We start from the raw sequence: 210,734 nt of genomic DNA on the forward strand, positions 1-210,734 counted from the left end.
GTCCTAGCCTGTTGTCCTCAAATTACCACTTAGTTTCTTAGCTGCCAGTGATACTTGTACTACTCAATATGACTAAGAATTCTACTAGTTTCTGGGGTGTGCAGTCTGGATATATCTGAGCAATAGGTGACAAAACTGGGTAGGATCTGAATAAATTTAATAGAACAGCAAGTAATTACACCATGAATCTAGTGACAACACATTTCTTTCAGTAATTAAAATACCTAGAACTCTCCCTTCAAGTTACGCAGAAGGCATCTGCTAAAATTCTGTGAAAGCTCTTTGGAGGGTATAAAAGACTGAACCCTCTAAATACTGTAGTTTTGCATGGTTGACCTAGATCTGAGGATACCAAATGAAAGCTTCTGCTTCTGCTTATAGTTGTTCTGTTTGGCTAGCACAATAATTTAAAAAAAACACTTTTTAAGGTGACAGATGGCCATCCAGCCTCTGCATAAAACCTTCAGTGGAGAAGACCACCACACTCCAAGGAGGCAGCATATTCCACTGCTTGGTTGCCCTTCTATGGACATCTTCTAACTTTTCAATATCCTTGGATTGTGGTGTCCAGAACTGTATACAGTCTTATTCCAGGTGAGGTCTGGCAAGAGCAGAATAGAGTGGGACTATTATTGACTATTATTTTCCTCAATCTTTCCTATTGATGCAGCCAGGAATTGCATTGGCTTTTTTGGCTGCTGTATCACACTATATTGACTTATGCTCAGCTTGTGGCCGTTTACGACTCCTAGATCCAAATCACTGGTAAAGATTTTCAATAGCACTAGGCCCAGGACAGGGTCCCATGGAACCCCACTGGTCACTTCTCTCCAGGAAGAAGAGGAGCATTGGTAAACATCCTTTGGTGTCGGCCAGTCAATCAATTCCCAATCAACCGAACAGTATCATTCACATTTTATTAGCTTTTTTTCTGAGAATGTAATGGGGAACCATGAAAAAGGCCTCACTGAAATCAAAATATGTAGTATTCACATCATTAATCTGCTAGGCTTGTATCTATTAACAAAAGAGATAAGGTTAATCTGACAAGGCTTGTTTTTTGAGAAACCTGTGTTGACTTTCTGTAAGTATGGCATTCCTTTCTAAGTGCTTACAGATTATCTGTTTAATAATCTGCTCCATAATCTTTCCTGGTATTGATGCCAGGCTGACTGGGCAGTTATTGTTTGGGTCATCTTCCTAATCCCTTTTTTGAAGATAGGGGCAATATTTGCCCTTTTCCAGCCTGCTGGAACTTCTCCTATGCTCCATTAAAATATTTAGGGCATTATTTATTAATTGCCTCCCTCTAGTACAGAAAAATCATAGCTTCTGGTAGCTTCAAAATGCTTCTCAGCAAAGTGCAGACCCAGATATATATAAAAGAGTGCACCTGTTCTAAGAGATGCCCAGTAAGAGTCCATTTACATGTAGGACTACTCCTAAAAACCATGATCTTAGAATAGTTGGCAAACCACTGTTCTTCACACCACTTATAATACACCTTGTGAGCCCTGCCACCATTGGAGCAGTTAAAGCTTCAGGAGTGGGAGTGCTTGCCATCTAACTGGTTCTACATTAAGTCATCATGATAGATAATCACTCATGGCCTATAATTATTTTCCAAGAGAAGAGTTGGTGGTGGATCTATAAGTGACTGTAGAGACCTATTATGGATCTGCATTGTCTTTGGCAATGAGGACAGATTTAAAGATGGAAGGCAGTCTCAGCAAGGGCTTGTTTGACGTGCTTTCCCCTTGTCACTTTTCTCCCTTTCACCCCCTATTTGTGCCTCTTCAAAATCCACAGCACCACTGGTAACAGCTGACCTTCAGTTACAATGCTCAAGAGCCAGGGTTTCCTAGTTTTTGGTGTTTATTCCAATTTTTTAAAGGTTAGCTTTAATCTCTTCAATCTCTTTTGCTGCCCACTTAAATTCCATTTTCTGTTCTTGAGTTGAGAGCAAAGTAACTGCTTTTGGAGACTGTCATCAGGCATTCAGACAATGTGGCCGGTCCAGCAAAGTTGAAGTTGGAGAATCTGCTTCAGTGCTGATGGCTTCTTCCAGAATGCTGCCGTTTGTCCGCCTGTCTTCCCAAGAGATTTGCAGGATTAAAAAAAAATCTCAGTGAAGTATTACCTGCATAACTGGTTTTCAGAACAAGATAGGACAGAATATATAAACACTTTGTACAAGGGTATCAGTATCTATTCTAAATACGTAATTGCTGTTTGTACCTGGCTTACAAAAATACGCAATCACTACACCCAGTTGCATATTCTTGATTCCTATTCATACTTGGCAGTGAGCCTTGTAAAAGCATACTCCCCAACAGCCCTGGTTTGACAAGGATAGTCCTACTTAATCATCTGTTGGACTACTTTTCCAGCTGCTTTTAAAATGCCCTCCTTTCTCTCTTGTTCTCCTTCATCCTGGCTTACTTGAATTGCTGAAGAGTTCAAAGTGCAAAAAGTAGCTTGCACTAAATCCAGGCAAACTCAAACTAGGGTCTCCTAGTTTGCGTGTTCATTCTCCTTAATGCATTTCTCCACTTGATTACTTTGTGGATGTTGCTTTACCATATGTGCCTCAGTTTGATCTGTCAAATATTTGTAGGTTTTTAATAGGAGAATCAGTTTATTGCATCTTTTCTAAATCAGGGGTCCTCAGACTTTTTAAACAGAGGGCCAGGTCACAGTCCCTCAAACTGTTGGAGGGCTGGATTATAATTTGAAAAAAGCATGAATGAATTCCTGTACACACTGCACATATCTTATTTGTAGTGCAAAAATACTTTAAAAACAATACAATAATTCAAATGAAGAACAATTTTAACCAATATAAACTTATTATTTCAGTGGCAAGTATGGGCCTGCTTTTGGCTGATGAGATAGGATTGTTGTTGTTGTTGTGTGCTTTCAAGTCATTTCAGACTTAGGTTGACCCTGAGCAAGGGCCGGGTAAATGACCTTGGAGGGCCGCATCCGGCCCCCGGGCCTTAATTTGAGGACCCCTGTTCTAAATCGTGTAAATACAAAGCAAGGGGGGGGATGAATATAGAGAAGTAGTGAATTGTATGCTTCACAACTCAAGTACTTATGCATGGATAAGGTAAAGGTTTCCCCTGATATTAAGTCTAGTTGTGTCCAACCCGGGGGGGGGGGGGGTGTGCTCATCTCCATTTCTAAGCCATAGAGCCGGCATTGTCCATAGACACCTCCAAGATCATGTGGCCGGCATGACTGCAAGGAGCACTATTATCTTCCCGCAGAAGCGGTACCTACTGATCTACTCACATTAGCATGTTTCCGAACTGCTAGGTTGGCAGAAGCTGAGGCTAATAGCGGGAGCTCACCCCGCTCCCAGGACTCGAACCGCCAACCTTTTGGTCAGCAAATTCAGTAGCTCAGCAGTTTAACCTGCTGAGCTACTAGGGGGCCCCGTGCATGGATTGCAGGATCTAAAACTACCAAGATAAAAAGATGAACCACTAGATTTTTAGTTTCAGACTAAAATTAGATCATCATGAGATAGGAAGTAAAAATATTTTCAGGAATTCTGAATAAACACCTAGCCTAGTTTTTTGGGTGGGCTTCATTCAATTCCAGGTTATCTACTGCAGTTTGGGTCCAACCTCCAATGGATACAAAAGTCCCATTAAATACAATGGTGTAGTAAAATGGCATTTCCTAAATAAAATTATAAAATCAATCTGTAATCTTTACTGTATAAAGGAGGTACTCAGCAGCAGAGGAACCAAGAGCAAGGGCAAACGTCTTCACTGTGTCTGGTTGAGATCCAGAGCTGGATGCTATGGAATCATGGGAGATGTCGTTCGGTGAAGCAGTAACACTCTCTGGCAGAGACGACCATGGATTCTCCCCTCATTCTCGTAACGGCTGCTGCCCAGGCCGCTTTGTGATTGGCCGAGGCGGAAAGACACGTCGAGGGCCAGGAGCGAGGTCACGTGACCGGGCTGTGTCGTGGGCGGGGCCGCTGAGGGGGCGGGGCCTCTCCCTCCTTCCCTCCCTGTGGTGTCCCTCACGCCCCTCCTTCCTTTCCATGCAGCCGGGCAAGTTGGAGGCAGCGGCGCAGCTATGGCCGGGGTGCTCTCCTACGAGAGCTTGGTCCACGCCGTGGCTGGAGCGGTGGTAAGCGGGCCTAGGAAGAAGCTACACTGTAGAACAGGCATGGGCCAACTTGGGCCCTCCCTCCAGGTGTTTTGGACTTCAACTCCCACAATGCCTCACGGACTCAGGCCCCTTCCTTTTCCCCCTCAGCCGCTTAAGCGGCTGAGGGGGAAAAGGAAGGGGCCTGAGGCCGTGAGGCATTGTGGGAGTTGAAGTCCAAAACACCTGGAGGGAGGGCCCAAGTTGGCCCAATCCTGCTGTAGAATGAATGCAGTTTGGGACCACTTTAACTGCCATGGCTCAATGCTATGGGATCCTGGGAGTTGTAGTTTTGTAAAGCCTTCAGCTTTCTCTGCCAAAGAGCGCTGTTGCCTCACCAAACCACAAACTCCATGATTCCATCTCTCTGACATTTACAGTGGGATCAAAGCGCATTAATTCCACAGTATGGACAGCCTGTCAGGTAGAGATAATCGCTACTTCTTTGGAATTTATCATTTGTGTTGTCAAAGGCTTTCATGGCCGGAATCATTGGGTTGCTGTGAGTTTTCTGGGCTGTATGACTATGTTCCAGCAGCATTCTCTCCAGACATTTCGCCCACATCTATGACAATCGTCACAAGTTGGGAGGTGTGTTGGAAAACAGGCAAGTGAGGGTTTATGTATCTGTGGAATGTCCAGGATGAGAGAAAGAACTCTTGTCTGCTTGAGATAAGTGTGAATGTTGCAATAATAATAATAATAATCATCATCATCTTACTGGGATCTGCATGCATTATTCGCCGATACATCACACAGTCCTAGACACTTGGGAAGTGTCTGACGTGTGATCCAATTCAACAGCCAGCAGAGTGTCTGCTGTGGACTCATCTTGTTGTGTTTCAAATAATAATAATTAATAATAATAATATTCATTGGAATATGATTGGATGATGATGATGATTATTATTATTATTATTACCATCAGCCTGCGACAAAGAACTGGTGGGATCACAAGCCAGGAAAAGTTACAGAGAATGAACACGTCAAACTCCTCTGGGATTTCTGAATTCAGACAGACAAAGTTGTGGATTGTTGATGTTGCAATCCCAGGTGACAGCAGGATTGAAGAGAAACTGGAAAAGCTGACACGATATGAGGATTTAAAGATCGAACTGCAAAGACTGTGGCACAAGCCAGACAAGGTGGTCCCAGTGGTGATCGGCACACTGGATGCAGTGCCTAAAGACTTTGGCCTGTACTTAAACACAACCGGTGCTGACAAAATTACCATCTGCCAGCTGCAGAAGGCCACCTTACTGGGATCTGCACGCATCATTTGCCGATACATCACACAGTCCTAGACACTTGGGAAGTGTCCGACGTGTGATCCAATACAACAACCAGCAGAGTGTCTGCTGTGGACTCATCTTGTTGTGTTTCAAATAATAATAATGACTTTCTTTTTATACCCCGCCAGGCATCTCCCCTAAGGGACTCGGGGTGGCTTACAAGGGACAAGCCCAAAAATTACAATTAAAACACACAAGTAAAACACTTTAACCAATTAAAACCATCAGATAAAAACAATACAACACAATTATAAGCAACATAAGAACAATGTGGCTGGGAAAAAAGAACATAGCTGAGCTACAGATTCAATAAGTGCAATACATTTTACAGGAGTGCAAAAAAAGTGCAACAATCCAATAGACTGGGCAGGAAATACTATCCTAAAACATGTTGAGGTAGACCATATGAGGGCTGGTGTAAATAGGGACAGGGAAATTACTGATGAGTTGCCTAATCGAAAACCACCTTGATTAGCATTTAATGGCCTTGTGGCATCAAAGTCTGGCTGGTTGCGGCCTGGGGATCCTTTGAAAGGAGGTGCTAGCTGGCCCTGGTTGATTCTTGTTTGGAATTCCCCTACTTTTTGAGAGTTGCTCTTTATTTATTTTAGAGGTTTTTTTTAATACCAGATTATGTTCCTTTTCATGGTTTCCTCTTGTGGATGTCAATGGATTCTCTGTGTAGCCAGACATGGCAGTTGTTAGAGTGGTCCAGCATTTCTGTGTTCTCAGATAATATACTGTGTCCAGGTTGGTTGATCAGGTGCTCTGCTATGGCTGACTTCTCAGGTTAGTCTGCAGTGCCTTTCATGCAGTGCCTTTCATGCTGCATTTGGTGGTCCCTACATATACTTGTCCACAGCTGCATAGTATATGGTAGACTCCAGCAAACGTTGTCCTTTGCTGAATGTAGCATTTGATGGATTTCCTTAGTGTGTCTGTAGATACTGTGTAGGTTGTGTTTCTTCATCAGCTTCCCTATGTGGCCAGAGGCTCCCTTGATGTATGGTAAGAACACTTTTGTTCTGGGGGGATCTTTGTCTTTACTCTCATGGCTTGTTCTTGGTCTTTTAGCCTTTACGATGTCTATGGTGGCGTATCCATTGGCCTGTAGAGACCAGTTAAGGTGGTTCAGTTCACCTTGGGGGAGGTGGGATTCACTGATTATTTTTTTGCACAATCTGCCAGGGATTTAATTGTGCTTCTTTTTGACTTTCATAAGAGAGCTTTTGCAAACCCACTTCCTTGAATGCAGTTCCTTGTTGGGTGCCTTCAACATGGCAGGTGGTTGGACCAGATAACCCCTTGGGCTCTCTTTTGATTCTCAGTCATTTTGGATTTATGGCAACCCTTAGGTGAATCTATCACTCAGTGAGTTTTGAAGGCCAACTGGGAATTCCAGCCCAGGTTTTGATAGTTCAATACTTATTTTATTATTTATTCATTTATTTACAGTATTTATATTCCACCGCTCTCACCCCTCAGGGGACTCACTTAAACCACTATACCATACTGGTTCTCTTGGATGTAGTACTGAGTGATATTATTAAGGCCTCAAGTAAAAAGCCCAATTTCCTATACTGTCCCTCATTTTCCCTATGTGATCTGGATTCAAACCGGAAAAGTAGTTTGCGCTCAATTACTGTATAAAGTCAGGCATAAGTCTAAAATTTTAGGCAAGAAATCATCTCCCGAAGTCTGGGTCGACTTATCTCCAGGACAGTTTAAGTACTGTACTTGAATTCTTACCAAAAATGGAACCATCCCCTTCTTGATTGGAATGGCAAAAGGCAAGTGCTTAGTCAATCCAGAGAGAGAACCTAAAAGAAGAGAAAAACCCCTTTTTCTCTGCCATGGTGCCACATCTGGCTTTTTGAATGCCTGGATGGGGAAATGGCAGTGGTGACCAGGGTTAATTGGCCTCACAAGGTGACATTAGTGCTTTCCCCTTCTGCTGAATGACCCTTGATTTATCCACAAATCTGATCAAAATCCATACTTTTGAACCATAACCTTGACTTATACATGAATGTATACAGTAACCCAGTAGAAGGGAGAGAAGAGAAGGAGTGTAATCTTGCACTTCTCAACAAGCCAGACAAAAGCAAATTGTTGCAGCCTTTCAGTCAATCAACAGATCTTCTCACTTATGTGTTATTTCTGATTTATACCTTTTGCTAACTAGACTATACTCTGGCTGTTACTTGACCACACAAATCCCAGTGTTAATCCGTGAAATATTGGAGGATACGGGGTTGTCTGCATTCATTTTGCTGGACATTGAAAGTTGTGTTTGCTTGAAGATAAAACATTAAATTCTTCTGCTGGGTATTGAACATTATTAGCCTTGATTTTCCCCCAGGAAAAGTCAACCCTTTTTAGCAGAAAGGGGGAAAAGCAGAGATAGGAGGAAATATTTTTGTAATGTCAGTCACTGCTTGAAGAGGTTTCTATGATGAAATTAGAGTGTTTCCCTTTGCACTCTTGTCCCAGTTATGACATGAATATTCTTAATCACTTAGTAATAGGTTGCTTGTACTGTTTTTTTTTTGTTGGACTCAATACCTCTCTGCCATATTGAGATGGCAGGTTTGTTTTATCTACCTGTACTCACCTTGTTCTCTCTCTCAGGGCTCATCAAGACTGTTGATTTGTGTTGAACCATTTAATAGGATTTCATGATGCTTCTTCATCTAAATAATTTCCAGACTGTTAAAAATATTAAATAAAAAGACAATATTATTTTTATTATTTGTGGTCATCTTGCTGAGTTGTGACCTGGGTTGTGTATTTGACATGGTTGTATCAAACTACCTTTAATTACTTTGTCCTCAGAGATATTGCAGCTTGTGATCTTTTTTATGTCCAGTGTATCCTTGCAACTGTTAATTTTTTATTTTGTTTATAAAACTTTATGATTCTTTCTATAACTGGTATGGTATCAGTGTTTTTAGATGGTGCAAGGGGCATATTAAGCTAGTGGTTCTCAACCTGTGGATCCCCAAGTGTTTCGGCCCACAACTCCCAGAAATCCCAGCTAGTTTACCATGTGTTAGGATTTCTGGGAGTTCAAGGCCAAAACATCTGGGGATCCACAGATTGAGAACCACTGTATTAAGTAAAGAGTGAAACTATTTGTTAATGACTGTAAAATATGCCAGTTAACATCCTTGGCCAGTGTCATAAGACATTGACCCAAAATAAATGATCTGCAATAAATAGATGCACAGATTTGGAATTCAAAGTGTACCAGAGCATATTGTGACAGGAAAAACTGAAGCATTTCACTAAGGAGTGAAATCTTATGTGAATCGACGAGGATGACAATGAATTATACTGGAGCATCTTCAAAAACAACAGTGGTTAGTACAGCAAAGAAAATGACCGTGTTTCAATATTTTTGCCACCTTGAGCTAGTTCCCTCTCTGTTCTCTCTTGCTGTTTATCTTTTGACTTGCAACTATTTTTATAATAAACTTTGAGGGTTTTTTGACAGAACAGATGAATTTGATACAGGAGAGATTTTTTTATAGACATCATACTTTGCATGGCTGTAGTCAGAAAACAGCTCATGTGTTAATTACCTGGATCTCAAAAACAACAGTTCTTACTATATGCAGTTTTACCACTTAAATTGATCTTGATAAACAATGTAAGAAGCTTTTTGTTCTTCAGTGTTTGCTTTGTCATCAAAAATAGCACAGTATTATGAAAAACATGAGCTCTGGGCCAACCCCTTGTCAGCCTATTTAATAAGCTATCCCCTGCTGAAACATCCATGATCTTCATTGTCAGAAAATACATCAAGTTCAGGGTCATGTAGGGATATTTCAATTGTTCTGTACCCTTACTGGGCAGAGCCAGCATGGAATAGTGGTTTGAGTGTTGAATTATGACTCTGGAGAACAAGGTTTAAATCTCTGCTTGGCCATGGAAACCCGGTGGGTGACCTTGGGTAAGTCACATTCTCTCATTCTCAGAGGAAAATAAAGGCAAACTCTTTTGAACAAAATTTGCCAAGAAAACCCCATGATAGGTTTGTCTTGGGGTTGTCATAAATTGGAAAACACTTGAAGGCACACAACAACAAAATCTTTTTACTGGTCAGTCAACTAAATGGAATTATCAGATTTCGCATGGTCTGTAAAGCACAGTTTTAACAACCTCTGTCACAGACTGTTTGCAAAGGCAGTGTCCAAAGGTAGCAAAGACATTGAACGAAAAATGTGAAACAGCAGGTTTTTTCTCCTAAGGAGAATAGTAATGTATACATAGACATAATATTTTGTGTATCACTGTCTGTGGGGACCCACTTGATCCATGAGGGCTTTCTCTTGAGTTACTCTGAATGTGGAATCCCCTCAGTTAAGAGTTGTGGTCAGTTCCTTGTCTTAACTGCTTTTTGGAGAAGAGTTAAAACATTTCTTTACACTGGTCTTTTAAACTAGTTCCATTTAAACTAGTCCAACGGGAGGCAGCCAGATTGCTCACCGGAGCGGCATACAGGGAGCACACCACCCCCCTGTTATGCCAGCTCCACTGGCTGCCGATCCAATTCCGAGCACAATTCAAGGTGCTGGTTTTGACCTATAAAATCCTATACGGCTCCGGCCCAGTGTACTTGTCCGAACGGATCTCCCTCTACACACCACCTCGGAGTTTAAGATCCTCTGGGGGGGCCCTGCTCTCGACCCCGCCTTTATCGCAAGTGAGACTGGCGGGGACGAGGAGCAGGGCCTTCTCAGTGGTGGCCCCTCGCCTGTGGAACTCACTCCCCGGGGAGATTAGAACAGCGCCCTCCCTTCTCACATTCAGGAAACAGCTGAAAACTTGGATGTGGGACCAGGCTTTCGGAAACTCTGGCAGCTAAAAAGAAGGACCATAATGAAGGGCAAATATTGTAGGAACCTATTTTAACCTATTGGACCTATGGAACGCGAAACACTGACCATGAGATTGCTTACTGTTGTGCTATGGTGCTATATATTAATGTTTTTAATCTGTTAATTATTAATTACTGTTTTTATATTTGTATGTATTTGTATAAGGGCATCGAATTGTGCCGTCTGTGTAAGCCGCCCTGAGTCCCCCCTCGGGGGTGAGAAGGGCGGGGTATAAGTAGCAGAAATAAATAAATAATAAATAATTATTGAGTGTGATTATGATTTTAATTTTTTGTTGTATCATTTGTGTTTATTTTAGCTTTAATTTGTGATTAAGATGTTTTAGTTATGCTTGTTAGCTGTCTTAAGAAATGGAAAGGCAGGATAAACATGTAAATAAAGGTAATTTACCTTAATAAATGTGCCCTAAATTTATGAGTATTCAATACAGATCATGTAATACCTTCAAAATTCCTTTCTTTGTTAGCACACACTTTTACTCTTGAACATCTGCAGATTAACCCAAGGAAGATATAGAATTGTGCAATAATAATAATACCAGTCCATAACTAAGGTACTTCTGCGGTAAAGAAGTTTTTTTTTTTAATGGAAAAAAACCCTGTATTTTCATATTACAAAGATAAATTTTAATGCTGGAATAATGCCATACTTAATACTGAGTAAATGTGTTTCTAAACATTGATTTTACTTAGTAAGCCTCCAAAGGGAGGCAAAATGTACCTAAGGGGCTACCACCAGAAATACCTTTGCTCATTTTGGTGCAGATGTAGTACAGAGAATATTCACCTGCTCTTTAAAAATAAATTAAATAAGAGGAATAAACTTTTTAAAGTTATTTGAGCCTTTCACCAGTAACTGTAGGTTTTATTTTCTAAATAGCAGTTTATTGTTTGTGCTTGTAGAATGTAGAGGGGGTTTGTTATCAGCAGCTTGGTTTGAAGAAGTGAGATCTTTCTGAATTGCCATATTATTTAAGGAATGGGAGCAGAACTTTCTGACAGCTCAGTTTTTAATTGAAATTGCTACACATCTTTAAATTATCTTCATAGTCATAAAGACTACAAATGCATTCTTTGTATTTGAACTTTGATTTCTAGGGTTCTGAAAAACATCAGGTTCTCCATTAATAGATATGTAGTACCTTTCTTGGAATTTTACAGATTCCTGCCTCTCTTCTCTGTACATTGTCTACAACTTTCTGGACGGATGACCTTTGTAAACCCTGAATAGTGTAAAAAGGAAACAGAACAATACATATTCTGGACAAATACTGTATCAGTTATCCAAAATTATAGGTGTACATTGTTGTTTGAAACTTTAGTACTAAATAATTTGTTCAAAGCAGCTAACATTTAGGTTGGGTTAGTTCGTCCTTTTTATTTATGTGATAATTGTATTGCTAGGCTGAAACTAGTCAGACCAAGGTTTGTCCTGCATATGGGAGGAGTGTTTATAGTGACTGTCACAGTGGCAATTTCTATTGTGCTGTATAACAGAGCAGTGTTTCCCTATCTTAAAAAAATGTAATTTTGTGGGGGGGGGGGGGGAAGACACAGGTCCATATTCTGTCTTGAATTGCAGTACATCTTAAATTAAAATTGTTTTATGTATGTCCTGTCGCTAAAAGAGTTCTCATCAGTACCAAATATATTGTAGGCTTTATTCAAATATATCTCTCACAGTGTCAGATGACTTGCTGTTTCAAGTGCTTTCAAAACCAAATGTAAATTCTGGGCCAGGCCTTGTTCTTGGCATCATCATGGATTTTATAGGTACCTGGATGATGTGAGATGTTTCCGAATGTGTCTGTAGTAGGATATTTTGACTGTATGAATATTTATCAGCTTGAGGGAGAAGACTTCTAGCTGACCCCAAATCAGCTAAAGCAAATGACAATGTTTTGGTTGGCCTTTGAGGGCCAGCTTATGTCTATGTACCTGTGAATGAACTGAGGCTGGCAGGTCTATCGGGCATTTGTAAAAATGTAATTAAACAATATACTTACTAAAAGTTATTGAACATTACACAAAGAACAGAAATAATTCATGCTACATTGCTAATGCTTTGCTTCTGACTATTTTGAAATCAGTAGTCTGAAGCACTGGCAGGGAATGATTGCTGACATCAAGAAATATGTTAATTAGTAAAGCTACAATATTTGAGAAGTCACAGATAGTTTTCCACTTATTATTTCACTGACTTGTCACTTCTATAATTTGTTCAGACTTGTAAAGGTGGAGCAGGAATGAGGATGAATTAGATTTGTTATCTCAGCCCACTTACTTCAGATTGCAAAACTCAGTTTTAAAATCTTTAAAAAGGTTTCTCATGTTCAGTCGCAATTTCTTCCCTAGATTTTTGATTGAAAAATTAGCACATTTTCTTAACCGATAGACTTGGCTCATGTTTATATAATCTTATCACTTTTTATAAGTTACAAGTCTGACAGTTTAGGGGAATGCTATGGATGTATACATTTTGTTGTCAAGGTTTCAGTTATGTTCTCAATTATACGCTTTTGGACAAGCTGGTAAAATATTGGGTAAATGGCTCATCTGTCAGATGTATCTGTAGCTAGTTGACGTAGACCAGTGATTCCCAACATTTTTTTGACCAGGGATCACTTTGACCAGGGACCACTCTCCAAAATTAGTACCAAAAGGGTTACGGATCAGTTTGTGGACAACTTTAGATTTGGTTTGGTTATTTGGGGTGCTGATTCAGAAAACTGCATTGGATAGACCACATCAGCTCTAGTTTCTGATACAGAACATATGCCATCCAGTAGTCACCATCTGATCGTCCATAGAAAACCATATTTAATAAGCCTCAGCACTATAAGGGGTTTTTGTTAGACCAGTCACTCTCATTGCAAGGGTGAATTAATGGTGAGTCTGCAAGCAATATTTTAGTCCATGGACCATAGATTGGAAACCACTGACATAAACACTTTTCACCAATTGTTCTTTGCATTCTGGAGAAAATGGAGGTGGAGAATAGTGGGCACAGGGTTGATCAACACCCTTATAAAATCTTATATGGAAGAGTAGAGGGGTGTGAATTTGCAGATAACTCCAAATGTGGAATAGAAGCTAATAATTAAAAAACAAAACAAAATTATGATTCAAGATTAGATTAACAGTTTGGAAAACTGGGCCAAAACAAACAAAATGAATTGAAATAGAAGTAAAAGCTTCCATATTTAGTCAGGAAAAATCAAATGCATAATCCTAGAATGGTGGTGGCACATGACTTTGGTGCTGTATATTTGAAATAATTAAAGGATCATAATAGAACACAAGCTAAATATGAATCAGTGGTGGTTGCAAAAAGGCTGATATAATATTTTGCTACTGTAGCCGAAGGTGAGGTGTATAAAATAATTATTGCCAGTCTATTCTGCTTTGGCCAGATCTCGCCTGGAGTACTTTGCTAAATTCTGGCCACTACAGCCTAAGAAATATGTCAACAAGCTAGTATGCTCGATCTAGAGAAGCAAGAAGCCAATATGGTAGCCATGTTCAGATATTGAAGATGTGGAAAATTGGAAGTGTTTTCTACTCTTCTACTAGATAGGACTAAGACCAGCAGATTTGAATGGTGAAGAGATTTTTTTTTTTTACTATACATTAGGTCCAGAGGAATTTCCCAACAATATGAACTGGATGAAAGCTACCTGACATGTTTCGTGGATTCTCCTTTGCTGTTAAAAAAAGAGAAAGAGCCGGGGGTGGGTGGGGTGTGATGATGTATTTCAGCTGTGAAGTTCTTATCTGGCAGTCGTTTGAACTAAATCACCTTGGTGTCTTTTTCCAAATTTGCAATTTTGTGATTCTTTAAATGTGTAATCCTGTATTTTCATTGTATATTAGGTTTGCTAGGCCAATAACATCCTTGAACCCCTTTCCAAAATAGAATCTTCCTGATTTACGAAACAATAGCTAGCATATATGAAACTTAACTTAGCTTAATAGAGTATGTTTACACTGTCATAGTTTTACTTTTTTTTTCCGTGTCAGGAGTGATTTGAGAAACTGCAAGTCGCTTCAGCTGTGAGAGAATTGGCCGTCTGCAAGGACGTTGCCCAGGGGAACGCCCAGATGTTTTGATGCTTTACCATCCTTGTGAGAGGCTTGTGTCATGTCCCTACATGGGGAGCTGGAGCTGACAGAGGGAACTCATTTGCGCTCTCCCTGGATTTGAACCTCTGACCTGTCGGTCTTCAGTCCTGCCGGCACAAGGGTTTAACACATTGCACCACTGGGTTCTACTGTTTAATTAAAGCTCTTATTAAGATATTTACTGTTTAAAAAACAAAGAATTACTTTTGCAGAAGATTTAAAAGTTTGTTCAGAGGCAGAAATATATGGAATAATCTTTTTAAATCAAGTTTCTTAATTTTTTCTACCTTTTTATATATGTACAAAATCCAATTATTTGTTAAGACTAACAATCTTTGTTAAAACCTTTTAGGGTAGCATGACTGCAATGACTGTGTTTTTTCCTCTGGATACTGCTAGACTAAGGCTTCAAGGTGAGAAAGTACATGTTATTACATTTAATCTTTATGAAATCTTCATATTATTGTGTTATTTATTGCACTTATATGCTGCTATTCCTTTGTGGCAGTCTCTAAGGTAACTTAGTATGGGAGACTCGCCCCCCCCCCCCCCCATTATATATTTGTGCTTCTTGGTCTCATTGTTTCTTTTTTTGAAGCTGTCTTGGGACTAGGTGTAGATAACTTGGGTACTAGCACTGGTCCAGGGACCACCACTTTGAGTATTCAAGGCAACATACATGGTTCTGCCTAATATATCCTGCAAAATAGGTTGGGATGTGAAATACTGGCTTTTTTATTGCTCAACCCAGTGAGCGTCTTTGCTGAACAAGGTCCTCTTTGTCCAAAGTCAATTATAAGGCAATTTTAAAATCTGCAATTTGACATATAAAAGAATTTTCCTTATGCCTGAAGGAAGTTTTTTTTAAAAATGTAATGGTTTCCAAAGAAACGATGGGGGTCTTTCAGCAATGCTTAGTCATTGGTGCTGGGTACTGCATGTAACTTCTCAATTTGATATAACCGTCATTTTTTTTAAATGGCCTTTTTCCATGGGTTTGGTATTTTCAGTGCCTAAAAAATCCTTGGCACTTAGAAATGTTTCCAGTTATTGGTTTTTATATCTGTATTTCCTCACTGGTGGATTTTAATAACACTGTCATAGAGAAAAGGGGATATTTAATATCTTGATTTTTGTGCTCTTGGGTTGCCTCCATTACATGAGTACATAATCAAGATATTTTATGACACGAATGCCTGGCAGGCATATTACTATGTGCGGGAAGTAAGATACATAAAAGTGTAGTCTTAGGTATCTGCTAGACAAGTATTCTAAAAGCATCAGATGCCATCCAATATTGCAACCTAAGCAGAGTTAGCTCTGGTTAATACTTGGATGGGAGACCACTATGGGTTGCCAAATTCAATTGCTTATATTTTAAAGGAAGAAATTGGCAAAATCACCCTATGAAATTTATGGGGTCACTATAAATTGACAGACAACTGGCAAATATATATACACAGACATTTTGTTATGTGCATGAAGTAAGATGCATATATTTTAAAAATACAACCATAGTTTTGTTTCTGTATAACTCTCTCGAGTTTTTGGAAGAGAAAAATGGATGGGCCCTGTTTCATACTTGGCCCTGAGAATTATGGAGACGTTCTGGATTTACTCTAGCATGACCTATGAGATTTTTAAACATTATACATTTGAGGCTAGGAGACTTACTGTAAGTAATGAAAAGAGAGATTTGGAACTGAATAAATTAGTCAGTCCTCTGAAATTAATTCAAAGTATAGCATACGTGTAGGTAAGCAGAAAGCAGAGGTATCTCTTTTGTACTGGTCAGAGTCAAAACTTAAAAGGTAAAGGTTTCCTGTGACATTACGTCTATTTGTATCTGACTCTGGGGGGTGGTGCTCCATTTCTAAACCGAAGAGCCGGCGTTGTCTGTAGACACCTCCAAGGTCATGTGGCCGGCATGACTGCATGAAGCACCATTACTTTCCTGCCAGAGCGGTACCTATTGATCGACTCACATTTGTATGTTTTCAAACTGCTAGGTTGGCAGAAACTGAGGCTAACAGCGGGAGCTCACCCTGCTCCCTGAACTCGAACCACTGACCTTTTGGCCAGCAAATTCAGTAGCTCAGCGGTTTAACCCACTACACCACCAGGGGCTCCAAATCAAAACTACAGCTTCCTCATTTCACTACATATTAACATTTGTGATGGCTTGCTTAGAGATGCAAAATGGCTGACAGACCTGTTAAATTTGAAGCTGTATTCAGAACGATATTGGAACAAGATGAAGATGTTTCAAGTTTTCATAAAGATTTGTCTTATCTTCCAGTTGATGAAAAACGCAAATCTAAAACGACACACACAGTTCTGTTGGAGATAATAAAAGAAGAAGGGCTGTAAGTAAATAATTTTTAACTACTAAAACTAACAATAGTATGAGAATATATTTGGTACACAAAATATGTACAAACAATTTTAACAACAAGTTTTCTTTAAACCCTTCAAAGTAACTTAGTTCCAGAGAATACATAGTGTTGTAGGTCACATCGTGATACACACTATGTATCACGATTTTTGTTCCTAGGTTATAAAGATGTATTAAACTACAAAAATGTTTTTGTGGGGAATTCTGCGGCATATTTTGTTATAGTTTACAATCAATATATCATAGAGCCTCAACCAATTCAACAAAATTTGTGGCAGCCACAAAAACAAATTTTCTGCAGTATAGCAACTACTGTTAAAGTAAGTTCCGCACAATTAAATAGAATATAACACTTTCAAACCAGGAAAACAACATTTTAAAAATTGTATTACATAGTGTAATCAACTGAAATAGTAAGAAAACATTTGATTGAGTTCCTGCAACATTATGCCTTTCTAATGTTTCAAGCTGAATCACTTAATTAAAGGAAATGATAGTATTCTAGCTACATAGAAACTTTTAAGGCTTTTAGTGAGAATTGAGCATTTTGTTAATTACCTTAAATATCCGTGTATACGTTGACCTTGTGTATAACTCAGAGTTAGGTGTTGGGACCAAAATGGTGGATTTGGGACCCAACTTGATCTGTGGATAAGTTGAGGATCATTCTGCAGAGAAGGGAAAGCAGGGACCAGCTGCCCCTAGATGCCATTGTTTGCTTAGTCAAGCATTAAAAAATGCCTTTCGCCACTCAATAAAAGCTAAGGTACAGCATTAAGTCTTATTGGAAAAGGAAGCATCGTCTGGTTTGAACAGAGTAATGATTAAAGGCAAATGCATAGTTCATCCCGGGAGAAGTATAAGAAGGGCTGAGCCTTTGAGGGAAAGTGCCAAAGAAGAGCTGCTGTTGCTGCTCCTGTCATTTCCCATCAAAATGTCCATAAGGTAAAAACTGGTGCCATGACACAGAGAGAAGAAAAGGAGAGGAGCTGGAACTTCTTTTAAGTTATTGGATGGACTATGCTCTCACCTTATGCCACTACTCAGAGAAGGAGATGGTTTCTTTCTTTATGAGAGTTAACATGCAATACTAACATTGACCTGTCTATAAATCAGCCCAGGTTTTTGGGGCTGACTTTTTAACTAAATTTCTATAAATCATAATATATAGTCTGTTTTATTATTTATTTGTTCATCCATAGAAGAATGTGAGTCCTCTGTTCATTTACCAATAAATAAGTGCCATTTACTTCAATCAGATTTAACCTCAAATGTGCTAGAATCACATTGATTTAAAAGAGCTCTACAGACATACCTGTTAAGAAATGCTTAGCTACTTTGGTGCTGAAGGGCTTAGAAAACATTTATTTTTCAGGGAGATATTGTGATTGTCTAGTCTAGATTGAGCTGCTAATGACATTGTGTTGTTTCTTGCTAATAGTAATTGCACAATTTTTACTTTGCTTTTGTTGTCTGTTCCTTAGCTTGGCACCATATCGAGGGTGGTTCCCTGTCATCTCCAGCCTTTGTTGTTCAAACTTTGTCTATTTCTATACATTTAACAGCTTAAAAGCTGTGTGGGTCAAAGGCCATCATTCAACCACAGGAAAAGACTTGATTCTTGGGGTGGTTGCAGGTAATCCTATCAAATATGCTGTTTTATATATAGATATATTTAAATTTATGTAGGATGTTAATCTGTTTTTGTGAATAGGTCAAAGCCAATAATTGAGGTAAATTTGAACATACAAGACCTGCCTGAAGATTTGTTTTCACTTGCTTCTTTCTGCTATTTATGTTTACCCTGTTAGCAAGGTTTTAATCATATGGTAACTTTGCATTCATAGCTAGATTTCTTGGATTTATTAATATCTTGATTTTAGCAAGGAAAGTGCCATGTTGATATAAGACATCTTCGTAGAAGTTAGTTGGTGATTGTTTCTAAACAGAAAATTGTTATCTGTTAACATGTGATATAACCTTCCACCCCATCAGTTTATATAGGAGCCCCCGGTGGCACAATGGTTTAAATCCTTTGCCGGCAGGACTGCTGACCGAAAAGTCAGTGGTTCGAATCTGGGGAGTGGGGTGAACTCCCGCTTGTCAGCTCCAGGTTCTCATTTGGGGACATGAGAGAAGCCTCCCATAGGATGGTAAAACATCCAGGCATCCCCTGGGCAACATCCTTGCAGATGGCCAGTTCTCTCACGCCAGAAGCGACTTGCAGTTTCTCAAGTCGCTTCTGACACGAAAAAAAATCAATTTTTATTTTGTGTCTCTGGAAAATTTGATAAACACATTTGTTACATTTTTTTTTCTTCTACTCTGGTGTGCTTTGTAAAAAAAAGAAATATGGTGCATTTACTTTACATCCAGTGAAGTAAACTATATTTTTACAACATTTATTATTTTAATAATTTTATGTCAAATAAAATGGAAATTTCAAGAGGCTTTCTCATATTTAGATTTTACTCATGTTCTTGAATAATTACCTATGCTTGGCATACATCACACAGAAAAGTAATGCATAAAAAAAGAAATATAAATATACAGACCCTTTCTTGATGTATTAGGGTTTTTTTTGAAATAGCCTCACACTTTGATTTTCATCAATGACAACAAGATTTCAAGGCATAGACTAACGTGGAGTCTTGCATCAAGCCAGGAGAGTGTGAGAACTAAGGTGTGTACTGTTATGAGAAACTTGCTTTTCCAGCCCAGCGTATTATTTTGACATTACATGGAATTCTGCCAGTTGTCAGTAGGGTGAAGAGCTACAACAAGACTTGCTTTTTGTGCAGTTGTAACAATATGGGAGAAATCTAGTTGTTTGCCTTAGTTAAAGTCTATAAATTCAATGCATGGAATTGGTTTAATCAGTGCTTCTATAAGTCTTATTGAGCCAATTAGTATAGTATGACCTCCATATCTGTAGGGGATATGTTCCTGACTTACTGTAGAAACACAAAACTACAGATTATACTGAACCCTATTGAAATGAACAACTTCTGATGGAAGCATGCTATAGAACAGGTTTCCTTTATTTGAGATTTAAAATAATACAATATTACATATAGAATGATTCTTAGTTCTGATTCCCTATATATTTATTGTTGAACTTCAACTCCCAGATTTCTCGTTTGCCATTGCCAGTAGTGAAGGATTTGGGAAATGGTGCAGCAACATGTGAGAATTCCCAGAGAGCACATAACCTCTATGGTATTGTTTTTGTAGGGTGGGTGTAGACAGTGGACTTCTCTGTATTGCCTTAACTATTTTATATAGTGATACAAATGTTATTTGTTTCTTTTAATGTTATTTATCTTGTTTGTTTTGCAATAGGTGTTGTGAATGTATTGTTGACTACTCCACTCTGGGTTGTGAACACTCGTCTGAAACTCCAAGGGGCAAAATTTAGAAATGAAGACATTATACCTACCAATTACAAAGGCATTGCAGGTGAACATTTGTCACTGCCACTTTTCTTAGTAGATATAATGTTGTGATTGGTGAGCAGTGCTATAATTTCATTCAGTTTCGTTCACATATGTAGAATTCCTCTCACAAAGTATTCTCACTAATGTAAGAGGAAAAGGAAGTATAATTTTTTCCAGTAATGCTCTCCTTCCTTTCAGTAATAGATATATTTCACAAGGTTACCTTGTGCAACTGTGGTGCAACCTCATACATTTTAAAATTAACATTGATTGTATCTGTTCTTTTTGAAGGTATCCAACACACTTTGTATACTTTGTTTTTAAGCAAGCTATCAATCTTATCTTTTGGGTACTGACTAAACAATATAAATGGCGTACTATAATGTATAAGTTTAAAACGCAGCTCCCTCTTGTTTTCAAAACAGTTTCTTTACAAATGCATCTCACATTCTTGAAATGTTTCATATTCCATCTTGCCTATTGACTTAACCTTTTGTTAAATCTGAATCTGTCTCCAAGAATAGTTCCTACGCAGATGCATAAAAATGCGGAAGGTTAAGAATACATTCATAAAAGTACAACTTCTATTATGAGTGTCCATACAGTTGGGAGAGCCAGGATTAATATAAAATAATCTCTAACTTCTCATCTTTTTACTTTTTTTAAAAGGCAAGTTTCTAAACCCAGTAAATTCTCAGATAAGAGTCAAAATGCGCAGGTTCTGTTGTATCTGGTTTTTGTGAGAAACTATCCTGCACTTGTTTATGATTTTTAAAGCCAATTAATGAAAATATAACAATGATTCCCATTATCTATTAAGTTTAAAGATAAGGAGCAAAATGTGCAGGTGCTGTTTTGCCTGTTTGTTTTGTGAGAAACAATGCTGCACTTGTTTTGTGAGAAACAATGCTGCACTAGCCAACGAATGAAAGGATAGCAATTATTTGCATTCCCATAATCAATTAAGTTGAAAGTGCTTTTATGATCTTTCCTGGTGGAAATGTCTTGCTGCTCCTTAAATAACAATTCAGGTAGTTCTTTATTAGGCAGGAATCCAGAATTTTAGAGTATCTGCAATTGAGCAGTATTGTGTCCACCCAAAAGCAAAGACTGGTCTGATCTTGCTGATTAAAAAAAATGTTTATTTCCTCTACCAAATTAACTTCTCAATTCCAGATCTTTATTTTATGAGTTACTTTTTATTTTGTTAAATATGCCTTAATTGTAGGACCATTCATAGATTCTGTAATGATAGTGTTCATGTTGCAGTCAAGGAACTGTAGACAAGAAGCCTTCAGGACGTTTGCTTCACTCCTGTAGACTTCCAATAATTTATTAGGATCATGACTTAGATTTACCTGTGTATAAAATGCCATTTCCCTCAGTGGTTCTGAGTTCCCAAAATCTGAATATATATGACTAATTAAGCAATCAGTATTGAAAAAATGTCTAGCCAGATAAAAAAACAATATTTGCCCAATGTGACAAAAAGTTTTCTTTAAGGTTCTTACCTGCATACAGATCTTGTGTATAAAGGCAACATGTATACATTACCTAATAGTATAATGAAATCTCTGGATTGTTGTAATATGGGATATTTCAGTGATTCATCGGCTAATTTGTTTAAATTTTTGTTGAAGCAGTCCCTGTCATGCCTCTGTTAAGACTCTCACTGTTTACCCCTATTTAAGCCCTTTTTAGTGAGAGGGAATTAGCATTTTGTGTATTGTTTGTGGAAGTCAGTCTAGATAACCACTTTTCCTTTAAGCCACCCCCTCTCTGCCCCTTTAAGAATTCTCTCAAGGGTAGAGCCTGAGTTAAAACCCTTCATGTTCCTTGACAAGGAACAAGAACCAGCCATTTCAGAAATGGAAGGTGAGTGGAGAGGAAGGTTCACAAATAGCACTTCACAGACGTAGTCCAGATGGAGTTAATATTGGAGCCAAGTAAGAGATATATCAAGTTAAAGTAAAAGTTAGTTCAAGTCAAGCATTACTCCAAAGACAAACAGACACCAACAAAAGAAGAAACAGCAGAGAAGTTAAGTACTTCAGAACTCCTCTTCTCTCATGGACTTTAACTCTCTTCTGAAGACTGTGCCAGTTAGACTCAGGAGGGGAAAGGGGTTGAAGCCTGTTTTCAGTTATTAAATCATGTTGACTGTTTGTGTAAGTGTCCTCCATCTGTTCCCTGCAAAACTAGTTCACCTTCCAAGCGGTTAGATAGCGTGAGAGCAGAACAGACCCTGAAGTATACATTATAGATTGACTTAAATCAGTGACTGAATTGGTTCTTTTCCTTTGTTGCTTTAAATTGTCTTGAATTCTGTACTCTTCCAAATCTGCTTATATCCATGACAATGATATCCTAATAACTACACCAAAAATTCTAGTGTAAATGTAGAGAGTGGCAATATAGAATACAATTTTATTTGGAAAGCAAATCCAGATGTATAGGCTCCAAAGCCATGAAAATGTGTAGTTAACATCATCTTTGCAAGCGGATAGTTATGGAATATTAAAGGTGATTGTTGCTCTTTACCTTTCTCATCAGATGCCTTTCATCAGATAATAAGAGATGAAGGAGTCCTGGCATTGTGGAATGGTACTTTTCCTTCGCTGCTGTTAGTGTTCAACCCTGCCATACAATTCATGTTCTATGAAGGACTTAAGCGGAAGATTTTGAAGAGGCAACTGCAGGTGAGATCCCAAGGCTTGTAAGCAAGGTGGTGATAAAACCTTCACTTCAAAAGTTGATCACATAGAAGATATTCCTTTATCTACATTTTATAATTTCTTACTGCATTCAATTGGCTTTTTATTTATACTATTACAGCTTTCCTCACTGGATGCATTCGTCATTGGAGCAATAGCCAAAGCAGTTGCCACTACCCTCACTTACCCTATGCAGACAGTACAGTCGATTTTACGGGTGGGTACCATCCTATCAAATAAGTTTTCATTTGCCTTTTCTTTTTGTCACTGCTTTTATTTAAAACTTTGACTTACAGTATTTGTTCCACTTGATAGTTTTTCGCAGCTATTGCAGGAGAGTAGCTTCTAACCTAGTCTGGTGAAACTTCTAAGAAGCTGTTTCATAATTACAGATTCATCTTATTGTGTATGTTAATTTTTCAAAATTAAGTGGGTTTAGAGTTTTGATTGTAAATAGAAATTATATTTTAGCAGAAATGCAACTAGTTTAGAATCTTAATTTCATGGCATATGGCATCCATTGTGGATGTTACCGTTCTAAACCATTGCCTAGTCTTCTATTAAACATTCTTATAGGATTTATAATTTGTTATAGTGTGTAGTTTTTATAGCACTATATTAATTAGAGATAAGAGCTTGCCAACCTGTTTTCTTTACTTCAAATATGGTTGTTATTAGCTGTATTCCTATTATTACCACAGATAAGTTGTATAATTATGATGTACATGGATTTCCAAATATTTTGTGGTATTTTTCTCTCTCTCTTCTGGGAGTGTAAGGTTTCAGGAAAATAAAGCATGTGTTTACCCGTAACAGTAGTGAGAACTAGTTGAGTACAATGCTAATTCATGGAAATGGAATCTTAATCATACAAAATAGATTGCTGAAATGGGATATTTACAACACTAAATAGTTCATTAAGTTGCACTTTGTATGTAGACATGGTAAGTACAGAATTATAAAAACCTGCTCTCCCTGTTCTGTATAGTTCTTTCAAGCCTGAAATGACAAAAATCTACTAATTTGCTTGCCTTAATACCTTCACAAACAACAATAAGAAAAGAATAACACATGAGAAACTGTTAATTGATTTTTTTTCCTTTTCAGTTTGGACATCATCGACTGAATCCTGAAAATAGGAGGCTGGGTAGTCTGAAAAATGTTCTCTACCTTCTGCGACAGAGGATAAAGTAAGCTTTCTTATTTTTTATCTTTTAAAAATAATCATATATGTCTCAATAACAATGTCCATCTTGTCTAAATTGAATAATTCAGGTACATTACAATAAATTGGTTAGTCATTTTGAATGCAAATGGTAAAATAGTTACATAGGGATTTCTTTAGGAATGGAACATTTCACCTGGCTTTGCCCCCTCTGATGTGTGACAAGAAGTTGCTGTTACTGTGAGAGAAATAAGGTTGAACACTGTGAAAGCCATCCACTGCATGGCTATCGGCCTCCTCCCAGTAGACTCAAATCAAGGAAAAGCTTCATGAGGACCACCACTCTTCTTAACTTCCCCCCAGCAATAGCAAGAGTATCCCTCTGTGTAGCTAAACCAGAAAATCTCAATTGGATGGCCTCCCACGAGGTCTGCCTCCAGGGGCAAACCAAGAATGGGCAACTTGGAAGTCCCTGAACAGACTCAGAAGCAGAGTGGGCAGATCAAAAGACAACCTTGCACAATGGCACTTCCTAAAAGAATCCTCCACCTTGTGCGACTGTGGAGCAGAACAAACAACTCAGCATCTATATGCTTGCCCACAATGCCCTGCCTCATGCACAGAGGAAGAACTGTTTAAAACTACAGACAATGCGGTCTCTGTTGGCCATTTTTGGTCAAAAAATATTTAGTTGCTTGTGCTTCTCCAATTTTTATCAGTTTTATACTTATTTATGCTCTGTTGGAATTGTAATATAATGGTATGGTTGCTGATGACACGATAAATAAATACTTATTTATGCAATTATTTTGATACGAAATAAAAATAGACTTAATCAAGATCAGTAATTATTTGTATGTATCCCTTTGTTTCTGTGCCTTTGTGCAACTAGACAAAGGTAGGCTGTTTCCCATATATAAAGGTTCCCGTCTACATTTACTACTGTCTATCCTTTCCCATTTCTATTGCCTTTCCATTCAGCTAGCATGCAAGGCAACTTACAATAATAAAAAGGCAACATTAGAATTGTTTGCTGATTAAAAATAGAAAATTAACAGAAATGCATTTTAGAGAAAGCAGATATATCCCCAGTGCCTGTCAGAATAGAAAGATTAGTTCTGCCTCCATATTGTATCTTTAAGGAGGTGAAGAACAGATGTCTTTTAATGAGATGTTGAGGGTGGAAGGAGAAAACTTCTAGCATATTGTTACTGTTATATATTCCTACTGTATATTTAAATTCTTTTCTTTACAGGCGTTTTGGATTAGTAGGGCTCTATAAAGGGCTTGAAGCAAAGCTGCTCCAAACAGTTCTGACTGCTGCACTGATGTTCCTAGTCTACGAAAAGATTACTGCTGCTACCTTCACTATCATGGGCCTAAGGCGTTCACTGAAGAACTGAAGTGTTTGACTCTTTTCACCACATATTTAAGCTTACGGAAAGAAAACAACTTCTGGAGAATCAGAAAACACGTGCTTGGGAATAATTAGGTGCCATAGAATATTTTCTCTAAAAGAGACTCAAGAATACTGTTTCGCTGTCAAATGTTCAGTGAATTCTTCAGTATGCGTCTGAAAGAAAACTTGAATATCTGCTGCCCAGTCCCTTGGAGAAAAAAGGAAGAGATAGTTCAATACTTAGAGGAAAATCCTTTGAAGGATTCATTTTCTTTCTTTATGGGAATAAGGGTATTTCTCATTATGTTTATTTTTTCCTGGATTTAAAAATATTCTATTATTCATTCTCCCTTTGCATTCACACTGTTTTTTTCTGGGATTTGATATTGTTTAATCTCCTTAATGACTGGTCCATTAAAAGACTTAATAGAGAACTATGATTTCAGTGTAACCTTTATTTAATTTTCTTCACTACAAATGTTTGAATTGTCCTACAAGAGTAGTGTGGTGAGCTATTATGCCTACTTTATATTTGCTTAAGGAACTTGGAACACACCCAAAATGTATTACTTTAAGCACTTTTAAAAGCAATTTAATGCTTGTAATTTAAATATTTTGTCAGTTTCCTCTAGTGTAGTAAGATTTGATAATATCCATCAGCTGTGGAAATTCAATGCCCTGAGGAATTAAATTATTTCCAAAATTATTCACATCAAATCTCTGATCTTAAGAAATTGAAGAATTACCTATATTTCCCTCTCCTTATTTTGTTAGAGGCCCTCATATCATATATGCTTAAATTTATATTTATTGGAAGATTGTCTAAAGAATGGATACATTACATGAATTTTAGAAAGCTTGAATCACTGGTTAAAACCTAGCTTGTTCACAGCATCAACTATCAAATAATAGTAGCTTCAATAGGTACTATTTTTATTTATCATGATAGGATCAAGTTTTGTGGTCTCTGGCTTGTGTCTCTACCGCACAATGTCAATCAATCCCACTTGGAGGAATGGTCATAGATTTTATTGATTTGATTTGATCATAGCATGTTGTTTACATCAACAGACTCTGAGTTATTATAAATCATGTAAATGTGAGTCTGAATTATTTTAAAACAACGTAAATGAGATTAGACACAGTATAAGTTTTGTATATGATGTTTTGTTATGTGCTATCGTCAGCTTTGACTTATTTTAATGTATAATGCAAGACCTCTTAAGGCAGTGGTTCTCAACCTTTGGTGGGTCCCCAGATGTTTTTGGCCTTTAACTCCCAGAAATCCCAACCAGTTTATCAGCTGTTAGGATTTCTGGGAGCTGAAGGCCAAAACATCTGGGGACCCACAGGTTGAGAACCACTGTCTTAAGGACTCCAGTCATTAATTGTACAGATCTTAGAAAATGCACATGTCTTAGAAATTCACAGCAGTGACTACCTGAGGGAACCAATTCACCTGAAATTTGGTCTTACTGTTTTTCAATATCTTCCATTTTACAAAGCATTATGGTCTGTTCCAGTGAGTCTTATAATCTCAGGTATGTTTAAAGTACAGCCTCACTTTAATTGCCTTGGCTTCTACTGTGAGTTAGTTCTGTTTTGCTTTCACTTTTTATAGCAATATGTGGTGTCTGTCCATAGAACACTCCTCCAATGCTACGTTTTAAATTAGGTTTTTTTGTTCACTATCTAGTTTTAATATCCATTCACATACACTGGAAATATTGTGAAATTGATGATTCTGACATTGGTATTTAATGATATAACTTTAAACTTGCAGATCTTTTCTAGTTTCTGACTGCGTGTTCTAGTTAATAATTAAACTGAGCTGCACTTAATCACAGATAGATATAAATGCCTTTGATTTCCTCTTGCACTGGAGAAACAGGAAGAAGGGGCATATAAGGTTGTAGCTCATTTTATCGCAAATTGCCTAAGCTAGCTCTGTCCCTACACTTACTAAGTTTAAATCTTCCAAAGAATTAAATCTATCCTCACTATTGGAGCTTTACTAAAGGTGTGAAAGCCCGAAAAGGAATAAACCAAGGAATCTGCTGCAAATTTTGTTTCTAAAACAAGGTTCAGCTTCTGTATGAAATCGAGTAACATGTCCAGTTTTCAAAACAGATGTCTTTCGTGATTTTTAAAAAATTCAATAGTTTTGGGAAATTTAAACGATAGGCAATAAATCCCTGCTTAGGGGTCAATATGTTTTCTACAGATAGATAGATTCTTAATATTATATAATTTTTCTTGATGCCCCCAGGGTATAATTATGTAGATTCAATCGATTATACATTTTTGACAGTAAACGTTTAGTGTATGAAAAAATTGTATTAATATTTCACATTTGTTTAAGGGTGTTAATCTGTATTTTTGTGTTTGCTCCAGAGATAAAGTGGAGCACCTGATGTATTTGGATATATGTCGGTTTAATTGCAGCTAATTAATCCTTAATTTGTTTACTGGATTTATTTTCAGCTTTTGTGTAAACATGTAGCAGCCTGTATAACAGGCATGGGCAAACAGCTACTGGCTATTAGCAATTGTGAGAGTTGAAGTCTAAAACACTTGGAGTGCCAAAGTTTGCCCATGGCTGCTCTATAGCCTATAGGTAGTTCTTATTGCTCCTAGCTTTTAAATAAGGTAAATGTATCTTAATGATAAAATAAGGGAAAGACATATAACTGAAATCAATGGTGATGGTTTCAATACAAGTGCAGCTCTCTGTTTTTCCATATATTGAAAGTTTCACTTAGAAAAGGATTTTGAATTAAATATAATTGTCTGTGTTTAAAGTTTTCCTTGTCAAGAGATTGCAGGCGAGTCATAGACACAGAAGATCTACAGTAGAGAGGGAGCTAAAATAAATGAAAGAAGATTACAAACAGAAGAAAGCAGCAATTAAGCAGGTTATTCTTGTATTGGTGTAGATCAGGGCCCTTAAACTAAGGCCTGTGAGCCTAACACAGCCCTCCGAGGTCATTTACCTGGTCCCTGCCCTAAACTTTAGACTTAGAGTCACCCTAAACTCTGAAATGACTTGAATGCATACAGCAACAAGAATCCTAATTAACATGACTATCATCAGTCAAAAGCAGGCCCACACTTCCTATTGAAATACAATTTTATGTTGGTTTAAATTGTTCTTCATTTAAAATATTCTGTTCTTCTTTTATGTGTCCCCCCCCCCCCCTACAAATAAGATATGTGCAGTGTGCACAGGAATTTGTTCATGTTTTTTTCAAACTTTAGTCTGGTTCTCCCAACAGTCTGAGGGACCGTGAACCAGCCCACTGCTTAAAGTTTTGAGGACTCCTGGTGTAGACCTTTTCTTGTGCTTGCCCCTTGTAGGGTTAGCAGCTAGACCTTGAGAAAGCCATGGGTGCCTAACAGCTTGGTTCAACAATTCCACAAGGCAGGCTGTGATATGGGCTGTTCCTGAAAGATCTGATTTTATTGTGGGCCTAGTAGTAATAATATGTATTTTCAAGGAGAGGGATATTTTCAGTAGGGAAAGAGCATATGGAATAGGCAATCCTCTTTTCCCATGTTGCTTCTGATTTGATGGTGGTACAGTCTCTTTTAATGCAGAAAAACAGATGAGGCCTCACTGGTCCTCAGACACAGGTTTCATATCAGAAACATGCTGCTTAATTTAGTATAAAAGGGGGGGGGGGACCCTAGACTATGGTGATACTTTAAAAGCTAACAAAATATTGCATAAGATTTTGTGGACTACTGTCTATTTTATTAGATGCAATTGGGTTATAATCCAAAAAGGTAATGCCTTAATCTAAATCTTTTAAGATGCCACAAGAGTCTTAATTTTTGTAGTTATAACACAACTACCTCTGTGGAATAAAAGGAAATATATATTAACAATAATTATCACAGGAGCTCCCACTGGTGCAGTGGGTTAAACAGCTGAGCTGCTGAACTTCCTGACCACAAGATCAGCGGTTTTAATCCAGGGAGCGAGGTGAGCCCAGCTTCTGCCAACCTAGCAGTTCAAAAACATGCAAATGTGAGTAGATCAATAGGAACTGCTCCGGTGGGAAGGTAACGGCGCTCCATGCAGTCATGCTGGCCACATGACTTTGGAGGCATCTACGGACAACACTGACTCCTTGGCTTAGAAATGGAGATGAGTACCATACCCCAGATTTGAACATGACTAGACTTAATGTCAAGGGGAAACCTTTACCTTTTATAATACTCACACACACATGTAGACCCTCATACATATAGGCCCTTACACATATGACTTTGGATGACGTGATTCATTGAAATTTATTTTTATTATGCTTATTATGTTTTAATTTTTAATGTATGTTTTAACTGATGTTGAATGTTTTCAGGCACCATGGGGGTGTGATTGTAAGCTGTCTTGAGTCCCTGTCAGTAGAGAAAGGTGGGATATAAACAAGGTAAATAAATAAATAAATACATACATACATACATAGAACGTGAAAGCACACCACAACTCATTCACTCTCTAGAGACCTCAAAAGGTTGATATTTTACTTAACCAAAAATATTTATAGAAATTATACAAGGACAAAGATTGTCCTTAGAGGGCTATTTAAATCCTTATAAAAGTCCTCCTTGAGGAAATATGTGGTTTGTATACAGGAAATGGGAAACTAAAATCCTTTGTCGCATAAATAGTTGTGTAAGAATTCCCTAATGGTGCAATCTACAATAACACCAGTTGAAAGAAGATAGTGTAGCCGTTAACTTCCTCTTATCCTATTTAAATCCTTGCTGCAATAATATTGTTGCAACAGACTTGTTGCAGGGCAAGGCATATGTCCTAACTGCAGCCAAGGGGTGTAAAAAGGCAGCTTTGGGCTACTGTGGGGAAAGACTGAGGAGCACTCAGCTTAGTCTCAACTCTATCTCTTAGAAGCAGAGCACATTACTGCCACTATCTCTGGTGTAAAATTAAAGTAATAAAAAACTGATGTAAGTACATTTTTACTAAGGCTAACAGCAAGTTCAAGATAATTGCTTGCTTCCACTCCACCCCATAGTCATAATAGAACATAATTTTCCTACATATTTGTAGGCAATCATAAGATATAAACAGAGATTTATGAATCCCTATTAAAGATTCCCAAATAATATGTGTGTGTGTATTCGAGATACTGAGTACAAATTCAGTAGCTATTTTGGGTTAGTGTCCATTACAAAGTGATATTGTACTGGTAGTCCAACAGACAGGAAAATAAAAGGCAGAAATATGGTCATGAGAGCATAACACGTCTTGCCTATCAGTAGTCCAAAATTGTTTTCATAATTCCTCTACCTATGGGAAGGACATCAGTGTAATAGCGACATCCTACTCACATTGCATATCAGTTGGTATTGAGAGACATCCTACTTTTGTTACCAGACTCAATACAGTCATAATGATTAGAAGCCATTGATAATAATTTTCTCTATGTATTTGTCACCCCCACACTCCCTTTTTAATTGTGGTCTAAGCTGATGACTATCATTCCATGTATAATATTAATTTTATAATTTGACTATGAGATATATAAATAAACACTTTTAAATGCCCCGAATCATTCACCATTTATTTATGTATTCCATGTCTATACCGTTCTCACCCTTGGGCGGACTCAGAGCGTGGCAAAATGGCAAAAATTCAATGTCGAACATACATATAAAAGCAACACACAGCATAACTAAATCAATAACACATAAATATGAATTGAAACTATTAAAAACCACACAAAGAAACATCATAATATGAACATAAAGCATATTAAACATTGCACCAGTCCCATTGTTATCATTTAGCAGCTTCAGTAATGCTATCACTCGCCAAACACCTGCTTGCATAGCCAAGTTTTAAGGTTTTTTCTGCCACATGCACAATGGAGGACCTTCTTGCAGCAACACCAGAAGCATTCCAAGTGGCCAGATACTGGTCAAAGGACATTTAACCAACTACCAAACTCACACATTTTGTATTTTGTCTGTTTGCTTTGTTCTGTTAGAAATGTAAAATAATTTGACTGGTTATCCTGACATGACAAATAAATAAGGTTTTTTCTGAACTCTAGGAGGGAGGGGGCTGATCTAATCTCGATGGGAAGGGAGTTCCACAGCCGAGGGGCCACTATCGAAAAGGTCCTGTCTCTTGTCCATCAATTGCACCTGCGAAGGCAGCAGAACAGAGCAGGATCCTGGCTGATCTTAGTGCTCAAACTGGTTCATAAAGGGAGATACAATGACACCAGAAGCGACTTGGGGTTTCTCAAGTCGCTGCTGACATGACAACAAACAAACAAACAAACAAACAAACATTCAGTGTAATTGAATGAGTCTAGGTTTTAGTCTTATGAGAGAGGTCTCTTCACTCTTCCAAAGAACAGACAATTACTGCTTTAAATGATTTTGGATACTGTTTATAAATCCAACAGTACCTGGAAACAGTCAAAAATAGTATTTTTAGAAAGTGATTACTGTCAGTTTTCAAAACCAGCTATTGCTTATCAGTAGTTTGTTTTTAAAATGTGAATGCTGTAAGACACCTGTTTGTGGTAGAAAACAGCACTCTTTCTGAGTAAGAGCCAGCTCTTATATCAGCTACTATTCTGCACATTCCTCAAATACTTGGTGTTACTATTTACTTCCAGGCTCAATTCTCTCCACGCCAAGGACAACTTTTAACTCCTCTATCATGTGCCCCCATCAACTCTTTCCAAGAATCATGTATGTTGAAACCTTATTTTCCTAGGAGAGGTACTCCAGCTTCTTTGTCATATTAGTTGCCATTTTCTGCACATTTCAAGCACTATAATATCCCAGTGACTTTCCGAGTTGGAACTGGATTTCTCTAGTAGTACAGGCTCAACAAACCTACTTTTAACTACTAAGCTTGATTATCTCAGACACAGACTTAATCCAGACGCAGGACTCAACATCAGTCTTTTCACTTGCTTTTTAAAATTAAAAGCACAGCAATCCATCAAACTCTAATATCTAGATCCCTTCTTTCATTTTTCTGCCTCCTGAATGTCTCCTTGACTGCCTTTAGTACAAGAAGTCACTGTTTTTCACTCTCAATTTGTGTTTATAGCCATGTCATTTACAAAGACCAAAAACTTTTAGAATTACAACTGTAATTCTAAAATGTAGGCAATAACAGCAAGAGGAATAAGGTCATGGACATAACATCTGTTCAAATAGAGGTAGTAGCTGTTGGAGCATGCAAGAAGTTAGTGTATGTTTGCCAACTGTAAAATAAGAGACATGAAGCTGATTGGCTGGGTAATGCCCAGGGAGCTGGCTGAGCTGGGACTTTTGGATACTGTTACATTTATCAGACTTGAACAATGCAGGTGCTTGCAGAGAAGCAGATAGAGACAGTTTGGAGTGTAGTCTTGCTTGATGAGCTGCTGAAGGAAGATTTTCTACATGGACAAAGAAAGACCATTTTAAATCTCTCAAAAAAAGGACATTATGTGAGTTAATGCGATTGATCACATGATTGTGCATATGTTGCTCTGAACTATGAAGAGTAAACTACTTGTTCTTTACTGTTAATCTGCATGGCATGTTTTCTTTTTCTGGCAAGGCAGTGTGTGGACTGATCAAATGTGAACTACGCATGGTTTGTTTTACATTATGCTACAGTAGCCTCCTAGAAGATCCTGGAGGGCCACAGCCTCCTAAATTCCCTAATTTTCATCATTTTAGTGCCAAGAGAGGGCTATTTTCCCTCAAAAGGAAGTTATCTGAAAGTCATCTCAGTTTTTCTAGTTATAAAATATTGCCATCTGTGAATTTTGAGACCACACTTGTATAACCACGCAACTAATTTTGATTTTAAAGATTCTGTATTAATACAATTGATATTTTCACAATAATGTTCGTTATAAAAACAAACCTACACGTTTCTGACACTCATAATAAAAGTAAGAGTTTTATATTGAAAGTAATGTAATTATAACTACATTTAATCATTCTGTTCCAATCATATAGCTGTGGCTCCAATATATAAAATGGCACAAAATATATTGTGTGATATAACCACTAGAGGGCATGAGTTGTTAAGAAAAGAATAACTACACTATATGATCATACAACCACTATGCTCATGCGGGGGCATCTAAAAACTCTCTTAGTGGAACTATTCAAACTATGTTTTGGCTGCATAACTGAATTAATTAGTGCTGGCTAGTTACATTATAAGGGACCTTAATAACCTAAAGCAGGCATGGACAAATGTGGGCCTTCCAGGTGTTTTGGAGTTCAACTCCCACAATTCCTAACAGCCTCAGGCCCTTTCCTTTTCCCCCTCTGGGGAAGTCCAAAACATCTGGGGGGGCCAAGTTTGCCCATGCCTGCCCTAAAGGCACCAAATCCCATCTGATCTTGGAAGGTAATTGGGGTCAGTTCTGGTTAGTACTTGGATGAAAGACCGCTAAGGAATATCAGGCGTTGTAGTCTATATTTCAGAGTGAACTGGTAAAACCACCTCTTGGCATTCCTTGCCTAAGAAAATTCCTTGAAATTCCTAAGGCGACCGACAGCACAGTCAAAAATAGTTACTCTGTAATGTTAAGTATGGTGAAGGGAGAAATTTCTTCTCCTTCCAATTGATGTTTGAGAATTGGCAAACAGTCCCACTTATTACTAGTGATGCATTAATAATAGAATACAGAACTAGGAGGTAAATACATTGGATTATTTAGTATTGTGCACATGGATATAAATCTATTTATATAACATTATAGAATCAATAATAATTGTTAAATATCTCAAAGAAACAGGCTTCAAATTAATCCTAATGAAATGCTAAGCTACTCAATACTTAAACAAACAAACAAAGAAATAAATAAACTATCTCCCCGAGAGGACTCAGGGTGGTTTCCATCATAGGTAAAGCATTCAATTACTAACACAGAACCATTCAGAATAACCATTATAAAAACATAAACATAATAGTATTAAAACAGTCATACAATAAAAAATTTAAAAGCCAGTTCTAATACTATTCCATTGGGCAAAATTGAACTACAAATGGCCGGAAATTCAGAGTGGGCCTAGTCAACTATGAGAGGGCTGGGCTAGTGCAATTAAATAGTATAGGGCCAGGGGAGTCGGTAAAGTGCAGAGCAGGGTCCTAACTAATGGCCAGGGTAGGACTTCCAAGGCCTGCTTGTTGTTGTTCATTCGTTCAGTCGTCTCCGACTCTTCGTGACCTCATGGACCAGCCTACGCCAGATCTCCCTGTCGGCCGTTACCACCCCCAGCTCCCTCAAGGTCAGTCCAGTCACTTCAAGGATGCCATCCATCCATCTTGCCCTTGGTCGGCCCCTCTTCCTTTTGCCTTCCACTTTCCCCAGCATCATTGTCTTCTCTAGGCTTTCCTGTCTCCTCATGATGTGGCCAAAGTACTTCAACTTTGTCTCTAGTATCTTTCCCTCCAGTGAGCAGTCGGGCTTTATTTCCTGGAGGATGGACTGGTTGGATCTTCTCGCAGTCCAAGGGACTCTCAGCACTTTCCTCCAACACCACAGCTCAAAAGCATCGATCTTCCTTCGCTCAGCCTTCCCTAAGGTCCAGCTCTCACATCCGTAGGTTACTACAGGGAATACCATGGCTTTGACTAGGCGGATCTTTGTTGCCAGTCTGATGTCTCTACTCTTCACTATTTTATCGAGACTGAACATTGCTCTCCTCCCAAGAAGTAAGCGTCTTCTGATTTCCTGGCTACAGTCTGCATCTGCAGTAATCTTTGCACCTAGAAATACAAAGTCTGTCACGGCCTCCACGGTTTCTCCCTCTATTTTCCAGTTGTCAATCATTCTTGTTGCCATAATCTTGGTTTTTTTGACGTTTAGCTGCAACCCGGCTTTTGCGCTTTCTTCTTTCACCTTGATTAGAAGGCTCCTCAGCTCCTCCTCGCTTTCGGCCATCAGAGTGGTGTCATCTGCATATCTGAGGTTGTTAATGTTTCTTCCAGCAATTTTCACCCCAGCTTTGCATTCATCCAGCCCCGCACATCGCATGATGTGTTCTGCATACAAGTTAAAAAGGTTGGGTGAGAGTATGCAGCCTTGCCGTACGCCTTTCCCAATCTTGAACCAGTCTGTTGTTCCGTGGTCAGTTCTGACTGTTGCTACTTGGTCCTTGTACAGATTCCTCAGGAGAGAGACAAGGTGGCTTGGGATGCCCATCCCACTAAGAACTTGCCACAATTTATTATGATCCACACAGTCAAAGGCTTTAGAATAGTCAATGAAGCAGAAGTAGATGTTTTTCTGAAACTCCCTGCCTTTCTCCATTATCCAGCGGATATTGGCAATCTGGTCTCTGGTTCCTCTGCCTTTTCTAAACCCAGCTTGAACATCTGGCAACTCTCGCTCCATGTATTGCTGGAGTCTTCCTTGCAGGATCTTGAGCATTACCTTACTGGCATGAGAAATAAGGGCCACTGTACGGAAGTTTGAGCAGTCTTTCGCATTTCCCTTTTTTGGTATGGGGATATAAGTTGATTTTTTCCAGTCTGATGGCCATTCTTGTGTTTTCCATATTTGCTGGCAAATGGCATGCATCACCTTGACAGCATCATCTTTTAAGATTTTAAACAGTTCAGCTGGGATCCCATCATCTCCTGCTGCCTTGTTGTTAGCAATGCTTCTTAAGGCCCATTCAACCTCACTCCTCAGGATGTCTGGTTCTAATTCATTCACCACACCGTCAAAGCTATCCTCGATATTGTTATCCTTCCTATACAGATCTTCTGTATAGTCTCGCCACCTTCTCTTGATCTCTTCAGCTTCTGTTAGGTCCCTGCCATCTTTGTTTCTTATCATACCAATTTTTGCCTGAAATTTACCTCCAATGTTTCTAATTTTCTGGAAGAGGTCTCTTGTCCTTCCTATTCTGTTGTCTTCTTCCACTTCCATGCATTGCTTATTTAAAAATAGTTCTTTATCTCTTCTGGCTAACCTCTGGAATTGCGCATTTAACTGGGCATATCTCCCCTTTTCACTGTTTCCTTTTGCTTTCCTCCTTTCTTGGGCTACTTCCAGTGTCTCAGCAGACAACCATTTTGCCTTCTTGGTTTTCTTTTTCTTTGGAACGTACTTTGTTGCCGCCTCCTGAACAATGTTGCGGACTTCTGTCCATAGTTCTTCTGGGACTCTGTTTGCTAAATCTAGTCCTTCAAATCTGTTCTTCACTTCCACTGTATATTCGCTAGGAATGTTAGTGAGATCATATCTAACTGGTCTGTGTATTTTCCCTGAACTCTTTAGTTTTATTCTAAATTGGGCAATAAGAAGTTCGTGATCTGAGCTACAGTCAGCCCCAGGTCTTGTTTTCACCGACTGGATGGATGTCCGCCACCTTTGACTGCAAAGGATGTAGTCAATCTGATTTCGGTGTTGACCATCTGGTGAGGTCCATGTATAAAGCCGTCTTTTAGGTTGTTGGAAGAGAGTATTCGTTATACACAGCGAGTTTTCCTGGCAAAATTCTATCAACCTGCGTCCCGCTTCATTTTGTTCTCCCAGACCATGCTTGCCTGTGATCCCTGTTGTCATTTGACTTCCCACCTTGGCATTCCAGTCTCCTGTAATGAAAATAATGTCTCTTTTTGGTGTATTATCCAGTAGTTCCTGCAGATCCTCATAGAACTGATCTACTTCTGCTTCTTCAGCAGCTGTGGTTGGGGCGTATATTTGGATCACTGTGATGTTGAAAGGCTTTCCTTGCACTCGAATTGAGATCATTCTGTCATTTTTTGGGTTGTATCCAAGCACCGCTTTAGCGAATTTCTTATTAATTATGAAGGCTACTCCATTTCTTCGATGTTCCTCTTGTCCGCAGTAGTAGATCTGGTGGTCATCTGATGTGAAGTGGCCCATTCCAGTCCATTTCAGTTCGCTGACCCCCAGAATGTCTATCTTTAGTCTTGACATCTCTCCAATAACAACATCCAATTTGCCCTGGCTCATAGATCTTACATTCCAGGTTCCTATGGTGTGTTGATCTTTAGAGCATCGGATTCGTCGTTCACCTCCAGTACCGTCGGCCGCTAGCCTTCCTTTCGGCTTTGAGCTAGCTGCGTCATCACATCTGGGGCTAGTTGAACTTATCCTCTGCTCCTCCCCAGTAGCATTTTGGCCATCTTCCGACCTGGGAGTCCCATCTTCCAATGGCATACCGACATATCTCTGGTTGTACTGGTCCATTTAGTTTTCTTGGCAAGGATACTGGGGTGGTTTGCCGTTGCCTTCCCCAGGGATCACGCTTGGTCTGACCTCTCTGCCACGACCGTCCCGTCTTGGGTGGCCCTTCACGGTTTCGCTCATGACATCATTGAGGTGCTCAAGCTCCAGCGCCCCGACAAGGCGGTGATCCTTTGCTGGAGCCAAGGCCTGCTAAATAGCTATAATAGGGCTGAGGCAGGGCTAGTACAATGAAGTGGCATAGGGCCGTGGGCATGGGTAAAGTACAGAGCAGTAACCTGATGGCCAGGGTAGGGCTTGGGGCTAATCATTTTCAAAAGCCTGCTGGAACCACCAGGTTAAAGTAAACATCCAGAGAGAGTGAATCAGAATTCTCTATGTAGGTACAAAAAATCAGATGGGCAGAGTCTAAACAAGGCCCAGAATTCTGCAGGAGGCAGCCACAGGCTTTCAGATGGGATGCATACTTTTTGCCAACTCTTTCAGCTCTAATGTGATACCAGTCACAAGAGGGATAAAATTTCTGGATACTTTCAAGCCATGGGAAAACTTTCTCTCCTCAGGCCTAGAAATTATCTGAAACATGGAATATTAGCATTCCTTGGGAACATAAAATGTATAATGCATAATTTGGTTTAGCCTAAAGTTATCATGCTTGATACAATAAAAGACAGAGCGGTCTGGAAACAGTCAATGGATATGATGTGTAGAAATGAGACATAAGTCTCAGGAAATTGAAAACAAAATAAAAAGTCTTGAAATAACCTTTATAAAGTACTATTCAGAAAATTACTGTGTATTGAACAAATTTATTTAGGTTAAAAATAAATAAAGCCTCGAAGTCCTGAAATGGAAGGAATGTCTGAACTCTAAAGAACCTTGTAGTTACCTTTGTTCAGCTCTCCTTGGTGCTTTACTTTGGGACAACAATTCCTCACCTGAGTTCAAAGCAATTGCAACTGCAAAGTAGAAGACTTAACTCCTCATTTCTGTAACAAACAGTTTTATCTGAATTATATTTGTCCATGATAGAGGTAAACACATGGAAAGTGATCATATGTATGATTGTGTACTAGTAATCCCTCTTGATTTCAGCATACCCACCAACTATCTGGGCTTGATAAGGAAGGCCTTGATTAATCATATGCTTTCTCACTTTCTCAGTTGCTTTTAAAATGTTGCAGTTTCTCACCTCTCCTCCTGCTTTCACCTTTTGTCGTGGCCTTCCTAAAGGTGTGGCAATATGAACTCTAAGTGCAAAGTGTTTAATTCATCAGGAAGAAGGGTGGAGTTTTGCCCTTCCCAGTAGTCTCAGGATGTACTAAACTCAGTGCTTAAATTCCAGGGTATTGTGTGGTCTTCCTCATTAACAACCTTTGTACTCTTTTTGCTTGGCACACCTTTTTGGCCACACTCTGAAAGCCTATCCCTTTCCGCCTGGGAAATGTTGGAGGGTAGGATTTCACTCAGTCTTCAAAATTACACCCTCAGTTTACAATATGAAATACTAAATTATAAACTAGGATGAATATTGTGTTGTCGGAAGTTTTTCATGGCCGGAATCACTGGGTTGCTATGAGTTGTCCGGGCTGTATGGCCATGTTCCGGAAGCATTCTCTCCTGACGTTTTACCCACATCTATGGCGTGCATCCTCAGAGGCTGTGAGGTCTGTTGGAAACCAGAGAAGTTATGTTTATATATCTGTGGAATGTCCAGGGTGGAAGTGTGAATGTTGCAAATGGCCACCTTGATTAGCATCTAATGGTCTTGCAGCTTCAAAGCCTGGCTGGTTACTGCCTGGGGGAATCCTTTGTTGGGAGGTATTAACTGGCCCTAATTTATTCTTGTCTGGAATTCCCCTAGTTTTTGAGTGTTGCTCTTTGTTTACTGTCCTGATTTTAGAGTTTTTTTAAAACTGGTAGCCAGATATTGTTCATTTTCATGGTTTCCTCCTTTCTGTTGAAATTGTTCACATGGCTGTGGGTTTCAATGGCTTCTCTATGTAGGTTGACATGGTAGTTGTTAGAGTCGTCAATCATTTCTGTGTTCGCAAATAATATTCTGTCTCCAGGTTGGTTATCAGGTGCTTTGCTATGGTTGACTTCTCTGGTTTAATTAGTCTGCACAGCCTTTCATGTTCCTTGATTTGTGTTTGGGCAATGCTGCGTTTGGTGGTCCCTATGTAGACTTGTCCACAGGTGGCCATTTGCAACATTCACACTTGCCTCAAGCACACCTTTCTCCCACCCTGGACATTCCACAGATATATAAACCTCACTTGCCTAATTTCCAACAAACCTCACAACCTCTGAGGATGCCTGCCATAGATGTGGGCGAAATGTCAGGAGAGAATGCTTCTGGAACATGGCTATACAGCCCAGAAAACTCACAGCAACCTAGGACGAATATTATTTGCATGCAGCCACCATACAACGATCTATGACAGAATTGTGTTGCAAAAGCCTAAATGAGTCCTACCTAAGAACAGCTGCAGGTGCATCTACACTGTGGAATCAATGTGATTTGACACCACTTTAATTGCTAAATAGACTAAATGCTATGTAATGCTGGGAGTTGCAGTTTGGTAAAGCCACAGCTTTCTTTTGCAGAGAAGGCTAAAAGCTTTGTAAAAATACAACTCTCTTGATTCCATAGCATTGACAGTTTAAGTGGTATCAGACTGCATTCATTCTATGGTGTAAATACACACTCGGTCAATACAGGGTCAGTGCATCTGCACTTGAGAATTAATGCAGTTGGCACCACCTTTTACTGTCATTGCTCAACTTTAGGAATCTTAGGATAGTTGAGGCATCAGCACTCTTTGGCAGAGGAGGCTAAAACTACAATTCCTGGGATTCCATAGCATTGAGCCACGACAGCTAAAATGATATCAAACTGCATTAATTCTACAGTGTAGATGCATCCTTAGCTTTACAACCCTCCAAGAATACTGAATTAGAAGGAAGTTGGCTTCCTTAAAGTAAATTTAGGCAGTTTACTGAACTTCTATCCCAAGATGGGATTTATTGGAGAAGTGTTTTCCGACGCTCCTGGGTGAAATTTGTACCTTAATATAAGGCAACTGCTCATCCATCTCTTCGGGCCTTTACACTGTAGAATTAATGCACTTTGAGACCCCTTTGAACTGCCACTGTTTAGTGCTATGGAATAATGAGAGTTGTTGTTGTACAAGATGGGAAGGAATCCCACTGGAGCATTGCAGCTCACCCAAATACCCCGGAGTCACCCTGGACCATTCTCTGGCCTACAAGAAGCACTGCTTGAATATCAAGCAAAAAGTGGGTGCTAGAAACAATATCATACGAAAGTTGACTAGCACAACCTGGGGATCACAACCAGATACAGTGAAGACATCTGCCCTTGCGCTTTGCTACTCTGCAGCTGAGTATGCATGTCCACTGTGGAACACATCTCACCATACTAAAACAGTGGATGTGGCTCTTAATGAGACATGCCGCATTATCACAGGCTGTCTGTGCCCTACATCACTGAAGAAATTACACTGTTTAGCTGGTATTGCACCACCTGACATCCGCTGGGAAGTAGCAACTAATAATGAAAGGACCAAGGCAGTGACATCTCCGGTCCATCCCCTTGTTTGGATATCAGCCAGCACACCAACTCCTTAAATCAAGAAATAGTTTTCTAAGATCTATAGAGATACTCGTAGGAACACCTCACAAAAGTGGCAGGTTAAAACCCAGCACCTCAATCCATGGCTGATATGAATGAGAGACTCCCTCCTGGGCACACAGAAGACTGGGCAACTTGGAAGGCGCTGAACAGACTGTGCTCTGGCACCACAAGATGCAGAGCCAACCTTAGGAAATGGGGCCACAAAGTGGAGTCCTCGACATGTGAGTGTGGAGAAGAGGAAAGCACAGACCACCCATTACAATGCAGTCTGAGCCCTGCCACATGCACAATGGAGGACCTTCTTAAAGCAACACCAGAGGCACTCCAAGTGGCTAGCTACTGGTCAAAGGATATCTATATAAAGAAAAATGTAATGTTCATTTGTGGGATTAAAATAACTCAAAAACCATTGGACGAATTGACAACAAATTTGGACACAACATATCTATCAGGCCAACGAATGACCATCACTCATAAAAACACTGAAAAACACCACAGAAAAAACTTAAAAAGCCAAAAAATGAAAAATAAATTACAATGCATGCGCAAAACCACATATATATACAAACACACATATATACACATATACACAAGCATACATATATACACACATATATATACCCACACAAAACATATACACAGACTGGGCTACAGTAATGCGTGGCAGGGGACAGCTAGACTATATAAATAAAAATGTAATGTTCGTTTGTGGAATTAACATAACTTGGAAACCACTGGACGAATTGACACCAAATTTGGACACAACACACCTATCAGGCCAATGAGTGACCATCACTCATAAAAACACTGAAAAACACAGCAGAAGAGATTTAAAAAGCCAAAAAACAAAAATTACAATGCATGCACAAAACCACATATATATGTACAAATACACATTCACATTTACACAAATATATTACTGTTTTTTAATTGTTTTAAATTGTTTTTAAATTGTGTTCGATTTTAGCCTGTTCTTGTAAGCCGCTCCGAGCCCCAGGGGAGTGGCTCATATAAGTTCAAAAAATAAATAAAATAAAATAAATATATACACACACAAAACACATATGCACAGACTGGGCCACAGCAACGCATGGCAGGGGACGGCTAGTTTATTATAATGCCGAGTTTCTAAACTTTGTGTTTCCTCAAATTCATCACAACTGTACCCTTGGTTCTCTCCAGATACGATTAATAAATGGTATAAGGTCTTCAGCCTTCTCTTGCCAAAGAGTGATGGAGCCTCACTGAACTACAACTCCCTAAATTTCACTGTACAGTTAAAGTGGTGTCAAAGGGTTTTGGACTTCAACTCTTACAATTCCTAACCGGCAAAATTGGGCCCTCCAGGTGTTTTGGACTTCAACTCCCACAATTCCTAACAGCCTACTACAGCTCCCAGAAGCCCCCAGCCTGCATTCAGGCTGGGGGCTTCTGGGAGCTGTAGTAGGCTGTTAGGAATTGTGGGAGTTGAAGTCCAAAACACCTGGAGGGCCCAATTTTGCCCATGCCTGGTGTGGATACACTCCTAAGGAAAGGTCGGTGCACTGGCCCTTTAAGGATTCCCTCCTCCACCGCCACCCGCCCTTCCTTTCTAATCACGACGCTTAAAAAAAAGAAAAAGCCTTTACCTACAGCCGATGACATAATTCCTCTGCTGTAATTGGCCGCTTGCTACCTCAGTCACCTTGGGCCGCCCCGCCCCTTTCCGCGCGTGAGTCACTCGGCCGGCCGTTGACGGGTGCTCGCGCGCCGCTTAATCCGCCTCCGCGCACGCCGATTGGCTGCCTGGCCTGTCAGTCTCAGTGGTTGGTGGGTGGGAGCTTCCGTGGCTGTGAGGAGCCGAGCCGGTGGCGGCAGCAGCAGCAGCAGAGTCGGAAGCAGTGGAGGGGTGCCTTTGCTCTCTCTCTCTCTGAGGGAAGTTTCCTCTCTTGGTTGAAGAAGACGAAGGAAAAGGAGGAGGAGGAGGAGAAGAAGGCCGCCATTATTTATTAAACACACCGGCGACAGGGATGAGGGCGTGACCAGGTGAGTAAGAAGAGGGAGGCTTCGGCCTGGCGTGAGGGAAACGTGCCAGCAGCAGCAGTAAGAAGGAGCTCCTCCATGCATGGGGCAGCAGGAGGGAACCGCCCCTCAAGAGAGGCCCCAGCCGCGCCCTTTATCCTCTGGGAATCTCCCAAATGAAATAAAATAAACACTCCCCTCAGTTTCATGCAGTGACCCACCGCCAAGGCCTCCTTCCTCCTCCCTCCTCACCAGGGACTTTATCCCTCAGCCTCCCAGTGTTGGATCCCTGCCTCCTCTGCTGTGGATGCCTCTAGAAAAGCCTCTCCACCCCCTTCCCTCTCCTCAGCCTCAAGACTTCTTTCTCTCTCTCTCTCTTTCCTTTCCCTCAACGCCCCCGCCTTTCTGTCGTGCTTTTCTCCCACTCTGCAGCATAATAATTACACTGGTGGTTGAATGCAGCTTGGCACTGCTTGAGCTGCCATGGCTCCATGCGATTGGATCCTGGGAGTTGTAGTTTGGTGAGGCACCAGCACGGCTGAAGCTACAGCTCTCATGTTTCCATAGCATTGAGCCATGGTAGTTCCAAGTGGTGGCAAACTGCATTCATTCTGTAGTACAGAGATGCATTTAAAACAATGGTTCCCAACCTTTTTTTTGACCAAGGCCTGCTTTGACTGGGGACCACTTTGACCAGGGCCCAAGTGGTGCCAAACTGCATTCATTCTGTAGTATAGAGATGCATATAACACAGTGGTTCCCAACCTTTTTTTGACCAAGGCCCACTTTGACCAAGGCCTGCTTTGACTGGGTACCACTTTGACCAGGGCCCAAGTGGTGCCAAACTGCATTCATTATGTAGTGCAGAGATGCATTTAAAACAATGGTTCCCAACCTTTTTTTGACCAAGGCCCGCTTTGACCAGGGCCCACTTTGACTGGGGACCACTTTGACCAGGGCCCAAGTGGTGTCAAACTGCATTCATTCTGTAGTATAGAGATGCATATAACACAGTGGTTCACAACCTTTATTTGACCAGAGCCCACCTTGACTAGGGACCACTTTAACCAGGGCCCGAGTGGTGGTAAACTGCATTCATGGGCCCGCCTTGACTGGGGTCCACTTTGACCGGGGACCACTTTGACCGGGGCCCAAGTGGTGTGAAATTGCACTCATTCTGTAGTGCAGAGATGCATTTAAAATAGTGGTTCCCAGCCTTTTTTTGACCAGGGCCAGCTTTGACCAAGGAACGCTTTGATCAGGGACCAGTTTGAACGGGGCGCAAGTGGTGTCAAACTTTATTCATTCTATAGTGTAGAGATGCATTAAAAACAGTGGTTCCCGACCTTTTTTTGACCAGGGCCCGTATGACCGAGGCCCAAGTGTTGTCAAATTGCACTCATTCTGTCTTGCAGAAATGCATTTAAAACAATGGTTCCTAACCCTTTTTTTGACCAAGGCCCACTTTGACCAAGGAACGCTTTGACCAGGGATCACTTTGAACTGGGCGCAAGTGGTGTCAAACTTTATTAATTCTATCGTGTAGATATGCATTTAAAACAGTGGCTCCCAACATTTTTTTGACCAGGGCCCACCTTGACTGGGGTCCACTTTGACCGGGGCCCCAGTGGTGTCAAACTGCATTCATTCTGTAGTGTAGAGATACATTTAAACAGTGGTTCCCAACCTTTTTTTGACCTGGGTCCACATGACCTGGGCCCAAGTGGTGTCAAATTGCACTCATGCTGTAGTGCAGAGGTGCATTTAAAACAATTGTTCCCAACCTTTTTTTGACCAGAGCCCGCTTTGACCAAGGCCTACTTTGACCAAGGAATGCTTTGACCTTGGACCACTTTGAACGGGGCTCAAGTGGTGTCAAACTTTATTCATTCTATAGTGTAGAGATGCATTGAAAACAGTGGTTCCCAACTTTTTTTTGACCAGGGCCCGCATGACCGAGGCCCAAGTGGTGTCAAATTGCACTCATTCTGTAGTGCAGCGATGCATTTAAAACAATTGTTCCCAACCTTTTTTTTGACCAGGGCCTGCATTGACCAAGGCCCACTTTGACCAAGGAACGCTTTGACCAGGGACCACTTTGAACAGGGCGCAAGTGTTGTCATATTGCACTCATTCTGTAGTGCAGAGATGCATTTAAAACAATGGTTCCCACTCTTTTTTTTGACCAGGGCCTGCTTTGACCAAGGAACGCTTTGAACGGGGCACAAGTGGTGTCAAACTTTATTCATTCTATAGTGTAGAGATGCATACAGTGGTTCTCAACCTTTTTTTGACCAGGGCCCGTATGACCGAGGCCCAAGTGTTGTCAAATTGCACTCATTCTGTCTTGCAGAAATGCATTTAAAACAATGGTTCCTAACCCTTTTTTTGACCAAGGCCCACTTTGACCAAGGAACGCTTTGACCAGGGATCACTTTGAACTGGGCGCAAGTGGTGTCAAACTTTATTAATTCTATCGTGTAGATATGCATTTAAAACAGTGGCTCCCAACATTTTTTTGACCAGGGCCCACCTTGACTGGGGTCCACTTTGACTGGGGCCCCAGTGGTGTCAAACTGCATTCATTCTGTAGTGTAGAGATACATTTAAACAGTGGTTCCCAACCTTTATTTGACCAGGGCCCGTCTGACGTGGGCCCAAGTGGTGTCAAATTGCACTCATTCTGTAGTGCAGAAATGCATTTAAAAGAATGGTTCCCAACCTTATTTTTCCAAGGCCCACTTTGACCAAGGAATGCTTTGACCAGGGCCCACATTGATTGCGGCCCAAGTGGTGTCAAACTTCATTCATTCCATAATGTAGAGATGCATTTAAAACAGTAATTCCCAAACTTTTTTTGACCAGGGTCTGCCTTGTCTGGCCAGGGCCCAAGTGGTGTCAAACTGCATTCATTCTGTAGTGTAGAGATGCATTGAAAACAGTGGTTCCCAATCTTTTTTTGACCAGGGCCCGCCTTGACTGGGGTCCACTTTGACTGGCGACCACTTTGACCAGGGCTCAGTGGTGTCAAACTGCATTCATTTTGTAGTGTAGAAAGGTATTTAAAACAGTAGTTCCTAACCTTTTTTTGACCAAGGCCCGCTTTGACCAGGACCCGCCTTGACTGAGGACCACTTTGACCGCGGTCCAAGTGGTGTCAAACTGTATTCATTCTGTAGTCTAGAGATGCATTTAAAACAGTGTTCCCAACCTTTTTTTGACCAGGTACTGCTTTGACCAGGGATCACTCTCCAATGTTTGTACCAAAAGGGGTGGGGTTGGTCAGCTCTGTGGAAAGGAGCGGAAATAAAATTAAATAAATAAATAAAGAGGAAGGAGGTTCGTGGACCGGATTTTCGTTCTTGCAGTCCACAGGTTGAGAACCACTGATTTAAAATAAAAGAGTGTAGAAGCACTTTCACTGTTTCCTGTGCTCCTACTCCAGAACAGGAGTGAGTATGGATCTCCCCCCCCCCCTGCCCTGTCCTACCCCAGACAGTCCCTAGAAAAAAAGAAAACATGGACTTCCTGTTGTAGACTGTTAGGGGGAGGGTTAAGTAAGTGAATACAGGCAGTTCTCAAGTTACAAACATTCAACTTACAAACATGCAACTTACACTGTTTCCTGTGCTCCTACTCCAGAACAGAAGTGAGTATGGATCTCCCCACCCCACCCCATATGGTCCCTAGAAAGAAAGAAAATATGGATTTCCTGTTGCAGACTGTTAGGGGGAGGGTTAAGTAAGTGAATACGGGCAGTTCCCAAGTTACAAACATCTAACTTGCAAACAATCAGAGCCACCTAAAAAAAATCTGGCTATCAGTATTTAAAAACTCTAAAAGCAGGACAGTAAATAAAGAGCAACACTCAAAAAACAGGGGTATTCCAGGCAGGAATCAATCAGGGCCAGAGGGCCAGCTAGCACTTCCCAATAAAGAATTCCCCCAGGCAGGAAACAGCCAGGCTTTGAAACTGTAAGGTAATTCAGTGCTAATCAAGGTGGCCAGTTGCAACATTCACACTTGCCTCAAACTGACAAGAGTTCTTTCTCCCACCCTGGACATTCCACAGATATATAAACCCCATTTGCCCAGTTTCCAACAGACCTCATAACCTCTGAGGATGCCTGCCATGTATGTGGGTGAAATGTCAGAGGAGAATGCTTCTGGAACATGGCCATATAGCTCGGAAAACTCACAGCAACCAAAACGTTTCATAGTGAAGGGGGGGGGGTAAGACAACAGGATGTGAGAAATAGACTCCTGAAAGAGTTATTATGTGGGAAAGGGTAACAATTGAAGCTTTACCACCAGTTCTTGTTTCCACAGCAAGCCATTTTTTTTTCAAAATTCAGTAATCACAGGGATAGAAAGTGAAGTGAAGTCTTCTGAGCAGGGGCTCAGATAGCAAAAGAGATACCACAGGGGTATTAACCCTTCCCTATTCTATCCAAAACTTGTGTCTGTCTGTCTATGTATCTATTAGGCTTGGGCGGTTTCGTTCGTTAATTTCGTAATTCGTTATTAATTCGTATTTAAATTAGCTTACGATCCAATATTGAGCCATGCAGGACTACTGTGAGGAGTAATTAAAAATCGAAACAATTTTTCCAATTTATTTTGTATTGTTTCGTAATTGGTTCAAAATTGTTTCAAAATTGTTTCGTAATTATTTCCGTATGTCTGGTGCAAGTTTTAGAGTTGTTGTTTGTTTTATCAGTGATAAAAAATAAATTATCACACCAACAGTCAACAACAGAGGGAGAGAGGGAAACTTCAGAAGCTCCCTATCCCATTTGGAGGTTTTTTTTTTAGCATATTGCGCAATCGCGTCCGCCATTAACAAATCGACTCGTAATTTTACGAAATTTCATATATTTCAAACTTTTTTAAAGGAAAATTTCGGAATTCTTTAAAAAAACGAAACGCAAGGGCCCCCCTAAAAACGAAACGAGTTTAGAACCAAATTTTTCCGTGGTTACCCAAGCCTAGTATCTATCTATCTGCATACATGGTTGGAGTTATACATAAAAATGTACCTGTTCTGACTTGCATACAAATTCAGCTTAAGAACAAACCTACAGAACCTATCTACTTTATAACTTTGGGACCACCTGTATAACAGTGAATGAGTGGGGAGGTATTCCAACAGCTTAAAAGTGTGGTATGACACAACTCTAATTACTATATCTCGATACTGTAGAATCTTTGGAGTTGTAGTGTTTTCAGTCATCTCTACCAAAGAGTGCTGGTGCCTCACCGAAGAACTAATCCCATGATTCCATAGCATTGAACCATGACAGTAAAAGTGATGTCAAACCATATATATATTGCCGTAAGGATGAGAAAGGCAGGCTATAAATGCCATAAATAAATAAATAAATAAATAAATAAATAAATAAAATATGTATGTTCAGTTATCTTCTTTCTAGCAGTAAAATACCCATTAAATTTTATTTAATGTAGGAGCGCAGGATAATACAATCTTTTTAATAGTGAAGGTACTTCTTTCAATGTGCATCTACACCAGGCATGGGAGCTCACCCCACTTCTCAGATTTGAACCGCTGACCTTTCGATCAGCAGTCCTGCCAACAGAAGGCTTAACCCATTGTGCCACCGGGGGGTCCCCTTCTCTGTTAGGGAGTGCTAGTTCCTCACCAAATTACACTCCCTTGATTTCATAGCATTGAGCCATGGTATTTAAAATGGCTCAATTCAGTATAGGTACACCCTAAGATTTTAATGTTTTTGTTTTAAAACTCACTTCTTGCCCTACAGTTTCCAAGAAAAACGTTGTTTTTCTACTGTATCAATCTTGATCAGAGTGATATGGAGGAGGCGGCACAGACTAGTAGGTAGCATATGCTACCATTTTAAAAAAGAAAATGTGTAGATTGGGGCCTCCACAACTGAAAAGGTAGCTTTGGAGTCATCAAAGCACCACCACTGCCTTCCCTGCCTAGTATTCCCACTAGAGACTCGATTGCAAAATTGTGTGCTTTAGGATCAGAACAAGGTGCCCAGCCACGAGATAAATGGATTCACCTACATACAGAGGTGCTTGACAGGAAAGGCAGTGGTGATGCTTTGGCAGCCCTAAGAAAATACAGTTTATTTGGACTTTTCAGTGGCAAGAACTACAGGGTGAGGCAGCATAACTTCCTATTTTCAAAACTTAATAAAACCCATTGTATGAATCAGAATATTTTATTTTTTTATAATGTAGGCGCATACCTAAAGTTTTGTTTTACATAGTTTTGAAGATCAAATTAGGTAGGTGACATCCCCCATTCTCCATTCTCCATACACTGAGTAAACCGATTTCTGGCATTTGTCATGACTCTTGCCAGCATAGCAGGCGTTATGTTGGCAATTTCTTCCTGGATGTTGGTCTTCAAATCTTGTAGGGTCCTTGGACGGTTCACATAAACACGGGATTTCAAAAAAACCCATAGAAAAAAATCACAAAGGGCCAAATTTGGAGAGTGGGCCGGCCACTCCAAATCCACTCGAAAAGTAGGTCTCAACAGCAAAAGCACACTCCTCACTGTTCCAACACATGATGGAACTCTGTCAGGACAAAACTTTATACTCCCGCCTCTCGAATGAGACCACTTGCGCTCCGCTACGTCTTCAACCGACTGAATGGCACGCATTTTAAAAAAGGAAGTTATGCTGCCTCACCCTGTATGATCTACTCTCTCACTGTTAATCTCATTCATGGCTGGGCTCAGCTTGATAGTGGGTGGTGGTCCCCAGGAGAAAGAGAAAACAGAGTCACAATTTGAATTTGGAAAGGTGAAATGTGTAGCAATTATTGCAATATCAGTGTGGTGTGTTATGAATATATGTAGCACTAAGAAGAAGAGACAATTAGAGGCAGAATACTCTGAATTACTGAAGGATTATTTTGGTGGTATAGAAACCAGCCTAGAAAGCCCTAAGTACACAGTCAATTGTACAAGAACTTTTAATGTGATGAACTTAAAGGAAGAAATCACTAACTCCATTCCAAGATACAAATTGATTTTAGAGCCTGTAATCATTATTTTGTCTGGATTGTGTTGCTTATGAGCATGCAGTAGCGTGTGCATGATTCAGCTTTCAGGACCTACTAGACTTGGAGGCTAGTAGAGGTGGTGGTGATGATGATGATGATAATAACAATAATAATGTTATTTGGTACTCGCCTCTCCTCATGGCACAACACATTAAAAACACATCAACAGGTAGGCTTCTCTTATGCTATAGCTGCTGTACTCAAAATGATAATCTAAATTGGACTATATAATCATTTTTGATGTACTTTGTAATCCATAGTTAGAATTCTATCTTGTGTCATATTCTGAAAATAGGAGAGCTTCCTTAAATTTCCCATTTTGAATATGTTTCAACATCAAACAGCCTAATGATAGCAACATGTAATTGTGTTTTTTCCATTAACTATATCCACAAAGTATTATTTATTAGTCCCAGGATAATGTATAATCCTGGGTTTGTTTTTGTGGGGCGGGGAGTTGCAAAGATTTATTTAAATGCATATTAATGTTTATTTATTGGTTTATATATTTGTTTTAATTGCTGTTGTTTTTTTACTGTATTTAATATGTTGGAAGCTGTTTTGGGTCCCTTTGTGGGAGAAAAGCGGGATATAAATAAAGATTTATTTATTATTATTGAAAAATACATTTGAGTCATTTGAATAATTTGAATATAGATTTGTCTACATGATCATGTACGTTAAATAATCCAAAGTACACCCATAGAATCAATTCTTGAATGATGAGTCTGCATGTAGGTAAATTCAGTTGATTCAATAGGGTTTGTCCTAGTACTAACCTAGGATTTATATCAAATATTTTTATAACGGATGGCATATGGAATAGCATACTAAAAACTGCCATGATTAAAATATTTCATAGTATTTTTGTAGCTCCTTTACAAGGAGTAGCCTTTTATAATTACGTTAAAACATGCCTGAAATATTTGTTTTGCACTATTCAGCATTTTGAAAAATCTATGGGATAATAACAATTACAACGATATGGAGTATTCTGCAGTATGCACATATTTTCTAGCATTAGGTTTGGCTTTTAAGTTGAATTAATGTAAGAAAGCTCAGGGAAAGCACGTTTGTCGCCCCCTCTTCCCAACCCCGGATTCAAGTGACTTTTCTGAACAGTGTTAGTATAGGGTTCCAGCAGAATGGGAAAATTTTCCCCAAATTAGAATTACTTTGAGTTTTGATGATTTAACTTCTAGAAATCTCTTGTATCCCATCTCTTATTCTTCAGGATACGCCTCTGAGTTTTTTAGGGACATGCGGGAAGGATAAATGTTAATCTTTAACTCCCTCAATTTCTTTAGGTAACTTATTTTAGGATCAGAGGTGAAGACTCTTTGACATATATATTTCATATGCGTATGTACTTACATATGGTTCATCTGAGGTACTCAGTAACTTCTCTGGCAGATAAACACAATGTATTCTTCTGTCTAGTTTTCTTATTAATGCACAGAGCTACCAGAATGCCAGCATTCATGTTAATTAGATGAGAAACATATATTCACAGCCTGGTCCCTATGAATCATCAGCTGCTTGGTACATTGAGAACCTTTGAGACACCTACAGAAATCCTGCATGAGGGCAAAATAGTTCATAGTGCAGCTTTTGATGAAGGGAAAAATGGAACACAAGGTAGTGGTGGGAGGTGGCAAGCACATAATGCTAACAGCATGTTCAATATTTATTTGCACGTTGCTAGGAATTTTGTAAGATCTAGCAAAGCCTAATATTCTGTAGGCATCATATAGAGAAGACTCTCTAGTAAGGCATGAATGATAACATAATTTGTTGCTTGTCTCATGATAATAATAACAGTAATAACAATAATAATAATAATAATAATAATAATAATAATAATAATAATAATTCTTACCTTCCTCTCCTCAAGTCTTGGGGGGGAGGTGCAACATAGTTAAAATACATAGATTAAAAACACAAAATCATTAAAAACAAGATATTAATTCCAATAAAATGCCAATTTAAAATTCATAGTTTAAAATTAACTGGGTAGCCTGCTGGAAGAGATAGGTCTTTAATTCTGTTTTAAATTCTGACAGCTTGTTTAGATGTTGAATCTCTTCTGGCAAGTCATTCCGCAATCTAGTGGTGGCAGTTGTTAGTCAAGTTTTGGCTGGTTGAAGTAAATGTCCTACAGTGGACCTGAGTGTACAGGGCAGCTGTTAGAACTTACTAAATTAAACTAACTCCTTTTTATATTAAAAAGCAATGTCTAGTTGTGGCTCTCTCAGCAATTTGAACCTTTCATCAGACTTTTTTTTAGTTGACTCAGTGTGATAGTATTTTGGGAGATAATTTATCTGCCTCCTCTTTACTCATTGCATGTGATTTTACAAACATTGTATTGTCTTCTTCAGTGGATTATGTTTTCTGAATTGGAAAATATGAGCCTCATGTGGTTAATGGTGTGCAGTTTTGGTGATCACTTTAGTTATACCTTATTTTATGTATGCCTCGCACTTTTAACTAAATCCTATTTATTATATTTCATGACTGCTGGGAATTGTCTCTGAATGGATCATTCACTTAAAATCAGATGGCTTGGACTTCAGTGACACATCTAAAACAAAATAGCTTGTAGATTTCAAGTGGTTGGGAAAATAACATAGAAGAACACGTCTCTCAGTGGAATACATTCATTTTCCCAATGTCAATTAGTCCCTAGTGTAGTGTGTTTCCTGTTTGTGTAAAAGCACAGAAATATACAGAATTTGATTATACAGTATATAGTCTGTATGCACAAAATTTGGAATTGACTGTAAGTCTTCTGTGTTTTCTTTTTCTAGGATTTTAATCCCAATTTCATCAACCCTTTACTTAAATTTTCCACTTACTCTTTTGAAAATTAGCATTGGGATATAGGAATGAATGACAAATCCAACCTTTTTTCTCAGTTCTGCAGTGTATATTAAACTAAACTGGCATTTTAATTTTTTAAATATATCTGTTTTGGATTTCAATCTTATACATACTTACCTAGGAGTAAATTCATTGTAAATCAATAGGAATTCTGAATAGTCATTGCCTTGTGCTATGTGGTTGTGATAGTCAAGTTCTCCATAGTCTTATACATGACTGAATAACTTCTTTAGTGTTAGCCCAACCCTCTTCCTATCTCAGAGTTCAGCAGTTACCACCATCACAATATTTCAGATCCCCTTCCCCACAATTTTTATTTACAGTATATATATCCCCCCTTTCTCACCCTGAAGGGGTCTCAGAGCGGCTTACAGAACACACATACGGCAAACCTTCAATGTTGATTATACAGTTAATAAGGACAGACAACACAAACAGAGGTAAAGGCAGTTTTTCCCCATCTTATTTCCGGCATCTTGGAGGCTGTGCTCGACTCTGGCCACAAGGGCCAGAGTCGCTCCATTTACCATGGCGAGAAGCTTTCCTCTGATTGATGTCCTTAAGGGTGCCTTTAATCTCCTTAAGGGTGCCTTTAGAGTTGAGAGATTGCCAGCAAATAGATTGTCCTGACGGAGACCTTGATCAAGATCATTTCTCAAGAACCAGTCAAAATCAGACAAAGTGACAACAATCTGCTAAAGGTTTCTACTTTTGCCAATGATACCAGCCTTAATGTATCCAGTTCAGAGCACAGTCTTCTGCAGTTACCATGAGGGGGCTGGTGTGGCTAAAGATCTGGTGCTAGCGGACACCAGGGATAAAAGGAAGATCATGATCAATGGAAGGAAGGAAGGGGCATGAGCAGGCATCTTTTCGTCTAGCTATCTCATCCCAGGAAATCAACTAGACCCATGGAATTTAGAGGGTACTAGCAGTTGTTAGTCCAGACAGCAATACTTGGCAAAATTCAGCAAGGCTCCAGGCAGACTCCAGCAAACATGACATGAGTCTCTAGATAGGAGGCAAGCTAAAGTAATTTATGTGCACATGGGAGTAGGCCTTCTTGGATATAGACTGCAATATCGAATTTGCTCAGATACCACCAGATGCCTCCATTGACTCATCCAGATCCAAGAAACCTTACAAACATAAACTCTTTCTAGAGACTGTAGGCTATCTAGTCCAGATAGGAGTGACAAAGAATGTGCCTCACTCAAATAATTTTGAGGGATGCCATTCCAATATTTGTCTACTTCCCAAAAATATTAGTTCTTTGCAAGTGAAGGTTAAACAGGTTCTTCAAGAAGCTGTGCTTCAGTATGGTGACACTGAAGAGTATCCTCCAGACTATTTAGCCTGGCGACTTCCTGATCTCTCTCCATTTGATGGAAGTTTATTTGCATAAACTGATTTTCTCAGCTCACTCTTGCTTTTTTTTGTTGTTGCTTATGCCAGATGTTCTGACAAGGTAGCAGAGACTGTTTTGTTGTCAAGAAGAGCATTCACCAACAGGCAGTATGAGTTCAGTGTTTGAGAGTTTTGATTCTGATGCATATGTCAGAAGAGGGATTTCATGGAAGTTTCCATTTCCTTGCTCCTGGAGTTTCTCTGAGGAGTAAAAAAAATAATTAAGACCTAATACAGTCAAGGGACAGGTGGCAATTGTCATGTCCATCCTTTCCCCTCAGAAGGGTCTTAGGATTGCATATCACCTGAATTTATAATGTTTTGTCAAGGTCCTAGCACAATTACCCCAACAACCCACAAATTTCTTTAGTGGGATCTCCAAACTGTCATCAAGGCCCTCATGGTGCCACCGTTTAAGCCTATCAGGGAGGTATCTAAAGCTCTCCTGTTAACAGCAGTTAGCACTCTGAGCTTCCAGACTGGTGAATTGTCCACTAGTAGGGAGTTATGTGTTGCAGGTTTGACTTTTCTTCTGATATTGGAATCTGCCTTCATTCTGTAGGTGAACTCCCTATTCTGTAGCAAATAGGAGGTCATCCTGGCTTCCTTTTGCCCAAGACTTTTAGACCTAAGAGAAGATTTGGCATTTGCTGGACATGCACTATACCATGAAGGAAGTAGATGGACCTTAAGTAGATGGATCAAAAATGTATTAGCACCTGTTACAACTCTATGGGCATGCCATTACCGGTACACATATTCATGCATTCAATAAAGAACACAGCAACTTGAGCTGTCTTCCATACCAGTGTGCCAATAGCAAAGATCTACTAGATGACAACTTGGAAATTCTACCTTTGTAAGACAGTACAAACTGGGTTTTTTTTCCCATGGCCATGGATGCCTTTGATAGGAGCATCTCTCAGTAAGTAATAGGCTAATAAATTAGATCAAGCTCCAGCTTGCTCTCCCAACTAATTCTAAATGTAGTACATCTCACATTTAGAATGTACTGCTTCCTTTCACATAGAGAAGAACTCTTTGTGTTACCTATAATATGGTCCTTTCCTGTTAAAAGAGGCATGATGGCTCTTAGATGTTCACAAGGATGGAAATCATTTAGATTATATACTTAGATGGGACAGAGGCTGGATCTACACTGAGATATAATGCAGTTTGGAATGGCATTATAGACCCATATAATGTAGTTCAATTGCAGTTCAGACCCAGCCCGAGACTAAAGTCTGTTCTCTTTCTCTTACTGGGAAGATCTGTGTTGGTCTGGCTGGGTGATGGAGGGTTAGGAGTGGCAGTGGACTGAAGAGACAACTACAACACCTGTATACATGAGGAAGGCTTTGGTTTCTTACCTTGGAGTTGTCAGAGGAAGCTCACACCAATGTTCAAAGCAAAAAACATCCCACCCAGAGCCAAATGCAGCTATAGCATCAGGGAATCCAAGGGCCATCCAGTCCAACCCCCCATCAAGCAGTAATGCACAGTTAAAGCTCTTCTGACAGATCGCCATCCAGGCTCTATAAGTGTAATAAATTAATATTAATTGAAAATTCCCTTTATAATAATACAGCTTTTATGCAAAATAGTTTAATCATTAATTATATCTTTACTTGGAAAGTTGTCTGTAGCCTGAAGAAGTGTAGGCTATTTTAATTTTGGCCCTTACTACTGATGAGTTGTGCACACCTGTTAGTGGTTCATGATGGGGGGAGGGGTCGGTTTGGTGGACAGATGTATTATGTGTATTTGAATTTTTTTTCTTTTACATTCTGTATACCACCTTTACAAAAAATATTTAAAAATAAAAGTTGTGCTGACCTGGTTTACAGTAATTGAACTTAATGCTGACAGCTCTTGAAGAGAGGAAATCACTTTTTGCTCTCTCGTATATGTAGTTTATGAAAGTCTTTATAGTTTGTCATTCATCTTTATGAAATAATTTTTAAACTCTAAATTTACTCTGATGAATTTAAGTGTTAGTCTCTATTACAGCAGTCTCTTAGAATCAGCGGAACCTAAATAAGGGTTGATTGACCAAGTTTTTGTTGATTTAGTGGGTCTATTCTACTTGGAACCAACAAATTTGGAACTTTGTGTAGTTTTATGGTTTCCTTTGTTTGGAATAAGGACTTTTCGTTTTCTCCCTTCTATTAGAGGAAATTTGAATTTTAACTTGTTCCTGACTGGATTTCCTCTTTAGAAAGTAAGAGAAATTGACTTGGGGTAGACGTTTTAACTTTGCTTTAGATCTTTGTTACTTTGTCTGTGTAGCAAACTTTGCCGTTTTCTGTTGTCAAAAAGTAAGTAAAAGTTTTCTGAGGTTGAAAGCTGTTCAAAGTTGGATTATCTTGGATAGTAAAGATTTAAAATGTGCCCCTCAGCATTGCCTTCTTAGTGGAATTTGCCTTGTCTTCATGTGAGAAATGATAATGGCATTTAAAGGTGCATTTTAATTTTTTTAATGTTCTGATCAGGAACAGAAATAAGAACATACTTTAGTCTAGCTAATTCTGCTTTCCCTACATATAGTATATAGTTCCTTTATTTTGTGTCTCTCTGTGTGTGTGAGGGGGCAGGTTTGAGAGAAGTCCTCATTTTCTTTGATCGCATCCAGTATTGAACAATTTTAAAAGAGCATCATCAGTTCAGAGTATGCAGAGGACTTAGTTGAAATTTTGAACATGGAAATAAGCATTCACTTCAAAGTGCTTTCATAGCAATGTGAAAAGAAAGGTAGTTTTTTGAAAATACTGTAGATCTGTGTGCCTAGGGAGTTATTTCCCCCTGTATAAAACTTGTTCCTTAATATTTGTTGCTTGGTTTTCATAACAGGTCAATCCAATCTCCAATAAAAATAATTAAGCATGTATATTTCATCTTTCAAGAACATTAAAGTCCCCAGACCGTTGACTGGTTCTGTCAAGGTTTCCTTGAGCTTTTAAGACATATCTTTATTAAAGTGTATGTGTGGCTGAAATCTCAGTAGTTGTGGTCACACCAGAGATTTAATGTCAGTTGGAGAATTTCCATATTGCTTAACTACTCTTAAGGTCTGAGTCACCACTAGTGAAGGCAGATAACCCATTGTAATTGTTGGAATAACAACAGTTTGGCTTGGACGTGTAAACAATGATGTATAAACATTTCCACTGAATTGAGAAGTTTATTAGCAAGACAACTCTTCTACATCTCTTAGTGCTGACGTTATGTTCTCAAGGGGAAAAACGTTGTGAAACTTGCAGTACAATCATACCCTATAGCTGTTGGGGAAGGGTGGGTGGAGAGGTGGAGAAACCATCTTTATAGCTCACTACCAGATGTGTAAGTTATACATTAAAAACTGTATATAGCCAAAGTTCCTTTTCATAATAGTGCCCAAATTAGAAAAAAAAAATCCTACATCATCATATATATTTAGGAAAAGAGTAGCATGGGGATGGCAGAAAATAGGTTGAAATACATTGAGAGATTTCTGGAGGATTTGCAGTAGATTAACACACTAACACCAAGGGAAAGTGCAAGTTACTTCCTATGAATTTGACTGCATACAATTCCAGAGTTGTATTTTAGCCAGGTCTTTATGTAGTTCTTCTGAGAAGGTTGTGTAATTTTGATTTAGACTCCTTGGTATTTTTAATGTATGTTTGTACTTAGGTATATGAATTCTTTTGGTTTATGGTTTATAGAAAGCAGCATGTCTGTCCTTGAGAAATCATGGTGCTTAGGCTCTATCCAAGCCACACTCTTTTACATCTGCTTCTAGTTGGCAGCCCATTCCTGACGTCAGCAAAGTAGCACCAAAAGTAAATCTTTTTCTTGACTAATGTGGATTATAACTGCAATCACGTTAAGAGCATTAGTAACAGATTTGCATGTTGATTGCTCATCTTTTTATGTGTTTGGATATATATGCTTCTCTGAAGTAGCTTGCAAAATAAAAATTACAAAAGCAAAGGATAAAAATTAAAGTAGTTTAAAAGAACCGAATTCAGCTTTTGGCAGAATTAAAAGAAGTGAGATTGTAAAGCCTTGATATATAAGAAGATGTCCACCTAATACTGAAATTAATATCAAAATAATCACACAAGAGTGTGCATGCATACAGTGCCCATCCCCTTTCTACTATTGGTTTTAGGTAATGACTAGTAGAAAGCACACATGATGACAGAGCTAAACTTAAGAAGACGGCATATCGAACACTGGAATGGCATAAGGATATTGAGAACGGATTCTGATTGTATTGAGGCGTTGATAGGATAATTAATTGTTGTTATCTGTTGTTTATGATGTGTTTTAACCACTTGTTATTGTTATGATAAATTGCACTGTGTAAACCGCATTGAGTCGCCACCTGAGGCTGAAAAATGCGGTATAGAAATAAAGCAAATAAATAAAAAAAATAAAAAAAATAAACCAACATTAATTCCTTTTGGAGCCCCTGTTCTCACAGTTATATTCTGTGTTGTAAACTGTGAATTCAAATAAATATAAATTTTATGTTGGTGAAATAATTTTGCTTGAGTTTTTGAGATTTTTTTTTAATATATCATGCTTTTGTAGCAAAAGTGGGGGATCAGTAAGATACCTCAATACATCAAGCGGTACCTTGAGTCAAGAGTATAATTTGTTCAGTTAACTCAAATCGCTCTTATCTATTAATTTGTTCTAGCCCCCCGAAATGTCCCCAATTTTTTGTTACATGTTTTAAAATAAGATGTACTTTCTAAATAACAATGTATAAATTCACATTCACATGGAACAATAAAAAAGAAAGATCAACTTTAAAACGGTAGAAGCACTAAGTTGTGGCAAGGAAGCACAGAGTGAGGAGACAGAAGCATAATATTCTTCACTCTAGCCTCCCGCCTCTCTTGCTTTCTCTCCCTCTTTCCATGAAGGAATAAAAACCACACAAAATCAAGTAACCCAGAGTTCCTCAAAGCGGACAAGAGCAAAGCAAACAGCAACCTCCCAAAGTGGACAAGAGCATGGAACATGGAGGCTGCTCCCTTGAAGCCCTAAAATCCTGTACTCTGGCACTAGCGCTTAACTAAAAATGCTGCTCATATGTCAAATTGAAACTGGGTCGAGCAATAGCTCTTAACTCAAAACACTTTTTATGTTGGAACACTTTCAAGTCGAGGGTTCCACTGTACTTCTCTAGGCAGATTTTGCCAGCATTTTCATGATCTGGAGTAGCATTTCTAGGATAATGGATAATAGAAAAAACTGTATTTTGACTGTACTTGGGCCTGAAGCATACTGTATAATATCACCGAGGGACCTAGAGAGCACCTTGCATGGCAGAGTAAAGGGATGAAGGCTTGTCTCTCAGCTGAGAGAGTCATGCCTAGCAGCTTGGTCTCCTGCTGCCCTTAACTTGACTGTGTTGACTCTGTGGACAGCAGCAGTCTGGAGAAAGGGCCCTGGGTGCTGGGGGCAGTCATGGCATTGGAGCCCTGGGCATTTGTTGTGTAGCTCTTTGCCCTCCAGCTGGCCTTAATGCTTGAGGGGACCAGACTGCTCCCCAACTTGTGAGTCTTCCCTTTGTTGTTCTGCTTTCTCTGGGACAATGTAGGAAGGGTATTTTTGGCTCTGAGTATGAAATACAGGGTTTACTGTTATCTATAGTTCATGTAGTCACACCAAGGCCTAGAACATATTCCCCATGGATATGGGGATTGTACTATGTTGGATATACTATTGTTCAGGGTTTATTTTGTGTTGTGGTAGTAAACATACTGCACTGTCAGATCGTTTAGCGCATCTTTGTCAGATGGAATGGTTTTCAAGTTTTAATATTTCTGATATGCACGGGGCAGATTCTAATCACTGCTAATTCATATGTGTGCTTAAGGGTTGAATAGGAAGAAATCATTGTGGTACATTTTTGTGCTTCTTCAAAGTTCTAAGATGGGCATTGTGTTCAAAGTGGTTGTCTGAAAGTTCATTAATCTATAGACACATGGAAAGTATGTACTGATTTCAAAATTTTGCATCATATAACTGTTGCTTCATTATTAGCTGGGACTAATTTAGTATGGTTTTATGCATTTTACAATTTTTTACAAATTGGCATGCTATATCATAAAGGTAATTTGGAAGAAAGGTTATTCTATCTTCTACTAGTGTAACTTTGTTTATTTAATCTGCTTCCTCAGATAGAGAGAAGTAGGCATCAGTATCCTTATCTGATTTCATGTATAGGGGCAATGAGCATTTAAAGAGTTAATGGGTCCATTGTTTCTATTGGTATGATTTTGAGAATCAGTGCTGAGGCTTATTCTTTGTATGATTCTCCCTTCTCCCAAAATGCATTTTAGATTACTTTCTAGCTTCATCAGATCATAGAAAGCCCCCAAATGTGATTATTTTTTGCGGACAAACCATGACTGTCTTTGTTTAATATATTTAATATATGGTCCAGGTCCAGGTTATTTGGCTGAACGCATCCCCTTGGATGAACTACCCGGGCCCTAAGATCTTCAGGAGAAGCCCTTCTCTCGGTCCCACCTCCATTTCAAGGTCAATTGATGGGAACGAGAGAGAGGACCTTCTCGTTGGCTGCCCCTTGATTCAGGAAGCCGGAATGGCCCCCTCCCTGCTGTCCTTCAGGTGGCAGATTAAACCATTTTATTCAGGCAGACTATATACTAGAATTTATATGATTTCTTTTTCTTTTACAGTTATTGGCATTCCTGGCATGGAACTGAGCTGGCTTGATTTCTGGGGACTATAAGGTAGGTTAACTCTTTAATGTTAATTTTCCAGCTACATAGCTTTTTAAATTTAGTTGAGGTTTATACTTTTTAATTTTTTTCCTGGATTTTATTTTAGATTCTAGGTTTTGTATTACAGTAGAGTCTCGCTTATCCGACACAAATGGGCCAGCAGAATGTTGGATAAACAGAAATGTCATATAATACAGAGTCTCCTACTGTTACCTGTCTGATGTGGCACTAGACCCCTAGAATACTACAAAGAGGGACACAAGGGGTTAAGACAAGGGAACGCCTCGGGGCTAGAGTGGCCCAGCAGGAAGTGCCCGGATGCAGAAGGGGAGCATGGAAATCATAAAGGAGGGTGAACACTTCTGGTCCTGCCTCTTTTCCCACTTTCCTCCTCCTCCTTGTCTTGCCTTTTTCACTTAGTGGGAATGGAGAGAGAGTTGGGGATCACTCCTTTAATTGAAGGGGAAATGCTGGAGGAAAAGGGAGTTGTCAGATAAGAGTGCTGGATAAGACAGAATGTCAGATAAGAGAAGGTCAGATAAGCGAGACTACTGTATAAAAATAATTGTTAGCAGTAGAAGTATTTGTACTCAGCTTTTTCTCTGCCAAAGGAGACACAAAGCTACTAATAAAAAACCCTTAACAATGTGTGAATTAAAACCTAACACATTGTTCATAGGTATTGAATTTTGCCTTTGTGTTTGTGTATGCTGGAGTCCACCTTGAGCCCCCTTGCGGAGACAGGGCAGAATACAAAGAAATAGTAGTAGTAGTAGTAGTAGTAGTAGTAGTAGTAATAATAATAATAATTACACAGACGGGACAGCAGCTTTCCCTAGGCAGGGAGTTCCAGAGTCAAGGGGCAGCCACTGAGAAGGCCCTCTCTCGTGTTCCTACCAACTGTGCATAAGATCGTGGTGGAACCAAGAGAAGGGCCTCTCTTGAGGATCTAATGGCCTGGGAAGTTTTGTACCGGGAGATACAATTTGCCAAATAGCCTGGACCTTATGGTCATAACCAGCACTTTAAATTTTGCCTAGAAAGAGACTGGCAGGCAGTGTAGCCGTTGTAACAGGGAATTTGTGCATTTTGTACTGTGTATAATAAGACTGCCCCCTCAGTATCCATAGATTCCATATCTGCACTTTGAAATATCTGCTGTTCACACAATAGCCTTAGACTTTGGTTGGAGAGTAGGAAGACTCACTCTCATCAGCATACATCACAGAAAAGCCTTGGAGTGGGGTTGGGAAGCAGGAGGAATCACCACCATCAGTATTGATAACTCCCAAAGGCTTTTTTAAAGTTTGTAATGACGCATTATTATATCACAACTTTTGAATTTTGTCTTTATTTTTAATCATTATTTCCTACATTTTAATGTAATTTTTTGTAGCAAGTATTTTTCTGGTTGCTTTTTACTTGATTTAGTAGGTATATTGTATTAACATTGTTTTGTAATGTACATTCTGCCACCAGTAAATAAAACTGAGAAAGTTATGATGTTCAGAAACCCCAACTTCCCAGGATCATCCATTTTCACACTAAACTCTAGATTAGGGATGAGCAGCTTGAGTGGGTGGAATGACGATTTTCACACTGGGCAATCTTTAATCAAGATTTGGAAGTGCAACTATGAAACAACTAGACAAAATACTCAAGTGTAAAGATGTATCTTTGAATAACAAAGTCAGGATTTTCCGTGGCATTGTATTTCTAGTTTCTGTATATGGTTTTGAAAGTCAAACAATGAAGAAGACAGATAGGAAGAGCATCAATTCTTTTGAAATTGGTGCTGAAAGAGAATTCTTCAGATACCCTGAGTTGCCAAAAGGACAAATGATGGGGTCCTAGAGCAAATCAGATTTCAACTCTCCCTAGAAACCAAGGTGACTAAACTGAGACTGTTGTACTTTGGACATATGAGAAGACATGGTTCACTAGAAAACATAGTAATACTTCAGAAAGTGTAAAGCAGTAGGGAAAAGAGGAAGACTGCATTAAAATTGGATAGACTCAATCAAGAAAACCATAGTCCTGAATTTGCAAGATCTGAGTAGGGCTGTTGAGGATAGAGTGACTTGTAGATAGAGTTGCCATACATTGAAAATTTGGGAACTCAACAAGAATCAGATATTGACTATGATACAGATTGACATTCATATCAACCAATAATTGTGTTAAGCTGTGTTAGTCTGGAATATCGGTGTGCAAAGGAATCCTGTAGCACCCACAAAACTGACTTTTGGTAAGCAGATTTACTTCTTTCACACATCAGCACTAACTGATTCCCATAAAGATCTTTAAAAAAAAACCCCTTGTATCATATTAGGCAACATTTTAGAAATTTAGGCCAAGGGTAATAAGCTGCATCTTTCTGGAAGCTGTTACGTCTTATCTCACTGCCTCAACTGTGTAAATATGCTTTCTACCTGAACATGTATTAGCACTCTGAACTGCATCTGAAGAAGTGGATTTATATCTGTGAGAGCTCATGTGAAACTAAAAATTCAAGGTTGTTTTTAACCTCAACCAGTTTGTCTTGAAGGTATTGCCACGTTTCTTACGCTTTTTTTCTTAACCCTTCCTCCTTTTTAAATTAGATAGTTAAATATGACAGGTTGGTAGATGTCCTGGTTTAAAATAGTGATGTGGTGAACTGATTCTTCTTTGTGGCCTCTGTGAAATTGCACATACGGTATTTCCTGCTCCTGCGCAGTATGTTTGGAATCTTCTCGAAGTCCTAGGATACATTTTTGCGGAAGCCTCGCCCACACTCCTCATTGAGGTATACAGCCAGTGGGAGGGGCTACAGCCTCAGTTCCTTTTGTTTGCTAATTTTGCAATAGCTAGGAATCTCTTGCTCCTTTAAACTACAATATTCTTTCATTTGCCTTTTTTTTTTTACCTTGACTGTTTTCTCTGACTACTTTTTTGGCTTTTACCTGGATTGTTTTTTGACATTGCTTTTTTATCAGGCCATTATGTCCTCAACAACCTTTTTCAAAAAGTGTTGAGCCTGCAGGAGGAAGCTGCCTGACACAGATGGGCATGCTATGTGCCTGCTCTGTCCGGGAGAGTGCCACACAGTGCAATACTGCAACATATGCCTTTCTTTTACTCCCAAGCTTGCAAAAATTGTGAGTCCTAGCTTAAAGCTCTTATTTATGAGCAAGCCCTCCTTCCTCCCGACCACCCCAAGAAATTGGCAATAGAGCTCTTTGCCCTTGCTACTAATGTCATTGTCCAGGAAACCCTCTTACCTTTGGCCAGGAGCCTGTCTCTTCACGGCCAGCTGGCTCCCTCCAAGCCACCCAAGGCTAAATGGACCAAAACTTCCCAGCTTGCTCCATCTGGTAAAGGGCTGGAGTGGGGCAAGCAGCAGGAGAAACAGAAGGGCAGGAAACCCAGCGTTCCCTCAACACAACCCCCACGGCTGATATGGTAACTCCAGTGATGTAGGAGCCTTCTCTCCCAACATCCCTGACACCGCTTGAGGACGCACTCTCTCTTGAGCAGGCCGCACCAATGACTTCCCAGCCACCATCATTGGCTGGAGAATGTTTACCTGCTACTCCACCAATCCCCATACTGGAGCATCTGGCTGTAGGTGAAATCTGTGTCACTAACCCTTCCTTGGCTCCTGTGCCTCCCTCTGGACTAAGGCCTGAGTTTCCCCACCCAGGTGAGGGACACAGGCCCAGTTCGCGCAAGCGCTCTACCTTGTGGCAATCCTACCAGTCGCAGTACTCATACTAATTGGGATCGAGGGGCCACTCACCTAATACCCGCTCGTGGACCTCGGTTATGTAGCCCCTGCTGTGGCTCTTCATACTATCACTAGTCCCTGCCGCTGTGTCGGGATGGAGGTTACCACCATTGCTCCTCCTCTTACTACAGAGAGAGGGACTCTAAGATCATTATTACATCTATGAGTATAGAGATGGGTGGCATTGCTGTTCTTATCTTGCTGACAATGGCCACCATCAGGACCAACCACCACCACCAACTGCCCTGAATTAAGCGATGCAGGTGAACCAGACCTCCATACCTTCAGTGGCTGATCCAGCCCATCCTCTTCCACTGGCCGATGAATCAGAAAGTCTCCCAGACTCTTCCTCAAATATCGGAAGGATGCCAGTGGCTTTCCAGTGTCTCCCCAGTGACTGTCGTCATAGATTGTGTCCACCATCCGCTTGACCTACCAGCTAGCATGTCGTGACTTACCTCCACAGAGCCACTCCACAAGGGCTGTAGTTGCCTCATGAGCTTTCCTGAGGGGTGTACCCTTAGATGACCTCTGCTAGATAGCCCCCAGCTCTAGTCAACTTACCTTGGTTACCCTTTACATCTCTCCAGGAAATATGCGGCCTTTGGCACAGCAGTCCTCCTCTCTTCGGTGGCATGACTCCCACCAACCATGGTTAGTAACTTGCTAGTCTACCATATGTGCAATTTCACAGAGACCACGAAGAAGAAGAAAGGGTTGCTTAACCATGTTTCTTTGTGTGGTCATCTGTGAAATTTGCACATTCCTGCCCATCCTCCCCTCTATCTAGCCGTGCCTCGGTTTCTCTTGTTGCTGTCATGCAGCGGAGGAACTGAGGCTGTAGCCCCTCCCACTGGCTATATTTCTCCATGGGGACTGTGGGCAAGGCTTCATCTGAAATGTATCCTAGAGTTTTAGAAGATTCTGAACTGACTGCACAGGCACAGGAAATACCATATGTGCGAATATCACAGATGATTACTCGAAGAAACATGGTTTCCCATCGTGGTCAACTGTGAATATGCACATATGGCAGAAACTACCATATGTGAATACGCACATATGGTAGTTTCTGCCATATGTGCGAATTCACAGGTGACCACTCGGGAAACTGCGGTTACAGGTAAGCAACCTATATTTATAGGTAAGCAACCCTTTTCTTAGTGCCAGTTGTACCAATGAAGTGTTTGGATTCATCTTGAGTAGGTGATACTAAAGATCTGTCAAACACGTATCTATGAGTAGGTTAGACTTGTTACAGGAAAAGTATTTTCTCCTGATCTCCTGATTATGTAGGGTGATTGCTCTTGTGATTACAGGTATTTATTTATTTATTTATTTAGTACACTTGTATACCGCTAATATCTCAGCCTGTGCGGCGACTCATTGCGGTTTATCTCTTTTATCTTGTTGGTAACATAATGGTGGACTAGATAAGCTCTTGGTTTGATACAGAAGCTTGTTAATATGTTGCCCTTTCCTAGTAATAGTAGGAGTGGGATAGTCAGTTGTATGATAGATAAGAAATTTAGTGTTCCAGCTAAGGCTAACTAGTGATGACAGTAACGACTTTCCCCTTTACAAAAACATAGTATACTAAATTGAGAAGGAAATTTACCTGGCCTCATCCTCAAGCTAACAGCCAGCTGTTTTGGAAGACATGTTCATATAGTATGGGAAGCTATTTTGAGAAGAGAACTAAGTTGATAAAGTTTAGTATTAGCAGATGTGTTTTTTTAAAGTAGCCATTGATTTACAATTGCTATAGGACTGTCTCCTGAAAAGTAAAATACACTATACATTTCTTTTAAAACCTCTGATAAAGATAATGCTAGATGGCTATGCTAATTAAGTTCCAGCTAAATCTTGTTGGTGCTTACATTATACTATGAAAACTGTTTGGGGTGAAGGTAATTTTCATGGGTAATGCTTGTTTTACTTGTTAATTACATTTTATATGCTTGACCACATAGAAGGATTTTTGCTCAGATTTGTTGTTTATCTAAACAGCCAAGGCTTTTCTCACACTTTCCCCCCAAATTGTTTTTTTTTCCTAAAAAATTCTAAGCATTTTAGTTTAAAATGTTCTTAATCTACACTGGGATGATAAACATGCCTCTTGTTGAATCATAACTTTAAAAAAATTAAATTACAGGACTTTGGACTGGATTTGAGTTCATAAATTTTGGACTACACAAGAGCAGCAACTTTATGCTGCTTTTGTTTGTTTTTTAAAACTCTAGGCTATGAACTCTGCTGTTAGTATGTTCTCATGTTCTTAGGATTTGGCTGTAAATCTTGTGATATCCTTTTCTTCTCATCTCTTTCCCTGCTTAAGCCCCTGCTTTGTTTATCGTGGTTATTATCGGCTTTTGCGTTGATCCTAAACATATTACATAAGAGTGAAGATGGATTTGCACACTCATTTTTAAAATTTCTCTCTCTGCTTTTCAGAGAAGCACAAAAGGGTGATATGTGATTATTTCCAATAATGTTTTTTTAAATAGCACCACTGTCAAAAGTTTCAAAAGTTGCTTTTCAGTTGTATGGCATCTGAAAACGTGTTAACCAGAAATAAATTCACATTGGAAATATTATTTTTCATGTAGATTCTCTTGCTGGTTTGCAATAGTGTCATTTTGGCTGATTGTTGAGTGTTGCTTTTTCTTTTGTTTGATTAAAATGGTAGTGCAAGTTTCCAGTGTTATAAACCCTCATTTTGTCATGGCAGACAATCTGTCAAACCCTATCATAATTGAGTCTCTCTCAACATGAGTTTCAAAGTTGAGTGTAGGCTTTTAAAGTCATCAGCTTGTGGAATAGTGACTCAAGAAATGTCACTGTCATGGAGGTATGGTATAATTAATGGAAGCAATGACATCAATGAAAAAAAATCCCCATCTGATCTTTTTTTTGTTATTACAAACTTTGAACAGTTTGGCGTTGAAATGGACAATCCATTTTAATCCCAAAGGCTATACTCCATTGAGGCATAGTGGGAAAGAGGGCATCAAATATTCTGCTCCTTTTTCCTGACTGTGTGCTACAATGCTGAAGAGTAATAGATAAATATTTTGATCACCTCAGTGGCCCACTTCTGCACATTATTATGGCTGAATTTAAGAAATGAAAGTTGTATTAGGATAGGCCCACTCACAAGGCAAGCATAAAGAGAAAAGAGGTAATAGCAGATATCTTTTGCGTTGTTTTCTGCTTTATAATTGGCATAAGAGCTGGAATAAGAGTTAAAAAAAGAAAGCAGCATGAAGAGATTAGAAACCATTTTATTTCTGCCTTTTCGAAGAGGAGAGGGATCAAAATAACGAGTTCACATAGAAAAATGACTCCACATAGACCAATACTTCCCTTAATTTACACTTAAAGTTTTACAGTTAACCTTAGCAAAATGATTTAGTAATAGTTTCAGTTAATGAGGCTTGAATTGTTTGTCACATGTCTTTCTAAACCTAGATTAGGTTGATGAGCTTTTGATACTAATAGGTATCAAAATACTTAATACTTAATAGGTATTAATAGGTATTGATACTTAATAGGTAGCAATAGATAGCTAATAAATGCTATTGCTTTGGAGGAGTAGAGAAGCAGTAATGGAATATACACATTAATTGACATTTGCCTCCATAGAATTCAGAATATTAAATCATGTGCTGCTTCTCTTTTTAAAGTGCCTAGCAATTTATCTTCAGAGCTTTAACTGACTAATATACTTCTATCATCATATTGTGGTACCCATGACCTTCATATGTTCTCATTTACCACTTCTGCTTTCTGACAGTCTCCATTTCTCTTAAAATAGAAGTATTTTTTCTTTTGCTAAGCTATACACCTCCAGCTCCTTTCAGTTACTGTACGATGATGTTCTTTCTTTGTTCAAACTCTTTCTCAAATCCACCTTTTGTGTGAGTCAGAGCTCTTTAATCCCCATCCTCTGTAAATGAATACTTAACAATGTTAGTATTAAAATTCACTTATGCCGTGAATTAGCTTTGTTTGGTCCTGGACATACCTAATACAGGGATAGAAATCATACAGCCCTTAAGATGTTGATGGCCTGCAGCCCCCATCAGTCCTTGCTCAATTATTCTGACTTGGGCTGTTGGGATGTGGAGTCCAACAAAATCTGGAGGGCTACATGATTTCCATGATTCAATATCCAACCGTAATGTGAGGCAAACATGAAGAGGAACCAGAAATTAAGAACTTCGGACACTATGGATATAGTTGATGGGTTCCATAAGCTTCCACAGATTAAAAGTCACATGTTGTTATATCTACTGCCATATGAAAAGTAAATATTTGTTGCTGTGTCTGCCATTTTGAACATGGATTGCCTTAGAGAACTGGTGGATTTAACCTTAATACTTGCCCCTCTTTCTTCCTTGCTCATCTTTAAACTTCACTCACTTAACACTGCTGTGCTTAAAGAGTACATTTTTGTTTGGTCAACTAGCCAGAGTAATCTAACAGATGGCTTTTTTAAATGTAAGAAAAATAGTTACTGCTTCCCAAAATAGTCTCCTTCCACATGCCACCTGCTTCTGCTAGTTGATGCAGGTTGCTTAGCAATTCGTAAATGAGTAGGAAATTGCTATTACCCTGGCAACTACTCTTAAATAGAAACTGACTTGAAGAAGCAAGGAAAAGAGAAGTGTTTGTGAAAGGGTTCTCACTTGCTTAGGAAATAGTTTCCATCTTTTTGTCTTAATGACTTAATGACTTAATAATGACTTAGTAGTATAGAACATATTGAACGCTATGACTGAAAAAAAAATGCTGTATGGTGTATCTGCATGTTTGGACCTGTGAACTGTATGCATTTTATATTAGGTCAGTGTTCAATAACTGTGCTGTGAATTAACAGCACTGATGTCCAGTGACATAATGATGAATGAAAAAGAATATATCAAAGATGTGATTTTGTATGTCTATGTGATTATTTTTAAAAGCATTTTAAAAATCTTATTGTATAAATGTAAGCATTCTAAATAGAATGTTTGGCTGTAAGCGTATGAAAAATAACACCTTTAATCAGCATAACTGCATTCTGTACTTTAGCATCCCTATGCACCTGACTTCTTGAGGATGCAAACTCATGCACTTCTTAGGTTAGAAACTTGTATTAGCTAATACTGTTAATAATAGATAATTACAGAAGTGTGCTATTGTCTTACATGTGTAATTCCTGATAGTTTTAACACTGAAAGAATGTAACAAGCATACCTTCTAAAGTTGAGTTAACTTAAAAAAAAAACCTCTCATAATGCAGACTACCAGTAAATGATACTCCACCATGATATACTATTAAGCCTCATCCAGGCAGACAGGACGTCTTAGTTATTCAGACTCACTTTTGTGTTGCAAAATTTGCATGGGTTCTAGAACTAGAGGCGTTTTGTGATATTTTCATATTACATAAGAGTGACGATGATTTGCGCATTCATTTCTCTCTGCTTTTCACAGAAGCACAAAGGGGATCATGATATGTGGTTATGTCCAATAATTTTTTTCATAGCACCACTGGCAAAAGTTGCTTTTTAGTTGTATGTTATCTGAAAACACACTGAAGTATTTTTTTATGTAGATTGTCTTGCTTGTTTGCAATGGAGTAATTTCAGCTGATTGTTTTTTAAAATATATTTTTATTTATTTTATAATAATTCAATACATTTGTTAAAGCAAATGATGTATAACAAATAACAGTTTGTTGCTGAGTGTTGCTTTTTCTTCTTTTTGATAAAAAATGAAATTCTTAGTTTAGAAACTTGGATTAGCTAATCCTATTGATCCTAAAGATACAATCCTAAAGATTGTAGAAAAGTTTTACATGTGTAGTCCCTGATAGAAAGAGTTTCAACACTGAAAGAACGTAACAAGCATACCTCCTAAAGTTGAATTAACTTAATAAAAACCGCTCGTAATGCAGACTATCAGTGAATAATACTGCACCATGATACACTATTAAGCCTCATCTAGGCAGAAAGGACATCTTAGTTATTCCAATTCACTTTTGTGTTGCAAAATTCACGTAGGTTCTAGAACTAGAGGCGTTTTGTGATATTTTCATCTAAACAATGTTCCCACGTTTCAACTTCCTCCTATGCACAGATTTTTAAAAAGTCAGTAAAAGTGGTTGAGACAAACATTGTTACAGCAAATTTGTTAATTCTGCTTTGTAGGTAGCTAGAGGGGAATGAATAGAAAAGGAGCAGAAGAGATAGGATATAGAAACTGCGGGTGTTAACTTGGATCTCCTGCCTATTATCACAAGTTATTTATTTGGTATTTTTCATTTCATAATGGATATCTGACTAAACAGGCATTTGTCTCATAGATACTCTCCTTTTTGATGAATATTGCCAATAAGGTAAAGAATTCTGCAGGTGAAATGGACATGTTGCTTTTAATTTTGCTTTCTCCTGAGTACAATGTACATGTCCCTAAACCCTTTGAGACTGCATTTGGAGGATTCTTGTATTTTAGCATTCTCCATGCTTTTCTTTATCTTATTAAAGGTAAAAGTTTCTCCTTACATTAAGTCTAGTCATGTCCTACTCTGAGGAGTGGTGCTCATCTGTTTCTAAGCCGAAGAGCCTTCTGGCCAAAGCAGTATCTATTGATCTACTCACATTTGCATGTTTTTGAACTGCTAGGTCTAACAATGGGAGCTCACCCAACTCCCTGAATTCAAACCACCAACCTTTCAGTCAGCAAGTTCAGCAGCTCAGTGGTTTAAACCGCCGTGCCACGTGGGACTCCTAATTAACCTATTTGCTTTCTCTTTGTTGCTGTCTGCCACATGGCAGTGAAGTATATATGATACTTTGTCCTGTTGAAAGTGGTCTTAAAAAAAGTAATGTCAATGAAGGGCTTATCTATTTTGCTTCTTTACGAAGTTTTTTTTTTAAAAAACTTTTTTGTATCTTGCTTTGTTTTGCTAATGTAAGTCCCTTAGTCAAATATGAGTGGCTTTGAAAACTAACTTAGAGAATATCAACTTTGGAAGTAAAACAAGCTTTTCATAAATTATTTTCTATGTTAATGTTATGGGGATTTAACAACCAAAGTTGTGTTTAATTTTTAAATTCAGCAGCTCAATACCGTGTTTGAGCACATCCAGTTGTTTTCAATAATCTTTGAACAAAATGCTTAAAAATATGAAATTTAAAACCATTATACATAAAAGGGTTTATTCGTGATTAATCCTTTTTTCTACATTTCTTTCTGACTTTTGGAAAATCACTTTACAAAGCATTAAAACAAATAGGTGACTGACAAATATGGAAGAGGCTACTTTAAAAATATCATAATAAATTTATACAAATCCCAAACAACTAACATTGACATGACACAAAACATGCATTTAATTAGTTAAACAATTAAGTATATATTTTATACATGTTATCTCTAAGTTCACCCATCTATGGGACATATATTCATCTTTAATATTAATACTTCTTATATTGATCCGTTCTCCAAAATGCTAGTGTATGTTGATTCAGATTTATTTCTTTTTTCTTTGGCAAATATATATTCTAAGAATTCACCCCATATTACCTCAAAATCACTTCTTTTTTGTTAATTTCTTTTTACGTTTTATTTCACAAATCAGTATATTGGTTATTGGGATGTTCCACATCTCTTTATACCAATAATCAATTTCATAATCATAATTTTCTTTCCATTTTTTTGGCTATAACTAATCTTAAAGCAGTAACAAAAAATATTATTAATTCTTCCTTTATTTATTTATTTATTTATTTACAGCTTTTATATTCCGCCCTTCTCACCCCGCAGGGGACTCAGGGCGGATTACAGTAAACACATATATGGCAAACATTCAATGCCAGTTTGACAAACAACATTTAACAGGCAAATACACCGAGGCTATTTAACTTTTTTCTGGCCGCCAGGGGAGCTGCTGCTTTCCATTGTCCATCAACGACACCGATGAAGTTCTTCCGCATTCCACATTCCCCGGAGTCTTTTTTCTTTATGGCCTCATAAATTAGTTAAATTTAGCCTCCCACACAAGGCGGTACCTTATTTTTCCTACTTGACAGATGCAACTGTCTTTCGGGTTGCAAAGGTCGACAACGGGCTACACAATGGCTGGACACCCACTCCAGCCCGGGCTGGCTTTGAACTCATGACCTTTTGGTCAGAGTGATCTTAATGCAGCTGACAGCCAGCTGCGCCACAATCCTTTTGCCATTTTAATCTTATATCTCCAAAATTTCATTGAAGTGCGATATTTGGATATTTTGTAGAGTAATCTTGATAGTAATTAATTAATTTCAACAAATACTTTTTTCCCAAATTTCTTTTATCTTTTCACATTTCCACCATAAATGTATATAAGTCGCAATTTCCTTTTTGCACCTCCAACAATTTTGTACGCTGTTTGTATTATGATAACATTACTATAGTCATGTACCATGCACGGGGCACCCTGGTTAAACCGCTGAGCTGCTGAATTTGCTGACTGAAAGGTTAGCGATTTGAATCCGGGGAGCGGCGTGAGCTCCCACTGTTAGCCCTGGCTTCTGCCAGCCCAGCAGTTCAAAAATATGCAAATGTGAATAGATCAATAGGTACCACATCGGCGGGAAGGCAATAGTGCTCCATGTAGTCATTCCGGCCACATGACCTTGGAGGCGTCTACGGACAACGCTGGCTCTTCGATTTAGAAATGGAGATGAGCACCCCAGAATTGGACATGACTAGACTTAATGTCAAGGGGAAACCTTTACTTTTACTTACCATCTCCAATTTATTTTGTAAAAAATTCCTTTAATTCTCACAGACATATTTTTCATAATTCTTTGTTTCCAAATTTTAACAACCTCCCCTGTTATATTGATTCCCTTTCTCATTTATTTTTTGTTCCAAATTGCATTAGATCACTTTCTATGATTATTTTATAAATTTTACTTATTAATCCTTTTGTTACTTCATCTGTTCCATTTTGCTTTAATAAAATTATTAATTCTTCAATTTTTGTTAATTGTCTGCATTTCCCGTGTTGCTTTATCCAATTCTTAGTCCATGAATCCAATTGTAGTACATTTCTTTTATATCTTCTTTCCAAGAGACTTTATTTAACTCATCTTTTAATCTTACTGCTCTTTTCATGTCCTTTATAAATTGTGTCTTAAATTTCTCTGGGAATTTTTCTAGATCTATAACTCTAGTCAGTGGTGACATTCCAGGACTTAGTGGTTTTTATTTTTTTTTTTGCCAAATCTGTATTGTGGTTTTGTGATTGGGCTTTTTTTCTATTTCATTAAGACTTTTATTATCTTGTGTAAAAAAGAAACAATCCTTATTTCTCCTAACTCTATTCCTCCCCATATCAAGTTTTCTATTCTGTTTATCATATTTGGAATATGTCGTATTTGATTAGTAATATAATACAAATTGATATTTGGAATGCCCAATCCTCCTCCTTTCTGGGATATATATCATAATTTTTATTTATTCTTGGTTTCTTGTCTTGATTACAAAATTATTTATAATTTTTTGTCATTTTAAAAATTCTCTCTTTGATAATTCTGTTGGTAATATCCAGAATAAGAAGTTTATCTTAGGTAAAATCTTCATTTTACATAGTGTTATTTTCCCAAACCACGACAATTTAAATTTTTATATCTCATTTTTCTTTTATCTCTTTCAGCTTATCAAAAATCAGTTTTTTAAAAAATCCTCTATATTTTTATCTATATTTATCCCTAAATATTTGAAACTTTCAATAATTGTAATCTTATATTTTATTTTAATTTCTTGTATTTCCCCTCTACTATTGTTAATTAGCATCATTTCGGACTTATTTTTAAACCTCTTCTTTAAAATCTTCCATTTTTTCTGAATATTTTTAAAGCTTTTGATGATTCTACTATAAATAACAAGGTATCATCCGTAAATAAACTAATCTTTACTTTTTCTTCTTGCCCTATTCTTTCTATAGCTTTGTCTTTCTTATCACATTTGTGAATAATTCACTAGTATGAATAAAATGGGAGATAAAGGGCAACCTTGTTTAGTTCCTCGACTTTGGTAATTTGTTCTATTTCTCAGGGCCCTTCCATACAGCCATATAAGCCAGAATATGAAGGCAATATCTGCTTTAAACTGGGTTATCTGAGTCCACACTGCCATATATTCCAGTTCAAAGCAGATAATATGGGATTTTATGCAGCTGTGTTGAATGAGTCTCGGAGGCTACTTTCAAAGCTTGGCATTCCAAAACTATGGTAATTCCGGTATTAAGTAACAAGATGATTGACAACAATGCACTGAAACTCCTTGAATTAACTAACAATACAAAGTTGTAGCTTCAAAAGTTGCCAAATAGTGTTTCTTCTTCAGCAGCTTTCTGCACCTCTGTGCAAATCCATTCAGGAATATTTATATGTGATATGGCTTGGGGGGCTGCAGCTGGAGAGACAGAAATCTTGAACAAATTGAAGCTCCATTGTTCTCTCAGTGCCCTCAGAAGATCCTATTGCCTCTAAAACTAAAAAAAAGGCATTTCATTTTAAATGTTGCTAATTATCCATCAGGAAAGACACGGTGAATTGTGAAATGGGGCTTGAATACATTCTGGCACTTCTAAGAACTGTCTCTCCTCTGATTATTGGCTGCATTCAGTACCCACCTCTTTGTGACTTCAAAAGACTTTCCAAAGTAAACTCAATATTTGAATCAATTTTTAATAAACAGTAGTAGAGTATCTCATCTTTTGTTAGCTTAATGTAAACATACCATATCCTTCTAAGAAGGATTAATCTTGCATTCATTTTAGAAGTGTGACTGAGAGGAAACAGAAGAAGGAAACTAACCATAGTTCTGTATGACTTATTTTTATATTAAACTTTAAAAAGTGATAAGTGGGCTTATGTAGTATTGATCATATTACACTAAAATATATTGGGGGAAAATAGCTTAAAAAAGGAAGGTTGTACCTGGCAGGGTAGCATTATCAATACACCCTAAACTCTTGTCTATTCTTCTTCAGGTTGCCATCACGAAAGCCAAAGTGGATTTCTCCGGTGTGTTGTGCCTGCCCCCTTCCGTCATTGCTGGAAATGGGCTGGACGGAGGAGGGGTTGGCGAGAATGAAGATGAGGCGGTGTTGGTGTCTCTTTCAGGGGCACCTAGCCCACAGAGTGAAGCTGTTGCCAATGAGCTGCAGGAGCTCTCCTTGCAGCCCGAGCTGACCTTAAGCCTACATCCTGGCCGGAATCCTAACCTTCCTCCTCTGAGTGAGAGGAAGAATGGTAAGTAGAACAGTAGGTTTGCTGGGTGAAAATATAAAGAGCTCTAACTGTACTTAGCTTTGGTTGCACTCCGGAATTACTCAGTGATGAGTCTCAACTTGTTGATTTAAGTGAAAGAAGTATGAACCTTTTTGCCATAACTCTTATACTGATTATACTGTATCTGATGGCCTTTTATGACCTTACATTGATTTTTTTCCTCATCACTCAATTTGTATTCAATAAGGACAGAACATATTTGGTAGTAACTGACAAAAATAGAACAAAACTTTTTAATGTTATTTCCTTGTGTGACATGTATTCATTACTTTATTGTGACCAATATGTATCTTTATGTTTGATTTATTTTTATCTTGCCTTTCTCCCAAGGCAGCTAATGGCAAACATGACACAATACAATTAAAACAATGCAAATGCATTAAAATATGAATAGAAAAATAAAAAAAACCCAATTCCATGTTTGTATCATACTTGCTGTTAACCACCTTGAATTTCTGTATTGGGAGAAAGGCAGGATAAAAATGAAGTGTTTTTATTTTTGATTTAAAGAGTTTTCAAAATGTTCAATTATAATAATCTATAATATAATTATGTATAATAATCAGTGTCAACAAAAGAGAGTTCATTTCTCCTTTTAAAGTTTTAGTTGCTTGCCCAATTGTCATAATTCTGTCTTGTGATAAGGACGTTTTGCTCCAATTATCTTAATAAAATGAGAAGAGGTGTTAAAGGCATCTATGGTTTGGAACAAAAAACCCCCCTCCATTGTATAGTATCAAGGGCACACCTCTCTCGTCTTAGGAACCCCCCCCCCCCGCCGCAATATGATTGGTGCTTTATTTTTAATTGGGCATAATTGAAAGTATTTATGGCTTTTTGAGTTTTCTTCACTATTAACTGTTAGATTAGGGTTAGTATAAAAGTCAACACCTTTCATTATTCAGTTTGTGTGCAAGGCTTGCAGACATGGTTTTATTGCCAAATTTAAGCTTTGAAGTTGGTTTATACAAGTCAACTGCTTACTTTTCCTTAATTATTAGGCGTAACCTAATTTGGTTCCAACTGTCAGAACTCATGCCTATTCCCAAACAGGAGTTAGAAATCTCTATAGGTGTTACATCCCCTTGAGTACAACAGTAAAATAAATCCGTCCCTAACTTATCTGGACTTGATATTTTGTTTTAACTTAATATCTAATTTTTGTCAGTTGGTGTTGTGCTTGTTTGGTCAGGAAAACAGGTTACTGATGTCATGAAGAAAATGAATGCCCTTTCAATGTTTAGGGTTTTGGGGGGAGTTTATTTGGTTTATAGGTATCACTGTAAAACCTTTGAAATTCCTGTCAATCCTTCTGCTATTTTTTTTAGCTAACTGCCATGCGAATAATTCTAACTGCAGTACTGTGGAAATATTGCAACAACAATTTTGGTTTTTTTCCCTTTTTTGCAGGTTGCTAAACTTACAAAAATCTCAACTTTATGTTTTTTGTTTAAGCTACCAGTAGTTCATTACTTGGGTTTTTGACTTGTTCCAACAATGTCTGCTCCCCCCCCCCCCCCAGCTATTCTTAATTGTTCCAAAGAGATATGTGAATAATCAGTTTTAGGTTTCTAGCCTAGTCATGCCTTTGTATAGATATTGTTTTGTTGTGTGTCTGGTCACGTCTTTGTGCAGATCTTTTCATAAATAATAATAAACAATAATAAACTTTATTTGTATCCTTCTCCCTTTCTCAAAAGGGCCTCAGAGTGGCTTACAATAAAAATACAATATGCGTAGTAGTAATAACAAGCAAAACAACACAGAACAACACATAATAATACAAAAACAAAAGCATAAAATATTAAATCAAACATCAAAAGTCACGAAGTATAAATTTTTTGTGCTGGAATAAAATATACATAAGAGGCAAAAAAACTAGTTCCTATTAATAACCAGTTGGTATTGGAATCAGTTTAAAAGCCTCAATCACTTAAATTGTAGTCAACTATTGTCGACTGCCTGCTTCCACATCCATGTTTTTAGTTGTTTTCTGAACAACTATCCAAGTGCCTTAAGATCTGCGGGGGCTTGGTTCTGGATCCCCATGTAAAAATGAAAAAAATGTGGATTTTCATGCCCCATATTGTTTATCAGTGGTGATGTGAATATGCACAGTTCAGTCTTCACATCATTACTGTTTAATAATGTGGGGCTTGATTATCTGAGTTGAATCGTGATGATTGATCATGTCTGAACCATCTTTTAAATAATATACTGTATTTTTCAAAAACCTATCTCACATTTATGTTAAATTTAAACACCACATTCTTCCTTAGAATTCCAGTTTTACCAACTACAAGGGTGTCATCTGAAAATCCCTCAACTTCTGTATTGGCCACTGTAATGGATTGGCCAACCTTACAGGGTTGGTGTTAAAAGCAGTAAACAGGCCTGACTTGGAAAAGCTAAGGAGAGCAGGGGGGTGGAGGGATCAGGCAGCTTTATACCTGGAAGTGCAGTCTGATTGGCTGATGAAATTGGAGGGAGATGCTTAGCAATTGGAGATGGGAAAGGAATGAGCTAAGGCAACCATAATTGTCAGTTGGGAGTTAGGTGATAAAGGAGTTAGTTAGTTGACCCTGATAAAAATGATTTATGTGTATGATTATTAATTTCCCCATTCTGGAAGAAAATTTTCTAATTTCATGTAGTATACTTCCTCAATTGTCCTGACTGAAACATCTTCCTTTTTGGTAACACAAATACCATAAACAAAACACTTCCATTTTTCTGTTTGAAACAGACAGTCAGGAATTTAATTTGGGGGGACATTTTGTCTTCTGTGTAGGCAGAATGGATATTTAATTCCTTCTCACTGAACTCCTTGTCCTCTACTTCTGAGAGGTGACGTATAGTCTTTCAGTAAAAATTTCCAACAGAGGAGTCTACTGCATTTGGGAAGAGTGTTTTTGACACTCAGTCAATGTAAGAAAAATCCTCCTAATGTTCAAGCAGAATTTTTTTGTGTTTTAATTTGTATCCATTGATTTGGGTTCCATTCTTTGGAGGAGCAAAAAATGAGCACAGTATAGCTTCCGCATGGCATCCCTTCTAATATATGAAGATTGCTGACATCTTTCAAATTTCTTTCTCCATTCTAAGCATACTTAACTCTTTCAGGTATTTCTTATAGTGTTATGTTTCCAGATCGGAAAGCATTGTGATCTCCTTTCCCTGAACATCCCCTTTCTTGTCTGTGTCCTTAAACTGCGGTGCTAAGAATCGGACACAATATCCTATGTAAGATCTGACCAAAGCTAAATGAAAGGTTCACTCCTTAATTGGGACATATAACTGTGTTGGATATAGATGCATTGTAAAGTATTAGGTATCCCAGTCCGTGATCATTTCCAGGTTTGGTGAGCATTCCCTGTATTCCATCATCTGATTTTTAGAGAGCATAGGTAGAGAGCATAGGTAGCCACAAGGTTTTTAGCTTCCCACAAAAGGAATATTCAGTTAGATCACTACCTAACTATTCCACTTCCACTACTCTTAAGAAGACTATATACTAGGGCTAGGTTCGAACAACTCTGTATTATGATGCAAACCGGGTGCTGCTGTAACATCCCAAGAAGAGATTCTGCGTATGGGGAGAACAAACAGTGGAAGACATTGAAATTTCTTAATTGACTGTCCAGCATATACTGAACTGTGAGACAGATATTTACATCCAATATTATCCAACTGCAGGTCCCCCAACAGAAATGATATTCTGACATCCCTCTTGCAAGGTCAGGAAAGATCCAACATAATCAGAGTAAGCCTTTTTATTCTGAAAGCTATTAAGAAAAGAGCAGATTCCCTGAAAGAAGAACTAGGAAAATAAGATTCTGACGATAAATAGAAGGTCAACTGCTGTCCTCACATTTTTGCCTTGTTTTTTACTCGAGTTCTATTTTGAAATGGTCATATGACTGGTCAAATAAATAATAATAATAATAATAATAATAATAATAATAATAATAATCTGATTTTATAAAGATATTTGACCAAGCTAGGTCCAGGACAGAACTTTGCGACATCTCAGTAGTGACTTCTCTTCAGGATAATGACAAATGGTGATGATTGGATTTGGTCTGGTCTGGTCTGTAAAGGAGCTACAAATCCTTCTTACAGTAGTATCATCTGACCCAGTTGTTTCTACAATTATTTCTTTCCTTTATTTCCGGGAAACTCAAGAAGCCAGCCCTCAATGATTGGGGTCTGACATCAGTTACTACTTTGAATAGCACTGATGTCACCTTCAGGTTACAGGTTTGTCTGCAAGAATATCAAAGGGACCTCAACAAAAACTGAAATGAAGTTATAGTATATTCTCTTCTTCTGCTCTCCTTTTTTGTCTCTATTTTGTTATTCATAGATGCTCAGTAAAGGATTCTAGAGGCAACTGCTATTTAGCTTGTTTGTTGTAGGCAGATACATATGCCAACAGTAGGATACATTAGAATTCTAGGATTTCCTGGATAAAGCTTTGTTTATGACATTGTTTACTGCAAACAAGCTTTTGCAAGTTACACCAAATATCTGGTTTTCTCCAGTCCTCTTTCACCATCTAAATCCTGACACTGATAAAAAAAAGAACCCTTACAGCTACACAGGAGACATTGAAGAACAGTAGGGAATTAGTTGGACATAAATAAGACTTTGTAAAGGGAGCTAGTTGTTAGAGGCTTTGTTAATTGAAATATACCTGTGCTGAACTATTGACTCTTCATGTACATATAGATACTGGGGACAAGAGGAATTCCATTTTATTAAGACAGCTTGAGGAAGTAACTGAACCGTGAAAGATGACAGCTGTAGCAATTCATAGTTGCAGTTTTAAGAAGGTATCCTCTGAAAGGCTGAAAAGAGATAAGCAAAGTGTACTACAAGCAGATCTGTAAAATTGTAACTGTTCTTGATAACAGCTAACACCCCTAAAATAAACCTCCCACTTCCCTTTGTTACTTCAGTTTTTAAGCCTGCATTGAGCCATACTGGTTAGAAAAAACATATTTGAGAATGCTTTAAAACGCTTAAGTTGTAAAACACCCTCAACAGTGAAACAAGTTTGGGGAATATGATGATAAAACCGATGCACATTGGTGCTAGTTTCATAACATAATGTATTGGAATGAAATATGCTTTGTGAAAATAAATGTTAAGGCTAAGAGAGCTTCACATATAGTTAACAACCTCTTGTGCTTATTTTAGTATATTGAAACAATTTCAATTGAATTCTTAAAATTAGATGTGCACGATGGCACTGATGCAGTTCTATAATTAAACATATGCATCTCACTTCCTCTTTATTTCAAAAAGCAATAAACTTTGCTGATAGGGGTTTAAATTCATTGTTTGAACTTGTCAAACTTTTATTAAATAGACTCTTGAGCATATTTGGTGTAGTGAAGTTGACACTGTACATGACTAATTTTATATTGGGCAATAGGAAGGATGTGCTAGGAATTACAAACACCATTACCATTAAAATACTAGAGCAGGAGTTCTCAATTACTATTTTTTCAGTTGTGAAACTCGTTTTGAAACAAAGGCTTCTCAAGGAGCCCCAAAATTGTTTATATATTATATTATATTTTATATTATATTATATTATATTATATTATATTATATTATATTTAATGTATATAAGGCATGGGCTGGGCCAGTGGCAGGTGAATAGATATCTACATAAAAACTCCAACCATCACCCAAGTCAAAAAAGAAGTACAATTAAAGCCTTGGCAGACCGTGCAAAAAGAATCTGCGAACCCCACCTTCTCCAAGATGAACTGAACCACCTAAACTGGGCTCTACAGGCCAATGGATACTCCACCTCAGACATCAGAAGAGCTGCAAAACCGAGAACAAGCCACGAGAGTAAAGATGAAGATCCACCCAGAGGAAAAGTGTTCTTGCCATACATCAAGGGAACCACTGACCGCATAGGGAAACTGATGAGGAAACACAACATACAAACCACTTACAGACCCACCAAGAAAATCCAACAAATGCTACATTCAGCAAAGGACAAGAGGGATCCTCTCACCTCTGCAGGAGTCTACCGTGTACCATGCAGCTGTGGACAAGTCTACATAGGGACCACCAAACGCAGCATTGCCCAAACATGAAGCAAGGAACATGAAAGGCACTGCAAACTACTCAAACCAGAGAAATCAGCCATAGCAGAGCACCTGATGAACCAACCTGGACACAGCATATTATTTGAGAACACTGAAATGCTGGACCACTCTCACAACCACCATGTCAGACTACACAGAGAAGCCATTGAAATCCACAAACATGTGGACATTTTCAACAGAAAGGAGGAAACCATGAAAATGAACAAAATCTAGCTACCAGTATTAAAAAACTCAAAAATTACAACAGCAAAACAACAGAGGGGAAACAAACAGGCACATAAAATCACTCTCAACAAAAGATTCCCCCCAGGCACTTCCAAGCCATTGAATGCTAATCAAGGTGATCAGCTGAAACATTCACACCTAGCCCCAGCAGACAAAAGTCCTTTGTCTCACCCTGGTCATTCCACAGATATATAAACCCATTTTTCCTACTTCAAACAGACCTCACTACCTCTGAGGATGCTTGCCATAGATGCAGGCGAAATGTCAGGAGAAAAATTGCCTCCAGAACATGGCCATATAGCCCGGAAAAACCTACAACAACCCAGTGAATAGAGGGTGTTTGTGGGAACTAATTCACACAGTGCAAAAAAAAGAGAAAAGGATAGATAAAAAGAAGAATACAGTATTTAATATGAAGAACAGTTTTAACCAACATAAACTTCATAGTATTTCAGGGGACTGCCCCAAGGGCCGTCTTATTCCAACCCCCTTTTGCCATGCAGGAAAAGCACAATCAAAGCACCCCCGAGAGGTGGGAAGGAAATAGGCTTTTGGAAGCAAGGAAGGTGAGAGTGAAAGGATCTGGGCAGTGAGGAGGTAAGGAAAAAGGCTTTTGGCAGCAAGGGATGGGGGAAGGCTTTTGGTAGCAAGGGGGCCCGAGGGAAAAAAAGTTTTTGCTGGCAAAGGAGGGGAGGAGTGGGAGGAGCAGGAAAGAAGGGAAGCAGGAAAGGAGGAGAAGGTTGTGGTGGAGGAGGGACACCGCTGTAATAATAGAGAAAAAAAGAGAAGGAAAGGAGGCATGTGCTAGGCCCGCACTGTCTCTGTGGAGGGATTATTGTTTACGTAGAGGCAGGCAGGCAGGTTTGGGGTGCGTGCAATGGTCATGCTGAACTAGAGCAGGGGATGAGGAGGGAAGCACAGAGCCCCTTAGGCTTTGCGGAGCCTCAAGGGTTCCGTGGAGCGCACTTTGAGAACCACTGCACTAGATAAATGTTGCCTTGTCTTTTCTTTAAAAAAACACTCTTCTGTTTCCACCTTTGCTGAGTCAGAGCTCAGTTAACTAACTGGCTTTATGTCAGGTTTACTCAGTGTACCCACAGGTTTTGGTAATAGCAGTTATTAAAATTGTTCCTAGGAGCGGCACATTTTTCAACCTTAAATTCTGAAATTTTTGTATGCAATGCAGCTCACATCAGGTGTTGTCTGTGTAGCATTAAATTTTTTCCTGATCTGCCATGTGTTCCTGTTATTTTAATACTGCCAGACTAGAAAATGCAACATAATTCTGGAAAATGAATTTCATTTAATTATAAGATTTCTTACTAAAGTAAATTGAAAAAATAAATTCATGTATCTTGACAAATGACAATTTTATACATTATCTATTCATTTATACCTCATTTAACAAAGTAGATTTGTTCCTGGGAATTTCTTCTTTAACGGAAAGCTTGATACCAGAAGCAGAAATAACAGAAATTATTGAGAGAGGTTACCTCACCACAAAACAGAAGAGAAATTAAAAAATAATAATTCAGAAAACTTTTTATTCAAAACTATCAGTATACACATGTAAAATGAACAGGTAAAAATAGGTAAGCCTTGTATAAGTGAACAAAAAAAAGCTATCTATCTAGAGACTACTCGAAAGCTTCTTCCAAAATGTATTTCACCTCCATAATTCTTATTATTTCTATTTTCATAGTTAAACAATGTTAGTTTTGGGCATTCTCCCCACGTTTCATTTTTTTTTCTTACTCAGTGAGGGATTCTGGAGGCAATTGCTATTTATATTGACTGTTTTAGGTATGTCACACAATTATGTGGGGTTGTGCTAAAGTCCTGCTTTTTCCGCACCATAAGATTAATTTCATTGTTTATGTCAGGCATGCTGTTGCAACCTGACTCTGAAAATCTGTGTTTCTCCAGCTCTCACTCATCATGCTGACAATGCTAAAAATCCTTTCAGCTAGACAGAACATTAGGCAAAAAGGGGGATTGGGCAGGCATAAAAAGATTTTATAAAAAGAGGCTGCTTTGTTAACAGAGATATGTCAGTATGACTTCCGTTTCTAGTTTCACAATCAAGATATTTATTGTGATTGATGAAGATTCCACATTGTTCTCCTCATTTAACTGGTTTCCCTTATTAACCATAATCATACATGTTTACTTTTTTAGGTCAGATAATTCTACAACTTGTCATTATATTCTCAGATTGAGTTAGCTTGAACTTTTGGTCACTTAAAACAAATTTTAGAGCAGACACTTTTGAAGTAACTGATCTTCCTTCAGCTTTCTTTCCTTTCCTTTTTTTTTTAAGCTTTTACTAGTCAAAACCTGCATGTGTTTTCATAAGATTTTCATCAGGAATGTCCTTTATCTTGTGTGCTGTTTAGTATCATTGCAGAACATTCTGCAGTTGCTTTTGTCCTGGATCCTGCATTAGGGTTATAACAAATGTGCTAAGGAGCAAGAACTCTCATGTTCAGTATTAAGGACTATTGATGTAATTACCCCTATCTTTGCCCTGCATTATGGAAAGTTGGAACTTAAGAGGGCTTGAAATAAAAACATCTTATGAAAATCAGACATAATTAATATTAACATACCAGGAGCAATTAGACCCTTCTTGTGATATGAGTTTTCAAGGGTTATTATTATTATTATTGTTATTAACCAGACTGTCCTCTTGTACTATCTCTTTTTTTGGTACCAAAGAAACTTAAAGAGGGGAGGTCCTGTGACCTGCTATCAAATTATGTTTTAGTTTTTTATATCAACTTTTTGTTTCAATGCCCCATACACTTGGTAGTTTTGTGAAAATGATACTTTACATCTCATATAGTTCGAAGAATTGTGACAATCTGAGCAATTTAAGATACAATGTTATACATAATAAACCTATGACAATATCCAGATATTGAACTTCTATCATTAAATAGTAATATAGAAATGATGTGTGTATGCGTTTGTTTAGCCCACAGTACAGTTGGAAGGTTTGTTCTCTTATCCCCCCCCCCCCCCCCACTTAACTGCTGAATAACAGACATAGTGACTTAGGGCTGTTTTGTTTGTGTAAAATGTACTGCATCACTGGGCCTGGGATCCAGCCACCCCACACATAATCAGAACTTCGAGTTTACCAGAAGAACATTACCATTATTTATCTAAGCAGGAGAGAGGATGGGGAAGGCTTTCCCCATGTCGTTTTTACTGAGGGAGAGGAATCTCCCAAGTGACTGAATGATTATTCATTAAATTGTGATAGCATTGTTTCTCTCGAAATGTCTAAAGAACATACCTTGTAAAATGATTTGAAGGAGTCAGGTTTATTTCATCTTGCAGTGTATGTGCTGCCTGGTAGCAGTCTGTTTCTGGTCTTAAAATGTGATGCTTTGGTCAAATATTCTTGAATGTTATTATTTTTTTATTTGAATTTTTCTACCACTTGTAATTAAATCACATCACAATTTCCTTGCTTTTCATATTAACCACAGTTTTTAGTCAACATAAATGATAATCATTCATTTACCCCAGGCAATAGACCTATGATTGTTATCAGTCTGCGTCTGTCTTGGTTATTTCACATTCCACGCCAGCTGACTCTTTAGATTGCACATTGTTAGTCAACTGATTGAAACAGATAAAAGTAGAACTTGCAGTAGCTTGTTGACCTGCACTGACATACTTTCACTGTAGAAAAAGGAACACATTCTAGAGAAACTCAGCTGTTAGGAATGCATGGAATTTTACTCTTGAGGCAGTTCCTGAAATGAACTTTAATGCCTCAGGTAACGGAGAACTTCCACTGGACTATATAGTGTATAAGGCACTTTGAATCATCAACTTAGAACTTTTTAATTATGAGAGAAGGATCAATGTCTTGGATACTCTCTCTCTCTCTCTCTCTCTCTCTCTCTCTATATATATATATATATAATCTCATAACTACCTCAGAGTTTATATCTCATAAAGATATAAACTCTGAGGTAGTTTTTAAAAGACCTATAAAATTTGGAGACTAAAGATATGGAATGCATTTGTTTCATGCTGAAAATGGCCACACTTTTAAAGGGCCTTAAGGAAAGTCTATTTTAGCCTATTAAGTTAAAGTTCTCTTTTGAATCATCAGATTTGATTTATATCTTGTGCCTTTAGTGGTGTACTGGTTCATGTTTTCCTCTTAGTTTAAGGAAGTTAGATCATAGTTGTGTCTTGTGTATTGTTTCTACATTTGTGATTCTTCTAGATGCTGTGTGCAAATAAAACAGTATTTTGTTAGAGCAGCGATCGTTACTTTGGACAGAGAGCATTTGAAAATGTGATCAGAGGGAGAAATGTACTGGACTGTGAAGTCTATTGACATAGGGGTAGAGAAGAAATACGTAGATGTGTGAATGGAATTTGCTTAGTGGAATACATAACGTTTGCAAATGAAGCATTCTTGTTTTGAACATGAATGTTGTATTAGTTTTCTTCTGTATTCCAACTTGCATATATTTTAAACATATGAAGTAATACTGCCTTGATATTTTTCCAATGACTAAATTAATTGAAGTACTGCTTGGGAATTAAGGTGATGCTTTAGATTATTACAATATTTTCTGAGAAGAGTATAATCACAACAGAACTTATCATATATAACAGCACCCATGCTTTAAGCTGAATTTAGATGTCCCAGCACCCTCTGCTGTGCTCTCTGAGGGAGAAGAAAAAGCAGTCAGGTACATTGTGCCTTGGCCCCAGCACATTTTGAGAACCCCTTCTCCTATGTTTCAGCTGCCACTGTGGTGGTTTCTGGAGGATGACAGCAGTCATGCATACCTCTGTAATGACTGGTCCCTGTAGCCCAGGCATGGGCAAACTTCATCCCTCCAGGTGTTTTTGACTTCAACTCCCACAATTTCTAACAGCTTACTGGCTGTTAGGAATTGTGGGAATTGAAGTCCAAATCACCTGGAGGGATGAAGTTTGCCCATGCTTGCTGTAGTCTCTTTCTTCATATTCCAGATGGAATTACTGTGTCTTCTGAGTGTGTGTGTGTGTGTGTGGGGGGGGGGGGGGGGTTATAGCCAAGAACTGTTGTGTGCCTTCACATAATTTATGTGACTCTAAGGGAGTCATATCAAAGATTTTCTTGGCAAGATTGTTCAGAGGGGTGTGCAAGTGGGTTCTCTGAGGCTGAGAGAGTGTAACTTGCTCAAGGCTGCCAGGCAGGTTTCCATGGTGAACCAGGGATTTGAATCCTGATCTCCAGAGACATAGTTCAACACCCAAACAACTACATCACCCTGGTTCTCACAGGCAAGAACTACTGAACTTAATTCTGATTCTGCCATTCACTTTTGCTTGTGTATCATGTATGATTTGGATTAGAAGCCTGTAGTGAAGGAAACATCAAATGAATTATAAGCTGTCATTGGCAGCCTTTTGTGACTGAAAAGGGGAGGTGTATAAATACTGAAAATATCAGTGTAATCAAGAAACCTTTGAATGTTTTTCAGTCCAGAACTCCAGATCAACTGTGCACAGACACGATTGCCTTAATTCAACTGAGACTTTTCAACTTTGGTTGGTTATCTGTTAAATTAATGTATTATATCTCTTGTATGGTAAATTGCTATGCAAGTTATAGAATATATACTTAATGAAAAGTATTGTGATAATATACAAAGAAGGTTGTAAGACTAGTAATTCCTGTTCAAAGGTATATTTTTAACATTGTGTGGCAGTTTGGTGCAAATGTGTACCTGTTATAGAATCATTTTGGTTTTAGATGCTTTGAGTCTCTTTTAAAAGCAAAAAAGGATTATATAAATAATGATGTTGTTGATTTTCTACCCTCCCATTTGGACAAACATATTAGTGTTAGAAATATACATTTGAATTGTTGCAAAGTGTACAGTATGGGGAAATGAGTAGCAGTTTCTATTTGTGTCAGTATGAAGAGGTGGAGGTGCTTCTTTAAACAGAGAAGAAACAGATGTAATGTGGAGAAAGAAAAAAAGGAGAGGGAACGGCAGAAAGAAGAGGTAGCAATAATAAGGAAAGTAGTAGTGGCTTTGATGGCAGGAGAGTTTGGGGGCACTGCAGCTTAGTATTGAAATGGTACGTAGTTCACATCTTTCTTTGCCATGGTAGGAGGGGTGAGGAAGAAAGCAATTTCAAAGACCACACCAAAGCTCTGTCTTTATGATAGAACTTTGAAATGGTCAGTGGCTGAGCTGTCAAATAATTAAAAGTTTTACTTTGTTACTTTGCTAAGCTCTGCTTCATTAAATGTTTAAAAGTTGCCGTAGAATTAATTTCAAAAGATGTGATTCTGGATTATTCCAAATGAAGGGGTGTGGGAATTACAATAGTAAATTTCTCAGCCTGCTTTTCTCATATGTAAATGTTGCAATTCTTGTGGGCTGGATACAAAAATCTTCAAGCTATGCTAATGTCTCTGTTTAAAGTCATGTGGTTTTTCTGTTTCCTGGAACAGAACTGCCTCATCAGTACAGTTCTCTAGGGATTTCAAGAGTTCACAAGCAACCTCTTCCTTTCTTTAAACAGAAGAGATTATAGAATGACACTTGCCAGAAAGGAGAATCCTGAAGAGATCCTTTCTTGCAGCAAACTTCTTAGCTCAGTGCAGTTGGACTGTCTGGGTTTGTAATGTGCTTCTGAATTGTACCTGAAAATTGGAGCACTTGAGAATTGTAAAAAAGAAAGACCAAGTTTTAATTGCAACACAAAAGGACTTTATATTTAAGACGGAAATCTTGAATGACTCTGAATCTGCTTTCTGTCTGGACTTTCTCATTAGTTCCGTTTGAAATAAGGAATCAGTATGATTCTCTTGGAACCAGAAACTCTAATGATGGCAGTCCAATCAGGTAATTTCCCATTGATTAAAAAGTGTTAATATGCCATTAATGATAAGGTAAGGAGTTACAATTAAATCATTGATGCTAGTTGGGCTTAGAAAGAAACTTGTTTAATGATTGTAAATTATTGATTTTGGGATTTAACTAGAAAGTACATGTTCAGTTTTTATCATCACTGTAATTTAAAAAATCTTAACTGAGAAGTAGCTGCTCAGGATTTCAAACAACTCTCAGGTCTCAGGTGCTTTATCAAAGCAAATTTATCTGGGATCGTCTCAGTCTCCTGATTCCTGTATTTGAGTATTCTGACTTTTTATTTCTGAGCAGATGTCACTTTAGATATTCATAGATATATAGCTGGATTTGTTTTCTTGCTGCCAGCTCTTCAAAACACACATATCTTGACCCTAAAGCAATATTGTTAATTACTAAACATTATTAAAAATGCATGATGTAAAGATTTTTTCCTCACTGTAAAAAAGTCATGACATTGCGATATCTGATATCTATAATACTTTTGGTGAATGTTATTGCGTTTGGCAACTTCCCTAGTTTTTTTCTAAAAAACACTACTTCTGTTACTTAGATATAGTCTTCTTTGTACAGTCAAGGGGTTTTCCTTACATTCATTTACTTGAATTTGTGGTGGCCTGTCCTAGCCATGCCTAAATTAGAAAAATTGTTAATTTAGAAACTGAAGATGAAGAATGCTTAAGCACTTTTGATTTACATTGTGTTGATTTAAAAAAACCCTTTGAACAAATTTTGCCAAATAAACCTCTTGATAGGGTCATTGCCAAGTTAGAATGCTTGAAGATACACGACAGCAACAGCATCATCATGAAGAAGAAAGATGATAGAAAACTAACACTAGAGTCCATAGATAGGCTCCATAATTCCAAGTCAATTTGCTTTTTCCTGAGATTTTGGTCAGATAAATTGCTTAGTTTCATTTTATATTAGTGGTGCCCAGCCTTTGTCCTCCAGGTGTTTTTAGCTTCACCTCAGAAGTCTTAACCAGGGTGGCCTGTACTTAGAAATGTTGGAAGTTGAAATCCAAAGTATCTGGAGCACTAAAAATTGAGAATCAGTGTTGTAGGCAAAGAACATGGTTTATGATAAAGATTCTTAATTCATTATGTGAAAGAAAAAATGTTGACAGTCCCCAGAAATGTGTGTGTGTACTTAGATTTAGTGCCTCCCATGTTGCTTCTTCTTGAAATCTTTTTCTATTCTGTTGGGCATATGTCAGAAACATTTTTTCCCATTTGATAGTCACAGTTTAATGTTCCATTGGATTATCTGGCTTCAATGCCCATAGTTCTGTTTATTCTTCGTGTCGTCCGTGAAATGCGCACCTATGGGTTCTTCCTTGCGCATGCGCAGAAACTCGGAACATTTCTAAGTTTAAAGAATTAAAATTGATTATTTTGAGCCACCTAGGCCCCGCCCATTCCCCCGCCCCCCCGGATATAAGCGCCGAGCGGCGCCGCCATTATCTAGTTCCTTTTTCCGCGCTAAACGTGCAGCATCTCGGAATAGCTCTCCTCGATTTTCTATACGGACTTGATCCTTTGGACTGACTCTGACCTACCTTGCCTCTCTCCAACCCTCGACTCGGACCGGCTGACCATCCTCCTCTTCACCCTCAGGCTAGAATGTCTTCCCTCTATTTCAAAAACTGTTCAGCTTGTGGAGCCACTCTCCCCGAAGCTGACAGGCATTCTAAATGCCTCCTTTGCTTGGGGGAATCCCACAACCTCCAATCTTGCGAAATTTGCCTTAACTTTACTACAAGGGCTCGCAAAACAAGAGATGCCCGTTTAAAAGCTCTGCTTTATGAGCGCGCTCTGGCTCTGCTTTGGGAGACGGTGGTCAGGCATCTGGACAACGTGGCTGGTCCAGCGGAGTTGATGGCGGAGGACCATCGCTTCAATGTTCGTGGTCTTTGCTTCTTCCAGCACGCTGACGTTCATGCATAGTAGCTCCCAAGACACTGCAAAGGTTTTGTCATCCGGATCTTATTTTGGCTTATGACACAAATTGATTTTGTTATCTGGATTAAACATTAAATAGTCAGTGAAGAGGTATTTATGTGGAACTTCTAAAATAGCATGTAAAATATACACACTTGTATAGTCTTCTGTTGCAATTTGTATGGCTACTGCTATTTTTTAAATTAAAGACAATAAAGTTTAATGCCATATCCCCTAACCTCCCATTTATGTAGTTTAACAAAATAAACTCTAATGTATTTGTGGGGTAAAAATAAAGTGGCTACTCTTTGGCCTTAAACAGCCTACCTTGGCCAAAGCATAGCAGAATTTACCCCAATCCTTAACCCCTAGGGTAGTGGTGGACGGAATTCAATACTTTTTAGAAAAGTTCAGAAATGTCAAGTTGGGGAGGTAGACATCTTCAAGATACTACAGTGCAGCCTTCTAACTCCTGGCAGTGGCACTCCTCTAGTTTACTACTACCTATAATCCTCAGCAACATCTGTAACATTATGATAATAACAAGATTTGGAAATGTTGCTGTATTTTGATAATTTAGAAGAAAAATAATAAAAATTGGAAGTATTATTAAATTGTTTCTCTCCACTTTGTGTAAAGAAGTAGGTCTTCAGTCATTTGTACAAAATTCTCACTTTAAACCTTAGGAAATCACTGCTATTGAATGTGAATCCACTTAAGACATTCACCATATTCCTCCTAAGCCACAAATGTCTATGCTAATATTTTCCATTTCCAGATGGTAAGATGTAGCTGTGTGTAAATCATAGGTTTTTACTAGTCACAATAGGGCTGCCTTAATAAAGTCATTTGCATGGGAAGATTACATATTACTGTGTGCTGTTTTCACTATATATCTAGGTACTATCATTCCATGGGACCACTATTTCTATGGGGGTCTGTTTTAATCAGTGGTGGAAAAAGTGACCTATTGTTCAATTGGTTTATTCATCAAGCTTTTTAATTATTATTTGATTTACAAATTGTATAAAAATAAACAACACCTGAGATTCCTAGTGTAGATGAGAATACAGAAATCTAATCTAGCCCTCATATAAATCATACCTCCTGAGATTAATGTTTATTGACATTCCCTTTCCCCTGTCAAATGTATAAACTTTTCTTGACATGTTATGTCCTGGAAGATCAGAAAAGAGTGTAAAGAGAATAGTATTTTTGTGGCTTTTGCATTGTAAATGATTTTTTTTAAAAAAAAACATCCTTCTGTCTCATTAAGGTTATTTGAAAGTGAACAGCTTGACATTACTCACTTTTTTACTGTGCTGAGAGAATATGTAGTGGGATTTCCTCTTTTGTGGAATTTTTATTATCTCAAGAAAAGATTGTGTTTTTTTTTTTACTTTATTTGTACTCTGCTTTTTTCCCCTGAAGGGACTTAAGGTGGTTAACACACTTCGACCAATTTAAAACAAAGTGAATATAAAAATTAAATAGCACTGTGTGTTAGCTAACAATGCCAATCTGGAATTCCAAAATCTGAAATACCCCAAAATTGTCCACATAGATGTCTGAGATGTTGACACCTTTGCTTTATTCTAGCTTATTGTACACAAATTTGTTTCGTGCACAAACTTATTAAAATATTGAATACAGTTATCTTCAGTTCATGTCTATGAGTGTATATGAAATGTAAATTAATGTCTTGTTTATGTACACATGCAAATACAGATATTCCAATATAAAAAACTCCAAAATCTAAAATACTTCTGGATACAAACATTTTGGATTAGATAGGGATAGATAATCTATATTTGTTTGATTCATAGATTTTCTTTTTAAGCATGTTTAGAGTCTTGAATAGAGGAGACTCATGCATGCATTTTAATCAAAGATCCAGCCTCTGCTTAAAAACCTCTAGAGAAGGAGACTCCGCTCTCCAAGTCAGCATAATCCACTGTTGAACAGCTCTTTTCATCCAGAGGTTCTTTCTAATGTTTTGATGGAATCTTTTTTCCTGCAATTTGAACCCATTGCTCCTTGCCCTAGTCCTCCTCGATATGACATCCTTTCTAATATTTGGACATGGCTATCGCGTCTCTTCTCAGTCTTCCTTTCTCCAAGCTGAATGTGCCCATTTCCCTAAGGCATTGCTCACAGGACTTGGTTTCTAAACCTTTTATCATTTTGGTTGCTCTTCCCTGGACACGTTCTAGCTTGTCAATGTCCCTTTTCAATTACAGTGCCCAGAACTGGACATAGTATGATATCTTCAACTGTTATCTTTAATCTGAGACAGTAAGAAACCATTAATAAAGGAAAAGATAATTCATAGAAAGTATTAATAGCTGTTGAACTAAGTTCTGTGATATCAAAAGCGCCTTTATATTTCTTCCTTTCCAAATCTCCTTTCAAAGTCTTTTCTTATTTGTCACACCAGTGTTACACTAATACCTTTTTTTTTTGGACCGAGAGCACCCTCTACTGTTTCACTGTTCTGTTGTGTTAATTGTAGTAGTTGTGTGAAAATGTGTGCTGTAGCTTATATTTGTAGCCAGACTTGTCTTGCTTTTCAAGACATACCAGCTATATAGCTTGGGAAACAGGAGGTTTCTTTATGACATATTTTGTGACAATAGACTTTTTTATGTGACCCTTTCTAAACCTATTTTATCTAAAACAGTTTAGAAGTTACTAACATTAAACTTTGATGTATCTCACTTTTCAGATAAGTTTATTCAATTTATCTTGTAAGATAGCTGACAGTAATGATTTGCTCAATGCTTATCAAGTAAGCTTCATGGATGAACAGGATTTGAAGGCTAGTCTCCCTGTCTAATCCAATACTTTGTTTATTGTACCATAACGGCTCTCTGTGGCCTACATTTGGTGTCCCATTAGCTGAGCAAAACATTTTGCTAGTGAAATTCAGTTGAATGTTCTAATTGCACAAGGGATACTTCATGTGTCACATTATTGGACAGGATAGTCGACATCATCTTCCTCTGCATGTATATTGTGTTGTTAATGCCTTAATGTCTGCTTTAGATGTCTTTCTTGTTGATAGTCTAGAACTAGGTTTTTGCTTGCTCTATGAGAATTGCATTAGTGAGATGACAGCACTGAATACTGGCATAAGTACAGTATCTGAAACATGGTTCAGGTTCAGGCTATTTGTCCGACCGCATTCCATTGTATGAACCTTCCCAGGCCCTGAGATCTTCAGGAGAGGCCCTTCTCTCAGCCCCACCTCCATCTCAAGCTCAATTGATGGGAACGAGAGAGGGCCTTCTCGGTGGCTGCCTCTTGACTCTTAAAAACCCCCAACCAGGGAAGCAAGAATGGACCTCCCTGCTGTTCTCCAGGTGGCAGGTTAAAACCCTTTTATTCAGGTAGGCTTTTAAAGAAAAAGGGTTTTAAGATCAACAGGGACTGCTGTGATTTTATATGCTTTTAATGATGTTTATTACTGTTTTTGTACTTGTATATTTGTATATGTTACGTTGTATTACAATTCTTTTAGTTGTGAGCCACTTTGAGTTTCTGTATGGAGAGAAAAGGCAGGATATAAATAAGCATCATAATAATAGTACTAATACTACTACTAATAATAATGGTATGAAATTGAATTGGTTCTAGATTCCTTAACAAAACTAAAATTGTTCATTGATTGTCCGCCATCTAAATTTAAAAGGTAAAGAGTATGCATTGTGTATTACTGATTTTTTTTGTCCTAAGTCCTTATCCTGTAACTTTGGCAGAAACGTATTTCTCAGTAAATAAACTTTCAGTACTCCCCTTCCAGTTATGCCCATCTTCTGCTATAGATGATAGTCGAGTACAGTACAACACTGTAAAATTCCTCCCAGTCTTTCATAGTGACTTGTTTTTCTTAAGATTTGATTTACATTCTGGGAAGAGTGGGATTTGTGATTTTTTTTATTAGCAGGAATCTGAGAAGCCTTTGCTTTCCTAACCTTAAAGTGCAAGCTGGAAATCGGACTAGTTTAAAACATATCTCACCCAAACTTTCATGTGGCTTTGTGTTGATTGCAAGGGAGTTTTAGTGGGATCCTTTGCATTTTTGTATCATATCAGAAATATTTAAATAGTATTGGGGTGGATATGTTTTGAGAAATGTTTATATTTAACTTCTTTCTTCAAAAGCACTTTATAATGAACCCTTTCTTTAATTTGACTTTGTGATGGTTGTATTATTCCCCAAACATGTTGAGAAACTAAGAAAGAAGTAGGAATCAAAGTATTAATTACGAAAGTATGAAATAATGTAATAGAGAAAGGGAATTACAACAAAGAAGGATCTAGATTATTTTTAGAGGAGAAAAGCATATTGCCAGTGGTATGTTTGAGAATATAACTTATCAGCAGTTATGCTTTTACTAGTCAATGCTAGTCAATGATCGCAGCAAGCTGAAAACGGAAAATCTGTTTTAGAAAGGCTGCACTTAAACGCTATCAAAACAGAGGCAAAACATTAACCAAGCTGTTCATATAAGGCAGCCCTCAAATCTCATGGAGATGATGCAGTTCTATATGAAGGAATGGATTAGAAGTCCTCAAATTGATTCTGTGAGATTTACTGATAGTTACAAGAGATACTTACTTGAAGTCAGTGCTGCTTAAGTCTATATTACCAGATAATGAAACTTCTCCACACATTATATGATAATTCTTGACTTAATTGAGCATAAATAAATGCTGACAAGATTTCATGATTCCGTGTTGAAATCGGAATATCTTTTATTTTTTTATCAAGATTATGAAGTTTGATTAAGATCTGGTATCATTTTTGTTATTATTATTATTATTATTTCGGGTATTTTTACCCCGCCCTTCTTAACCCCATAGGGGGGACTCAGGGCGGCTTCCAGCCGGCACATATTCGATGCCTATAATTCAACATAGTAAAATACACAACAATAGTAATTATAAATAATTAAAACATTAAGTTAATACAATAAAATCTAATAGAAAAATTTTTTGATTTGGAAATATGTGACAATCATCAAGAGTTCGCTGATTCTCTTTGTTGTTGTTACAATGTTTAGATAGCTGTTGAAGTCATCCATCAGAGTCCTCAGAAAGGTGAGAGAATACTTGAGCCAAAAGATATAGCATTCAGATTATATTTGCATCTTATCTACTAAAGGGTTTAGCCTCATCACATACATACAAGTGTCCAAGGAATAATGCGATAAAAAACAAGAGTTGTTGAATAGTTAATTCAGTCCAGGTCAGTCACAAGATATCCAGGAGAAAGAAGGGAGAAGCAACTGGTAGCCGACATCCGGTTTAGGTCAGTAGTTGCCAGTCTGAGGTCAGGAGTTGTTCATTAAATCAGTACTCCAGGTAAACAAAGCCAGCAAGAAGTAACAAGTACTGCCTGTGGTCAAGAAGGAGGGTTAAAATCAACAAAGCTGACAGGCAGTGTCTGGAAAATTTATAGGCAGCTATCTTTAGATATCAGATGCCTAATTATGTCAGGGTCTTCTACTTAATAACTACTGGAAATTATGCAATCTCTCCTTCATTTTTTGTTGTCCAATGAATAATGCTAATGGGTCTTCAGCATCTGTTGGAGAGTAGGGCTACCTCTGCTTTAAGCCCCCAAATCCTCGGTCGCAGAGACACAATTGTTATCAGGAGATGTAGATTCCTGGCAATCTGCCTCCTCTCCGTATGAATTGCCCAGCTCCAGAGAGCGAATTATGATAGCTACATGAAATGTGTTTCACAGAATTGAATCTTGGAAACATTTCATATTGAGTCAAAGGGGAGTAGTAATCTGCTCTGTTTAGAATCCATTTGGCAGTCAAAAGATTTTAAGTGCAGTACACTCACATTTGTGAGGTAATGAGAGAGTGACATGGAAAAGAAAATTGGGAGGAGTGGGAGTGGGGAAAGAGCTCAGAATGTGCTTTGACGTCATCTGATAGGTTTTCCAGCCTGCAGCTGCTATTCTTGCATCCACAGTTCATGATATTTAAAACTCAGTTTGTGCAGAAGTAACAGACACTTTGCCAAAAGTAAATGTGGCAGTATATCCCGTGTGTATGTGACTCTGCTGGCAGGAGGGGCAAGGACAGAGTCTTTCAGCAACCAGGCAGAGATCCAGATTCCCAGGCTGGCTGCCTCTTCAGCTCCTGAGAGAAACTGCAAATAAAGTTTCTTTTTGGCCACCTGTCCATCAAAGCTAGGAAGCTCCTGAGCTGCTTGAGCAGCTGCAGCCAGTTGTCTAGAAGGATAAGTGTATAAGATACAAACTGGACAGGCACGTATAGGGCTGCATGCTTTGAACTTTTATTCAATTTCGAAAAGTTGCAATGACCACTAACTTCGTGTCTGGGAGTACCACACATTTGGGTACTCTCAGGTAATCCGTATGAAGGTAGTTTACGAATAAAGTGTATGTGTATTCCCTTTTATATTTCACATAATGATCACAGACTTTTTTCGTGTATCTCAGCCTGAAATTAAAAGGCAGAGCATGGTTTATCCATGCACAGCAGTAACATTGGATTATTTTTAGGTGTAGGAGTGACATTAAAATGTGAAAGTGAGTGTGGGTTTGGTTTTGCTTAAGAGAGAGCAGGTTAAGAATTATTCCTCAAGGTCTAAATTCAGTTGTTAATCCTGGTTAAGGTGGATTCATTAATCAATAAGAAGTTAGTATGGCAACATTTTCCTAAATTAATGGACCATTTTAATTCTAGTTTGAATTAACAGTTGGATGTACATGTAGTCTTTTTGTTTTGTTTATGACTCTTTAATGTACATCTGTTTTTGCCCTTTTTGGCAATAGTTATTGCTGTTGTAACATGTTTATAAGAAGAGTAAAGAACTTCTCTGTCAGCTTTAGCAAAAGGGAGGTGTATCTTTTCCCCCACACGTTTTTAGGATAGAATAGGATGACACATCTTACAATCAATGGTCTTTTAAAATAAAATAAATATGGTATATGTCTTTCAAACCAGGGGTATCTTAGATTAGATTAGAACTGGACCAAGTGACACTTTGTGCCATTGATATGTTTTATTAGTTACCGTATATTGTATTGTACAGGAGGACATGCTTTTTCATGGTGATAAGTTAGAAAACTGAAAAATGATTGGGAGATATAAACAGCACTGTCTCCCATGATATTGACAATTCTAGCTGGAAAGAACGATCGTCCAACAAAATGTTTTTTTTCTTGGTGTGTTGGTTATTATGCCTATTCTTAGGGTTATTTGGGTTACTGACTGAGAATATTGCATTTGATAGACCACATCAGTTCTAGTTTCTTAGATATGGTTATCATGGTTTTCTATGGGCTAGTAGATGAAGACTGTTATATAGCATGTGCTTTGTATCACACAAATTAGAGCTGATAGGGGAAAACTGGAAATTTTTGAAATCAGCAGGTAAAATATACCCAGAAACAGGTCTAACATTTCAAGTACCAAAATGTGTGTGGGCCAGTGCTTGACTACCATATGTTCTTAATTTGTACTTTATTAAGTACTGGTTGATTCTAATTATTATAGATAAGTGCTTTCCTAATTTAGTGCCCCACTATTATGTAATATTTAACATCTTCAACCATTAAAGCAACACCAAACATTCGAATATTGAGATATTTCAGAGGTAAATCAGGCTGAGGCAAACCATTACTAGTCTAAAAGTTATTTTGCTTGCAAATTATGTAATAAAGTTAATGGCTTTTTATCCTGATGTAATGATCATATTGGGAATTAGGAGGAATATCAGTGTTTGTTGCTTCAAATGTTTCTTTCTCGACTGTGTGAAGACTGCACTGAAGTTTCTGAACAAAGGGGAGGAGAGGGCAGGAATGAAATCCACGTGATGATGCTTGCTTGGCAAGTGTTTGAGGTCTGAATAGGGAAACCAACTGCTTACTATTTTGGGTGAATGAGGTTAGCTGTTACTGCAAGCAGCTTCATGAAAGAATCCTTCCATCTGTCAGTCTGCACAGTTGTGGAGAGCAAGGCTCTCCTATCTAACTTTTTAGTATGTGTATGAGCATACAACTTTTCTTAGCGAAGGGAAGGGATTTCTTTGTCTGAACATAGTCCTGATGAGACAATATGATTTTACCAGAAGTTTACTGATTCTTGACTTGGGATATCGGCTCAGATATTGTTTGCATCCAGTGTCTCCTTGAACCCAGCGTGAGCCTACTTTCAAACTGTGAAGTGGCACCCAAGAAGGAGGAATCAACAGAACCCAAACCTTAGAAATCTATGCTGATCCTTCTCTGAGGATCAAGCATCTCTTCAGAAACTTGTAAGGATATTTTGGTTGTAGGATTTTCTCCATAATGTTGGACAAAGCCCAAACTCTACAGCCCACTTATGGTGGGATTGTGCCATTTACAGAGATTGTACCAAAGGAAGGAAAGACCATAGGCTTGGGTCATGACTCTTACCACAGTCTGCGAGAAGGTTAGTAAAATGTATCCTGTTTGCTTTTAGAAATCTTAATGGTTTTCCTCTCAAATCTATTTGGGTCTTTTCCAGTGTGTCCTACATGTTTCAAGTGGACTAGTTTGTTTGCTTCTGTTTAAGATGGCTGCATATCTTTTTATATGGCACTCTTGTAAGCAAGGCTATGAACCATATGTAAGTGATTTAATCGGGTTTTTTTTTTACAACCAATGGTGGGAGGACTTTCCTACAAGGAATAGTGAAGAGAATATTTTGATTTTTATAAGGGAAGACATAGTACGGAAGCCTTTTAAAATGATAAATTGATACAGTTTTGTTGTTCCATATGAGTGACACAAATGTGGTGCTGCCTTTTTTCCATTACTGATAGAAAAAAAGATATATGTATAAAATAAGTTGTTAGTTTTGTGTAAAGAAATTGAAGATGGGTGACATTATTGGCTATGGAGGAGATGTGAGGAAATCAAGATTGAAAGCATGTTGAGAAAAATACTGAGGAAATACCTATTTTTAAAAAAGTTTAACATGCCTCTGTATGGAAAGTCTGAAAGCAAGTTTATCGGATTGATGGAGGAAAATGGGGAAGTGATGTTTTCAAGACTACAATGCCCAGGCATACTGGAGACATATGTCCAAGTTCAAAGGCTAGCCAAGTGACATGGTCTACAGGTTACCATGCTAGAGGTTTATAGATGGGACATTTGGAGAAGGGCCAGGCCTGAATGCTAGAATTTAGGTAGGAGACAGAGAGATTCGAACTAGTTCTGAAGAAACAAAACAAGACACACATGTTCTTGGGTCCTTTCTAAGAAATGAGGACACAACTGGTAGCTCTGTTTTTTATATTGTATTCCAGGATTGAAGTAAAATGCTAAGAACCAAATGAGATGCTGCACATGACACAGGGTAGGATTCAACACTAGTCGAAAGTAGATATTTTTTAATCAGGGATGGGAAATATTTGGCTTTCTATATGTTTTGGATTTCAACTGTTACAATCATTTTCAATTGGCTTTGCTGTCTGAAGCTTCTGGGAGTATTAACCCTAAACAACTGAAGGACCACAGTTTCCCCAGCACTGCTTTAGTTACAGATAAAGGTTTTCACAAATAAGAGGTAGAAAACCACTCTCATTACTAATGAGAAGAAGCTGAATCACGGTCAGTGTTCTATATAATGAGTTTAAGTCCAAAAAGTCAATTAAACTACTCTTAAGGACTAACTGTGTAGCATACAGGGTTCTTTCCTATTTTGACATTTCAGTTAAGAGTAAATTGTTGCCCAGAATTTGACCATTGGTTTTTCAGCAGGCACATTGCTACTATTTATTTTTATCTTTCAATTCGATTAAGCTTTCTGTCCTTGTGCAACTTGTTTACAGAGTTGGATGTTGTGAGATTTGTGCAAAGTGCTTTTGCTGCACTTGAGGAAGTTGCAGAGTTTATACATGTAGAAGGAGGTTACTAGTGCCTTGTTGGCTTTGCTGTACTGACTTTTGGTGATACAGAAGTACTGAATAGTGTATCATACCAGTGATGCTGAAGACAAAATTCAGAAAGGCAAAATAATTATCTTGGATGCTCACTGATTTTTTCTTTATATGCATGATTTCACATATAGCTCCATTTGAAAAAAGATGGAGCTTAAAATGTCTTTTCTACAGCCTACTTAGAATAAAAACTAGTATCTTGAATCATGGCTAGAAACATGTAGATTGCCAGTCAGGATAAGCATCAAATTTCAGTTCTGTGTGAAAATGCATTTTTACTTGGATGTTACTAGAGCATGAATTACAGTAACCAGTTCTTACTTCATCCCAGGAAGAATGGCAGCCAAAGCTAGTAAAAGATGCTCTTTACCACCATCATTATCCCTGCAACTTCATCAAGTAGAAACATTTCATAAACACCGTATTCAATCATATAATAATCATCATTGCATAATAGCTGCGCAGCCCCCCCCCCTTAGGGAAGGCAACATTGGTATGTTGTTCTTCCCTGCACAGAAGTTACAAAAGCCCAGGCAAGTGAATTAACTGTGCCCTTTGGTGCTATGGGGTGCCAAGGAAACCCCATAGCAGTGAATTCACCTTCCCTCTTTCTCTTTTGGCTCTGCTGCATGTTGCCTGCCCGCCTCTCCCCTCTGCAGCTACACTTTGAGGGTGCGGTGCCGCCCTCAAAAGGGAGGGGGAGGCTTTTTCACCTCATAATAGTTGCCATCTCATAATAGTCGTGTTCCCTTTTTGCCCCAAAGGGGAGGAAATTGCTATTCTTATGTGGTGAAATATGGTATATTGTCAGTAAAATGTTTGCTGAAATGTTGAATCATCCTTCATTTGTATTGTAGTAACAGAATCCTATTTTTATCAAGTTATTTTTTCCTTTGGCACAAAGTTTTATTTTAAAGAAATAATACCAAGAAATATATTATATCTGCATTTTATTGTCATACTAGTTTGGGTACCCAGTGATGCCCGGGTTATTTCAAAAAGGCATTGTTTGTTTTTGGATGTTAGATAATATCAGTTTGGTAATTTGTAACACTATTTATTAGAAAAAAGTCAGTCTTTGTTTTTGTTTTTTATGAATGCTCCCTTTAGAAAATACATAAGGAAGTGAGTGAACTACAATTTTCAAAACTGTGGGTCCATCCTCCCCAAACCCTGCCAGTATTCAAAGTAGGCCATGTTGGGTCTGTGTGCCAAGTTTGGTCCAGATCTGTCATCATTTCGGTTCAGTACTCTCTGGATGTAGGTGAATTTCAACTCGCAGAAACTAAGGTCAGTTTCCCAAAAACTCTGCCAGTTGGCCATGTTGGGGCTGTATGCCAAGTTTGGTCCAGGTCTGTCATTGGTAGGGGTCACAGTGATCTCTGGAAGCAGGTGAAGGTACTGCAAATCTCATCCTCCCCCAAATATCACCAGAACGTAAAGTGGGCAATGGGGAGGGGTCTGTGTGCCAAGTTTGGTCCAGGTCTGTCATTTGGGGGGGGGGTCACTGGTCTCTGGAAATGGGTGAGGGTACTGAAAATCCCATTTCCCATGATCCATCCACCTGGAAACTGCACCAAGACATGAGGGGGCGATCATGAGGGGGGCAGGGTCTGTGTGCCAAGTTTGGTCCAGGTCTGCAATATGTGGGGGTCACAATGGTCTGTGGAAGTTGGAACCCCAGCCAGAAAAATGCATTGTCCGCCACAGACCCACGTGCATGCATTGTCACCCATATACAAACATTCACTTTTATTACTATAGACAGATATATAATGTGAGAGATCATTTGTGTAAAAAAATTGCAGCATTTACTCTGAAGAGCTTCTCAGCAAATTCAAGATGACCATTGCAAAGAACTGGTTCTAATTTTCATCCCAACAAAAAACCCATGTTCAGTGCTCTATTGTTTTTCTGATGGATCCAGGAGAATTGGCAGTTTCAGTTTTGATCATTCATTTAAAAATGTGAAAATATTAATGGGTTTTGAAGATTAAATGAAATATTGAGATAGTAAGTCAGAATGTTTACAGTCAATTTGCAGGATGGCAATAATATTTTAATAATAAGGTGGGAGATCAGAAGTCAATTTTAACTTTATTTGTGGTTATTGTTATTAGGTAGGGGATGATTGCAGAATTAGTTTTGATAGGTATATCGATGGTATAAGTGATGTACTATAATAATAATAATAATAATAATAATAATAATAATCCTTTATTTGTACCCCGCTACCATCTCCCGAAGGACAAGAGGCCGAGCCCAAATACAACAATAAAACAGCAGCAACAACACAACACAATAACTCAAAAGACAAAGCAATAGCAATTAACAACACCCAATGATGCAATTAAAAACAGTGGCTGGGCCAATTGTAACAATTAAAATTAAAAAGTGCTGGGCATGAAGTTATCCTGAATCTCTGATAAAGTGAGCTGGGACATAGTGCTAGGAGTTTCCTTATTCTGGAAAGGCACACTGGAACAACCACGTTTTCAAGCTCCTCCTAAAGATTGCTAGCGAAGGGGCCTGCCTGATGTCCTTAGGGAGAGGGGCCACCGAGAAAGCCCTATCCCTCGTCCCCACCAATCGCGCTTGTGATGCAGGTGGGATTGTGAGCAGGGCCTCTCCAGATGAACGAAGAGATCGTGTGGGTTCGTACACAGAGATGCGGTCGCATAGGTAGGCAGGTCCCAAACCATTTAGGGCTTTGTAGGTAAGCACCTGCACCTTGAATTGGGACCGGAAAATGAATGGCAGGCAGTGGAGCTCCTTAAACAGGAGGGTTGACCTCTCTCTGTAAGGGGTGCCAGTTAACAACCTGGCTGCCACCCGTTGGACCAATTGAAATTTCCGGGCCATTTTCAAGGGCAGCCCCACGTAGAGTGCATTACAGTAGTCCAATCTGGAAGTGACTAAGGCATGGACCACCCTGGCCAGATCTGCCTTCACGAGGTATGGTCACAGTTGGCGCACGAGTATGCAGTTGGCTCACTGAGAAATTACTGGTTTTACAAATTGTATAATGATACTTACATTGCTAAAAATAGAATAAATATATATTTTACAATAAAACAAACAAGAAAGAGTATTACTGTTTCAGTCCAGAGCAGAAAAACCCAATGGGCAGCAGAGCCAAATTAGAATACTTATCCAGAAATATGTAAATCAATTGCCAGCAAACTTGAAATATGGCTTATTAAAATTAGGTCAAAAGGTTAACTGTCTTCGAAAAGGTCTTAATATTCCCTTGCAGAACTGTTGGAACTATATCATCTCAGGCATTTACAGCCTCAGTCACTCAAGAGGCCTAGCCTGTTTTGGTCTTTATAATGAGGTGGAGTAGGCAGGGGTTAAGCAGATATTTACAAGATTTCACTTCTTCAGGCATTCTATCTACGTTCTGAAATATAGAGATATACTGAAATTTTGTAATGAATCCAGTTTGGTCTAGTAGAAATCAAGTCAGGAGAAATGTTGATAGCTGTACCCATAAAGATAGTGCCATCATTCATCCCCATCTTTTAATTGTTTCTCATAGATTCTATTTTTATATGAATGGTTTCTAAAAAAATGATATTTTAATCAGAATGAACTAACTTCTAGATTGCTTTGTCCTGATCTAAGAGTATGAGCCACTGCCGGAAAAGCATCCTGTGTGAATGTAACACTTGCAAGCAGCTCCATCCACAGTATCATTTTTACTTGATTTCAAGTATCATTTTTACTTGATCTTTCTTATCCTTACAAAAACTCAAGTGTGTTTGTCTTGGTTAGGTAAACGTCACCATGACATAGTTTGAGTATATTTGATGCAAATCTCTATAATATCCTTTGATACAAAGATAGTACATGTTTTAAAAGAAATCTGCAGCTGCTAGGCACAAAGGTTTGGCATGAAGAGTTACAGGAAGGGAGGCTCAATGCCCATGTTCACAGGTTTTTCATAAAACCAATAGGATAAAACTGTAGCAGGAAGCCTTTCCTTTCTGTTCAGTTGTTTTGGGTCAATTTGACATCTTCAGTCTCCTCACTGTCAGTACAATGATCTTTAGCTTTTACTTTCGCACTAGCTATTTTCATGCTGTGATAACTTCTTGCTCAATACACCATGATCTAACGCAGCTTTAAGAAAAAATTGAATGTAAAGATTTTAAAATTCTGTGGCCACTAAAAAGAAACTGCATTGTGGCTACTATGTTATTAAAAGAATACATGGCTGTGAACATGTTTTGGAATGAAAATAACAGCTAGATTTGCACAGTGGCAACTTTCTTAAGTTTACCCTTTTACAAAAAGCATTCAGAAACAAAAATTGGTTTTTTACCCCTTAGGAGGATTTCTGGGAACTTGTTAATGCAAATACTAAATAACAGTGGTTAAAAGTGAATAAATGGTTGTCTTTTCACTAACAGAAACTTTTGTTTAAAAATTCAAATGTAGTTAAAGATACATTTCCTGTTCATTTATTGCATGTGCTTTTTGAGCACTCTGTGTTTAGACCAAAGAGAAAGAGCTTAATTTTTTTTAGAATTTTTGTACTGCTATGATCTCTTGGTGTGAATATAAATAAGTGTTATTCACTTGCTCTGAGTTCTTCTACTGATACAATAGTCTAAATAAACTGCCACCGCTTTTACTGTGCCTGCAAAGGAAAGTGTACAAAATTACATTTTATTATAGTAGTAGAAATAAAATGTGAGATTTTTTTAAAAAAACAAAATTAATGAGGTTTTTTTGTGGAGGTGCGGGTAGAGATTTGTAATATTCTTAAACTCTGTTAGTCTTTTTTCTGAACATCAGTTTAATTTAGTGGAAAGTGGAAATAAGTCAATTTTCTCCTTTTTTTTTCACCATCAATGTTGGTAACCCATTGTAGTGCTAATTATTGCTGGTTGTCTTCCCCCAGATGAAGTACACAACCATATAATCCCTTTAGTTGAGGTGTTTTCACAGTCTGTTTCACATAAATGCTTATCAGCTATACAGTTTGCCAGAGTGCACAGACAGTTCACATTCCCGCTCAGCTGTCATTGGATTAAAGTGTTGTACTCCAAAGTTATTTCAAAATGGTATTGTATTTCATATACAAGGCAAATGCCTGTGTTACGTGGAGAAGTGCAGCATATCTATTCTAAGGTTTGAGTTTATGTATATCTTGCAGGAAAGTGCCGACATGTCTTGAAAAGGATTTCAGTATTAGGTAATCTAGTACCCCAGCCTTTTATCACTCTAATTTGTGGCAAATTGTAGAAACAATTTAAAAACTAAGTACTCTGGCCTTTTGGTTACTTATTTTCTTCTCAGAGAATTAAAACCCAACATCACATATTGTTTTATACTAAATAGGCTTTGTAAGCATTTATGATACATAAGGAAATAAATACTTTTATTGGTCGTTTGTTAGTTGCCAGGAGTTGTTTTTGCATTAAAAAATCGGGCTTAATTACAGATAGGTAAATATGTTTTGACACCTTAAACAAGTCAAAGATGAATTAAAGAGATGGGAAGTGGGTCTTGAGGTCTGTTTTAGGGTATTAGATATGCACTGGTAGTTTACCATTTGATGTTGAGTTGAAATAATGTAGCAGCTTTTCTTTTAGATTTTTAAGCAATCATATACCTTGCCAGTTTTGCTGTAAGAATATGAAACCATATAATGACCAGATTCTGCCTAAATTCAATTTTGAATCAATAAATATAGTGGCACAAACCCAGATAATAGAACACACTAAAACCTGTCCCTAAAATGGCACCATTGGGCATTTTCTGGCACTCATTTCCCTCTGTGCTATACCCATGTTGTCATCTCCTTGTGTTGTCTACATCTCTTTTGTACTGAGGGACCTCCCCCCCCCCCCCATTTATGACAAAAGTAATAATTTACTGAATGAATAAAAACAACAACCAAAAATACTATTTTTGTGTCCTGCATTTCTCTACCTCAAAGGGGACTCAAGGCAGCTTTACATATGGCAACTATTCCATGTCTTTGAACAAAAAACAGTTAACATAAATTGTTAAAAGATTTAAAATTAAAATTAAATGCACATCAAAAACATATAAAACCTTATAATCACTATTAAAATCATACCATCCACAGTCATAATCCAAGACCATTCCAAAAGTCACTGCACATAATTCCATAGCGATTATTGCATTGTAGTTAATCTCTAAAGGCTTGACCCCTGAACCAGATTTTCACTTTCCTTCTGAAGACCAACATATTCCTTATGGCATAGGTTTTTATGGTTTGGAATCTATCAGGCAGGTGTGGAAATTGCCACCTCCATCCTTTTCAGCATAAAAGACTGGTCAGTGTCTATTTAATGTTAAATCATGTCATATTTTCTGGATACCTTCAGGCTGCTTTAGGTTCCTCTCTAATATTTTCATCTGGTTAGATTGGGTGTTTTCACTTCCTATTCAAACATTTTGTGCTGTACTGTCTTGGCCCTCCTTGTGGCCTCACTTGATTGCTTCATTGTTCTCTCAGTTAGATTTTTTTTAGAAAAGGGTTTTTTTATTTGCAAAGTAACGTAGTGTAGAAATGTAGTGCTAATGCAGCTACCCTAAGGAAACTCAATTCTAAATGTATTTGTTCATTTGGAACAAGAAAACAAAATTTGTAACATTTAACAATAATGCTCTGCAACAGTTGAAGAGCAAGGTAAAAAGAAAAGCTATATTTTTGTATAACAATGGGTGCATCTACACTGTAGAATTCAGGTTGAAACCGCTTTAACTGCCATGGCTCAATGCAATGGAATCCTGGGAGTTGTAGTTTGATGAGGGACCAGCTCCTTTGGACAGAAAAAGTTAAAGAACCTGTAAAACTACAACTCATGATTTCATAGCATTGAGCCATTGTACGTAAATCAATGTCAGGCTGCATTAATTCTACAGTGTAGATGCCCCAAAAAAGTTAGGATTGCTGTCTTATGATGGGTTATTGTAACAAAACCACTGCCTATCCTTTACTTAATTTTGTGAGACTAGATAAACTGAAGCATAGACTTATAACTTGTTTTGTCCATTGTAGGGTTGTAATTTGTTGCTCCAGAAGCCAAGGTTATAAGGCATTAATGTTTGTCCACATGTATTGAAATATCTTTGAATGAACTGTCCAAATTGATGCTTTGTTCCAGTGTGGTTGCCTGCATGAATAATATAGTGTGGCACAGGTAGTTTAGCTACACTTTATTGGTGTTTTTTGCCATTTATTTATTTATTTAAATTTGTATTCTGCCTCTCTCCCAGAATGGAATTTAAGGAGGCTTACAATAATTTCTAACAATTAAGCTAAAACAATTACTTTACAAAAATTAAAAAAATAAACAATATATTTTAAAAACATGATTAAAACAGTCAAAGGCACCAAGACATATTTAAAACACATTTTCTAATAAAAGATTAAAAATACAGCACCACTTTACACTTATACACACACTGTGTTTGTCATTGTACTTTCAGGTTGCCTATTGACTTGTGGTTATCATATGGTTTTAATGGGGTTTTCTTAGACAGTGATGTTCAGATATGTTTTTTCCTTCATCTGAAATATAGTCTACAGCACCTGGTATTAGGTGGTCTGCCATCCCTGCTTAGCTTCCAAGATCAGATGGGATCCAGTGTCTTTAGGATAATTAGGTCTTGCACTCATTACTACTCCATAATTCCAATCCAAATGACTGCCTGAATGAAACCATTTAATCTACTTGTAGAAAGAGAACATGGATGTGGCTAACTGGGCCTCCTGCAGAAAGGAGTTCCACAGCCACAGAAAAGCCTTTCTCATGAGTCCAAAGCTGCCTACAGAAGTGGCGGGACTGAGAAAAAACCCTTGCAATTTCATTATTTTTGTTCTGTTTCTGAGTAGGTATAAATAAATCTAAAGTCCAGTGGTGCATACCTATTTTCTTTGATTAACTGCTTAAGATAATTATTTCCTTGTTCTATTCTCACCATTGCAAATACACTGCAGCTGGGCTTACTTTCTTTTTGAGAATGTGAAAATAATATATCTTCTGCCCCTACTGGATTGTCAGATCAAGGATAATTAAAATATTCTTGGCATGCCTAGAAATGCCTTAAAATAATAATAGTTGTTCAAAATTGTACTTTTATAAAAAAGGCAATTGAGATGTCTGAAACCTGCTAGTCAAAGATGTTGGTGTATACACAAGTGCATCAACAAACTAGATTTACTGTGATAAACATGAAGGTCTGATCGGATCTTCCTGGATCAGTATCAGTTTGTGTGGTCTCTTCTTGTTTTTACAGTTTCATGATTTGTAATGGGGCTTGGTAAAGTAGGAGTTCTTGAGTAACAGGTCCTGTTTTCATAGTTTGTGGATTTTTTATCAACCTTCTAAAATGCTTTGTAACTTCCTTTCCCCGCTCTTTGCAGCAGAATACGGAAATCTTGGTGCCTGAGGCTACTTCTGCAATTGTAAAAGTTAGAGTTGGGTGTGGATCACAGGGTTTCTCTCCTCCTCACCAATGCTCTGAAGATAGAAGAAAATAAAATGAACAAGAAAATGTGTTCCGCATTGTGGCATATCATAGCAATGTGCTTCCTTCTTACTTCTTTCTCTACCTCCTTGCAGTGCTACAGTTGAAGCTCCAGCAGCGAAGGACACGGGAGGAGCTGGTTAGCCAAGGGATCATGCCGCGTAAGTACAACTTATGTGAACTTCTCTTTCCTCTTTGAATATCTTCATTGAGATGAGGTTGGACTTTGAAAGATCTCTTTGCAGTGCTGTGCAAGTGCAATCATTTTTAATTTCTAGAATTGATAAGCTAGCATTGAATTTATGTTGATGCACAAAACAAAAGTTACAGGATTACCTGACAACTTATGCGAGGATGTTGCTATGCTAGAAACATTTGAATTCTTGGGTTCATGGTAATCAGACTGTTAGCAGGCTTCCTGCCATGACTACATAACTGTCATATTTGGGCAGGGACCATGGCTGCATGGCTGTACGCATGCTTAGAAACCGTTAGAAATATGCCTAGACAAACACAGCAATTTTCTCTGTTTGCTGCATTAAAGAGTTGCATCAAAACTGGTAGACAGCAGGTTTTGTTTCTTGGTGACCGCAGTTAGTTTATTAGAGGTGGCCTAAGTAGCTGATGAAAGGGATACATCTAAAGATAAGAAAGGTTTTGAGAATAATACACTTCATATATCCGACATTTGTAAGAAGCAGGCTGAAATGTACTACCGTAAGTGGCAGCAGTGATGTGAGAGCAGATAAAAAGTCACATTTTTTACATTCTGTGCAAGCAGTTCATGTACAAAAGGGATTTAACTGTGCTAAGAATAATCACTTGGACGTGACACCCACATTTTGTTGTTCTTCGGAGGAAAGATACCAGGTTTCTCATTGATGGGTTTAAAATAGATTCTTACTACTTCATTCAGATTATTGGAAAATTTGATGTTGCAGTCCTAATTTAAATTGTTCTTACTGTGTGCGTGCAAGACCCAGAGCTTCATATTTCAGACATACCACTCTTTTGTAGACCTTCCAAAATTCCCAAATGTTTAGGTGTTGCAGTATTACAGTGAACGACCTGTGAGGTAATTATTTCACCTAAAAGGATACTATCTTTACATTTTGGGCATGCTTCCTAGAACACATTTATGATCAGAGCAGTTTTTTTCAAAATAGATCTGCTTCCAAGGACTGGATTTTTTAAAAAAGTATTTTACATTTATTTTTGTCAAGTACACTTAAGCTTGCTTAAATATCTTTGAAAATACCCTACGTCATCTTGGAAGAATGCAATCTTTGAGCTACAGTTGTACTTTTTTTGTTACACTTTCAGTCAGAGGACGTAAAACTACTTTATGTGCACTCGTTAACTTTTCTCCAAGTAAACTTGTAAAACGTGATGTGCTTTATTAGAATTGGAGCTTGTTAACCTGCAGATTCTGTACATAAACAGCCCAGATAGTGGACAGGTCAACATTTTCTAATACATTTTCTCACACCAGAATTATTAACTAGAAAACACTGTCTCCAGAAAAAAGATGATTTTCCTAATTAGGATCAGAACATAGCTTATATACATGGAGCACAGATCTTAATTTCATAACTAGAGCTGATCTATTGCATTGGTAGACGACTCAGATTGAATCCTCAGCACATCCAAGTATATTTTGTAATTAATATGCATGGCAGGATGAGACACCTTCCTGGATTCGATATTGCCTTTCTAGCTAATTTCTGTTGGTATTTGCCATTGACTTTTCTTTTAAGCTTTTGGGCAAGCACATGGAGCCTTTTTTTTTTTTTTTTTTTTTTTTTGCAAACTAAATAAACTACAGTTTGAGACTCCAGGCTACGTGGAGCCTCCATTCAGAATGAACATTTGTTAAATAATATAACCCACACTTGTTAAGTAATATACATTTTGGAGATAATGCTATGGAGCCTTTTAAGAGGTTGATTGTGTTATCTTCTAACATGTATAAAGGGGAACCGGAAATGTCAGGCAGGATTTTTTTCTCTTTTGTTGTGTACTTCGAGAGTCTTAGGAATAGCAGGAGCCTTTCCCATTCTCAAGCCTCAAAACAAATGAAAAACCATCTGCTTTTCTCTTGCAGAAGACCTGAGAAAAAGCCTATCATTTCTGTTGAGGTCTGGTTTAAGAAGCAAAGCCACCCACCCAGAGGTGTATTGTCTACATTTTCTCAGTGCTCTAGAAATGTGCCATTTGGATGGTGCTGCTAAGAGATTTGCCTCTGCCAAGTGGATCTATGAATCCTTGCTTAAATATTTAGAAATTTTCATATGAATTTCATAGTGATCCACTTTAATGTAAGCGTTAGAATGTCAGGCAAGACAGGAGAAATCTGAGTTCATAACTGCACACTTACAAAACTATCTGATTGATTGGTTTAAATCACCAGTTATATTTCCATCGGTAAAGCTAAGAATTAAACAATTGTGCTGGCATATTTCAAAATGGTTCTGTTTTCTAACACAGAAATATCTATATAGCAGAGTGAGAATTTTACCTCAAATTCTGTGGTAAAACAACAGGAGGCATCTGTCCAGTGTCCCATTAAAGATACCAAACTCTAAAATGTCGATGATGAGTTTTGCAGGTTGTTGGATAATGTCAACACTTCCAGATTATCAGTCAGGAAGGAAATCCACAGAAATCGATTGTGAAAGTATAGCCACAGTAATCTCTTGCGGTTGGTGTTTTACATAGACTCCGGCCTCTCTCCTCATTGTGAAAGGAGCATTGTGGGGAGAAAGCGCTTACAGAATTCACTCCCAGTTTTGATACCTTATTCCTCTCTTGTTCCAATATCCCTTTTTGATTCATGTAGGGATTACATGCATGTTTGGCTGTGGGAATTAAGGAGGCCTTTATGCATGTTTGACCCTGATTTTCTTTAATTTTATTTGTGTCTAGTGCACTATATCTTAACTTTAGAAATTGTTATTTGTTTGGCTCACTTGTCTAGTTTTTCTCGTGTAGTTTATGTGAATTATGGTCTTCTTGTAGATACAGTGTTAAACAATCACATTAAGTTTTTTGTTCATACATACCCCTCACACACTATAGTAGTAAAATGTAGTTTGAAAGAATGTGCTCCTACTTTATATTAACCACAGCTGTTGTGCTGGATTAATTTGTAGCTAATTCCAACTGTAGTTCACCAGGTTTAATAAGCCAGGTTTCAGCCATAACTTCAAGATTTACCTCAGTTTAGAGCAGTGGTTCTCAATCTGTGGGTCCCTAGGTGTTTTGGCCTATAACTCACAGAAATCCCAGCCAGTTTATCAGCTGTTAGGATTTCTGGGAATTGAAGACCAAAACATCTGGGGACCCACAGATTGAGAACCACTGATTTAGAGTGTGAACTACAAGTAGTGTTTTGTTTACTGTTGTCTATATGTCAGCAGAAGGGAAACTTTATCCACCCTACAGCCCTTGTATGGAGGAATAGGAGATCCTTTGATGCAGATTTATGGAGGAATACAGTAGTAGGCATAAGGGAAGAAGATATTTAATTGAACAGGGCCAAACTTGTTTGGATGACGTTAGACAAAGTTTAGTGCATATTAAGCTGCCATTAATATGAAATAAAAGCAGAGGCCTCCAGTCTGCTCCTTAGATGGTGCAAGTGTGGGACAGGGGAGTTGAGATACATAGGTTCAGGGTTTGCTGCAGCCAATTATCAAACCACAAAAATGTGGCTTAACATCATGTCTGAATATTAAAGAATGTCCTGTTTCATTCTTACATTTCCTTTCCCTATAAAGAAACATGATCGCTATTGTTCACAATGAATCTTCATAAAACTACATATACTGTATTTAAGAGAGTTATAACAACTTAATATTATTGTAATCTACTGGAGAAACTGACTTCCTGTATTGTACTGTACTGTAATGTTAGGACATGGGTAAATTCTGTGGACTATGGACATTATGGAAGGTACACAGCAACATAATGTGGCAATGGCATTTTCAGCAATATTCAAAGACAGTGTTCTCTGGCTTGCAGAATTCATATGATTTCTAAGACCCTGATGTAGACTTTTAAAAAGTATACATTTTCATCTCAGATGAGTTTAAATGGATTATTAAGAATGGCAGGTTATATTTTTAAGTTCAGTCACCTCACCCTGCACCTTGGAACACCATAACAGCATAGATGTTACAGTGGTTGATGACTACTCATTAATGGAACTACTAATGGACAGAACTACCACCAATCTATATAATGCTTCTAAAATCCAGTTACACAGTCTGTTTGCCTACTTAATCCAACTGCATCTAATCTGTGTCACCCAAATTTCATTATATCATTAGAGCTGCTTCTCACGTTAATCATTTATGTATGCATTAAACAGCCAAGTGCTCATACTAAATCTTTAGAATCATAGAGTTGGATGAGACCACATGGGCCATCTAGTACCCCTGACAGATGGCTAACCAGCCTCTGTTTGAAAGCCACCAAAGAAGGAGTTTCCACTGCTGAACAGCTCTTGCAGTTAGGAAGTTCTTCCTAATGTTCAATTGGAATCTCCTTTCCTGTAGTTTGAACCAATTGCTCTGAGTCCTAGTCTCCAGGGTAGCAGAAAACAAGCTTGCTCTCTCTTCCTTATGACATAATTTCAATTTTTTGAGCAGAGCTATCATGTGTCCTCTCAAACTTCTCTTCTGCAAATTAAACATGCCCAGTGAGTTGTTGTAGGTTTTTTGGGCTATGTGGCCATGTTCTAGAAACATTCTCTCCTGATGTTTTATCTGCATCTATTGCAGGCATCCTCAGAGGTTATGAGGTTTGCCCAGGTCTTTAAGCCATTTCTCGTAGAGCTTGGTCTCCAGACCGTTGATCATTTTAGTTGCCCTCCTCAGGACGCTTTCCAACTTGTCAATATTTCTCTAGAATTGTGATGCCCAGAATTGGGCACAGTATTCCAGGTTAGGTCTGATCAAAGCAGAATATTTATTATTTATTTATTTACATCACTTATATCCCGCCCATATCAGCCCGCAGGCGACTCAGGGCGGTCTACATATCGGCACAATTCGATGCCATCAATACAATACAAAAGCAAAAACAGTTAAGTGCAATTATACAAAAAAGACAGTGCAATGACAATTTAAAAAGAGCTATATCCTCTCATTCCAATCCTCGTCCATTTCATCGTCTTGGCCGTTCCTGGGTCATTCTCCATCTCAAGCTTGACTATCTATTCCGGGGTTCTGAATGCCTGCTCGAAGAGCCAGGTTTTCACTCTCTTACGAAAGGTCAGGAGGGAGGGGGCTGATCTAATATCCCTAGGCAAGGAGTTCCACAGCCGAGGGGCCACCACAGAGAAGGCCCTGTCTCGTCCCCGCCAAGCGTGCTTGCGAAGCAGACGGGATCAAGAGCAGGGCCTCCTCAGATGATCTTAACTTCCTGGAGGGTTCGTAGGAAGAGATGCGTTTGGATAGGTAGGCTGGGCCAGAACAGAGAGACATCAAGATTTTTTGAGACACTGTCTTTCTTTTGATGCAGCCCAAAATCCCATTGGCTTTTTATCTGCTGTAGCACATTGTTGCTCATGTTTAAATTGTCCACTAAGATTCTCAAGATCTTTTTCACATGGACTGTTGTGAAACCAAGTATCACCAATCCTGTATTTTTGCATTTCATTTTTTCTGCCTAAGTGTAGTATCTTACATTTCTCCTTGTTGACATTCATTTTGTTAATTTTGGCCCAACCCTTTAATCTGTTAAGGTGATTTTGAATTCTGATCCTGTCTTTCAGAGTATTAGCTATCCCTCCTAATTTGGTGACACCTGAAGACTTGATCAGCACACTCTCTAAATCTTCACCCAAGTCATTAATAAAGATGTTGAACAGAACTGGGCACAGGACTGAACCCTGCGACATTCCACTATTTCAGGATGCCAACCAGTCTGTTCTCATCCATTAAAACTCTCTGTCCTATACATATTTGTTAAATATAATTGGGGTGTGACATTGCAATGACAGGCTATATTTCCTTACCAACTTGCTAATAAGTTTCTGTTCAGAAGCATGGGAGTCTTCATACTTTCATACCTTCCTACAGCACTCCAAGTGCTTTGGACTTTAGCTCCAGAATTCTTGACTTGAACAAGCTGACTAGGGCTTCTGAGAGTTGGAGTTCCAAGCACCTGGAGGGCCACAAGTTGTGCAGACCTGACTTAGTGTATGATTGCTTTTTCATGTCATCTTGCTGATGCATGAAAGTTGGGTTGCAGTCCCTGATGTCAGTATGGTATTGTATTTAAGTGTGGCATACACAGGCTGGGACATAGAACACTCAGGTTTGTAGACATGGTTTTGCCTTTCTTCCTTTATGTTCTTTGCTCTTCTAGGATTCCCAAGCATACCATTTTGATAACATAACTAGTTTATAGCATACATTTATTGTAGATACATCCAGAAAATATTTACCTCATATCTTCATTGTGTCATGGATAAACTTCCTTGCACTTCTTCATGATATCCCTTCAAATATTTAAGGATTCCTATCATATAACTTCTCAGTCTTCTTTTCTCCAAGCTAGCTATACTCAGTTCCCTCAGTTGTCCTTCATAATGCTTGGTTTCTAGACTTTTGATCTTCTTGTTTATTCTTGTCTGGGCACACTCCAGCTTTTTGGTATCCTTCTTGAACTATTGTTCCCAGAACTGGACAGAGAATTCCAGGTGAGGTCTAACCAAAGCAAAATAAAAGAGTATTACTATTTCCCTTGATCTGGAGACTATACTACTGTTGCTAAATTGCATTTGGTTTTTTTTTTTTTTGGTTTTTTTTTTTTTTTTTTGGTTTTTTGGCTGCTTCATCACATATTGATCACATATTTAGCTTGTTGCCTACTAAGACCCATAGATTCTTTTGATGTGTGTTGCTTTCATGCTGGGTTTCAGCCATTCCGTATCCATGTATTTCATTTTTCTTGCCTAGGAATAATACCTTACATTTCTCCTTGCTAAAATTAATTTCAATAGTTTTTGCTCAGCCTTCCAATCTTTCAAAGTAATTTTGAATCATGTTCCTGTCCATTGTGGTATTAGTTATCTCCCTAATTTGGTGTTTTCCATAAATTTGATGAGCATACAATCTACTCCATCATCTAAGTCATTTATAAAGATGTCAAATTAACAGGCTCAGCATAGAACTCAGAGGCACCCCTCTAGTCACTACTCTCCAGAAAGAAGAGCTATCATTGATGAGCATTTCCTGTGTTCAGACTACAAAGCAATTACAAATCCTCCTAACTGTAATGGCATTTACCCCACAGTTCATAAGTATACTTGGTGTACTTAGCTTTCTGTATTTGGTTTTGCCCTTTGTTTGGATAAGAACTGTGCCCATCTTCCATCCACATTATTAGAAGTCAAGGCAATGCATTGGTGGTGGAACTTTGACTACTGGGTTGATCCCTATACACAATCTGTGGGAATTAGCTGTAACTTCCCATGTTTTCATCTTCTTCTTAGTGTTCCTCAGAATAAAACCTTTTTAAAAAGACAGCTGAAAAAGAGATTCCATTTCTCTAGAGTCACTGAGCATGGGTTACTGCAGTTCATAAACTTGGCTACTTATAGCTAGACAACGTTTTGGAAAAAGTCTTTTAGCCTAGTGAAGGAAATGGTAGATTTGCTTGACAGTTCTGGACCATTTGTTATGTACTTAGTATGCAGCCAAGAAAAATGTACACTGGTTAATTTAGATAAAATCTGATAATACATACTACACTGGCAATCCTTTTTAGATATTGGATCCTTCCAAGAGAATGTTGTGGAGAAATAGAGAGACTTGTTCCTCTTTGACTTTTTCAGAGGTTAAGTATGATTTTTTTTTTTGTCTTGGTGCCAATACTGGGGAAAAATACAAGCTAGAATGTTTTTTTCCAAAGAAATTCCCATGAGAATGTGAAAGTATTTCTCTTTGGGGTATTCACAAAAAGATAACAGGCTAATCTGTTCCATTTTATTACTTGGGACACTAAGTTATAGGGTCTGTCTGCATTGAGGAAAATAACATTCAAGTTTCTCCCAGCTGTTGTTACACTGTGCATGTGTACAAATATAAGCCGTCTGTGGAGAACAGATTTCTGCTCCCAACACAAAATCTTTAGAGCTATGTAGCTCTGAAAGTCTTTGAGTGGACGGGAATGAATATGCTGTGGTTATGATTTGATAACAGTACCAACAATAGTGAATTTGTTAGGACAGGTCAAGAGTCTAAATCACATAGCCTGCTGCATTTTTGCTGCATTTTGCTGCAATGTGTCTAGCATTCCTTACCATTAGCCGCATTGTCTGGGTCTGATGGAATTCTGATATACCAGGTCACTACCATCCTTGTTCCAAGTCTTAATTTGCTTTGTATTTATTTAAAATTCAGTGTAATTACTTAGAGAAAGTCACAGTGCAGCATAGACCATAATAACATTGTTCTAGACTCTGTACCACAGAGGTCTTAACCCTTCCTAGCCTATCCAAAACTATATATGGCTGGAGTTACACTTTAAAAAATGTACCTGCTCCAACTTACAAATAAATTCAACTTAAGAACACATCTATAGAACCTATCTTGTTTGTAACTTGGGGACTGCCTGTATAGAATTTGAACATCATCTCAAATAAATGGACTGCTGATCTCTTGAAAGAAGCCACAGAGCTATTCCAGCATAGATCTTGTGAAGCTTCTCTAATCTAAAATGGATAAAAATGCAAATAATAACAACAAAACAAACAAAAACTAGTGACCTTTAAACGTTTTTCATTGTTCTCTATGGGTTTATGTACAAAAGTGATGCAGTCAATCATGGAATCAATTCCTTTTAAATTCAGCCTATTGCAGTTGATTGGCAGCCATGGGTTTAGGTCATCATATTTGTTGAAATAGATACAATTTCTTTATAATTATTTCACTACAACCATCCATGTAATTTTTCCCTAATCTCTATATCTTTTTATTATTTAATAATATGGAGATTGTTGCATGTTTTAAATACACAGGGTTTTAATCCTTATGGGACAATATTCATTGTTCCTTAATATTTTTGTGACATGTTTATGTAGTTTGTTCTTCTTGTTTCCTCTTCCTTTTCCCTGGAGAGATGAATGTACTCTTGCATACAAAACAGAGGTGAGTTTTCCCAGCACTTTACCACAGTGTGCTGAGAAAAGATTTGTTGGCTGACAGCAGTCTTTTTAGTCCCAGCCAATGTGAACTTACTGGAATCTGGCAGGGAAAGCACTGCCAGATGATTCTTCCAAGCCTGGGCAGAAGTTGATGAGTGTTTTAAAATAGGCCTTGTCTTGGCAGGTCTGCAGTGGTGATAAAAGACAGAAGATGCTTGTTGTTTGATCAAGTCCTTAAGTTTACTCTCATCTTTATATTGAGAGGCAAACATTATTGTCCAGTGTTTCTTGTTTTCCCTTTTATGTGAGCCTGATATAAATGATCACATTCTTGTACATATGATTGTCTGTAATGTTGGAACCAACATATATTAATAACATGCTATGTATTGTGTGTACTTCTCAAGTTCTGATGTTGAAATTTTCATAAGCAGTAAGATGTTTTTACTAAATAATTGTATTAGTTCTCCATCATTTTTCCACATGATTGGGCAGATAAATACTGCTTCTTTGAGCATAGATGAATTCATGACAACAAGAGTGTCTTTTGGGATCTGTGAAATGGGCTTTGCTCTCACCTGGCTTAACTTTACAAAGTATCAGGAAGTAGTTTACATGAACCAAATATCAGGTCTATGTGTTGACCATATGCAGGAAGGTGCTGCCTTAACATGCCTTATATGTTTCCTTTGGTGAGTTTAACATTGTCATATATAGCAATGTGAGGGATTAGTTATCTTAATTTACTGATTGTCATCTTCTCAACAGCACTGAAAAGTCCAGCTGCATTTCATGAACAGAGAAGGAGTTTGGAACGGGCCAGGGTAAGTTACTAGTCAGCATTTGAAGAGGCGTACTGTTTTTCAAAACTAGTCTAAAATGTCCCCAAACACTTAATTTATTTTGTTAAGGAGATATGTTTTTGATTACAGCATTCATAGTAATTTGGCCAGTAGTAACAGTGGCTGGGGATAAAAGAACCTGTGGTCCCAAACTCCTAGAGTACACAAAATCACCTATTTCTGATCTTGGTGTTTACATTCTAGCAATGTGAATTGTTGCTTCTTTATGTCAGTTAGAACCTAAGATGCAAAGCCAATGACAGGGAGAGAAAGAGATTGCCTACTGTATTCTGCACTGGCTAATATCTGGGAGAATGTTAACTCTTACCGTCTGTTTTAAAAATATAATTAATCTGTTTCATATTCAGGAAAATATCATTGTATGTAATTTTCTCTTTCATCTACAGACAGAAGACTACCTAAAACGTAAGATTCGGTCCCGGCCAGAGAGATCAGAGCTGGTGAGAATGCATATTCTGGAAGGTATGTGTCCCTAGTGTAGAGCCATGTAGTAAACTTCTCTACTTTTAACTTGCAAACTTGACATTCTACGTTTTTATCTAGCACCTTTGTTCATTTGATAACAGATAAATTGAGTATTTGGCCCAAGGCATTGAATTGGTCAAGGGATAGTAGGGCTTTGGTGATGGATTTTTTCATATTGTTTTAGATTCAATACTTGTAACTACTTGCCTGCACATATATGCCAACATATATAAGAGCTTAAGTTATAAGTCTCTTTATGGAGAGAAAAAGCAGGGTATAAATAAACAGAAGAAGAAGGAGAAGGAAAAGGAGTAGTAGTAGTAGTAGTAGTAGTAGTCGTCGTCAAAATAGTTGCATACTCTGGGTGCATCTACACTGTAGAATTAATGCAGTTTGACACCACTTTAACTGCAATGGAACAATGTTATGGCATTATGAGAGCTGTAGTTTGGTGAAGCACCAGCATCCATTGTAGAGAAGGTGAAAGATCTTATAAAACTATAACCCCAATGATTCCATAGCAAGATAAATTTATAAGGCAGATGGAAGAATAATTATTAGTTTGATTTTTGCAAAGATTCATCATTCCCCCCCAATTCCGTTTACGTGTGATTTGACAGGTCTCTTCTTAATTTCTTATGGCATCATCAGAATTCAGGAACAGTGCACTCAGTCACAATAAATGTTGAATTCTTTTTTGCAAGCCACTTCAGATTAAGCCACTTCACCTACTCTTTCAGGAAGGCACCCCCCAAAATACTTCAGCTGTATATCCTCTCAGCATGTATTGTGATGTTCTGAAGGAGCATCATTCTTTTTTACTGTCAGAGTGAAAGCTTTTACAATTTTTTGTAAAAATTGTGTGACTTAGAAGTGACCATATTTTAACTTTTCCCTCCCGAGCAGAAACCTCTGCTGAACCTTCCCTTCAGGCTAAGCAGCTGAAATTAAAGCGGGCCAGATTGGCTGATGATCTCAATGAAAAAATTGCCCAGCGTCCCGGTCCAATGGAGTTGGTAGAGAAGAACATTCTGCCTGTGGAATCTAGCTTGAAGGAAGCAATCATAGGTAAGGCTGGTGATAGGAGGAAGTCTATACCAGGAGTAATAGCCACTCTCCTTATGCATCCTTTGCTGGTACTAAGAATAACAATTGCACTTGGCTTTCTTACAAATGCCAATGCAGTTGCTTCAGTAAGCATTGTAAGGCACTCCATTTGCTTGGTCAAGCAGATCTATGATAAAGTCCCAGTGGCTTAGAAGCCAAGGTACTTATAGTATTTATTGGCTTAATGACCATTCCAAAATTGGGGTGTGCATTATCTTTGCATAATATGGTAAAGAGAAGGTCTTGGGCATAGGCATGCACAGGAGAGGTCTTGCCTGCCCCAAGTTGCCACTGCCTTTGCTTCCTCTTCTCTTGGGGCCCGATAATCTCTGCTCACCAGGGCTTGCCAGAGCCAGGGCCACCGTTTCCTGCTGCTGATGCCTCTACCTGCTGCCTCACCAGCATCAGGGCTGACCCCCCCCCCCCCCCGCCCCATGCTGTCTTCTCTCTCCTGGTATGGCATGGTGTCTCCTGGGCATTGGGGGCAGTGGGATAGGGAGAAACTATCATAAGTGAACAACTAATAAAATACGAAAAGGAAAAGAAACAAGAGGAGGAAAAAGGGGAGGGGTTAAAGTCCCGAAGCTCTAGGGATAAGGAAAGGGAGTAGCAGAATAAGAAATTTGACTTCCAATCTTCTCCACCGTGCTCTACGTTTTCCTTTCTAATTTCTTTAAATAGTTGCTCACCCCTCCTCAGTGCTGTCCATTGGGTAACAATTCTCCTCTTTATTTTCCTTTCTATTATCAATTTTATTTTTTCATGTTTCATGTAGTCTCTTATTGGTGTCCAATCCGTTATTTTTTTATAACCTTCTAAATGGTTGTTTAATACTTGGGTTAATTTGTCCATATTCATAAGTATTTTACAAGTCCACCACATGTGGAAAAAGGTTCATCCTTAATTTTTGCATTTCTAACACTTACCTTGCACATTAGGGTAACATTTTGCTAATTTATGTGGTGTTATGTACCATTGGTGCATCGTTTTGTACCAATTCTCTTTCAGATCATATGAATAAGTGAATTTTAGTTTTTGATTCCACATTTTCCCCAATCTTCTAGTTTATTTGTGTGTCCAATATTTGCAGCCCATTTACACTTTCACTTGTTCTATTCCTGTCGACCATCCTAATAATTTTTTGTATATTTTCGTTATCAGTTTTTTTTCAGTCTTCATTATCTTGTCCCATTATCTTGCTGTAGTACTCTTATTTGTCTATATTTTTTTCTTTTCCTTCCGTCTTCCCTCCTTCCAGTTTCCCCTTGTCTTCCTTTCCTTCCCATCTACGAAATAAATAAATCGAGGGTTACTTTCCATTGCCGAAAGATTTGGCGATTTGGCACATTAGATTCAGTGGCGCACTAGATTTGATTAAATACAGGTGATCCTTTAAACTGGAGAGGTGCTCTAAGATGGCTATTTTCTCTTGATATATTTTTCTGTCTTTCCCACTCAAATTTGGGGTGAGAGTAGCGATAAACAGATCTGAGCCACTAGAAAAAGTTAGAAGTTTGGATTTTTTAAAAAGTAAAGGTGAAGGGGATATGTAATCCAATGGTCTTCTTTATTTGGGTAGGCTCTTTTGCTGTTTCTTCCTCCCAAAATAAATAAAATAATGGGAAATAGTTTTGAATAGAATATCAACCTTCTTTTGGAAAGAGGGGCATGGAATGGCACAACTGAGGCACAAATTCAGGTGTAGGTTCCTATAAACTCCTCTCAAAGTCTGTGTTCTTCCTGCTCCTCTGGTATGAATTGAAAATTCTTCTTTTCATGCTGCATCAATAAAAAATGGAAGTAAGATTCTTTTTTGCTCTGTCCTCTTTTTATTTCTTGCAAGGAAATAATAGGAAGCTTTTTCTGAAGGATCCATATTTAGAATAGATGTAGGGGGAAGCCACAAGTACTAATTGCAGTGAAGTTTCTCTGCTAATGTAGAGCTGTCAGTTACTTCTGAGTTGAAATTAAAAGCATAAAGAAGGTATGTGACATTGGTGGGTCTGAAGGAGATTTTTCCTTATAATTTTGTATGCTTTTCTGAGTTCTTCGGAAATGATTCCATTTTCATGGTTGCCACTGACGTTTATTGTGATTACTTTTTTAAAAACCAGGTAAAATATTGCTAATATTTCCATTTTCTATTCCTAATCTGACTTTCAGAAATTAGAACAAAACAATTCTAGCTCAATTTTTTCTTGCTTTTTTCAGCAGAAAGATACAGAAGGGAATTTCTCTTAGATTTCACGCCCATTCCTTACTGGCAGGGATGATAATTAAAATATTTTGCAAAACAAATGTCCAAAATTTGTCTCTAATTTTCCTACTTAAGCAAAGTCCAGAAGTGTGTCTTGCTAGTTATGATTGAGCTTTTGTCTTCTATTATTTAGTGGATGGTTTTCCATTTACTGTTTTCAGTAGGTCAAGTGAATTACCCAAAGGTAGCAGACAATTCGTCCTTCGACGAGGACAGCAGTGATGCCCTGTCTCCAGAACAGCCAGCCAGCCATGAATCTCAGGGGTCTGTGCCATCCCCAATGGAAGCACGTGTTGGCGAGTCATTTTCTGCTGCCACAGTGGCTTCTCCTGCTCAGGTGAAAATGTGAAATATGGGCACTCGTTAAACCCTTTTGTTGTATTCAGACAACAGATGTGTCTTTCCATGTAGAAAAAGGAATGACAAGACTTTCACAAGAGGGGCAATCACAAGTGGGGCATTCTGGTGATTTTCAGGAAAAACAATATTTGAATTTGGAAATCTTTGCACTTATATACTTTATGCCAGACAAATTACTAGGAACCTCAAGTGATAAATGTTTGTGTGACTCTTTTAGAGTCGGTATTAGAGACTGGGTTGCCTGGGAGAACTCAACTGCTGCTGAGAAACAATGTGAGAATAAGGAAGACATATTTAAAATAATGTTTGGATTTGCTGCATGTCATCTGAAGCAGATGACATAAGGGTTGTGTGCTCCATAAAGGCTCATATTTCTTGTTGAAAATGTAAGAATAAGAAACATGGGTATACAAATGAGCCTGTGTGTTTAATATTTACTTTTGTAGGTTATCTGTCAGTTAAAAATCAGCACAGACTCCAGTGAGGCTCCTTTCCTGTCTGAACAGCCACCAACTTCCCTACCACCGCCACCACCGCTGCTGCCTCCTAATCTCATGAACGGAATTGCTGCTCCTGCTGCCAAACCACTTCCAACTCTTATAAAGGTACCATTTAAAATGGAAGTATATGCAAATGGCAGGAAAAGGATCTAGACTCTTAGGAATATGTTATAAGAATAGGTGGAAAATATTGAGTAAGGTAATCTCCCTTTGGTCCATTGCACTCATTTAAAAAGCAGCAACAAGTAAAACCTATAAATGTAAGTGCCTTGTTCACACCATAATGCCTAGTATCAGGCTACCAATTAGCAGGTACCAGAACTGGCCCCCAAGCAACTTCTGACCTTTGGGCACCAAATAGTTTCAGTCCCCATCCCAAGATATATGGGGTACCTGAGTTGGGGTGCACTCACTGCAGGAGGGAAGCTGATGGAAGCTGGACTCCTGTGGTTATGTAGTGCAGAACAAAGCAAAGAAAATCAAAGTGTACAAGGATGACTCATCCCTCCCCCAGGGAAAACTGTTCAAGCAGTTTAGCAATAGAGAAAAATTCACACCCTCAGTTTGTTCTCAGTCTTCGTATTTTTTCAAGCTTGAAACTGCTAAACAAATGCAAATGAATTTTTGCATGCCTATTGGCCTGTGATAATGTTTGGCCATGATACAAGGCCAAAGAAGGCCCATCTCACTACATAGATATTATTTGAGAACACAGAAATGCTGGAACACTCTAACAACTACCATGTCAGATTACACAGAGAAGCCATTGAAATCCACAAGCATGTAGACAGTTTCAACAGAAAGGAAGAAACCATGAAAATGATAAAAATCTGGCTACCAGTGTTAAAACAACTATAAAGCCATAACAGTAAATAAAGAACAACACTTAAAAACAGGGGAAGTCCCAACAAGAAACAACCAGGGCCAACTAACCACCTCCCAACAAAGGATTCCCCCTTTCAGTAAGAAGCCGGACCTTGAAAACTGCTAGGTCATTAAATGCTAATCAAGATGGCCAATTGCTACATTCACACCTACTTCAAACAGACAAGAGTTCTTTCTCCCACCCTGGACATTCCACAGATATATAAATCCAATTTTCCTAGTTTCCCCAACCTCTGAGGATGTCTGCCATAGGTGCAGGTGAAACATCAGGAGAGAATGCTTTTGGAACATGGCCATACAGCCTGGAAAATACACCACTCATAACTTGCATTAATGTTAAAATTGGGAAGAATTGTTTTTTTTTAATATTAGTAGTATAACAGCTGCATTTTATATGCTTATATAATTGGCACATATTTTTGTAGAGGAGTTACTGAAAAGTTTGCTACTTCTTTCTTGATGGCCTGTATCTAAACATTAATTGGGAAAGGTTGCAATAAATGAGCAAACCATATAGAACACATCAGCAGCATTGTTATTGTTATTTTTTCTGCATTTGAGTTCTTTATTCTTATCATCCATCTTGAGTCACCTGTTTTTTTACATCATGCAGCAAAGCCAGACCAAGTCATCTTGTGAGAAGTCCCAGCGTAGCAAAAAATCCAAGGAACCGAAACCGAAAGTCAAGAAACTGAAGTATCACCAATATATTCCACCGGACCAAAAGCAGGACAAGGGAGCACCTCCAATGGATTCATCTTATGCCAAAATCTTGCAGCAACAGCAGCTCTTCTTGCAGCTCCAGATCCTTAATCAGCAGCAGCAACAGCACTACAACTATCAAACCATCCTACCAGCTCCACCAAAGTATGGGTTGCTTTGTGTGTGAACCCCCCCGCCCACCCCTTCACATAAGATCTGTATCAGTTGATTTGAAATTGTGCATCTTCATCTAACCCCGTGAAATCATGGGAGTTGCTGCAGCATTCAACATTCCACTCATTCTCAGAAAAAGTTCATCCAAATATTGACTTGAGCACAAATTTCAGAATTAGTCTGGTTTGTGAGCGTGATAGACCAGATTTTGTTGAGTTAAGCAGGAGTTCAGTAGTATTAGCAGATTTTATGTAATTAGATTAATGTCTAAAAATGCCTAGCAGTATGATTTTGTGAAAAATCTTTTGAGTATTCCTCCCTTTCCCTCTAACAGAAATATCTAATTGGCCATTATTTAATAATCATCAATACAGTACTGCATGAATTCAACATATTGTTGTTAATTTTACCATATTTACCTCAATCTAATGCTCACCTTTTTAGGCTAAATGATCTCTCCAAACTTATGATGCGCATTAGATCTGCGTCATATAGTAATCTTAGTGCTGAGCCAAAGCCAAATTTAATTGGCATGGATCAATGCAGTGCAGTCCTGGGATTTGTAGTTTGGTATTTGGCGGAGAAGGCTCAAGGCCGTGTCAAACTACTGACCCCATGATTCAATGGCTTTGAACCAAAGAAGTTAAAATGAATTAAATCTGCATCATAGATTCATCCCAAGGTGTTACTTTCCAAGGTTTCCGTTGTTGGAAGCTTTGATGTCCTAACACGTATGTTTTTGAAGAAGGAGTTCTAAGTAGGAAACAACTGTAATGCACAACTTTTTTGGCAAACATGTGCACTTTTTGCCACTGCATATATTACATTTGCCAGCAGATACTTTTTTTGGTTTCAGGGTTTTGGAAATTGAGGTACGCATTAGATTTGATGGCACATTAGGCTCGAGCATTACTACTTTATACATTTGTGCCTCACCCTTTTTCCAATAATGGGACTCAATGTGGCTAATACTTTTTAAAATATAAACAATTTATATTTTTAAACAAAATAATATTAAAATGTATTAAAACCACATGAAAATCTTTGGAAAATCTTCTAACCACATTCTTCCCCCTTCAGGCCTCCAGGAGAGCAGCAGAATGGCAGTAATGCTCCACCTATGCGTAGTCTTTCAGCTACTGGTAGCTGCACCTCCTCTGTTTCTTCCAGCTCGAATGGGTTGATGCGACAAAACAGCAATGTTCCAATGGCCAAGCCAGGAGCTCTCCCTACTAATCTTGATGACATGAAGGTAACCAAAGACTTGTTGACAATTACCTTGATTTTTTTTTGTTTTTATTAAAGAAAATATAATATCATTTTTATAATGCATGGAATGCTGAGATCATATTTATTTATTTATTTATTTATTTGCTGCATTTGTTGACCGCCGTTCTCAGCCCTAGGGCGACTCATGGCGGTGTACAACATATAAAAGACAATTTACAATAAGCAATAACAAAAAAAAGTCAACATATCACTAAACACAATCATATAGTTACACTAAATAATCCGCTCCGTCTCATCGTAGAATCATAACCAAACTCGTAGTCCATGTTCCGTTCCAGTTGTCATTACCAATTTATGTAGCGCTCAGTTAAATGCCTTCTCAAATAGCCATGTCTTTAGGCTCTTACGGAAAGACAAAAGGGAGGGCGCCTGTCTGATGTCAACAGGGAGGGTGTTCCACAGCCGGGGGGCCACCACCGAGAAAGCCCTCTCTCACGTCCCCGCCAGACGTGCCTGTGCAGCAGGAGGGATCGAGAGAAGGGCCTCCCCAGACGATCTCAAGGCCCTCGTGGGCTCATAGGCCGAGATGCGGTCCGAAAGGTATTTTGGGCCAGAACCGTTTAGGGCTTTGTAGGATAACACCAGCACCTTGAATTGGGCCCGGTAGCAGATCGGCAGCCAGTGGAGCTGGAACAACAGGGGCGTTGTATGCTCCCTGCGTCCCGCTCCTGTTAGTAACATGGCTGCCGCGCGCTGGACTAGCTGAAGCTTCCGGGCCGTCTTCAAGGGCAGCCCCACGTAGAGAGCGTTGCAGTAGTCAAGGCGGGATGTGGCCAGAGCGTGTACCACCGTGGCCAAGTCAGACTTCCCGAGGTACGGGCGCAGCTGGCGCACGAGCCTAAGCTGTGCAAATGCTCCCCTGGTCACCGCTGAAACCTGGGGATCCAGGCTCAATGATGAATCCAGGATCACACCCAAGCTGTGAACCTGCGCCTTCAAGGGGAGTGCGACCCCATCCAGCACAGGCTGTAACCTTATACCCTGTTCGGCCTTACGACTGACCAGGAGTACCTCTGTCTTGTCTGGATTTAATTTCAGTTTGTTCTGGATTTAATTTCAGTTTGTTCAAGATGTGATGTAAATGTATTACTACCATGATTGGTGACGTCGGTGTTGGTAATTAGAATAAATGGTTGAAAAAAGCACTTTTTCAGCTTTTAGGGTGGAACTTGTTGAATAGTGCCACGTGTTTAATATTGTATTGCTGTTGGGAAGCTGGTTAAAATTGGAGGACATTGTCCTTTTTTGTGAGCCAAACTCTCCGAGCTAATTTAGCTTTTCCTTTAATTTTCCCATTTATTGTTAGGTGGCAGAGCTGAAGCAGGAATTGAAGATGAGGGCACTGCCTGTGTCAGGTACCAAGAACGATCTAATTGAGAGGCTCAAGGCTTATCAAGAGCAGAATGGTACAGCTGGCCGAGCAGTTGCTGCTCCCAAGCCCAATGCGGCAATTCTCCCAAAGGCTGCTGAGGTGGTGGTCGCTTTCCCAGCCCCTAGGCTGAGTACGGGGCCTGCGCTGGTCAGTACGGGCATTACATCAGCAGAGGTTGTCATGGCCACAGTCAGTGGCAGCGGTGTGATGAAGTTTGGTAGCACAGGTTCGACGCCTCCTGTGTCACCCACTCCCTCTGAGCGCTCACTGATGAGTGCTGGGGATGAAAATTCAACCAGTGGGGATGCCTTTGGGGAGATGGTGACTTCTCCTCTCACTCAGCTCACCTTGCAAGCTTCGCCAGTGCAATTTCTGGTGAAAGAAGAGAGCTCCAAAGGCAGCACTTGTAGTGCAAATCCGGTGTCAAAGGCAGAGTCCTGTATTAGCAGCAGCGGCAGACAAGACATGGAGGTGGTCCAGGATAAAGACCAAATGCTTCAGGAGAAAGATAAACAAATTGAGGAGCTCACCCGCATGCTGAAACAGAAGCAGCAGCTGGTGGAGATGTTGAGGCTACAGCTGGAAAGAGAAAAGCGGTCTCAGCCGCCACCGTCCACTATGGTTGTTGGAGAAGAGGGCACAGCTGCAGTCCCTGAGCCATCTGTGTTTGGTACTCATGTTAAGAGTGAAAAGGGCTTTATGAGTTGCCAATCTATGGGGCAGCCCAACTGCCAAACTGACCAATTAAAACCCACACAGACCATAAGCCAAATGGACACCTCAGATACAAGCTCAGTGCCAAAGAAAGCAGTCATGGTGAAGCAGGAGGTGCCAGCTACTGCTGAGACAGAGTCACCGTTGTGCCAGACCTCAAATTTTTTCCTTGGCCAGCAAGGTGGAGGCTTCCGAGACCTCATCAAGGGAGGCCCTCCCCCGACCCTCATCACTGATTCCACTGGCACTCATATCGTCCTCACAGTGACCAATCAGAATGCAGAGAGGCAGGGCCTCTCTCCTCAGGACAAATCGGGGAGCAGCCCATTGCCATTGACGGTAGGTCTGCACATTCCCTGCAACTGAAGTTGCTTGTGCAGAAGGCTTTCAAACAGGGAACAAATCTCATGATGTTGTTTGGAAAGTGAATAGCTATTCCTGTACCACTGTAGTCTGATAATATAATCACTATTAGCTGTTAATGTAGCAAGGGGAAAATCTCTACATGGGCAGTACGGATTGGGGGAGAAGCAGCATGTGATCATTCATGCAAAGGGCACAATTAAGAGCAGTGTGTTCTTTCAAAGTATGCAGACTTTCACTTTGCTTTTTAGTTATACATTGGTAATTTGAACTGTAGTCTATAGCCAGTGTCATGGCCATTCATTTTCTATCTCCATAGATTATCGCAACAGATTGAATTGGTATGTTTCATACAAAATTAAATTGTAAAGCCTTCTGACTTACTTTTGGTATTAACTTGGGTTGCTAGTCAAGCATGCAACGTTTTTGCCTTCCACTTACTATTCATATTGGGACTCAGTAAAGAAAAATTATTCAGACAGTGCTCCTCAATATCTTGTCTGAATAATGACAAATTTTACTCCTAGGCCATTGAGATGGAAGGAGGAAACAGAAGTTATCTTAATTGTGGCCTTCAGACCACAAAACAGGGCCAGGGAAGGAGTGGAGATGTCCTCAAGAAGACTAGGGCCAGATGGAGGTTTTGGATAGTTGTAGTGAGTCATTTGCAAGATCTATAGATTTGCTTTTATAGGTAAAGATAATTTCTAATAGTCAGGAGGGTCGTGCTGAAAGAGACCCAGACCTAAGAATGCAATGAAAGTGCATTTAAGTGCTGGGAGAGTTCCTTTCTCATGCTACTGAGTAGATTTAGCATTCCTTCTACAGTAGGATAAGTGACTGGGGCTGATCTGACAATCTGGTTTAAAATGTTAGCAAGTGTTTTTTATTGTTTTTAAAGTCAAATGTCATGTGTTACTTAACAGAATGAAATATTGGGGGCTATGGCAGTAGCTGTAATTTCCTTCCCCAACATTTGCAAGCTCCATTTTTGCCACCGTGGCACTGCTTCTCCATCCACTCTCTTATTCTCACATCATTTTAGACATCACTGAACCATTTCCCTTAATTTTACACATATTTAACACAGAGGCCCTGTTATTTCATCTGCAGCACTTGATTCTTAAGATAGGATCTCAACTGATAGGATGAATTAAAAATATTAAACTTTCTTTCTTGTTTTCCTTTTTCCTTTCTCAGAGAGTACCATCTCCATCAGCAAAAACAGCCAGCCAGCAACCTGTAAATAGCTCCCAGACATCTCTGCAGACGCTGCCAAGTGAGGCCAACAAGAAGGTAGCAGACACACCCATTGGTTTCCTAATACTTTGTATTGTGGTCTGGGTGGCAGAAGGGAGGAAAGAAGCTTTGCTGGGTTTTGTATATTGAACTTATTTCCACACCGTTGCACTCAATGCACCACTTGCCAGCATTGCTTTGCCTGAGGGAAAGTTGGAGTAGAGCAGGCAAGCTGATCAAGTGGAAGCGGTTTTGCCTCCATTTCTGAACTGTTAGAGTAATGATGTAGATTATCTGGTTTTACACATTTTAGAGTGATGGTTAAGCTGTATGACCGTGTTTTGAGTTTTTGATTCTTTCCCTTATTCTAAGCTTTTACCTGTACAGTAAAAAAAGATACAATTTCCCATTACATTTTCTTCTATTTGGAAATGTTTGTACTGATTTTCTTTACAAATGCCCAAAATGTACACTACAAAAATTATGAAATTGTTGATCAATAAATACAAAAATAAAAATGCTGCCATAGGAGCAGTTTAAAACAAATTTTAAAACCTAAAAACACCCACATTTAAGGTTCAGTAGAATAGTCTCAGCAGCACATGTGACACAGGGATCCATATTCCTGTTTTTAACAGTGAATTCCAAAGACTTGGGTGATGCAGCAGAGACGGTCCTGTCTCACATCTCAACCAGTTGTGTTTCAGAAAAGTACTGGGACACCAAGCAGGTCCTCCTCTGTTGAACTCAGCGAGTGGGCAGCATCATTTAGGAAGAGTGTGTGAAAAAAAGTGTGGAAGCAAAGTGGAAGCTAGTGGAATTACTATAAAGCCAGAATAATGTGATCATTAATGCAAATTCCATAAATTGATATGGCTGCTGCATTTTGTTCCAGTTAAAGTTCCAGGGATTTAGTTGCAATACAACTGGCTAGATCAGCATTATTAAGAAAGGAGTGTACCTGAGATAGCAACTAAAGCTGACCAGAAGCAGTCCACTGACCACAGCTGCCACCAGAGGATTCTCAGATAAGACTGGGCCCAGGAGCATTCTCAGACTATGTTTATGATCTTTTCAGGGAGTATCCCATTCAGGAAAAATTACAAGTTATACCTCTGTTAATAAAGTAGATTTGTCCCTGAGCATGGCGTATTTAATCCAAAATGTTGTTGCTGGGGCAGAAATAATGTGGAAAGAACGGCATTTAATTCCAACATAACAAAACAGTTCAACAAAACAATTCAAAGTGTTTCAAAAGACCTTTTATTCAAAACTAAGCATGTACATGTAAAGTGAAACAGTCATACTTTCACTTATTGCATTTAAGTTAACAAAAACATTTGCAGTTTAAATGGATCACTGGAAGCACCTCTTTCACCATCCTCCCATGCAGATGCTGCTGCTTCCAAGTAATAGGAAAAGTGCACGAGGTCCCATATCCTTAAATGTCATCTCCTAGTGGTTTCATATGGATATTATATGACATAGTGGACAAAATAGGATCCCTGGCAACTCCATAGGCTCTTGGCCAAGGGCTCAGGTTGCAGTCATGGAGCGCCTTTTGGGACCTGTGAACCAATTCAAGGCAGAAACTAAGGCAAGGCAGGGCCCTCAGTTCCCATCCCAGAGAAATGCTGCAGCAGGACATGAAAGGTGATGAGACATCCATCAGAATTAAGGGATATCATGAAAATATGGTGGGAATGTCATTTAGTCTTATTAAAAATTAGGCTTCTAAGAGAAGTAGTAAAAAGACTAATACAAGAGAGGTGAGTGGGTTTATATTTTCTGTATGTGTTAATTCATTGTTCAGTTCAGTGGGTTGGTAAGTCTGGTTACAACTAACCAACAGGACCCCATCCTGTGTGTGGAAGCAAAGTAGATGGTAGAGCCACACTTATTTTTCAGCACCTGAACCTGCCCCCTTCCTCATCCTGAATGCAATCTCTGAATGAAAACACTTCCAACTCTCTGAGTGCAGGACTCCTGAACCTGACTCCTGACAGTTTGTGAAGCATTGAAATACCTGGCAGCCTTCACAGGGGAGGCTTCTGTGGAAGTCAGTCCCTAATGGTCATGGAGGAAGGTTTTTTTCCTTGCTGCATTGCTACCTTGAGTAGTTTTCCTGCATAGGAATGAATGGCAGACATCCACTTACAAAAGGAAGATGAAGAGATGTATGTATATGTAGCGGGAAAGGGGACTAACATTTTTGACGTTAGGAGTTGCAGCCGTTCAGAATCAGTCTTACTCCTTTCTGGGATTACGCCATCCTGACTTCTCTTTTTTACACATATAAGAGTGTGATACAATCTTGGGAACTGGCTTTTGTATGCATACATGGTATGTGCCAATTTGCACATTTCTTCCCATACTGAAGAAACAAAGACTCTTGCCTTCAGCAGTAAAGTATGTCTAATCTTTATGGTAGAATAAAACATCCTTGTACATTATGGCCCTCTATCTGTGGAAAACACATTCCAAGACACATGCGCGCACGCACACACATACGCACACACATCTATACTATGGATATCTGAAACCATAGATCATAGCAAACCTTGTATTTTCACAATTTTTTTTTAAAAAAACACATTGAAGAACCTAAAACAGTGATTCTCAACCTGTGGGCCCGCAGGTGTTTTTGGCCTTCAACTCCCAGAAATCCTAACAACTGGTAAACTGGCTAGAATTTCTGGGAGTTGTAGGCCAAAACATGAGAACTCCCAACAGTGTTTTCAGGATAACAGTTGCAAAAAAACAAAAAAACAAAAACAAAAAGAAGTAAGAAAAGGGGCTATGTTCATGTTCCACATGGTCCAGACCCTTGGAGATAGAGGTGAGATAAAAATTGTCTCCAGGTCAAAAGTTAAATATTGGAGGCACAATTATAAAGCAACCAGAATGTCTAAAAAAAACTTTTTACTGAGCAGGAAAAAATAAAATGCACAGATAATAGGATGGGTGACACAAGGCTTGAAATGTGAAAGGCTTCCACAAGTCTTCTTAGACAACAAGCTGCATCTAAAACAAAGTCAATGTGATTATCAGCTGCATCTAGCGGAGTGTAGTGTCTAAATCAGGCATGGGCCAGATTTGGCCCATGCTTGGTCTAAATCAAGAGAAATAATAATACCACTATTTTGCTTTCATCAGACCTCACCTGAAATACTGTGTCCAGTTCTGGACATCACGATTAAAAAAGGATGCTGACAAGCTGGAATGTGTTGAGAGGAGGGTGACTACAATGGTAAAGGATTTGGCATGAGAAGCAGCCTAGAGAGTTGGATATGTTTACCCTAGAGAAGAGAAGGTTAAGAGGTGATATAATCACCACATTTAAATATTTGAAAAAATATCATATTGAAGATGGAGCAGGCTTGTTTTCAGCTACTCCAAAGACAGAGCCATGGATTAAAACTATAGGAAAAGGACTTTCACCTAAACATTAAAAAGAATTTCCTGATGCTCAGAGCTGTTCGATATTTGAATACACTGCCTAGGAGTGTGGTGGTCTCCTTTTCTGGAGAGTTTTAAAGAGAGGCTGGATGGCCATGGTCAGGAGTTCTTTGACTATGGACTGGATGGCCTGTGTTATCCCTTCAAGTGACTCAGTTCATCATGGCTGCTATGGGAGTGCTTTTGAAGGATGGTGTTACAAGAGGTGCTGGTCTAATCAGCGTCTGACCTTTTTTTTTCCTTTGTCTATCGCTTGTGCCTTCTTAGGGTCAGAAGCTAGGTCCACAGATGGTCAGTGGGCAACCTCCTCAGGTGGCCTTGTCCTTTTCTGCACCTCCCAGCTTACAACCCTTCTTCCTGAATGGCTTCCACAAAGGACCCCTGAAAACCAGCGTTCCCAGCAAAACTGGCCAGTGCAGTCGACCGAAAAAGGTATCCTGTCAGCAAGCTCCCCTGAGCACCAAGTCAAAGGGATTTGTGTTGCCATACCATGTGCCAAATGTGGTTCCTTCAAGAGGAGGAGTTTGATTGTCTGGTAATCCCAAACTGGGTGGACATTTGAAGGATATTGATATATTTGTCTGTCTAGGATATTGCACCAGTCCTTTTGCAGACATTGATAACTGAATTTAGATCCAACTTGTAGTGATGTGGATTGGGAGATATTAATAAAAACATATTTATCTGCAAAAATTATACACTTCACTTTAAATGAATGCTTATCAGACATACAATATAAGTCTGTAGGTCCAGTGTAAGTCAGTAAATTAGTAATGTAGTATAATATATTTTATTTGTAATTTGTGGTTTCTATATGTAGAAAGTAATGTATGTGTATTGTTGAAGGCTTTCATGGCTGGAATCACTGGGTGGTTCTAGGTTATTCAGACTAGAAGCATTCTAGAGGCATTCTTCTAGAACATGGCCATACAGCCCAAAAAATCTACAACAACCTAGTAGTGTGTGTGCGTGTTTGTGGGAGGGGCTATGAAACTGAATAAAATTATATGTTCATTGTATTAAATCTGATTAGATGTTTGACAATATAATGTTGTCATAATATTGCCTATGTTAATCTGGTTCCATAGTAAGTAGCCCCTTTAAAGAAAAAGGTTAGTGATAGTAAGTAAGTGGAAAACTTTGCATTAATAATTAAAGTAGTCTTTTATAATAATAATTAATAATAATGGAAAACATTTCATTAAAATTCCCCTTTACCTCCACTGTTGTCAGATGTCGCCCCATACATGTTTTAAGTAGATCTCCTTTCTTGAGAGAAGTAGTTATGTTCAGATGTGTCCTAAAGAAGTTAGCCTGAGATTTTTTGAGGCATAGATTTTTTGTTGCAAATACTTGATAATCACTTTCTTGCCCTGCAGTTTAAAACAAGGGTTATGAAAACTTTATTTAAAATCATAATCATTTTAAAGCCACCTCTGAAATTTTAACAACCAGGGGCTAAGTGAAACAGTATCATTTGAACTACTCATTGGAAGCATAAGAGAAGTGGACTCAGTTTGACATTTGGAGGCAGGAAGTTCTACAGTCTGAGCATTGCTACAGACAATGTCCTGTGTCCTTTTCTGGTAATGAGATACACTGCAGGTTCTCAAATGTAAGACAAGCTTATATTAAAGGTGATTTCGGGTATGGCCAGAGTTTGCATAATGTTAGTTTAAGGTGTGGCTGAGTGATACTATAGTTAAGATTGTTCCTACTAATGGGAGTTCTCCTGGATGATGGTTTGCTTCTAAACGGAGTTACGTGAGTCCACAGTGAATGGGATGTAGCCTGCAAACCAAGTATATAGAATCATAGAATCATAAGAGTTGGAAGAGACCTCATGGGCCATCCAGTCCGACCCCCTGCCAAGAAGCAGGAATATTGCATTCAAAGCATATAATCAAGTACAGTCTTAACCAAGCAGGTACAATCTTAACTCTTGACCATAGTTCCATAAAGGCTTTGGGAGTTCAAAGTGGTTGTAGTGCCCCTGAAGAGGCAAGGTTGGATTAGAGTCTGTTTTAAGTATCACCAGTGCGCAAATAAATTGCCCATTTGGGAAGAATCATTGCTTTTTCTTTTCTTCACAGCTTATTTCACAGCCAGGCTCTCCATCTTCTCCATCTCCTTCCCAACTGGACCTTGAGCAGCAGAACCTGCCCTTCTTTGGTACTCCTCCACCTCTGTCTCTACCTTCCACTTCAGTATTGATGAAAGAACCACCAGGTTATGAAGAAGCAGTGAAGCAGCAACCAAAGGCCCCCGAGGTGAGGGAGGCCTTCATAAAATGGGGAATGGTATGTACTGTTGGTCTCCTGCAAATGAAGTCAGAGAGGCATGGGCTGGAATGGGATTTTTGGGGTTCATTGTCTTTCGAGGCTATGCTAGAAATTGTGCATATAGATGCCATTCCTCTGAGCTTGTTCAACCACAACACAGTCATTATGAAGTGCATATTATGGCATTGCTGTTGAATACGACATCCGGACCAAATACCTCTTTTCTCTTCCAGGAGAATGGCTGTTCAAGTCAACAGATGGATGACCTATTTGACATTTTAATTGAACATGGAGGTAAAGTGGGAATAAGGATTTATACCAGGCCCTTTCTAGCCTTTTTTTATTCTGGTGTGTTCTGTAGCATCTGCACCATTGAGGATAGATTGAAACAAAGCTCTCATGAGCCTGAGAACAAAGTTACAGAGAGTAGGCCACTGTTTTTTTTATATATATAATAGAGATCATCAGCCTGTGAGCTGCATGCAGTCCATCTCCTCCTTCTGTGTAGTTCATAATGTCCCCTACTTTGCAAGCATTAAGGGAAAAAAAGTGCTGACCACAGAATGGGATGCACAATACAAATGCTCCTGTGATTGATACTTTCCCATTCTGCTGCTGTCACTAAAGGACCATTGGAGAAAGGAAGCCCAACGATATAGTAATATGCTTACATGTTGCTTGTAAATCCTTGGTGCTGTATCATTTTGGCTTCCAGGCCTATGTCTTTGCATGTGTGAGATTAAAACCTGGCTGAATGAATGAACGGTTAAAAACAGTGTGTTCCTTCCCACTACCATTAGGCAGCTACTAAAAAGATTCCCCTGGAAGAATAGGACAGCTGATTCTGAAAAAGTTGCCTATTCTTACCTTGCAAGCTTTTGTGTTTAAGCTGGTATGCTTAAAGATTTATTAATACTCCCTAACAGAGTTCAAAGTATCTCAGCCTAAAGTGCAGCAATATTGGTATGACTACAGTTGTTGCATTGCAAGATGTAAGTGCAGGGTGTTTTTTTGCTCCCACAGAAATTTCAGCTCAGTTCAAGGAGCAGTCTTCACCTGCGAGAAAAGACACTGCGGTTTCTCCAGGGTGCCCCCCCTCATCCAGCAGCCACCATTCCTCAGAGCTCCCCCTGCCAGTGTCCATGAGCCAGACAACCTCTGGTAATCCTGTCCCACCGGGCAGGCTGGAAGACTTCTTGGAGAGCAGTACCGGCCTCCCCTTGCTGACCACCGGCCCTGATGGAACTGAGCCTTTGTCCCTCATTGACCTCTACAGTGAAATGCTAAGCAGTTCGGCTATCCTGGACCACCCATCTTCACCTATGGACACATCAGAATTGCACTTTGCCCCTGAGCCTTCTGGAGGACCAAGCCTGGACCTGGCTGAGGCCAACCTGGACAGTATGGATTGGTTGGAGCTGTCAGGAGGTCCAGTGATGAGCCTCACTCCCCTCAGTACTGCAACGCCTAGCCTCTTCTCCACAGACTTTCTGGATGGACATGATCTGCAGCTGCACTGGGATTCTTGCTTATAAGTCTTGAGTGTGCAGAAGAGCTTTCCAGGTGTGTGTAGAATATGGGTTGGAGCTTAAGTCAAAGTTGCATCTGAAGAAAACTCTTCACCACCATTTTGACCAGCTTTTGTGAAGATAAAGCCAAGAGTAAGTACCAGGGAGTCTTCTGAAGGAAGATTCAACCTTAGGCAAGCGACTACCTTTCTCATGACCAGTGGCGGCATGAGACATAGCCCTTTCCTCAAACCATCAGTGGCAGCAAGACTTGTAATGGTATGTTGGAGGCTTTCAGCATGGAGTACTTCTCTTCCAAAGTGAGCCATCTGTCGGGCTTAGTTCAAGGCAATTCAGAGAAACTGGACCTTTCTACTCAAATCTGTCTAGATAGGAAGTTCTACCAAAAAAGTGGGAAAAATTAATCTGGACATGTTTCAAAATATTCCTAGACATAGGGCACGGAGGATCTGGATAAATGCAGAATTGGGGTTCTGTTAGCTGCAGTTATATGCTGGACACCCTCAGCAAAGTTGTAGGTGCTTTCTGGCTAGCAAAAACTTAAAGCTCAAGTTATGTGCCAGAGTTTAGCTCGAAGGCACTTTCCCTTGGCTTCTTGCCGATTCCTGCATGCAGTCCTTATTCCTGGCTTGGACCAGCTAAAAAAAGACAGGTGTCTACCTTGATTCTAGTATCTCACCTGGCTAGAATTGTTTTTCTGAGCATTGAGCTGGCCATGAATCAAGACAGCTGCATCAGGGATGTATTTGCAGCCTCCCAGGATTACTTTGCTGTCTCCTCTTTTGTAGCCCTGCCCGTGAAACCTAGTTGCCTAGAACCTGCTGTTTTGAAGAGATGGAGCTGTAGGAAGTCTTGATTTTTGGGTGAATCAACGTCTTGGCAGCATGTGGGCAGTATACTGCTGTCCTGAGTGCTTTTGCTCTACATGAATTTCATTTCATCTGCTCCTCCCACAGCTTTCCTGCATCTGAAGTGTACTTTTCTCTGTTCTCAAGATTGGTGTCACAGGGAAGTCTGGAGTGAGGAGGTGGCTACACAGAAGCGGCTGTGGTGGCACTTCATGTTGGAGGAGCTCGGTTAATGGTAACTCATCTATAGGAAAGTTTTAATCCAAAAGGGCTTCAGAGAACATGAGCACCACCTGCTCTTGAGGCAGAAGCCTTTAGTGCTGGCTTGCCAAGGAGTTGCGTGTTTCATTGCACAGAGGAAATTTTCTGTAGCCATAATCCCAGCTGCTGTGAAGGATGGTTCAAAACAAGTCTTGCCTCTTGATACTTGGGTTTCATTTATAGATGGTAAAATTTCTGTATATAGCGCTGTAAAATTGTTTTGTTTTAGAAAGAAAGGGAGTTTATCCGCCTAGGTAGAAGGGGGAACTTCGTTTTTGCTCCTCTTCCTCTGTGATAACCTGTTGGGGAGCTGCTATTTTAGCCTGTGGTTTGTGGCAGGGGGAGGACTTGATCCTCACACTGCCAGTTTTAGCCTTATTGCACATGTCACTCAAAGGAAGTCATGCTCCTATCATTCTTTCTCCCCCTTCCCCTGTAAAAAACGTGTAGTTATGCATCTGCTAGCACCGCCTTCCTTTCCACAGAGTGAGGGAATGGGTTGCGTTCTCTTGTTTCACAAGAGTCCCTTCACTTCTGTTTCCTTTTCACATTATGGAAACTGTAACATATCATATACCCCATTATGATAAACGGACTGGTCCTCAAGAGACTATTGCAGTTATGTGATTAGCTGTTGCCCTGAAATAGCCACTTGCATGTGAAGCTTATTTCATTCAGTTTTTATAAAAAAAAATCATTGTTTTCTTTGTGGAAATCAGGTTGTTACAGTTGCTGAAGGTGTATCTTCCGTATTGTTTCTGGTACCTGCTACTGATAATATCCATCACTTGGTCTGTGGCTGATTTGGAAAGTTGATGCTAGACTTGTGATTGTTCACTGTGCAGAAGAATTGTGTATAGCAGCATATTTCGCTTTTGAAGGGTGTGAAAGCACCTGGGTTAGTAAAAGCTTTCTGTTTCTCTTGTCACACCAAGGGCCACCCGTGGATGGCTTCAGTTTCTGATAGTTATTGGTGAAGTCAGGGCACCTTTATCACCCAAATGGGCTTGTGTGGAAAGGTGGTATGAACAAGAACTGCCTGGCTTTGAAAAGAGAGAATGTTCTAGTCTAACTCTAGTGTACAATTATGACAAGACTGCAACAACTTTAACCAACCACTAATGTTCACCTAAAAGATGCCAGACATAGTTTGGGGCACTGCCTGTTGTAGGGATATTACTCTTTTATGAAATGGAAAAATAATGGGGAGTACACTAGAGTCAGTTTTTCCTAGTGTATCAGATAGTAGCTCTGCTTTTTAAAATGTATCCTCTAAATTCTTCTTTTATACCCAACACAGTAAAACAGGCACCTAAGGAGCCACCGCTAGTTTGAATGTACTTATTCTTCCGCTGATAACCACTACTTGTAATAACCTATATTTGATTAACACGCACACTTCCTTCCACTATGCATCAATTTAAAAGGTTATCAGCACCGGTGGGAAGCCGAGGCAGTGTTGTAGTATTGGACCTAGAGTGAACATGCAACTGGAAAAGGGTATGGAATGAGCAGATATTTGGGGAGAGAATGGATAAATCAAATTATTTTTTCAGTTACAGATATTTGAAAAATCCATTTTATTAAAAAAAAATTGTGTTCTAATATCTTTGTACATCTCGTCTTTGGTCGTGACATTATAGATGCTACTCTGTGTGCCATGATAAAAATATAGCAAAGACATTCAACACATATGACAGAAGGAAGAGTGGATTCACACTGTTGCCATTGGCATACATTGTAGTTCACTTAACATGTTATTTGCTGCTGTCAGCATTGGTTGTTACTTGCTAGTTGTCCTACTCTTGGGACACTGCTGCTTTTCTTATTCCCTTGCTACTTTATCCTGCCCAACTCCCAGACAGAATATGCTAGAAGGCCAGGCTGTTAACAGCATGAGGAATAATCCACAAGGCAGATCATCCAGTTACTTAATATGCATTTTCTAGAGTCATTACCATGAAAACACCCATTCCTACTCTGTCCAGATTACTACTATTGCCATAGTTCAGGTTACAGACCAGAAATAAGGCTAAAGGCATAAAAATATGAAAGATCAATTCCAGTTCCCCTGCAACTGTCACAAGATGTGCAATTTATTTATGAACCAAAATGACACAGAGCCTTGTTTCACTTCACAATTTGATTGTGCTCCCCAACCAGTGCTTTCATTATCTGTTCCCTTAAGATGAGCTGCCGCCGTGCAGCTAGTTATGTGCTCTCATCCTACAGCCCCTGCTAGCCGTCTACTTAGAGCAGGGGCTGTAGTTCTCTCCCTGAGCCAGCTCAGTCCTGAATCGACTTTCTACATTTAAGATATGTCAAAATATACAGACATTTTTGGATAGAACTTACATCTTTTGGTTACTAGTTTTAAAAATAATGCTCCAGGTTAAAACATTTCATGGTGGGTCACAGCTGGATGGAATGAAAGGCATGGTAGTAATGGCATCTTACCATCTTACACAACACCTGAACGCCATCTTGCTAACCAGCCAATCATTCCAGGCACTTTGTGGCAACACCAAAGCCACACATGCACTGTAGTGACTGGGGGGGAAAGTAGTCAGTAGTCACATTGTGTCTCTCTTACGTCGCTGACTGCTTTACACATTATATCTATGTAAGAAAATAAAAGTTTGCCATCAGAGTGAAATGGGTCTCAGAGAAGACTGCCAGCCACCAGTTTCTCCTCTTGGACAGAAGGGAATGCAACAGCAAAGCTGGGTCTCCCTCAGACTCACATTACACTTCCCTCACTTATGATACCTTTGTCACCAATGCCATTGCCTCTCCTTACCTTTCACCCAGACCTTCAGCCGTCACCTCAAGCACTTGGCCTGAGTGGATACAGTAGGTGCATGCATGCTCTGCACAGTTAGTGACACACCATGGAGAAGGGATGTTCGGCAGCCACTTTCAGCAGCAAAGGGCCACCCCTGCGCTCTTCAATGTGCTCCTGCCCATTTGCTAGAGCAAGCTGCTACCAAGTGAGAGCAATCTTGCAACTAACAAAATACTGAAAGCACACATGGTTCTTTACAGTGTACAATGCATGAAGGGGCAACAGGCTGGTGGGGGGACAAAAGGGACATATTCCAAATATATCATACAAGAAGTCCAAAAAGGAGGCGGAGCAAGAAGTCATCCATCAATGTCCCAACTAAAAAGGTGGTGTTTTACGAGCATGTCCTGAACTCCTTCCTTCAATGGTTTCTTCTCCTTCTCCTACAAAATATAAGAACGCTAAGGTTACTCAAACACATGGAGTAGCTGTTGGTAATGTGGACAAGTGTAAAAGCCAGGCTACTGAAGAAGAAAGTGTTGCAGCCTGGAATAGCTCTGCAAATGGAGATGGGGAAACTTCTTGTTGTGTGTACAACCATTATGGCTTATGGAGATTCGTAGGATAGGGTTTCTCAAACGTTTTCAACTCACAACCCCATTCTGAGATATTTTACATGACCCCAGGTATATGAAACAGGTATAAAAATCAAACATTTACTGATAATAAATCAACATTTTCAAGACTTGCTAAACAGGCTGATTTTCCTTTTTGTGCAGTACAGTTGAAGCATTTTCTGCAGAGCCTAAAAGAAACATTAAACACTTTGCTATTTTTTTTTTTACTCCAATGTTGAGCTAAGGGACAAGGACCCACAATTTAAGAGGCAAAGCTCTAAGAGAACGCGATCATAGTTTTTTTTTTCTTGGTAACATTTATTTGGTGGTGGTGAGGCTCTGACTTCCTCTGAGGCTGAGAGAGGGTGATGTGATCAAGCTGGGTTTCCATGGTTGTGCCCAGTTTCCCAAAGTCCTAATCATACTCAAACCACTACATCACATTGGCTCTTATGGGAGGAAATAGCCCAACGCTATATGAGGATTAATAGAAAAGGGAAGAAACTGAAGGTTGTTGAGGGATAGGTAGTGAAATCTAGCTTCTGCCGCAAGGATACATACTCACCTCTCTTTTTACAGGGAGCTCCCAGTCTTGAGAGAGGCTGAATGCAAATTTACTGAGGACTCTGTAGGAGAATATAATAGGAGAGATTACAAGAAGAATTGTATACACAGAATAGTCAAAGCAATCTAACTGTGCCATCAAGAAAACTTGCATTGTACATTTCTCATATATTCATACTAATTATGTTTTATCCTAAAATGTCCTTGCAGCATACAGTATTTTGCAAATTATTTTGCTGCTACAACTTAAGTTCACAAAGCATTTGGGCAGTTATAAAATTGGTGTGTCCACTTGGGATGTCTATAATGGAGAAGCATGATGTGAAACATTGAGGGAAAGGAAAGAATACATGTTTTGAGAACAAAAGCAATGGAGAAAACAGACAAAGAGTTCAGGTTAGCTTGGAGACGAGAAGGTTTGGAGAGAACATGATAGCCATGTGTAAATATTTGGAAGGATGTCAAATTGAGGAGACAACATGTTTTGTTAGTTGAACACATGGGGCGATGGATTCAGGTTGCAAAAAAAAAAAGAGTCCACCTAAGCAATAATAATAATAATAATAATAATAATAATAATAATAATAATAATGTATACCTTGCTTTATCTCCCCAAAGGGGACTCAAACTTCCTGATGGAGAATGTATTTTTGACAGTATAGTTATAGGTTTTGCAGAAGCTGCCACTTCTTCCCAGATGCTTCCAGGCATTTCCTGAATGGGAGCTGAAAAGCCATCGTGCCTCCCAAGTTTCTCACCTGCTGTTCCCTCAGTCAGGATAAGGATGTTGAAGAAGTACTTAACCCTTCACACACTGGTGTAAAGGGTTAATGATGGTACAAATCACCAATGGGATGCCTACCTCTGATTCTTGTCTGTATCAAATACCAGATTCCTTGGAAGATATTTGAGGAAATTTTAGGCTTGCAGGATTTACTATACTGTGGTTCAAAGAGACATGCTTAGAATGAAGGAGTTTTATACAGGGGTTTTTGCTTTCAGTTACAAAATGGAGAAGAGCTCTCTATCACCACACACAAAAATACACTTTTGATTTACCCCAAGCTTGCTTAATTTCAGCAGTATGATATAAAATCCTTGTGTGTTGTGTGTGTGATTTTCTTGTTACTAATGGGAGCCAAATCTTTGCCAACCTACTGCAAATCACTCAGAGTTATATTAGTTAACCCAGATCTGCTTCTATCTTGAACCAACAGAATACACCCAACACTGTCTCGAGCACAGATGCAGCTAGGGAGAAGCCATGTGGTTTTCTAAATGAAAGATAATACCCCTAGGACTCTGCATGTAATTAATCCAAACCTTCTTGTCACATTTAATTAAATTATACACAGCTAAAGAGACCAAGCAACAGGTGGAGAAAGAAAACCGTTTCCAGGTAACTTGCAGATTCTAGACAAGCTAACATGAAGCAAATACAATAACGTATCCATGTATAGAATAGAAGACAGACAAAGAAAAAACAGTGTGGACTAGGACTGAGAAAAGGGCAGAACTGGGAAACTGATTTCTAGGTTAAATATTACAAAAGCAATCTTTTTTCCTTCTAACTGAATCTCACATAAATTGACTCCTCTGTAGCTTCTTTCTATGCATATCTCCCACTATGAAACTCAAGTCAATTCATACTTCAGTTTTCTTATGTTTTCCCATCCTAGCGCAGAAAGTTGTGAGAAGTCCCATTACCTTCACAGCTTCCCCTTTTCTGTCGGGTGTTCCAAGGTGGGCTGCAGAATGGCCGAAAGGCAAGGGGAAGCTGCGCATTACATTGGATAACATTTTTTTTTAGTAATGCGCATCTTTGATATTGAGGTGAACATTACAACCGATGGTGCATTATAATTGGGTGCCGTTACTTCCATTTTTTAAGAGTCTGGAGCTAGGATAGACATCATAATTTGCTGCTCACTGGAGGGAAGGATATTAGAGGCAAAGATAAAGTACTTTGGCCACATCATGAGAAGACAGGAAAGCTTGGAGAAGACCAAGATGCTGGAGAAAATTGAAGGAAAAAAGAAGAGGGTCCGACCAAGGGCAAGGTGGATGGATGTTATCCTTGAAGTAACTGGCTTGACTTTGAAGGAGCTGGGGGTGGCCATGGCTGACAAGGAGCTCTGGCTTGGGCTGGTCCATGAAATCACAAAGAGTCGTAAGCGACAGAACAAATAAACAGCAACAAAGCCAGAGACAAAACCTATCCTATTGTGCAGAGAAAGTGCAGTTGATTTCATAACAATGCATCGCATTGCTTCTCCAAAACACACATCCTTCACAAAGTATGCTCTACACCAGGCATGGGCAAACTTTGACCCTTTAGATGTCTTGGACTTCAACTCTTTTAGGAATTGTGGGACTTGAAGTCCCAAACACCTGGAGGGCTGAAGTTTGCCCATGCCTGCTCTTCGCAACTTCCCTACCCTCTCTCTACCAGTATGATACTTTCACTTTCATTAATTTGGGACAAACTGTAGTTTCCCAAAGGCAGAATATGACAATGTAGCAAAATGGAGGGGTGAAAGCTTCCACGTACCTGAGTTCACACTTGATCTGCACCCAGCCTGGACTGCGCAGAAATGACCAGGGATGGAACCATTTCTCCACGGTCTGCAGGCTGGAGCACAACACCTCAAGCCACAAATGCAGGACTTGTTCACTGAAAAATAAAGGGACAGTTACTACCTCACAGGTAGGTTGTTTTATTACTAGCACGCAGAGCAACTCAAGGTGATATTAAAGATGTAATATAGCTTTAGCGTGGCAAAGGGCATAAAGTAATGTAGGGCATCTTAAGGCTGCCAGTTGCTGGGCCTCTGAAGAAGCATGATCCCTTGATGCTCTGCTAACAAAAGTAGCTTTGAAACAAACAGAATGAGGTGACCTACTTCAGTCCAATACAGATGAGGGAACGGAGCTTCACATCCATCTGAGCATGTGCAGCATCATGTGACATGTTCACAGACTGTACTGCCTGCCAGAGAAGGAAAGTGAATTATTAAAGGGGCCATTTTTTTTTCATTTGAAGACAGAAAAGGTAGGGTATGCTAACTATATTTCATACATAGTGTTTGGCCTCTAGAGGCAAGAACAAGACTCTTCATAGCATCAAAGGAAGAGATTCAAGGCAGGCTGAACTGTCTGTCCCCTCACAAACCCTCTCAAGGATGTTTCTGTGAACCAGAAGAAAGTACTTACTCGATAAAGCAGTTCTTCTGGAGTCAGCACTTTCCCATCTTCATCCAACCTACAACAATGAAGTAAAGGGTCCAGTTTGGTCAAGGGGCACATCTTTGCCTTGCCCAGTACCATTTCAAAATAGAAATAACTGTCCACCAAACCCATTGCAGCAGTTGGGGAACTTGTATCCTTTTGAGAGTGACTTTAAATGTGGGAGCTTATTTTAATACGGAGTCTCTGTAGCTGGCAGTAATTACCCATTGCTACATTAATAATGTGCCTAACTGGGGAAAGCCAACATCAAGAAACACCACAAGTAAAATTAACAGACAGGTGAATATTGGTATGAAGGAAGGAACTTTACCTGTAAGTCTTGCAGAGCACAAGACGGGAATACACAGAGTCAAAGTCTCGCTCCACCTCACGCCCGGCAGCCTAGACAAGAATATAGATAAACTCTGATCTATATGTTCTTGCTTCTATCTGTCCTCCTGCCAAGAGGTAGCCCAATCATGCAAGCTGTTCTCCACTCCAAACCTATTATTTTCCAACAATCCAGATGAGAAAGTTACACCTAGCATTTCTAGGACCTCTTCATACCAGCTTTTTTGCCCTGTTTGGCCACTTTGATGCATGACAAGAACAGGGCCTGCCGTGCACCATCACATGATGCATGGCAAGCCCCATCCACATTCCTCCCAAAGTGGAAGGGAAGCGGCGAAAGGTGCTCTCTCTTCTACTACAGGGAGGAAAGTGTAGTTGGGTAGCTCCAACGGAGCTAACTGCACTTTCCTTCCCTTTTGGCCATGTGATGGCAGAAAGGGGAGTGGGGCAACTTGCGTGATGCCCTTTCTGCTATCTGATGGGGGAGGGAAAGGGTTCCAAAGTATCCTTTCCCGTCCCATTGTGTGATGAGGGAGGGGCACATGGGGCACCATGAGCCACCCCACATGCCTTCCTTTTTGCTGACAATTGCTGGCACAACGGCATGGTCCGAAAAAGCCATGTGAAGAGGTCCCTAGTCTTGGTTAAATTGGCTGGATGATGGACTTAGCTTCTTCCTTTGTCAGAGGGTCACCATAAAGATCCCCCCCCCCCCCCCACAGGCATCTCTTAACTCTGCAGCTGTCCAGAAGGGATGATGATTCCAGGCCATTGCCAGATTTCTTGAATACATGCCATTTTGTTCCCAAAGATTCTGCAGGCAGCAAATGTCTTTATTACCTCTTCAATGAAGAGCCAGGGGTGGCAGGCCCCGCCCAGCAAGGATGGCCTTTTCAGCCCATGTTCAAATATAGCCTTGAGGGCTGGAGACAGTGTCCCCCGAACCAAGTCTGTGATGCCTTCAGTGACGGAGTCATCTCCAGCAATGGAATACTGAAAAGAACATAGATTGGAGACTCTGGTGACACATCCAACAGAATATAAGAAGGTAAAGGACCTTCAAGGCACCAGATTCTGCTTGATCATGGAAGCCAAATAGGGTTAGCCCTTGTTAGTAGTTGGATGGGAGACCACCAATGACTACCAGTAAAGGTTTCCCCTGACATTAAGTCTAGTCATGTCCGATTTTGGGGGGTGGTGCTCATTTCCATTTCTAAGCTGAAGAGTCAGCATTGTCCGTAGACTGCATGAAGCGCCATCAGACCAGGTACTGTAGGCTGTATTTCAGAGGAAGGAACTGACCAAGCCAGATCTGAATATTGCCTAAGAAAAACCTATAAAATTATGGTATCGCTATACGTCGACAAACAACTTGAAGGCATGTGCATACACACAAGCTGATCTATGTGATGCTATTTTCAGATGATGGCCAAGGTCCTGCACTGAGAAGCATATGTCCATATTGTAGGCATGCCAACAGAGCTTCATCCCAGGAATCTACCCATCCTTGTACAATTAGACTTGCATGGACCTTCTGGGCACAATGAGGAGTAGGGATAAATTTTCCTGTATCTGGATGTGCTGCAGAGGTCCTTGTAAGGTCCTTGCAGTGCATCCAGCTACATTCATCCCACTGTCCGGCAGCATGTCAATGACCATGTAGTGGAGGGAGGCTGTACACAAGGAAGGATCTACAAAGGATTTTGGCTGTTAGAGTGATTAGAACAGAATTCCAAACCTCTGCAACAATAAAAAATATTGAGTTAAAAAGGTGCAAGTCTGACTTACTACCACTCTAATGGAAAAACAAGATGCCAGGCAATATTTTACCTGTCTGCCTTGTTGCTTTATGAGTGGATGCATATGGACCTGTAGAACCCTTATTAATAAAGAATGAACCAACTCACAAATTTGAATTCCTACAATCATTGAATCACATCCCAAAATATATGTTCCTATTGTTCCTCTTTTCACTCTCTCACCCAGAAATGGTTGCTTACAAGCTATATTTTTATAAAGGATACGGGAAGAGCTAATTTAAGAGAAAATTTAATTAGTTATAGATTAACCGACTGAGTATATCTGTCACTTTATTTCTGTTTCTCTATACCCATTTTTACACATCCTTTGTAGACACACAGCTGGGGAACACCACAACCTGGGTGGTAAACAGTAAGGGAACGGAGGGAGATCCAAAATCCCAACATGAGAGATGCATAGATAAAGAACTAATTATACCTCTTTGCTTCGTTCATCCAGGACCTCTACAAATTTTGCAGGAAACCAACCTACAAGGATCAGGAGAAGAATGAATGAAAACCTAGTCAGGTCACAAACCGTAAACCAAAAGAACGGAATTTGAAGTATTAACTCTGAAGGGTAGTCCCTTCAGAGTTAATATTGTTGCTAAAAATATTATTTTGGGAAGTACACAGTGTTAAGACTCTCTTGTTCAACCCCCATCAAGGGCCAGTAGGACTCACCTCTGAGGCCATTCAGCTCTCCCACCCAACAATGCTCATCCTTCTGGGAGATGATCTGCAAGAATGAAAATGAGTCACTGAGCCTTATCACAGAGAAAAAGAGCAAATGAGAAGAAAGATCCTGCTCAAGCAGTACCTGACTAATATTTACCTTTTTTTACTGTCATACCCACGGAAGAGTCTGTATTTGTCTTGGGCTTAGGAGAGAAGCTATAGACCACTGATTCATAGAACCCAAAGATCAAAAGGGGCTGAGGCAGAGAGGGCTGACCTTTGCTCCCACCCATCTCTCTTGTGTATGTCCATGGATTAGGCTTCAGTAACACTCTACTTTTTAAAATTTGTGCAGCCTTCCCATATCTGCATTGTCTCCACTCATTTACTTTGATTTACTTAATTATATCTAGTTCTTCCTTCTAATCTCTCTTCACCTAATCTCTTACTTAGTTACACTCTTGATGACCAACTTTGTTTTACTCAGGTTTATCTTGTATGCTGTAGTGGTGAAACACCAAATTTGTTGTTCTTTATTCAATATCAAATATGTCCAAATCTCCTCTCAGTTCCTCTACCTGATACTACCTTTCTGTTAATCTTCATATCATACCGTGATGATATCATTCTTACGGAAGCCTAGTTCATCGTCATCGTGCCGCTCGAAATCCAGCAGGGCCTTGGCACGCCTCCGCTGGTTCCGGGAACAGGCCACATAGGTTTCATGGTCCCTCTGGTGGCTCTCCATGGTGTAGTCTGGAGTCAAGTCCTGGTTGGGTCGGGAAGAGACATTCATGTAAGGCAGAAATAAGCAAGAGACAAGGGACTCTGTTAATTATATAGGCTGTCTCATTTCTCCTTCTATAACACATCACAACCTCATTCTACCACAAGTTATGCTAATGTAGCCATATCTCTGGCAGGAAGCAGAATTCGCCAGCTGGATACCCCCTCACTCACTATGCTGCAGCTCTTGGGATCCACACACTGAAAATGTTGCGCCACTTGAAGGATGGCCTCTCGCAAGTCTGCAACCAGCTCCGTTTGCTTAATATTCTTGGCCTTCAGCGCCTCCATATCGTCTTCTCCTAAAGGAAGGAGGAACACTCTTAAAAAGAGCAAGGCAATAATCATGTTCCCCTCTAAGTGTTCAGCAGCTGGCATCCAAAGCCAAAATACGTTTTCCCTATAAAGAAGTTCCATTTTGCTATAACTAAGCAGCAACTGAAAGACTTCCTTCCTTAAATTTGGCAAACTTGAGAATGGTCCAGGTGCTTCTTACAGCTATGGAGGCTCCACATTCACCCTGCCAGCTCTTTTGTGGGATCTAATGCCCTGGCAAAAGCTGACAGGAACAGAAATGTGAGGCTGGAGGAGAATTCTACAATTACCATGTTCGGCAAAAAAGGATATGAATAGGCCCAGCAACAAATCAGGCCTAAACTCTCATTAGCAGTCAAGATAACCAAGCTGAAGCTCTTGCATTTTGTATGTATTAGGAGGCAAGGTGGCTCACTGCTAGAAAAGGATAACAGTTGGCAAAAGAGGAAAAGTAGGGAAAAGAGGAAAATGGATAGACCGACTGTGAGGGATATCCCAGTTGGTATTTCCTCTTCAGTTGTTGAAGATGAGGGCTGGGAAAAACCTGATGGGGGTGTAATTTTGGCTTTTGGAGGTGAGGGTGCTGTTATTATTCCTTTGTCAACTCAACTATAAACACCCTATAAATGAGAGGTCTCCAAGTGCAAGGGTCAACAATTGCCCTGCTCAGATCTTGCATACTCAGGGCATTATGATTGAGTCTGTCCACCCGTAATGCAGTTTTCCTCTTTTCCCTACTTTGGGAGGAAGAGGTATGCAACAGTAATTCACAGATAGTTTCCAAAAAAGCACAGAATAGTTGAAGCAGAAGAGGAAACAAGACTGCCCCTTTCTCAGTTTCCCACTGATACTTGATTGTGATTCACTAACTTTTCTCTCTGAACCCTTAAGAAGGCAAAAACAAGGCCTCCTTCTAAGACCTTGCTACTGAAAATAGTGGTTCCAGGACTGGAGCAATCTACAGGCCAGCAGCTGCTAGTTTGAAAGAAAGAAATAGTTGGAGCAATGAAATAAATAGTTGTAGCAATGTGCATATGGTAAATAAGATACATGTCCCTGGCATGTTAAATGGTGTATTTTAATATTGAGATAAATATTTTTAATGTTTTATGTATGCGTATATGAATTCTTGTTCCGGCATTACATGTTGGCCGTATATATGCTGTCCTCTGCCCTGAGTCCCCTTTGGGGTGAGAAGGGCAGAATATATATTTTTAAATAAATAAATGTTAGTAAAATAATACATCTCTCACCACAAATAACATGAGAACTATTTAGGAATGTTGTGACAGCCTCTGACAATACCTCAGATGAACACTGTTCTGATTTCGTGAGAAAAACAACTTCTGTGCTGCATTGCATTATTTATATTTCTAAAGGTTACTACAAACATTTGACTCAAAGACAGATCTGTTTATGCACCTTGAGGATCAGTAGGTTGCTTGGCACAACTATTTATAGAGCAAGATCATTCAGGATATATATAGTAGATATACAGCAAGTTTTATTTTGTATGCATGCCCTTGTTACGTTTTCCAACATTCTACCCGTCATAGGAACCCTTTGATCCTTACCAAAAAGTAGTGAGGTAATGCCAGATTTCCTACGCTGTGTTCTGCGTCGTACAATCTAAAGAAGAAGAGCAAGTCACAACAAAAAAGGATATTATTTAAAAATCTATATTGCAGCATAAAAAGGGGGAGGAACAGGAAAGCAACAGAATCTAGAAATACCTTTAACATTTAGATTTTAGCATAGATTTTCATAGATACCAAACCACTTCCTCAGATGAAATGACTGAGGAAATTGACTAATACCCATAAACACCCATGCTAAAATATAAATCAGTTGATCTTAAAGATGTGGCTAAATTCTATTTTAACCTCCTCCCCCCTTTTTAATTTGTCCTTAAATATGTGTTATGTATTTTCAGCATCTTCTTTGAAAAGTGGATGAATTCAAGGGAGATTTAAAAGAGTCAAGTAGAGAATTCTTATCCAAGGTTCATAATACTGTTTTCTCTTGAAGTCACTGGTCCATTTTAAAAGCTGAAGCCTTGAGGGCATATTATTTCAGCATTCCTGATGGCAGTTTTGTGTATGTGCATTCTCAAACACCAGAAAGACCATATTTCATTTTTTAAACTCAACACTTAACCAAGCATTCAAAGCAATAAATGTATTCAAAGTGCATTGAGGACTACAAGTTTTGGAAGGGTATCCAAGGCTTATATATGGCTATTAGCCACAACAGCTATTTTTCTACTCCACACCCCTCCTTTCCCAAGTCTCCACTTTCTTGGGCACATGACCAAAGAAAGGTTGCCCACCATCCCACTGCTTCCTTATGCCCAGAACAAGTCCTAATTTCTGTGAGATTTTTGTGACTTTTTACATCATTTTCATCTAATTTTGTGTAGTTAATTAACTTGGTGAGAGTGGCCTAGTCACAATTTGTGTTCTGGGCAGGGTTTGTAAGTCTTACAGAAAATTTTCATGATCTGCATTTATTTTGTGATTGTTGTTGTTGTTGTTATATTAATTTTACTGAAAATAATAATCATGAAATGAGGCTGTTAAAGAAATGATTTGCACCAGAAACCAAATATGTAAGAAATGCTACTAAAAACAGAAATATTAGACAAACAAGAAAGGTACAACCCAGGGCCGGGCTTTAGCACAGCAGATTAACTGCCAGCTGCAGTAAATCTTGACAATTGAAAGGTTGACAGTTTGAAGCTCATGTTGGGGTGAGCTTCTGGCCTTTAGCCTAGCTTCTGCCTACCTAGCAGTTCGAAAGCAAATGAGGGTAGATAAATAGGTACTGCTTTAAAGTAGGGAGGTATTTAAGGTACCCATAAGAAAATGCCAGAAAAAATGCTGGCCATTCGATCAAGGAAGCAGTTTACGAACAAAGCTCTTTGGCAGGGAAAGTGGAGCGACAGTACTCCCCCCCCCCCCATTTCCATGGCCGGAACCGAGCACAAGCCTCCAAGATACCAAAGATGAGAAAGACTATATATACCTCTATCTATGTACCTATCTATGTGTATAACATCACTGAATGTTTATCGGATATGTGTTCTGTGATCTGCCCTGAGTCTTCTTCGGGATGAGATGGGCGGAATATAAATAAACCCAGGAAAATGCATGAGAAAGACAATCTTTTCAATGTATGATACCTTTGACAGGTTGACAGCAGCACCAGGACTTAATAGCTGCCCTTGGTCTGCAATGAGGTAAGCAAGGTGCTTGCAGCGCTGAGTCTCCACTGCCACATCTGTCAGCGACCCAGCAATCCGCATGGCTTCCTGCAGGAGCACATCTGGATCTTCAATCTGAGAGGGGATGTCTGAGAGCGTGTTGAAGATGGATGCAGAGTTCTCTGACTGGATCAGTTCATCTTCCTGTTTTAATATGGATAGGTCATTCTACAAGTTTATAGTCACTCATGATTTAGAATACTTTTGCACTTCCTTTGGTCTTGACAACTGTAGCGTTCTCTTAATCTCAATAGGGCAAATAATTCAAATATCAATGTTTGCTGCAATGTTTTCTTTTTTGCTCTGGCCTTCACTTTTATCCTGACTGTTTCATAATCCTGCAGCAAACCTTAGTTGGCATTATCCATATTTTCCCTCTAATGCTCATCTTCTTACAATTAAAAAAAAAACAAAAAAAAAACTACTAAATGGTAGATCCACTCATCTTGAATGACATTTCCAGTGAAAAGTATAATCATGGAGTCTTTAAAAAATAAAATCTTGACAGAACATAGGAGAAAACTTCTAAAAGCTCCCATCGCAGTATCAACACCAAAATGTCTCATTTTCCCCTAACTACATATAAAGCACTGCCTCAATACTACATGCAATACTGATCACTTCTGAGTGGAATACTGTAGCCATTTGTACAGAGTACTATACAGAGCTTTAGACATTCACATATACATGAGTTATTCAAGAGAAAATACAGCTCTAGGACTGCAGTTCTGTATGCATGCATCAATATCTCATGGCATTTAATAGTACTGTCAACTGATTGAACGATCTGGAGAGTATGCGATCTGTCAATATATGGAATCAATATGTTCGATAGGGCATAGGGCAACAACATAGGGCATATTTCTTTGACTCTTATGAAAACTGCTGCTAGGAAGCCAGTCATCAATATCTGCATACAGTTTATTGGTTTTGTGGTGCTGTTCAAACATTTAGTCAATTTTAAAAAAGAATATATGATTTAACCACCCTAATCTATATACTATTTTATAAAATTGAAGAGAGGTAAATAAGGCAACAGTAATGAGAGATGCCACAGCAGGAATAACATGGCCACACGTACTGAGAGAGCACACACTGTATTTTTTTTATTTTTCATTCCTGAAATACTGCTGTCTGTCCCCCTAAACACCTCTACTCAGATTCACGGGAAATAGCACAACTCGTGTTATGCCCAGAAAAGTGGTAGCTGAGGAATGTTGCTTACCTTCATGCTAAGCATGCCCAGAGTGACCTGGAAGAGAACTATGGAACCCTGGTAGAAAAAAAGGTCCCAGATGCGTAGCAACAGCTTGATATGCACAACGCTAGCAAAGGAGGTGAGGAACCAGTGCAGGGTGATCAGGGACAGCTCTGTGGATGGAGACAAAGGGGGACGCGAACAGTTTCAGTTTAGCAGTTATCAGCAGGAGGGACAAAAAATTACCTCATGTCAGCTCTGTATTCCACACATAAGCAAAGAACACTCACAATGAGGTCTTGTAAATTAGCTTCCCGTCTCACAATCACAGTTCAGAAATCTAAACAAAAACTGTGTTTCCCCCCCCCCTCTTTTCCTGCCACACAGTTTTGCCAGCAGGATATCATTAATTCTCACACTTTAAATTAGAGTGGCAAAGTACAATCTGCTTGCACCCATTAAAAAAATAACAAAACAATGAATGCCCCCATCTAAAAGGTGCAGAGAAATAAATTATCTCTGGTTTTGAAGAAAAGTCTTATGGTTTTGAAAAGAAGGCCTCCTGGTCAGGGAGTGAGAGGAAGCCTAAAAGCCGTAGCTTCATGTTTTGGGGCAAAGAAACTTGTCAGGATATAGGCAGATGTGCAGAAGAGGACATGGGTAGTTGTGGGTGCCTGAAATGTTATGGGATTTGAATGCAGCGACCAGACTTCTGAAAATTTCCCTGGCATCTAAAAGGAAGTTATTTTAATTATCTGCTTATAACCAGAGCATAAACGAGGAAGCAGGCGCTACAAGGGTCATAAAGTGTTAGCCATTTTCAATATATAGCTTTAAAGCAGTGTTTCTCAACCTGGGGGTTGAGACCCTTGGGGGGGTCATGAGGGGGTGTCAGAGGGGTTGCCAAAGACAATCAGAAAACACAGTATTTTCTGTTGGTCATGGGGGTTCTGTGTAGAATTTTGGCCCAATTCTATCATTGGTGGGGTTCAGAATGCTCTTTGATTGTAGGTGAACTACAAGTCCCAGCAACTACAACTCCCAAATGTCAAGATCTATTTTCCCCAAACTCCACCAGTGTTCATATTTGAGTATTTGTGCCACCTTAGTTTCAGATCCATCATTGTGTCCATAGTGCTCTCTGGATGTCTGTGAACTACAACTCCAAAACTCAAGGTCAATGTCCACCAAACCCTTCCAGTATTTTCTGTTGGACATGGGAGTTCTGAGTGCCAAGATTGGTTCAATTCTATCATTGGTGGAATTCAGTATGCTCTTTGATTGCAAGTTAACTATCAATCATAGAATCATAGAATCAAAGAGTTGGAAGAGACCTCATGGGCCATCCAGTCCAACCCCCTGCCAAGAAGCAGGAATATTCCCAGCAACGACAACTCCCAAATGAGGAAATCAACCCCCCCCCCCACCCCACAACCCCACCAGTATTCAAATTTGAGCATATCGAGGATTGGTGCTATATTTGGTCCAGTGAATGAAAATACATCCTGTACATCAGATATTTACATTATGAATCGTAACAGTAGCAAAATTACAGTTATGAAGTAGCAACGAAAATAATTTTATGGTGACCCCCATGAGGAACTGTATTAAGGGGTCGCAGCATTAGGAAGGTTGAGAACCACTGCTTTAAAGCAAATCAGATTCCTCAGGCATGGGCAAACTTACCAGTTGTTAGGAAGTGTGGGAGTTGAAGACCAAAAATTTGGACGGCCGAAGTTTGCCCATGCCTAAGCCATTTAATGTCTGTCTCTCCAGGTTCTATTCTCTATTGTATTATCTGCCATGATAAAAAGGTAACAACAAATACTGCCTTCTTTTTGTGGTTGTTTTCACTATTCTTACAGCTCTTTAGACTTTATTTGACATGTTGATTTTGGGATTTGGGAGCTTCAATCCAAAAAACCCAAAATGCTCTGAAGGTGCAAATGTAATAAAATCCATTTGGGCCTTTCTGGAATATTATTACAATCCACTCAAAACCCTGCAAATGACAAACCAACCAAAACATCCTATTACCAATGTCATGTTCCTGAAGAAGTTTGTCCAATCGTGGCAGGTACTGTACAATGAGATGTCGCAAGACACGCTGGTCTGTCTGCACACCCATCAGAGTGGTGCTGAAGTAAGAGGCTGGTACTAGGTCCTCAATGATGGCACACATCATCCAGAAGGCATCTTCTTCTTCCAGGAAGAGAAGCAAGGAAGCCACTACCTATCAAAGGAGGGACAAGAAGGACTGAAAGCAAGCTGCAGAGCAAGATTAAACTAGAATGAGTAGTATGTAGTTGAGTAATTCCTATTGTGGCCAAAAAAAGACATAATTGGAATGCCTGTAAATCTGGGCTTTAAAATTTCCCTCAAAAGGTTTTATCCCTCTTGGAAACTCAATCATACAAACAATCAGTGGTTGTAGCATTACACTGGGATGCCAAAAACCTTTTATTTTGATATGTACTGGCATATTACTTGTGCAACTCGTGGTCACGCACTCTTCACGTATGCTACTGAAAACATTCTAAATGGTACTGGTGCAAACTAGGGTAAATTCACAAAATAAAACCAAGTTGCTGCTCTATTAAGTGATGTTTTTTTTTGGATGGTTTTCTCTATATTCATGCATACAAGTTCTGTGCAGGTGTACAACCATACACATGAGCCACAGAGAGCACAGAGAACTCTGATTCTATTCCAAAATGTCAATAACCTTACAAGTAAAGGGGGAGTAGCTCAAGAGTCTTAGCTGAGCCATACCCAACTGGCTTGCCTTTGTTTTATTCCAAGGCAGAGTTGTTACAGAGATACTGCTGATCACCAAGAGGTTATATTTGAAATGAGTATACTTAGGGGAATGATTAATTTTATAATACGTAATATTATTGGATTAATATAATTGGTTGTGCTGGGTTTTGTTTTTGACTCCTGCTACCTTCAATGTGAGATCTATTTTTAACATATTAGCCTTACTAAAATAGTGACTTATATTTTTATATGCTTTTATGTTTGTATAGATTAGGGATTCATTTATCCCTTCATATTACATGTTTAATTGAATTAGTATAATTTTTTACTGTCAGTTTTTAAAAATTGTGATGTTTTTCACATTTTATTCATTTTTTTATATTTGTATCCCGCTTTTGAAAGGGAAAGCAGAATACAAAGAAATTGTAACAATACATTTTTCACTTCCCTGATGAAAAACATATAGATATCTCACCATACAGATGACCATCAATGTTGGACAATTTTCAGATTATCCCAGTTCTCAGTTATTGTAGCTTAGGATGTAGAAAGCCATCAATGCAATAAACCACTTTATTTGTGTTCAAAAAGTCATCGTGTGAAATTGCTTCTGGTAGTAACCTCATGCACAGAATAACTTATATTGATTGATTTATTCTGAACGGCTGCTGTGGACATCTAGAGCCTAAGAAAAAACAACACTTATTTACCATGCCAGTGCCTTGACAGTAGCCAATTTCTGGATACAACCAAGCCAGCCCACGTAATATTCTACGCAGTCGTGGCACACCAATGCTGTTCATGTTGGAGAAGCAGGCATTGCTGGGCATGGTGCGGAGTAGGTCTTTCTCTATCTATGAAACATCAGGAATAATAGAAAAGCAATTCAGATTCAATTAATGATGACTCTCCCCATCCTCCTTTCCCTTCTCTCAGGCCCTGCCTGCCCATATATTTTTGCCCCAATAAAGTAAGCCTGAAATTAGACTGAATTCCACCTCAGCCTGGAAGCCTTACAAACAAGATATAAACCTCCATTCATTCGCTAAAGCCTTCCCTTTAACCTGAAAGAAAGCTTCTCAAAGTAGAAGAGTTTGTAGCACATCTCTGATGGTACACAGAATAAAAATGCATAGATTAATACCAAGAGCATTAGTATATAATGCGAGAAATTACTCACTTGTTTGGCAGCAATTGTTTCATCATTTGAGCTGTTTTTTACAATTTCTCGGTAAGACATTTCTGAAATTCTCTTCTTCTGTAGAGCACCAGATAGTCGCATCCATAGCTAGGTAAAACATAGGAAATAGGTTAAAAGCAATGCACAAGATGTTTCCCATTATGGAATTTCCCACGCATGCTCTTACTAGACATACCTAGGAGGGTAGTGGGTCAGAGGCCCTTCTCTCTGTTCCACCACTCTCACAGGTTAAAGCTTGCAGGGTGCATAGATAAAGTCCTGCCTTTTTATTTTGGCAGGACTTTGTGAGCTGAGTCTTAAAGTGCAAAAGGACTTAATGTGCTGTTTGGATAACTTTAATAAGCTGCACTGAGTCCCAAATTAGAAGAAAGGTAGGATATTATATAAAAAATAGCAACAACACTAGAAGCATCTGACACCTTCAGTACCCTGAAGTGCCTCACCTGTGGTCTCATGCTATGAGGAATGCCAGCCAACACCAAGGATCGTAGCTTATCTGAATGAGGAAGTGTGACTTCAATCTTATCCCAGGTGAGGTCCCCTACATCATGGTTGTGTGTGAACTCCAGGTGAGCTTGCCATTTCAGTCTGTGTTGTGGCTCTTCTGTCAGTGGGATTCCCAAGAGCTTGCTGGAGTTTGGCTCAGCACCATCTGTAGTAAAAGGCCAGATATTGAAGCATAGGATGACAAATGTATAGTCATAGATGCCTTCCACCTCTGCAGAAAAAAAGCTCAGGCCTCTAAATAGCCGGATTTAATAATCCAGACAGATAGTAAGCATGCCTTATGGAAGGTTTAGCAACTGTGTTCTGTCAGATGTTGGTGGATAGCAACTACCATGGTCTCTGACCATTGACTTTGTGGGATATAACTGCTGACAGCTGCAGTCCAACAACATCCAGAAGGCCAACTTTATCCATCCGCATCTCAGAGAACTTGGTGACAGCATATCTAACTAACAATTCTGATGCTACCAATTCACTTCATAACTGTTTTTAATGTGATAAATTGGGCTAAACAAAATGCAGTGCTGGGTCACATGCAGTCTTCAAGGCTTTTTAAATAGTCTTCAATCATCTCAGATTTCAGAGGCTGCTTCTTCAAAGCAGGGGAAGGAAGAAAGGTGCTTTGTCTTTCCTGGAAGACTTTAGGAACAATGACATAGCCATGACATGGACTACATCCTCTACGCCAGTGTTTAACATCAACATTTCAATACTAGAAGAATATTTCTAAACCCTTCTGCTTCCCCCACAGCACCATTTTGGAAGCCTGAACAATCTCCTGAAGAACTGGGACAAAACTTGATTCTCAGTTCTTGTGGGTTTTTTCGGGCTATATGGCCATGTTCTAGAGGCATTTCTCCTGACGTTTCGCCTGCATCTATGGCAGGCATCCTCAGAGGGTGACCTCACCCTCTGAGGATGCCTGCCATAGATGCAGGCGAAACGTCAGGAGAAATGCCTCTAGAACATGGCCATATAGCCCGAAAAAACCCACAAGAACTGAGTGATTCCGGCCATGAAAGCCTTCGACAATACATAAAACTTGATTCCTTAAACAGTTCGTATTAAGACACGAATAAATGAATCAATTTATATGCAAGTGGGAGAATAAGGTTTATTTGAATAAACCCCATTTTTGATTCACAGGAAATGCCACAGGATTCACCCATCAATAATAAATAATTATTAACAATTATTAAAATCACACATTGGTTACAGAATTCATAGTAGTAAATTCAGCCCATTAAAGGTTAAGATTCTGTGTAACAAAACAGAGCTCAGACTAATATTATAAAGAATATTTGTGGTTGGCATAGCTGGATCCATCATAGTTGTGCAAGTTTATTTTTTGGATATACCAATAGTTCCCAGTCAACTTAGGGGTTCTATCACTTATAGATTAAAACAGTAACTCTTCCAAGCTCTGCAGTTGGGTGGAATGTATATGACAGCACACACTGCTGGGTAACCTCAGAAAATGAATCTTTATCTAAAATCCTAAAATTTGATTCAAGATTCTCTGCAGGCTCCGTTCCTGGCAGTGAGTTTCACATACCTAAACATACCTGACTTTAAAAGCACATCAGCATCTGATTGGGTTAATGCTTCGATAGTAAACCATTCCAGAGCAAATAGAGCAGGCAAACTAAGGCCCGGGGTCTGGATGAGACCCCCTGGGTGCTTACCTCAGGCCCTCCTCACTTTGAAGGACACTGTGGCCCGCTGCATACTCATGATAAAAAGATGGGGGAGGAAGGTACATAGCAGCTGAAAGCCCACCAGAGCACAGCTGCTGTGTGTCCCGCCTTTCTCCCGACATAAGGATAAGGTGAGCAGCCCTGCCCTTATGCTGGAAGGACAACCTAAAATTCTGGATAATTTCAGTTAGAATTTCCATTGCTAGCACCAAACTTCTGATTCAGTATAAGGCCACAAAGCATATAAAATGCAAACTATATATATGAACAAGGAAGGACCTGATTTTCTCCTGGATGCATTTTAGAAGGAAAAGCTGATGTGTGTGTGTGTGTACATACATCCTCATAACTGATATTACATAATACATACTGTACTTGTCTTTCATATAATGTAAATAAATCTGGCACTAAATTCTTTCAGACTCAAAGAGCTTTCAAGACTCAACTTTAAACAAGGAAGGAATGATACTGTCAGGCCTTAACTTCTAAGTGAGAGCCTAAAGGTTTTCCGGTGACAAGTCCAACCACGTAAATTAAAAACTTGCCTTCTTTGTCTACTCGGAAACCAAATTCATCATATCGGAATTCAGGTTGCTCAACAGATTCTTCTTTCTAGAAAACAAAAGAACAGTTATTGTCTCTTGTCTGCCACTAGGTAGTACATCTGATGAATGCATTTTTTACACACTGCAGACATGTAAAATAAAAAAGGGAGCATTGTGAAGGGAGCGTAAAAGAAAGGCCAGTAAAAGGGTTTTTTTTTTTTTGTTTTGCTTTGTTTTCTCCAATGCTCATTATTGCCATCTAAGAGATGTTGTATGGCTGCTGATGTTATAGAATCATATAGTTGGAAGAGACCACATGGGCCATCTAGTCCAACCCCTTGCTATGCTATGGAAAAGAACAAAGTATCACCGACAGATGGTCTTCTGTCAGGGAAAGTTTGCAAGGAAGGAGCCTCCACCACATTCCAAGGTAGAGAGTTCCACTGTTGAACAGCTCATACAGTCAGGAATGTTCAGGTGGAATCTCCTTTCCAGTAATTTGAATCCATTACTCTGAGTCCTAGTTTCAAGGGCATCAGAAAACAAACCCGCTTCCTCTTCCTTATGACACCATTTCACATAGTTATACATAGCTATCATGTCTCCTCTCAACCTTCTCTTCTGCAGGCTAAACATACCCAGTTCTCCTCATAGGGCATGACATCCAGACTTTTGATCATTATAGTCACCCTCCTTTGGATACCTTCCAGTTTGTCAATATCTCTTTTGAACTGTTGTGCCCAGAAATGGATACAGTATTCCAAGTGAGCTCTAAACAAAGCAGAATACAAAAGCACCATGGCTTCCCTCAATCTAGACACTATACTCCTTTTGATGCAGCTTTTTAGCTGCTGCATCACACTGTTGGCTCATGTTCAACTTGTTGTCTACAAAGACTCCAAGATCTTTCTCACATGAAAGACCCATTCTGTATCTTTGCATTTCATTTTTTCTGCCTAAGTGTAATATCCTACATTTACCCTTGTTGTAATTCATTTTGTTAGTTTTGGCCCAGCTCTCTAATTTGTTAAGGTCATTTTGAATTCTGATCCTGTCCTCTGGAGTATTAGCTATCCCTTCTATGGGGGATATGTATATGTGTGTGTATTTTATGTACAGAAAACAATAATAATAATAATAATAATAATAATAATAATAATAATAAATTTTATTTATTACCCGCCTCTCCTAATGGCTCAAGCTGGGATACAACAAATTTAAAAAAACATATGAACATAAAAATACAGTAAATTACTAAATTTCATAGATAAACACACACACTCCAATGATAGCATCAGTTGGCTCTTATGCAAGAGATTTTATCTGTGAAATGGTTGTTAAAGGAATCACAGTGAACTACTGAAGTTTCTAACAATTGGTTCAGAGGGGAGGGTACCTGAGTTAAACCTCTCATCACTCTGAACAGCTCAGCTGGATGTGAATCCGCAGACGCAATGCAGGCAGAGAAGAAAGCTTTCTTTGCTGAATATATTGCCACTTTATAGGAGCAAAGGTGCCTATACTGTGCCTTGCTACATAAAGGTCGAGTTTTCCGCCATCTGTACCTAGTTGTCGTCCTTCCCATTTCATGTCCTTGAGGATCTCTGTATACCAGGGAGCCTGGTTAATAACGGATTGGAGAGGACGTTTGTGTCAATAGCCCTTGTTAGATTTGATTCCACTTATTGCCCAGGGTTTCAACAGGAACATCAGTGATACCAGATATAAAACCCTCTAAGACCTCCTGGAGTCTCAAAGGATCCATTATCCTTCAAGAGCAGACTATTTTAATAAGTCCTCCACCCCTGCAGGGGTAGGTTGGAGCAGTGATGCTAACCCTGACCACAAAGTGATCTGTATGTTCCAAGCTGAAAATCGCATTGAGGGTGTGACCTGCCAAGTGCATTAGTCTGGAAACCAATTTAGGTAGATCCATGTTTGTGATGGATACCATGAACTCCCAAGCAGCACCTGACAAACTGGCCTCCAGTGGTATGTTGAAGTCAGCCAGAAGCAAAAGTCTGGGTGACTCCAACAACACCTCCGAGACCAGTTCAGTGAGCTTGGTAAGAAAGTCTGTTAGGCAGCAGGATGGACACTACACTAACAGCATCCCCAGTCTATCCCTTCAATGTGACCGATCTTCCTAGTAGGCAATTTGGTCAGATTAAGATCGTCTTTATAGACCACAGCTAACCCAACCCCACTTTCCCTCATCTGCTCACTGATGCAGTACCTAGCTAGAAGGGCCTAGATTGAACCACTATAATCTCCCAGCCAAGTTTCAGTGAAGCATGCCAGGTCAGCTCCCTCATCTTTGAGGAGATCATGGATAATATGTGTTTTATTTTTCCCTGACCTGGCATTACTTAAGAGCAAAGTGAGGTTTCGTGGGTGACTTGGCTCACTCTCAAAGTTTCCCAGACTGGCAAGGTGATTGGAATGTGAGAGAGATATTAACATCATTCTCTCCTTCCTCTAAGACATGACCTTGCCATCACCATCTCTCCCTCTGCCCTGTATGACTTGTATTGCCGCTCTGGCTTCAATTTGTATACTATTTAAAAAAACAAAATCAAAATCAAAACAAACTACATACACACAAGCCAATTTGTTGGCCAGTAATATGTTGTTGGCAGCATACCTGGCTGAATGATTCCCTCTCTCGTAATGGCCACCTGGATGGTAGTTGGTGTTGGGTGGGGCCTCCACAGCCCCTATTATATCTATTTTTAATATATCTATATTAATTCCCTTATGAGGAATGTATGTGCATACTCACCATTGAGTTTTGCAACCTCTATTTATAGCCTAGATACCCTTAATACTTTAATTACATGTTGCTGAACCCACTTAAATCCACAGACTATAGACTCAATTCCTTGAATTTATTTTAAGGCCATCAAAATTTCATAAGGATGTTATAAACCACTGAACCTCTTACTTTATTAAGATTGAATTCTTGGTTTAATACACATGGCATCAACACAAACATTTTAGTCTGATACTCTATGGGAATTCCCAGATCTGCTGCTGTTGAATGACAATCTTGAATGTCACAAAGAACAATGCTCTTTAATGTGGCTGATGTCTAGCTTTTCCCCCCTTACTTAAGTGGAAGAGCTCCTCACAGATAGCCTTTATTGTAATGGATGTTATGCTTCAAGGTGAAGTTTCAATTTCCATTGTGTGTACAGGTACAGGAACCAAGTTATAAAATATTTATATCCTGCCCTTATCTGAGGATCATAAGGCAGTGTATAATAAAATCAATTTAGGAAATAAATAACAATAATTTGAAAATACTAAAAATATATTAAATCACTTATCACTTAAAAACCTGACAAAACAAGTAATTCCACAAATGCAAAGTGAATAAAATCACCATTAGTCCCCAATACTACTGAAATATCATATTTTTACTTGGAACTGTAATTATAACAGGTTTGGCACTAATCAGACCTCTTGAGGCCCCTTCCACACAGCTGTATAAAATCCACATTGCACTGGATTATATTTTTGATCTTTGATATTGCTGTTTTGTTTTTTTAAAAATTGTTTTAGATTTTAGTCTGTTCTTGTAAGCCGTTCCGAGCCCTAGGGGAGTGGCGGCATATAAGTTTAAATAATAAATAAATAAATAAATATTGGGGAGCTTCAAAGGGAGAGGACTTCAACATGAGGAAGCAAGTTGTGTGTTTTGAAACAGTAACTTCTGATAAATCTTGAATCTAGGATACAAAAAATGGGGATCACAACACCGAATAGCTGAAATAGTCAATTTTCAGAAGTTTGACTTCAGTTGGTATTGGTGGTTTCTGTACACATGAAGAATTAAAGGCTAGACAGAAAAATTAAGACTCAACCTTATGACCCTCTCCTAAATAGAACAAAGAGCATGTCATGATTGACTTTTCAATAACTTTAAAGCATAGGTTCTTTTTATTGCAATTTCCAGTGTCCACTACACTTTAGTCTGCTTCCACATAAGACACACTTGAAAAGAGTGCCTTCAGCACCATTAGTCTCGTTGAATGCCACAAGCAACACAAGGAAAAGACAGAATAAAATGCAGAAGTACAAGTAACAGTATGCTGTAATTAAAGAGAAAACAATGTGTTTTTAAAAAAATAGATGCTTGGTGAAAGAAAGCCTAACAATCGAGCAGTCAAGAAAGAACAGAGAAGGAACATTGTGAAACATGTACAGAAAAGTCTACAGGTTGCTGAAAGAGGAACAGAACTCTTCATACTTTCACTGCTTATTTTGCTGGAATTATTGTTGACTTCATTCATACTCCACAATCCAATGGCTTCCCACTTAAGAAGGAAATATGAAAGACATTACTTCTTGTTGTTGTATTGTACCTGGGTGTACTTTGCCAGGATCTCCTGCGGCCATATGCTGGGAGTGAGAGCAGAAAAGGGGCCACCAGCCGTTGGAGTATAGTTTCCTGTTGGCAAAAACAAATGAAACAAGGCATAATGAAATTGTAAAAAAAAACAGGACAGCCACAACAGCATGGCTATTAGCCAATTATAAACCACTTCAGGAGGTTATTCAGCTAGCATGCTTAATTTTCCTCTGGTAATCCGCTTCTGTCACTTCTTTAAAAGCCCTCTCTTAGGCTTAAAATAACCCGGGCCCACTAAAATGTGATAAAATTGACCCCAGGCTCTGAAATGATGTGGACATTTAAAATAATTATAAAGAAAAGGAGGGGATTCATAGCAAACTTTGTTCTTTCCCTACCCCTACAACAAAAATTGGAGTTTCTATGTAGAATTTATGAGCACGGTATCTACCTGCCAGGCAAATATTTATGTATGACATGGATGCACAAACTATTTCTATACTGATACCTTAAACACTAGTCTTTATTTGTTGTAAGAAAATTATCTTTGTTCTGATCTTTTTGCTCTAATGATCTTTAATTTGTAGACTGCTTAAATGCAAAAATGGTTTTGTCCCTTGATACAACTACCAACCTTTGAAATGGCTCCCCACCAGGAATGTAGCCGGGGGGGGCTTGGGGGGCTTCAGCCCCCCCCCCCCAAATTCTCATGGTGGTTCATGAAAAGGCCTTACTGGTGCATTATTTAAACTGTTCTGTTTATTCATATCATGATCTGATCACCCTACTCATTATATCCCATATGCATGGGGGTATTGGGGTAATGATACAAAAGGTTTGCTAGGATAGACCCTCTTTCACTCGGACTCAGCCCCCCCCCCCCCCCAAATCGAAATCCTGGCTACGGGCCTGCTCCCCACTATACTAATATGAACATTCCACACATTTACATTGATCTTTCACACATCAGTCCCTTTATGAATTAACATAAGTTTAATTACAATGTTTCATAAGAAGAGAACAATAGTGAAAACATGTTCTTTGTCAAAACTATTAAGTGACTGGTATAATAAATCATTCAGATAACTCAACTAACCTATTCTAGAAAGCACGGCCCTTCTCTTTTTACCTGGTCAAACTGGTCTGACAAAACCCTTCTTTTCAGATTGCACATATTGTGAAAACTACTAGTGTGAAGCAATGATCAACCAAAATGTTTTGATTATTGAAACAGTCCAAATCCTATTCTAATACTAGTACTTCCAAGTCACATATGGATAAGAAGAGGAAAAATAACTGCTCTCTCCAAATAAAAGGGGAAAATCCACTGAATTCATTGGGACCTCTAGAGTAGGAATGCATACTTTGAAAATCCCAATAAGCCTTTCATAAATAAATCCAGTCCTGTCCTGAAGCCAACTAAGTACTTTGTTACTTTTGATTACACACTTTTCAGATTTACAATAGACATCTTAATCCAGTTGTAAAAACATTCCTCTTACGGTGGACAGAAAGGACATCATTGTAGTCTTTATTTCTGTTTTTAGTTTCTTAAAAAATGAATGGGAAAAAGCAATACAAATAAAATCTAAAAGTTGTGATATAAATAAAAATAAGGATAAATGTTATAACAGTAATCATAATACAGACACCAACACCTGCAATAATAATAGTTATTATTATTATTATTATTATTACTACTACTACTACTACTACCCTGGTTTATCTCCACCCAAGGGGACTCAAAGCAGCTTAACAAAAGCATTGGCACACAATTTAAAATATACAATTATACAAACATCAAAACAGGATTAATTGCTGACTTGGTCATTACATAAACCCCATTGATTCAAAGGTTCTAGTCTAATTAACAAAGTCAAATTTAATAACCAGTCTTACTGACAGGAGAGAAAAAGAGAATAAAAAGTATGCAGTCAATATACAAAGTAATTAATTTAATATAATCACTAAGGATTAATTTAAATTAAGTAAACAAAATGGATATGATTAGTAATATCGCTTACCTGACATGGTACCAGTAGAATGTGGTCTCCAGTAAGTCCCTCAGATTTACAGTCTAGATCCAGGCATAATACAGAAAGAAAATTATACAGGATATTTGTAGCTGATTCCCAATTAGTTCCCATTCCACTGTTGCAGTTAAATTAAATCTTTTTTCTCCATTTTATATATATCTTATGTTCCAAGAGATCCTTTGTCAATATTATATGGTAAACTAACATACCAGGAAAGGATACATAGTATGTTCTTATGTACTGTATGTGTTTTATTTTGATTTGCTGTAATTGTTGGGCTTGGCCTCATGTTAGCTGCTCCAAGTCCCCTCTGGGGAGATGGCGGCGGGGTATAAATAAAGTTTTTATTATTATTATTATTATTATGTTAAGGATAGAGTGAGCTTAATAAATGTCCACCCAGATACTTCTCATGGTGACAGACATTCATCAAATGCTAAGTGGTACATCTGCGGTTTTAGGGCTTGATAGTTCCTGGTCATGAATGTTATAACTGGAAATCAGGCAAGTTTTAAAAAATCTTGCTTAGAACTCAAATTTTCATGCATCAAACCCTCCATGAATAAAATGTGTAATATAATTGTAACTATCCTGCTTTGGGTCTTGGGTTACAATTCTTTCTACGATGTAGCCATTCCTGTTGCATCACAAGACATGTGCAGAATGGAAACACTCAATCATAAAGTCAACCAGCTGCACTCCTGATAAATTAAACTATAATCTCTAATAAATCTCAGCCAGTGCAGCCAATCTGGGTTTTACAGCAGAGGTGTCAAAAATATTTTCACCAAGAGCCACACCAACCTTCGAAGGGCCAACTGTAATTGTAGGACCAGTTTGCCTATCTCTACTCAAGATCTTCAAAATTGTTTTTTTTTGGGGGGGGGGGGGGAGAGAGGGGGGGATTTTATAATGGATTTAAAAAGACAGCACAAATATAATAACTTTACCGCTGCGTCTTGCATTATATTGATTAAGTCTAAGTTGTATATTAACAGCATTCTAGTAGGCCTCTGCATTTCTACACTAGACTTCTTCACACATTTAAAACACTGATGAAAGTCATTGGTGAAAAGGGTATGGTTGTGTTTGGGCAGTCATCCACTCTGACAACAGCCATCACTGTGAGTGGAAGATCTCCTCCCTTTAGCAATAGAAGTTCCACCAGCAGAAATCAACAATACTACCCTGTAGAAATTAAACATGGGATTTCCAACACATTTTCTTTGGCAGCTGTTAGTATATGTTGTGTGATATGACTACAAACCTGATAAAGTAGGTTTCAGAGATTCACTTCTTGCTTTCCTTCTGAGATAACATTGCTGGGATTTAAGTGACTCGAGTTCTCAAGTTGAGAGATTGCTGCAAAAAACAAGATTGCATAAGATGAACAGTGACAATTTGTTTTTCCCCCATCTGTTTCAGACCCAGCAGGGAGAAGTATAAGGTTCACAATCAAATTGCTATTTTGATATTGCAAATATTATGGATGAGACAGCATGCAGCAAAAAGATAAATAACAGAAACATTTTGAAAAGTCTATTGTCCTATAGTATCAAGTTATGACTAGCAAATGTACTGTAGCATACGATTTTAAATAAACGCCTGTATTCCAGCATATGGAGGATCCTATGGATCTCAACTCGCCAGGTCCTTTCTACAACAGGAAAAAGCAATAGTTAGGCAGGATCAGGACAGTTTTCTTTATTGACTTGAATAATGGACAACTAAAACTAACACGTTGTTTGATAATCAGGCCTGATTCCTTTTATGTGTCCCTGGGCACAGCTGACTAAACATATTCGTAAGTAGCTGAATATTAGATAAACTGAACCAGGTGGGCAGGTTTTTCTTGCCTTTGGTTGCTATGGAACATTCCTTGGCAACAGCTTTCAATACTTGACCAAGAGAAGGAGAGATGCATGCAAATACATCGCTGCTAGAGGAAACTAGCACAGGAAGGTGGGCTGAATCACACCTGGTGACCTGGAGGAACTAGAACTCTAATTCAGTTAGGTATCTAGGAATCTAACACAAACTCACTACATTCCTTTTTCACGCCAAGCTATTCTTTGGTACTCAAGGTTGTCAATCTCCCTGAACAACCAATAAAATTGTGGCACTTCCACTCATTCCTCTTTTAAACAAAACACACACACACACAAACATCAGTCCACTGTGAAGAAAATTGTTGGATGTAGAAATGTGAAGGCCTGGATTTAAAAGAACATCCTAAATTAGGAGGAGGTCACAATTATATAGTATTTTCTTTTAGAATAATGAATAAAGTGAAGTTGTTCACATATCTACTGCCTCAAACTCATATCTAAAAACTATGTAAAGAGTAAGATTTGTGTAAGAATTAGAGAAGACTAAATACTCTCTCATTAACTGTGGGGGGGGGGGGGGGAAGGGGAGGAGGCATTTTCCCCTCCACGCATTTAAATTTGGGAGGAAAGTTAACACTTTTCATTGGATGTCACTTTGAAGGTCCAATTATAAAAGAACCACAGAATCAACATAATTTACATAAGTATTGACTCACTACTCAACAACTGATTCAATAGGACAGCCTACCTGTGGGACCGCATCTCCATCTACGAACCCACGCGCTCACTACGTTCATCTGGAGAGGCCCTGCTCGTGATCCCGCCTGCATCGCAAGCACGTTTGGTGGGGACATGAGACAGGGCCCTCTCCGTGGTGCCCCCCCCCCCGTCTCTGGAACACTCTCCCCAAAGATCTTAGACAGGCCCCCACATTGGCAGTCTTCAGAAAGAACTTGAAGACCTGGCTGTTCCGATGTGCCTTCCCCGATTAGGAAATCTCCAATACCAAGTCCCAGAAGCACTTTATTAGAATTAAGATTGCCGCACACTGCACACTGCACTTGTCCTATAACCCTTACATATCACCTGTCACATCAGCACTTTTAATCCTGTACCCTTTATTGTGTTTGATGTATTGTTTATTGCTTGGGGTTTTGTTGTTTTAATATTGCTTTAATTGTTTTAATTTGTTTTAGGTGTATTGTTATGTTGTGTATTGAGGCCTTGGCCTTTGTAAGCCGCATCGAGTCCTTCGGGAGGTGCTAGCGGGGTACAAATAAAGTTTAATAATAATAATAATAATAATAATTATATATAATAAATCTACCAACTGGATTTATTACAAGGGCTGTTTATTTATTTCTGTGTCGTCACACACATAAATGTAGTCCCATTCAGGCGAAAAAGTGCTCCAAGCAAGTCATACTTTCTTCAAACAGCTGAGATTCAAAGACAGAGAGAACATATTTTCCAAAAATATTGGAGGTAAATGACACCAGCTCCAGAGTTGCTGTACATTCCTCTGTAATAGTGGTTCCCAACCTTTTATTGACCAGGAACCGCTCGACCAGGAACCACTCCCTAACAAAATAGCTACACAATACAGTGAAGCATCTGACAAAGGCATGTTAAAATCCTCATTCTTTTAGTACCTCATGAAGCTAGCTAGGTCTACATAACCAATATAAATATTGTAATATGATCCACGGACTTGTAAAAACTCAGCTAAGTTTCATACTGCAAAAGGTAGGATTGTGCAATTAAAGGAAACATTAAAGCCACACCCTCTGCTTAGATTTATCCCTTCTTCCAGGAATGTATTTTGCTTTATTGGTTTAACATTGGTTTATATGCTGAACTATTTTAGTCTATGCTGCTGGTCTTATCTTGATTTAATGTTCTATTTCTTTGGTCATTGTTTTACAGCATTACTGTTGTATTGTGTGTTTTAAACAGCTGGCACATAACTCAGAGGATATTAAAATAATTATTAACTAAGATTCTCTATGCAATTAAGAAATTAACTATATTTACAGGAAAAGGATATACAGTACAACACAGCTATTACAGGTTCTGGGGTAAAGACAAGAATCAGAAATGTATTAATTCTGTTCTGATTTAGAAAACAAAACATTTTGAAGTCTTTGTGAGAGTGGCAAACTACAGCAAAGATTTCCTGTACAGATCAGGCAACATGTGCAAACTGATTGTGTCTTATGAGTTAATATTAAAGTGTAACATCACAAAAGGAATGTTACCAAGTGAAACAGTGTCTCTTTGTCAATAAAATTAAGCCTCAGGATCCCTTCAAGACTAACAAATTCATTCAAGTACAAACTTTTTGGACTAGAGATCAGTTCATCAGGTGTGAAATTTCACATCTTTTGATCACATATATGCCAATATTAATTTGATAGTCTTAAAGGTAACAAGAGGGTTTTTTTTTGCTGTAACAAACTAATATAGTTCTCTCTCTAAGGGTCAGGATTTTTCTGTTAGACCTAAAAGCCTTATTTTTGAGGAGGTACAGTTGATGCTCAACACCATTCAGCTGCAATCTTATGGTGGAGCTGAAATACGAACTACAAGCTTCCTTTCTAGTTAAGGTTAAACAGGAGACTTGTTATAGCTTTCAAAGCCATTTCTCTAAGACAAGAAAGGTCTTTGTAATCTTCATATTTCTGATGGAACTGCTTGACATTAAAACAAATCTGGCAAGCTGTTAAGTCTTACATTGCCAAGACAAGCGAATTGTGTAATTTGTTTTTTCTTCTTATTTGCCCTAATGCAAAGAAAGCAATTCCAGTTTTGGAACTGACCTAATAGGTAGCAAGCTGTGTCTCTATTAAATCAGAGACTTCTTTAAATTAATCTTGAAGTTCTAAACCAGCATAGAACTTGGAAAATATTTCCAGTTTCTATGCAACACATAGTCTTGTGTACAACATCAAGGTGCTTAGTACCAGCACTGAAGGCTCAGACAAGGATTATTTCAAAGTAACATCAAGGTAACAGTTCTTTGAAATGCAAAGTACCCATTGACACTCAAAGATATGTGGTAAACAAAAACCCTTGCTTCCATCCCAAATTTTTACTTATTATTTTGAAGATATATGCATTCCTTGGGTCAAAACCATAGATTTTATATTCCCTCAAGCATCACAACTGCTTATGCAAGATAAAAATTCTGAAAACCAAAATAAAAAATGGAAAAGTTGACATTCACTTATCTCTCTTAGTGAGAAATACCAGACACACACCACAGATTCAACTCAGATATATTCACTCTGAAATAAATATATTTGGAGTCACTGGAGTTTACCAGATGTACAGAAATGTGTTGGTTTTTTCTTGTTGTTCATTTGTTCAGTCGTTTCCGACTCTTCATGACCTCATGGACCAGCCCATGCCAGAGATCCCTGTCAGCTGTCACCACTCCCAGCTCCTTCAAGGTCAATCCAGTCAATTCAAGGGTTCCCATCCATCCATCTTGCCCTTAGTTGGCCCCTCTTCCTTTTTCCTTCCATTTTCCCCAGCATAATTGTCTTCTCTAAGCTTTCCTTTCTTCTCATGATGTGGCCAAAGTACTTCATCATTGCCTCTACTATCCTTCCCTCCAATGAGCAGTCGGGCTTTATTTCCTGAAGTATGGACTGGTTGAATCTTCTGGTGGTCCAAGGCACTCTCAGAACTTTCCTCCAACACCACAGTTCAAAGGCATCTATCTTCCTTTGCTCAGCCTTCCCTAAGGTCCAGCTCTCACATCCGTAGGTGACTATGGGGAACACCATCGCTTTAACTATGCGGGTCTTCGTTGCCAGTGTGATGTCTCTACTCTTCACTATTTTATCGAGATTGGACACTACTCTCCTCCCAAGAAGTAAGCATCTCCTGATTTCTTGGCTGCAGTCTGCGTCTACAGCAATCTTTGCACCTAGAAATACAAAGTCTGTCACTGCCTCCATGTTTTCTCCCTCTATTTCCCAGTTATCAATCATTCCTGTTGCCACAATCTTGTTTTTTTTATGTTTAGCTGCAACCCAGCTTTTGCGCTTTCTTCTTTCACCTTGATTAGAAAGCTCCTCAACTCCTCCTCGTTTTTGGCCATCAAAGTGGTGTCATCTGCATATCTAAGATTGTTAATGTTTCTTCTAGCAATTTTCACCCCAGCCTTGCATTCCTCAAGCCCTGCACATCGCATGATGTCGCCCTCGGGCTGAGAGGGGCGGTCAATAAATGCAAGAAATAAATAAATAAATAATAATAAATAAATATGATGTGTTCTGCATACAATTTGAATAGGTTGGGTGAGAGTATACAACCCTGCCATACACCTTTCCTAGTCTTGAACCAGTCTGTTGTTCTATGGTCAGTTCTTACTGTTGCTACTTGGTCCTTATACAGATTCTTCAGGAGAGAGACAAGATGATATGGTATGCCCATACTACCAAGAACCTGCCACAAATTATTATGATCCACACGGTCAAAGGCTTTAGAATAGTCAATGAAACAGAAATAGATGTTTTTCTGAAACTCCCTGCCTTTCTCCATTATCCAGCGGATATTGGCAATTTGGTCTCTCGTTCCTCTGCCTTTTCTAAAGAAATGTATCCAATATAATTTGAATAAGTAGTGCGAGGAGCCCTTCAATTAATGTGCCCTTTTAAAAACTTCCTTTTTGGCATACATATATGCCCTCCGACAACATTGGAAGTACTAAATATTAATAATAATAATCTCTGAGAGAGCACCTGTTGTGAGAAGGAAAATTTTGAAAGGAAAGTCTGGGAGGCAAAGCAAATTGACAAAAACAAGACGTGGATGCAAGAAAAGGGCATTGAACAATGAATTAAAACCAACCAAGAATTATCTCAAATAGTGAGTCAGACAATTGCAGGGTGGACTCGTGAGTCATCGCAGAAAAAGCAAAACTTTCCATGAGAGGTATAAAAAAATTGTATCATTTCATATCAAGAAGCAGCATATACTGTCCCTAACATGAGAATGTCATCTATATTAATAACTGACATTAATTTTAACATTAATTGTGCTTTTCATTCTTTTTCTCTATGACACAGATATTCACTGCAATATTGGAAAATCAAGTGACACAGCTATCTTTGAGCTTCAAAATACTTGATCAGGGTTTATTTTTAAACAGACAAATACGAGTTAACATGTGAGGGGCAATTCCAGCCATTTTAAAAATGTAAAGCAACATATATGTAAGGGACAGGATTAAGGAATAAATAGAAGATTCACAAAATTAATTGAGTATAAAAGGTAATACAGGGAACTCTACGTAAGCAAAGATTTTAAAACAAGTATGGACAAAAAACAAAACATCTAAATTACATGATGATTTCTCATTAAGGTGGTGGATACACTTAATAAAATATTAACAATTTGTTTTTACAGAAGAAACAGTGATAAATTATGTTTTTATTATCTATATAGCAATTTCAGTAAGACACACTAAATTATACAGACTTGTTGAAAACAAAAGAGAGAAACATATGCCTCCCTATCTAAAGGTGTTTTTTATCATGTCAGAAGGACTTGAGAAACTGCAAGTCGCTTCTGGTGCGAGAGAATTAGCCATCTGCAGAGATGTTACCCAGGGGATGCCCGGATGTGTTACCATCCTGTGGGAGTCTTCTCTCATGTCCCCACATGGGAAGTTGGAGCTGACAGATGGGAGCTCATCCCATCTTGCTGATTTAAACCGCAGACCTTTAGGTCAGCAGTTTAGCCGGCACAAGGGCTTGACCCATTGCGTCACCGTGGTTCCTAGTCACTGACTTTTATGTTTAACTTCTCATTTCCAAGCATTATAAAGTACACAAAGGTATTAGGCAGCATGATTGTTTCTTTACAGGGGAAAATCTAAAACTCAGATTAAGGGAATAGTGTTCTGCAGACTTGAGATTAGCTCGTTAGTTGAAAATCACATTTTAATCTAGTTAAGATGACACAACACACCTTGCACTCTATCTTAAGACTGTTGCAGACTACACTTTTCCTCTCCTCCCTTTTTTCTGTGGTTTGTTTAACAGGAGAAAGAACAAATAAGGCTTCTTACAACTTCCTGGTGTTTGGGCATTGTAAACCAGGTGAGGCCTACGATTAGGGATTTCTAGGTTCAGGTGTGCTATCCGGCCTGACTCTTCGATTTAGCAGCTGGAGCAGGAGAATTATCCCCCAATGCCTTCTGCTGATTGACCTTTCATTGTATAAAAATATTACTATTAAATATATGTAATAGACAAACACATGCATAACCGAAAATACAGGACACATCTAACAACACCACAAAGCACAGAAAGCACAGGTCAAGCCAGTCACTTCTAGGATACCTTCCATCCATAAGCTGAAAAAAAAAATAGTGCTACCACAAACCTACCTTCCCAACCAAATTACAAAATTTACCATTTCTACCCACCTTTTCAACCAGATGTCTGCAACCAGAGACTGCAATGATTCTCAAACTCTATTGTTGTTTGTGCTTCTATGTTAATTTAATTGATAGGTTAGAGTCTTCATTATTCTTAGATTGTGTGTTTATAATTTGGTTTTAGATATTGTTCTAATGTGGGATTTGGTTGGTTTGTTTATTATATTTGTATCTATTGTTTTTCAAGGAATTGAATGTTTGCCTTTTTGCCTGTTGGAATCCGCCCTGAGTCCCCTTGGGGAGATAGGGTGGAATACAAATAATGTTGTTGTTGTTGTTGTTGTTGTTATTATTATTATTGACCAGCTACCAGAAGCCTCAGCCACTTTGGGTAATGTGCATAAATTCTGGGAGTAGCCATACTATAGAATTAATGCAGTCTGACACCACTTCAAGTGCAATGACTCGTGGTTCTTGTTTATTCGTTCAGTCATTTCTGACTCTTTGTGACCTCACGGACCAGCCCACGCCAGAGCCCCATGTTGGTGGTCGCTACCTCCAGCTCCTTCAAGGTCAAGCCAGTCACTTCAAGGATAACATCCATCCATCTTTCCCTTGGTTGGCCTCTTTTCCTTTTTCCTTCCATTTTCCCCAGCATTATTATCTTCTCCAAGCTTTAATGTCTTCTCAATATTTGGCCAAAGTGCTTCATCTTTGCTTCTAATATCCTTCCCTCCAGTGAGCAGCCGGGCATTATTTCCTGATTGGTTTGATCTTCATGTGGTCCAAGGCACTCTCAGAATTTTCCTCCAGCACCACAGTTCAAAAGTGTCTATCTTCCTTTGCTCAGCCTTCCTTATGGTCCAGCTCTCGCATCCATAGGTCACTACGGGGAATACCACTGCTTTAACAATGTGGACCTTCGTTGCCAGTGTGATGTCTCTACGCTTCTCTATTCAATCGAGATTGGCTATTGCTCTCCTCCCAAGAGGAAACGTCTTCATAACTCAATGCTATGAAATCCGGGGAGCTATAGTTCAGTGAGGCACCAGCACTCTTGGGTAGAGGTGGTTGAAGACCCTATAAAGTCCAACTCCCATGATTCCATAGCCTTGAGCCCTGGCAGTTAAAAGTGGTGCCAAACTGCATTAATTATACAGTACAGATGTGCCCCAAAACACCTGGAGGACCAGAGCATGGGGAATCCCTTTTGGGAAGGAGAAAGACTTCCTTCCCACGCCTTCATTATTTTATCAGGATTGGTCACTGCTCTCCTCCCAAGAAGCAAACATCTTCATGACTCAATGCTATGGAATCTGGGAGCTTTAGTTTGGTGAGGTACCAGCACTTCTGGGCAGAGGTGGCTGAAGACCTGTGAACTGCAACTCCCATGATTCCATAGCCTTGAGCCCTGGCAGATAAAGGTGGTGCCAAACTGCATTAATTATACAGTACAGATGCGACCCAAAACACCTCAAGGACCAGAGCATGGGGAATCTCTTTTGGGAAGGAGGAAGTCTTCCTTCCCACTCCTTCCACTATTTTATCAAGCCCAGAACCTCAATCAATGGCTGGTACCAAATGAGAGACTCCCTCCTGGGCACAGAAAACTGGGTGACTTGGAAGGGGCTGAACAGACTGGGCTCTAGCACCACAAGGTGGAAAGCCAACCTTAAGAAATGAGGCTACAAAGTGGAATCCACAACATGCGAGTGTGGAGAAGAGCAAACCACAGACCACCTGCTGCAATGCAACCTGAGCCCTGCCACATGCACAATGGAGGACCTTCTTGCAGCAACACCAGAGGCACTCCAAATGGCCAGATACTGATCAAAGGACATTTAACAGAATACCAAGTCTGCAAACTTTGTGTTTTGTTTGTTTGTTTTTAATGCAGTACTACTGTTTTGGTTTGCTCCTGACACGACAAATTAAAAAAATCAACTATTTTATCGAGATTGGCCATTGCTCTCCTCCCAAGAAGCAAACGTCTTAATGACACAATGCTATGGAATCCAGGGAGCTGTAGTTTGGTGATGCACCAGCACTCTTGGACAGAGATGGTTGAAGACCCTGCAAACTGCAACTCCCATAATTCCATGCCTTGAGCCCTCGTAGTTAAAAGTGGCGCCAAACTGCATTAATTATACAGTACAGATATGTCCCAAAACACCTGGAGGACCAGAGCATGGGGACGCTTTTTTGGGAAGGAGAAAGTCTTCCTTCCCAATCCTTCTCCAGTGTTTGTTCTTTTGCTTTTCTATCTTTATTTTCCAGTCCTAATTCAAGGTGCAGGATCTTGCTTATAAAGCCCCAAATGGTTTAGAGCCCGCCTACCTGCTTGATCACATTTCCGTTAACGAACCCACGCAATCTATTCGATCGTCTGGAGAGGCCCTTCTCTTGCTCCCACCCCCTTCACAGTTGTGACTTCTGGGGGCGAGGGCATTTTCTGTGGTGGTCACACGACTCTGGAACTCGCTCCCCAAGGATATTAGGCAAGATCCCACATTGGCAGTCTTTAGGAGGAGTTTGAAACTTGCTGTTCCAATGTGCCTTCCCTGAACGAACGAACAATAATTCCCTGATCTAACCAATTTTCTGCAAAATGTCCTGTGAAGCACTTTATTCTACCTGTTAGGGTAAGCATAGAATCATAGAGTTGGAAGAGACCTCATGGGCCATCCAGTCCAACCCCCTGCCAAGAAGCAGGGATATTGCATTCAAAGCACCCCTGACAGGTGGCCATCTAGCCTCTGTTTAAAAACCTCCAAAGAAGGCGCCCCCACCACACTCCGGGGCAGAGAGTTCCACTGCTGAACGGCTCTCACAGTCAGGAAGTCCTTCCTCATGTTCAGATGGAATCTCCTTTCTTGTAGTTTGAAGCCATTGTTCCGCGTCCTAGTCTCCAGGGAAGCAGAGAACAAGCTTGCTCCCTCCTCCCTGTGACTTCCTCTCACATATTTATATATGGCTATCATATCTCCTCTCAGCCTTCTCTTCTTCAGGCTAAACATGCCCAGCTCCTTAAGCCGCTCCTCATAGGGCTTGTTCTCCAGACCCTTGATCATTTTAGTCGCCCTCCTCTGGACACATTCCAGCTTGTAATCAACCCTACCTTACATTCAGAGGGAGGGAAGCTGGTGTTGTTGAGGCCAGATTATTTCCTTCTAGGTACAGCTACACCAGGTATGGGCCAACTTGGGCCCTCCAGGTGTTTTGGACTCCAACTCCCACCATTCCTAACAGCCTCAGGCCCCTTCCTTTTCCCCCTCAGCCGCTTACGGCTGAGGGGGAAAAGGAAGGGGCCTGAGGCTGTTAGGAATGGTGGGAGTTGGAGTCCAAAACACCTGGAGGGCCCAAGTTGGCCCATGCCTAATCTACACTGTAGAATGAGTGCTGATTGACAGCCGTTCTCTGCGCCTCACGGAATGCCCAACCCCAGGATTCCTCAGCATAGAGCCTGGCCGTCAAAGCGGTGTCCAAATGCCAAAATGTCCCGGATGTCGGTTTCCTTCCTCAACGCCACCTTCGCCAAGCGTATCCCTGAGGGAGAACGACAACCTGACGTGTTTCCCGGGGAGGCCAGGCGCACAAACGCCCTCCCAGCTTCTGTCCTGCTCACCCGGCTTCTTCCCTGGAAGGAAAGGAGGAAGGAAGCCCGCAAAAGCACACCTACTTACCGCTCTCCTCGACGAGGGACCGCTCCTGGGCCTCCCGTCAGCACCCCGGCTCAGAGGCACGCATGCGCAGTGCGAAGCGGAAACCCCTTCCCACCTGCGGGAGGGAAGGAGCACGCAGAGCATCATGGGAGTAGTCCCTAAGAGCACAGGAAGCTCAGCAGAAAGGTTATCCCTGGTAGTTCTTGATTGAGAGGCCTCGTATAATAGACAGACAGGTCTGTAGCCTAGATTTCCGAGGAAATAAATAGAATATAATGTGTTGTCGAAGGCTTTCTCGGCTTCCTTGGGTTGCTGTGAGTTTTCCAGGCTGTATTGACATGTTCCAGAAGCATTCTCTCATGATGTTTTTCCCACATCTATGGCAGGCAGCCTCAGAGGTTGTGAGGTCTGTTGGAAACTAGGCAAGTAAGGTTTATCTAAGTAAGTAAGTAAGTAAGATTTATGTTGCAATTGGCCACCTTGATTAGCATTGAATGGCCTTGCAGCTTCAAAGTCTGTCTGGTTGCTGCCTGGAGGATCCTGTGTTGGGAGGTGTTAGCTGGACCTGATTGAGGTCTGTTGGAAACTAGGCAAGTGAGGTTTATCTATCTGTGGAATGACCAGGGTGGGAGAAAGAACTCTTGTCTGCATGAGACAAGTGTGAATGTTGTAATTGGCCACCTTGGTTAGCATTGAATGGCCTTGCAGCTTCAACGTCTGGCTGGTTGCTGCCTGGAGGATCCTGTGTTGCGAGGTGTTAGCTGGCCCTGATTGAGGTCTGTTGGAAACTAGGCAAGCGTTTTTAATGTATTTTATGCATCAGTGTATTATGGGATGGGATGTTTTAAACTAGTTTATGAATCCTTTGTTGTGAACCGGCCTGAGTCCCTCTTCAGAGGTCGAGAAGACCGATATATAAAAGCTCTAAATAAATAAATAAATAAATAAATAAATGAGGTTTAACCGTATACCATGCAACTGTGGACAAGTCTACATGTTGTTGTTCATTCGTTCAGTCGTTTCCGACTCTTCGTGATTTCATGGACCAGTCCACGCCAGAGCTCCCTGTCGGCCATCGCTACCCCCACCTCCTTCAAGGTCAATCCAGTCACTTCAAGGATACCATCCATCCATCTTGCCCTTGGTCGGCCCCTCTTCCTTTTTCCTTCCATTTTCCCCAGATTAACTGACTTCTCTAAGTTTTCCTTTCTTCTCATGATGTGGCCAAAGTACTTCATCTTGGCATCTACTATTCTTCCCTCCAATGAGCAGTCAGGCTTTATTTCTTGAAGAATGGACTGGTTGGATCTTCTCACAGTCCAAGGCACTCTCAGAACTTTCCTCCAGCACCACAGTTCTACATAGAGACCTACATAGGGACCATCAAATGCAGCATTGCCCAAACACGAATCAAGGAAAATGAAAGGCACTGCAGAATAACTCAACCAGAGAAGTCAGCCATAGCAGAGCACCTGATGAATCAACCTGGACACAGAATTTTATTAGAGCACCACTCTAATAACCGCCATGTCAGACTATTACGCAGTTAAGCCATTGAAATCCACAAGCACGTAAACAATTTCAACAGAAAGGGAGAAACCATGAGAATGAACAAAATCTGGCTACCAGTATTAAAAAACTCTAGAATCAGGACAGTAAATAAAGGGCAACATTAAAAAAAAGGGAATTCCCGACAAGAATCTATCAGGGCTAGCTAATACCTCACAACAAAGGATTCCCCCAGGCTTTCAAGCTGCAAGGCCCTTCAATGCTAATCAAGGTGGTCAATTGCAACATTCACACCTGCCTCAAACAGACAAAGAGTTCTTTCTCCCACCCTGGACATTCCACAGATATATAAACCTCACTTGCCTAATTTCCAACAGACCTCACAACCTCTGAGGATGCCTGCCATAGATGTGGGTGAAATAACAGGAGAGAATGCTTCTGGAACATGGCCATACAGCCCGGAAAACTCATAGCAATCCATAGAGTATAAGCAACTGAAATATAGTTCAGGGCATCTTCCTTGCCTCAGAAAACCCTATGAAAAGGTAATTGCGCTACGCCAGGCATGTAGTAAGACCAGTCTGAGTCCTGCCACCTGCACAATATAAGACTTTTTTTACTGCAACACCAAAAGCACTTGAAGTGGCCAGCTTCTTGTCAAAAGAAATTTAGCATAATGCCAAGATTTAAACTTTGTGTTTTTATACAACTGTATTCTCAATTTGCTTCTGACACAAGTAAATAAACCAGGCATGGGCAAACTTGGATCCTCCAGGTGTTTTGGACTTCAATTTCCACAATTCCTTACAGCTTACCAACTCTTAGGAATTGTGGGAGTTGAAGTTCAAAAGGGCCAAAGTTTGCTATGCCTGGGCTACATAAACAGCCCTTAAAACCTTCTGAGCATTATGCAAGCTGAGCATCTGTTACCCAAAATACTTGGATTATTTTTAGGTTTGCATATATGGTTTGTACATAATAATCCAATGAGATGCGATCCTGGTTTAAACACAAAATTCATTTATACACAATGTTATAATTGTATATTATAAAATTAAATCTGAAATCCTCCAAAATAGACACTGTGGGTGACTCAGAGAGCAACGCCTCTCTTTTCTGATGATTCAATGTACATATTTATTTTTATTTCATGTACAAAATTATGTAAATTAAAATTAACTTCAGGCTATGTTTATAACATTATGTATGAAACATACATGAATTTCATTCTTATGTCTGGGTCCTATCTCTTAAGGTATCTTGTGTAAGTATCTGCAAATTAAAAAAACTCCAAAATCCTAAACATCTCTAGTCCCAAGCATTTCAGATATGGGATACTCAACCTGGTTACTGGTACAATGTGGTTAAAATCATATAATAGAAAGGGCATATTCTAATACCAACTTTGCCTCTTTCTGTTGGTGGTTGTTTTGACAAAATAACAATTTTATTTCTTACCCGCCTCTCCCCATGGCTCAAGGCAAGTCACAGCACAGTTAAAAATACACAAATACTATAAAAATTCTGCAAACACACATTAAATAAGAATCCTTCAGAGAGAGAGGTAACTCCAATTGCTCCTTTGAATACTGACTTCTTAGGCATTATTCATTGACTAATGTGCAGTTAATGCCATGACTTTTATTATTCACCCAAAGCGTAAATAAATGGGAAAGAAGCAGGAAAGCCCTACTCTTTGTGTTTGTATAGGTTTGTGTTGTGTTGGCCTCTCCCACATTAAGATGAACAGGGAAACTGAAGTTCCCCTGGGAAAAGGAGTATGTTCCTTTTTCCAAACTATATTCCTTTTCCCAAACTCAGTAGCGCCCCCTACAGCCTTATCAAAATGACAAAAGCTTCACCTTCCTCAAAGCTTTGAGTGTTTAAATGGTGAACAATGTTATCGAAATCTGTAAATAACCTACATTTCCAGGCCAGGCATGATCCACAATTTTAAATAGTGAAGTCCAATGCCCTGCAAGCTGCAATTGAAACACTGTTAAAATAACTGTCAATTTAGAAATGAAGCAGTTTCAGAAATAAATATGAACGTGAAAAGGATTGATATGCATTTTTCCTAAAGCACAGCACCAGAATGGTGTGCATTGACTACAGCTATCTTTCTTGGAAACTCACCAATGACTGGCCCCCATCCGGAGACCACCATATTCAACAGTATGTACCTAGAGCAGTGGTTCCTAACCTTTTTTTTTGACCAGAGACAACTTGACCAGGAACCACTCTCCAACATTAGTACCAAAAGGGTTACGAAAGGGTTTTTGGTCAACTTTAGATTCAGTTTGGAGTGCCGATTCAGAAAATTTCATTGGCTAGACCAAATCAGCTCTAGTTTCTGGTACAGAACATATGCCATGGTCAGCGACAGGGAAGGAGTGGCAGGCGGCACAAAATGAGTGGAAATTTTAAAAAAAGAGGAAGGAGGCTCAAGGACCAGATTTTCGTCCTTGCGGCTCACTGGTGGTCTGCGACCCACAGGCTTAGAACCACTAGATGTTAAGAACCACTCGAAGTTAAGAACCACTAGAGCAGTGGTTCTCAACCTGGGGTCCCCATATCGTTTTGGCCTACAACACCCAGAAATCCTAAAAGCTGATAAACTAGCTGGGATTTCTGGGAGTTGTAGGCCAAAAACATCTGGGGACCCCAGGTTGAGAACCACTGCACTAGAGAATTCAAGTATTTTATCTTCAGAGCAGTATCAATGGCTGTGCTGAATGGTGGGACATTTCAGATACACCTCAATACTTTTTTTTGTATCACAGCTATGGTGTTTGCTTTTATGAGTTAGTTGCAAAGTTAGTAACTTTAAAGGGGGATTGGGAAACTTGATGAAATATGGGGTTGCTAGACATTTTGATCACTTCAGAACTTATGTATTGCTTGAGAGCTTCTCAAATGTTACTTATTTGACCACAATAAGAACAGAATGCAGGACTAGATAAATTTCGGTGTGATTCAAAAGTACTCTTATTTTGGATAACTATCTCTACCTTACCATATGGAAAACAGAAAAGTGTGTGTTCCCACTTGAAATTAACTTTTGTTTTGGTTTCTGCTGACAACATTCAGTCTTCATTCCAACTGAAAGCATTCAAACTTCAGTATTCTTTGAAAATCCAGAATTTTAGATTCTTTCACTTATTTTCTTCTAGTCACATTTCAAAAATATTTTATTTTTGCTACTATTGAAAAAGCTCAATTGAGATGCATGGCACTTCATGTTCTACAGGACACACAAAGGTCTTTCAATCTATAATGTAACAAAGAATGACATACACATTCATGTCTTTTAAATTCATAATTTCACAGGATAATTTGAATTATTTATAACAAGGGACTGTTGCTACACTACAAAGTTAGGTTTCTTTACAAAGGCACATACACACAGGAACCTGGAACAATTCAAAGACAATGGGAAATGAGAATCCATACTGGAATAATGGCGTACTGACAACTGAGCAGTAAGGATAGAAATTATAATTTCTTTAAGAAGATTTGGTTCTTCAGAAGGCCAGTACAAAATTAGTCTCCTCTCTTCTCCCTGGATACAGAATTATCTTGATAATTGTGAAGTTCATCTAGCAAACCCCTTTGTTTTGTTTGTGTGCATTAACACTTGAAAGCTACACCAACATCACTAATTGCAGTGTAATTCTCATTCTAAAGCAAAAAATTGCTTCATTTTGTTATATATCTCTATTTTGTAGTCAGTAAACTGGAGCCCCCAGGGGAGCAATGGGTTACACCCTTGTGTCTGCAGGACTGCTGACTGAAAGGTCGGCAGTTTGAATCCGGGGAGTGGGGTGAGCTCCCATCTGTCAGTTCCAGCTTCTCATGAGGGGACATGAGAGAAGCCTCCCACAGGATGGTAAAACATCTGGGCATTCCCTGGGCAACGTCCTTGCAGATGGCCAATTCTCTCACACCAGAAGCAACTTGCAGTCTCTCAAGTCGCTCCTGACACAAAAAAAAATCCAGTAAACTAAATACTTTGTACCAAGGAATATTGTACCATATTTTATGCTTCATACATTTCCTGTTCTGTCTAACAATTATAGTGACAGTGCCCTTCTCATGAATGGGTGAGACCCTCTGTAAACCTGTGGCTACAAGGCCAGTATTATCTTAAATGTTCCTGTCAATTCTTCTCCAGAAGTGCTAACTGCCAGAACTGTTGTGACATTTAAGAAAAAATACACATTTTGCAGATATTTTATTATCCCACACATGATCAAAACGAAAGCGAAATTCAAAGAGCTAGCTCAGTTTTGACACCCATCTTGTTCTGATAAGGAATCAAGGCTGGGCGGACCTCTTCTTTTAGGAATCTTGCCACCTGGAAAAAGATTTAAAATAATAATATGGATTAAGTGTTTCCTTAGCCCAAATGTTTTCAGAATATAACTCAATTTTGTAACTTCTTTGTAACTCAGAAAAGAACAGCTCAGATTGTGTTGAAAGAGCAAACAAAGCAAAAGTACAGGTGTCTAGATTTGTTTATCAATTAACAAATGAGAGGATACAACACTGAATCTTAGCAAAAAGAAGCAGAAGTGGATACAGTACTGGGAAAAAAGTGAATTCCTTCAGATATGGGAATTAAAGAGAATTCGCTCAGACTGCTGCTGTGGCTAATTATTGTTTATATTAATAGACGAAAAACGTGTTAGACCAGTATGGTATATAATTAGTGTGTTGGAATAGGACACAAGGAAACTAGGGCTCAGCCTTGGAAACTTACTGGACGTACTTAAGGGAGTCACATTCTTTCAGCCAGAGGAAGGCAAGGACAAGCCACCTCTAAATAAGGTTTACCAAGAAAACCTCAAAGATAGGGTTGCCTTAAGGTTGCTATAAGTCAGAAATGACTTGAAGGCACACAGCATACCCAAAACACTGATTTATCAGATCCTACAGGATTACTAATCTACATCAAATCTGTATGACGGAATGAAGCAGGAAAGTTCAAACTTAAAAGCAACAGATAAATGGCAATAAATGAAAAACCAGGCATGGGTAAACTTCAGGGTGGCTAACCAGCACAAAACCTTTAGCCTTTTTATCCTCCTTACCTGCTGAGAAGCACGTCCAGTAAATGATGTTGGCTCCAAGAGAGTTTCCAGCTGCCCTTTGATAGGGCTGAAATAGGGATCAGCACGAATCCGTGCAATTAGATCATTATCACCCCCCTCTTGCTTCACAACAGCAGCTGCCTGCTGAGACAGAACCCGAATCTTCTCATGACAATCCTAACAAAAAAAATGAACATCACATTAGCCTTCCTACAGACGCATTGGACAGTCATTAAAAAGCTGCTGTTGCTAGACTACTCTGGAATGAATGGTGGCATTTGAACTCCATGTGTCATCAGCAATGCAGGCTTAAATTCTCTCTTCTCTGTGTTCTTTTCAAATATCCTTTTTTAATGTATTCAACATATTCAAAATACTTATTTTCAGATTACATGTAACCTGCATTGAGAGATACCAAAAATCTTCTCACAGCCAATTAGTGCATTGGAGATTTCCTTAATAATTATTTATGATGCTTAGCATTTTAAAAAACACCAGCTCTGAGTGCAAAGCAATAAGGCAAACAATATACGCACAAACCTTTCTGGAAAGTTAGAAACAAATGATACGAAAAATAGGGGTATACTGTATTTCTTTTTTTGCCCTGAGGATTTCAGCTATTGTTGGGGAAGAGGGTGATGTCTATGGATTGGATACTAATAACCCACAATGGGATGGAAGGGAGCGTTTAATGTCACCCTCATTCAGCAATCAGCCAGTGCGGGTATCTCTCCATGCAGGTTCTATGTACAGGCAGTACCCAATTTACAAACAAGAAAGGTTCTTAAGTTGAATTTGTTTGTACGGTATATTTTAAAGTATAACTCCAGCTATATATATAAGCTTTGGGTAGCATACGGAAGGGTTAACAGCCCTGTGGAGTTTGTTTTGCTTTCTGTGCTCCTACTCAGAAGATTTCACCTCACTTTCTGTTCCCGTGATAATTGGATTTTGAAAAAATGGGTTTGTTGGGGAAACAAGGATTGGTGAGAAAACTTCAGTGGAGACTCCTTTTCTCCATGGTAACTCTTCCAGGAATGAACTTCTCTTCCTAGAAATAGATTTCTCTCACTTCCTGTTGTCTCACCTGTGTTCTTAACTATGAGTCGTTTGTAAGTCGGATGTTTGTAACTTGGGGGTTCTTTTCAGATTACATGTAACCTGCATTGAGAGATACCAAAAATCTTCTAACAGCTAGTCAGTGTGCTGGAGATTTCCTTAATAACTATTTATGTGAAAATAATTCTTTTGAATTTTGGAAGGGAAGCAAGAAGCCAGGACAGCCAAAGAGTTTTACTTCTCAGTAATCATTGATGGCCACTACAGCTTCTGGCCACCAACAGCACCAGGAAAGCAATGATGCTGTTTCAGGGTGGTTGAGCAAACTAAAGAAACTGTTTTAAATGGAGGCGCAATTTATTCAGTGCTTATTAAGCAGATTTAAAGACAAGAAAACATTAGCTCAGCCCATCTGTGTGAAAGAAGATAATAGATGTGGATGGTAGATCACAGTTCACCAATGACTGTAATTCCCTGCAAAACATAGAAATAAGTTTTTTTCTGCTGTATATTACTACTTTCTATGGGGGCTTCTAGACACCGATGAATCGCTACAGAAGATGGGGTGGGATGGCACTATTGCATCCTTTTAAATATGTCTGACCTTTCAAAGAATAACTTCAACATAGAAGCAAAGTGGCAAGAATAAAATTTCAACCCCTTACAAAAAGGCAGAGGAGGGAACAGAAAGCCAAGATGAGCATTTCCAACACTATGTGACTACTTATATCTGGAATGTTATATATATGATGAGCCTTTTAGTGACTTCTTTATTTGAAGCTATGTAGCCCCTTCAAGTTAATCACAAACTGTCATAAAGCTTGTGAACTGTTCATTTTCTTACACCAATCTCTCCCAGATGGATGGCTACCAAACCCTTTTTCATTGATGTTGATCAGGGATGGGAATCTGGCAGTGGGATAATCATGGAAGCTGCTTGTGAATTACAGGTCATACACCCCTGCCTTACAGGTATGGAAAATGGTGAATAAATTCACAATGTTTGCGAAAACCCACAATGTTTGAGAAAGCTCCATTTTCCAAGGGCAAATATAAACTAATTCAGAAAATGTGTATGTAGCATTATTTGAATCTTAGTGCTCCTTTTACAAATTCATGATTGAAAAGCTGCCAATTTTAGGCCTTCAAATACACTAGAACAAACAATGCTGCAAGAGAGCCTGATGTTACACTTCACCTGGCTGGAAAAATAACTATGGGTAGGACTCTTTGTAATGGTTAGAGTGACCCTTCAAGGCTCTCATAAGCTGTAACAGAGGTAACAGGGAGTTGCCTCCATGCAAATATAGGAGAAAGAAAGCCATGTAGGAAAAAAGCACAGAAGTTTAATCAGTGCAGAATCAATGTCCCATTTGGAAAAGTGTCTTTTAAAAGAAAGTCCAATGTTTCATCTCTTATGTAAATTCAAAGACATTAAAACTTGTGATTAGTTTTGCAAGTAGAAAAAATACATTACAATGGGAGGTAAGTCCTTTCAGAAGATAATAACCACATCTAGAGAGCTGTGACAAAATGCTATATACAGGCCACATAAGGCATTTAGAGCTTAAAATTGAAAAATAAAAATATTTTTTGCACACAAACACATTTTAGGGCATTTCACTGCCTATTGGGTGGGAAGGGTTGGGCCTTTATGTAACAGGAAGTGAACTTCAATCAGCCCAAAGACGGCAAAAATACCCATATGGCCATTAAAAATAATTAGTGACATTTGAAGGCAGATTATGCTTATTAGAAGGGGGAGGGGGGGAAAGAAGGCTGTGCAGCCCCCTAATCACCAATAGTTTACAGCCCGTGAGAGACATACCTGGCGATTACCTCCTGCTTTAACCATTGCCATGATTATATTTTCTGTGGACATGAAAGGCAGTTCCTGTTGAATACGTCTTGCAATTACCTACAGCAAATCAAACAGAACTATATATTTATACAGTTGATGAAAGAATTCAATATTTGTTAGTCTTTATTGCTCATACATTAATCAAGAGAGAGACCACAGCTAAGTACACAACAAATAATTTTATGCAATAAGTTCCAGGTTGATACCAGATCATATAAATTATTTCTGCCCAATATCTCATAGAGTTGTTGGCAAACAGAATGGAACAACTAGATAAACAGATTTTATGAGCTTGTATGAGGTAGTTCCTTTTGTTCCTAAATGACATGTTCTTCAAAACTCTTAAATAAAGACTTTATAACTAAACTATTGAATATTTAAAATATATTTGTTTTGAAATATTCAAGATTGAGTCAAGCTTAGAAACTACCCAGATATTGGGAAGGAGGACATTCTCTTGATATAGATGCACAGAGATGTATTAAAACAAGGCATCATCACAGACTTTTAGAGCAAGCCAGCTTCTTCCTACATTCACAATGTAAATGGAAGACACACTAAATACTACTGAATCAAGTACTGTGTTGTATTCCAGGACAGAAAGCACCTCTGTACTTAACCACCACACTTCACTCCAATGTAAATCAGAAAAGCAGTTTATTGAAGAATATGTAAAAACCAGTTCAGCAAACAGTAAAAACACCTACGTCTAAATGTATGAAATAGTCCCATCAGATTCAAGGTACAAAAGTTGCATTAAAAACCCAAGAATGCAAAAGAATCAAGATGCACAAGGCAGCTTAAAATCCAATGCACAAAATTCAAGAACAACCCTTTAAACTTGGAAGGATGGAACATGAACAACTGGAAACATGAAACTAGAATTCCCTTAGCAGGCTTGACTAGGACTTCATAAGAGATGCTGCTTCAACTTCAATGTTGACCAGACTGCTGACAAATCCCTTTGGTCTCTCTAATAAAGCCACAAAATCATTCCATTTTCCCTGGCAAACTGATAATGGATTTTTCTCTAACAAGTGCTCTGACCTTTGCCAAGTCTGTGAATCAGATCAGAGTTTGCAAAAACTACATCTACTATTTATTTATTTATTTATTTATTTACTTACTGCATTTGTTGACCGCCGTTCTTAGCCCTAGGGCGACTCACGGCGGTGTACAACATATAAAAAGACAATTTACAATGAAAGCAATATCATAAACAACAATAACAACATCACTATTAATAATACCATTACACTAAATCATTTGCGACGTCTCATCATAGAATCACAATCCAATCTCGTTATCCATATTCCGTTCCACTCATCATTGCCAATTTGTTGTAGCACTTAGTCAAACGCCTTCTCAAACAACCACGTCTTTAGGCTCTTGCGGAATGTCATAAGGGAGGGCGCCTGTCTGATGTCTACAGGGAGGGTGTTCCACAGCCGGGGGGCCACCACCGAGAAGGCCCTATCCCTCGTCCCCGCCAGGCGTGCCTGTGAGGCAGGCGGGATCGAGAGAAGGGCCTCCCCAGACGATCTCAAGGTCCTCGTGGGCTCATAGGCCGAGATGCGGTCAGATAGGTATTTTGGGCCGGAACCGTTTAGGGCTTTGTAGGCCAACACCAGCACCTTGAATTGGGCCCGGTAGCAGATCGGCAGCCAGTGGAGCTGGGACAACAAGGGCGTTGTGTGCTCCCTGCGTCCCGCTCCTGTTAGTAACATGGCTGCCGCGCGCTGGACTAGCTGGAGCTTCCGGGCTGTCTTCAAGGGCAGCCCCACGTAGAGAGCGTTGCAGTAGTCAAGGCGGATGTGACCAGAGCGTGTACTACCGTGGCCAAGTCAGACTTCCCAAGGTACGGGCGCAGCTGGCGCACGAGCCTGAGCTGTGCGAATGCTCCCCTGGTCACCGCTGAAACCTGGGGGTCCAGGCTCAACGATGAATCCAGGATCACACCCAAGCTGCGAACCTGCGCCTTCAAGGGGAGTGCGACCCCATCCAGCACAGGCTGTAACCCTATACCCTGTTCGGCCTTGCGACTGACCAGGAGTACCTCTGTCTTGTCTGGATTTAATTTCAATTTGTTCGCCCTCATCCAGACCATTACAGCGGCCCTCGACAGCCTCCTTAGTAGCAGGTGGGAAGGAGTGACAGAGTTGGACATCATCTGCGTACAGATGACACCGCACCCCGAAACTCCGGATGATCTCACCCAGCGGCTTCATGTAGATATTAAACAGCATGAGGGACAGTATAGAGCCCTGTGGAACCCCACAAGTCAAAGGCTGTGGCGTTGAACAGGTGTCCCCCAATAACACCTTCTGGGTGCGGCCCTCCAGAAATGACCGGAGCCACTGCAGAACAGTGCCCCCGAGGCCCATTTCCGCAAGACGCCCCAGAAGGATACCGTGGTCGACGGTATCGAAGGCCGCTGAGAGGTCCAGGAGCACCAACAGGGACACACTCCCCCTGTCTAGCTCCCGGCGCAGATCATCCACTAAGGCGACCAAGACCGTCTCGGTACCATGTCCCGGTCTGAAACCAGACTGTGCCGAATCCAGATAATCCGTGTCTCTCAAGAATACCTGGAGTTGTGAGGTCACCACGCTTTCCATGACTTTGCCCAAAAAGGGGAGATTGGAAACAGGCCGAAAGTTGTCAAATTTAGTGGGGTCCAGTGATGGTTTTTTCAACAGCGGTTTTATAATAGCTTGTTTTAAGCTCGCTGGAATTTCGCCTTCCCGAAGGGAGGCGTTAACCACCACCGTTACCCACTCAGCCAATCCCCCTCTGGCCTCCTTCAGAAGCCAGGATGGGCAGGGGTCTAGGATGGACGTAGTGGGCCTCATTCCTCCAAGTATCTTGTTCACATCCTCGGGCTTCACAAATTGAAAAGAATCCATCAAAATAGGACAAGCAGGTGCTCGTGTCACATCCTCAGAGACTGCATTTAACATGGTGTCCAGACCAGAACGGATCAAAGCGACTTTGTCTGCAAAGAACCGAGCAAATGCTTCGCAGCGCGTGGCCGAATTGTCAGGGCTCCCGCCTGAGATGGCGGGAGTTAAAAGACCTCTGACAATCTGGAACAACTCCGCCGGACGGTTCCTTGCAGACGCAATAGTGGCCGCAAAGAACGTTTTCTTTGCGGCTTTTATTGCCGCGGCATATGCCCTTAGAAAGGACACAAACCGTGTTCGATTTGACTTGCTCAGATCCAAACGCCACACGCTCTCTAGTTCCCTCTTCCTTCGCTTCATCACTGCCAGCTCCTCAGTAAACCAAGGAGCTGGTTTAGCTTGGCTACTTGAGAGGGGACGTTCCGGAGCGATCGTGTCAATTGCCCTGGCCATCTCTCCATCTCTCCATCTTTATCTATCAGCTCATTAACCTCTCCACCTGGCAGTTCATCCTCTGAACTTGCTTCCCCAGAGAAATATTTCTCTGGGCCCCTCTCTGGAATGTGACCTTCGCCTTCACTAACTGCAGGAGGCACAGAAGGCTCAATTTCAGAACTTCAAATCTCATGCTGGCTCGCAGGCCCAGAAATCCCATGATCCACTTCCTCATTGACATTTGGCACAATCCATGGCTGAATTACAATCTACTGTGTTAATTATGAAGTCTTATCCCACCCAAAGCGACATCAATATGTCCATGGATTTCTACAAAACTAGCATTGAAAATTAAGATGGCGATTTATGGAATATGATTTTTCCTTTAAAAATGTCCATGAAGCAATTTCTTCCATATTTAACAAGGCATGCTTGTTCTCTGGAAAGCACTGTGGGGTTCTCTCAGAGTTTTTCTGAAGTGTTAACTATGCCTACAGCATAGGCATAGTTAACACAATGAAGGTCACTAAGTGAACCTTCATTTGGGGAAAAATTAGTGTCAGAGACAAGCTGTATTTTAGGAAAGCTATTTGACCATTATTAATTTTAGTGTTGAACTCCTAAGTTTTCAAAGTATCCTAAGTTTCTTCAGAAAACTGTGCAAAATAGACTATTTAGAAGAAATTTGTGCTCCTGCTTAGTCTGCTTTTACTTCTTACCTTTGGATACACCACAAGACCTTCAGAGATATTTTGCAAGGTGCTAAGTATTATATCAGCAGTGAGGAAGGCTTCAGCCAGACACACACGTCTGTAGGAAAAAAGAACATTAAGGATGTTGCACTACTCCAAGAGTAAAGGACATTTTAACAGATCTGTACCAGTTTTGCTTAGAATGAGATTCATATTTGCCACATCAGGCAAGAAACCTGTGAATGAAAAGTATCTCTGAACTCTAGCTTGAATCTAGTAATTTTACAATAAAATGCTGTATTCGTTAACATGCATGTGAAATTTAGGGCCTAAATTCAATTAGAAATTTATTGAACCAGTGAGAATTTAGTTAGTCATCTTTTATGTCGACTATAGTTGGGATTAAAATTTGATTGAGGACTGAGACCCTGTTTATGGAATCAGACTTGTAAGAGGTCATTTGGTAATGAGAAAAAAATGTTTTCAATGGCTTAGAAGCAGAAGCTGATGATTACCTCTATACTTTCAATTAGGTATGTTTACATTGTGAGTGCTGTAGTAGGCATTACAATCACCATTACAGTCTATTTCCTTGTTTCTTTGTATACAAAAGAATTTTAATGTTGATTCACATCTCTGTCATAAGAATTGGGACTGTACCTGTTTGCGCTATCATCCAAAGTACGCTCAAACCACTGCACAGAGGCTGTCTGAAGGGGATCCATGACCAAAATCATAAGGTGACGAGCCAAACTGCAACAACGTTCTGAACGCATGGGATTCCGTTTATAAGCCATGGCACTTGAACCTGTACAACAAGAAAAAGTAAGCGGCCTATGTGAATGGGAATAACATTTGTGTTATGTGCCTTCCAGGTGTTTGGGCCTCCAACTCCCAGAAGCCCTAGCCAGGTTGTTTAATGGTAAGAAATTCTGGGAGCTAAATTCCAAAACGTGGAGGGCCACAGCTCAAAGAGGCTTGGTGAAAAGGAACAGAGAAATTCAAATCACTAGAACCAGCACCAACCAACCACTTTAAGATGTATTAACAAGTTCTTAAGTTCTCTCCATTATCTACAGAAACAACTCTTCAGACTACAATTCTTGTTAATATATAAAAATCCCAACCTGATTGCAGACTGCATTCAGAATCATAACAAATTTTTAAGAAGTGAGAAAGTTGTATCTGTTTTCTTCAAGTGAAGAAAGAGGCTGGCTTGTTTGCTGAATGCAAAGAGAAGGAGTAAATGCGCCCAAGGTGCCTTGAATGCTTCTTCTTTCAATATCAAAGTATAGCTTGACATTACATCTGAACAGACTCTATATCTCAGTTTTTCAAAACAGTAGCACTGTAATTTCAGTTACTCTTATAGCACTTTGTTATATGGCCAGTAAAAAAAACAACTTTCAAAGTTTATTATAAACATACTTCCAAGTTCCATTTAATTTCATTGGCATTTATACATGCATATCTTGCAAAGGTCTTTTCTAAAAATGGTGTAAACTGAAACTTTCTGGTTATCACCATATTTCATTTGTATTTCGCTTTTAAATATTTGTAATTCACAGTGAGTTTGATTATAATTATTCAATTATTTAAATGGGAGACAGATGTAAAATGTATGCAGGATTCCCTAAGTACACTGAAGTGAACTATTGGATGATTGATATAAAGAAAGAATAAAGAGAATGAAATTCCACTTACCAATTTGATCTTTTTCAAAGGGTTCTTCTATTTCTTTGAGGTTGGCCAGAAGCCGAATATCAGTACATATCTATAGGAAAACAATAACAGTGACTTCACACATTGTTCCCAAACAACGCAAACATCCATCAATAATGCTGGAGCTGGTTTCTATTACTATCCACTGAGGGGGATGGGGGGGGGGGGGGGAAGAAACTAATGCAGTTCAGGTGCACGAATGGATCTCCTGCCTGCACAATTCCCCTGTCATTTTAAAGACCTGGCAATGAAATCCTATGCATGTGTACTTAGATGTGAGTCTCAGTAACATTCAGGGAAATTTCTAATAAGAAGTTGTATATAGAATTGCAGCCAGAGGTTGAAACAAATATGATAATAAAATAATCAATTCTTTCTATTATAAAGAATTACTTTGGTATCACATTTTTCCCCAAAAGAAATAGGAGGAAACTTGAATAGAAGTACCCAAACAAAATGCACGAATCTACTCTACTAAACTTTGAAAATTGATATTTTTTCCTTAGAAATTTAGGGCTCCTATAGTTTAGCTGTATATAAATTGTGTGTACCTTTTAAATCTGTTCTCAACTGAAAGCTCTTTTCTTAACAGAATAGATACTTCCCAAAAGCTGGTAAAAATAATAGCAACAAAAAGCCTTTACATGCCCTGGAAAAGATAGCTAAGAGTTGGGCCAATTAAGCCCCCATAGGGAGAGACTTCCAGAGCAGAAAGGCCTGCTCTCTTTTTGATATGAGACATGTTTGTGAAGCAGGACCAAGAAAAAGTCATGTCCTGAAGGTTTCAGAGCACGGAGAGTGTCATTAGAAAGCATACAGTTCTTAAAATAGTATTGCCCAGATTGTATTTTAAACAACAAACTAGCAGTCCCTAGATTCCCTTTTCTCAGCTCTGGTTTCAAATATGGAGTTCAAAGTCATTCTTACCTTATGAATGGATGCCCCTAGACTTGCCAGAACAGAGAGGACTTCAATATCCACTTTACGACTGTATGTCTGCCCTGTAACAATATAAGCCCTGAAAACAAGCATAAAGGAAGCATTGTGAAGTTAAAAAAAAAGTTCATGAACAAGGGTGAATGAGCATGTAACATTGCATGGCTGTAATACATCTCTTATATCATACATCAATGGGTTCCTCAATTTTTACTTTATGTGTGATTCTTGAGGTCTTGAAGATGTTAATTTGAAATCATAATAAGAAATAGCAGAGTTGAATAATTCATGCTAGCATGCAATAGAGCAGGTGAAAAAAACTGGGAATATACTTCTACAAGCCATGGAGAGCAAAGATAAGAAGCATCACCATGACAAAACTATAAGAAAATGAAATTGCAAAGACACATTAAGAAATAAAGCACATTTCTTTCCAAACAGATACTAACAATTAGCTTTAGCAAATAACAGTTAGTAGCAGATCAATCATAATTCATTCACCAATTATAGAGTTCCTTTTAAGGACCATAGATCAAAGACAGATCTAGGGAAGGAGCTTGAGGTTCAATCCTTGGCATCGTCGGAAGTAGATGTGCGCCATGTGATGAGATCCGGTGGGCTCCATACCAGCAGCTTCTGGTTTTTTGTTGGTTTTTTTTTTTTTGACATGTCAGGAGCGACTTGAGAAACTGCAAGTTGCTTCTGGTGTGAAAGAATTGGCTGTCTGCAAGGACGTTGCCCAGGGGATGCCTGGATGATTTGATGTTTTTATCATCCTTGTGGGAGGCTTCTCTCATGTTCCCACATGAGGAGCTGGAGCTGATAGAGGGAGCTCTAATGTGTCACGGTGTAGGGTTTTGCTGTTTTACTGTTACTGCTTTAATGTTTTTTGTTTTGCTTATGAGTTATGTAATGTATTGTTATGCTGTTGTTTTATTGAGGGCCTTGGCCTTTGTAAGTTGCATCAAGTCCTTCAGGAGATGTTAGCGGGGTACAAATAAAGTTAATAATAATAATAATAAATTAGTGAAATCTATGAAATCCTGAAGTGATATAACAATCACTGTACTAAACAAGAAAAACAACCACATTATTATGTAGAAGGCTGGTTCGGTTCCAGTATTCCTAAGAACATTCTAGTTAGCAATCACCAGTGCTGAGGGAAGCAAGAGGAGTTTTCAACATACCGCTTAAATCCTGCCATTGCAGTCACCATCCTGTCCAGCTCTTCCACCTCAAGAGGAAAAATAGACAGGAGCTTCAGAATGCAGTGACTGAAGTTTCTTCCTGTAACACCATTCTGAGCCGAGCATGTTTTGCTGGTATAAATGCCCAGTAATTCCATGAGTCCATGTGAATTTTATCTTAGCATAAGCCCTAAATAATGTTCACCTTGCTCCTTTCCTGGCATCCAAGGTAACACTCCAGTCTCTTCTGATTACTCTTTTAGCATTATTTGGATCTTGTTTATCAGGAAAGGAGCAAGGTGGGTGATTCCTAGGACTGTAAGTGGCTTAGCATGCTCATTTCAAAAGACAACCTATCATTAATTATAATGCAGAAATACATACAACAAGTGTTCTCAAACAAACTGTGATTGTAATTAGAGTCCTGTTGGAGATACTTACTTTGTCATGATCTCCTTCAAACAGCTGCAAGAAACTGGCCTGGGTGCCAGTGGTGCCTTTCACACCACGAAATCTCAACTCATCTCGCGCACGTTCAAAATTGTGGAGGTCCATGCAGAGATCTTGGATCCACAAGCAACAGCGCTTACCCACAGTGGTTAGCTGTGCAGGTCTAAGAGTGACACACACAAGATTGTAGAAGAACAAACCCATACAGATTCAATCACAGTATTATAAGGTAACTGCATTTGTTAGTTCAGAAGTACCTTCATCACTGCTCTTTTTCCACATAAAGATTCTAAACGATGCAATCAAGCTCATGATAAAATATATTTGCAGACCTAGAATGAAAGCCCTGCATCCATCCTCGCTCAAAGCTATCAGGATACTGATGTCCACCAAAAATAGTTGAATTATGGGCATATGCTTGTGGCGGTGTGATGACTGAAAGCTGCCATGTAATTACTCTCTTATCTACAACTACACACAGTTGCATTTACTGTTCAAAATTTTATTTGTCTGACATCCCTAAAAAACTGCTAAATTGCTAGTTGACTGTAAGACACCACTAGAAGTATTATTGGTTCTGCTGTAATGATGGTAAAAATGAGAGGCCAGTCTATTAAAAACAGGCCTCTAAATTTAAAGACTGAAAGTCAGTTTGGAATATTTTATACCTGTTAACGAAATAGTAATAATGGGCTGATTGTTTTTGTCTATATAAAATGGCAGTTACGAACAAGTTGCAACAAAATAGATAGCAGGTAGGTAGGTAGATAGTAACCGCAAAGAAAATTGAAGTTTAACTGACAATATTCTTCCAAAAAGTATTTTAACAGTACTGGAACCTGATTACATAATAATTTGCATTAACAAATCTCAAGAGCATCCACCTCAGCCAAGATAAAACAACTAAGGTTCTTATAGTTAGTCTTAATATCTATCCCAAAATGCTGAGCTTTATCATGTACACCAATAGTTAAAGTCCTAATGAACAATAAAAGAGATGAAAATTAATGAAATACTTACTGATAGTGAGTGAAGCCCAAAGTAGGCAAGTTGGCATATTTCTCTGCAAAGTCTGCCAGACGGCTTATCACTCTGGCAAGCTAACAAATAGAGAGGGGGGGGGGGGGGGGAAAGGAAAATATAAAAACACAAGATTTGTTACTTTTTACATTTTAGTGCACTCTTTCTCCAAGGAGCTTAAGGTCACACATTTATTTATTTATCTTCATAAACATGGAAAATGGGAAGAAGATCTACAGGGGCAACTGTTAAAGGGCAATTCATTAAACTGCAGGGAGGGAAAAACGAAGAGAGAATAATATAACCAAGTAGGCTTAAAACGTGGTATAAAACATTGACCAAGATAATGTTGCCCTGCATGTATTAACCAGTAAACTAACAAAAACCAACCAACCAACAAAAAAAAAAAAACCCCACAATTTTGTTAGTTTACTTGGAACAAATCAGCTACTCTGCAAAAATCTTTGATGCTGTTTTAAACCAAAATGTTTTGTGGCACCTATTGGACTATATTGTCCTTTGGTTCTTGTTCAAATTGTTAACTTTAGCCATAAATATCCTCGGGAAATCAACATTTCTTGCCTGTATTAAACTGTGCACCTTACCTTGGGAAGGAGCAGATTGAATCCGTCTCGAAGGACTATCAAATCCTAGTGGAAAGATGAATAAAACAATCAGAAGCAAGCTATTCACAGTAAACACACCCCTGGCCCACTTTTTCTTTAAGTATAGACTGCTGCCTTCATGAAGAAACATATATGCAACTAAAAGGATTATTTTGTATCAAAAACTGCAGCGACATTCTCTCTGCAGCTTTGAGGTTCAGCATCAGAAAGAATGAGCATTAACATGAAATTAAGATGGCAGCAACATTTCAAAGAAAGAACACTATGGTATAACATTTATACATGATGAGTATTTCTATTTGTGTTTTTAAGAAATGTATACCTCACCTTTTCTGCATATCAGGGCACTATGAAACCAGTTATATTACAGTTTAATTACAATACAACATTCTTAGAATAACTGAAATGGCAACAAATTAAAACTCCAGAATGAATATTTTGCCCAGCAAAGATAGGACTGCAACATGTACATCAAATTAACCATAATAGGGGCTACTTGGAAATAATCAACCCGCCTTGGAAATATTACACACATAACTTGAAAACACAGAACAGAAGCACAAATAATCCAAAACCAGCAGTAACTGTGCAGGACCTAAAAAGATACTCCTAGAATCTAGAATTCCAAATACAGATCAACGTTAAGTCAGATATTATTAGAACAGAAGTATACCGTATTATCCCCCACATAGCAGGAAGTTGCTCCAAGGTGAATTATTCCTGCAGCTTTAGGACAACAGTGGGCAAACGTGTGTACATGAGCCATGACATCATGACGGAGCCGTTTCTCTTCCTCTGCAGCCATCTTGAAGTCTATATTATCTAAATTTGCTTCCATTTCCTTTATTTGCTCATCCGTGATGGCGAGGCCCAGTGACTAGGAAAATATAATTTTTGAAGTTAGCAAACACATGATCCTCAATTCAATAAGGCCAATATAGTTAAATCAACAGTTCCACAGAAATCTATAATCTAATTTTCATGTCTGAGGAAGCTCTAAACAATGTTCGAAGTTAGCAAACAAGCCACTAACTGACACCAGACTTACACATTTGAGTATGGGTAAAATTTAGTTTCTTAAAGTTATTTATCGATTTCATGTATTATTATTTCCACTGAACTGGCTCCAGTTACATGGAGGGCAGATCCATTAAAATCAATGTGGCTTCAATTAAGCTTGGTTAATTTGTAACTTTAAATGTCAATATGAAGTATGACAAAATCTGATTTCAATGCACTATGTATATTTAGGCAGTTATTTTTATGAGAGACATCATGATAAAGTGGTTAAAGTGTTGGTCTATGACTGGAGTCTATAACTAAGGCCCACTAGTTGAATGCAACCTTCCAAGATCATTTACCTGGCCCTCACCCTAAACCTTAGCTTCAGGGTCACCCTAAGTCTGAAACTACTTGAAGGCACACAACAACAATAATCCTAATTAACTTGATTATGTCATCAGCCAAAAGCAGTTCCACATTTCCCACTGAAATGCTATGTTTATGTTGGTTAAAATTGTTCTTCATTTTAAATACTGTATTGTTCTTTCATGGGATTTTTTTTTTGCACACAAATAAGATATGTGCCGTGTGCATAGGATTTTTTTCATGTTTTTTTCAAACTATAGTCCAGTCCTCCAACTGTCTGCAGCATGTTCAAGTCACATAGAAGAGTTACAGGTCAAAGTTTACTTTAGGTTCTAAAGGAAGATATTGCACTACGTCTTTTCTCTGCTGTTTAAAAACACTACACAAGATTTGAAGTAACGTTCTTTTTGCTCCTTTTCAGTTTGCCTTTAGCTCCTCCCAAACTCAGAAAAAAAAATCTGATTTACTACACCAACTATCATTCAGAACACAGGGTAAATGGCCATAATATATTAGGGTGCATTTACTCTGTAGAATTAATGCTGTTTGACACTGCTCTAATTGCCGTGGTATGGAATCATGGAATTTGTAGTTTGGTGAGAAACAGCACTCTTTAGCAGAGAAGGCTAAAAGCCTTGTGAAACTGCAGATCCTAGGATTCTAAGCACTGAGCCATGGGAATAAGGCGGTGTGGTTTCAAACTTTTTACACCAGGGGTCCTCAAACTAAGGCCCAGGGGCCAGATGCGGCCCTCCAAGGTCATTTACCCAGCCCTTGCTCTGGGTCAACCTAAGTATGAAACTCCTTGAAATAACACAATAACAACAACAATCCTACCTCATCAGCCAAAAGCAGGACCACACTTTCCATTGCAATACTAATAAATTTATATTTGTTTAAATTGTTCTTAATTTTAATTATTGTATTGCTTTAAAATGTTTTTTGCACTACAAATAAGGTATTTGCAGTGTGCACAGGAATTCATTCATGTTTTTCCGAATTATAATCCGGCCCGCCAACAGGTTGAAGGACTGTGACCTGGCCCTCTGTTTAAAAAGTTTGTGGACCCCTGTTCTACACTGTCGACGTACCCCTAGTTTCAGGAAATTGAGCAAGGTAAAGAAACCAATAGTGTTTTTTTTTTTTTTTTTAAAAAGACAAAACAACACAGAAATGTTACTTGTTTTTTATGGCAATTACTGCCTCACTTTTTAAACTCTAACTTTAAACTCTTATGACAGACTGAAGGGGGGACATCAATAACAACTTGTCAGAATCTTGATGAAAAAAACAGGTGCACAGGGTGACTGTCTCTGCTTCAGCTGAAGATCAAGATCAGAGATGTAACTCCTCAGGAATGTGAGCATGCAGATAAAAATAACATGCTCCCTTCTTACACTAAGACATAAAATATGGCACAATAGCATGTGCCATGCTTTTTAAAAACATGCTCTTATCATATGGGAATACTAACTTTGCTTCAGCTACACCACTATGCAATTAAATTAATCACATAAGAAGATCTAAGATGTACAAGAGATCCCTGCTTCATGGCTTCCAGAAGAAGTTTTTTTGTTGTTTATCCACACTTTCTGCAAACAGCAGAAATCTTTTTTTCTCCTTCTTATGTTTTCAGCATTGTCTCTTTCCTCTCAAACCCCTTCAAGCAATACTTTCCTGAACACATTATGTATAGATTAAATTCACATATGAGAAGTTCAGCTGATATTAAATATGCTGTTACGCAACTAGCTTAACCTATAGCTTGACTTGACTGCATTCACAGTTTTAGGTATTTACCCTTCCACAAGGTTAATGCTGTAACATGATCACACCACAGTGACATTCCCAATTAGTATAAAATCTGCAAAACATTGATACTTTGGCCAAATAAAATTCAAAAAATACATCATGCTTTGAAAGCTTCATTGACTTCTTCATGAAGCTTACATGTGAAAAATCATCAGACAAAAGACAGTAAACAATTGTTTTGGTAGGTTGTTGTAGGTTTTTTCAGCCTATATGGCCATGTTTTAGAGGTATTCTCTCCTGACGTTTTGCCTGCATCAATGTCAAGCATCCTCAGAGATAGTGAGGTCTGAATTGTTTTGGTAATTTTATTTTAGTTTAATGAAGAGGACAGTGAAGCTTTCAAAACTTGCATTATATATTTTTGTTTGCATTTTTTGATCAATTAAGCTATCTTATTGTGATTTTTTGTACAGTATTTTGCTGCATGGGCAACTGGCTGACCTTAAAAACTTCCTGGATTTGGAGATTTGAATTATGTTACAAGAGGGAGCTAATGGACTGGGACTTTATTCTTTGCTGTTTTACTCCAAACAAAGGCAAATGCTTTCATTTGGGCTAAAATTCTATCTATACAGCACTTAATTCCACCCAAATTTAACAGTATGTTGACTTCTGGAGAAATTGAATGTTCCTTGTCTAAGAAAAGGGTCTCCTGGCTCTTAAGAGAAGTTACCTTTCTGTTGCTAATGGGAGTTGAAATGTTATTGCCCTCTATCCAAGAAAAGGAATTTCATCTGCTTGCATCGATCTATTGCTAGATCAGTAGTTCCCAAACCTTTTTGGACTGTGGCCTCCTTTCCTCTTGGGCAAAAACCTCACATTTGCTTCTTGATATTTGGTCCAATCTAGCACTCTAAAGTTAAATAAGAATATGTATTTCACAAATAAAACTTAACTTTATAAAACGTTAATATTTTTAATAATACATGTGTGCTTCTTTAAAACATTGTCTCTATAGTTGACTATGCTTGGTGCAGAAATATTTGATTTTCAACATCAGGCTGAAGACAGTAAGAAGTTGTCTTAGATTCCCCCACAGATGTACATTAAGGGCTTTTTTTCGCAAACTTCTGTGGGATTTTGTTTTCTGGCTGTCTCAGTTTGGATCTAGTTTTGAACTGTATTAAATGATCTATGTAGCAAGGGCCTGAGAGAGTGTGACTTGCCAAAGTCACTCAATGGATTCCCATGGCTGAAGAGGAATTGAAAGGAATCCTAGTGGCTTCCTCCAAACCAGAGTGACTGACATTCTTGCTTCTCCACTATAAGCAGATGCACCCTGCTGTCTTGGAAAAGTTAGACACCCTGTAGATCTTGATTACAGAAGCTGAGGGGTTAACAAGACTGCCAAAACTGTAGAATAACAATGGTAAATCAGCATTTTCCTCCCTCATATGGGAAGGAAGGGTCAGGCAGATGTCAGGTGACTTGGACAAGCCATATGACGAGTTCTGAATGAGTTCTGAAACTTTTGCAAGGTTTTTGGCTTAAATTGTAAAGTTGCCTTCGATTTTGACAAGTATCTATGCTCTTTCATTGTCTAATCCAGTCCAAATTTGCTTCCAGGTATATGGTAATTGGATGCTTTGCTCTTTGGGGTTGAATCTCCTCCCTTGCTTATCCTCAGCTAAGCTTATGACCTGGAATTTGTTGAATCAATTGATACAAAGCTCTCTCCACTTATCCCATTCCATGTAGTCCCTGTCCCTGTGCTGCAGAAGAACCACGTAAGGATTTGAAGGCCACAAAGCCTGCACAGAAGGATATTTGGGGAGCTGCATATGATGGTGGCTTTTTGGCTACAGCCTTCCTATGATGAATATGGCCTGTTTGTCTATCTATCTGTCTATTTGCTTTCCAGGTTAAGGTTTCTTTCTGTCTAATGGCCTGTGGAGGAAAAACATAGGCCTGTGACTCTAACATAATCAATTTTCTTCTCCTGTATATATTTAACATCTTTGGTTGATGGAGAAGCCAGTGAAGCTTTGGAAGATAGCATAAGATATTTTTTGCATTTAGTTTGGCCAATTTGCATTTTGTTTGGCCACTCATTTGTGGATGTTGTTGCTGAATGGTGAACATGATTACTCTCAAATATTGTTATCTTTCAGTTGTCCCTTAAGATGAACGAAGTATTGAATTTAAACTCTACGGCAGGTGCATGGACTGGTGCTTTCTACCCTCTAGCTTAAGATGAGAAATAAATAAGGCATCCAAGGAAACAATATCAAATTTGCATTTTTTTAAATAAAAGCATAGGCTAGAATAAACTGCATCAGGCTGTCTGACTGGATATTCACTTCTTAGAAATATACCATTTTTTTTTCTTAAAAAATATATGGCACAATATGTTGGTCCTTACACGATTTTGTATTTTGTTTTCACTGCAGCATTCACAACTATTGGAAGCAGCATACTATATAATTACTTTCAATCACTATAATAGTCTTCATGAGACTGGGCATATTAATTCCTATTTGTAGGGGATCACATGGTGGGCACTGTGTTTTAGCAATGGCTGTGGAATGCAGGGCAAATCAATTCTGAGCCCTTAGGATATTTGGAAAAGAGAACCAAATAGAAAGAACAAGGCTTTGAGGCTGCCACAGCACCAACAGGCCCAGGAGGGCCTCACTATAGCCCTCCTCAAAGCCGGCGTGGCACCAAGGGGCCCAAGAGGGCCCCACCATCACCCTCAACCAATCTGCCATGGCTCCAGTTGTTTTTTGCTTGTTTTGGCAATGAATGTTTACCACTTTGTTACTTTTGTCTATAAACTACCCTGAGTCCCTTTGGGGAGATAGGGCAGTATATAAATCTATTATTATTATTATTATTATTAATATTATTATTATTATTATTATCCATTTACAAGACCAATTTGTCCATGGATCACTTGATGAAGGGAAATGATCTATATAGATGCTTCTCAAGTTTTCCAATTTTGTGTGTGTGACAAATTTTCTATACAGATGCTTCTCGAGTTTTTTAATTTTGTGCATGTGTCCTAATGTGTTAGGACAGGTACATTATTGATAATAATTGGCTACAGCTTTCTACCTGGAAATTTCCCAGAGATCAGTAACCTATGGCTTATGGACTAGCACTGATCCATGATCACCATTTTAAGTGGCACATTACTCATTCACTTTCATTAAAATATTATTTGAAGGAACTTGGTCATAAAAAGCTTTACAAATACGTTTCTGTAAACAATGTAATAAAGATTTCCAGTAAAAAAGCTGATTTTACTAAGGGCTGAAGTATGTTTAACAATGAGATCAGAAGATAAACTCTAATTTATTAACTCTTGGCTTGCAAAATCTGTTGGCTTATGAAATTAGGGAGAATACACATTAGAAACAGTGCTAAAGCTGATAGCAAGGGTCAATCTCTGCTGGCGTGATGATGAAACACGGCTTATAAAACATGACCTAAAACTAAGAGATGACTGAGTGTCTTTTGTAAGATTTAGGCTCACAACCCTTTTGCAATTTGTTGGCTACATCCACCTTGATGACATATGAGTTGTACTGAAATGAACACATTTGCAAAATTCTTCCTGGGTTAATTTGTAATCATTAATCAAATTTCAGGCAAAATAGGAGTAAAAACTGCTGAAGATGTATTGCACAATTATGTCATGAACTGCACACTTTGATGCTGATTTACCAAGGTCAACATCTGCTTAAGCTATGTATTATACTCTGGATCAATTTGTTTCTATCTAGTTCTGCAAATTTATCTACCATGTAAAATAAATTTTTGAACCATATTCACTAGAAATAGTTTGAAATCTTTAGTTACACCGAGAAGAAATTTAGTTACATCAAGAAGTAAATATAATATATTATAATGCAAAAATACATTGAATGGCAGGGGGTTGGATTTCATGCCCTATGGGGTCTCTTCCAACTCTATTATTCTATGATTCTAATCTTCCACTTATTTGTTTCAGTTTAAATAATGAAATTCAAATTCAAATATAGTAATTTAGTGCTAGAATATCTCTTTCAATTAGGAGCAGAAATCAAAATTAGAAGATGCAACAAAATAAAAATACAAAATCACATATAAAGACTTTTCTTCCTAGTATTAAGATCAAATATGGCCTAAAACAGAAGTGCTCTTTGTATCTTTTTTTTAATCTTTTCCACTATACCCATTTTAATTTCATTCTCTGCCAATACTTAGTCAACATTCTTTGTTCACTGAACCCAATGAGGCTTGTTTGGACTTTCACCATAATTCCTGGGTTCTTCTTAAGTAAGCTTTTGTACTTCTACAAGGTGGCCAAAAGTCACTAAGAGGTCTGATATACAATAAAATAAAAATCTGCATTATTCAATTTATAATATTTTACTTTTCACACATACTGTACATTTATTTCCTATATATATATGGACCCTCTAGTGGGGCAGCGAGTTAAGTCTAGTTCTGTTCGACTCTGGGGATAGTGCTTATCTCAATTTCTAAGCCTGAGCCGGCATTGTCTGTAGACCCCTCCAAGGTCATGACTGCATGAAACATTGTTACCTTCCCACATAAGCAGTACCTATTGATCTACTCACATCTGCATGTTTATGAACTGCTAGATTGGCAGAAGCTGGGGCTAACATCAGGAGCTCACTCCCCTCCCTAGATTCGAACCACCAACCTTTTGGTCAGCAAGTTCAGCAGCTCAGCGGTTTAACCCAATGTGCCAGCCGTTAAAATGAAATGGTTATAATGAGAATTTGTTGGTCTGCTGTGAATTGGTATTGTCTGATTGCCCCTGTTGCTGGTATAAATGTAAATTGGGTTTTATCTTTTGGTTTATATTATTTTGTATTTTTATACAACACTAGCCGTCCCCTGCCAAGCATTGCTGTGGCCCACATGGGGGTTCTGTGTGGGAGGTTTGGCCCAATTCTATCGTTGATGGGGTTCAGAATGCTCTGTGATTGTAGGTGAACTATAAATCCCAGCAACTACAACTCCCAAATGTCAAGATTCTATGTTCCCCAAACTCCACCAGTGTTCACATTTGGGCATATTGAGTATTCGTGTAGAGTTTGGTCCAGATCCATCATTGTTTGAGTCCACAGTGCTCTCTGGATGTAGGTGAACTACAACTCCAAAACCAAAGGACACTGCCCACCAAACCCTTCCAGTATTTTCCGTTGGTCATGGGAGAACTGTGTGCCAAGTTTTGTTCAATTCTATCGTTGGTGGAATTCAGAATGCTCTTTGATTGTAGGTGAACTACAAATACCAGCCACTACAACTCCCAAATGATTAAATAATTTTTTTGGAGTGAAGGACATACATTGGGTTGTTAGGTGTCTCGTGTCCAAATTTGGTGTCAATTCATCCAGTGGTTTTTGAGTTCTGTTAATCCCACAAACGAACATTACATTTTTATTTATATAGATTGTTTGACTCTCTCCCTCTCAGCTGCCCTGAGTCCCCACTGGGGAGATAGGGCGGGACAGAAATAAAGTCTCAGTCAATTGGTCGTATGGACAATTTTGGGACTTTACATCGTTTCTGACCTAAAGCAACTCTGAGGCAAAGCCATCACGGGGCTTTTGCTGCAGGATTTGTTCAGAAGAGGTTTTTCTGTTGCCTTCTTCTGAGGCTGAGAGAGTGTGACTTGCTCAAATGCAACTCAGTGGGATTTCATGGCTGAGCAGGGATGCAAACATCTATAGTAGGCATGGGTAAACTTCAGCCCTTTGGGTGTTTTTGGACTTCAACTCCCACCATTCCTAACAGCCTCAGGCCCTTTCCTTTTCCCCCTCAGCCGCTTGCGGCTGAGGGGGAAAAGGAAAGGGCCTGAGGCTGTTAGGAATGGTGGGAGTTGAAGTCCAAAACACTCAAATGGCCTAAGTTAGCCCATGAACGAGATAGCTCTACTTACTAATTTGCATATGGTTTCTGATTGGCCAGCCTCAACATTCTAACATCCTTAAGTGGCTGAGGGGGGAAAGGAATGGTGGGAGTTGAAGTCCAAAACACCCAAAAGGCTGAAGTTGGCCCATGCCTGATCTATAGTGTACAATTAATGCAGTTTGACACTGCTTTAAACTGTCATAGTTCAATCCTACAGAATCGTGGTAGTCTGACAAGGCCTTTAGCCCTGGGTTCCATAGAGTTGAGCCAAAGCAGTTAAAGTGGGGTCAAAGTGAGTTAACTCTGCCCATCTCCTCAGGCGAAGCTCCCCACTAACCTTCGAGGCCTGGGCCAAGTAGAGCCACAGCCGCCGCCAGGTCGAGAACTTCTTCCTCTCGCTGAAGTTGAAGGCCATGTCGGGACTGGCATATCGCGACACCAGAGGGGAGCGGTAGCGGCAGAAGGCGTCCTCCTCGGGCGCGGGAGACGGGGTCGCCATGGCAACGGCGCGCGAAGGCGAAAGGAAGGAAGCGGCGGCGGAAGCCTGAGGCGCGCGGCGAGTCCCGCGAGACGCCCGCAGGAGCTCAAAAGAGAAGGCAAAGGGGAAAGCCCCGCCCACCCCGGCCTCCTCTTGCTTGCCATCGGGAACTCCTCCCGCCGCTTTCCCTCAGCGGCCTCTGATTGGTCAGACGCGCTGTCGCTGCCACGGCCTCCGATTGGCCAGGCGAACTGTCGCTTAAACGTGTTTCTGCCAATCAGGCGTTTCTCCCTCCTGTACAACATCAGGGAGAAACCCAAGTATACCTTAAGACAAGGTGTGGGCAAACTTGGGCCCTCCCTCCAGGTGTTTTGGACTTCAACTCCCAAAAGTCATTAAGAGGTCTGATAGACAATAAAATAATAATAATAAATGTGCATTATTCAATTTATGAGATTTTATTTTTCAGATATAATGTACATTTATTTCCTCAAGGTGAAAGAAGAAAGCGCAAAAGCCAGGTTGCAACTAAACATCAAAAAAACCTAGACCACCCTACCTGCGTGACCATATCGCTGTCTACGAACCCACACGCTCACTCCGGTCATCTGGAGAGGCCCTGCTCGTGATCCCGCCCGCGTCACAAGCGCGCTTGGTGGGGACGTGAGACAGGGCCTTTTCTGTGGTGGCCCCCCGACTCTGGAACACCCTCCCGAAAGATCTCAGACAAGCCCCTACATTGGCAGTCTTCAGGAAGGAATTGAAAACTTGGCTGTTCCGATGTGCCTTTTCAGATTAGGAATCCCAGCACCAAATCCTAGAAGCACCTTAGTAGAACCAAGTTCACTGCACACTGCACACCGCACTTATATTATAATCCTACATTCCTCCCGCCACATCAGCACTTTTAATCCTGTACCCTACTCTGTCCGGCCCAGTTTTAATAGTGTCTT

General features: G+C 39.2%; 4 protein-coding genes and 2 long non-coding RNA genes across 9 annotated transcripts; 3 read left to right on the forward strand and 3 right to left on the reverse strand.

Annotated features, from left to right (window-relative positions):
• Positions 1-1,857: 1,857 nt before the first annotated feature.
• On the reverse strand, positions 1,858-3,951 carry LOC137097199 (uncharacterized). Its single transcript, XR_010910047.1, has 2 exons — positions 3,727-3,951; positions 1,858-2,091 (listed from the first exon to the last, which is right to left on the reverse strand). It is a non-coding gene; the product is annotated as an uncharacterized lncRNA (long non-coding RNA).
• A 75-nt stretch (positions 3,952-4,026) lies between these two features.
• Positions 4,027-26,037, forward strand: SLC25A17 (solute carrier family 25 member 17). Its single transcript, XM_060777106.2, has 9 exons — positions 4,027-4,152; positions 14,840-14,900; positions 16,787-16,853; positions 18,367-18,518; positions 20,225-20,341; positions 22,873-23,018; positions 23,155-23,250; positions 24,141-24,223; positions 25,454-26,037. The coding sequence occupies exons 1-9, from the start codon at positions 4,099-4,101 to the stop codon at positions 25,599-25,601; spliced, it is 924 nt and encodes a 307-aa protein (XP_060633089.1). The 5' UTR covers positions 4,027-4,098; the 3' UTR covers positions 25,602-26,037.
• Positions 26,038-43,296: 17,259 nt separating this feature from the next.
• Positions 43,297-76,477, forward strand: LOC132775973 (uncharacterized). The gene is made up of 3 exons (XR_009631575.2): positions 43,297-43,507; positions 61,540-61,593; positions 76,389-76,477. It is a non-coding gene; the product is annotated as an uncharacterized lncRNA (long non-coding RNA).
• A 157-nt stretch (positions 76,478-76,634) lies between these two features.
• MRTFA (myocardin related transcription factor A) lies at positions 76,635-141,793 on the forward strand. Of its 4 annotated transcripts, none has more exons than XM_067469183.1 (15): positions 76,635-76,650; positions 110,457-110,522; positions 120,287-120,342; positions 120,768-120,843; positions 121,753-121,914; positions 124,372-124,547; positions 125,017-125,175; positions 126,569-126,822; positions 127,912-128,083; positions 129,428-130,546; positions 131,771-131,866; positions 135,536-135,700; positions 137,362-137,568; positions 137,784-137,844; positions 138,574-141,793. In XM_067469183.1, exons 2-15 carry the CDS (start codon positions 110,516-110,518, stop codon positions 139,083-139,085), a joined length of 3,222 nt encoding a protein of 1,073 aa, XP_067325284.1. In that variant the 5' UTR covers positions 76,635-76,650; positions 110,457-110,515; the 3' UTR covers positions 139,086-141,793. The 4 variants fall into 4 exon arrangements, with proteins under 4 accessions (XP_067325284.1, XP_067325283.1, XP_060633087.2 ...); XM_067469182.1 differs by lacking the exon at positions 76,635-76,650 and adding an exon at positions 89,865-89,926; XM_060777104.2 differs by lacking the exon at positions 76,635-76,650 and adding an exon at positions 99,875-100,355.
• On the reverse strand, positions 141,752-180,861 carry SGSM3 (small G protein signaling modulator 3). The gene is made up of 23 exons (XM_060777103.2): positions 180,778-180,861; positions 170,139-170,233; positions 168,860-168,912; positions 166,849-166,934; positions 162,482-162,548; positions 160,176-160,384; positions 159,712-159,819; positions 159,242-159,385; positions 157,809-158,004; positions 155,799-155,944; positions 154,493-154,717; positions 152,886-152,940; positions 151,171-151,298; positions 150,824-150,979; positions 150,217-150,271; positions 149,972-150,021; positions 148,574-148,726; positions 147,714-147,784; positions 147,368-147,416; positions 147,058-147,143; positions 146,706-146,828; positions 144,156-144,216; positions 141,752-143,416 (listed from the first exon to the last, which is right to left on the reverse strand). Exons 3-23 carry the CDS (start codon positions 168,864-168,866, stop codon positions 143,333-143,335), a joined length of 2,259 nt encoding a protein of 752 aa, XP_060633086.2. The 5' UTR covers positions 168,867-168,912; positions 170,139-170,233; positions 180,778-180,861; the 3' UTR covers positions 141,752-143,332.
• Positions 180,862-186,482: 5,621 nt separating this feature from the next.
• ADSL (adenylosuccinate lyase) lies at positions 186,483-209,917 on the reverse strand. The gene is made up of 13 exons (XM_060777102.2): positions 209,641-209,917; positions 200,923-201,126; positions 200,229-200,273; positions 199,624-199,703; positions 198,595-198,766; positions 198,154-198,200; positions 196,958-197,048; positions 196,013-196,082; positions 194,969-195,116; positions 194,336-194,426; positions 190,246-190,335; positions 187,359-187,535; positions 186,483-186,622 (listed from the first exon to the last, which is right to left on the reverse strand). Exons 1-13 carry the CDS (start codon positions 209,800-209,802, stop codon positions 186,536-186,538), a joined length of 1,464 nt encoding a protein of 487 aa, XP_060633085.2. The 5' UTR covers positions 209,803-209,917; the 3' UTR covers positions 186,483-186,535.
• Between the last annotated feature and the right edge of the window lie 817 nt (positions 209,918-210,734).

The sequence above is a fragment of the Anolis sagrei genome, chromosome 5 (genome assembly GCF_037176765.1).
Source record: "Anolis sagrei isolate rAnoSag1 chromosome 5, rAnoSag1.mat, whole genome shotgun sequence".
In the NCBI taxonomy this organism is placed as follows: domain Eukaryota; kingdom Metazoa; phylum Chordata; class Lepidosauria; order Squamata; family Dactyloidae; genus Anolis; species Anolis sagrei.

Excerpts from the sequence above, each read along its gene's own strand:
- SLC25A17 (XM_060777106.2), top strand. The coding sequence starts at position 4,099 with ATGGCCGGGGTGCTCTCCTACGAGAGCTTGGTCCACGCCGTGGCTGGA. Across the intron at positions 14,901-16,786 it reads TGCTAGACTAAGGCTTCAAG|TTGATGAAAAACGCAAATCT; the intron begins GTGAGAAAGTAC and ends CTTATCTTCCAG. Across the intron at positions 18,519-20,224 it reads GATTCTTGGGGTGGTTGCAG|GTGTTGTGAATGTATTGTTG; the intron begins GTAATCCTATCA and ends GTTTTGCAATAG.
- ADSL (XM_060777102.2), bottom strand. The coding sequence starts at position 209,802 with ATGGCGACCCCGTCTCCCGCGCCCGAGGAGGACGCCTTCTGCCGCTAC. Across the intron at positions 197,049-198,153 it reads GCAATGGCAGGATTTAAGCG|GGCTTATATTGTTACAGGGC; the intron begins GTATGTTGAAAA and ends GCTTGTTTTCAG. Across the intron at positions 194,427-194,968 it reads TTGGATGATAGCGCAAACAG|ACGTGTGTGTCTGGCTGAAG; the intron begins GTACAGTCCCAA and ends TTTTTCCTACAG.
- MRTFA (XM_060777104.2), top strand. The coding sequence starts at position 100,232 with ATGTTGGACAAAGCCCAAACTCTACAGCCCACTTATGGTGGGATTGTG. Across the intron at positions 120,343-120,767 it reads GGAGTTTGGAACGGGCCAGG|ACAGAAGACTACCTAAAACG; the intron begins GTAAGTTACTAG and ends TTTCATCTACAG. Across the intron at positions 126,823-127,911 it reads ATCCTACCAGCTCCACCAAA|GCCTCCAGGAGAGCAGCAGA; the intron begins GTATGGGTTGCT and ends TTCCCCCTTCAG.
- SGSM3 (XM_060777103.2), bottom strand. Across the intron at positions 147,144-147,367 it reads CAGAAGAACTGCTTTATCGA|GCAGTACAGTCTGTGAACAT; the intron begins GTAAGTACTTTC and ends CTTCTCTGGCAG. Across the intron at positions 146,829-147,057 it reads CTCATCTGTATTGGACTGAA|TGAACAAGTCCTGCATTTGT; the intron begins GTAGGTCACCTC and ends TTTATTTTTCAG.